General features: G+C 36.1%; 2 protein-coding genes across 3 annotated transcripts; one reads left to right on the top strand and one right to left on the bottom strand.

Annotated features, from left to right (window-relative positions):
* Positions 1 to 49360: 49360 nt before the first annotated feature.
* LOC145664892 (uncharacterized) lies at positions 49361 to 166980 on the top strand. The gene is made up of 4 exons (XM_081731955.1): positions 49361 to 50082; positions 111479 to 111727; positions 155352 to 155552; positions 166526 to 166980. Exons 1-4 carry the CDS (start codon positions 49636 to 49638, stop codon positions 166754 to 166756), a joined length of 1128 nt encoding a protein of 375 aa, XP_081588081.1. The 5' UTR covers positions 49361 to 49635; the 3' UTR covers positions 166757 to 166980.
* Positions 166981 to 172117: 5137 nt separating this feature from the next.
* On the bottom strand, positions 172118 to 224917 carry Cluap1 (clusterin associated protein 1). Of its 2 annotated transcripts, none has more exons than XM_081731954.1 (9): positions 224740 to 224917; positions 215833 to 215906; positions 209970 to 210166; positions 207001 to 207183; positions 202542 to 202637; positions 200074 to 200291; positions 196613 to 196763; positions 185444 to 185618; positions 172118 to 177630 (listed from the first exon to the last, which is right to left on the bottom strand). In XM_081731954.1, exons 2-9 carry the CDS (start codon positions 215852 to 215854, stop codon positions 177419 to 177421), a joined length of 1254 nt encoding a protein of 417 aa, XP_081588080.1. In that variant the 5' UTR covers positions 215855 to 215906; positions 224740 to 224917; the 3' UTR covers positions 172118 to 177418. The 2 variants fall into 2 exon arrangements, with proteins under 2 accessions (XP_081588080.1, XP_081588079.1); XM_081731953.1 differs by lacking the exon at positions 224740 to 224917 and adding an exon at positions 224462 to 224617.
* Positions 224918 to 273943: the final 49026 nt, after the last annotated feature.

The raw sequence follows: 273943 nt of genomic DNA, 5'->3' as shown, positions 1-273943 counted from the left end.
TGAGGTACCGGTACGCTTAATAGGCATCATAACACCAAACTCAACAAACTTTCAGAAAGCGCATAGAGAGGAAGAAAAATAGAAACAACTAGTCCTTGATATAAGAACAATGGAAAACGGAAAATTGAAAATTGTCCCAATAATAATGTCGGATACCGGAGTAAACCAGAAAACGTTGAAAAAGACACTTCAGAAAATTTGAATTGAAGGGAAGAAAATGTAAAGAAGATACAGTGATATGATTTGAAGGGTGTGGTGGAAAAACCTAATAGCCCTCATTGCAATCTTGTATACAGTTGATGCACTTTTCTTACAATGATTTAATCATCATTATTATCAATTTTAGCATAAAGCTCAATTAAACAAGGAAACACGGTGATTGGAGGAATCGATTTTGTACACTCATTTATAACTTCAATCTTATTTGTCCAACAATTCGTCTTTGTGTGCCGTCATCTCTTTTAAATCTTCCTGCAAACCTCAGGAAGTGTAAAAAATCTTCCTGCAAACCTCAAAATAAAGGAAAACACAGAGAAACAGTAATATACTTGCATGTCCCATTATTACTACAATGCTTGCTCAGAGAGAAGTAGAGATAAATAAATAAATAAATAAATAAATAAATAAATATTACTACTACTACTACTACTACTACTACTACTACTACTACTAATAATAATAATAATAATAATAATAATAATAATAATAATAATAATAATAATAATAATAATAATAATAGGCCTAATACAAAAGCCAACTACAACTGTTTACTTCTTATCTAACTTTATTTTATTAATTTGGGCCCATGTCTCCTGTTTTACATATGAAACAGAAAACGCGTTCAATGAAGATTTAAAACACTTGTAGGCCTATGTATCATTTAATGCACTTTGTGTATAAAATGGTGAAACATATACTCGAGTGCTACGTTGATCACAATAAAGTAAATAAAAAATGCATAATGAATATAATATGAACTATTGCATGTGCTCCATCACATTTTATGTACTTGAAAAATAGATCCCAATACATTACTTGTTTCATTTTTACAGTAATCATGAAGTTTAAGTTACTGGTACAGATAAAATATGGCAGCGCCTTAAAATATCCGTGAGAATAAGTGACACTTTAACCTACCATGGGTGTGTTTATGCTAGCAGCAACCTTTAACATTGTGGAGACCTACAATTACACGGGTTCAATGATTTATTTTATAATATAGTAAACATATAAGGGTTTTGCTCTCTTCTAAATCGGATGTCTGCACATTCTTATGATTATGATAGATTTACTACATTACGCAGCATAAGCTCTTCTTCATTTGATTCTGTTTCTATCTATTCAACCTTTGCGGGTTTGGTTGTAATCTTAAAGCCATATTATCTTTATCACTAGAGCCATATTATCTTTATCACTAGAATTGTTTTTGTATTAAAATGCATGCAATAGATACAGTATGAGCTGTAACCAAAATGATCTGGTTATTTGGTGTTGAATTCAGACTTTTGTATAAAGGAGGCAATAAAAATTTAAGGAGGAGCCTGTTCTAGATTGCAATAGAGCAGCAAGAATCTGTCCTAACAAAACTCGCGATTTGTTATTGTCTGGGTCGGTTGCAATAAGCAATATATTGCCATTTTCCCTTAATTAACGTTGTAAAGCGTTTGTGTACGTCTGTATCTACTTTCCAAGTTTTTATTTAACTTTGACTTTATATGAGAATGCGGTTTTTTAATTAGAACAATTAGGTTGGGCAAAGAAACTAATTTTCTTTAAAGAAAATCTTTGTTTTTAAGACTTTTACTTCCGAAGAAATTAAATAGAAGAAAAACAAATATTTCAGTGCATGTGTACAGATATTCTAGGGGGCGCACATATATTCTAGAGGGGGCTCAATTCACCTCCTTGAATATGTCTGAATTCAACACTAGGCCTGGCTATTAAGCTGAATAGTCCATTCTAAATGGCATTATTTAAATTAAAATTGTATGAAATGTTATTTGTTTAATAGCGCCAGATATATTTAAATTGTTCTACATTACTTTACGGTCGTATCAAACAAAATTGTCTAAAAGTAAATTTGTTTAAAAGAAAGTTAAAAATTGAAAAATGGAATCTTTAAACTTAAATACTGCCTTAAAGCCAAGGGCGCCGATCCTGGGGGACAAGGGGAACCCCTCCAAAGCTCATGTAGGCCCCCTATTGTATTTATGAATATACAATATTTAGCATAATTTGAATGCAATTTGTCTCAAAATCCTCACATATATACCTTCTGCATCTGAATAGCCCCCCCCCCCAAATTTATAGAGAAATCGGCGCCCTTGCTGGAAGCTACTGTAATCTCGGCCCTTCTTCATTTGATTGTTTTATTTATCAATGGATTTCACTGTTGCCAACAGGTGCATTCAAAAAAGCAGCTAAATTTCCCAGAATATAGCTTTAAAAAAACGTAGCCAAACTTACTTTAAACTATAGCTATAGAATTTAATAATAATGTAAGCAGAACATTTCCTAAACTCAGTGCATTCACTTAAAAGATACTGTTATATTTTACTTGATGTACTCAAATCTAACAATTTCGCCATTTACACTTAATATATTTGAGTACATTTTTTGCAGGATTTGACGAGAAGTGTTAAAATTCATTGACTATTTTTATCTTCCAATACTTGCGAAGGTACTTCTGAATACATTTTGATTGCATTTTTGATCTAGCACAGCACTAAATGAACATAACTCAAGCTGAAATTACACTCGAAATAAATCATATATACGTAGAAATTAACTCCGCGTTGAATTTACTTAACTTTGGGAGTCTTTTGAACCTGAATTTGCAGTGAGGGTGTGATGCATAGCTGAGAACGGTACATGTAGGATACTGGTGTGGCAGGATAGGCCTAAGTACTGTTACAAATAGAAGGATGGCAAAAGAGCAAGGTACCCTTTGTGTCAATTCATTTTTCTAATAGAAATTTTGATTGTAAAAGCTAAGGTTCGATTATTGCTAAGACAAATGACTAGAAATTAGCGATTATAAGTGTCGAATTGGCCAAAATTGTAGCTAATAGCTAAACCACATAGGTAAGTAATCAGTATACCAAAATGGCTATATTTAACCATAAAATAGATAAATTGACGACTCCACTTGGACAAATATTAGTGTATTATACATTTCAGGCTACTACAGGTCGATAATAACCATGTAATGACAGACAGTGATGCCAACCCGTAGGAAAAATCTCAATTCGTGGAATTTTTTGACACTAATTTTTCGGAAAGACATAATGGGAATTTTCGTCGAAATTGCCAACATATATGGTATTATATATATATATATATATATATATATATATATATATATATATATATATATATATATATATATATATATATATATATATATATGTGTGTGTGTGTGTGTGTGTGTGTGTGTAAATCCACGCCAACAAACTTCTCTAGGGGCGAAAAATAGACAATGAATGATCTATAGGCATGAAATCAAAGTTAATTGTCAAATTTTACCCAGATTTTTCAAGTCAGAACAGTTCATGTTACTGAGGAAGTGTTATGTGGAGTATGTGATAACAAAGTTACTCAAAAATTAACCACCAAGGACCGAAATAAAATGAACGAATGAATGAAAGGCAATAAAATGTCAAATGAGAGAGAATCAATTTTCAAATATTACACGCGAATTGTATAGAGGACAAAGTTTTTCTTTGCATCATTAAGCTCAGTATGAGGTGATGGCACCAAGACGTGATGAAGATGCTGAAATTCTGAAAATATATTTGTTTTCGATTAAGGAAATATTATTCACAAACTTCATACCTAGAAGGCCGAATAGTTTCATCTTCATCATGTAAGATTATTATTATTATTATTATTATTATTATTATTATTATTATTATTATTATTATTATTATTATTATTATTATTATTATTATTATTATTATTATTATTATTATTATTATTATTATTATTATTATTATTATCTTGTAATTAGAATAACATGGGAAATTCAATAACAAAGTGGTACTTTCTGTTTCTTCTGATATGGAATTTTATAACTTTTCGGGTTAGCATCACTGATTACTTTTTTCCGTACCACTTTTTTCATTACATAAATTATTTCATGAATAATTTACATATAATTATTTATCTTCTCTGTTAGGTTATAGGTCTATGGATCACAACTCTCGTCTTTAATTTCAGTTTATTCTCAATACTCTTACTTGGACACGACCTTGGTCAAGGATGATTATATTTTTCCTTTTTCACTTGGAAAGAAGAGGGAAATTAACCCTCCTAGGCATAAATGGAGTCAATGGTTGATCTAGGGGGAATTGGCGCGATCGCTCCCCCCCCCCCCCTCAGAAGAGGAAACTTTCTTACTTTATATATAAATAAAACCCATCACAGAGTTTGGAGCTCTTAAAAGTAGCTCTAAGTAGCAGTATTACAACCCACCGCCTCCCCCTGAAATCCGTTTCTGATCCGCCGCTGAATGGAATCACCAGATGCAGTAGGTATATCAATACAATTTATACACATTATATTATATATACACACAGTATATAACAGTATAAGCAACTTGATTCTTTTGTGTTGAAATAAAAAGAAAAGTACCGCTTGCTGGTCTTCTTGGGTCATGGCTTGGCAGTATAATCATTGTAAACTTTTTTCTTTCTTTTTTCTTTTTTCTTTTTTTTGTTCGTGGACAGTGTTTCTTCATATGAAAAAAAAAAAAAAAAACTTTCTCCGCACACACGTATCGCCGCGTCTTCAATTTAACCGATTGATGATGGCAGGAGTAGAAAATGTTAGTTTCTTCTCCGAATTATAGTTGGAGTGTCTTTTTAAAAGAGAAAGGAGGCCGCAAGATGTCTCTGTAAAATGAAGAGAGAGTATACTGTGCCTGTAGACAGGGGGCAAAAAAGGAAGAAGAAGAAGCATAAAATCTTTTAAAAAGTTTTAAAATGAAATCACTTAAAGAAAGAAAAGAGAATATCGTTTGCCACGGTTGACAAAGTAAATAAAACGAAAATATAAAAATCACATTGTGCACGAGACAGACGTATCTTCGAGAATATTTCCATTATTTCTAAAAGAGATTTTCACCTCTTTGTTTCTTTACGTCTTCCTAGTTATAGGAATCGTTTTTCTCTTATTAAAAAAAAAAATTAAACTATATTTTTTCTTAATATTTTAAACTTTCGTTTCTGATTACACACAAAAATAATATTTTTCCATCATTGGACAGTCACGACAGGATTCGTACAATGACACCAATGTCGTAAGTAATAGGAGAAAGGATTTCCAAGTAATGAGTTTATTTGCTTGGTTAGAAAATTAGAAAACGTAAGAAAATTATTATATTAATTATTTTTTGTCCTGACACAGTGTCTAGAGACCACGTACAGTCTTATTATCGTTATTATATCGTTAGTTTTATTGCTTTCTCTAACAACTAGCGATTCTACCCGCTCTTCTCAGTGGACCGTTGCATTTTTCCTCAATCATAGCCGATGGACTATAATTGCAGCACCAAAAAAAGTTTTAAAGCTACGGTAGGAATAAAAACAAAGCATTTCAGCAGGAGTGTACCCAGAACTTTTTGTTGGGAGGGGTCCAAGCGTTGGGCGTGGGGGGGGGTCATACTACGTCTATGTAGTATTGAACAGGTATTAAACTGTATCCATAAAGATGATAAGTAATTGTAAAATACTTCCACCTATATTTTCAAAAAAAAAAAAAAAAAGTGATAAAATTAGGTTGTTGGACAATGTTTAGCAGAAGGGGTCCAGCTATTTTTTGTTTCTAAAAGATGGCACGATTTCGGTAGTTTCTGTTCACATTAGATTAGGTTATGTTATTTTAGGTTAGGTTAAATTATGTTAGTGTAGGGGTTCAGCATAATTTTTGAAAAAACGATAAAAATTTCGCTTATTTCTATTAATATTAGGTTAGTTTAGGTTAGTTTAAGTTAGTTCAGGTTAGATTTGGTTATGTTAGGTCTAAGTACTTGCATCTTCCATTTCTCCTGTACATTTTGAATCTTTTACGTACTTCTGGACCCCTTTTGCTAAATATTTACCTAAAGAAGTATAGTTTTATTGGGAAAGTGCACAAATGTATGTTGAATTAGGAAGCGTTTAAATGAGGTCCGGACCCAGTGGAGCCTACCCCATGGCTGCGCCCCTGAATTTCAGTCTTTGTTTTGTGTTATAATCAACACCTAGATCATGAAGGATGAAATCTACTATGCTATTAGCGTGGGCTCCCAACTACCACCGGTGCAGATCATCATTTAACATCAACTGTTGTATATAGGCTGTTTCCCACCATTGTCTCCAAGAGAGTTACATTTGTCCACGCCATCGATTCCGGCAAGAGCAAAGAGAAAGTACGATATGTTTACGACAGTTGATTATACTTTAGAAAAGAAGAAATGAAACGTCAAATAATTTCGTTCCTACTTAATGAAATCCTGGATATATTTACTCATTAATATAGGAAATCTATTGGTCTTGTTTCTATAAAACACGATAGGTATAATAACTTCATCTATAAGATTTTGGAAGCATGGATCAACATTTTTTTAAAATATAGCATTTGATATCTACTTACAACTCAAAACAGGGGCGGATCCAGGATCGACTTCTGGGAGGGGGGGGCGGTGGGTTGTCATACTGCTACTTTTAAGGGCTCCAAACTTTAGGATAGGTTTTATTTATATATATAAAATAAGAAATTTTCCTCTTCTGGGGGGTGGGCGATTGCCCCGATCGCCCTCCCCCCTGGATCCGACCGTGACTCAAAATCATCTCAGTCTGTAAGTAACACTAATTCTTCATTGTTAACAATCGCCGCTCCGCTACGTTCGCTGTCTGTACATTTGCCAACCTTTCTTTGAAAATGTATTCTGGATAGTAATGATTTGTGTTTCCTACAAGATTTGAAACGGGAAATAAGATTTCCTCGTTTCATTTCCTAATTTTATTTTGTAGAAATCTCGTCTCAATTCTCGAATATTTCTTTCTTGTTTTGGCTTGATTCTCGGAAATCTTATCTCTATTCGTCTCGGAAATTTTCTCCCTTCGTTTTGTAAATTTATGCATAAAATGTATGCTCTGATTTTTTTTTTTTTTCTTAATTTCATCCAGAAATTGTCCGAGTCCTTCCGTGTTACGAGAGGTGCATGAAGTGTGTGATACAACGACATTTAAACGATGTTTATTATTAGAGTAGATTTTGTAATTATTTTTAAACGTTGATAACTACTCTTCATTATGTTGGTACAATCGCTTTTTCAATTTATAGTTTTTTTTATTTAATTTTAACATGGTTCATATAACACTAATTCAGTGTGTATTCAGTGAACTAATGTCGTTTACGAGACTCAGGAAATGTCTCGTTTCCTCTCGATTCTGGTCTCCTCCTAAATTTGAAAATTTATCTACTTCTCCAGTGTTTCTTCCAGACATTTTTGGGGGGTAACTGCCCCCCAGAGCTCTGAGTGTGCCCCACGGAGCAGACCAAAATAGTACGTCTATAAATATAATAATAGAATAGTACAGCAGTAGTGCTCCCCGGAATACTAAGTGTACCCCACCACAACATTGTTTCTAAAAGAAAAAAAGAAGAAAAAAACTGTACTTCTCGTCTCAAAATTTCTCATCTCGTGGCAACACTAGTAATGGCGCTGAACATGAACACGCATTGCTGTTTATTCATTAAGACAACAGACCTGTTACTTTTAAATAAGGTTGTAATTACTCGTATCGTATAATGCATAAACCATGATCTATATTTGCTTTATTTATAGTACCGTATTTTACATTTTTTTTTTTTTTGTTCTTTTATTACTTTAATTTAGCCCAATAATTCGCGTAAGTTTGTAACAGGTAATGCTAACGTTTTACTATATTTTAAAATATTTTATATTAGTAATACAATTTGTGATTATTATTCAGAACTTATTTGTGATTATTATTCAGAAATAAGAAACTTCTCAAGAAGACCATTCAAAAAAAGATGATCGTTTTAGATTCAGGGTAGCCTTTTAGTCTGGTAAATACGATCTGAGATTGTGACTACTATATCTTTGCTAAATACAATTCAAACTCGATCTTGATAACTTAAAGCTGAAGGGAATAAATAACATTTCGAGTTTTTTCGAGTAAGTAATCAAGGTTTGAGTTATCAAAGTGGCCACAACGAAAATTCGAGATACTGAGGTTTCGCGTTACTCATGAAAAGTGATTAAATAACCTCTAAACTTCGAGGTTTTATTCATTTAAAATTTATAACTCGAAGTTGCGGAAGTTCCTTAAATTATACAAAATTACTAGTACTAGATGTAAGTAAAACATAATTACAGTAGCATACACATTAGCAACAATGACAGAACTAGCAATAATGGAAATTACGTAAAAGCGTAGTGCTTTAGCTTCGAGTTATCGAAGTCACATCAAGAGAAATTCGACTTATAGAGGTAAACTTCGAGTTGTAGAGGTTCGCAGATACGAAAGTTCGAGTTACCGAGGTTTTTAAATATGATTATGAAACCGTTAAAATTCGACTTATCGAGGTTGTAATTTTTAATCATCGATTTACAGGCATTATTTTAACATTGAGTGTTATGGAAAGTACAAGGAAATGTGAAAAAAATCGAGTTATCGAGGTTCAACTGCATTATATTTGCTATTATAATTGCCGAGATTCTCTATAGGTCTTATGCACTAGGTGACCTGACATGCATTACTCAGAACCTATTTACCACTGTATATTTACGTATATACTAGTGAATACTTCTGCATTCTGCCACATATTTTAATGGCAAATATATTGTACTGTTGTATACCAACATGTAGTTTAATAGCGTTGTGTTTTAATGTAACGTTCCATTGTACGACGTAATATTTATAGTATACAGTGTCATGAATTTTGTAAACTACATAATGTAAGGAATCCTTCTATGTCCTTGTTACTTTCTTTATTTATCATTAGCATAGTGATATATGTAGGTTCTGTCCTAAACATTTTAAAATATAATAATAATAATAATAATAATAATAATAATAATAATAATAATAATAATAATAATAATAATAATAATAATATAACCTTACTGGCACCAGTAGGCTGTTATTTGATCCGTATTTAATCAGCACAAGCTTTAAAAAGTACACAGAGAAGACCATGGTATAAACATATTTTCCACCCAAGAGAGTTGTCCTTCCAGCGACCTCAACAAAATATGTGGAATTATTTTGCAAGACAAATATTTTTCAACTTTCGTCAGCATTCTAATCTGAAAATACCAATAAATTAAACTAATGTATTGTGTCGTAATCCATGACGAGCCAGAATTTATCAATTTTCTTCTTGAGATACTATTTCGCTGCAAATGGCCACCACGACAATTGGCAATCTAGTCTCCTACTAAAGTAGTTTCAAATAGTGAAGCAAGTGGTACCCAGATATTTTCTGGCTGCAAAATACTTTCTATCTGAAATCACGTAAAAAAAAAAAAAAAAAAAAAAAAAAAAAAAGAATATGTAAATGAACCGTCTGTCGTGAATCGTAATTGAATTACGTATCATTACGTATCAGGCCCGTAGCCAGCCCAAAAATATAGGGGGCGGTAGAAATAAGGGGGGCCGATTCAACCATATTATAGTTCATTTGCAAGCATACCGTAAAAATTTAAGGGAAGCCATTAAAAAAAATTTAGGGGGCGACCCTCCGTGACACCCGCGGATACGGGCCTGTTACGTACATCCCTCGATGTTTTCGGTTCGTTCATTACTTACTGGTACAAACAACTCCCAACTTATCTTAGAAGTAGATATGATGAGGCTGGAATTCCCGTAGAATTTGGCGACAACTGCATCGAAAGCTAGTGACATTCCGCAGTTCATATAAAAATTTATGCTAACAATTTTTTAAAGTTGGTACTTGTGAAAAGTGAGCTTTTAAAACAGATTTTTTTTAATGCACTAAAAAAAGGGGGGATTGGTAAGGTATTTCAGTGTTTAGAGAACGTGCACTAAAATTTGACAAAAAAAAAAAAAAAAAAAAAAAAAGATGAGTTAAGATAAAGAAATGATACTAAGCCTAAAAACACTTGCCGCTCTTCCTAAGATTGTTGGTTAAAGTTTTTCTTTTTTTTTTTTTATGGATATTAAGGAAATTGATCGCCCGCATCCAAAGTTTTTAGTCTTAGGTATCTTCATTTACCCCACTATAAAAATAATGTCCTTACGTATTTTAGAAAAGCGTGTTTTTTTTTATTTTTTTACGGGATAGGTGGTGCCTGTGTTAAAGCGTTCACTTCTAATGCGTGGAGTCCCTGGTTCGTTCCCAGCTCGGCCAAGTGGGCTTTGTAGTAGACAAACACCGTCTGTATCAGTTTTCTCAGCGCTCCTACGATTTTTTTTTTTTTTTTTTTTTTTTTTTTTTTACCATTTTAGGCTCCATTCCTTTAGCTTACACGACATAACCATTGGACATAAAACTGAAAGATTTAATTTCAGTTTGTTTACGGTTATTTATTTATTTATTTATTTTTAATCTTTAGTCAGTATTTTGCATTGTGGAAAGCAATAGTACCTTGCCTCTTATTACAAACAGAAAAATGCTCAAACTTATTGATATGAAGTAAACAGAACGCCTAGTTGTCTGCAACCAGCCAAACTTCTGTGAGGGGTTGGGTTGTATTACCAACAGAATACTCTTATTATTATTATTAATTTTATTGCTTTCTAGCCTTTGGCTAGCTGGGGACTTGACCCCTAGATCCCGCATTTGCTCGGCATACTACACCCATTTTCTTTGCCTTTTTGTTCGCTTCTAGGGAAAACAAAAAACGGTGAAACACGTATCTAATTATGTTAAGTAAAAAGCCCAAACTCCTTATTTTTCTAATCTTTATAGATTTCGAGATATTATCTTATTATAATTATTGTAATTCTTACTCCTTTTTCCTTTTCACCTCTTTTCTTCCCTCCTAAGTCAAATATCGAAAAAACACGTGTCTAAATTATTTTAAATGAGAAATCCATATACCAAATTTTAAACCTTCGAACCTTTTTTTTTTTTTTTTTTTTTTTTTAAGATTCCAAAGTTTGGACATCTTAAGATAATAATTGCTACCACTGTTTCCCCTCTTCCCATCAAATTTCCAAAAGTAATTTCCTACTAGACCTTACATTACAAATCCTATACCGATCCAAATTTCAAGTTTCTAACGTAAAAGTTTAGCCTGGGCGTTGATCAGTCAATCAAGACTTTATCTTTTATATAGAGAGGTTATGGTAAAAAGATAAGCTACGTGAAATGAAATGAAATATTTCAGTTTAACGTCACGCGATTACGGTCTTTAGGCTAAGGCACACGCATGATTGAAACAAGTGAATGATAATGGAAAAATTGGTGGAATGAGAATGTAGGAGCAAAAGGAAGTAGCCCGAGAAAAGCCACAAACATCACGATGTTGTCCACCACAAATTTACTTCTCCGGGGATCAAACCAGGGACCTCACGTACCAGAGGTAAGCGCTCTATCACTGAATGAAATATGAAGTAAAAATGTATTCTTATAATATGAAAATTACACGATATAATTACATACATTTCACATAATTACACGATACAGTGGAGTCACGCTAATCCGAACTAATTGGGACCGAACTCTGTTCGGATTACATGATTGTTCGGATTAGCTGGAATAACAGTTAAATCGCAGTTTGAAGCGGATGAACGGGTCTATTGTATTGTAATACATGGCGTATATTATTTCTAAACATGTTTTCTGACTTCAGTATATGTACTGTACTAGAAAAATGTTTAAAATGTTGGTAAAACTTGGTGCCTTTTACTTTTCCACGTACAGTACAAATCCTTCCGTTAGAGATATTTATGAGACAACTGCGAAACTACGCGTCGTCCACCACTCTCTCTTCACTGTGACAAAAGACAATAACTGAGTTCATGTGTTATAACAAGTAATAGGCTACTAGTACGATACTATGGTACTATGGTGGATACTAGTACTGTATACTACTACTATTGTACGTTCAGTTTTATGTTATAGTACAGTACTTATTACTACATTACTGTATTTCACTCATACTAATCCTATAAGTTTCAATATTGTACAGTACGTACTATATTCTATTTCAAACTTTGTGTAATTGTCATAATGTGGCTTAAAGCCTAAAAACTGTATTTAACGAAAGTTTACTTTGAAAACATGTATCCATTTTTATGCATCCTTTTAGTTATTAATTTCTTAAAAAGGCGCATTTTCGCCACACACACACAAATCCTTCCGAACCTGTTCGGATTTAACGTGTTCGGATTACCGTAACTCTACTGTAATTATATGAAAAATGTTGTATTCTCATCGGGTTTACGCATTTCTATAAATTTCACAAGTTCTAGTTAGTATGAAAGTGCGGGAATTTAAGTTGCAAGCCGTAACACAAACAGATCGAAAACTAAATAAAAACATTATTAAAATAGACTCTCACAAGTTGTCTCTAAGATCTGCGATATTTCTTATTAAGTCGGTTGACAAGCGGTGAGTCGATAAAAAAGTTTAGTTATTTTTTCTCTTTTTTCTTTCTTCGGAGGAACAAGATATGGGGCGTATAATTACACATTAAATTAAAGTGTTTTAAGGTGATCAGATGAATTACAAAGCTAAAAGAGTTAGTTTCTAAGTACCTGGCTACTTTTTTTTTTAATTTTATTTATTTATTTGTATTGAAGGCGTATGGCCCATAATACAATTCTACACGTTTATGACACACTCCTAGTTTGAATATTCACAACAAATACAGCTGAATAGGTACACTAAAACATTAATTTACAAATGTTTGTTTTCTGATGGAGTAGAGGGTGCATTGTTGTTCTCAACCTCTTTCAAAGTTTCTTCCCGTAAACGATAAAATGACTGCAAAAATTTCGCCAGAGTTGATAGCTTCTGTTTGTCAGTTGCATTTAGAATTTGGTTTAATTCTGAGTTTTTGTCATGGATCCTATCCCCTATCCTTCCCCTATTGCGTTCTTCCTCTAGCACCTTACATTCGAATAAAATATGTATTTCATTTTCAATCTCTCCACATAAACTACATAAATAATTTCCGTTTTCATTTTTCGGACTCTTCCACCTATATATCCCCATTCGAAATATTGCAATGGCGCGTCTTTGATCCCTCCCTAGCTCGAGATATTTTTCTGCCCCCTCATTTGTTTTAATCTTTGCATATGTTGTCAAAGATCGCTTAGTCTCGCAATCAGCTTTCAAATTTTCAGTTGCATCTGAAATTACTTTTTCTCTAATTACTTTACACATTTCTTTTGACTTCTTGTTTCTTTTTTCTAACCAGTCGAAAATATTTAGCTCGTGCAATAGTTTCCCTACTCCCATTATCCAAAAGTTATTACTCCTCTGTCTCATTTGAAAATCAAAGCATTGCTTCTGAATTTCCCTCCCGTTTTCTGATTCGCACAGGTTTAGCCAATATTTTAGAACCCTTATTTTTATGATTGAGCTGACGGGATGCCTCCCTGTATCGAGTAGGATCGCGCTGTTAGGTGCCGATTGTGGTACCCCTAATATTTGTTTAATGAACTTGGTTCCTGCTTTATTAATTATGTTATCAGCACAGTTTGTACCCCAGACTTCACATCCGTACAGAAGTATGGGCTGCAGTAGTGTATTAAATGCACGCATGGCCAATTTGAACGGAACGTTGTTGTGTCTGTTCAAGGTTTTTCGTGTTGCGAATATGCCTTTTTCTGTGATAGCTGCCGCTTTTCTTTGGTGGTCGATCCAATTTCCATTATACGATATGTTCACTCCCAGATATTTAAAGGTTTTAACTGTTTCCAACTCTTCCCCCTGGTATGACCACCTCTCTCCTTTTTAAATACTACTACTTTCGTTTTCTTTACGTTCACTTTGAGATTCCATTCTTTGCAATATGCTTCTAAAGCATTTAATGCTCTCTGCAATCCCACTACTGTTTGTGACATGATTGTCAAGTCATCAGCGTACAACAATACTGGAATTGATGTTTGCAGTACATGTGGAGGGTGGCTATCGGTTTTATCTAGTGCATCAACTACGTCATTGATGAATAAATTAAATAGTATTGGGGAAAGTTGGCACCCCTGTCTTAGGCCTATGTAAGATGGTATGGGTTCGGATATTTTATTTCGTCCGCTTTTTACACAGAAATCGACCCGTTTGTATATTTTTTCGATGCTTTGAAGTGTCTGTGGACATCCCGTACGTTCTTAGTTTGTACAATAAAGCAGTTCTGCTAACGGTGCCGAAAGCTTTTTCAAAATCGACGAAGCAGCTGAACATTTTGCCTCGTTTCTGCGTCAACGCCTTGTCAATTAACCATTATATTATAAGTACGCAACACCATTATATTGTCTATCGTGCTATAGCCTTTTCGGAACCCTGCTTGAAGTGGCGATACTTTGTTATTGCAGTTTGCCCAGCGTTCTATTCTTGTGGCCAGGATTCTTGTGTAAATTTTACTTATGACCGGTAAAAGTGTGATTCCTCTATAATTGTTAGGGTCCTGTGCATTACCTTTCCTTTTGTACAGTGGGACAATTATACCCCTTCCCCATAAGTCCGGTATATCTGCTCCCCGTAAAGGCTTGTTGAACATTCCGGATAACGATTTCATAAATTTTTCGTTCTCTACACTGTGTTTAAAAAATTCTGCTACAATACCGTCGACCCCTGCTGCTTTATTATTTCTCATACTTTTTGTAGCGAGCTTAATTTCGTGAATGGATATTTCTTTGTCGAGAATGGGATCAGTACTTGAAACTTGCAAGGGAATTGACCGCGTTGTTTTCCATGTGTCCTTACTACCAAGAATTTGCCTAAAGTGTTCCGCCCATACTTCTGTAGGGATGTTTTGTTTCGGCGTTCCCTGGGTATTGTTTCCGCGAATCATACGCCATACTTCCTTATAATCGTTTGTATCTAGTGCTGTTTGTAAACTCTGGAACCACAGTTCATTCCATTCTTTCCTTTTGTTTTTACATACCTCTTTGTATCGGTTCCGCTTCTTCAAATATTCCGTTAGTAGATTAGTATCCCCTCCGACTCGTTTAAATGTGCGTAATGCTGAAGTTGCTTCTCGACGCGCAGCGATGCAGTCGGCATCATACCATGGACTTTTATTGTTGATTACTTTAGTGTTGTCAATCTTCATGATCCCCCCCCCACTGAGTATAGTAATTTGTTTAGAATTGAGTTTGCAGATTCAATATCTCTGCTGTTTACATATGTGTTTATGCCTATTAGGTATAGTTCTGTTAGAGGATTGTTCAGATTTTGTTTGAATTTCTCTTCATTGCTTTTCTGCCATTTGTATTTCAATACACTTTGAGTTTGCCCCTTATCTAGTTGTGTGTATGTGTAGTGCTCATTATAGAGCTGAACGCTTGCGTGCTTGTGTTTTGTGCTGTTTAATTCTACTATTATAGGCTGATGTTTGGAGTCAATCAGGTCACCTACTGTAAAGCGAGTTACGCGATCATATGTGTGCAACGCACTCAGACAATAATCTATCGTGCTACACCCCTGCTCACTTAGATATGTGAATTTCCCTTCCTTGTCACCCTCTACTCTACCATTTACAATAGCAAAATTACAGGCATTACAGAAATTAATGAGTTTTTTTCCATTTTGGTTAACTATTTTATCTTGATTACTCCTCACTGGAAGTGACGCACTAATATTCAGTTCTAATCTGTCGTATTTATCGGTTGCAATATTAGCCCCGTCATCTAGTTCCCCAGACCTAGCATTAAAATCACCCATGATTATTATATCCCTGTTCCCATCGTCTTCTAATTGTAAAATATTTGCTTCTAACTCGTCAAAGAAATGTTCATTTGCAAATTTAGAGTTTTGTGGATGGTTGTATACAATTCCTAGCCATAAACCAATCGGATTCGAGAATTTTATCCACATCACATCTGAACACTGTGTCATTTCAATACAACTAGCGTCTTTAATTGTACCTGGCTACTTGAGGCGATCGCAAAGCGTATTTATTGCTCATGCGTACGCTTGGAATACGCTGACCATGTATTTAATTGTAGGTGGCAAATCTCAAACGCGAAAGCAATAAAAACGCGGAGAAAACGTCAGCTCGAGTGTATTTGGTGCGTTTCGGAACAATAGACAGCCTGCTGTATAAAAGATTTTAAAAGGACGGACAAAAAAAGGAAAGACGTGTTGCCAGGCAAGGGGATTGTAGCAAGAAACAGCTGCTTGGAAGATGGTTTGTGCAGAGTATTGGAACTCTGCTAGTATGGACCTGGACCTGGCAAAAAGACCCGGAAACTCTGACTGGCTCACAGTATGATTTACAACTCTGGCAAAAGTAAAATTACTGAATAGCCACCTTGGCCGCGTTCGCTACAGGAGGTGACGCATCAAAAACGCTTTCTCAAACAGCCACTCTGTAAGAGGGACGGCAAAACCTGTCATAACTATAATATTTAAAATAAATATTTCTTATTGGAAACGGATTTCATGATGATGGTAGTTACAGTTACTAAGCTGACCTTCTATTTGAATACTACATTCATAAATCATGTTTAGGTCGCATTAGTTTAAGGTCACATGGACAGTGAGTGCTGAAGCAAATGGTCAAATAAATCGCAGCACGAATTACTTGATTGTTGTCAAATACAAGGATTCCATTTTGGAACAGTAGCGATCACCTGTTCCATTTAGTTAGTTAGCACAGTTTTGATGTGAAAACTAGTTTTGTCTTTGTCACAATCAAGTTCCTTGTCATTGAAGGTGGAAACACTTTTTTTTTTTTTTAATTTTAACAGATGTAGAAGAAAAACCAAGAAATAAAGATAAAAGAGCTAGTTTCACTGGAATTGCAAACTGGTATATTAAGATTGAAGCTCGATATTGAATTCTATAAAAAGGATTTCCATCTTTCCTCTGCAGGTGTTTTTGGTTTATCTTTCACTAACACAAGAGATTATTATTTAAGAAAAAAACAGACACAACGAGATTGTATTTGTAGCCTTTAGACCTTTCTGAGTGTGAGTGCTATTTCTCTCCCCTTAGTTGTTAATGTTGGGGTAGCATACTTAAAATCGTGGCTTTTAAGATTTGTTCTTTCTGGAGAAAGGGTGCGGCAAATTGCCTGGCACTGGCCCTGGTTTCTAATAAAATACAACGAATAAGACGTCTTTAAAATGCATTTGTCATCGTAACTCACTCTTTTGTATAATTCACTCTCTACTCTTTTTCTTTTCTTTTTTTTTTTTTTTAAATAACTTGTTAACATGAATCATAAAACTTTATGAACTCCAGAATATTTACAGCTGCCATCAAAGAATGAAAATGTGCCAAAGCGCACGATATGATGAGTAGTAAATGGAAGTTAAGAACAGAATGATTGTCGTTGTCTGAATACATGTTCGAAGATACCAAAGTGAAATTTTAACATGACATAGGGTCATAAAGAGAATCTTAGATTTAATTTCATGAAAACATCTTAAGGCATTTCCTCCATCACATGTCGCATAATTCACACAAAACAGGCGAAACTCACAAGGTTTACTTAATCATTCATAGAACTTATTGTTAGACTCATGTGTGTTTATTTAGGTACATAATTTCTACCAATTCTTCAAAATTTTGTCCAAAGCAAAATTACCAATTGGAGCTGCATGAACGAGAAGTTACTGTAGATCTTTAATGGACATTGGGTTGATCAAAAATTTAAGAGTACAATTTTGCCATTTATTTAAGATTTATCTGAAGTTAAGACAAATTTTGTATCGCAATCCATTATGATGGTGAAAGTGCATAATCATGAACTCTACGTAAAAAAATAAAATAAAATAAAATAAAATAAAATAAAAGATAACTTTTTTAGCATTCACATAGGGTTGAGCCTATCTTGTCTCGGAAAGGGTATGTTTCTATTGAAAAAGTTAGTCTCGTCAGAAAAACACTCTGCCTTGTCTCGTCTATGGTCAAGCCTACAATATACATCTAATCTACATAATGCGATGTCATGGTATTCCAAAATTATTTATATTATAAATTGCAAACAAATGCTTCCTTTCGGAGTTATAGGCTGTCGAAAACATGAAAAAATGAACTTTAAAGGTCTATAGCTCCAAAACTATGGGATCTACCCTAGTCGGGTCAAGATTTCATTTAGGAACTAATATGTATGCTATCCAAAAATACATATTTCAGAATCATAAGGTATTCATGAAGCAATTTTTAGGGGGACTTTGGCTACGGGTATATAATTTGAAGTAATCTCCAACTACCTCTATAAAAATTGTTGCGAAAGTACTGCCGGATTCTGAAACTTGGATATTTCGATAGGTACATACTAGTTCCTAAATAAAGTCTTGACCCGGCTACTATAGATCCCATAGTTTTGGAGCTATAGACCTTTAAAGTTTATTTTCTCATGTTTTTGGCAGTCTATAACTCCGAAAGAAAGTATTTGTGCACCCAAGATGGTCTATACTTTTTGTCTTATCTTGGTGTCAGGAATCACCTCCCAAACGATGTTGGTGCTGTTTTGAAACACCCTGTATATATATTGTAAATATATAACCATATTTCTCGGACCTAGGGATGGTACCGAGACCGAGACTAGTCTCGGTCTCGTCTCGGTATCGTCTCGAATTATCGAGACGAGACCGAGACCGAGACGGCCTTTTATATACCGAGACGAGATCGAGACCGAGACGGCCTTTTATCTACCGAGACGAGACCGAGACCGAGACGGACCTCTATAAATCGAGACGAGACCGAGACGAGACTTAGGTCAGTCTCGAAAGTCTCGGTCTCGTCTCGAATATTGATATAGACAACTATTAAGATTGACCTTTACTCAAAATTTCTTTCGTTGCTGTATTAGGTAATATGGGAACGGTTGACTAATGTTCAGTGGCGTATTTAGGGGATGGCTATCGGACTGAAGCCCCTCCCGAAATAGATTTGTGATCATTTTTTTCGCATTGCACGTACAACACAAATATTTCTTACTCGTTCTCAAGCCTCTCCCGAAACAAAATCCACTGCTGATGTTTATAGTCATCTCTGTCTCTCTCTCTCCCTCTCTAAACATATATATATATATACACTAGCGGATCCAGGATATGATCGAGGGAGGGGCTAAAGCATAGTTTGACATTTTACCCAATGTAAAGAAAAAGTAGGATTGAAGCCCATTTTATACAGTGTATAGCTGAGCGTCAAGGGGAGGTATAACCCCTTTAACACTCCCCTTGTATCCTTGCCTGTATATCATATCTAATATAAGTAAAAGGAAGAGTTTGTTTGTCTGTGTGTCTGCGTGTCTGTCTTTGTGATTGCCTGTGTGCGGCCTGGGGACCAGACGAGAGTCCAAGAGTTACGAAATTTGAGTGACAAGTATCATGTCCCAGGCCTTAGACCAAGAAGAAGCGTTTTTTTTTTTTTTTTAATTTTGAATGAGGGGCGTTTACCAAGATATGCAAAAGTAGTAGAAAATGACCGATATTAATGTCGAATACATAGTTTTCGCAGTCGCTGAGATGAATGATGATACTTCCATTAGCGATGACTTTCAAAGTCAGCTGCCAGTGCATGCGGGTCATGATTCACTTGCGGGGGAGGGGAGTACCGAGACTAAAAAATAATACAAAATGACCGATATTAGTGTGAAATAGTTTTCGCGTTTTCTGAGATCAATGGTGAAACTCCGATCGCATTAACCTCCAAATTCACCCCATTCAGCTGCGGGCCAGAGTTCACAGGAGGGATACCGAGACATGTAAAAGTAATCCAAAATGGCCGATATTAGTGTCAAATGTATAGTTTTTGCGGTCGCTGAGATCAATGGTGTCACTTCCATTAGCGATGACTTTCAAATTCAGCTACCAGTGCATGCGGGCCGGGGTTCACCTGCTGGGGAGGGGGTACCCAGACATGCAAAAATAATACAAAATGACCGATATTAGTGTCAAATGCATACAGTAGTTTTCGCGGTTGCTGAGATAGTGATACTCCCACAGGCCTTGACTTCCAAATACTGGTCCCATGCGAAAAATGGGTATTTCATCTAGTTATATATAATAGTCATATATATTAAAAATGCTAAATTTTTTTAACATGCTTTGTGAAATATGGAAGGGGAAATTCTTCCAGATACTCTGCAATACCACTAGATAAACAAGCAATGTTGCCAACGCAACATAAAGTTGTAATTTCTCAAATTGCACTGCGTTTGATATTACATATTTCTGTTTAGTTAATTTAGTTTAGTGCGTGCGTTTTCTCGGGGTTCTCTCGTTTCCTCCCACTTTCTTCATTCCACCATTTCATTCATCTCTCATCATCACAATCTCCTTTAGCCTAATCGGCATAACCGTGGGACGTAAAACTCAAAAATTTCATTTCATTTTTTAATTGAGTTTAACGCCTCTTTCAGCAGCGAGGTTATATGAGACTGAACCTACTGATTAACGTTGAATCTAAACCACATGAGCTCCCGCCGGGAATCTAACCCGGGTCTCTCACGCCATAGGCTAACTGCTTAGCCACGAAAAAGCTCTACATATTTCTAATTTAGATATTAAATTAAACCACAAAAGCACATATATTATTCAGTGTAACAAAGGACAATACATATCACTAAAATCAACATTTTGGAGATCTCTAATAACTCAAATGGCAGGAACATTATAACATTAGTGTTCAGTAGTTTTAATTACAACAAGTCGCAGTTACATTATTTTAAGCAGTGTTGCGAACTTAAATAAATTGCTAAATATTATTATAAATATAGTGCAAATAACGTAGCTAAAGTGCAAAATATTTTAAAATTACTCGTAATTCGTTTTATGGTGCAAGAATGTTTTCAAAACACGATATTTTTCATAGTCTTTGGGCTACTTATAATGTTATTGTCAAAGTTTTCGTTCCAGCAGTACATGTAAAAGCAAATTGTAACTGAAATTAAACGTAACTGACAACTTTTCAGTAGCACTAGTTGTTTTCCCTAAGCCTTAGGCCTGGTGTATTTTTTAGATTAAAACACTGCTTTATTAAACTTTCAATTACACCCTAACTGCATTTCATTTGTTATAGTTTGACCACTGACCACCGACCACCTCAAACTCGATAGCTATATGCAATTATTCAAAGACTTACAGTTAGTAATACACATTGTGTTGATTTTTGATTTGTTTTAGTTTAAGGTTTCACGATTATGCTAGGGCGGCTAAAGGAGACGTGGAGTTACTGATCATAGTTTAATCCGAAAAACTTCAGTCGTTGAACATTACCGCCACCGGGAATCGAACTCGGAATCATGTGAACCAAAATCAAGCGTACTAACCATTACAGCAAATGGGGTTCTTACATTGTGTTGATTTAAATAATTGAGTCAGTGTTGCCAGATCCGAAGATCAAAAAGTAGCGTGTCTGTGCTCCAAAAGTAGAGGATATGAACTATTTGTAGCCCAAATATATAGAAATGAATTATTTGGCAACTAATGACTGGTACTAATGAAATAATTTTTAAAATAGATCGGAAAATGTTATGGACATATTGCAAGACGAAATTATGATCGATAGACGAAAACAATTTTAGATTGGATACCACGTGACAAAAACAGCCTAGGAAATGTCAACATACAAGAAATTGTGACAAAATCAGGAACCACGGGGGAGTAACCTGGAAAAGAATTACTCAAGATAGATAGTTGTAGAGAAAACTTGGGAATACTTCATCCAGCAGTGGATTGATAATGCTTGATTATGATAATGGTGATGATTTTATATCGAGACCTCAGAGGTAAACTAAACCAAGTCATAATTTCGTAATTTTACGTAATTCTACCACTAATGTTCATAATGTTCACATATATATATATATACTGTATAAATTTACTAGGTAAGGTAGGATAAAATTGGATCCAAAATTTAACGAAAGTCATACAGGGAAAAAAAAATATATTTTTGACTATTTAATACTTCATGTTGCTGCAAAACTACGAAAATGAATACAAAAGAATACTAGAATGTTAAGAATCACTTGTTTTGGCGAGAGAGAGAAAATAGATACAGCTAGCTCGAATAACCTATATATCATGTTTCGCATAATTTTCAATCAATATAAAATTTCAACGTAATGAACGCACAATTGGTTTTCTCGAATAAAGATCACATGAACCGCTAAGAGCTCAGGAATAAGCTTAATCTATGTTACGGCAGTGAATATACGTATGCGTATGTAATGCATTACAACTTTAGGAACTAGTACAAGAAACAGAATGTACTTAAATTTAGACGCGAACTATGCGAAACATCTGACTTTGAATCTAATTGTTTCGTGATGCAACCCGAGGCCACACATAGCAAAGATGAGTGCCGTAGCCCCCATCACAAAGTTCAGGAATTTTGTGTTATAAGGTGTCAATTTAACACGTAGATGTAAAACGGTAATAAAGCATTTGATCAATTTTAAACAAGATATATTGTAGTAATAATTTACCCTATTTGTTCAGATAATGAACGTTATATTATGCATTTAAAATGACAGTCAAAACAGAATGTATTGGATAATAAATGAGAAATTGTAAAATTTCAAATTCGGTACGATTAAATACATTCATGCTGCTATGTGTTGCGTTATCCGTTAGAATGTATTGAACAATTCTTATTCTAAGGAAGGAAATAAACTACTGTATAGTACTGAAGTTAATTTAATAGAGTTTAATTTATAGGCAGTACTGAGGTCATATGAGAATGTCTTTTGCTGAAAGTGAAATATGGGTTACTATTAGAATTTTATCCCAGATATGATATACCCACTGATGATTGAAACTAGAACACACGCATGGAAGGCATCAGCACTAGCAAATTAGCTCTGAAGAAGTATACCATATTATAATTCTAAGTCAAGAATAAGGCCAAAAATAAAAAGCAGAAACGACACACTTTACAATAATAATACTTTTACAATTTTAATTTCACCTATTTATTTCGAGACTTTCGAGACGAGACCGAGATTTGGCCCTCGAGACCGAGACCGAGATCGAGACAAGCATTTGTTGACCGAGACGAGACCGAGACCGAGACGGCGATTTTTGACTCGAGACGAGACCGAGACTGTACAAAGTCTCGTCTCGTCTCGTCTCGATACCATCCCTACTCGGACCTAACTTTGTAAATATACTGTACAACGATACATCACCGTTCTTTGTGGAAACTTTTAAAGCAAAGTTAAACCTCTAAGTGCTGTAAATAAAAATACATTTTTGCGTTAATTACTAAGTTTCTGTAATTCGGGCTTATTTCGAGCTCATTTGATTATCACACGAGCTCGGTCCTAAATGCTAAAATATATTTCGGACTTGGATCGGGCCTCACAATATAAATTCATGGGCCGGACCGGGCCCGGGCAAAAGTTCCGGCCCATGCAGACCTCTACTCTACATTAATTGCTTCATACTTTGCAAGATTCTCAAATCATTTTAATGCTCATAAACCAACTGTTAGTTCATTTTGAACTCATTTATACTGTTGTATTATATATAATCACAGTTTGAATTACACGTTACTCTGTCCTTTTTTAACTTCCTGAAGAAGTTAATTATAAAGTTCAAGTGAGAAATTGGAAAGTATAGACACCGCCTTCTGTGGTTGGTAACCACAATAAAAAAAAAGTTTTAATATTACTTTTTTAATCATATATATGCTTTCTAAAAATAAAAAATAAAAAAAACACCTTTGAGAATGCACTCTTATTTGCCACCACAAATAATATACCTTCAGGTGCTAATATCAATAGATTTTTAAAAAAAATATATGAATAAGTTTTTTCTCTCCGCATTGTGTAATCATACGGTACACCGCCAGTTATTATTCCAACTATGGAAGAATGTAGCGTCGATGAAAAAAGAAGAAGAAATAAGTTAGCTGCGACCCTTGAAAGGGAACCACCCTGAGTTGGCATTTAGATTATTAGTGTGCTGGTAAATAGAATAGGGCGTCCTTCGTATTTGAATACAATGAAAAAACCTCAAGACTTTCACTTTGGCTACCATGGTGTTCCTGATTGTGATCCACGCGAAAGACTTTTTGGATCAATCTTTTTTTTTTTTTTTTTTTTTTTTTTATTTTTTCGCGGTGCTGTTGCAAGTCACACCCGAACTACATTTCATTCCCAAGAATTTCGCTGTCTTATTAAGGAAGTCCGCCAGATAAGGTCGTCAATATAAAACAACAGACGTGATTCTATTTGATTCAAAAGAATGATGTCGTGAATCAAAATAAGAACTTTTTAACTACGTATTTAAAAAAAAAATGCACGAAGGCACTCGAGAGTTGATTATACGAATCGAATATCAATTACGTAGACCTTCAGCTGTTGATATCAGATAAAATAGTTGGTAGTTGCAGGTAGATCTGTTGTATATATAAGCAACTCGGCAAACATAATGGTATGTCACATTTTCTAACTTTCGAATAAATTGAAAAAGAAAATCAACATTCCCATGCAATTGAATGCAATGATACGTACCAAACAAGGATTTCCAAATACATTTCCGAAATTGAACTACCTACATATTATTCTGTGGTTCACCGGCCCGCCCTAGACAAGTTGCCGTCCCGTACAATGACATCATTTGCCACCACTTCCCCTTTCTGCAGAAAGAACAAATCTTAAAAGTCATGATTTTAAGTACGGTACCCATCATGAACAACGAAGGGGAGGGAAAGTGCACTCACACTCATAAAGGTTAAACACTACAAATATAATCTCGTTGTGTCTGTTTTTTCCTTAAATAATAATCTCTTGTGTTAGTGAAAGATAAACCATAAACACCTGCAGAGGAAAGATGGTAATCCTTTTAGTAGAATTCAATATCAAGCTTCAATCTCATGATAATGTTATCATAATACCATAATATCAATCTCATAATTCCAGTGCAACTAGCTCTTTTATCTTTATTTGTTGATTTTCCTTCTACAACTGTTTTTTTTTTTTACTTGTTTCTATCTTCAATGATAAGGAAATTGATTGTGACAAACACAAGACTAGTTTTCATATCAAAATTGTGATAATTAACTAAATGGAACAGGTGCTCGGTGCTGTTCGAGAATTCATGCTGCACGATTTGTTTGACCATTTGCTTTAGCACTGTCCATGTCCCCTTAAACGCATGTGACCTAAATATGATTTATGAATGCAGTATTCAAATACGCCAGCTTAATAAATTTAACTACGAACTCATGAAGTACTGTTTCCAACCAGGAATATTTATTTTAAATATAAGTTAATTGTCCTTATTCCTTATAATATAGTTAGGACACATTTTGCCACCCCTCGAAACTTGTCGTTTGTGCAAATGCACGTGTTGCACACACGGTAGAGCCGGCCTTTGTGGCGCTTGGCATTGTATTCACCCGAGCCACTCATATAATAGTACAGGAGTGGGTATTCTAATTCTTGTTCAAGTGTTTACATGAATTTGATTCGATTGATTTTCAATATTGATTGGCGGTAGGATTGAGAAAAGATCGTAATAACGATCGAATATTTCGACCAGAAGTACCAATCAAGATGACAAGATGCCAGGTATCTCATCTCTTGCTTATTATATACTGGTGGTCCTTTATTCACAATATGGGTTGAGAACATCATTAACTTCCTCACTGTTGGTTGGCTAAGTTGGAATTTAACATCTTTGTCAGCACCGAGGCAAAATGAGGAGTAGACTTACAGCTTAAGGTGAAATTCAAACCACAGGAGTTCTCTCTAGGATTCGAATCCAGGTCTTCCGGACGAAGATGCGTGCACTAAAGCAATTAGAGAGCTCATTGAAGATTCTGAATCAAGTGTTAATTCTTTCTTCTTCCCTGGATCTCTAAGAGTAGGCCCCGTCGATTTATATTTATCAGGTAGTCTAAAAAGTACTGTCCCAGATCTCAGGGCTTATGAATCACAGTGGATCATGTCTAATGCCATTTGACACCTGACAGTTGAAAGTACTATATGCACAAAAAAAAGTGCTATAATCAGGTATAAGGTATTTTACTGCGAAAATGAGCGAACTTTCTGCAAAACTGCGCTGCATGTTACAATTTTATTTCGGTAAAGGCGCAAATGCTACACAGACCCGCAAGAAATTGCTATTTAAGAGCAAGATGTGTTATCAAAAGTTACAGCCAAACGATTATTCACTCTTATTCGTTCTGTATATTTCTATGTCCAAATACTGCTCGCAGTGGCCGACCAATCACAACAAAAATGCAGGATATTCTGGCAGAAGTGGAGCAAGACCAGCGTAGAAAGAGTCATGACATTGCCAATGACCTAAACATCTTACACCGAGCAGTGTTAACCGTTAAATCACGAAACATTTCGTTTTGGAAATATTGGTGATTTCATTCAAAAGCTCTTAAATCACTTGAAGAAAGCTGTCTACAAAAAGAAGTTCGATGTTTAGGGTACCGCATGACAGTTAGCTCTCGCCCTCGCACCCCTCACCCTCGCGAAGGGAGTTGTCCATCGTTTTCTCGCACCCTTGCCCTCGCAAAGGAAGTTGTTCATCGTCCTCTCGCACCCTCGCCTTCGCAGTGACTGTTGGCCCTTAGCCTTGTCCACCCTCTCCATCGTGAAAGGAGTTGTCCATCGTCCTCGCTCGACCTTGCCCTCGTGAAGAGACTTGTCCATCGTCCTCGTGCTGTAAACTTGTCCTCACCCTCGCGCACCCTCACACTCGCAGTGGCAGTTGGCCCTCGTCCTCGAGAAAGAAGTTGCCCATCACCCTCGCGTCATTGTAGGCGAGATAATTTGAGGATGAGGATGCCCTCGAGAAGAACACCCTCACGAGGATGAACACCTTTGGTTTGTGACATAGGAAAATCCCTATTTGCTACGTCACTGGTCACAGAGTAGACAAATAGTCAGTACTCAGTAATAATACGACATGTGTTGCTCTACTTCAAGAAATCTATTAAGGAGAGAAACAAAATGTGACTGATTGATTGGAATTTAGCGTTTCTTTTCAGCACCAAGGCTAGATGGAGCGGGGACTACAGCCTAAAGTAAGATCCGAATCATAAGTCGTGTTTGTATTCAATGCAAGTACTCCTACTGGGGATCGAAAGCGGACCTACTAACATAGAAAACATGTTCGGTAGCCACTTCATCATAAAGGGGCACAAAATTGTGAATTGTTATCGCCCCAAAATGAGACGAACATACTTGCAAATTGATTACTAGGACTTAAGAATCATTGCGTATCTGTTTAATCAGAAGAGAAAGAACAGATTTTGGTGGAGCATTAGAGTTAAGTCAAGGTGGAAGATTGTCCTTGCATTTTTGTCTTTAACAGGAAGAGAACTTATTATAATAGTCATAGCATGACATTTTGTTTAAGATAATGGACGCCCATTTGAAGGTAAAAGGTAAAGTGTATTATCATTGGTATAAGGATTTTCGATTACTCTCTGTTTATTAATTTCATTTTTCGTACATTTCATATCTGCAAAATAATATAAATAGGTAACACCTTCCATGTCTGAATGATTGCCTATATTGTAGAACACTGTTCGATTCCCGGTGAAAGTATATAAGATTCAAATTAAACGTTAAATTGTGACAAAATAGCAATAACAGTTCTTCTTTTTTAGATTGTTTAGAAAAGCAGAATACATTGTTTCTCCAAAGATTTGCTAGCTTTTATACCCTTATAAAACTAAGCAGATGTTGTAAACTAATAACGTTCTCCGTAATGGAAAAGGACGTGGGGGATTTCTAGTTTGATTCCAGTTCTCGGCACGTGGACTTTGTGATTGATAAGCACGGTGTGCGTGGATTTTCTCAGGATTCTCCCGTTCTCTCCCACTTTCTTCATTCCTCATTATTATTTATATTATCATCACAGTCTTTCTTAGCCTCGCTGCACAATTGTGGGACATTAAACTAAAGCAAACTACGAGGTCCGAATCCCGCAAGTGGTCTTCCTAACTTACACCTATTTCATTCTTTTATCTCAATCTTAGCTGGAAATAGTGGACGATATTTTGAAATATGTTTATTTTATTTATTTATATCTAATGTTAATGTTCTTTCGTACTTTCTAAAGTTATGTCAACGAACAATCATTTAATATACATAAATTCACGATTTAGTAAAGAAGAAAGCTATATATATCCATGTATAATTTTGTAAGACATGTCCAGTGTAAATTGGAGCTTAACGGTGGAGGGAAGGCCTTTTTATCCCCTTTGCATTCACCTCTGTATATATTAGGTAGGTGTAATTTAAATGTCCAGGAACAAGTCTCACTTTAAAAGCTTCCCCACCCCCCACCCCCCCAAAAAAGGACAACTACAATCTCTTTAGTCAAATTAGTTACAGTCAATGAGTTGCCATTGCTCAAACAATGGTTGGATTTCATGATAAAACAATTCCTAAGTTTGCAATGCGAGAAAACTTTCAATAGCACATTGCACCGCTCGGTCATCAGAAAAGTTATTTCCTGCCAAGAAGCTCTCGAGATGTCGGAACAGATATTAGTCGGTGGGAGAAACGGAAGGAGAGTACATTAATTAAGGGAGAGTTTCACACTACAACTCATGCAGATTTTGCACCGTACTTAAGTGACATATGAGTGTGTATTGACCTTCAACATGAGGTTCATCTTGGTGAATTTTGGGAACAAGTTTGCAGGTGTATTTTAAGTAGTTCAGTAATGTAACGATCTGCAATGATGGTTTCGCCTCCACAGAGAAAGAAATGATAGATCAACTCCACTATAAATTTATATATAAGCAGCAATACCATCTGCGGGTATAAACTATCCTGAACGTTGATCGCGACCCACTCATTGTCCTGGCATTTTGTGATTGTCGTTGCAGATATATTGTACATTTTTCACCAGAAGTGACAATCCAATCCAGGAAACCTTCTGGTTATTCTGTATATTCAAAGAACGGCATCTTTAGACGGCGACTCTTGGTTGGTCGGAGTTAACTTATTTGGCATCCATGACTCACACATGATTCACCTTCCCGAATGTGCGATTTCCTCTGAACGTGAGTGGTATGGCGTGTACCTAACTCTTCTGCAATTACACGAACACTTTTCCGAGGGTCTAATTCCATAGTGTTTCTAAGGAATTCATACGAACATGGTGCTAGTCGTAGTCGTGGGGGCTCATTTATCGCTGTTTTGTGACGGGTACGAAATTTCAAAAATCAAGGGCATATGCACATTTATTCACCATTCACTACTGCAATATTCGCGTTTATGTAAACAATTGACGTTCGGAATCTGAAATCTCCGACATAATGGAAATATCGAGTGATATAACTTCAAGTTAAAGAAAAAGATATTAGTCTAGTATTAGAGTATTCTTTCTCCGCAAGGAGTACGTGCTTACAGATATTAAAACTTAGTGTCATGGATGTAGACCTTCGACGAATGTAAGTTCAACTCCATCTCCATGTTTTGTTTCTTGGATTTATTCACATCAATCAAGAGATGTGCTCGAAAAAGTTGATAGCCCACAAGAACCAAATTGTTGGATAAAAGAAAGGCTGTAGTCGAGGGTACACGGCGGTACACGCCGTATACCCCTGCTTAATCTTAGTCATTCGAGTGTACCTTCTGCTTTAAAACGTATAATACTTTCTACTTTTGTTTCACTCATATTTATTGATTTAATCGGGCTATGACTCCAATAATAAGGTGGCTACATCGTCTTTTACTCTTATATTCTTAGATGTTTAAATATAAATCATGAAAAAAAAGGGCGATTTTTTCTGCTGTTTCTTGAATTGAGTTGGTTCCTTCTTCATACCTAAACCCATTTACGTTATTAATAGCGTGATTTAAGTAAGGAATGTCAGCAAGAAAATAGGATGAAATGCCTTTAGACCATAAAACAGTAATGTATTCTTTATATTGTAATGAAATTAATTAATACATACGATTTACATTGTTTATTAAAAATGCCTTCTATGTCTTTTATGACAATCATAGATGATCACAAAACAGCGTATAGCCTCTGAAAAGTTTAGGACTACAGCATTGGATAAAAGTGATTGAAGTTATACGCACGAGTAAATCAGTGTGCAAAATCGCAATTTGCAACCACCTATTCTAATTTTTTTTTATTTTGTTCTTATTCAATAACTTTCTATATTTAAATTGTTAATATTTCCTATAATTAACTTATTTTGAATAAAGTCCATCAAATGTAAACAAAACTGCAATTAGGGTTATCCTTCACATACCCTTCAATTGTGTTACTCAAACCAGAACAGAAATGAAAATATTTTAAACATTAAAAACTTCATAACTGAACTCAAAGAATGCAGTTACGATAATTTTCCTTTAGGCAAAACTTGGTTAAATACTGATTAAACTAAAATTCCTGATTTACAGCCGTTCGTACCCTCTGGTCAGTCAGTCGGCTTTAAATTGAATGATGAGAGGTCATTTCACTACCTAACCACCCATCAGTTTTACTTTTGACTTCTGGTCTGGAGTTCGATACTTCTTAACTTACCCGATTACCTCACGATGTTAGATCAACACAAGAAATCTGTACCTTCACCGGGATCCACTGATCTGAACCCCCCTCCCCCCCAAAAAACTTCCTAACTGAACATACATTTGTACACTTTATCAATAAAAGTATACTTCATTAACAAAGAAATGATTGATGTAGCATGAAAATTTGATCTTACATTTCATTTGTACTCTTTCTCGTAAAAACAATCTAGTTCTATTCTTTTCCCTAAAAATATAGGTGGTAGTATTTTACCATTACTTATCGTCTTTTCCGGTGAAGAATAATACCCGTTCAATACTACAATGACGTAGTGCGCATCTAGTCCAACTTCGAGTATATTTCTGCAAGATTTTGTTGCCAAGTATCCAAGGGCGCCGATTTCTCTGTAAATTTTTTTTGGGGGGGCGCATTCAGATGCAAAAAGCATATATGATGATTTTAAGACAAATTGCATTCAAATTGTGCGTAATATTGCAAATTTACAAATAAAATGAAGGGGCCCACATGAGCTTTGGGAGGGGGCGGGCCACCTTGCCCCCCCAGGATCGTCGCCCTTGCAAGTGTCCTCTGTCTATCTCCATCCCTGGGTGTTAGTGTAAGGCAGAAATAACTTTAAAAAAAAAAAGGACTTTAAGGGTCGCTCATTCCTCTTTTATTGTTGTAAATGATCAGATCCCACCCACGCCGGACAATATTCTCTTTTTATTTTTTATTTTCATTTTTTTTAACGGAAACTATCATTCTCAGTAATAATAAGAGCGTGAATTGTCCCAAGAATTTTTTTTTCAAGAAGGTGATTTCATATGTGCAGCAGAATTACATGTACAGTATATGCAAAATTACGAAATAGCAGCAGGGGAGGATTACAAAATGAAGCTACCTGATTATAATGAAGCATAGGAAGAAAGAAATCTTCTCTGGTGCGTAACGTTATGATGAGAAAAAATACCTCTCATCTTCTAATTTACGTGGATAATGTAGCATATGAAACAACGGATTCAGCTTTTTTTTTTTTTTTTTTTTTTAAAAAAAGGTAATTTTGTATTATTATTTTTGTAACTGTTAAACTATCATAAGATGTTCTGCTTTCAAATATATATATACGTTGCTCTTTACTTTTCGAAATATGTTAAGAATGTGCATTTACCAGGCCGTTTTTCTCTTATTTTTGTTTTGCGTTACTGCACGAGTTTGTTGACCATTCGTTTAACGCTGCTACTCGAATACCATTCTTTCCATTTGAATTCTACATCGACGTTAGCGTTCAGCGGGAAATAAATAAATAAATTGGCCAAAGATGAGACAAAAATGGGGCGTTCAGAGCACAAGGGAACCAAGTTCAATTAACAAAATTGAGAAAAATGTTTCATGAAATTTATACGGAACGCTTAAATGTATAGAAAAGTCAAATATCTATATATATAAAAGAGAACGCACAAATCCTTTGTTACCTCATCACGCTAATACGGCTGAACCAATTTCTTTTATTTTTGGGGGGTTATTAGGATTTGGACCCTAGATGGTTTTTATCATATCACTTTAATTTTTAATTACCAGTGTCTTGAGATAATTGACCATTCAAGTGTCCATAACGTACAAATCCTTTGTTAGCTCATCATAGCTAAATCTAACCGTATTTATATGCAACCCACATGACCGTGTCACTCGGCGGGTTAACATAAATGACAGGCGATATAATGTTAACATTCTTCTATGGTTTTTATCATATCACTTGAAAGCGAAAAAGTAAAAATTATCTAAGTAACAAAGTTTATTGCGTTCCAGGGTGACCGCAGCGAAGCGGGGTGAACGCTGCTAGTATACATATAAAGTTTATATGGAACGCTTAAGTACACTCATGTCCAAAATGATTGTCGCATATCTATAACTGTCTTCTTGTAAGAATATAATTTGCTAATGATTTTGCAGGATACTTTTAATACTGATACTATGTGTATAATCAGGAAATGTATATTTGTGGTAAATTTCATAAGAAAATAATTATAAATACGAAAATTAGAATGAGTAAAACAAAATGTTGCTAAATGGACAAGAAAGTTTTATTTTCGTTTTATTGTTCTTATTTACTGCTCTTTTGACATGAAATTTGCCATATACATGTCTCTGCCAATTACAGACATACTAGCATTATAAGAAATACCGGGCGAATTCGTTATCAAATTATATTCCTACAACAATATATTTATAGACATGCGACAATCATTTTGGACATGAGTGTACATGGTAAAATTAAAAAAAAAATATTTAAAGTTTGTACGGTACGCTTAAGTATACGCCGACAATATAAAAATAAATACTGTCTTTCATATTATAAGAGTGACTTACAAAATCTGAACATGAATCTTTTAAGCTCTCGAAGTTACTTAAAAATGAAATATATATACAAAATAACCAGAAACTTGGTTTGAATCCCTTGTGCACTGAATGCACCGTATATTAATCAACAGATTTAATTGACTTAAGAGCTCCCACGTGGGTAAGCGGTCACCGTACGCGCCTTTGGCGCAGGAGCCCCGGGTTCGATTCCCGCGTGTCCGGAGTTCATGTGATTCGGATTCCACGTTAAGCTGTAGGTGAAGGTCTCAAATAACCTCAAACGCTAAACTGAAAATCTGAACAAGAAGATATTCTTATGTGTCATTTTCGAGAAAAAAGTTTTTTTTAAAAAAAATTAAAAATTGAAACTATACGATAACCACGCCATCTATTAAGATGAACTGATACTAAAGCCTGCCCTCATGAAGCTTTTCATTTATGACAGAAAGAAGATTATAGTACACAGCATCATCACCAACAATATTCTGTCATTATTAGTGGCAGGTCACTTGCCACTCTACGGTCTTCCGATAACCTCTTAGTCTTCACGTACGATTTTTCTGTTTTGATGTTGTCCAATAATTGTAGTCTTCTTCATTCCCTCCCTGTCTTTTCTGCCAGCACACCCTCTACCACGTCCCTCATGATACAGTTCCTTCTTACCCAATGTCCCAACTGCTTTTTCTTCGTTTTCTTAATAATATCTAAATCTGTTCTGTTCTCCCTCACTATTTCTAACACCCTTTCATTCGTTTTCCGCTAGACCTAATTAATTCTCTCGATTCTTCTCCACACCCACATTTCGAAAGCTTCCAGACGTTTTTCATCATTTTTTGCATGTTTCTAATGTCTATGTTACTGACCCATACAGAAGAATACTCCACATGAAGCATTTGATGAGTCTTTTTATCAACTCTTTATCCATGGTCCCACAAAACAGACTTTTCTTCCTCCTAAAGGCTTATTTCGTCATTCCTAACCTTGGTTTTATTACACGTTCGAACTTTATATCATCACTAATAATACTACCAAGATGTCGAAAACTAATCGCCTGTTATATCCTCCCCTTTCAATTTCAGAACAATATGATTAATGAGAAATAGACTAGAATTATTATCAACACTAAATTCTTATGTTTGTCTAACTATAATTATTATACAATCAGGGGTTTAGCCAAGGGGGGACCCCCAAATGGTTTCCTGGCCCCCCAAATGACCAGCTTTTAAAACATCATAGTAAAATTATCTCGCTTCATTCATTTAAAAGTAACAGTTTATTGACAATTAATAATTTATGCTAAATAGTATGGAGAAATATTGTTTTTCCATACCGATCGAAAAATAGTATAATATCTCTTCCTTATACCGATCGAAAAATAGGATACTTTTTTGTGACAGCAGATCACACAATTTACTGCGATTTATATTTGACAGTTTGAAGACAAACGTTTTAACAAGGTACTACAAATACAGCCATAAAACAAAGGTACTAAACTGATTTGTAAGTACAGTATATTTTATATGCTTTAACAAGTGTTTTAAAAGACATAGAGGATCGAAAATTTGGTGAGAAACAATGCCTTTATTCAATTTGGATTTCATTCGCTCTCTTTTATTTCTACTCAGTGTAATAAAATAATTATGTTTTTTTAGTCACGAATAATAAATAAATGCTTTTGTCAGGAAACCATAAAGAAATTAAGTGAAATTTCAAAGAAAATCAATCTTGTGTAGATAGGTTCTGTATACAAAGTCTTAAACTTAAATATAAAGGTAACCAAGAAAAGTTTTTTTGCTTTTTCACCCACCACCTTCGAATATCGATATGTCACCTAACTTGGAAGACCAAAAATAGTACCCATCAGCATCGACGACCTTCTGAAAACGTTCTGGAAGGCCATGGAATCCATAGCGGTAGAATTTGGTGGGCCGTGAAACGAAGAAAGTATCAGGTGCATTTTGGACTTTTACTAGGGATTTGAACTGGCGTCCTCTAACGTGATTGTCCAAAGAATGGAACAGGTGATAATCGGACGGTGCAATACCCAGGGAATATAGTGGTTGCAATATTGTTTCCCATCCAAGGCGGAAAATGGTGTCCTGAGTCATCCTAGCCACGTGGGACTTAGCGTTGTCCCGTAAACGAGGACCCATTTGCAATTCAGAAGTGGTGGCTCCAGAGTTTTGAGTTTTTGTTGAACACAGCTCAACTGCTGACAGTACACAGTTACATTGATACTCTGACCAGCTGGTAGCAGTTCCCGATGCACGATGCACCAAACACAGAAGGACCTTCTTCTGGTACAGTGCTGGTTTCTGCTGTTTTGAAATCGGTTCATGGGATGCTAACCAATGATGACGGCGCCGTGGAGCTTCGTATAGGACACACTTTTTATCACATGTCAACGCCCTGTCCAGAAATGGCTCCGAAACAGTAAATAAACACAGGCGACTGCTGCGTTGCCTTCTGGCCCGGAGTCAAAATATGAGAGACCCATCGACCCAACTTGTAGTGCTTCACAAGTTGATGGATGTGCTGCCGAATGGTTTCACCACATACCGGTACTGAATTATAGTCCCAGTTCCTCTTTGTACATGTGTTGGTCTTCTGGCACGTGGTGTTTCGGGTGTTTCGTCATCGTTCTTGAACTTGTTAAACCATCGCTGCAATGTCCGCGTCGTCACGACACCCTCACCAAAGGCCTGGCATATCTTCTGTCCCGCTACAGCGGCGTTTGACCTCCATTTGAACTCGTTCAGCATACATGCTCTTATGACGCTCTGTGGATGTCCCATGTTCCCTCTGTCTTTACGCAAGTTCACGGTGTGTATGATTTGCCACAACCAGGTAGTATGTTGGATATACCCACACCAATAACTGACGTTCGCCTTATCTCCACTCGCATTCAACTCACAGTGTGAGATCCAATTGAACACAGACCTCCACGAAAAGGGACAGAACTTTCTTGGTTACCTTTATAGTTATGCACAAAAGCATAGCGTTTGGTCCCGGGCACTAGTTCTTGATTAAGGTTAATAAAAACTATCTTGAATATAATTTATGGATGATAATAATAATAATAATAATAATAATAATAATAATAATAATAATAATAATAATAATAATAATAATAATAATAATAATAATAATAATAATAATAATAATAAGTAGAAGAAGAAGAAGAAGAAGAAGAAGAAGAAGCTAAAATAGTGTTTTTAGTCTTCCAGAAGGAAACCAAAATTTTCCTTTCTTTCAGGCCTCAAAAACACTAGCAGCAACACATTTTGTTTTGGTTTTGTACATTGTAACTGGCCCCCCTCAAAAACGACGCCCCCCCCTCTACACAAACCTGCTGGCTACACCCCTGTATACAATCCCAGATTTGGTCCGAGGAAACAAAGGTGACAGTTCGTATTCATCGGATGGTGTTGGCGTTCCGACTCGCACCCAATGTCGTGAGCCAGCATATATGCTGCCTAAGTTTAGCGTCTGCTCTACTTAATTATGAGTCAAACTAGAAATTAAAAGCCGCAGAAGAGGCACAGATTGAGAATGAAGATGAGCGATATAACATATTCAGAAGCCGTATATAATTATGACTTCATTGCACAGGTAGTTGAATGTACATATCAATACATATTCCTCTGATAGAAGGCGCGCTCTCACTATTTATAGTCATGGAGCTAGTATTTTGAAAGAGGGATTTCAGGATTATTGTTTGACATAGTCCTATAAGAATCACTCAGTCGATGGTTGATTAGAATTACAGCTAAATATACCGTAACAAACCATCATGTAGCAAAATGAGGGGCTGCGGTGGCTCAATGGCAGAGCGTTCACCTCTGGTGTATGGGATCCTTGGTGCGATCCCAGCTCGCGCCAAGTGAGCTTTGTGGTGGACCGTGTGCGTTTGTTTTCTCAGGGTTCTTCTGTTTCCTCCCACTTTCTTCATTCCACCAGTTCATTCATTTCTCATCACCACCGTATCCTTTAACCTAGCCGGCATAACCGTGGGACATAAAAATTGCATTTAATTTCATATAGAGAAATGAGAGAAGAGCGATGTCAATAGAGCGTTGTATTAGTTTATAATTTCCTTCGATTTCAACATCTCAGACACAAAGTTATTATGATCGAGCTATATACAGTAATTGGGATAAACGCGTTTTAAAGATACGTTGTACTTTCTAAGCCCCATTTCTGTGGTCCCGTTTTTACCCATAATCTCAAAAGAAAATGGAGGAAATTGTTGAATTGACTGCCTAAAAATGGCGGTCAAATCGAAGAAAGCATCATAATTAATAGCTTTCCCCTCGTTGGAAGACAATGAGAAAAGCATTTAACGAGAAGATGATATCTGTAAGCTATCTGTTACGTAACTGTTAGCTTTTAAGTTACATTGTAATTCTGAAGAAGAGCTATTGTATGGAAAATAAGTGCCGTGGTTGTTGATTTAGAATTTTATTCGTGGATTAGACAATGCCTTCTTCCTTCATTTCCAAGTGGTTACGAAAGAAAACAATTTTCAAATCTTGTTCAAGTCACACTCACCAAGGTTACATCGACGTTGTTATTGCGTAGCTATAATGTGAGTGCTATTCTAATGGACAAAATGTAGAAAATATTTTGTTATTACCACTTCCTATAGCTAATATAATGCATCAATCTCACATCAATATAATACTCTCGGTGGTTGCTGAAATTAATGCGTACTCAAAATTCTACGCATAATTGCGTGAAGTCATAATTCTCAAAATCGTACTAAAACTAAAAATGTGAAACCCACGATTGGGGAACTTGAAAAAAGAAATACGCGCCATATTCAACCAAATAGGGTATATATAGGGCGGACGGAAAGTAACTACTTATTTTTAATATTTTTTTCCATTCTAAAATGCAATTCAATATACTGTATATATATTTGCACACATACAGTTTATTATATACCACCATCTTTTCAAAAGTTACAACTCAATGTGTGCTCCAGTATTTTCTAAACACTGTCTCAAAAGAACAGGCACGTTTGCTGCGATCTTACTCAAGACCTTAGCAGGATCTTATGACCTCACGGATTTTATTCTCAAGTTCGTCAAGGGTTTGTGGATTGTTGGATATACTTCTTCCTTAGTCCACCCCCACAAAAAGAAATTGCATGAGGAAAGGCCTGGACTTCGCGTTGGTCATTCTGTGGGACCCAGTCGACCTATGCAGCGTCCTGCGAAGTGTTCATCAAGCCACTGTTTTACAAGCAAGGCGTAATGAGGGGAACTCCAGCTTGCATAAATAACAGCTCATGTGGCTCGTCCCATTCAGAAATTATAGCCCATACAAAATTTTCTAACATTTCCAGATACCTTTCGACGTTCATACTGTCTCTTAACAGTTAGAGTCCAATAATGAAGGAACAAGTTAATCCACACCACACTGGCACTTTTGGCTTACCCTGCATTTTTTTCAATGGTCTCTATGGGATCACTTTCTCCCTAATAATGGTTGTTACAACGACTAACAAATCCCCCTACATGAAGCACAGCTTCATTACACCACAGAATTTTTCAAACAGGTGTGGATAATCTTCATGCAATGCGAACTCATTTCACGAACACGCTTATCGCAATCATTTGTATACAACTTCTGGACATAATGAGGTTTTCATGATCTGTAATGTAATTCTTTATGGAGAATTACACACAAAAAATAGCATGTAATGCCACTCCCTATTGCAGCCTGCCTTGTTGATTTTGAAGGGCTTCGCTCGAACATTTTCTCACTGTGGCTACCTTTTCCTCTGATACCAAATTTGAAGACCTACCTGATCTCTTAATGTTCACGACACTTCCGGTAGTCATTAATTTTTTGTGGCAAAGTTATAATTGCTTTTGCATCCAGAACAGCTTGCCTCCTATGTTGACCTCTTCACCACCACTGGGCCTGAATTATTGACTACCACACCTTAAATCTTGCTGCAATTTTGGCTGTCTCCTCAGTGCTTAATCGTCCTAGCATCTCTGTGGCTTCAAAGGAACAACAAAAGTTTCACAAAATCTGAAAAAATAGCATACTTTAGTCTATAAAACAAGATAACTTTCATTGCTATCTACACATAACATCAATAGAAATTCACAATTCAAAATAGTGAGTTACCTTCCGCCCACCCTGTATATTTACGAAAGTTGATTGTGGAACGTATATTTTAGTTGTGCTGAGCGGTTAAATTGAAACACCTCTTTCTTGACTGATTCCAAACCAATGTAGTGGGAATTATGGGAATAACTCAAAGGACATAGAAGTCTATATTATCCTAGCTGAAGAGCTCGCTCGAGCATAGTGGTTGACATATGTGTCTATCCGATGTCTCATATAGCCTTGCTGCTGAATTCAAATCAAATAAAAATAAAAATCATGCTAGCTGAAATGCGTTTTTCTCAGGGAAGAATAGATTTATGAAAAGCATATTTCAAATATATATTTAAAGCCCGTTACAAAAGAATTTTAATGAAAGTAACATGATAATCTCAACTCAAGTGTTAACTATGTTCTGAAATTTATTTTAAACGATTCAGTCGTTTATCCGTGATGATGAGGCAAACAAGTTGAAAATAGTACAGAAATTGCGCCCTGTTTCCTCTTAGAAGCGGAACTTCCAAATCCGATGGAACATTTGACCACTTACCAGGAGCGGATCCAGGACCGACTTCTGGGGGGGGGGGGCGGTGGGTTGTCATATTGCTACTTTTAAGGGCTCCAAACTTTGGGTTGGATTTTATTTATATATATAAAATAAGAAATCTTCCTCTTCTGGGGAGGGAGTTTAATAAACAGTTTGGTATACCAAGTTTCCCCCTCTTAACATGAGAAGTTAATAAAATAATTTGGCATACATTTTTAAACTTCCCACTCCCGTTATTACACGCATTATAATGCAAGAGACATTAAAACTATGGCTCAAGTCAAGTGATAACTATGATCAAAAATTAATTTCAAATGGTTCAGCTGTTTTCCCGTGATGATGAGACGGATCATGTAGAAATATATGCCATTTTTATATACTGAGTAAAATAAGGAAATTGTCTCCTTTCCCCAATTAGAATGAGAATTTCCCAAATCGCTGCGGGAGAATAGGTAAAAAAAAAAAATCAAATGTCGCATTTATACAGAGGTATTATAAATAATTGGAAGCGATTTCATAAATTCACTGTGGCTCTAGTACTTGAGATATTGTAACAAAACTCAACAGTAACGTAGAGAAACTCAAAAAGTTTTGCTTGTTGCAGGTGTACTTCAGATTTCTCCCACAAGAGCGCAGCAGTGAGCAGTGAGATAAGATGGTGACAGGCGCCGAGAAAGCATTTCACGTCATTGCCTCCACGCTCTCCTGACCTAACCCCATGCGTAGATCTTTGTTTTTTGTTTTGTGTGTGTGTGTGTGAAAGATTTAGTGTTCACATCTCTTCTACCAGCAAACCTGCCAGAAGTGCGAGCCCGCATTAACAATGCTTTTGAACTCATTGATAGGGACATACTGCGGCGAGTGTGGGAAGAACTTGATTTTCTGATTGATGTCTGTCGAATCACTCAGGGGGCACATATCGAACATTTGTAATTGTTAACAAGAACTTTTTGAGCTCTTGTGTGAAACAAATTATCGCAATATATATACAGTAATACAGTTATTATAGAGCTGTGAAATCGCTCTAATCATTTATAATAACTAGTGTTGCCACGAGACGAGACGAGACGAGACTTTAGGCTGTCTCGTCTCGTCTCGTGCAAAGCATGTCCCGTCTCGTGTCTCGTCTCGAAAAAATGTGCTCGTCCCGTCTCGTGTCTCGTCTCGAGAGGTTCTGTCCCGTCCCGTCTCGTCTCGTCTCGTTTGTCTCGTTTTGTCTCGTCTTGTCTCGTAAAAATATAACAGCATACCATGGGAACGAATGTAAAATGTAGCAGGCTGTACCATGCTAATCAAGATACAACTAACAAGGGAAGAGAGGGAGATTATATATCGAAGTGGAAGATGGTTTATATACCAATCGAAAGCACTAATGACGCCTATTACAAAACTGTAATAAAAATTTTCCAAATGCATATACTGTGCGAGCTATATGAATATATAGGGTGTCCAGAAAATCCATTTCCACCCCTTGAAATTGCAAACGATGAGACAATGCCAAAACTGGAAAACACGTTTTTGATCATTATAAAAGTACAATGTATCAGAGCAAAACATTGTTGTCCCAGGGCCACCCGCAGAGTCCGAGGCGGGATCCAACTCAACAATTACAAAAGGTAAGGGGGTGAATTACTATATCGTTCAAAACTTCTTGGGAAATGAAAGAAGACGAACAAGTCCCAAGTCTCTAAAATTACCCTGTGCAAAATGGCGGCCGGTCAAACTGTCAGCAAAAACGTCATTGTAGAGTCTATGGCCACCCTCCAAAGAAAGAAAAAAACAGAAACGGTAAGACAGATGTCAAAAAAGAAAAAGATGTGTGTCATCTTTTCAAAAGTACAATGATTGAAAGTAAAAATGTTTGTCGCAGGGTCCTCCACAAGGTTCCAGACGGGGTCCTACTCAAAATTTTCAAATGGCAAATATGGTCAAATAAAGCTGTTGAGAAATAAAAGAACACGGAACAAGTCTCGATCCTCTAAAATTACCCTGTGTAAAATGGCGGCCGGTCAAAATGTACATCTTCATTTCGATTTTCTGAGCACGTTCACTTTCCATTTTGCAATCGGCACTTGTTTTCATTCTGAGACATTTGTACGCCTTTATTCTTCCTGGCGCAAGGAATTCTTTCGTTTGAATCATTTTATAATTGATAAACCAGATAACGAGCATAAGTACCACTGTTGTGCAGTCATAAACATAAATAAGTAGAGGTAAGAGTCTTTACTTCTGATGGCTCCAACCTCTACTTATTTATGTTCGTGGAAGTACATTATATGTTAACTAGTCAGTTCTATACTCAAAGATGTCAAATGTTGTCGTTTCTTTTCTTTATGTCTTAATTTGCTTTTATTTTATTATTTTTTTCTTTATTTAGATATTATTGGGCTCAAAGAGCAGAATCTCACAGTAGGGGCATTTCCTTTCTTTCCGTTGAGTACAATAATTAAAGTGAAAATAAACTAAAACCCGGTTACAGAAAGAACAACTAAAATGCAAGATGTTTGCACAGTATTATCGTTGAGCGTCCATACTTTACAATGACGTTTTTGCTGACAGTTTGACCGGCCGCCATTTTGCACAAGGTAATTTTAGAGTATTGAGACTTGTTCCGTCTTCTTTCATTTCCCAAGAAGTTTCGAACGATATGCTACTTGATCCCCTTACCTTTTGTAATATTTGAGTTGGACCCCGCCCAGTACACTGCGGGTGGCCTTGTGACAAGAATTTTTGCTTTGATACGTTGTACTTTTAAAATGATCAAACACATGTTTTCCAATTTTGGCATCTGTCTTATCGTTTGCGATTTCAAGGGGTGGTAACGGATTATCTGGACACTCTGTATATCCTATACAGTTTTGTAATAGGTGTCATTAGTGCTTCCCATTGCTATATAAACCATCTTCCACTTCGATATATAATCTCCCTCTCTTCCCTTGTAAGTTACAAGTATTACCCACAACACACAAGACAAGAAATGTCACGGTAGCTACACCGTGAAGCCTTCATCTCTGGTGTATGTGGTAGTCGGTTCGATCTCGGTTAGTGCCATGGGAGCTTTGTGGTGGACAAACATTGAATGTGTGTGGGGACCGCGCTGGCTCAGTGGAAGAGCGTTCATCTCTGGTGCTTGGGGTCTCGGGTTCGATCCCAGCCCCGCCAAGTGAACTTTGTGGTGGACAAACACCGTGTGCGTGGGTTTTCTCGGGGTTCTCCCGTTTCCTCGCACTTTCTTCATTCCACCATTTCATTCATTACTCATCATCACTGTCTCCTTTAGCCTAACCGGCATAACCGTGGGACGTAAAACTCAAAGATTTCATTTCATTTCATTTCATTTTTCGAATGTGTGTGTTTTCTCGAAGTTGTCTAGTATCCTACCACTTTCTTCATTCCACTAATTTTCCCATCATCATCCATTCGGCCAAAGTTGCCTAAAGGTCTTAAAAATAAATTCAAATAAGCTCACAAGGCAAGGACAAATAGTTTACAAGATAATATATCTCTGCTGTTAGTTGTCTGAGGCTTCTCGACCCTGGCTTCTTTTTTTACGTTCTAAAACATTGAAATTTGTTTCACCAGTTTCAATACACGAATATACAGTAAATTGCTCATAGGTAGGTCGAAGATGAAGACACTAATGTTAAATAATGTTTACACGACAAGCAAAGTTCGATGTAAAGGTGTCATCATCACCGACACTATCGTATACTATCAGCCCACTTGCTTTATAGTGTATATATATATATATATATATATATATATATATATATATATATATATATATATATATATATATATATATACAGAGAGAGAGATGGAAAGATATATAGATAAATACAGAGATAGATATGTGTCTACACTTTGATTTCATATATTCCAGCCTTTAGGTTTCACAGTGTTAACCCATAACTATCCAAAAACTACATTCAATTTTAGCATATTTAGATCTGTTGCAATTATTATTATTATTTTTTTTAAAAAAAAAACTCAGAACCAAATAATTTTATTCAGTAATGGAAAGTATTTGATTGAAATTTTATATGTTAGTGCACACTAAGCTCTACTTAAAGTGCCATAGTAATGGGAGCTGAACGACACATCGGACGAAAGAATGCTTGGGGCCACTCTTCACCTCCATGGTTCAAATCTGTTCCCATAACCGCGGGGTGTGTGCTACTATGTGGCTTGCCCCGTTTGTGTAACAAACTCATGACAGTACACCAAGATTAGCTAATGACTAAAAAAAAAAAAAGTTGATTTTTGGGTGGCCATTTTGGATTAAAGTTCCTTATATTGTCGGGATCTATTCGCAATCATACAACGTACATCTTTATACCAAGCCGAGCGGTCTGCGGCGATAGACCAATCGGCTTGAAGGCCCCGGGTTGAGTCCCGGAAGGATCATGTGTATGGATTTTAACAACATTTGTTTTTTCGTACTGTGTCAGGGGGGGGGGAAATCGTACGGGATAAAAGGATTTCAGTCTGAAAAAAATGGAGAGAATATTCTCCCCAGGATACTTACATGGGAGTAAGGAATTAGTAAAAATATAGGATATACATTTTATAGCAGGTTTAAAAATATGGTTTGGGTATCCTATTTCTTTTCTGTTAATTATGTTCTCCAATATTCGAATTTTGATCATTCTCATGATATTTTCTGCTTTCAACGGAGTTCCATGAATATTATACCAAATGTTCTTTACACTTATCAAGTTCGAGAGGTTTTATGCGCCTGTAAGAAACAATTTCTGAAGATAATTCAGGTAATAATAAATATTATTCACTAGGAAAGGGAATTATTCCCCTCCTTTCAACACGGAAGCAGAGGGCAATTTCGCACTCTGGTCAGATCAAACATTTCCGCCTAACAAAACGAAGGTCCCCCTGTAAAACTTCTTTACCTAAAGTATTACTATTAGTATCATAAATTTGCTGAAAGCAAACAATTTGAAGGGTTCGTCGATAATATATTTGCTTCCTTTGTCGTCCGCCCGCCTTCCAAACGAAGAGGTGAATTTTACAACATGACTGCTGTATAATAAGCGAGCGATTGGTAAAATGGCAAAAGTGTGTTTTTATGTGTGTTTGTATGTGTGTGTGTGTGTGAGAGAGAGAGAGAGAGGAAGAGAGAGAGAGAGAGAGAAGACAAAATTTTAGTTACAAGATGACATACTTCAATTGCCGTTTTCGGTTCATATAGCAAAAAGAATACCGCCACCAGAGAATAAAGACAAGTGTAGACCTTACCCAGTTTTCAAATTGAATAGATGGTGGTGGTAGTTCGGTTTCTTGACCTTGTAAAAATCTTCCCTGTCTTTGATTTTGTTTGTCATCATTCCGGCCAGAAATAAAAAAAAACGAGAATTCCTCAGTTTACAGCAAGGGGAATTGGGGACAAGACATTAAGGATGATATTCCTGGAAGCTCATGTATCACGATTGTTTCATTCAATAGACAGAGGACACTTTTCTATGAAGGCTTTTCAACATGTTTTCTCACAAAGGGGATTTTCCTTTTGCAATCTATATGACCATTGGCAATTTCAATCTTGGCCATTCCCGCCAGCGTTTTCATTTTCGAGACACGAGACGAGACGAGACATTTCACGAGACGTCCCGTCTCGTCTCGTGTCTCGTCTCGTTTTCGAGACGGGACAAGTAGTCTGTCTCGTCTCGTGTCTCGTCTAAGAGGGTTCTGTCCCGTCTCGTGTCTCGTCTCGTTTACGAGACGAGACGAGACGAGACACGAGAAATGTCTCGTCTCGTGGCAACACTAATAATAACCCTCAAGATATCATTGAAATTCGAGGAGGATAAGATTAAGAATGCTATTCCAGGTTTTCTAATTCAAATTTACTGACACATTATCATATAACAGTAAAGGAAGGAGGAATTCTATTAATAATAAACATTTATTACTATGCTAATGTAATACCATACCCAAAATGATCATTCTTGTCTTTCATTTGGCAAACTGAGGTCTACATAAGGTCTTCTAATACAATACCTGAAACATAGTAAAGCTTCGCGAGCGGAATACGAGATGTAAGCGTGATTTTAAAAGATAATCAAAAACATTAGTTTGTATATACACAGTATTTCTTTGTTCATGGGATTATTTTCTTGCATGCCGGCTGATTTAAGGAATGCAACAAACACATATGATAAAATACACAACTTTCAAGGACTAATGAGGAAGTTAGGCAACCCAAACGACAATAGTGATAGATAGTGTTGCATAACAAAGCTGGTATTGGAATAGGGAAATAATGAAGAAATAAGTTAAAATTTCTATTATTTTTCCAAAACAATGATATATATATATATATATATATATATATATATATATATATATATATATACTCCACCAACCTTCTTCTCCTAAGAAGTCGGCTTTTTAAAATCTTCACTGTACCTATTGTGAAGTTCGGTCTTGTGTATCTTTCCAAATTCCCGTCTAGGGCCATATTTAAAATGCTTACCGCTCTGGGACATTAAAAAGTTGTCCCATCGTCAATATCAATAAATAGTGGGAGCGCGGTGGCTCAGTGGTAGAGCGTTCACCTCCGGTGCTTGGGGTCCCTGGTTCGATCCCAGCTCGCACCGTGTGGACTTTCTGGTGGACAAACACCGTGCTCGTGGGTTTTCTCGCGGTTCTCCCGTTTCCTCCCACTTTCTTCATTCACCGTTTCACTCATCTCTCATTATCACCTTCTCCTTTAGCCTAACCGACATAATCGTGGGACGTAAAACTCAAAGATTTCATTTCATATTTTCAATAAATACTTGAAACCTTGAGACAATGAAGTGAATAATCAACATGTAAATGGAAGTGGAAAAAAATTTAAAAGTACGAATACAGTAGGTGCTTTTTAATTCGGCATTCTATGGTTCGCAATAATCCAGACACTGATCGTGCTGTTCGCTTTTTTTTCGCGGGTGGATTCCAACATAATCTACGACTCTGCTGAATTCATAAATTTGTGTAAAATCCGCAACGATTCTTTGAAGAACAGATCCGAATCTCAGAAACAACGTGATTACATGATGATGCTCACGTGTATTTTTATTGTTTGATTTTGATTTTTACCGTATCGTTTAGCAGCGAGACTATATGAGATATTGATCTACAGCTTAACGTAGGAACTAAACCATGTGCTCCGGTCGGAATCGAACCCGAATCTCCGACGCCAAAAGAGGGAACGCTAACCGCTTATCCACAATAGAGTTGTGATTTTTTCTTGTCAGAATACCATTATATTGTATTATTTTTTTTCTTTAATACAAGAATATTCAGTTAAACGAATATTCAATTTTGTAGTCTATTGAATAATAAATATGAGAAATGTTTTAAACCCAGCAGTTGCTAGAATGACGAAATAATTTGTGGGATATTTATATCGTCTGTACAGGTTCAGACTGTACTTACATAAAATAATACATGTCTTAATCGTTTGCATGTTCTAAAAATATATCTTGAGGGTTCATATTTAGTATTTCCGTTAAAACTATATTGATATTCGATAATCAGCCAAAATCACTAATCCGTTATGGTTTTGGTCATGGTGGATTAAAGAGCACCCACTGTATACACATTACACAGTAGATAATATAATATACTAATAATAATATATTTTCTCGGACAATATCTGGTCCAAGAAAATTTGCCACCCCAGGCCATTTTACATGTTGTAAATATGGCTCTGCTCCTGTGTGTTCATCTCCTTCAAATAGTATTTCTAAAACTTTGATTACAAGAACTATCAGCCTCTGTTCTTCTCTACACGTTAGTGACCAACTATCAGATTCATATAGTAGGACGGGTAGAATTGTACATTTATAAATACTTACGTTGTAATTTCTTCGATATTAATCGCGAAAAAATGGAAAGTTTATAACAGGGTATTAACACTCATTTTACGCAATTAATCTATTTTTCACTTCTTGGACTTCCAACTTATCTATACCTAAACATGCGTAGCCCTCCCTGCTCGTCTAGTGGCTAGCTCTTGTGCCTTTGGTATGCGGGTTCCGGGTTCGATCCGCGGTGAGAGGACACAAAAATTAATTTCACAATCAATCAGTTTCATTAATCAGCCTTCTTTAGTCTCAAGGACATAATTGTGGGACGTTAAACTACAGTATTCCATTATCACTTTTCTAAACATGCGTTTCCATTATTTGATACGATATGATATGAAAAATATGTGTGACTTGCATTGCCTTACATTAGAACTCATTAAAAAATTCGTTTTGTGTTTTTTAATTATTTATGGAGAATGTTTCTCTTATATTATACCTATCTTGCTCTCCTTGTTGGTCTTGTGGCTAGCACCGTGCCTTTGACGCACGGGCTCCCGAGCAGTGGTGGAGACCGGTTGCCTAGGCCCACAGTTTTTTGAGTGAAAAAATTAATTTCTTATTTATATACTTTTGAAAGTTTATAGCAAACTTTAGTGTACCCAGGGGTGCACGCACCACAAGAGTGGTCCTCCGGGTCCGAACCCCTCAAAAAAATTTCCTAACTCAACATATACTAACATGTGTACACTTTCTCAATAAAACTATATTTGTATAACAGGGAAATGATTGATATAGCATGAAAATTTGCATTTCACCTGTACTCTTTCTCTTATAAAATTTATCTTTAAAAAATTCTATCATTTTTTCTGAAAATATAGGTTTAAGTATTTTACTATTACTTATCGACTTTTCGGGTGCAAAAATAGTTTTATAGACGTTAAAATAACTATATAGACGAGATGGCTTGTAATATTGGACCCACCCACCCAAAACTTGGACCCCCTAAACAAAAATTTCTGAGTGCGCGCCTGGGTGTACCTATCATAGTCTAGGTTCTGGCTGCCATCCAGTTTTCAGCTTCTAGATGCGCCACTGGTCCCGAGTTTGATTCCCCGTGGGAGGTTATTGAGCGCACCACGTTGGTTCCGATTCCACATTAAACTCTAAGGTCTAAGGTTTATATACCCTTGGTGCTAAAAGAGGGCACAAAACTACAATAAACAATTACATTAGCTCCACCTTACGTCATTTTAAAAAAGCGTGTAAACGATCTTTCTCATCCTACAAATACAGTAATTTCAATCTTCCCTTCGTGTAGACCAACGCACGGGGACTTCTTTTTTTAGATGCGAAAACCAGAAGAATTCTTCAAATTCCACTACATGCTACTAGTGTTGGTGTGATGTATCTTTAGGCTTCGTTCACAAAAGAAAATAAAAAGAATTAGATTGCTAGACTAGTTGGCGGGCATGCTATTGATGTGTTTGAATGGGATCCAATTGTTAAAGAGCGTGTATGTCTCATCCGTTCGAGTGTAAGATATTTCTTTTATTAGTAGTTGATCGTGTGCATTGCACTTCACATATTCTCACCAGCTCCCTTCTCCCCCTCTCTGATATTTGATTTGGTAGCAATTTCTACATGTATGTTAATCGACGGGGGAGGGGGTCCCTTATGTTGATGAAAGGAGATTGACCTGCTAACGACCTACATTTCCGTATGGAGTAAAAGGGGAGGAAAACAGATAGAAAGGGGGAGGGAACTGCTCTCAGGTAAAAGAAAAAAAAAAAAGAGTACTGAAACAGCATTTCGTTGAAAAGTATGCCGGCGCTCCAGATCTGATGTCAGCACGGGAGAGCTCTGGCAGCGGCACACAGTGGTGAGATTCGAAAGCTTTTTCTGTTCTCTTGTGGTAGGTGATCTCAACTTGGTGACGAGAGCGTATCTTCAGTTGGTCTCCATCCTTTGGCGGTAGAGTTGACCTACTGACGTTCCAGACGCCTACCTGCTGACTTACTCTATAGTAAACACACACATGATTTGTGAATGAAATGCGCGCACAACACAATCAGGTGGTGCATGGGTAGTCCCAGCAGTGGTATTGTTTTCTGATGTTAAATAGTGTTTAGCTTCTGAAAATTAGTGATGGCAAAAGTGTGATTTGTGCCGGAAATAGAATTTTTAAAAAATGGCCGAAGGTTCGGGTTCGAATCTTTCTGGATCCACAGGCGATATCCTTATCGTTAAATCTGACGCAAAGGGTTCACTGACTGTAAAAACTACATCGTCCGGGAGTGGTGCAACCGGGGAACCTCCTGATCGTAGCCGCCTAGTGTTGGCTCTCGGGATTTCCCACTTAATTTTAGGGATTTTGTTGCTTGTGTTTGGTGCTCTGGCTCTAACCCACGATGCAGCTCTGTCGTCTATTGGTGGTGGAATGTGGGGAGGCATTATCGTGCTGGGAACCGGTGGAACGGGAGTGTTAGCAGGATTGCGGTATCCGTCCCACGTCCCTCTGGCCGTATTCCTTGCTACGTCTTTGGTGTCTTTGGCAGGAACCAATTTGGTGTTGGTACTCACCGTAACAGGATTAGTTCGAGATGGACAAAGGCCTGACATTGTTCTGCTACATCAGGTAAGAATAACATAAACATACATTGAAGTTATGTACACATTTATAGATTAATTTATATCCTGTTTTTCGTTCATCTAAATATCTGGTTTTCCATGTAAGTCTTTAGAGAAGCCATTATTTTTTTTAAATGAAAAGATCTAAATTATTGAATTCCATTTGCTTTAATAATTATATATATATATATATATATATATATATATATATATATATATATATATATATATATATATAGTTATATATATAGCAGCACTGTGGCCGAATTTAAGTACATTTTGTTAAAAATCAGAAATCACTTCATTTTTTGAATATATATATGAGAGGAAAGGGGTTCAAATATACCTTTCATTTCTTTCATAAATAATCTATAATCTATCCCTGTTTAGAATGGACATTTGAGCTAGTATACTTCCATTTGACTGATTGTATCGTTACATAATTGGAACCGAATCAAGTCGAATCTAGATCATGTTTTCTTCAGTAACTAATTAGTTCAAATTCCATTTGTACGTAGGAGGTTTGAAATAAACAATGTGAGAAGATATTATCTCTTGTTTTGACTTTAAAATATATTATTTTGCCCTATTGTCAGATGTGTCCGAATAGAACAAGGACTGAAAACTAAAGATTGAATGTTACTCTTCGTAATAATTTTAAATCATTTCGAAACATCCAAACTTAAAAAAATCACGCTTTTTATGAATTTACAAGGAAGCACTGACAAATTTCGTGTCGTAAAATCACGATTAAATTGTAATGGAACCTCTGTCAAACTACACAAAAAGTAAGTAAATATTAAAATGAAAATGGAATTAAATCTTTCAGTTTAACGTCCTACAATTATGTCTTTTAGGCTAAAGGAGACGGATAATTAAGGCAAGTGAATGATGATGGAAGAAATTAATTAATGAGTATAACGTAGGCCCTATTGTATAGTTTAAAATCCACGACATTCCCTCGCTTCTATGCAACTTGTACAGCAGCAAAGCATTGTTGATTGCTATAGTAAAGGATACGTAGTTCTTACTACATCAATCTATATCTTCATGAGTATAGCTTCTATGCAACCTGTACATCAGCAAAGCACTGTTGGTTGCCTATGATAAAGGATATGAAGCTTTCCTTATTACATCAATCCGTTAGTATCTTCATGAGTAACATTGATTTTAACGTGCTGTATCGTTTAAAATCCGTGGTATTCCCTACCATGTATGCAACCTGTACGTCAGCAGAGAATTGTTGGTTTCCTAGATTTAAGGGTCTCAGTTACGGTTCGTAATATTTCTTTAGTGCATAACCTAAAGAAAACTAACATCCAAATCTAGAAATTGAGTGAGATAGAATTTGACAATTGTATTGTGCCTTTTACGTAGTGCAGAAATCTGAATGCCCAACAAACATGACGCTATAAACTTGAGCACTCAGATGTCTAGGAGCCCTCCTAACTGGTCTAGTGGCTAGTGCGAGCGTCTTTTTGTGCACAGGGTTCCGAGTTCTATTCTTGATGGAAGAGGCTTGAAGTTCGAACGCATGATGGGGGTTCGAATTTCACCTTAAACTGTAGGTTCACGTCTCGTATAGCCTCGGTGTTAAAAAGGGACGTTAAACTTCAACAAATAATTAAAACAACAGATTTGGAACCTATAAGAAAAGGTTTGGATAGTTATTAGTTTATTAATTGCATTTACAAAATCTCTCTTTCTTACTTTCTGAAAATAAAATGAAATCATTCAGTTTTACGTCCCTGAACGGTCCCGGGTTCGATTCCTGGTGGGGTTACTCGGTCGAAAAAGCGTAAAACGCTTTTTCAGGCCAGCCACCGTGAATGAGGTTTTTCTCATTCACACCAGGCAAATGCCGGGATGGTAACTAACTTATAGGTCCCAGGCCGCTTCCTTCATTCCCCAATCCTTTCTTCCTTCCCTTTCCCCGGATTGTGTGCTCGCCGAGGGACGTCATCCCTTAAATCGTGAAGGGCTAAATGGCCTTAGATGCCGAAAGCCCAGAAATCTAAATCCTAATCCTAATCCTAGTTTACGTCACACGATTATGTCAGCTAGGCTAAAGGAGACAATGCTGATGAGAAATGAAGGAAATGGTGAAATAAAGAAAGTGGAAGGAAACGGGAGAACCCCAAGAAACCCATGCATATGATGTTTGTCCACCACAAAGCTCACTTTGTGCGAGATGGGATTGAAGCAGGGACCCCATGCACCAGAGGTAAACGCTCTACCACTGAGCCATCGCGGCCCCTCTTACTTTCTAAGTTCTTGGTGTTTTCTTTATTGTCTTTAGTATTTCACTAGGGGGCACGGTGGTTCAGTGGTAAAGTGTTTTTCTCCGGTGCGTGTGGTCCTTTGCTCGATCCTCAGGCAAGTGAGTTTGTGGTGGACAAGGGCTCATCGTGTCCATGGATTTTCTCAGGGTACTTTCGTTTCCTCCCACTTTCTCACTCCACTAATTCTTCCATCATCATTCATTTTGCCTTAATCATCCGTCTTGCTTAGCCTGAAGGCTATAATCGTGGGACGTTAAACTGAAAGATTTCATTTCATTTCAAGTTTTTCACTAAATCCCAAGAAAATAGGGGTGCGCGTAGCGAAAACACACTATTAGGGCGTTGTCTTAGATTACTCGCTAAAAGTAGAGAAAATTACGAAAGACAAGATTTTATTTATTTATTGGTTTAATATCTCACTATTATGCACCGTTCGGCTAAGGAAGAAGGTGACAATGAGATTAATGATAAGAGTAAAAGAAAGAAAATAGGTGAAAACGGGAGAACCTCGAGAAAACCCACGCAAACGTTGTTCGTTTACCACAAGGTTCATCTGGTGCAGACTGAGATCGAACCAGGAACTACACACACCAGAGGTGAACGCTCTACTCACCGCGCTGCTACAAATACAACAGTGTTAACATATCCGTACAGTGTGTACTCAGTTTAATGGACCAAACCCCTTTTTTTTTTTACGTTATTGTTTATTATTAAGAAATATGTATTTCTGCCTGTCATACTTGTATACCACTCTTTACCGACAATTATTACATCATCTTTTTAAAGAGGGATGTCCTTTGCCCGCTGTTTTTGGAATTTTTCAGATTATCTATATTGCTGCTGCTAATTATATTATTTCCTTTTAATATTTACAGTCCCAAGTAGTGTTTTGTGCAGTGGCGTATACAGTAGATCATGAAGCAAAGTTGAGAGGGGCAAACTTCCAAGTTGAAATTGTTTCAGGATTTAGGAATTACATCTTTTGGGCTTTTAGGATCTATGGTTTTGTGAACATATCCAAATATAATAATTGTTTATTTTTTTATATTTCTCGAATTTGTGTACACTACTGTACGAAAGTCTGCGGAACATTTACAAAAGTCCCTTAAACGTTAGGCTTCCCCTACTTTACAACAGTTTATTTATTTTCTTTTTATTTATTTATTTATTTATTTATTGGAGTAACATCATAAACAGAAATGCCTTTGAAAGCATATTAAAGCATTATCTTTCCTTTTATGTTTGACACTAAAAGAAAAGGAATATATTGAAAAGAAGAGCTTGCTTGTACTTAACAGGTTAAGTTATCGATTTTAGTGCAGGTGACAGATTTGATTCCCAGTGGAAACTTATATAATTCGGTTCCCACATTGAGCTGTATGTCCACACTTCATACAGCTTTGGTGTTAAAAAGAAACATCAAATTGAAAAGAAACAAAAAATATTTAAATAGAAAATGATTTTTAAAAACATCTCTCTTTATGTGATCATACTCAGAAAGAATGGGAAAATTACTATTTATCTTTGGTTAATTAGCTACTTTGAAATCCTTTTCCTTATCCTCGTATCTTAGATCAGCAGTCTCTAGATTCGTTTGACGTAGGTTTTTAATTCTTCTCTGTCCTAAGCAAAATTTTTCTTTCCTTTGTAGATTTTTTTTTTTTTTTTTTTTTAACCTGTGTTGTACTACTTCAACTGTATATTTCAATTTAAGTCCTCTTCTGGGCATTTTTCCTTCTATCATTCTCTCCGTAGGCTATAACATGACTCCTTCATGTTTCATAATGTACTCTATCATTCTATTTCTACTTTTCGAAATATTCTTTCTTCTCCTATCTTTCCAATACTCGTTCATTTGATACCTCATCCACAAATCTAATGTTCAACATTCTTCTTCAGAACCACATTTCCAAAGCTTCCGTTCTTTGTTTTCTTCTTCCTACACCCATATTACATCCATACAATGCTACAGATGCTTTTCATCATTCTTTTCTGTAAGTTCTACGTCGATATTTTGATTACAATCTTTTGTTTTTCTTCATATAACTTCTTCGCCTGACTCATTCTCAATTACACATTTTGTTTATACAGTACTTAGTACCGTTTGTAATTTTAATCTCTAAGTAGCAGCATTCTTGTAATTCTTCCGCAAAGCAGTGACGGATCTCGAAGGTAAAATCTGGGGAAGGGCAACCAAAACTCAGACTATAATAGGATTTGTGCAAATTATTTTAATTTGAAATCGGTTTACGCACTTCGCTAACAGGAACTAGGAATAATAATGAATAATTTATTTCACCACTTACAGTTAGACATGAAGTACGAATTAGCAATTAATCAATTGTAGGTCTTTACAGGAACGATAGCTAATCAGATTAGTCACAAGATTATATATATATAGCAAACAAATGTAAATAACGTTCAAGTTAGAAATTGTCGGAGAAAAAAAAAGTTGAATATAAATATACAACTTACCACTATCAATGTAATCCTAGAAGTATCTTGTGAACCTCTTTTGGTAGAAGAGAACTTTCGTTGCTCAAAAAACTGGGAGGCTATGTCGACACTGGCACGGGGAAAATTATAGCAAAATACAGGGTGGCCCAAAAGTAGGTATACACCCCTGCATTGATCAAGTATAACATTCTAGTTTATGGGTTTACTTGCTACGGCTGTTCCAAGCTTAAGATATAAGTAAAAACATATTAAGAACAAATAATAAAGAGACTAAGTCTACCTGATGGATAACAATAAGAAATGATATAAAATGCAATGAGCTGATCAGTACGGTACTGTATACCTACTTTTGGGCCACCCTGTAGGAGGTTGATTTTTTTCTGATCGTTTTCAACACAATAAGTATGGAGGTATATAATAATAATAATAATAATAATAATAATAATACAGTAATAATAATATGATTAAAACGGATTGTTTTAAAATGAAAATGTTTATATCTCATTTCTGATTCTGCGCAAAAAAATATAAAAGATTTTAAGTCTATCATCAGAGGGAGTAATAGTGTTTGCTCACGAGACGAGATTTGAGGTTGTCTCGTCTCAAAAAGGTGTCGTGAGAGTGATGTCTTATCTCAAAAACTATAATCTGTTTTTCTGTCTCGTGTCGTCTCTTCGACAACAACACTAGTCAGTAATAATTTGGACAGAGGAGTGCCATACAAAAAAAAAAAAAAAAAAAGTCAATTTTTACAATGAAAATTTACTTTTATATTTACAACATTAAAACAAAGATTATTTTCTACAATTCATAACAATAGAGATGCACATATTCAACACACCGTCTATCAGATTATGATGTACAGAGACTATTAATCTATACACATTCAGTGCTAAGTTTTTGAACGAGAATTCTTATGAAATAACGAACATATTCTTCCTCCAAATCTATTAGTAGATAAAAAGTTCAAGCCAACATCGAAAATGGAATGAAATGAGATTTAACAATTCAACGTCCCACTTTATGTCTATTCGGCTAAGGGAGACGGATGATTAAGGAAAGTAAGTGATGTTGGAAGAATTGATGGAATGAGAATGTAGAAGGAAACGAGAGTACCCCGAGAAAATCCATAGACACGATGTTGTCCACCACAAATTTAGTTGGTCGTGGATCGAGTCAGGGACCCCACGCACCAGAGGTAAGCAAACGAAAATCAAGTTTCAATACAAATGGATGGCATTATAATGAAATTTCCCTTAATGGAGAGCACTCGATAACAGATACCTCCGTAATAACCAGTAGTTTTTTTTTTTTTTTTTTTTTTATCATGTATGTGTATCATAATAGGATAAAACTCCCATATGGATATTCTCAGATACGGTTATTGACAAACTTCTTGTCCCTCCTAACGTCTTAGGAGCCTCTTCACAAGGGACTGAAATTATGCTCAGTCCATACGTATAGCACTGAAATTATTTTCTACAATTTGAAGATAAGCTTGCGATACAATATAGTAGGCAGAAACTCTCCTCCCCCTACAAAATAAATTTGTCAAAGAAGTCAATATTCTTATGAACAGTGTTGCAATCTGAAATTAAAATTCTTATTTTCTTGATTCTAGAAAATGTTTAATGAGCAAAAAATTTTGTGGATAACTACCATTTGTATGGAGAAGAATTTTATGCGGATCTGTTTCCCTTTCCTTACAAATTCACTCTTCTTTTCCTCGAGTAAATTATCCCACATGCAGTATATTCTGCACTACTCGTCCATATAAACTTGCCATTCCCTTGCATATTTTTGTTTGTATACCTGGGTAGTATTATTAGTGATGATATGAAGTGTGAACATGAAATAAAAACAAGGATAGGAATGGCGAAAGAAGCCTCTAGGAGAAAGAAAATGCTATTTTGTGGGACTTTAAACAAAAAAATTGAGAAAAACTCATAAAGAGCTTAGTGTGGAGTATTGTGGTTTATGGATAAAAAAATCATGAACTCTACTCAAAAATGAGAAAAGCTTTTGAGATGTGGGTGTGGAGGAGAATGCAGAGAACTAGCTGGGTCGAGAGGGTGTTAGAAATGGTGGGGGAGCAGAAGAACAATTTTAGATATTATTTAGAAGAGGAAGAGAAACTGGTTGGGATATTGGCTAAGAAGGAACTGTAACATGAGGGACGTGATGCAATGAGGATGTGATGCTAGAGGATATGATGGAAGGAAAGAGAGGGAGGGGGCGAAGGAGACTACAATTAATGGACGATATCAAACCAGAAAAATCGTACGTCAAAACGAAGAATTTAGCAAAGTGAAGCTGGGAAGCTTCTCAGTTACAGCAAGTGAAATGCCAATAATGGCACAATTCCTATGATAATGACACAGAGCAATTTCTACCTCATCCCGCACTAATTCGAAAAGAGTACAATATTTCGCTATTTTTAGGCTACATTTAAATTTATAATTTATTGTGCAATGCATGCAATTACCACATGAGTTGTAAGCAGTGTCATATTTAAGGGTGGGCTTCCGGGCTTAAGCTCCCCCCGAAATTGTATCTACTATATTAAAGTAAATGAAATATCTTGTAGAATTTTCACACTTCCAGGAATAAAGTTGGCAAATCCTCCCCCCCCCCCTTCCGAAACAAAATCGAAAATACACCACTGGTTGTAAGTAAACTAAAGTTGTGTAACCTCACTTTAACAGACATCTTTCATTTGCGAACAAATTATTATGTACTGTCGGTCAGTAGCGTCACTTCAGATTTTGCCAGGGAGAAGGGGGGGGGGGGAATTGTCCACTGACCTAAGAGATGCACATTGTTCATTACTATTTTATGTTACAATATATTAAAATGTATGTGATTCTCAAACACGTGGGGTCAATAGCCCCTCTGCCCTCCCAAAATGACGCCCCTGCTTATCGGAGTCCGTTATTGAGATGTTTGACTGTACTAGTTTTGAAGCACCCTGCATAAATTTCAAACCCTCATTTTGCGTCACGAGCCCCTCTTATCAGCATTTTTGACTTGAATGTACTTTTAGTTGTAAGATCACATGCCCATGTTAGGTCCTCAACCACTTTTTTAGTCGCAGCCTTAAACCTATTACAAGTCCTACATATTACAAGAACGATGTCCATATAAGTTAGATCCACACAGTGAAATATCTAGCCCGGGGCCGGGGCCCTAGATCCCCCAGTTTTTTGAGTGACAAAAAAAATTTAAGCTATCATTTATACATTTTTGAAAGTTTATAGTAAACTCATGATAGGCTGGGTTCTGACCCCTTCCCCCTCTCCCTCACAATTTTTACCTTCTAGTTCCTCCACTGGTCTACAATTCGTTTTGAGCTTAAATCTCAGTAGTTTTATTCTATTCTAATTACTTCGTTTTTCATCTCGCAGATCCTCAGAGGCTGTTGACATTGTCAAGGTCGGTATTGTATTTACCGTTCCACGCCAGCTGGAAGGCGTGCTCCTCTCAGCATTTTTAAATTTTTTTCCCCTTCTCTGGTTCATGAACCCGTGGAGATCATATAATATTCATGACTACAGGCATATTGTATATTATTGTTAACACAATGATAAAACTTTTTTTTGTCTTCCTTACACGCAATTAATTCAGAAGTGCTAAAATCAACGAATAAGAATTAACAATTCAAATAGAAAAAAGAAAGAAAGGAAAGAGTGTAAGAGTGAACAAAATCTTTGCTTGTCATATTTTAAGAAAGAAAGAAACTATAAAATCTTATTATAATGAATAATGAAAAATGTATAATACTAATACCAAATGTGTTGACTAACTAGTAAGTACAACTCAGTGACTTTTGTCATTTGCTTTCTTCACATAAAATATATATCCATAATGAATAATAAATAATGCTAGGGGGTGGGGAGGATTTTTATTTAAAATTTTTAGTTTTATGGGTTCTCGGCATCTAAGCCCATGTTAGCTAGTCACGTATGAGGGATGACGTCACCAGATCCACTATCCGAGAAAAAGGAAGGAGGAAAGGATTGTGGAAGGAAGGAAGTGGCTTGGGACTTATATGTTAGGTACTACCCCGGCATTTACCTGGTGTGGATGAGGAAAATCTCACTCAGAATGACTAACCTGAAAAGTTTTTAGACTTTTTCGACCGAGTGTGTTTACCGGGAATCGAACCCGGGGGAGTTTTATATTCTGGCCCGAAACAACAAATGTTCAATATGTCTATGTTCTGTGTCCTTATTCTGTCGATATTCTTGCTCTAAAAACAGGGTTGTTAATGATAACGGAATCGAAAATGTTCTGGGTTCCAGTTTCGGAATCAAAACATTAACATTTTAATTCGGTATGCTTCGGAAAAAAAAAATCCAAATACATTTCGACATATTGGTTCTGTTTGTTTTAATTTGATTTGGTTTTGAGTTTAGCGTCCCTTTCAGCAACGAAGTTATATGAGACGTGGACCTACAGTTTAACATGGAATCCGCTGGTGATTGAACCCGCGTCTCCCACGCCAAAGGCGCGTATGATAACCGCTCAGCCAAGAGGGAGCTCCGAAGCCGAAAACCGCAATATGACGTATTTCGGGAAAAGACTCTATAGACGTTTCGACCTATCTGTTCTGTTTACGAACAAACTTTCTTTCAGAAAATTTTGTCCGTTGGGGGAGGGGGACATATCAAAATATAAAAGAGCTGCACTTAGTCACTGTTTGCTAAAGGAGTGACAACATATAATCACAATTTCATGTATTTTACTCCAGGGAAAGAAAGGGTTAGCCTTCCCGAAAGTATGTGTGAAAGAAACACGGTATGAAACCGGAATACAGCTTGACATATCGGCTGTGTTTACGAAACCGATAACCAAAGTAATAGTGAATTATGTTTTTTGAAACGGTTTCATCATAGTTTGCAAATAATGATTACCATGAGATAAAAATTTCTCGTCTCGTCTCGTTAGAAACGAGACTCGATACAAAAAGGACCTTTTTAAATTCGAGACGAGATTCAATATGAGATAAGAAATGTCACGAGTTTTGTGGATGTCATTGTTTCACCCAAGTCTTACATCTTAAACACTATTCTGGAGTTACAAAATTCGTAGTATAAAAACTATAAATTCATGAAGTGATTGCACAAAAAAACATTTATCAATGTTTAAAGATATGTAGGTCATTACAGTGGACCTCTTGTGACAGGGAAGAATTCTAATAACTTCTGGATGAAATTAAAAAATGAAGTGTGCACGCACAAATCCTACATCAGATTATTTATTTAACACTCTTTCTCGTCACTGGCTGTGAGATCATGTTTCTTGATGTCCCTGTTTCGTTGGCTGCGGGAAATTACGTTCACTTTAGATATGGCTTTTCTTTATCTAAAGAACAATCTTTTCAGAATTTCTTTCCTTCTATTCTATCATAAAAATACATGATCAAGGTCATGTTATTTCTTTTTTCATACTGGTAGAAACCTTTCCTTTTAGTATGAAACTTATTTCAAATAATATTGTGAAAGTCTGTACATTTTCTCTTTTAAGTATTCGTATGTGGTTGGGAAGTTCCTACCAATAATTTCAATACAACCAAATATATATAGTAATTGGGCCAGATTTTAATTCCGTATTGTTCAACGTGGATTTTGTTGGACATGTTGAATTGATCGTTCTTCCTTCAAATAATCCATACATTTTGTCAAGTATCGGAACTTTTATAGAACGGCATGGAATATATATACCAAATAAGCTTCCCCTGCCCTACAAGCAGAGCCGGATTTAGGAAGGTGCAAAGGTGCACGTGCATTCCCCCCCTTCGTTGTAAATATACACTAGCTAAAGCGAGAAGTTAGCAGTGAATGTTGCAAATTTAATACTTTAAGTCAGCTTGCTGAAGGTTGAAAGAAAAGAATTCATCGAGAGCACAGATTTAGCATTTCCAAAGGAATTCCTCATTCACATCATAGATGCCTAAAGGCATAAAAATTAGTTCAAATGTACTAGTAGTTATTGGTGCACCCCCTCTCAGAGAATCCTGGATCCGGCCCTGCCTATAAGTATATTTCCCAACTTAAACTACCTACATACTGTTCTGTTGTCCGATCCCAAACAATTCAACGAAATAACTCATTTTAATTGCATGTGTCTCTTATCATTATCTTCCCTTTGAGCCACTCATATCTATTGTCTGTCTTACACATGCTCTCTGTCAAGGATATGTCTTTTTAACCGTAAATTATTCGAAAGACACGTTTATGAGAGGAATAAAAAATGACATACCCAGATGACTATCTGGATAATGTAGCCTATCCTTCTCAGTTACTGTGTACGCGGTATTTCTAATCAACATGTCTATTTTATTCCTTTACTTCGGCTCTCTAGTTCTCAGTTTTACATAATATGTTCCAAGACATATTGAAAGTAACTTAAATTTAATATTACTTAAATTTGATTATTCAATTTTAAAATTATGTATATTCCAATAAAACTTTTTCGCGATGTAAGGGACAGTCATTTTAAAAGATTTGAAGATGAAATCAGTCTATTAACATAAAATAATTAATATTCCAATTAATTCCAAGAAAATATAAAAATAATCTACGTATATATCTTTTTTTTTTTTTTTTAAGAAAAAAAAAGCAAGTGTGAGATTGTGTGTTACCTCATCACGCAAGAACTACTGAACGATTTAATGACACTTGGGATGATTATCAACCTTGGACCTCTAAAGGATCTTATGATTTTATATGGATCATTTTCGTCATGGGGTGAGGGGTGGAAGGGTGTGACATGTAAAAATAATGGAAAATGACGGATATTAATGTACAATTTATAGTTTTCGGGTTCGCAGAGATGCATAGTGATACTCCAGTTGCCGTTAAGTCCAAATTCATCCCACATCGTCATAGGGGATGAGAAGTGAAGTGAAAGGGGTGTGACGTTTAAAATAATCGAAAATAATCGTATTTGCTGAAATGAATAGTAACACACCCGTTATTATTTAAGCTCAAATTCATCCCACATCGTTATGTGGGCTGAGAAATGGGGTGAGAAGGGAGTGACGTGTAAACTGAATCAAGAACGACCGATATTAGTGTGCAGTCCGTAATTTTCGGGGTCGCTGAGACGAATAGTGACACTTTCGATGCCTTTTAAGTGCAAATTCATCTCGCATACTCATATCGACTGAAAGGTGGGGTGGAAAAGGAATGAAGTGTAAAAATAATCGAAAACCAATTATATTATTGTGCAGTCCATAGTTTTCGGAGTTGCTGAGATGCATAGTGGCATCCTCGATGCCATTTAAGTGCAAATTCAGTCCCAATCGGCATCGGGGTGAGAAAATGTGAGGGATGAAGATGAGCAGGGGTGCCATAGCGAACTTTCTAATAATTATAGTTTCGTTGAAATGCTATCCTGAGGAGGAAGTGGTTCAAAAATCTTCCACAAAGCTATTCTTCCCGTGCGAAGAAAGACCATTTCAGCTAGTTCTTCATATAAAACAATAAGCTAAAAAAAAAAAAAAAAAAAAAAAGACAGAAGTATTCTACACCATTAACCCTTGGACTACCAACGGGGGGTTACTTTGTGCCCAAAATAATGTTTTTTTTGCTAATTACTCTTCTAATTGTTTCTTTAACATCGTAAAAAAAATACATAATTGCTCAATCTGTTTAGCTAAAGTGTATACCTTACGGTGGTGCAAATTGAACGTTAATGTCTCATAAATTTGCTATGTTAAATTGGTGGACACAAAGTTGGTAAGATATGTGACTCAAATTTAGAAGTGTCACTTCTAGACGGCTGTATAATAAATAGTTTTATCCCTCCTTTTCTGAATTTGACGGTTAGTGTAATCCGTGCACTGTTCATTTTGATTGTTTCACGTTAGTGTGTCGCATAAATTTGCTATTTTAATTTGGTACTCCCTCCCCCTGTTGGTAAGAGATATGACTGACATTTATAAGTGTCAGTCCTTAATGACAGTATAATAAATATCTGATATGCTTATCTCGTGTACTGTTCACTTAAGTACCCGGCTATTTGAGGCGATCGCAAAGCGTATTTACTGCTCATGCGTACGTTTGGAATACGCTGACCATGTATTTAAATGTAGATGGCTAATCACAAACGCAAAAGCAATAAAAACGCGGAGAAAACGTCAGCTCGAGCGTATTTTGTTGCATTTCGGAACAATAGACCGCCTGCTGTTTAAAAGATTTCAAAAGGAAGGGGAAAAAAAAGGAAAGACGTGTTGCCAGGCAAAGAGATTGTAGCAAGAAACAGCTGCTTGGAAGATGGTTTGTGCAGAGCATTAGAACTCTGCTATTACACACCTGGACCTGACAAAAAGACCCGGAAACCCTGACTGGCTCACAGTATGATTTACAACTCTGGTGAAAGTAAAATCACTGAATAGCCACCTTGGCCGCGTTCGCTACTTTCTCAAATAGCCTAAGACTAAGTTCCAGTGGCGGATCTAGGCCAGGGCCGGGTCGACTTAGACCCCCCAGTTTTTTCAGTGACAAAATAATTTAAGCTATTATTTATATATTTTTGAAAGTTTATATATATGTCTAACATAGTGTGGGTACTGGCTGCACCCCCCCCTATTAGTTTTTACCTTCTAGATAAGCCACTGTTAAGTTCCTGTAGATTTTTGTGAGAGTTTCTAATTTTTTTCATTTACGAGATATATTTAATCTTAACAGGTGGGTACAAAATGATCCCTCTCTTCATTGGTAGTCCGCGTAACAAAAAATTCCTAGGTAGTGCGAGGGTTAAAAGAGGGATCAGAATTTTTACTCGAGTTATCCAAAATCTCTCTAAGCTCTCCTTCCTTCTTCATTTATTTTACTTAAGAGTCTTCATCCCGGCGAAATTAAAATACCGCTAATTTTACAGTAATTATGTGATATCTTCAAATAGATAAAAGATAATCGAAATGTGGAACAAGAGCGCCCTAGACAATATCATTTTACATGAGAAACCGTTATCACGACTCACTTATCTGCTTTCGATTTCGAGCCATTTTGAAAATCGGCATTTATTTTCGCGTTTCTAAACAGCTGAAAACGGAAAGCCACTAGGTGACTTTTGATAACGGTACCTCACGCAAAATAATATTGTCTAGGGCGCTCTTGTTCCATATTTCAATTATCTTTTGTCTATTTGAAGATATCACATAATGACTGTAAAATTAGCGGTATTTTAATTTCGCCGGAATGAAGACTCTTAACAAAAGCCTACACTGAGCTTCCTGCTTTTATCCTGATAATTAGTTTACTTTCTTCTCCGCTATCGTACGAGGAAAAGGAAATGTATTTTGTCTGCAATTCTTAGCTTTATTCTAATTTTGTTTCTTTGTTTTAAAAATTATCATCCAATATTCGTTAGCGCCATTCAACATTGCTTTCCATTTTTACGATCTGAGAGAGAAAACAATATTAGTTTTATTTTTCTGCATTAAAGAAAGAAGAAAAAAGGAAAAATGCAGTTCATATATTACTTTAAAATGCAAAAATTCTCATAAACTTTTCAAGAATGTGTGACGAGTAAGCTACTTCAATATACTGTCGTGTGAATTACCTGGAATATAAATGTGTGTCTGGCTTTTTTTCCCCCGTTTAAACCCCGGAAGTTCCTTGTGTTTTAAAAATTAGTTGTAGACGATATGGTTTAATGTTTCTTGCTACTGATTTGCTGGAAAACAGTTCGACTGGGCAATATTGATGAATTTCATTGCTGTATGTTGCAAGATTTGTTATCAACACTTATCTATGTATTTTTCATTAGTGCTACAGTAGATAACAGATATAGAAGAAAGTAAGCTTGCAATATTCATTAATGTGAAGCCATTTTTCTTTTCTTTTTTAATGATATAATCTAAATTAAGCTGCAGAGAGACTATAAAACATACATGGCTTTCCCTTCAATGTTGCACACTCATATTATATATATATATAATGGAACAGGAGGTATACAGGAATTTATTTGGGGGGTTCAAATTTCAATGTGAAGGTTAATAATTTTAAAATTTGTGAAGTTACGCCTAAAAATAAGGCCAAATTAACAGAAAAGTCGAGATTCTGGGGGTTAGATCTGGACTTTCAGGATCCACCTCCTGCGTACGTCCCTGAGTAGGAAAGCACCTTTTTTCCTATTGTTTTAATATTTACTAGGTGTTTTCTGGAGCCTTCGGCTCGCTTCTAGTCCTTTAACAGTCTTAAAAGCTCTAGTCCTTGGGATTTGTCTGATCCTTTGCTTTAGCACTTATATGTGATCTAAGCATGACTTATGAATGTAGTAATTAAATAGGTCGGCTTAAGGTGGATCACTTTAGGTGCTCTCGGTGAATTGCTAAACACTGCTTGAATAGTGCTGCGTTGCCAGGTAGTGTCGAGTGTTTACTGATGCCAGATAATAAAGGAAATAATCATGGAATTCCGCTTGGATACTTACTGGAGAAATTAGTTTTCGACCCTTACTGCAATTCACAGGTAAGTTCTGCTTCTCGAACTGCAACGCTAGAATCCAGGAATTAAACGTACAAATTTGGCAACAACGCACTATGGCGTTCTGCGCAAGTTTCTTTCTCAAAATCTATTTCCTTAAATATAAATTAATATTTAAATAAAATGTGAGACATAACACGAAAAACGGTCAAACAATATATCTATTTCGTAATAAGATCGTTACTTTTAAAGTACTTTACACATTCAAATAAACATTTTATAGAATTGAGCACTTCTAGTAAGATTTAACAGCAAGTGCCATCTTGTGTGCTCATTGTAAAACGAATCAAACATTTTATTTTATTTGTTACCTTTTTCGATATCAGAAGACACAATCAAATGAATCAGTGTCTTGTGTTATAGCTGAAACATAATTCTATCTTATAGTACAATATTTATAATATGTAACGTTTCATAGCGCAGTAGTTAAGGGAATGAGCTAAAATATGTACTGACTTCCGGGTGGTGATCCACCATAATAAATTTAACTACCACCATCATGAAGTACGTTTCCAACAAGAAATTTTTATTTTAAATAATATAATATAGTTATGACAGATTTTTCCGCCCCTCAAAACTTGCCGCCTCGTGCCAGGGGTGGATCCAGGACCGGCTTCCAGGGGGGGCGGTGGGTTGTCATACTGCTACTTTTAAGGGCTCCAAACTTTGGGATGGGTTTTATTTATATATATATAAAATAAGAAAGTTTCCTCTTCTGGGGGGCAATTGCCCCGATTTCCCCCCCTGGATCCGCCCCTGCCCCGTGCAAATGCACGCGTGTTAAACGATATGGTAGAGCCGGTCCTGCTAATGCAAGCTTTTGAATACATGCTATTGCACACGGCTAACACCAATTAAACAGGAAGAGAGAGAGAGATTATTTTCAAGTGCATATTTTAACAGTAAACACTACCTCTGTAGGACTTGCATTTGGAAATAAAAGTAAACGAAGAAGATATTACGAAAGTTGAGAATCCGGAACTGTGTTTTGGCAGGACGTAATAAACTATAAATTTAGCTGAAGTTCATGCATAAGTATGTCGCCGGCACACTAATATCTCCAATAGCATCATCACCATAAGGACTGTGTGGTGCAGGTGTTCCGGAAATTCTTTATTCAGAAAGGAAGGAATAGAAAAGAAAAACAGAAAAGAACTCGTTTTGCAAGAAAGTCACCCGACTCACTTTCTTACTCAAGCCTTCTCTAATGGTATACATAACACACAATTCCAAATCTCAAATTAAATTTTGGGAGAAACGAACAATTACTTAAGTAGAACTATCACCTCTGTAATTATATCATTAACTTTATTTGCTCTTATTTTCAGGTGAAATTAAGTGAGGACCTACTTGGTAATCTTAAGAAGAGCTTCCTCTGTTTCGATAATTGCTTCTTCCTGGTTACCCTCAGGGTTATGTATTCGGATCCGTTCTTAATGCTATTCAGCACGCTACCCACCCGTCTTTTTTTTTTTTTTTTTAATGTTTGCAAAAGCTCAGTAACTTTATTATACAAGTAGGATGTTTTATATAGGGTCCGGCAGAAAAATCTGATGGTTTTCAAATTGAAATTTTGAACAAACTGATTATTTTACGATCAGTTTTATTTATCAATTGAACTTGTAACTCAAACCGTTTTCCTTACAACATTAGTTATGAAACATACAGCACTTACCTTTTTGAAAATTTCATTTTTACATTTTTGAAGATGCTTTCTCCATATCTGAGTGGACCATTTACGGTACTCGTAACTGGAAACCTTCCTATTATTATTATTATTATTATTATTATTATTATTATTATTATTATTATTATTATTATTATTATTATTATTATTATTATTATTATTATCTTGTTTTAAATATTTAGTGAGATGTTACTGATTTGAGAAAGTCAAAGTTGGCACAGGACAATTTATTCATGCTATTGGGCGTTGGCTCAGTAGTAGAGCGTTCACCTCTAGTGCATGAGGTCCTCGGTTCGATTTAGGCTCGCGCCGCCAAGTGAACTTTGTGGTGGACAAACACCGTGTACGTGGGTTTTCTCAGGGTTCTTCCGGTTCCTCTCACTTTCTTCATTCCACCATTACATTATATTTTTCATCATAACCGCCTCCTTTACCCTAGCTGTCATAATCGTGGGACGTAAAATTTAAAGATTTCATTTCATTTTTTTAAAAAATATTCATGCTGGATTTGGAATTTTCATCTATATTACTGATACCGGCAATTTTACTTTCTCCCCAAAGCCCCGCAAATTGACAAGATGGCCAAGATGATAAATGCTACTTAATACTTTCTACTGAATAAATATATATTTAGAATAATGGTCTCAAGGACCATAGTTCAGTATTAACATCAGATCTTGTATGTTTCTCTCTCTATTTGGCAAGTTACAATAGACCTTCCTAAAAATTATCCATCGTCTTCTCCTCTGGGCTATTCATCTCTCTATTAATGAACTTATTACGTCAGCCACTAGACTACACGTTTCTGTTTCTTAAAAAAAAAAAAAAAAAAAAATGGAAATCTTCCCATCCATGAAGAGATGTAAAGGATGCCAGAGGCTATAATTGATTCCTGAAGACAGCGAATGGTTTAGACGTTCGCTCATGTACCAGCAATTACGTAATTTTCTTCCGACGGAAGACGGTCCTTATTCTAGAGATACTGTTTTATAACACCCGTAACATTTTAGCCAACACACACACACACCATATCTACTTCGATATACAACAGCCTCCCTCTTTCTCCGTTTGCATATTTCTTTTGTCTACCTTCCTCACGACACATGAAAGTGAAAGGTCTTGTTGTCTGCAACATATAATTTTGTCAGAAGGTTATTCCGCTCTCGCAAAAATTCTTTTCAATTCTTCTCATACCAATAATAAACCAAACTAGCTTGTCTTATACTGTATTATGCGTATGTTTCTTTTTTGGACGCTAACATTATGAGTTCTTAAAATACTTGTACATCAAGATCCTTGAAGTTGGTTTTGTAAACTGACGACCGACCGGTTAGATATGTTGTGGAATGGAAAGTATTGCAACACACCTGACTTTAAAGTTAAAAATATGTCAAGTCATGACCTTTATAAAGGCGTTTGCAAGTGTATGTATGTAAGTGGAGTGTTTAATTCAACATACAAATGATAAGATCTTTACTGCTTTCGACTATTCACCAATTTATAACTACATTTGCCAGTATAATCTTTAGTTACGTTAGACAAGTGTAGAGTAGGTAATTTAAATAAGACCCTAATATAATTTCATACTTCAGGGATTTAGGATTTGGATTTCCGGGCTTTCGGCCATTCAGCCCGTCACATATGAGGGACGACGTCCCTCAGCGAGCACGCTTTCTGGGGAAAGGGAAGGAAGAAAGGATTTGGGAAGGACGGAAGAGGCCTGGAACCTATAAGTTAGGTACCACCCCGGCATTTGCCTGATATGAATGAGGAAAACCCAGGAAAACCTCATTCAGGGTGGCTGGCCTGCAGGTTCTACACATTTCTGAAAATAATTTTCTGTCCCGAAAGTCACCTACATTCTTTACAGCACTTTTACGATGACAAATGTTCTTCCTGTATGAGTAATTTTTCGATTGGTTTCGCAGTATTTTAATTCTTTCCTGTCCTGAGGTGGATTTTTAATTTTTGTGATTTTTTTCTTTCCTACTGCAACAAAGAGATCAAGTGAAGAATTGTAGCAAAAGACGCATTCAACAAGAAAAGATCCTCCTATAGTGCGTCCAGTAAGAGAACGTCTCTGACAGCTCGCAGTGACATTGCCACTACTCGCGTGTCAAGGTTTTTTTCGGTGCAACTATAGTGGCAATTTAATTAATGGTATAAGACAGAGTAATTGTGTTTAGTAACACTGGTATCAAAGTAGGGGCTGCAATGTCCCACCGCATGTGGTTAGAAACGTCAGAGACCATCTCTTGTTGGCCGTGCTATAACTAAACGGCGTAACAAACATCTTGGCATTTGAAGGTGGCGCTTCAAGTTCCCTTTAAATGCTGCTAGCAAATGAGAGACCAGCGGTATTGCCACGTTTATTTTGTATACATCCACATCTATCCTCTGCCACTTGATTGCGCTGTAGTTCGTCTGTTTAGCCATAGCCACACCCCTTTATCACTTGGCAACATCGCATCAGAGCTTGCGTTTTATTCGTTTAGCTGAAATGCCAAGATGTTTGTTACAGGCTTTTGCAGGCTTAACATTGGACTAAGGAAGAAGCTGATCAAGTGCTATATATGGAATATGGGATTGTATGGTTCAGAGACTTGAAAAGTATGGAAGTTACAGAAGATGAAATAGACAGAGAGAGTAACAATGAGGATGTTTTGAAACGGATAGAAGAGAAGAGAACGCTTCTAGCCTGCATCCTTCATACCGCCATAGAAGGAAAGATGGAAGGAAAGCGAAGAATAGGAAGAAGAAGAACACAACTGATCAATGATTTGAAAAATAGAAAAAAAAATATATATTGGAAGTTAAAAGAGGAGGCTGAAGATCGAGAAACGTGGAAGAAACATTTCCAAACCGAAACCTAAAATTTAAAAAAAAAAAAAAAGTTCCAGGACCTACAAAAGGTAGAATACTTATAATAATAAAATAATCTTATGAGATCAAAAGAGAACCATTCAGTCATGAAATCATTTCATTATGGTCGTATGTGCATTGCATTTTGCTATTCATTTTTTTTTATTTGCATTCCATTCCCATAATTAACTGTAATTAACTGCGATGCTATTCTCTTGTTGAGGTCCAAACATATAGAGGTCGGTAAAAATAGTGGCAACAGTTTTCACGTTAGAGATCTATATCTCAGCACTACAAGAGTTCCATAGCTGTTAAGAAAATATAGGGTGATGCAGTGTGACGAATGACAACAACTGCGTGTTATTCAGTCCAAAACAGCAGTGCCATAAAATAGAGGGGGAAGCTGGTAGCGCCATAATAGTATGTTTCGGAAAGACAAACAATGTGCATGGATGAAGATTTAAGTGTAACATGGGCGCAGTACAAAACAATGTTTACAGAGATTCGTGACGATCTTTCCGAAACCACTTCGCGGGAAGTACTACGACACAAGTGAAGCCTATATCCGTATGGCGGTCGTTGCGGGGCATCCAAAAAGATGGATGCGCTGACAGTATATGGCAAAAGGTGATATAAAATCGGAGGCGAATACATTGAAGAAATGTAACAGACGTTCGCCTGTGGGTGAATATAGGTACGAACTATAACAGTTGCCATTACTTTTTATCCAACCCTCGTACAGTCAGCGACAAAAGTTCTTTCCGTATGGTGAAATTAGTTTCGTAAATAACTTCAAAATAGAAGCACAGTTTTAGTACAATCTTCAGTAAATTAAAAAAAAAAAAAAATGTAATGTCCAGCCTTGAAACTCGGTGAAACGGTGTACGTTCCACCGTTATTCCCAAAATAAATTTTACCAAACGGAAAGAACTTTTGTTGCTGACTGTACATAGAATGAAATTACACTTATGACACTCGACCATACCTTACAATGATAAATAATAATGGGTGGGTGACATTCTGGATTCGCGCCTTTATCACTGGTTGAATTAAGTTTGTATAAGCTGGCATGGCATACCGTAGTAAATTAAGATGCTATAAACAATTAAAATTAGCTCTACTATATGAAAGTAATGCCCAAATGTTCTCTTGTATCTTATATAGTTGATAATGTAGAAGCGAATAGAGTAAAACTGGTTTTATTGAAAACTATTTACACTAACACCTAATTTCATTTATGTTGCTGTGACTCAATGATAGAGCACTTCCTCTAGTGCGTGGGGCCCCTGCCTTCGATCCCAACTTGCACCAAGTGGCTTTGTGATGGACAAACATCGCGTGTGTGAGTTTCCTACTTTTTTCTCTTACCTTATTCGTTAAACCATTACATTTATTATCATTATAACCGTTTCTTTTAGCCTCGGTGTATAATCGTGGAACGTGAAAATAAAAATTTCATTTCAGTTCTAACTTAAAAAAAAAAAAAAAATTAGCATACCGGTAGTAGTTTGCTTTTAATTCTACCTCCGACCTTTACTCAAAGTTTTTAAAACTGTATTTCATCGTGATTTTCTATACAAAATCATTATCATGATAGAACAGTTCTCTCATGCCTCATGCCATTATCATGATAGAACAGACTATCTACCTGCCTATTGATCTACTCTCTCCCTCTCTCTCGATATATATTTTGAAATGAAAATGAAATCTTTAAGTTTTACGTCCCACGGTTATGCCGGTTAGGCTAAAGGAGACGGTGATGATGAGTGAAATGGTGGAATGAAGAAAGTGAGGGGAAACGGAAGAACCCCGAGAAAACCCATGAGCACGGTGTTTGTCCACCACAAAGTCCACACGGCGCGAGCTGGGATCGAACCAGGGACCCCAAGCACCGGAGGTGAACGCTCCACCACTGAGCCTCCAAGCCTCCTCGATATATATTTTGTGTGTGTGTGTCTAAAACCGGCTGTTTAAAAATAGAATAACACCACTGGTAATTTGGTAATAGATATCTCTATTGCAGGTGCATACTCAAATCAATCTATTCATATATACGTCCCGGACCTATGTGTGTTGCTTTTGTTAAGATTCATCACAAATTATTTTTTAGCATTACTTACACGCATATCAATAAAAAAATATTCTTACACATAGAGAAACATCCTATACGATAAAAAAAAAAAAAAGATACAAACACCTATCTTATGAGGTTAAGAAGTCATCAACAAGCAATTATCATACTTCCTGTGATCATTTTAATAACCACACTTGACATCATTTAACCATCATGAGAATTATATTTATCGACAATTAAAACGTCAGATACTTACGAGATTTTTTTTTGTGCTTAGAATTTTATATTACACTGTATATGATGTAGCAGTTTTCACATTGAATGATCAAGTTCATCCATACTTTTATATAGAGTATAAAAACAGTGAACAAAAAAAAATCTGATGCTGGAACTTCTGAGAGAAACTTTCAAGATTTACTTTGATGATAAATTCGACCTTGTTGCTTTGTTATCTTCATTTTCTCACAAAAAGAGTAAAGTGCTTTCAGATTAATCTCTGTAGCCTACCCATGTACCAACAGCTCACATTCATGTTAAAATCTGCTTCAAAGAAAAAAAAGATCCTTTCCTAAAAGATTAATTTTTTTCACCTTCACTACACCATATTGTATTCATATACGATAATGTTCAACTTCCGGGTTAATTGTCAGAATGTTTTATTTTTTTTTAAAAATGAGATATTTCTCACAGTTTTCCTTTCAACTTGGTTATCTATTCCGGAATCTCTACAATCGATGCTGTTATGGAGACAGTAACCTGAATATGTCACTTATGTCTATTTTGTTAAACAGACTGCCGCAATGTATTAAATTCTCAGAATAAATAGCGGTATCATTAGATTTGTAAAGAACTCGGCGCCGGTGGAAGACAGAGTGTGGTGGGAATTCAATCCCCAGTCATAATTTGGAACCTAATGTTAATAAGGACTTTGCACGAGATGACACGAGACAAGATTTTAGTGATTAGCTTCGAGACTCGGACATTGTTATTAAAATTGGTACAGCGTTATTTGTGCTTTACACCGAATATTCCTTTTTTCTGGATGACCCTCGTATCTATCAGTTTAATAGATCTAAAAGATGAAATTAAATCATTCAATTTAACGTTATGTCCTTTAAGCTAAAGGAGACAATGATTAAGGCAAATGAATGATGATGAAATCATTGGTGGAATGAGAAAGTGGGAGGAAACGAAAATGCCCCGAGAAAACTCACGGATACTCTGTTGTCCACCACCAATAAATCTAAGAGAATAAATATTCAGATGTTTAGTAAGTTATGGCCATTCAGACGTGAGTTCGTAGATAATTGAAAATGTTGATAATGAATACCTATCAAACGTTATGTATTCGTATGTTCGAGTATTTAATGTTTTTAGGTCTGTGAATACGAAGGATTATATAGTGATATTTGTAGTTGAATTTGCAAAAGTTTAAATATGGGACTATAACACTACCGGACATTCAACATCTTTTATGCTAGAAGTTAGATAGTAGCCTCAACATTGGCAAACGATTGTCTATCCTACTGCCAAAGTTGACCCTACGTTGCACTTGGCCACAATGCCGAGCACTTGACAAAACTTTGACCCTACGTTATAATTGGCCACTATGCCGAGCATTTGCCAACGTTCGCCTTACGTTCTAATTGACCACAGTTCCTACCATTTGCCAACGTTAGTCCTATGTTATAATTGGCGACTATCCTGAGCATTTGCCAACGTTAGCTCTACGTTGTAATTAGGGATGCGCACAAGACAAGATTTGAGACTGTCTCGACTCGAAAATGTGCTGTAAAAGTGATGTCTCGACTCGAAAAATATATATTTTTCTATTGGAAGAGCTGTGTCTCGACTCGAATTTTGTCAGGAAAATTCTGTCTCAACTCGACTCGAACGCATCCCTAGTTGTAATGGACCCCAATACTAAGCATTTGCTAACGTTAGCCGTACGTTGTAATTGGCCACAATACCGAGTATTTGCCAACGTTGGCCCTACGTTGTAATTAGTCACGGTGCCAAACATTTGCTAACGAACTCAATTATCAACGTAACCACTACTATAGAAGTAATGCGAATGGAAGTGCGAGACCAACTCTGGTAGATAAATGAATGGAAATTGTTGGTTGGCTAACATGCGCTGTAACCAAAGTTGGGCCAACACATTGTCCAATTACTAATAACGAGCCTTTCCGACCATTAGACGACACGAGATCTACCAAATATGCTGCTAATGCAAATAAACGCAAGAGGGGGAGAAAGAAAAGTAGCAAACTATTTGTTTTGTGGTGAATGTGATTCGAAAGGAGAGTAGAGTAATGCTTTTACTTGTTATCTGATCAAATTTTGTGAGATGAATAAATAAATGTTTATTATAAGTAAAAAAAAAAAAAAAAAAAAAAAAAAAGGCTGCATGACCTTGATATAAAAAGTAAATGTTTTTGTGTCAAGATTCGCGTTGGAAGTTTACTTTCTCCAGGCGCTCTCTGTTATTTTCCTTTCTTTAAATCGTGAACCTCTCAACCAGACAGTGAGCATAAATAACAATAATCTTTATTGCAATAAACAACATAATTTCTTGATTATTGAGTCATTCAGGACATTTCTGCTGTTTTTGCACTATTTGTAACATCAATTTACTTTGTACTTATCTTTCTCGAATTATCATTTTATTCCTTCAGCTCTAGTTAACTTTCTGAATTATTAGGGAAATAAAGGCAAGTAACGGTGATGTGTACAGTGAAAGAGAGCGAGGTTGTACGTATATGTTCTCATGTTCAGCAAACCTTAATATGCACAAACTTTCAAAATTGAAATGGGATCCTCCCCTTCATTCTTGATTGAACTAAGCTCCAAGCAATAGACCACGTTTTATGTATCATCAAAATCGGATGACTTTTACAGAAATTACTGTGCTCAGGGACGGATCCGGGATTTTCTGAGGGGGAACTTCCAAAATAACCGGCCTCGTTGAAACTCTTCAAAGTGATATGTGACAATATTCTTTACACCTGAGAAGGCTGATACATAGAACGGAGGGGTTATTTTAAAGAGAGGGTCGCAAGTGATGTGCAAGAAAAATTGTTCTCTTTTCCTGGCTTCTGTTTTCTTCCTTACTTGACAAATGTTATATTGCTTTGCTAGGTGAATCCTTTTCCTTCAACCTTCAGAAAATCGATTTAAATTATTGCTTTTGCAAAACTCCTCTTTCTTTTAAGCCCCAAACGGAAACATGACGACAGAAAGTTTCGGAAAGTGTTGCTATTTTCACTGCTAGCTTCTCATTTTAGATAGTGTATATTTACAACGGAAGGGGGGAGTACACGTGCAGCGGTGCACCATTCCTAAATCCGGCACTGACTGTGCTATATGTTGAATATTAGAAACAAGCCTCAGTAACGTTTAATACAATTTCAACATATATATATACAAGGGCGGATCCAGGGGGGCATTAGGGGCTATAGCCCCCCCCCCCCGACCCTCGGGTATACACTGGATAAAATGGACTTCAATCCTGTTTTACATTGGATAAAGCGTCAAACTATGGTTTAGCCCCTCCCTTGATCATATCCTGGATCCGCCACTGTATATATATATATATATATACAATCAGGGAGTAATCTACACCCCCAACACCCCCCTAACACCCCTCCAAATTTCTTTACACACACCCCTGGATGGAAAAGGAATACTCCCCCAAACCCAATTATATCAATCAGTATCATATAGGTTATTGATTATATCAAGTTAAAAAAGGTTTAGCGTTTAGGAAAGAAGGCAATATTCTTATTTATTTATTTCACTTCAAAACACGAAGCGACTTCGTTCTCATATACGGCTTCGAGAACCACATGACCTCATTGTTTCGGGCAGTGTTTTGATCGAAACAATTGACAAAACAGACAGCTAATACCTACCCTTCTGGGCTCCGCGGTAGTTTCCGAGAAAAGAGATTGATGGACAGATGCAGATGACTGAAATTGGCAACGTCTTGAGCGGTCATTCACCTACCTCCTCCTCAATAAGGAAAAGTGTGACAATATAGTAATAAGCCTATACCAGATTCAGTTGGTAAGTGCTACTCTGCAACAGGCTCGCAACCAGAGGGGGGCCAGGGAGAGCCTGGCCCTCCTAAATTTTTCATGTCCCCTCCAGACCTCGATACAAAATGCACAATTTAGATATTTGTAAGAGAATTTTTAATGACTTGGCCCCTCCTAACATATTCATGACCCCCCAAGGCTCTGTGGCTGGTTTCTAGCCTGCTCTGCAAGTGGTGTATCAATGGACGGACGTTAGAAGGGTGTACTCAAAACGTTTTTAGAAATGAAGAGATCGATCGAAGTAAGAATTATATATATTTTAGACTGAGTCTAGTTTTATGCAGGAACGCATTTGGAGCTAATTTAAGTTTTTGTTAAGTATATTTTTATTCACGTAAATTCATTGAGCAGAACAGGGCTCATAGCGAGTCACTTTTTTAAAAAAAACAAAATTTACTTTTTTTTTTTCAAATTTGTCACTAAAAGTTACCTTTTATTCAGAGGTAAAGTGACTTCTTCGTGTGATTTGTGTTTTGCATTGGCAGTTTTCTAAGAAAAATATAAAAACAAATGGAAAAAGGCAGAAACTTGTTACTCATTACTCTTCTGAAAGCTTCAGTACTTGCTGCCACATGCGAAAGAGTCAACTTCAGTCTCACTTCAACTTTTATTCTTTCTAAAGCACAGAGGACGGTTGGTGGATGCTTAAGCTCTCAAAGTGGGGTTGAGAACCATTCTGTGTCTATTCTTTCTTCTATCAATAATCTTTTAGTTTTCTCTCGTAATAGTTCAACGTTGTGTGTTTGTGTTTATGTGGTTCATCATGTTCGTATTGTGTTATGTTCTTCTTAAGAGTAGGTGATGGATTTGAATATTTCACGTTTTTGAGAACTCTATATGCGAAATTAAATATAATGTCTGGGATGAAGAAATTCAGAAATATGCCAGAACTGGTTCCACTTACTCAGAAGCTTTTTACATCTGCTAAGTCTGCTTACCGTAACTACAAAGCATACTTTGAAAACCTAAGAAAGGAGGAAGCTCAAAAAGAAGTAGTAAAGAAGAAACAAAACAACAAATGAAGAGAGAGGTAATGAAGAAATTGACAAAGGAAAAAAGGGGCATGATGAGATTTTGGTCACTTTTTCGTGTGCTTTTGGCCATTTTTTGGTTACTTTTCAACTATTTACAAGAGGCCAGACCACTATGAGCCCTGAGATTATTAAAATTAGGGTATATTAAAGAAGACAAACAGAAAGATACAAAATATTTGTAAATTGAAAAAACTGGATTTCTGGAAAACAACTAAATCAATGAATAATTTTCTTATGAAAGATATTCAGAACCAATAACGTAGCCAAGAAGGGACAGGAACGAAGATTAAGAGATCAAATGATATTACAACAATTAACGTTAACAACAGGGTTAGAATATTAAAATAATGAAATTGGAACTATGTACGGTATTAATTACTAAACGAATGTCATTTCAGCATGGAACGAGGGAATTTTTTCCCAATTAATATTTTGGAAAAAATCACCCACTGAAACTTGCTGGGGGTGAAAAAATTGAAATAACAGCAGAATTTTGCGAAATAATTACAATAATTCGTATGTATCAATTCACATGTAATTACTGGATAAAATAGTGGAGGTTAATTTCTAATACAGTAAAACCTCTCTTAACGGGCATCTCTCAATAGTAGACATCTTCATAAGAGGACAAACTTTCTTATTTTTGCATGCCATAAATATGTGTGGTATTATGGGAGAGAACCCTTCCTTTTAGGGACACCTCTCATTTACGGACAAATAATCGGTTCCACCGATGTCCGTTTTGAGAGGTTTCACATTATTACTTAGTTTAATAATACAATAATAAATGCTCAAATGTGTGAACTTACCACTCGAAGAGCTGATAGTATTATTATTATTATTATTATTATTATTATTATTAATAATAATAATAATAATAATAATAATAATAATAATAATAATAATAATAATAATAATAATAGTAGTAGTAGTAATAGCAGTAGTATTGCAATACTTGCGTAACAAAATATACTGTTTTCTTGTTTGAGTTTGTTTAAAAATTTTATCACTATTCTGAGAGCACACCCCCCCCTTTTATTTTGAACACCCCCCAAGTAAAAATTTCTGGCGTACTTACTGTATACAATAATCTTACTTACCCTGTCCGTCTGTCCGTGAAACAAAAACAATCTCAAGAATTACTTAATAGAACAACGCAAAATTTGGTCAGATTATAAAAAGTCAAAACACTTAGGAATTAAGTTCGTTGTTGGAGACGATATTCAATTTGAAAGTGGTCGAAATAGACAATTTCTGGCTTTTACGTTGATCACTGTAGACCAGAACGGTAATAGATAGCGAGAAGCGGTTTCCTACGGTCAATTAAACGTCGGCAACAATACATTTCATCTCCATCTTTTAATCTCTACTGAAACCGGAAGTGGTACAAATCCACTATTATTTCTGGTTTTACTATCAATTTAGAAAAGTATCGTGCCATACATACCAAACTTCTTTATGTGGTGTACACGTAACACTGCTACTTGATTAAATTCAGATGAATCCATTTCCATATCCATCCTTCACCAATTTTAATCTCCAAGCAATTGGTCCATTGGGAATTGTCTGAAAATATGTAGTTTTTATGACAGTTATTGTGTAATATGTTCTTTGAAGTATGAAATGACTGCTGTCGACCAAAGCAGTGTGTACGATAATTTTTAAATTTGTTTTGATTTAAATTTAGTGTCCCTTTCAGCAGCGAGGCTATATGAGACGTGGATTTACATCTTAATGTGGTATACGAACCACATGATTCTCGCCGGAAATCGAACCCGGATCATCCACGCCAAAGGCAGCCTAATAAATAACTAAACTGAATAAGTGTTCGAAAGTAACTTTTTAAAATTTTATACTTTTATTGCAAACAATAATTGCTTTATTATCATTGCTGCACTGTAAAAAATGGGGTGTTGAAACAACACAAAATGACTACCACTTTAGCGTGTTACTTGTGTGTTAATTCAGCACCAAGCATTTTTTTATAAGCAAGCCGATGGCTAGCACCCTGTTGGAGGGTTGCGCCCCCTATTAGGGATGGGAATTTTATGTTGAAAGGATACTGGATGTATGAAGGATGGTCTATGGGAAGGTAGATATAAATTTTATCTTTATTTAGTAAAGTCTATAAACAAACACAGGACTTAAGGCTTTTGCAGTCTTAACATTTGGGTTGATAGACATACAAAGTAATACAAACATAACATATAATATACATAACACATAATATACACAGTACGAGGAGAAAAATGTAGGACACATAGAAAGAAGGATGATAAATCAAGAAGCGATTATTAAAAAGATAATGAGAGTTACTAGTCAGATGCAAAGGAAATAATTTAAACACTAGGCCAAAGTAGTATCGATTTGTATGACAATGGGGGTGAGGGATGAGATGAGGTTCAAAACACGCCACAACACATAGGAAACGTTAATTGGGCACATGAGAGTATCTTCTTGCCTAGGGGCGGCTCTAGGCTGTGATGTGGATAGGGGGAGCCCATGTTATTGATAAAGAATCACTGTGCAATAGATGGAGTTATGAATGGGTGATGAAAATGAGTATGGAAATCATCTAGGATATTTAAGTCTGCTAGGGAGTTCGGTAGCAGTGTGTAACAATACAGTGTAAATAATAATGACAAGGGCGGATGAATATATCGAGAGGGTGTGGGGTGAACTGCTAAATGGTGCATGGTATTCATAAGAAGAGGTTGATGATCGTGGTACCGTTTCGTAAGAAAAGTAAGTCTGAGTTTTTCGATATGGTACTGTAATGTAGGGAATGTGATAAGACTGTAAAGATGTTGGGTAGGGCTGGGTAATTTGATTCTATGTGCAATTCGAAAGGCATGACGTTCAAGTATTAGGAGTTTGTGATAAAAACTGATTGGGGCAGATACCCAGGCTGTGTGGCCGTGTGTGAGACTTGGGCGGAGAAATGCTTTATAAGTAGTGAGAACAGTGGCTAGTTTTAAACCCCAAGTAGTGCCAGTTAAACGTTAATGTCAAGATGCCATTTCGTGCACCAGAGAGAGAAATTATCTATAGCTGTCTGCAAAAGCGTATTAATTTGTTGCATGGTATTACCCAGTGCAAGGAAGGCAGTATCGTCAGCGTATTGAAATATGTGCTCTTTGTCCGGTAGTGGAGGCATATCGGTGACAAACAGAAAGTATAGAAGTGGATATAATGCCTAACCTTGTGGAACACCAGAGAGGAGAAAAATGGGATGAGACAACTTATTGTTGATAGAAACATATGCAAGTCGGCCAGTCAGAAAATTATAAATGATTCGAGTCGTATTAAGGCGAATAAGTTTGTAACTGAGACCCAGATGCCAGACCTTGTCAAATGCTTTTTCTAAATCGAACAAAACGAGACAAGACGGTTTGACAGAATTATAATGATTACTGATCAGACTAGGAAGACGAAGCAGTTGATCATTGATGGAGAAAGCAGGTCGGAATCCGGCTTAATAAATAGGAAGTATGTGGTGTTCGGCGAGATATCGATGAAGGCGTTTGACCAAGATTCGTTCCAGGATTTTACTGAATGTGGATGTGAGTTGTATGGGAGGATATGAGGAAACATCGTCCAATGGCTTGTTTGGCTTTGGAAACATCAGGGTTTTCGACATTTTCCAGGTGGTTGGGTAATATCCAGTGCGAAGAATAAAAGTGTAAATCGTTGCTAGAAGGGTTGATAAGGAGAGAGGACTTTCCTTGATATGGCGATACGTAATGTAGCACCAAGTACATCGTTTTCCGAGCATATCAGAAATAACTCGTTACTACCTGGGAGAATTTGCATTGGTATTTATCGTTTAATATGAGCAAAGCTTTGCGAAATATGTTTGGCACTTATGTCAAGTAACGAATAATGTTCTATGTTTTCTTTAATCGGTCACAATAATATTGTTGTAAATTTGGAAATGGTCTAACAACAGTTACATAGGCAACATTTCTGCCATCTTGTGTTCATACGTCCTAAGACACAAGAATAACAGTTAAAGAAAATAGCTGGAAGCACTGCTACCTCTGTAACTATTGTCAGATTATTCACAGGCTTACAGCAACATTATTGTGACCGATTACACAAATCATAGAATGTTATTGGTTACTTGCCATAAATGCGAAATATATATATACCATACTATAAAAACGAATGTAAATACTCACAGCCAGTACCAAGTTATTTCTGATATGCTCTGAAGACGATGCGCTTGGTGTTAAATTGACACACAAGTAACACGCTAAAGTGGTAGTCATTTTGTGTTGTTTCATTTTTTGCTGTATGCGAACAGCTCTTAGACAAAAATATCAATATATACATTGAGAAAATTCCGTCATCCGAACAGCGGTATACTATACAAATATACTGTATCCATAAGTTTACTATGGAAATCTGTACGGAGTATACGTTATCCATATGCTAAATACAGTACGTACTGCTTTTTCTAGCTTAGATGTTACATCGTTGCGCTTGAGCTATACGTTAAAGACGGCCATCTCTATATAAGATTCTGATCGCCTATGTACGGTTCTTTGTTTCATACGGAAAGTACGTATAGATAGACACCTATACGAAAAGTATTATAAAACATGCGTTTTAGTTATACTTTGATGCAGGAAGTTTCCTATAACTTAATGCTAAGTCCAAAAACTACAGGATTTACGTTTTTACGTACGCTTTATACATTTTTTTCTCTGTGTAGCCTTGTATAATATGCTAAAAAAAGTTAATGATATAACATATAATACAATTGCATTGAAATATAATACAATGACAACGATACAGATTAAGGTCCTTTCGAAAAAGGTTAAAATATTCAAATTTACTGTATTTAAATTGATTTTTAAAAGTAAAATTCAAATCAAAACAGTCAACTTATTAAAATACTATTTTAGATAAAGTTTTGCTTACAAGAATTAATCAATATTCTTAAAATTTTAACATTTAGCAGGCAAAAACACAACATTTCGTTGTCTGTATAACAGCCAGACATAGATTAAGATTGGTTAAATATTACTAAAGGTGAATATTTCCAACCAAATCGAATATTGGAAGATAATTTTGTATCATGAAATTGCAACACTTCATTAATCTAGTATGTGACAAATTTTAAAGTCTACGTTTAGTTTAAACTATGATTTTTGAGCTTTCCATTGCATGCTTAGATTTTCATATTTCTAATTTAATATGACTCATGTTGATCGATTCTTATAATTTACTACTTAATATATTTTGAAAACAATATTTATTGCCCAACACCATTTGAATAAATTATTTATCAATGGTTTCCTTCTTTGGAATAAAGTTTCGAGTCCCCATTAATTTACCCAACACGAAATAATAATAATATGTATTTTAAAAGATATGTCACTCGTGGTTGTTCGAAGGACGACAACATAAAATGTTGTTTAACTTCTGAGGTGGAAGCAATTGTCAATATTTGTCTGCACGAAGTAGGACAGTCGCCTGTTTCTTTCAATGTCTGACTCTTAACTTCCAGGCAAAAGAAAGAAGAAAAACACAAAATAACTTATTCGAACGAAGAGCTTAAACTGCCAACAGGGAAAAATACTGTAACTCCAGCTGTTATTTTCGTTTTGCAATTGTTAATGAAATATTGATCGTGACACGTCTATAGATGGAGCTTGTGTAAAACGTAGCAGCACAGCTGGAAAAATATTACAGCACTAACAAAAACTATTTTGTCTCCCATGTGAACATGAGTATGCTTATATGTACAACATTTCTTTAAAACTAAGAATTTGAATATTTCTCACGCATTTCAATATGCTACTAAGAATATTCTTTGGTCGTGTGATAATGTTCCAAACATATTTAGAAATTACAGTAATAGCCTACATTTTTATAATGTGCACATATAAAATACGTTTTACATATTATATTTTCTGTAAGTATGGTGTAACACACATAACTAATTTAAATATTGCGGTTCCAGTTCGTATAAAATTACTTTAATATCCACCAAAACTTACCACGATAATTATTTCAATAAGTTAAACTATTTTTATTCCTTTTAAATTTTGTATTTCCTTAATACTTATCATTCATTTCAAACAGAAATTAAAAATACACTTTAATCAACTATGACTTCCTCATTTATTATATCTTTAACAGCATAAATAAAACAAGTTTAAACAAGTCTGAACAAAAGATTTGTTATCATTAGGTACCGGACCATTGTCCTTATTGCTCTTAACTAAATATACATAAACATTATTGTTGCAATGATTAGCATAATAAAGTATGGATGTGTTGGCGAGGGAAGTAAATGGAAGAGCACATGGAGTATATTATTCGCGGATGATGTTATATGCGAAACACACAAAGATAAGGGAGAAAAGAAACTGGAGAAGTGGAGAAGAGTGTTGGAAAAGAGAGGCGTGAGGATTAGTGGAACAAAGACAGAATATATGGGACTCTACAAAAAAGACGGGGGCTTCTTACGGCAACAAGGAGAGAGGCTACTACCTATCTCGAAATGTAAGTATATTGGATCGTACCTCGACCAGGATGATGGATTACACACAAAAACCAAACACAGAATAGAGTCTGGCTGGCTAAATTGCAGAAGGATGAGCAGGATACTGTGTGACAGAAAAGTAAGTTGCAGATTGTAATAAGATCTGCAGTGATATACAGTAGTGCAACCTGGGCAATCACAAGGGCCCTCGAAAAAGAAGACGAAATTGGCGGGAGGATGTGTGACGAGGAAGGAATAGAATAAGGTACGATTATATAAATGGTACTATTAAGGTGGGGTCCTTGAAGAATGGAATCTGAGATAACTTGGGCATATAGAACGAAGAGATGACGACTACGTGAGAAAGAGAATTCCAATGGAAGAAAAAAGAGAAGATCCAAGATAAGATGAAAGGACAAGATACAAGATGATTTGAGAGAGAGGGAAGATGGAAAATAGGTGACCAGGAGAGGAGAGAGTGGAGAAAAAGAGTTTAAGACGGGAACGCTGACTCGATATAAGTATAGAAAAAGGTGGAGATAAAGACGAAGAAGAAGATAGCTATGGTAATAAATTATCCATTTTTTCCTGACATGCAACTGGTCTAGGAAATTTCGGTGCAAGGAGATTTAAATTTACAATAAAATGCTGAACGGAAGATAGGAAGGAAAATTAAAGGGAAAAATGCTCAAAGCAAGACAAGAAAGGAATAATTGATAAATATGGAAATCCTTGCTTCAAAATTTCCGGTTCGCCTCTGGAATGTACTCTTATGCATAAACTTCTAATAGTCTAATAACACTGGGTAGAAAATGTGTTATTAAAAGTATGGAACTGAGTTTTACATATTTATTTAATTCGTTTCAAGGAAGATATCAATAGTTTACTCAGTTTCCATATTAGATAATGTTTCCTGCTCTTTACATATGTTCTAAAAGTATTAAAGGAATGTTTGGTAATATAAAGCGTGTGTGCATCTGCATAAACTCCTTACGCGCAAAAATTCAGTTTATTTTTATATATAGTATCGAACATTTCTTGCTTATCCATTGCATCGCACATAAAAGAGTAAAACGAAGTGTTCCTTCCTAGACAAGTGGCTCAGATGTATTATTTTTGTGTGTGTTGGTTCGATTCTCTGTTGTGCATGATGCCTGCCACATAGAAAAATATGAATGGTTTAGATCTTTCTTTAAGCACTAAGTTCCACCTTTAAAAAAATAAAAGCGATGATAAATTATAATTAACATAGCAGTCCATACAATAATAAATTAAGTGTGTGACGGAAATGTGATGCAAAGTTAAACGTTGTAAAAATTGAGCAGTATATGTCATATAAAATAATGTTTAATTTCTCAATTTAACGAAATTTCACATCCTGTCAGGCAAATTTGTAACAAAATTACAAACAATAACAACAATACGGAAAATGAAGTTGGCTGGGTCTCTGATGGTATTCGCCTACTAGAATTGAGGGAAAATATGAAAAATCGAAGATTGGGTCGCTTGGTTTGAATCCACAACCATTTGATCAGGAAGCAAAAACGCTACGATCTAGCTTCCGCACGCTTGATTTAGAATTTGGTAAAGAATAATAACAAATCTATTCCTTTATAATTTGCAAGAAAGCTGAACCGTTAATCATTAATCATGTGTGTCTAGGAATATGTGAATATGTGTTGATGGAAAATAGAATTTCTTTGAAAAACTCAATTGTATACATATCAGGAAACTGGAGAATGTGGAAGTGAACTGTTGTCTACAGATCTCGAATATTTCGTAGAACACTAAACAATCAACATCATTAAATATTTAATCGGCGTAGTGTAATGTTATTCCACAGATTTCTCAATGTTCTTGCCTTATACTCATCCAAGCAAAGTATCCTCAAAACAATTTTAAAATAATTCTATATTTTTACCCCTTCTATATACATTGCTGCGTCAAATTTATCTTTGCTTAAAGTTGTATAAGTTCTTATTGTTATTTTTCTGGAAGTTCTGTACTGAAACATGGTTTAACCTTTACAATAGATTAACATATCACTGAAAACGTTAGAACTTGCGTTTCATACTCAAATCCATAACCAACATTTTAAAACCATAATAAAAATTTACTTCTGTGGTCTTTATTTCTAAGAAACTACAGTTTTATTTAAGTTAATGAAAATTCCTCAAAATTAGTGCATGGATACAAATAAAATTTGTTTCAGAAAACTGTAACTATTACTTCACAACGACATGAAGTAACTAAACACTTTTATACAGTTTTCAAGTAACTAACTAGCTCTATGGCTTATGGAACCCGGAGGTTCAATGCCGCGTTCACAAAAGCTCTCCACTGACTTCTATCCTTAGCTACCTGCATCCAGTTTCTACTTTGTATTCCTATCTTTGCGAGATCCATCTTAATATTGTCCTCCCATCTGCGCCTAGGTCTTCCTAATGGTCGTTTTCCGATTGGTCTTCCAGTCAAGACTTTGAAAGCGTTTCTACTTTCTTCCATTCTAGCTACATGACCTGCCCACCTAAGCCTCCTAGACTTGACGACCCTAACAATGTTGGGTAAACCGTATAAATTATGTAGTTCCTCGTTATGAAGTTTCCGCCATTCCCCATTCCCGTTCCTTTTGGGTCCGAATATTCGTCTCAGGATCTTGTTCTTAAACACTTTCAGTCTATTTTCTTCCCTCAGAGTAAGCGACCATGTTTCGCAACCGTACAGAACAACAGGCATGATTATCGTTTTGTAAATCTTAAGCTTCAGATTCGTCGACAGAATTCGCGACGACAAGAGAATTTGAACCGAATAGTAACACGAATTCTCTGCTTTTAGTCGACATTTAATTTCTTTTACAGTTTCCAAGTAAATAATAAAAAACAAAAATCTTCAAAAATATGTTGAAGCTATTTAGGAAGTAGTGAAATGGTAAACTAAGAAAAGTAATTATTTAAGTAGGAAGTTTTTTTTTGTTTGTTTGTTTGTAACGGCGTTAAGACTTTCTTTCAAAGGAAACTTTTTTTTTTTAAGAAAAAAGAGAATTAATGTAGATAGGAAAAGAAACAACAACAAAAAGACCTCAAAAAGTTGCTTTAAAGTGTTAGAGATTTTTTTCTCTGCTCTTGAAAATAAATTCTGCAAACACGAATATTGTTTTTTTCATTTCATTCACTTTTTTTCTGGTGTTGTTTTTCTTCACGGTCAGTCAGCGAATGAAGTTTTCATGAATGTAAAAATTATCCTGAATGCTAAGTTTCCATTTTTTGTCTTCTTTTATATACAATATGTCCTACTTATATCTAAAAGAGAACAACTCCCTGTCCTAGATCCTGAATCGTTTTGTAGTAGTTATTACATATGGAGCGGATACTTTCATAACTTTTGTGTGTTTGTGTCTGTGTGTGTAAACTTAAAAATTAGCGAGTTTAGAATTTAGGACTTTTTGAAACAAATGAACCAACACTGGAAGTATCTCCATAATGCTGAGGAATTCAGTGGGAAAGGCAGCGTGTCTCTGTGTACAAAACTGAATAGCATTTTAAAAAAAAGAAAGAAAAGAAAAGAAAGAAAGAAAGAAATGTGGTGTGTTGTGTACTACTTTCGCCACGCAAGGTAAACTTTTAAATTATTCTGTACACACACATATACACAATATGTAACTACAGGATCCGTATGAACACATGGCACACGCCAAAACTTGCTTCCCGTGCTCGCAAGAACTTGTCCTGCATTTTAAAAAAAGAAGAAGAAAAGTGACCAGTCAGTGGCACCATATTTTATGTCTTTTTGGCCAATTCTCAGACTGAGCCTTGGTCAACGATCGCTCTCAGCATTACGCTCATTTGGTTCATGTGCTTTTGTTTGTTTAAATAAAACAGAACAGGTTTTTAACCAATTGCGGTATTTATATGTTAGAACTACAATTTTCAATTTAATATATATATATATATTTTTTTTTTTGTCTTTATTTTAATGGAAAGGGGGAATTTGTAAACAGAAATGCATTTGTAATTTACCTTACAAAGAGTAATAAGAATGACATGGAGAAAAGTTGGGTTCAACTAGCTCCACTTACTAACAACGACTTGAAACTTTTTTTTTTTTTTTTTAATTTGGTGTATCGTACAAGTATGGAACATTGTTAACTACTATGAAACGTAATCAACTTAAAATTTTCGCTTGGTCTGTTAGTTGTACTTAATAAAAACAGCGACGTGACTGGAAAACTTTTGGTAGAGAAAGGAATGCAACTACATGTTCTGTTCTGGAATGATTGCGTTTAAATGCTTTGTCATCACCTCCGAACTTCAGGTCTCAGCTTCTTTTTTATATTTGGTTGCTGCACAAATTCTATTTTTTTTAAATAGAAAGCTTGACACTTCCGTCTTCACATTTCTTGCTGTTCAACATTTTTTTTTTTCAATTTTAACTGTGAAATGTTAACCTTTTAGCAACTGAAAAAATAAGTTTCTTTTTGTCTAATGTACCTTTAATTTAGAAAAAAATATACTGTATGAGTTTAAAGTAGATTTTTAAAATACTAGCCCATTGTTACAGCTTTTGCAGTCAAACGGATTTAGAGTAGATGAACACTTGAGAACCTTTATGAATTTGGTGATTTCGGTGTAACTCCAAGATTGAAATGCAAAATCCTTTCGATATCTACTCAGTGAGATCACTGTAATGGTAGCTTAAAAATCTTTCAGTTTAACGTCCCACGATTATGCCCTTTAGGCTAAGGGCGACGGATGATTAAGGCAAGTGAATGTTGATGGAAGATTCGGTAGAATGAGAATGTGGGAGGAAAGGGACTGCCCCGATAAAACCAACGGTCATGATGTTGTCCACCACAAACTTACTTGACCGGGGATCGACCCAGGGACCCTATGCATCAGAGGTAACCGCTCTAGTACTGAGCCACAGTGCTTCCACTGATGGTATCTTAAACAAAGATCCTAATCAGTTGATTTTCCATTGTTTGACTGCTACTATAGGATGTTAGATTAAGTAAATTGGTATTGAAGCTTCTTAGGATGTTAAAATGAGTTGGATAAAGAATTTGTATCAAAATCTTACATACAGAATATTTCCGCCTCTTTGTTTGCCATCATGAGTTCTGATACCTTCATCAGCAAGTTGTTAGATTTGTTTACCATATACCACAGACAATTTATGAACGTCTGCTTCTGTCACGTAACTACATATACGAATAATCCACTACCATACAGTATGTCTCCACTTAGTACATTTTTTTAAATTCTACATCAGGCCTTCTGCATAATACCAAATTTATTCATTCTCTATTCCTACCAATCATATTTCATTTACGAATTCATATTACATCATTACAGATGTTCCGACTTCTCTGTTCAGTTGTACATGCTCACTCTAATGCATGGAGTCCCTGATTCTTGAAATGAAATCTCTCAAATTTACGTCCCATTGTTATGCCGGCTAGGCTAAAGGAGACGGTGATAATGAGAAATGAATGAAATGGTGGAATGAAGAAAGTAGGAGGAAACGGGAGAACCCAGAGAAAACTCACGTACAAGGTGTTTGTCCACCACAAAGCTCACTTGGCGCGAGCTGGGATCGAACCAAGGATCCTGTGCACCAGAGGTGAGTGCTTTTACACTTAGCCAACACGATCCTGAGTCCCTGATTCGATTCTAGCTCTCACCAAATGGGTTTTGTGGTGGTCAAACACCATATGCTTGATTTTACTCGGGGTTCATCCATTTATTCCTACTTTCTTTATTTCACAAAAAATCATTCATCTCATTATCATTGTCTTCCTTAGACTCTGGAGAATAATCGTGGGACGGTAACCAAACAAATCCGATTTCTCGCTAAATTCGCCAAAACTACAATTTAAATATATTTCGAATAATCGTTTTTACGTGCTACATCATTGTTGTATGGTTACAACACGCGTTTTCGGTGTGGAGGCCCAAGTTCGATTCCTGCTAGGAATTCATGTATATCGAATTTCACATTAAACTGTATATCCACGTCTCGAATAGTCTCGGTCTGAAATGGACGCTAAACCCCAAACCAAGCCTAATGTCTGTACAGACAAAAGAATAATAACAGCTATATTGCCTCAAATTTCGTTTTCTTCAAACTCTTTTTCTTCTTCTTCTTCACTAACTATAAACATCTATTGCACATCCCACATGCAATACATTTTATCATCTTAACAAAAGTTACATAAAACAGTTAAATGTTTTCGCTTAAAAAAAAACTGGAAATGATCTTAGAGTTTATCAAAGACCATCTATTAAATTTTTTGGTTTACAAAATAAATAAAATAATGAATACATTATTAAATAACAGTAATATTTTTCTCACGTTTCTGGTTAAAGTGAACAACGCCTACTAGGTCTGTGTGACATTATCCGAAGTTCCTACATATAGACTTTGCTCTATACTATGCAATGCATGCGTTGCGTGGTTGTTCTTAACATGCAACTCAAGTTAAATTAGACAGTTTTTTAAGCTTATGTTGTAATATTATATGATAAAAAATAAAGAAAGAAAAACAATTTATTATGTGGAAAAGACCTATTAACTCACACACTGTATGATTTTTTTTTTAACGAGCAAAGTCAGTTTTTGCTATTCGACATAAAAAACGAAATGTATTTATATATGTGTGTGTTTAATGTTTATATCTGTTCCACGACATTTTAATAAAAGATTTTTCGGTTTGATTACACATGGGGTGTGATTTCTTTATGTTCATTACAGTGTTACTTCTGATACGATGGGTTCCTGGTTCGATCACAGGCATGCGAGTTTGTGGTCTACAATATCGTGTCTGTAGATTTTCTCGGGGTTCTCCCCAGAATTGTCAGATACAAAAGTAGCGGATTTGAAATATTTGTAGCCAAAACATAAAAATTAATTATTTTACAGCTATACACTTTTATGAATATATATCCTGATCGATTTAATGGAAATACCTGAGTTAGAAATACGTCAGATGTTTGGGTTGGCAACGGTCAGGTGGCGAGTGCAATTTCGGATTGTTGACGGTGCTGTATTGGGACAAACTCCATACTACGTCACGAGCAGTAGAACTGCAGTCTGCAGTAAACTAGGTTGACGGTGCTGGCATAAAATGGGCTATCTTTCTGATTTGCAAGAGCCAAATTTCTGATAGAGACATATTTGCTTAAGTTTAGCTCTGTAGGCTCTGAAATACACTTTACAACGTACAGTAGTTCTTTCACTTCGATCCCAGCCCCCGCCAAGTGAACTTTGTGGTGAACAAACACCGTGTGCGTGGGTTTTCTCGGGGTTCTCCCGTTTCCTCCCACTTTCTTCATTCCACCATTTCATTCATCACTCATCATTACCGTCTCCTTTAGCCTAACCGGCATAATCGTGGGATGTAAAACTCAAAGCTCTTTCACTGTTATTCCTCACTTCTTTAATTCGTTCGCTAAATTCTTTCTTTTTCTAAAATGGAAGTTTTTATTGTAACTTCATTTACTCATTATGTTAATATGGATAATACAATAACACAATTAACTTTGCCATCTTCACGTTGACACAGCTCCGTAGGCATTAATTGGGACAGCAACACGGTCTATGGTACTGCAAGAGAGCAAACTCAACAAATGTCTAGTGTTGTCAGATCTGGAGATTAAAAAGTACTAAAACAAGAATTGAACTAGTATCGAACATATTAGTTTTAGTAAAACTATTGTTCATCGTAAATAGAATACTTAACAAACAAAACTTTTACTGCATAATATAAAACTAATAATTTGTGATTCCATATAAGCTTATATGAGAGTAGCGCATTCTTAAGAGTTATATCTTGCAGGTAAGTAAAAGTGGCTGAAAAAATAGCATTTTGCCCAATTTAAAATTTTGGTAGAGGGAGTACTTAAAATTTAGCCCAATTCGCTACTTGTAGCCAAGTCTGGCAACACTGGTACTCCCGTTATTAACTTCCAGATTCTTGTTGCCGGTAATGCCCCAGGCCTCACATTATTAGTAGATTTTCTTATTCGTAATCTTGATATTGCAGATGGATATAAAACACAAAGACTCAAACTGAACTGAACTGATGCTTCTGTGTTTACGTCCTTCTGCAACACCATGATTATGAAGGACAGGACCTTCGAACCATGACCCCCGGGGCTTAAATCCAGTACAGTTGCTGGTTGCACGCAGACTATTTAGAAAGATCAGCCTTCACTGTAGAGGCCGTTCACCACCACATATCTCGCCTCTAGGAACCACATCACTGGTCTCGGCAACATTTTTGGAGTCATAGTTCAGCTACACTATTTCTTTACTGTTTTTGACACTATTGAATAAATATTTTCCATTTTCGTAGGAAATTTACTATATGATAACGATTTAATGGCAACACCTGGAAAAAAGTGCAACTTACTAGATTAATATGGCGTTTGGACCACCTTTCGCCTTTAGAACAGCTCTGGTGCGGCGTGGAATGGAGTCGCAGAGATCGTGAATGGTAGCAAGTGGGACATTACACTATTTTACATGCAGTACATTGCTCAGTTTCATGATAGAGTATGGAGGCGGAAATCTGCACCGGATTCGTGTCTTCAAACAGACAACAGATGATCAACTATGTTCAGGTCTGGGGATTGTGGGTCAAGCAAGATGTTCTTCAAACCACACAGTAACAGCTGCAGCTGTGTGAATGGGACAATTATCATCCTGGAATATAGAGTCATTGTCCGGAAACAATATCTGAACCATAGAATGCACGAACACGGTCCTCCAAAATCATGGACAGTGACGAGACTAGTAAGCGTCAGTACGGGACTTTCTGAAATAGAGAATAATGAGCCCCCAGCATCACAAGGCTACCTCCATGTTTACGGTTTGGTGGAGATGCTGCGGATTATATGCTTCTTTAGCCGTCCGATACACATTAACGCGGCTCATAGTTTAAAATAAGGTGAGCAATGACCCATTCGACCATATTACACATTTTCAATTATCATCGGTCCATGTTGCATGTCTGTGGTACCATTACCGTCGTGCTAAAATGTTATGATCTCTTATCAGAGGTTTCCCCCGTACAACTCGACTCTGTGTTTAAGTCATGCAACTCGCGACGGACTGTGATTGTCGACACAGGCTGCAGGAAGTGTTGCTTGAGTCACTTTAACTTCACGACTATTCTGTGTGACACTTCGCTTTGATGCTCCTGCCTCTGAGGGTCATTTTCCGACCACTGTTTGTGTTCGCAGATTTGATTTTGCTGTAAGTTTTGTAGAATGTCATCACCTTGGACAGTGCCCCTGGCAACATTCACAACATACTTGCAGTTTTTGTCACGCTGGCTCGCTCGGAACTCACGCTGTGAGCGTGTGGTTAGTGACTGTATGATGTCGAAATGATGTGTCAGGTTGAATAGGCGTGATGTTGGGTTGGCGATGTAAACGCATGTCGTCGAAATGATGTTGTGAGTGTGAGGTTAAGTGAATGTGATGTTGGTTTGACAATGTGAACGTAAGGTCGAAATCATGTTGTGAGCATGAGTTTCAGTGAGATAGTTCAAATTGGACACCTTTGGTCACGCCTGCACCACATAACCGAATGTCAACAATTTACCCTCTTCAGAAATCAGAAAGGTCACCCGTTTTACACTTATCGTCTGCTCAGTTAGCTGCATACTACTGTTCTACTGCTCCTCACGTAGTACAGAATTTGCGCTAACACATTACCACCAATAGCCTGGTACTGCGGTCACTGCCTGACTGTTGTCAACCCAGACATCTGAGGTGTTTTCATTAAATTGACACAAATGTAGTGGTCTATAGAGAAGGGGTACGGTAGCTCGCTCCATCTGTTATTGACTAGTACAGCGTTTCCCAACCTTTTTCAACTTGCGGCACACTACGGGTATAGCTTGAATTCCCGCGGCACACTCATAGATATTATTATTATTATTATTATTATTTGCAAATATAAAATACCATGGTAATTTTTTTTCTGTGATTACTGATATCCTCACAAAGATGAAAGCTCGATCACTGGTTTTCCCCTATGCTAATCCATTATGCTTATTTTTTATTCTAATTTTAAAATAGAAAACAATTGCAATGAAATATTAGACGCAGATTTTTAAAAATATGCTTTCTTTTTCGAAAACTGTATCCAACCTTTCACTATGAACGAAGACCACTAAATAACGAACGAACAAACAAATGTCTTGTACTTTTAACTTTGCTGTTTTAACCAAAACGGTGCATATTATTGCAATCACACAGCTTGCGATGCGTCGAAGTCAAAACACAGCTGTTGAACAAAGTGTTGTTCTGTCATTCACGTGCGAATGAGTGTTCTACGAACGTTCACTTGACGCGTACCGTACAAGTGCTTCCCATTTCTCGGTGTTAGCATGACTCTCAATTGAAGCGTAACATAGCAGCTAACCGTGGAAATGTGTACGAGCCGAAATACTGTTTGCTACACAGTAATAGTTGTAGAATAATATATTACAATCACAGTAGTTTTTTTCCATGGTAGAGTTTCATAGTAATGTGAAATACAAAAATATACATTTTCCCCCTATGTCTTGCAATTTGGTTGCTATAGAATTAATAATTTTGTTTCGATTTCCTCGCGGCACACCAGCGGTCCATTCGCGGCACACCGGTTGGGAAACGCTGGACTAGTATGTTGTCGGACGAAATCTTCCTTTCGTTCTTCACGCTTTCGCTAAACACTTGAGTTTCATGCTTTTTTTTTTTTTTTTAAAAAAAAAAGTATTCTATGATTGTATTTGAAGATGGATTGAAGTCATATGTGTATTGACACGTAAAGAATAGCACATGAGTTTAGTAGACGCATTTCATTTAAAGACGATCGGGGTCACTTACTTTCTTTCATTGCAAAACAAATACATTGGTATTTGTTTCACTCTTTGATCCTATGATTAACAAACACTAGATGCGTTAATTCTATCTGCATCTGAATAGGCTGTTCCGTTTACACAGGTCACAGCGTGAAAAGACCGAAGGAGAAAGTGTTATTGTAAACACTTTATGTGAAGTAGTTCTTCCTTTTTAGTAACGTTCCTTCATAACAACATTTAAAGAAGAACAACAAATTGTTACAGGTATTTATTATCTAGTGGATTCTGGTATATAAGGCAAATCGTATAAAATTGCGGATGCTAAAAAAAAGGACTATGTTTAGTGTGTGGAAACTTTTAGATTTTTATTTATTTATTTTATCAACTTTATTTTTACAATGTTAAATGTAAACACAATGAATAAGTTCAAGTATAAATTATTAGATAATAATGTACTATTTAAAGGACTCAGTGGTAGAGCCTTAGCTCTAGTGCGTGGGCCCCTGGTTCGATTCCCGGCCACGTAAGCTTGTGGTGGACAACATTATGTCCGTGGGTTCTCCTCTTTCCTTCTACTTTCTCATTCTACCGATTTTTCCATCATCATTCACTTGTCTTACTTACCCGCCGCCCTTAGCTTAAATGGCATAATCGTGCGACATTAAACTGAAATATTTTATTTTTCTGTACTATTTAAACCAGTGGTTCTCAACCTTTTCTGACGGACCACACACTTTTCTGAACGTCTAGGACATAATGACACACTTGTTTGATATTATTATTATTATTATTATTATTATTATTATTATTATTATTATTAATAATAATAATAATAATAATAATAATAATAATAATAATAATAAAATCTCTTACAATAGTGAAACCAATTAGGTTTTATAATGACTCCATATAGTACTGAGCTTTATTGCTACCGCTGGAGGTGTTGACTGGAACAGTTTGTCCCAATTTTAACTAATTATTTTTAAATTCCTCGTGATTTTCAAATTCTAAAATTTCGCGAGGCTCCTTAGGGGACTGCGTGATATATCAGTGTGTCGTGACACATCGGTTGTCAAACACTGATTTAAACAACAAACGGAAGAAGCGTAAAAAAGTTTCATATAGCACTTTGTTCTGACGTCAAAATTTACAACCAAGTACGAGGCTGGAGTGTTGCTATTAACTTGCCAAAAGAAATTTAATTGTACAGAGAAAAGGTTACTTACAAACATTAACAACAAAAGAGGTCCAAGGTTTGATCTTTGTGGGACTTTTCAATATTCATTACTTTAGACTTCTTTGCCCTTACATACTTCATAACCTAGTAGTGTATATATTAATTTTATATTTTAGCACATGCACAACACAGACCTTCATGATGAGCTGTTTGAGATTTACTTGATTGATTCCAAGGTTCACTACAGCATGACTGATCTGTGGAAGAAGCAAAAGAAAAAAGTTCTTTTAATTATGTTTCATCTGTGACGTGTACATGAGTATTTGTCTAAAAATCCAATATTTACAAAAAACCTTAATTTTAAAGGCAATTCATCAAAATCAATCCATGACGATGTCAACTAACTTTACTTGAAATCTAACGGTTTCAATCGATTTTAAACCATATAAACATACAATTTGTGTAGAAGACATAATAACTAATAACTAAGTCTTTAACAGAAAATACACACTTCAGTTATAATTCAACACACTACAGTGGAAGCTTGGCTCATCATTCCATTTCGTAATTATGTTAAGTTGACCACAAAGTCACGCGTCATTAGAGATTGACCCTATATTCGTCATCGTGTAAGGACCATTAGCGTAATGTGCTGGCACTAATGTTTAATTATGCACAGTTTGTAAACATGTACAGTAAGTAGAATTACGAAACTGCACATAATGCGTGTTGACATTTATATTAAACAATCCGAGTATCACCACGTGTTTAATTAACGGTTGTGGAATACTAAGTCAAGTACAAGACGCATAAATTCTAGCACAAAGCAGCCCAACGCAGTTTTAAAAGTCTTCATTCAGTTATAATCTATTGAAAGATATTTTTATCAGTGAATTAATTGTGGGTTATTTCGCTATTATTACAATTATTGGTGTAACATTTTAACATCAATTAAACGTACAGCCCAGAATATAAAACAATAAAGTGGCATAACTAGAATATAGGATTTAAGGCGCACACCTAGAAATTTTTGTTGTGATGGGTTCAATACAAGTATTAAACTTGTATTATTCTGCACTTGAAAAGACGATAAGTAATTGTAAAATATTTCTACCTATAGTTTCAGAAAAGAATGATAGAACTAGATTGTTTTTATAAGAGAAATAGTACAGATGGAGTGTAAGATCAGATTTTCATGCTATATTAATCATTTTCCTTTTAAATGTATATAACTTTATTGAGAAAGTGTACAAATGTATGTTGAGTTAGGAAGTTTTAAGGGGGGTCCAGACCCAGTTAACCCCGCCTATTCATTAGTCCTGTCTCATTCTTGGATATATTTTTCCGTTAAACACCAATAATATTGTAAAAGTTATGTTTGACCAAATAACCATCAAATTTGAAATCTTCACATATGTCAGTACTCAGACAAAATAGTGCTACAAGTATTTGTCATGGACATTTTTTTTTCAACGAACTTTAAAAAAAAACATCGTTATTGAATTCTCTGTGTCTGTGTGTCTGTATCTGTTATTTGTGATTTTTTCAATGTTGAGCCCTCCATTCGATAGAGCATCAAAAACTATCTGAAAGAAGTGATGGCATTTTTCGCGTCACTCTCACCGTTCCCGACATATTGGCCAAAAAAGTTCCGATTTCGGGAGATTTAAGGAGTCATATCTCGGGAACTGTAAGCGATAGAGAGATTACATTGGTGTTGATCAATACCTAAGAAAATGGTGAATATTTTGGTACCAAATAGTAACCGGTAGCCACTGGTCAACTGGCCACTGTTCCCCAGATATTGGCCAAAAAAGGTTCGGATTTCGGGAGATTTTAAGGAGTCATATATCGGAAACCGTAAGTCATAGAGAGATGATATTTTGCTAATTTTTCAATTTTGAGCCCTCCATTTTGAGCATATCTTTGTAAAACGACATATCATAGAACGTTTTAACGCAACACTTAAAACATGTGAAAAATATTTACTACTCAAGGAAAATATAAATGGATAGATATATTACAAGAATTGTTTAATGAATATAATATAAATAATAAAGTACATAGAGCAATTGGTATAAAGCCTATAGATGTTAATAATAAAATATAATTCTTTTTAAGTTCATTCTGGCTATACTCTTTGAGCATTCTCAGCTGATTTATTGTTTATTCCTAATTTAATAATTTACGACAAATAGGTTTACAACAAAACACTTTTATTATGCAAATCGAAACCATCACTCAGGACACATTGTTAGTTTTGTCATACCTACTTCCTGAATGACACATTGCAGCCAATGAACCTGATTTTCGAATGAGATAGCTAAATATGGAGCACATTATGCATTCAGCCATACCAGTGCGTGCGTATAATGAATCTGTTTCCAATTGGGATGTGTAACGTGTCCAGTCATTTGTGATAATCATTTAAAACAATACAGAGAAAGACGAGAGATTGAAAAAAGAACAGGTAACACAGTCCAATTTTTTTGGTGAAAGTTAATAATTTTTACTGTTATCAATCAACAGGAAGAATGGTTAACCATTGTTTTAAATTCTATTGACATTCTACATCGTTATTGAGTTTATCATCTGAAAATTGGGTGATAAATAAACCAGGAAATCCAAAACTGCATCTAAACAAAAGGCAGTAACGACGTAATGATAGCTCTTAATAAAATAACCACAATGAAACTTGCTTATACTTTTTTTTTTTTTTTAATCACAGTAGTAATTCCACGACTGAACATAAAAATAAATTAGTTGAAACACAAATTTAAGGTTCATATACGTTTCGTATTTGACGGGATTGTCTCTTATTATCAGGTTGTGATCCGGCTTCCCGACAGAATTCTCCAGGGCACAATATTGTTATATAATTTGTGGATTTCTGATTAACGTTCACATTCTTATATTTAAAAATTGTAATTGCCAAGAAATTGATAGCCATGGTCATGTCATAAAAATGTCATTCCAATTGGAAAAACTGTTGCATTGCGAAAACAGTGCCTCTAGCAGACACGGTAATAATTTACTTGATACGATAATAATCTGTAATGAATCGAAACTAGTTTTATTTCTTCATGTGCCTTCAGAATCCCGAAAAGAACGTGTGCGTTCACGGAAAATCTAAGGACTAAATACTCCTTTATTATACCATGTAGTTGTGATGGAAAAGTGTCACGTATTATTAAAATCGAGTGCGTCTTTTTGTATTTTTTTTAAATATACGAACCCTACACAAATGTATTCTAATGAAACGTGTTGTGACTCGAAATATCAAATAATCCACTTAAATAGATACTAAGATTATTGTTTTTTAAAATTATTTATTTAGGTATATTTTATTTTAAACCACGCGGTTCCTTTACTATGCATTATATGTTCCTTCAGATTATTTTAATGCATTTCTGTTTCACCTCGATTCGTATTTCCTTTATTTAACATGTCTAATACTGTTGATTATTTACTTTAAAAAATTGTCATTGGCGTATTCGAATAGTTGTTCAGCGGATCATTGGTTGTAAGAAACATCCGCGGTATACAAACACCACATTGTTTGAGGTCTATTTACAAAAAAAATTAAATTGAGTTTGTTTATCACAAAAATTTAGGATAATAAACGAGCTTTTTTTTTTTTTTAAAAAAAAGTATAAACTAAAAACACAGAAAAATCCTTTTAATCATGTATGTAGGATAGGCCGAAAAATGTACTTTTTTTAAAGTCGTAATAAAGCGGAAAAGTTGGGAACTGGAGAGATTAAAAAGGAGTAAAAAAAAATACAGACTTTTTGACTACAATTCTTGATAGAGGTGGGCAAGTAGATGTTATATACATTGATATAGCAAAGACCTTTGACAGAGTCGACCATGACATACCGTTTCTTTAATTTTGCAAAACCTGCTCTAAAGCTTCTAGCTTCATATTTAAAAGATCGTAAGCAGTTTATCCTTTATCGTGAGTACATTTTTAAGTTGATAAATATTAGATTTAGAGTGCCTGAAGGATCGAATCTAGGACCTCTACTTTTTATACTCTTTATTAATGACTTCATCAATTTTGTCAAAACATCAAAACAGTTATTACTTGCCGATGACCTTAAAATATACGCAGAAATTAAATCGACTAATGATTGTGAGAAATTACAAGATGATTTGGAAAACGCATTTAACTGGTCTATAGAAAATAATCTAAATATAAATATTAACAAATGCAAATCCATTTCCTTCACGCGTAGTAGAAACAGATTCGATTACTCATACACGTTCGATAGCACTTCTTCAATTAAAGAAGAGATGGTTAAATATCTTGGTGTTATATTTGATAGTCATTTAATATTTGCAACACATATTTCTTTCATAGTAAATGAAACTTCGGTTAGATTGTAAGAGTTGGTAAGGATTTCAGAAAATAGGAATCTCTCAAAGTACTTTATTTCGCATACATCAGGTCGAAACTGGAATACGCTTCTCAAATATGGAATCCGGACTACATCAAACATATTGCCAACATGCAATGCAAATTTTTAAGATTTCTCACATTCAATTTGAGTCAGAAGTATCCGAAGTAACATTCAGCTTCTCAACTAAACGCTAATTTTCATTTCCCATCTTTGGAAAGAGAAGATTTGCTCATCTTGTATTTTACATAAAATACTACATAATAGAGTTGGCTGTATTGACTTGTCAGAAAATATCAATTTTCGGGTGTCTCATTCAAACGCACGACATGGAAAAAACATCTGTTCTTTTGCAATAAAGTTAAAACAAATATCTGAATGAAGTATCCTTATGGTGGATGTGCGCTTCCTACAACAGGGTTCATTACTTTGGATCAACAATAGACTGAAATAGTGATGTCGTCATTTCCTCTTCGTTACCATGGTGATCGCCATGTTTTTTTTTTTAAACAAGTGCATGAAGCGATAGAAATACTATGAAGTATCCTGTTAATAGGAACACACATTTAATAATAATTTTAGAATATTTTGAGGAAAAAGTAAAGTTGGCACGAAAAGATACAGATTAAGAATATGGGTCCACCATTTAGAAAGTTTACGAATGAAATCTAGTAATTAATGAAGTAACACATAAGGAACTTTTTTCTACAGGGGCCACATCTCTAGGTAATCTGATAAGATAGAAATTGCATAAGTAATGCCAGTGCAATTACCCACGTAATGCACAATGACCAAAACAACTATATGCAACGTAAAAACTCTAAGGTACAGACTGATGATCTGTCAGCAGAATGAAAATGGAACAAATATACGATTTGTCTACAAGGAAAAATAATTGCCTACTTTGAAAATAATGTTAATTATATTGGTGCATTTAGAAATTTACGCCCATCCTTTAAAATATGAGTGTAATGTTAGAGTGGCTACAAAATAAAGAAATAAATAATCAATTAAAAAAAGGACAAAGCTTGAAACCATACGCGTATCAAGAATTTTCAATATGGACCAATTTCTAATCGGTTAACATGCGTCGAATCTTTCCTTATATTACTTATTAAACTTAAAAATATATACTGACAGTACAACAAGAAAATATCCAGTTATGAGTGATTCAGCATAAGTTTTAAACACTAATTCTGTAGGCCTACACATTTGCAATGCAGTGTGTAATATTGATGGTGCTAAATAAGATTCCAGAATTATTTAAATTAAATATCCGATAATAAATAAGCTAAATATACAGTATTTGGACACTTGACGTAACCTCCAAATGTATAAATCACAAAATTGCGATATCAGGGGAAACATTTCACTTTCAACGCTTGGCATATTTTAACATATTTTTTAATTAATTGCTTGTTTCTTCTATATTTTCATAGTTTCATTTATTGGATTTTTTTGTGTGTGTTTCTTCTACTCGAATGTTTGCAATCCGGAAGTTAACACATCACTGTTTCGCTTTGTACTTATGTTCTTAGGCAAAGTGCGAATTACCGGGGGGGATGAGGGGGATTTTCCCCCTCAATCACATTTTGTTTCGAAATGATCGATGTAAACTGTTCAGTTTTGGTCACTTCTATTTACCACCTAATTACCCACTATTTTCAACGTTGTTTAGTAGAACTATATTATTATGACTACGGTTACTTGCAACTGTACCTTCGTACCCTTCAGTTCGTCATCGTTTGTGAATTTGAATGTACTAATTGCGTATAACAAAGCCACATATAGATTTATAAATGTTCTTAGCAGTTGGCCAAGAAGAAGTAAACAAATAGCTTCTTCTACCATACTTGGCGAAGTTCGGATATGTCATATTCATCCTCTATATTTGTATCGATTATCATCTTATTTTAATTTTTGTTATAACATGTTATTTCATTTTCCAGCGAACTCTTTGTTAGCACATGGTCTTCATTCCCTAGTAGGTTGTGTGTATGCAACTCAAAAGTTGCATTTAATTTGTGATAATTAGCATAGTAATCACTGCTTTTACAGTTTACGGAAATGAACTTTTGAAACTGTACTCAAAATCTGAGATATAGGTATTCCCTAGTAAGTATATGTTAACGTACACGCTGGGGGATACGCTCCTAGTGAGCAGACATGTTAATGAAAGTGATTTTTAGGTGAATAAGCGAACAATTCAAGATTTGTTTCAGCATTTGTTAATACGACTGGTTCTCCGTATCATTGTCCGTGTCTGTATAAGCATTTCAACTGGAGCGTTGTTTTTTTTTTTTCTTTTTTTTTTTTAAGTTAACCCTTCATTTTTCCATTTTTTCGCTGTACAGTTTACTGTCCACGCAATTAATGTTGTCTGAAAAATTTCAGTGTAATGTTTTACTTTATTTGAATAACGTAGCCCATAGTGAATCAACTCATCTTCAACCTAACAGTAAAGTAATTTTTAAGTGTTGACTTTCCGTGCCCATCACAGAATCGATATTTGGAGAAAAAAGTCGTGATGAGCACAGCTTTAGCGGGAAGTAGAAGCACAAGCTCGAAATTTGAATTGAGAGATTTTAAATAGCCTATTTGGCCTTCGATTTGACCTTGATGTGAGAAATCGGGACCAGCAACAATCCATTTCTTATTTGATAGGCTAATATCTAGATTTTCTTAAAAAAAAAAAAAAAAAATGTCCGGTTTAACTGATAATTTTAGTGGTTTTCACAAGAGTAAAGTAGGTTTCTTTTCGCAACCTATATGTATTAATGCAAAGTGGAAGCTTTCAATATGAGTGGAAAAATTAACATATGCTTGTGATCATGGCTATCGCTCGAGCCGAATTATTAACTACATAAACCTTAGAGAGCTACAGGGACAAGAGTGAGTATAACATTAAAACACGTTCAGAAAGGTTTAGTGGGGTGTGTGTGTCAGACAATATATATGTGCATAGTTATTGTCGGTAGATTTATTAAATTAATAAATATCTTATTTATTACAGATGTCACACACACACACACACACACACACATATATATATATATATATATATATATATATATATATATATATATATATATATATATATATATATATATATATATATATATATATATATATATATATGGGGGTAAGGCATTTATTGTCTCATTTTGAAATTTGAACCTTCAGACTATGTCCTTTGGCCAAATTTTATCCCCCTCAATATAGATTATCTAATTCGCACACTGTTTTTAGGTCATGTTGTTTAGAAAATAAAACTACCATCATCATAGCAACGAAACGGATATGACGTTACACTATTTCAGTCTATAGATATTCTTAATGACAATGAGAATAAATTAACAATAAAACTTTGATAAATAGATATGCTATAATCAGTATGTTCTGCATACCTTATATTCTAATAACGTACACATGAACAGTCTTAATAATATTGTGTTGCTTTGTTATGTTACGTAATATCATGAATATAATTAGGGCAGCAGCTTGTTATATTCTTCCTTAAACAAATAGATAAATTAAAGAAAGGAATTAACCATTCTAATAAGTGCGCCGCCTAGTCACGTTACATAGACCTGACTTTGGGCAGAACACTCAGGCAAAATTTCGCAATTTCTTGAAGAAACAATGTCAGAATTAAGAATCATAATCTATTTCTAGAACACAAACAGCTCTATTCTTCTTTTAAGTGCTGTTGTTGGGTACTTGATAAACAATCAAATTCTATTCCTAATTATAACAATTCACCTACTTTATCGGATCACGAAGTTCTTGTACTCGTGGAGCATTTCCAAAACAATGGCTAACGATTTGTGTTAGTGTTGAACGGGAGCATGAACGTGAAAGAGAAACATCCGCTCTTGAAAGAGTAACAGGCCATTATGAATTCTGGTAACATTCAAGGATTTGAGCTTGTTTTCAGTATTCACCGGATGCATCCATCGTCCGCCATTTGCACACTTGAAAAGCTCTTCATGACCTCTTCATGTGTCTTCGCCTCCCGCTGAGAACCACAAGTAGAGCGTACGAGCATTTGTGGATCTTTCATTCGAACTGGAAAGTAATTTTTATCCAGACAATAGGGGCCACCACTAATGGAAAAAGAAACGGTGCTCTTGGGTAATTTTGTTCATTGCGTTTGGTGACTCGTGATTGCTACGTGTCTCAGAACTGGATGGGAAATTGCAATATACGGGATTTCAAAGGATCATTTTCATTCTAATCTCTAATAATTTGCAACATACACACGCGCAACATAAATGAAAATTTTGGTTTTATGTCCCACAATTATGCTCTTTAGGCTAAAGGAAACGGATCATTAATAACGGTAAATGATGAAAGAATTGGCGTAATATGAGTGGAAGGAAACGGGAGAACTTTGAAAAAACCCACGAGCACGATGTTGTCCACCACAAATTCAGTTGGCCTAGGATCGAACCAGAAATTACTAGCACCAGAAGTGATCGCTTTACTATTGAGCCACTGTCCCCCCTCGTAACATAAAAGGTGTGATTTCGCTAGATTTTTCTCCACTCTTCCAATCCAATGAGTATGCCTCATCGTTATCCAGATCCTCAGCACTCGCACTCAGAAAGCCCTAAACACTACAAATACAATCTCATTATGTCTGTTTTTTCTCAATATATCAGTTTGCAATTAAAGTACAACTTCCTCTTCTATCTTTATTTCTTGATTTTTCTTATACATCTGTTAAAATTAAAAAAGAAAAAAGAAAAGAAACTTGTTTCCACCTTCAATGACAAAGAACTTGTTTGTGACAAAGACAAGACTAGTTTTCATATCAAAACTGTGGTAACTAACTAAATGAATAGTCAATCCAAATGAAATGACCAATTTCCAGGTCAAAGGTTGCTGACAAAATTGATTTATTTTTGAATTTTTTAAACCTAAGATTGTACCACATTTAGGGAGTTGAAAACGGGTATTCCTTTATTTTTTTTTAGCCACGCAGGTTTGTATGTGGCGGCCATTTTGTATAGGCGCCTGAGCGTATTTTGCACTTTTCAGAGCATTCCGAAACGCTGTAACTTTTTAGGTTTTAAAGATAATGAGTTCAAACCAAAACCATATGAAAGATAATGAAATGGACAACATTCTGTGTTCTGTGCACATTGAGACGTATTTTAGAACATCGAAAAAGGAAGCTCTGAACATTGAGGTTGGAAACCTAGAAATGGCCATTTTTGAATGTAAATTTTGAAACGAAATAAATAAGACTCACCTTCAATTCTTTGTCTACATAGAGACTAGATAGTAAACAACGTTGCAAACAAGTTTCATATCTGAGAACCTTATACTTGGTTTTTTGAAAATTTTTAAACTTTGCGAATTTTGGAAAATCGTGTATTTTTACCATCAAATATCTCAGGGATGACAGAAGTGAAAAATCGCAAATTTGCACAAAATAGACGATAGTTGTGCAGTAACAAGTGAATAAAATTGCATCACTGAGACTTGAGTAGTTTCTGAGTTATAAGTTGTTGCAGTTATGTGAAATTCACGATTTTAAAAACTGAACAGATGTGCAGGTTTTGTGTTGATATAGTATCTCAGGCACACAATTATCTATGTTTCATCAGAAAAAGTACAGTCAAACAGCAAGAAATTCGAGATTTGCTACTTGTAAAAGAATTATTAATACCAGATCATATCATAGATTTGTATTGTACCTCTGACGAAAACACAAATCAGATATTATGAATACTCACAATCAGATGAATTTACTGATTGCAGTACTTCAGTACTTCCAGAGCATAGCATGTTGTCATTTGCACCTAAAGATTCCGTAGCCTGTATTTATGACAGAAATGGATTGGGGAATTGGACATTAATCAGGAAAATAACGATCTCTTTGATCACTTTTTCCATCCCCATGGCCCCAAAACCTCTTTTAAACTATGTACGAATGGCAAAGTGTAGGCGCCAATCACTATTTTGTACAAATTTGAGATTTTTCAGTTCTGACCTTCCTGAAATATTTGGTGGTGAAAATACATGATTTTCGAAAATTCGCAGAGTTTTAAAAATTCCAAAAAATCAATTATATAATTCTCAGATCTGAAACTTGTTTAGGACGTTACCTATTATCTAGTCTCTATGTAGACAAAGAATTGAAGGTGAGTCTCATTTATTTCGTTTCAAAGTGTACATTCCAAAATCGCAATTTCTACGTTTCCAACCTCAATGTTCAGAGCTTCTTTTCTCGACGTTCTGAAGCACGTCTCAATGTGCACAGAACATAGAATATTGTCATTCCATTATCTTTCATATGGTTTTGGTTTGAACTCGTTATCTTTAAAACCTAAAATGTTACAGCGTTTAATGGAATGCACTAAAAAGTTCAAAAATGTACTCAGGCGCCTATACAAAATGTCTGCTACGACAAAACCTGAGGGGCTAAAAGTAAATGAATGCCCATTTTCAACTCCCTAAATGTGGTACAAACTTAGGTAAAAAATTAATTTAAAAAAACTAAATTTTGTCAGCAACCATCATTGGTTGATTTCATTTGGATCGCCCCTGGAGCAGGTGTTCGCTACTTTTCGAGAATTGAGTTCTTGTATTGAACAACAATCAAGCAATTCATTCTGGGATTTGTTAGGCCATTTGTTTTACCACTGTCCATCTGACCTTAAAGTAATGCGACCTATACATGATTTATGAATGTAGTATTCAAATAGGAAGTCAGCTTAGTAAATTTAACTACCATCATCACGAATTATGTTTCTAACAAGAAAAATTTATTTTAAATAATATAGTTATGACAGATTTTGCCGTCCTTCGAAACTTACTACCTTGTAGAATATCTCGTGTTGCACATATATTAGAGCCGGCCCTGAAATCGAATTCCGTTCCCATCTGAAAGATGTGCTTAACAGGAGAGCATAACTTCAGGAATTTTCGTATATAAATTCCATGTCATTATTTGGGCGAATGGTTATTCAATGGTAGAGCCCTTTCCTCTGGTTTGAGAGTTCCCTGGATCAATTCTAAGCTATATGAGTTAGTGGTGGACAACATCGTGTCAGCGGATTTTCTCAAGATTCTTTCCTCCCACATTGTCTGTCCACCAATTATTTCATAATGATTCATTCCATCAATCATCCGTCACCTTTGGTCTACAGAGGATAACCATGGCACATAAACCTAGAGTATTTATGTTATTGATTTTATATTAAGAGGAAGTAGAAATATAAACCATTTTAGACTCTGAATAACGGAAATTAATTTGTTTGTCAATAATATGAGGCGTCATACATTAATAAATTTTGTGTTAATAGTTTTATAAGGATTGATACGTTACATAAGTAAGATAATCTATCGTAATAGGTACAGATATACAATGGTAAAAGACTATTTTAATTAGACGTAGAAGACGGGGGAAAATGGGGAATGGAATATCAATATTATAATACGATCCGTATCTCGGAATCCCTTAACGCTAGAGACATGAATTTTGATACTTAAGACCTTTTCACTTAAAAAATAGTTAAGCACATGTTTAAGGGTTTCAGGTTTCTCTTTTGTTTTCTTCCTTTAAAAAAATATTTGACCATGAAAGGAAGAAAGAGGTTCAGTAAGATGTAAATATCTCGACATTCCTTATGTTTAGATAAATTGAATTTGATACTTAGACTTTTCATTTAAGATGATAAAGCATGTATTTAGATTTTTTTTTTAAACATTATTTGACTTAGAAGTGAAGAAGTTTCATTAAGATGCTCATACGAGATGTTCGAATTTCGTGTGAGACTTGAAATCCGGACAATTAGGATTACGAATTAGATTTTTGGGCTTTCGGCATCTATGACCATGTTAGCCCGCCCAGGGAATCGGAGAGAAGTAAAGGAATTGGCTATTACGTTAGGTACAATACCGGCATTTGGCTGGTCTGAATGAGGAAAAATCTCACTCAGACTAGCTACCCTGAAAAAAAGCTGTTACATCTTTTCGAGCGAGTGTCCCCAGCGGGAATCGAACCCGGGACTCCTCGCATCACAAGCGAGAGTGTTGGCGACTACGCTACGCGGGGCCACTGAAATTGAGACAAATTCTACTTTATAAGGAAGACACAGAAAGACAAACGCAAAATATTGCCTGCAGCAACTACTGGGAGTATTTTGTGGTAGTATAACTTATATTAAATACATGCTGCAGTTAGAAACCGCACGGTCAAATGAGCTGAAATGAAATCTTTAAGTTTTAGGTCCCACGCTTATGCCGGTTAGGCTAAAGGAGACGGTGATGATGAGAAATGAATGAAATGGTGGAATGAAGAAAGTAGGAGGAAACCGGAGAACCACGAGAAACCCACACACACGGTGTTTGTCCACCACAAAGGCAACTTGGTGCGAGCTGGGATCGAACCAAGGATTCCATGCACCAGAGGTGAACGCTCGTGGCCCCGTAAAACTCACGGCCAACCTCTAATTATTGAACTTGATTTGTCTTTTGTCAGTTTCAATATTCATCACCACAATTCGACTGAATTGTTCTGCTCTGTAAAAAAAAAAGGATGGGTATGGTTTACCTAATTGCACAGCTATCCTGTATCTCTATGTAGTTGAGAACGTATCCATTGTGTCACGAGCAAGGCTTAAATACAATCTGAGCAAACTGTAAACGTAATTTGGGAATGTAATCTCGTTGAGTATGTAAGTTGCGTTGTGTCTGTATCCCAAATGAGAACATGGCAATGTATAACTAACTGTTCGTTACTTAAATTGCTTAAATTTTCCCAACAACACCGGAAAGCATGTCTCATTGTCCGAACACTTTGTTCCCACGTAATTCTTCTCTCTTCCTTCTCAGTTACATTGCAAATGGTTTTGCTGACTGTTCATGTGTAGACAGATTATGTATATACACTCTTGTTTGGCCTGGGCGGCAGAGCCTTTGTTATACCAGCACTCTCTGAGGTTATGTGTACCTTTTCTTAACGACTCTTTTGTTTATACGTTCAACGAAATTACAAGTAGCAAACATTTTCTTCGTGACCTATCATGTACACATATGTGGTGACTGGAGTAAGTTCATCTGACATGAGAAGAACAGATACATTGTCATACATGTAATTACTGTAGCTCCTAAAAGTTGCGATTTTTTTTTTTTTAACAAGAAAGAAAACTTGTACTATAAATCCTATTCTATGCTCTGGTTACTTTGGTTAGTACTTTTTTTTTTTAATTTTGAAAACGGTTCCAACGACTTTTTTCCATTAAATTGAATCATTGTATCTTTTTCGGATGCAAGAAACAAATTTAAGAAAATCGCATTTCAATGAAATAGGGGATAACGAATTTCGTGAAAGAGACAAGTCAATCATTTTCGGTTGTGAGATGGCAGTTTTACCTAGCTACCAACTTCAGGAAGAAAATCATATAGGGATGGCGGCTTTGGGAAAACAGAATTATGTTTCGCCTAACAACACGTTTTGTTTCGCCCAACGTAAGGATGTGTCTTGTAGATATTTACCGGGAATTTGCTTATTTATTGAAATGGGCAAGATGGGCGAAAAGTGTATGATTTCACTTTTCATTCAGCTAGCATTTATTACGCATAAAAATGTATCAAAATAGTAGAAATAGCTTAAATAAGTTAATAAATTCGTCCGGCCATAACCATCATCTATGGCCTTCACCTCATCACATATATGATGGAAGATGTCCCTCAGAGAGTACACTATCCAGAGTAGTGGGAGGGAGGAAAAAATAATTAAATTAAATATTAAACTTAAACATCTCACAATAATGCCATTTACACTAGAAACGACGGATAATCAAGGCAAGTGAATGATGATGCACGACTCGGTGGAATGAGAATGTGGAAGAAAACGGGAATATCTCGAGAAAAGCCATGAACACAATGTTGTTCACCACAAACTTTCTTGACGGGGAATCGAATCATGGACCCCAGCACCAGGGATGGTAAGCCCTTTACCACTAAGTCATCGTGCCTCCTACGGGGAAGGAAAGAAAAGAGTGGGGAAGTTCCATCCAGATAGTTGCCTGGGTATGAATAAAGGAAACTCAAGGAAAAACTCATTCAGAATAGCTGGCCTGGAAAAGCTGTTACACTTTTTCGATTGAGTACCCCATCGGGAATAGAATCCGGGACCGCTCACACCAAAGGTGACAACGTTAGCGACTACGCTACGCGGGACCAACTTAAGTAGTTCATGATTATGTAGTATAATTATAATGTTCATAGCTATATAGTATAGCACTAGCCATAAGTACATAATAGTTTATTCTTGTATTTAAATATGCCAACTGCACGCCTTAGCTGTATAGGGGAAAATCAGATGATTTAAAAAAAAAAAAAATATCATCCTATGATTATGTTCTGTAGGCTAAAGAAAGATGATTAATAAAAGTGAATGTTTATAGAATATTTGGTGGAATGAGAATATGGGAGGAAAGGAAAACCCAGAAAAAATACATGGATACGATGTTATCCACTACAAACTCAAATAACCTTGAAGTGAACCAGGAACTCCTCGCACCAGAGGTATTAACGGAGTTGATCAGTTCCCTGAGATAACCTAAGTTAAACAGTGCGTTGTCCAGTTAGCACTTAAATGAGCGAAAATAAGGTGATGTTGGCGGTTCACACAGCGTCGTGAGGACAATTGGGAGAAATTAAAATGAAAGAAGTTGGGTTAAAAAAAAAACGACGGCGACTGCAATCCCGATGTGCTGACCACACAACCCCAATTTCGAATCGCTAGTTGACCAGTTTAATCCCTTTGAAGCTTTATTTGAATTGATTGGGTTTGTTGAATTTAGCATTCCTTTTCAGCGCTAATTCTACATGAGTTGATTTATAGTTTAAGGGGGAATTCGAACGACTGTACCCACCAGGAAGCGAACCCAAGATCCCATGCCCAAAAGGAGCGAGTGTTAGACCTTTGGGGCTTCGTGTTAGGAAATTAAATCTTAGTTATTTTAGTTATATGTTTTAACGTGTTAAAAATGCACCTAACATTAGCTTTCCTAAAATGTTTTTCTATTAATCATCGGGGTGTTATAAAGCATTCACTATAAAAAGGAAAGCTTGAATTCTTGTGACGAATACTTTCGTACTAACTAAATCAGTTTGCATTTCCACTGACAAAAAGTTGACTAATTAACCATACGATAACTGCAAATATTGTGAATTGTCTCTCCCAAGCATCATTGTGTATCGGAAGCTTTCCGGTTATTTCTAGTGTAACTAATGCTCATTGGTAGATCAGTGGCAGAGGATATACTTTGACAAGTGGATTACAACGAACGATTCTCCGTCATTTCAGTAATAATTGTATTTTTCCCAGATCAGGTTTGTATTATCACAATTCAAATCTTCCTGCTTTTTAAGGTTCAGATAATGCATTAGATTTTTTTTTTTTTTTTTTTGCATGCAAGTAAATGATTAATTAATTACAAAATATCTTTCTTTCTGTCTTGCAGGATGTGGTGGGAACAGACTTGTCGTTGGTGAGTTCGACGTGGGGTCCTCTTCTTGCCAATTCTGGGCTATTGCTTGTAGCTGCTTTGGAGTGTTTCGTGTGTCTAGCAGCCGCCGTCATCTGCTACAAAGAAGTTTGTCCGTGTGGTGGACACCGACGACTCCCAGAACCTCCTGAAGACCCGCAAACTAAGAAAGATCGACTGATGAAATGGTTGGGACAACAAAGTCAGATACTCGTGGTTAGACAGGTAGGCTTTTCAGATTAAATTATGGCATTACAAGGAATAAATCGAGTATAGTTTAACTTGTGAAGATGGTCTTACGAAGGGGTAGTGCTCTCAACGGGTCGGGTCGGGTCGGGTTGAAGACTGACCCGACCCGACCCGTGACCCGAATTGACTGACCCGACCCGATGACCCGACCCGACCCGACTGACCCGAACCGTGATCCGGCCTGATTGACCCGACCCGACAACCCGACCCGAGCTGACCCGACTGACCCGACCCGATAACCCGACCCGATTGACCCGACCCGACAACCCGACCCGAGCTGACCCGATTGACCCGACCCGATAACCCGACCCGAATAACCCGACCCGACAACCCGACCCGAGCTGACCCGATTGACCCGACCCGATAACCCGACCCGAATAACCCGACCCGACAACCCGACCCGACCTGACCCGACTGACCCGACCCGACAACCCGACCCGAGTGACCCGACCCGATAACCCGACCCGAGCTGACCCGACTGACCCGACCCGACAACCCGACCCGAGTTGACCTGACCCGACCCGACCCGTAACCCGACCCGAGCTGACCCGATCCGAGTCGGGTCGGGTCGGGTCACGGGTCGGGTCGGGTCAACCCGATCCGTTTGAGAGCACTATGGTCACAACACTGGGTGAACACCAAAATGCACTCCCATTGGGAATTGAACCCAGACCACGTGTACCGAAGTCTTACACGTTAACCACTAGCTAGATCAAGCGGGGATTTGTATATGCATCTTAATGAATATTTGGCACTTTTGAGGTTTGGTTATTTCTTTTTATAACTGATACCAATGTCCGACGTGGGAGAAATTTATTTTTATTTTTATTTTATTTATTTATTTATTTATTTATTTTTATTTTATTTTTTTTCTTTAGTTCTATGTGACGAAATTTTTCTTCAAGGTCAGTGTTCTCACCTGCTGGGACGGCAGGGCGTCTTCTCGGAAGGCAGTAGCAAGAGTCTCTTGGCGGAGACAAAAGGAAATCGTTTAACTACAATGATAAGGGTTGAGGAAACAGGAGAACACCTGTGATTTTTTCCAACCCTTCAACTTTCATTCCAAAATAGGTTCTTATGATTCCTGGACCCGTAACACTTTGATTTTTCTTTCTCGGTAATTAAAACGTATTTTACAGTATATATAGTTGCACGTAAGAAGATACATAATATGAATTTGAAAATACAGGTTGATATTTAATTGTAAAGTACTAATTTTATTTCATCACTTTCAGCCCAACAAATGAAATTCAAACAATTCGCTCCCTAGGTCTTGGTCATCAATACTGCGTCTTATTCTTTGTCTTGCAGTCAAGTCTTGGTCCTGCATTTCGTAGTCTTGGTGATCTTTCATGCTATACAAGAGCCAAGAATGCTCACCTCATCGGTACAAATGAAGACCAAGTGTGATTTTGATTATGGTATTTCATACTATACGGAAAGCTAGAAAATACGCTCATCGCTACTTGGTGATCATCAAAACAAGGCCAAGAGCAAGATTACTATGCAATTCGTCTTGCATATCCAATCTTTATCTTGTTCTTGTATCGATGTCCTTGGGCTTGGTGAAATAAAATGAAATATTCACTTTAAGCAGGGGTGTAGCCAGCAGGTTCGTGTAGGAAGGGCCCGTCGTTTTTGAGGGGGGGGGGGGCGGCTACAATGTACAAAGCAAAAAATGTGTTGCTGCTAGTGTTTTTCAGCCCTAAAAGAAAGGAAAATTTTGGTTTCCTTCTGGAAAACTAAAAACACTATTTTATCTTATTTATTATTGTTATTATTATTATTATTATTATTATTATTATTATTATTATTATTATTATTATTATTATTATTATTATTATTATTATCCATAAATTATATTCAAGATAGTTTTTATTATGCTTATCAAGAACTACTGCCCGGGACCAAACGCTATACTTTTGTGCATAACTATAAAGATAACCAGAAAGTTCTGTCCCTTTTCGTGGAGGTCTGTGTTCAATTGGACCTCACACCGTGAGTTGAATGCGAGTGGAGATAAGGCGAACGTCAGTTGTTGGTGTGGGTATATCCAACATACTACCTGGTTGTGGCAATTCAGATACACAGTGAACTTGCGTAAAGACAGAGGGAACATGGGACATCCACAGAGCGTCATAAGAGCATGTATGCTGAACGAGTTCAAATGGAGGTCAAACGCCGCTGTAGCGGGACAGAAAATATGCCAAGCCTTTGTTAAGGGTGTCGTGACGACGCGGACAGTACAGCGATGGTTTAACCAGTTTAAGGACGATGACCAAACACCCGAAAACACCACATGCCAGAAGACCAACACATGTACGTACAAAGAGGAACTGGGACTACAATTCAGTGTGTGGAGAAACCATTCGGCAGCACATCCATCAAGTTGGGAAGCACTACAAGTTGGGTCTCACATGTTTTGACTCCGGGCCAGAAGGCAACGCGGCAGTCGCATGGGTTTATTTACTGTTTCGGAGCCATTTCTGGACAGGGCGTTGACATGTGATAAAAAGTGGGTCCTATACGAAGCTCCACGGCGCCGTCATCATTGGTTAGCATTGGTTAGCAATCCCATGAAACGATTTCAAAACAGCCGAAACCAGCACTGTACCAGAAGAAGGTCCTGCTGTGTGTTTGGTGCATCGTGCATCGGGAACTGCTACCAGCTGGTCAGAGTATCAATGCAACTGTGTAGTGTCAGCAGTTGAGCTGTGCTCAACAAAAACTCAAAACTCTGGAGCCATCACTTCTGAATTGCAAATGGGTCCTCGTTTACGGGACAACGCTAAGTCCCACGTGGCTAGGATGACTCAGGACACCATTCTCCGCCTTGGATGGGAAACAATATTGCTACCACTATATTCCCCGGGTATTGCACCGTCCGATTATTACCTGTTCCATTCTTTGGACAATCACCTTAGAAGCCGCCAATTCAAATCCCTAGTAAAAGTCCAAAATGCACCTGATACCTTCTTCGTTTCACGGCCCACCAACTTCTACCGCGATGAATTCCATGGCCTTCCAGAACGTTTTCAGAAGGTCGTCGATGTTGATGGGGACTATTTTTGATCTTCCAGGTTAGGTGACGTATCGATGTTCGAATGTGGTGGGTGAAAAAGCAACAAAACTTTTCTTGGTTACCTTTTTATTTAAATTTAAGACCTTGTATACAGAACCTATGTACACGAGATTGATTTTCTTTAAATTTCACTTAATTTCTTTATAGTTTCCTGACAAAAATTTTTATTTATTATTCGTGACGAAAGAAAAACAATTATTTTATTACACTGAGTAGAAATAAAAGAGAGCGAATGAAATCCAAACTGAATAAAAACATTGTTTCTCACCAAATTTTCCATTCTCTGTCTTTTAAAATATTTGTTAAAGCATATAAAAATATAATGTACTTACAAATCAGTTTAGTACCTTTGTTTTATGGCTGTATTTATAATACTTTGTTAAAATGTTTGTCTTTAAACTGTCAAATATAAATCGCAGTAAATTGTGTAATCTGCTGTCACAAAAATGTATCCTATTTTTCGATCGGTATGGAAAAACAATATTTCTCCATACTATTTTACCGTAAATTATTAATTGTCAATAACTTTGTTACTTTTAAATGAAGGAAGCGAGATAATTTTACTATGATGTTTTTAAAGCTGGTCATTTGGGGGGGGCAGGAAACCATTTGGGGGGCCTGGACACGATGGTTCCCCCTTGGCTACACCCCTGAGTTTAAGATCCCTCGATTCTGCTTCGAGGCTAAGGGATATGGTGACCATGAGAAATGAATGAAATGGTGGAATGAAGAAAGTGGGAGGAAACAGGAGAACCCAGAGAAAACCCACTACACGGCGTTTCTCCACCACAAAGCCTACTTAACACAAGCTGGGATCGAACCATGGACACCATGCACCAGAGATGAATTCTCTACCACTGAGCTACCGCGGCCCTGCTTGGGCTTGGTTGTCCATATCCAATCTTTCTTTTGGCCTTGCTTAAACAACTTCTAGTTTTGTTCTAAATCCAGACTCCATATTGGCGTAGATATTAATATTACAGTCGATTGGTAAAATCAATCTTCCACATTTAAAAATTAAAGTACACAGAAGTACAAAAATAAGCATTTACCATAAAAACACTAGCTGCAAGTGTTCAAAATACATTTATGGCTTCTGTAAAATCAATTGAAAATTGCTATTTTTAATTAGGCAGCTAGTGTAAAACAGCAGTTTTCGACTCCAGCCGAGTTTAAGCTCAACCTAAACTTAGTTGACCAAAGTGAACTGACCCGACTGACCCGACCCGACAACCCGACCCGACTGACCCGACAACCCGACCCGACTGACCCGACCCGATAACCCGACCCGACTGACCCGACCCGATAACCCGACCCGAGCTGACCCGATTGACCCGACCCGACAACCCGACCCGAATAACCCGACCCGACAACCCGACCCGAGCTGACCCGATTGACCCGACCCGACAACCCGATCCGAATAACCCGACCCGACAACCCGACCCGAGCTGACCCGACTGACCCGACCCGACAACCCGACCCGAGTGACCCGACCCGATAACCCGACCCGAGCTGACCCGACTGACCCGACCCGACAACCCGACCCGAGTGACCCGACCCGATAACCCGACCCGAGCTGACCCGACTGACCCGACCCGACAACCCGACCCGAGCTGATCTGACCCGACCCGACCCGTAACCCGACCCGAGCTGACCCGACCCGACTCGGGTCGGGTCGGGTCACGGGTCGGGTCGGGTCAACCCGACCCGTTTGAGAGCACTACGAAGGGGCATAGGCGAAAGTGGGACTAGCTCAATTGTGAAAAGACTCATAAGGTCGGTTCAGGTTAATAGTAACGAATTCGATCGCTAAGTAGCAGTGCACTTGAATACATCCAAGAAGTTATTGCAGGTACGCTTTACACACATTCCTGTGAAATCCCCTGATACATTTCCTTTTTTTTTGGGGGGGGGATTTCCGTTGTTGAAACAAGCATTGGGCTGTCGACAACCTTACACATTCGACAGTCTTTATACAATTTCTCAAAGAAAGAGAACAAACTTGATTAAACTATGCTACAGCCCAGCTTTCTTCGGTGTAAATTGAGACACAGGGTGATAGTTAATCCACCAAACAGGGCTCCCACATCAAGCATAATCACTGGTGGTGTCATAGTATTCCTTAAGCTTGTAAAGGGTGCCAAATTCGTAACTATATACTTGAAACGACCTTCTGTACTGTGTTAACAATGGAATTTTTATCGTTTTGTATGTTCATATCCGCTATAACTGAACGTTTCGATAAAAAAAAGTATTCAAATCACTTCATCTAAATTTTGGAACAAGAATTTTAGGAATGATCAAAAAATGCGTCAAAAGATTGCAATCTTGGCCAATCAGGGGTATAAAAGTTTTGAACGGCCTCTAAATCGAGTTTTCGTATTTTCGACGGGATAAGCACATCATACTGAGTTAAATGATAGTTTGGGTTTGGCTACACTGTTTGTAGTTCTCCAGGTATAAGGCCTACAAGAACATTTTTGATTGAAATATAACGGATCTTTTGATCCAAAAAAATAAGCTAAAGTATACATTTATATAGAAGATCTACTACAGAGAGAGACTGAAAGAGAACTACAGAAATAGGTTGAAAGAGAACTATTAATATCAACATAAATCAGGGTAATTATATGTATTAGTTTTAGCATTCAAACGTACCCATGTTTTGATACTTTTTTAAAATTAAAGATGGATTGAGTATAGCCCGCTCCCCCCAGTGATTTTTAACGAATCATAGTGATTCTAACGATGCATACTAGTTCATAATGAATCGGAATCGCATGTTATAAAGATTTAAGATGTAAATCTTGTGGTAAGGAAGCTCTTTTAGTATAAGTAGTAGTAGTAGTTGTTGTTGTAGTAGTAGTGGTAGTTAGTAGCAATAGTAGTAGTAGTAGTGGTAGTTAGTAGCAATAGTAGTAGTAGCAGGAACGGGTTAGAAGCCCCGCAGGGGTTGGTTGGGTTCTGTTCTCGATATAAGTAGTAGTAGTACTAGCAGTAGTAGTAGTAGTAGATTAGTAGTAGTAGTAGTAGTAGTAGATTAGTAGTAGTAGTAGTAGTAGTAGTAGCAGTAGTAGTAGTAGTAGTAGTGACTCTTCCAGTTCCGGTGACAAAGAACTGGGGGGAGCGGGCTATACACAAGCCTTAAAGATATAAAACTTAAGAAAGTTTCAACGATGAAAATAACAAAAACAGAAAAATATTAACATAAAAGTGAGACATATTTTTGGAACTGGGGGGCCAGAATATTTTGCTTAAATTTCGTGTTTTCTTCCTATATTTTCTGTATTTTTTGATAGTTTAGGTAGGTTAGGTTAGGTTTGGGTTAGGTTAAGTTAGAATATTTGGATTTTGGGGTCAGAATTCTTCGCTTAAAATTCGTACTTTCTTCCTATATTTTCTGTGTTTTTGATGGTTTAGGCAAGGTTAGTATAGGTTAGGTTAGGTTATGCTAGTACTTACTAACTACACTTACGTAACATCAACTTATTTCTCCTGTTAACATGGTGATTTTACCTGATTTTGGCCCCTCAGTTCCAAAATTATCCCAAAACAAAATTAACAATATATTTACAAATAACTGCCAAGTGGAATTATCACGAGGTTTAGCCTCTGAAGTTTAATGATGGCCTTTGCCATACACATTTCCGACTTCAATTACGTAACAAACTTGAATAAATCGGAAATGATTTCTTGAGCCAGTAATCAGATTACAATGTGGAATGTATAACAGTAACAGATATACATGTGTTATTATATTTCACGTTTTCACTACATATTTAAATATTTACAAAATGCATTTCGTACAAGGAAAATAAATAGGCCTACATGTTTCTACACACTTTACTTCATTGCAAGTGTCGAGCCGAGACAAGTCTGGATTACCGTTCAAACTCTTTATGTCCGATCAAAACCGACAATTTTTGTCACGTGAGGTATGTGATATCAATGTGACCGGAAGTACAAGATTTTACAATAAAATCCACAAAAAAAAAAAAAAAAAAAAAAAGTAAGGTGGATAAGTGTATATAATTCGCGTGTTTGTGCCTGAGTGATGAAGGATGGCGCCATCGTCTGTATTAATATAGTAATTTCTGGTAATACTAATAGTAATTCCTGACAACTCACATTCTATAATATAACCAAATATGACAAAATTACACAGAGTGGAGGTCATATCAACACAAACCTATCGTTTTCCACTATTGAATCTAATGCCTGGTGCTCCTAGGCCAACTTTCCAACAATTGATTGGCTAGAAAACCTTGATGGAGTTTCCAAAAAAAAAAAAAAAAAAAGTATTCTAGCAAGATACTGCAATTCTTGAAGGAAGTTACATCGGTAAAATTTTAAATTTTATCGCTAATGGTGTTGCTCACTGGTGTAAATTTTGTGGAAGTCTCGATTCTCGAAGACTTTTGTATCGTCTCGTCTCGATTCCTGAAAAGCTTCTATTCTTCTTTCGTAAATTTATGTACAAAATGTATGGCCTGATTATTTCCTTTAATTTCATCAGATTTTTTCCGTGTCACGAGAGGTTGAGGAAGTATGTGATTTAATTGTGTAATCTAAACCATATTTGAACGTCTCGGGTAAACAATAGTAAGCGCTATTTCCGGTGAGATCGAGTTATTAGGTGGTATAATTATGATCGAACCACAGAACAGTATGTAGGTAGTTTTATTTCGAAAGTGTACTTACAGACGGCAGGGGAAACTTGTTTGACGCGTCTGTACATTGAATTGGATGAGAATGGTCAACCTTATTTCCCAGTTGGAGGCACGGTGGCTCAGTGGTAGAGTACTAGCACTTACCTCTGGTGAGTGGGATCAGTGGTTCGACCCCCGGCCAAGTAAATTTGTGGTGGACACCATTGTGTCCGTGGGTTTTCTCAGGATACTCCCATTTCCTCCCACTTTCTCATTCCACCTATTCTCCCATCATCATTGACTTGCCTTAATCATCGCCTCCCTTAGTCTAAAGGGCATAATCGTGGGACGTTAAACTCGAAGATTTCATTTATAGTTTTTCCTTTTCCAGTTAACTCGAAAGGTAGAAAATGTGACATACCATTATGTTCGTCCAAGCCGATCATTTATTATTGTAGTACATTGTATAATGACTAGCGTATCTCTAAACAATGAATTACTCGTAATTGCGCTCATACAATGACCTTATCACTTTGTAGTTTTTATACTATGAATTATGTAACATGAAAACAGTGTTTAAATGTAAACATGGGTGAACTAGTGTTGTCGACGAAACTCATGAAATTTCTAGTCTCAACGAGACGAGAATAGTCATGCTCTCCGTCTCGTCTCGTCTCGTTTCGAAATATTCTCTTCTCATCTCGACTCTCGTCTCAAAAACGAGAAGAGGATAGTCATGTTTTTCTTCATTTCTTGAATTTAAAAAAGACATTTCCCGTCTCGTTTTTGAGACGAGACGTAGTGATTTCTCGTCTCGTAAGCAACAATAATCGCTACAAGCTAAATTTACATTTTTTAACAATTCTGACTTCCCTCAAGAGCCGCCACTGGTCATTTGGGAACAAAATGTGCTAGCGCCGAAGATCAAACCCATGACTATTCAACACAAAACACTTCACTTCGGTACATGTGATTCACCGGACTTATGGACATATTCCGTAATTATTTGCGTCAAAACCGCGAAATTTGCGATTTAGTTTGCGATAATCACCACAGCAACTATATATATATATATATTTGCATATTTCTGCATTGCGTTACTGTATGCAGAATTTTTGCGGAATAATACAGAATGAGTCCCTTAATCGCTTCGCATGTGCAATTTTTAAATGTAATAATAGTACTGCACCAAACAGGAAAATAATCTTTAATAGTATATTAGCAGTGAATTGCCGCAGGGGAAAGAGAAGAAGGGAGGGGAGCTTAATGCAGAACCACCCTGTCTTACTTTTATATCACCAGCGTATTCGATTACCTGTTTGTGGCTGTAGGCAAGGCTTTTTTTTCTTAGTAGGACAAATCGAATGGAATCTGACGAGTGGTGTTTCACGTTCTGCTTCATTAGAAGATTGGAAGAGTCGCTTGTTATAAGGACTTTGGCTGGGATAAGATCGTGATCTGTGAAAGTAGCCTGCGGAATTACTCAGACCGCATTCCTTCTTCAACTTCCAACTTTCTATCATTATACGTGCTGCTTATTTTTTTATTTATTTATTTTTTTTATCTTTACCAGCTTTATTATTTCTTCAGTAATGAGGTTTTCCTTATTTCTCATAATCTGTAGTATTGGTGTGTATACATGTTTTTATTGTTTCTGTTATGTCTTTATAATACATGACAATGTGCAGTTCGTTCGTCTTTTGTCTGCAGATTTAGAATACAAACATTGCTATATTAAATCACGGTTGATTGGCATATGGAGTTAATAGTTTTTTGTCGGACATTTTCTTTAAATCAAAGGTGAATATGCACAGGAGAAAGCAAGAGAAAGCTTCTTTTAAAAAAAATAATAATAGATGGCCATGTGGTTAACTCCCTGTGAGAAACACTAGTGGATCCAGAAGAGTCGTTTGGAGGGGGCGGATCACCTTTTGCATGATTAATGTAGACTTAAAAAACAAAGCTTAAGATAAAATCAGAACAAAATAGTGCGATATTATTTAATATATATCTATAGAAAAGTAGAATTGTGGTATGTCGATCGCCTCCACCTCCCTCCCTCTGGATTCACTAGTGGTAGTGCCTCACTTTTTTTTCTTCTTAAGGGGGCAGACTACTAAATATTTTTGAAAAGCTAACGAAGTTTCTTTCACCCGTTTTTCGTAAGTGAAAAGAGATAATGAAATGTAACTTACCACAATAATAGATAATGGTATTCTACATCTGAAAATACGAATCGGAAGAATTATCAGTGTTGCTATCCATAGAAATTACAGTGTGCCCAAAATTTGAATTACCCAAAAATCTAGGTTAAGGCAGAGACTAGAAAAATGAACTCAACAGTAGTTGATTAATTATCATGTTGTCTTGGCTCCTTGTTTACTACTTTTTAAATAATGTTTGTATTTATTTTGTAATAACTTGCAGAAGTTATTACAAAATAAATAAGTTATTACGAAATAAATACAAACATTATTTAAAAAGTAGTAAACAAGGAGCCAAGACAACATGATAATTAATCAACTACTGTTGAGTACATTTTTCTAGTCTCTGCCTTAACCTAGATTTTTGGGTAATTCAAATTTTGGGCACACTGTAATTTCTATGGATAGCAACACTGATAATTCTTCCAATTCGTATTTTCAGATGTAGAATACCATTACCTATTATTGTGGTAAGTTACATTTCATTATCTCTTTTCACTTACGAAAAACGGGCAAAAGAAACTTCGTTAGCTTTTCAAAAATATTTAGTAGTCTGCCCCCTTAAAGTAAATAAAAACCGTGTACAAATCCATATTTCCTATCGTTATATGCACCGTCCGTCCTGTTCAATTTATTATAGCTACAGCTACTACGAGTTCAACAATGTGCTCAGTGACGGTGCAATACTTCCAAATGTGTTCATAGCTCCGTTTTGGATATTATGTTCAACTTTCAACGAAGAAACAGGGCTGAGAATATTTAAAAGAAGGGGAAAAAAAGATGTATATAAAACGAAAAATAGACTCAAATAGGCATTGATTAACTTGAAAGCAGAATTGAAGTACCGTAACATTGTACTTACCTTTATATCGTTCCAGAGGAACGTAATTCAAAAATGCTGTTTTTGTTTTCTTCATGTTTGGACATAATTTTGAAAGCCTCACTTGGCGTAAATGGAACGTAACGCCATCTGTTCTTGTCGATCATCTGTTGTAATGTATCTCAATTATCATCTTATTAAAAAACACACCTTTCTAAGGAAACAATATTTTTGTCCTCTCGTCTGTAAACCTACGAAAATGGAGTTACGTTCCTCGGGTTCTAATGCGACGATATTGAAGGGGGCATTATATTGAGGTACATTGAAAGTAGTCGGATTTTGAATGGTCTTATGAGATGTCGCACAGAGCTCCCTCGTGGCTAAATGGTTAGCGCATACGTTTTTGATGTGAGAGACACGGGTTCAATTCCGGTGGAAGCTCGTGCAATTCGGACTCCACGTTAAACTGTAGGTCTACGTCTCACATAGCCTCGCTGCTGAATGAGACTGTAATAATAATGATAATGCAGATTCGCACACTATTAATGAAAGATTAAATGCCGTTTTCATGATCACGTTCTTGCAAAATGGCAGTTTTACACAGTTAAAATAGCCTTACCCCATTCTTTGTATAGAACAGGAATAAAATTGCCAACCTAACGTTGCATATTTCACTGCTAAATCTAATCTTTTATGTTCTGGTTGATTTCTTTTTAATTATAAGAGGAAGGGAATTGTCCTTTACTTTTTTTTTTTTTTTTTTTTTTTTTAACAGTGTTTCGTATAAAGTAGTCCAAGTAATCTTTCTGAACATATTCTGTTGTTCTTTTCCTGTTATTGCTTGATGTTGATTGGTGATTAAAATGAATACAATCAACATGTTTCGAGCAGAAGCGAAATTAGATTTAAGGAATTTAAGGATTTAAGGGATTTAGGGATTTAAGGCTTTAATATTGCGTGAAGGGTTGTGTGTAGTTCTTTTTTTTTTTCATCAATTTTTCAGTGTTTTTAAATCATTATTTCATTTATTTATTTATTTTTAATAATTCATCGTATCGAAATGATAGCTACATTGTCTGAATGTATTGTCCTATAGTTCTGTTCGGCATACGGAAGTCAATATTACATTTTTAATGTACATGTTGTAAAGGTAGGGAAAATTTCGGCATTTCGGTAGAAGGGATAATATTTTTTTTTTTTTCACAGTTCGGCTCGCTTCGATCATGACGACATTTGCAGAAAACATTCCCAATATTGACAGATTACTTTTCAAATATAAATTATAATTTTACTATTGCAGGGTTGCCAGTAAAAAAATTAAAAAATCGGATTTCCCTCTTCAAAAAAAGGGGATATTTTCGAATATATGGGTATATAATTTCCCAACGGTACCGGTTACCGGAATTATTGTTAAATTTTCAGAAAGTACGGTCATCGACGAATAGAAAGAGGTATAACACATTCCGCAATGGTAAATAGGGACGTAATTATACGTTCCTGAGTAAAACCTAACAAAATAAACGTGAAAAACATGATTTTTTAAAGGTAAATTCCACATTTACTGGTAACCCTGAGCTACCAGCTAATTTTAAGTGTGATATTCGTGTTCAACGCCTCAAAATCTATAAAGATTGGCTACTTTCGTTTCTGTAAAAAAAATCCACTGTAGACCACATATACAATATCGGCAACTTAACTCCACAAAACAGGAAAGAAGGAGGAGAAGAAGAATCTTCTAGAAGACTAGAAAATATGATTTTAAACAAAATTAAGGATGAGGAAGACCTTACTAACTGGATCCCTTGGGTGGCAAGTAGCTTAACCTTAAAAAATGAAATATTGGAATAATGCTTTCATTAACTTCAATAGATGGGTACCTTTTTTAAAAAGATATTTGTAAAGAGTACATTATACAATCATAGTCTACATTGTCATGGTTATCGTTGCCAACCTAACATAAATATGAATTGTTCATGAGATATTACATTTCAAATTTCACTTCTGGAAAATTTTAATTTTGGAGTTAGACCATTTGATATTCAAGCGGTCCAATTATTATAACATATCTACAGTACTTCTTACATATATATACATAAACAATTATTAACAAATACAAAAATAATTTAGTTCAAAACGAACATTGTCTAAGTGAAGGAAAAACAAATGGCGAATGAGAATCTATTATAACCTTATGCAATTTTAAAACATTGTCCAAATAATAAGTGAACAAATTTCACTAATGAAGCCATTAGATAATCGGTAAATAGTGTTTCAACTCAAAAATATATCTCTTGCCATATGAAAGATAACACGTGATAATCTTATACATTTAAAACACTTAAGCAGACGAAATGGATTTATATCGCAGATTTTAAAACAACACTTCTAGTTGTCTAATGAAATGAAATGAAAGGAGATTTCCTGAACGGTTGAATTCAAGTGTTTTTAAGGCAAAAATGTTTGCTGACGTAATTTCATCCGGTATTCTGGTTCAAATTTTCTTTGATCGTTTATGAAAGGCATAAGGACAATCAACACAACTACACAGCTTACTATAGGTTGAAATTAAAACCGCAAGAGACCCAGATTATTGCTTTCTCCGTTACAATTCTGATTAATACCCAAGGTTCCATACAACACAAGGGCATAAATGCCAAGTAACCTGTATCGAAAGCAAAATAATTCGTGTGACTTACATCATGAACTTTTTAAAATTTATGTTGGCGAAATTTCTGCATGGATAAAAACTTTAAAAAATAGTTTTAACCGACATCAAGAATAGCACTAAAAAACAGAAAATAATAATAATAATAAATGGCTTAAAGCAAGAAAATAATTCGTTACCATTATCTATAAAAATACTGTGCCAAAGCAGGCGGAAAAAAGGATACCAAGCCAAACGAATTAATCTGTATACACGTATAAAAATGAAAGTCATTACTTTTGTGACTTAATAACTATTGAACCACGAGACCGATCTCGATCAAATTTTTGGGGTAGCGGAGATGAACAGTGACACTTTCCATGCCGTTTAAATACAAATTCAGTCGAGCAATTTGGGGAGGGGCAGATATATATATAAAAAAATATTCAAAATAACTTATATTAGTGTCGAATCCATCTGATGCCCTTTAAATACAAATTCAGACCTGCAATTTGGGGAGGGGAACGGAGAGGGAGATAAATAAAAATTGTCGAAAATAACCGGTATTAATGTCGAATACATTTTTTTCGGGGTTTCTGAAATGAACAGTGACACTTCCGATGCCGTTTAAATCCAAATTCACCCCTTTATGTCCAAAATGAAACGCATTCTTCTCGTACGAAGAACGGATATTCTCCTAGTAGCCCATAAAACTGCCATCCAAACTAATTTTATATTTGGCACTTATTTGCTTGCCTTGGCTTAGCAGAGACTTCAAAAATTTTATAATTATTTATAATGAATAATTTTTTAGTTCTAGACTCTTTTTTCTTCCTATTATTATTATTATTATTATTATTATTATTATTATTATTATTATTATTATTATTATTATTATTATTATTTCAAATATTTAGGATCAATGTTAACAGACGAAAATCATATTCACGAAGAAATTAAATGTCGACTAATAGCAGGAAATTCGTGTTACTATTCGGTTCAAAATCTCTTGTCGCGAATTCTGTCGAGAAATTTGAAGCTTAAAATATATAAAACGATAATCATGCCTGTTGTTCTGTATGGTTGCGAAACGTGGTCGCTTACTCTGAGAGAAGAACATAGACTGAAAGTATTTGAGAAGAAGATCCTGAGACGAATATTCAGACCCAAGAGGAACGGGAATGGGAAATGGCGGAAACTTCATAACAAGGAACTATATAATCTATACGGTTTACCCAACATTGTTAGGGTCGTCAAGTCTAGGAGGCTCAGGTGGGCAGGTCATGTAGCTAGAATGGAAGAAAGTAAAAACGCTTTCAAAGTCTTGACTGGAAGATCAATCGGAAAACGGTCATTAGGAAGACCTAGGCGCAGATGGGAGGACAATTATTAAGATGGACCTCGCAGATATAGGAATACAAAGTAGAAACTGGATCCAATTGGCTAAGGATAGAAGTCAGTAGAGAGCTTTTGTGAACGCGGCTTTGAACCTCCGGGTTCCATAGTCCACAGAGTTTTATTATTATTATTATTATTATTATTATTATTATTATTATTATTATTATTATTATTATTATTATTATTATTATTATTATTATTATTATTATTATCTGCTTTCTAGCGCTTTTGTCGAAGTCGGTTAATATTGATTTTTTTAAAAAACAAAGTTTTTACGTCTTGGTTTTTACTACATTTTTTAAATAGGTTATTTCTCTTTTAAGTTTATTTTATTTCTCATTTTCCCGTTAAGTGGTAGTGTGTTTAATTACGGTGTGTGGGGTCCCTGGTTCGATTCCCGATCTAGTAAATGTGTGGTGGATAACATTGTGTCCGTGGATTTTTCGAGGTAGGCCCTACTTTCGTTTCCTCCAACATTTTCATTCTACTATTAACATTCACTTGCCTTAATCAGCGACTCCTTTAGTCTAAAGAATATAATCGTCGGACGTTAAACTCAAAGATTTCGTTTCATTTTTTTTTTGTTCCCCGTAATTTTTTAAAAATGAAATCTTTGAGTTTTACGTCACACAGTTATGCAGGCTAGACTAAAGGAGATGGTGATGATGAGAAATGAGTGAAATGGTCGAATAAAGAAAGTGAGAGAAAGCGGAAGAACCACGAGGAAATCCACTCACACGGTGTTTTTCCACCACAAAGTTTACTGTGCGCGAGCTGGGATAGAACCAGGGACCCCAAGCACCAGAGGTGAACGCTCTACCACTTTTTTCTATTTTAAAAACTTTACTGACTCACCGAATTTGTGTCAGTAACTTAGTTGAACTGCTTATTACTAATTTTACTTGCTTTACTCGTTTAACTGGCTTTTCCAACCTCCTACAATGACAGGGACACGAACACAGAAATATCGAGGACAGTTAAAATCACAAAGTCTCTTCCACCGAGAATCGAACCCTGGACCCCGTACACCAAAGGCGCACATGTTAGCCACTAGACCCAAGGGGGAAGGCAACCACTGAGCTATCGCGGCCGCCCTTATATTAAATTACTGAATTATTCGTGAACATGCATAGTATAATATTAACACTATCAACTGTTGAGGAGTTTCATGGTATAAACTCCAAAAACTCTTAGCAGATCGCGATAAAATTCGTAGGTATACAACATGGGAGATAATATACCCTTTGGAACTAAAAGAGAGTCAAAGTTATGCGTGAACTTAAACAAAACATACACACACACACACACAAATATATATATATATATACAAGGCAGATGTCAAAAAAGGTCCAATATTTTTTAAAAGACAAGAAAATGATACGAGAAGAAATTTATTGTGATTGATATGTAAGTATATACCTTGGCTATTTTCAGACGTAGTCACCATGAACTTCAACACTTTGGCACCATGAACTTCAACTAGTTTAGATCGTTGTTGGTCCGTAGTATGCATTTCGAACCGGAGCATTCCGAGGGGCGTTCGAAAATCTCGCCATGTTACCTAACCCATACCAAAATTTAACTCTCAGATCTATATATATAAAAAAAATGTAATTTTTGTATCTGACTTAGGGCTGGATCAGTATTTTAAAATTTGGAGAATTTTAATAAAGTTTGGGGACATTTTGAGCTACGAACAAGGAAGAAATTTGATTTCCAGGTTGATACCACTGCTTTAATGTTCCTTATATATACACACAAATAACAATTTCTTTCTTGTTTCTATTCTTCTTGCAACAAAATGCAGTTTTACTGAATGCAGTTACGCTACCGATTGTCCGTTGGGAATATATGCAGCTATAAAAAAACTATACTAAACCAAAACAATGAAGACTTTTTAAATAAAGAGGCAAATAGGACAAGGTTATATACGTTAGATATAAAGAAATCCACCATTTTTTTTCAAATGTTTCAAACCTAAATGCATTGTCAGTTATAAGAATCATACTTTCTTATTATTAACAATGTAATTGTTCTTCACAATGCATCGACTTGTAGACAGCTCTTTTGTGGTCTCTCTTATTGTTTATGTTCTTTCTGTTTACATTTAAACACGAAGAAAGGAAGGCGACTCCCAAGTGAAATTCACTTCCATGCATGCACCGTGGTCACGTACCGGAAACATTTCCCTTAGGTAGAGTAATGTTCAAAAATATAAATACAAAAATGTTTGTAGTTCCTTCAGTCCCCCCCCCCTCCATTTCCTTAAATCAATCCTATCAATCATATATTTCCTTTCATTTTGAATCTACCACAGATGTAGTATATTAACATTAGATGTTACATAATCACCACGAGCCGACTGCAAATTGAAGATTTTGCCGTATTGTGAAGGTTGCACTAAAAAGTGGAATGCTCTACGTCAGGGGTTTCCAAACTTTTTAACCTAAAGGCCACACTGACTTCTCCACTAAATCTCAAAGGCCAAGACCCAGGGGCGGCTTTAGGATTTTAATTTTGGGTAGGCCCACTTCATCGCGTATGGATACATTTACACATTTGATTGATTAATGACAATAGGAAATTATTTTTACAGTAATGGTTGAAGTTGTTTATTAAATAATTATTTACCACTAATATACAAAGTGGAAAATATATTTACTTTTTATTGTATGATTTAGTGTCTATATATTTTTCAAAATTTTTGGGTATGCTCGTGCCAATCCGGCCTACCCATAAAACCGCCACTGCTAAAACCTACCTAGTTCATAATACCAACATACTGTAGCACCAGCGCATCTAGTGGGGAGCGGCGGAATTACGCAAAATCAATTATCCTTGGTTAGTCATACAGCGCTATGGGATCTTTTCGGTAAATCCTCCTAGCTGAAGTAACCAGAACGTCACATTGAATATCAGTGAGTAAATCGTCCTTAGTGACGTCGACTTCTCGGATGACACCTTTAGAGTATATTAGGTGGTTCGAGATATATGTAAGCGTTCCACTTGTTTGAGTTAATAAGGGAGGTTCTAGAACATTGTTGGCTCCATCCAGGCCCGTAGGTATCCAAAAATATTAGGGGAGCGGTAGAAGTTAGGGAGGGGCCGATCCAACCATATTATAGTTCATCACCATATTATAGTTCATCACCTTATTATAGTTCATTTGCAAGCCTATCGTGAAAATTTTAGGCGGCCAGCAGAAATTTAGGGGGGCCTGGCTCCATCACCAGAACGAAATTTAATTTTCATTAAGTTTAGGCCTATAGCCATGATAGAGTCAACTTCACAAATATCAGCAACATGTAATTTTTCGACTGATTGCCATAACGGTTTTTTTTTTTTTTTTTTCAAGATCGTCAACGGTGGATTTAAGAAAAACGTAATATGGGGCTAGATGTTTTCTTGTTCTCCAATTGTGTAAAGTTATCAATAGTATCTTTGTTGTGAAAGGTAACAGTGGGCGCCGTATTACGGTGGATATCAGTTACAGAAATATTATCGTTAATCACAGTAATGGGAATAGAACTACTTGACTCGGAGACAGATGAAATAACAGCAATGTCTAGGTTGAATTGTAAGATACGCGGAAGAGATAAATTATATCTTCAGTCATGTAGGGGTTTAAAAAAGAAACCCCAAAACAAAATTAATAAGCCCTGCGAAATAGCACAATAAACACAGGAAAAGACAAAGAAAATAGTAGGAAAAATACGATACTAAATACAACGTTCGTAACCAACCACGATATCGCACTTCACTCAATCACATTTACTTCCCGACTACAGCTACTGGCAGAAATAAACATCTAAGACAACATAAAAGCAAAATTCGTATCGACAATAATGCAAGACACAAAGAAAAAAAATATTAAATTCATGTATAGACCTCTCTATGTACGGCCTCAGGAGGATACAATAATAGATGTGTAGGAATGCGCACGAGACAAGATTTGTGGCTGTCTCGTCTCGAAAATGTGCTGTAAAAGTGATGTCTCGACTCGAAAAATGTATATTTCTCTATTGAAAGAGCAGTGTCTCGACTCGAATGTTGTCAGGAAAATCCTGTCTCGACTCGTCTCGTGCTCATCCCTATAGATGTGAATCTACTTCCAATACCCATTACTTTTTCAATAGTTCATCTTGTATAAGGGCTATCAATGCTTCATCCAACTTCCCCATGCGTGAAAAATTAGATACAACATGGAGAAGTATGCTAACAGAATTAAGCGTTGAGTAGTATTTATTAAGAAACTTAATATTCCATTAGCATGACCGTGGATTCGGTATGTGGTAGAAAGTTTTCATTCATCGGTTGGAATGAAGTCAGAATATTAAGAAATGGTGGTGTTGAAATAATAATAATAATAATAATAATAATAATAATAATAATAATAATAATAATAATAATAATAATAATAATAATAATAATAATAATAATAATAATAATAATAATAATAACTTTGTAATAGTGGTAGTAGTAGGGGCCGCTGTGGCTCAGTGGCAGAGTATTCACCTCTAGTGCATCGAGTTCTTGGTTCGACCCCACCTCGCGCCAAGTGAGATTTGTGGTGGCCAAACACCGTATGCATGGGTTTTCTCGGGTTCTCGTTTTATTTATTACGCCATTACTTTCTTTATTACACCATTTTCTTTATTTCTCATCATCACCGTCTTCTTTAGCCTAGTCGACATAACTGTGGGACGAAAAACTTAAAATATTTCATTTAACTTTTAGTAGAAGTAGGAATAAATAAAAATTTGGGTGTCAATATTTACAGGAATTTATGGATAAAACACATTATTTCAAGATGGTAGAGTAATATCTAAAGAAACCTTTTTATGCAGGCGATATATGTACCTCTAACTGAAGTATGAATTGTAAGGTAGAAAAATATAACTAACTCTATGGCCTATGGAACCCGGAGGTTCAATGCCGCGTTTACAAAAGCTCTCAACTGAATTCTATCCTTAGCTAACTGCATCGTTTCTACTTTGTATTCCAATCTCTGCGAGATTCATGTTAATATTGTCCTCCCATCTGCGCCTAGGTCTTCCTAATGATCGTTTTCCGATTGGTCTTCCAGCCAAGACTTTAAAAGCGTTTCTACTTTCTTCCATTCTAGGTACATGACCCTCCCACCTAAGCCTCCTAGACTTGACGACCCTAACAATGTTGGGTAAACTATATAACTTATGTAGTTCCTCGTTATGAAGTTTCCGCCATTCCCCATTCCCGTTCCTCTTAAGTTCGAATATTCGTCTCAGGATCTGGTTCTCAAATACTTTCAGTCTATGTTCTTCCCTCAGAGTAAGTGACCATATTTCGCAACCATACAGAACCATACAGAAAAAAATAAATAAATGTAAATATCGTTATCATGTAATCCTTTATCTTTTTCTTAGTGATCATTTATCTTTTACTAGGTTTCTCTCCGGTGATAATGTACGATCTATTTAGCCCCACTGTTTTTGCCGAAGTATCAATGAATAGTTAAGTACTAGCATATTTCTCTTAGTAACATACATAGAATATATTATAACAAAAAATCCTCAATATAGTGAATAATTGGGGATATATTATAGATTAAATATGTGAGTACAGAATTCTACTACGGGTTATACCATCCTACTTTTCATTAACACCTATCACCAGTCAATTGACAAATCTTGACAGCTTTTTATTGCTCTTTTGGAACTTTTGTATTTTTATTGCCTTTACTTGAAACATGAAGCTACTTTCGACAGTAGTTCCACTACCATATTAGCCTGTGTTCCACCAACATTCAGAATGATACCTTCCTTGCTTTGGTAGCTGCGAAAGTCTCAACTATATTATCAAAATCCAAAGTGGATGCTATTTCATTTTTGATAGAAAGAATCTCTAGATTAGTGAATCTTTCTTGACTCATTGTGGAGTGCAAGTATGATTTTATCAATTTCATTTTGCTGAAAAGACCTTTCACATGATGCAACAGACACGGGCAGTGCTACCAAAATCTGAAGAGCGATTGCCAAACTTTAGTAAATGTGAAGCCCCATTGAAGATACATATTTCAGGATGCCTTGTAGGGAAAAGTCAAGTTGCTCTTTAGCTTTCTGAGCACATCTTAGTGAACGGATTATATCCTTACAATCCTGAAATAATTCTAAGCCATCCAGGTCATTTTCGTAGAACAAAGCCAGATCAGAGCAACATGCTTTTAGCCTTTCCTGGCTCTCATCATCTAGCTGCTGCACAAAGTTGGCCATAAAACACAGGAATCCAAATCTGCCGTTCAGATCATGCACCTGAGTAAAATGATCATACATTTGTTGTCTTATCCCACTAGAATTTCATTGATAGAGCGCTTCACTGTGCACTCAGGGGTTCATTCTTTGCTTCTTCAAGCATACATGTCCTTCTCCTACTGTGTGTACCCACAGTTATGTTTCATACCCTGTAACTTCCTTCAGCTGCGGATATGATTTCCTCGCCCAGTTCAAGTCTCCAGGTATCAATGGTGTCAGCCAGGCTCTGTAACTGAATAAGAGCTTGATTGAAACTCATGTCCTGAAATTGAAGGCATTTTTGGATCCGGTCAATATAAGAGAGATCTGCAGACCAGAAATATAGTAAAGCGATGAAGTTAAATGACTGGATGCTTGCAAGAATAAGATCAGCATCTCCTCTAGTATCAAGCGTTTCAGTCGAAGTGTCACGCAAATCTTCCAACAGATGAATTACTTCATCCAATTGACTAGAAAGTGCCTTCAAAGCTTCTGCTTTTGAACTCCATCTAGTGTCACGTTCACGTTTCAGACCAATATTTACGTGATTTTGCAGCACATTCCATCGGTGAGTAGATCTAGAGAAGAATACCAACAAACGTTCCATTGTTCCAAACAAGGTGACCGCCAGGACGTTAATGTGCGCAGCATGTAAGCCATAAAATTCAATGAATTATTGTTACAAGGAACGAAAATGGCCAAAGGACTTATATTCCCTATCAAAGTTTGAATTCCAGAATATTGTCCGGCCATTGGAGTCTGATTATCACAAGACTGGCCTCTGCAATCTTAATATCAAGCCTATCACGTATCAAAATTTCTTCAGTATTTCAGCAGTCTTTCCTTCGACAAAGATGAAATCAATAAATGCTTCCCGAACTTGAACAAAGTCACGTTGTAAGTCACTCAAGACAGCTGTTCCACATGAGAACAATCAGGAGTTGAATTAAATATAATACTGAAGTATTTTGAATATTTGAACACTTGTTTTCTTATTGAGCATTTTCTTTACTCTAAATTTGTGGGCTGAAATGTAAATTCATATGAAAAAAAAAAAAAAAAGCAGAAATGGGAAACCAGCTTAGCAAAAGGGTTTCGCTCGCTGAAAATTCGACTTGTAAAGGAAAAAAAAAAAAAAAAAGACAGAAGGAAAACAAGTGAATCAGCGACTATAGCGTCTGCACCAAAGAGCTTTTAGTTAGCAACAGAACAGGCCCGTATCCAGGGGGGTCTAGGGGGGGCGAGCCTCCTAAATTTTTACTGGCCCCCTCTAAACTTTTCATAATAACTTTGCAAATGAACTATAATGTGGGATGAACTATAATATTTTTGGATCGGGCCCCCTTAACTTTCACCGCCCTCTACATTTTCGAGCTGGCTACGGGCCTGCAACAGAATGCTAGTACCCTAATAAAGCATTATTTACGTTCCCTTATTTCTACCCTTCTCTTGAACTGACATATTTCAATAAATAAATAAACAATGATATTTTGGGAAACAGGCTAGCAGACGGGGCCCCATTACTTGCATTATAAGACCTTAGAATGTAAACAACACAATATACTTGGACTTCCTTTTATTATAGTTTAATCTACACTCAACTTTTGCCTTTAAATTTGAGGTTATTGAACAGAGTAAAACTTCTTTTTTATTCATATTTAATCCACATACATTTTTTCCTTTAAATTTCTTTGGGGCCCTAAGAGAGGAAAACTTTTATTTTATTTATTTTTGACCTACATTCAACTTTTTTCTTCAATTTTCTTGCGGGCCCCAAGAAAGTGAAACGTATGTTTTATTTTTTCACCTACATTCAGTCTTTTCCTCTAAATTTCTTTGGGGGCCCCCAAGAGCATGAAGCGTTTATTTTATTTTTCATCTATATTTAAAGATTTTTCCTTTATATTTCTTTGGGAGCCTCCAAGATAATGAAATTTTTATTTTATTTATTTTTAATCTACATTCAGTTTTTTTCTTTAAATTTCTTTGCGGCTCCCCAAGAGAGTGAGGCCCGAAGCTATAGCTTGTTTAGCTTATACGGGAATCCGGCACTGTTTAGCTTTATTAGACAGATATTTCTGTTGTTTCATCCGTTATTTGGTGTAATATTGATTGACAATTAATTGCGTTTACATTTAGGGAGGGTGTGGATTATAAACCTTGACGGCCCTTGTTCGGATCATGCTAACAAGGTTCCTTAGCAAATTATTTTTTTTTTTTTTTTACCTACTGTCGGGAGCCCCGCTAAGTGGGGCCCGGGGCAGGGGCACCGGTCGTCCCGCCCTTACGCCGCTACTGAAAGCCACGATTTTAAATATGCTACTCTATCATAAACAACGAAGGGAAGACCTCAGAAAGGCCTAAACACTACAAATACAATTTTATTGTGTCTTCTTTTTCTTTAAATAATAACCTATTGTGTTAGTGAAAGATAAAGCAAACACACCTGCAGAGGGAATATTGTAAGCTTTTTAAATAGAATTCAATACCAAGCTTCAATCTTAATATATCAGTTTGCAATTCCAGTGCAATTAGCCTTTTTTCTGGATTTTCCTTCTACATCTGTTACATCAAAAAAAAAAAAAAAAAATCCACCTTCAATGATAAGGAACTTATTTCTAACAAAGACAAGACTACTTTTCACATCAAAACTGTGATAACTGACTAAACGGAACAAGCATTCGCTACTGTTCGAGAATTGAGTTCTTGTATTTGACAACAATGCTGTGATTTGTTTGACCATTTGCTTTAGCACTGTCTATGTGACCTTAAACTAATGCGACCTAAACATGATTTATGAATGCAGTATTCAAATAGACGGTTAGCTTAGTAAACTTAACTACCCTGTTTCCAACAAGAAATATTTATTTTAAATAATACAGTTATGACAGATTTTGCTGCCCCCTGCAACTGCACATGTTGCACATATGGTAGAGCCGGCCCTGCATGGGACCCGAATCACATAAACTCTCGCCGGGAATCGAACCCGAATCTCCCGTAGCGAAGGGACATACCCTAAAAATATATCTACAAGGAACTCTTTGGGTTATAAAACAGTTCCCTTTATGCAAGTGGAAAACCACCAATAGAATATAAGAGTTCTAAGGCAATAATAATCTATTTTATGCAAAAGATAGTAGTTAATACTTAAACGCGTTACTATTCTTTGTCTCCACCTGGAAGGAGCAAAGTTATTTAATTATAAATCTGCTAATAGAATGCAACTTTTGAGGGCATCAGATGGAATATTTTTCACAGAAAACATATTTGCGCACATTTATGGTAATTCCAGATTCTTAATAATAATAATAATAATAATAATAATAATAATAATAATAATAATAATAATAATAATAATAATAATAATAATAATAATAATAATAATAATTAAAACTGCGCTTCAGTTAGATATTTAGTATACCACATATCATAATATAATTAAAACATGATAATTTTGATCATCCAGTGCCATAATTAATCGAAGGTTAGTTGGCACTTCTGTTTATGGCATGTTAATGGAGGCCTTCAATTTGGGAACACTTTTTTGCTTTCGCCTCTACGAAATACTTGGGACTTGGAATCTACTGAGACCTCTTCATGATAGTATTATTATACGTGCAAGTCAAATTTTTTAGCACATTATTCGAAATAATTGTTGAAAAATTCTAATTCTTTCAATAATTTCCTTCTTATTGTTCTCCAAAAGATCTGCCTGCGTTGGACGACATGACATTCAAGAGAGAGTAGTGAAAACAAGTGAGTTTTGGCAATAATACGAATTTTAATAGCACGTGTCACAGTTTCACACTAGTAACGCTCCTCTTGTAGACATAAAATACAGTTTCTACACATTGTGCAGAAATACACTCACCGGTGGAAAATAGAATCTAATACAGTGATCTTTCATATGCACTCACTTATTTTATTCGTCATAAAGCACTTGTAGTGATTTTACACTAGTGTCCCTTCACTTGTAAACCTAAAATACAGCTGTATTACTTTATATATAATTCTGTCCCCTGTAGAAATGTGTTCCTTATAAATATGTTTTTCTATGCAGAGTATTGAATTTTACCTGTAAATTCTGCAACATATGATGTACCTAAACTTAACCAGCGCCCTATTAGGCCTATATGCCTCAGGCAGTAGTGTCGTAAGTGGTTAGAAAATAATGATTAGTGCATTTTCTTTCGTTACCTTCCAGGTAAAGTGCTGATAACTTAGAACGACATTCATCTGCCATTTTTCATCATCATGCATCTTTTTCATCGTCTGCACCTGAAGATATAAAACCTCAATTGAGGTTATGAAAGAAAGAAGAAAGTGATAATTTATCTCAACATTAAATTTTTCTTCTTTTTATGCATTGTAAGATCATTTGCATCTTGCATTTGCATTATAAAATAGTAGCGGCCTTCCAAGGTCACTGCACATGTAGGAGACTAGAAACAAGTCATTGGACAAAAAAGAATAAATAAAAACAGAAAACGGAAGGAAATGCGAATCCTCAGACAAGTATTAACAAATCGAAAAGCCATTGACCTTAAAATCACAATTATCGAGAACGTGAGAAGCATTTATAAAAAAAAACAGGAGCAACCTATACTAACTACCTGTAAACAGAAAGTTGCAGTTCTTTTTTTCCAACAAAAACAAAGCACAAAAATCTTCGTGTCAAGTACTGATAGTATAAGGAACCATGTTAGTTGACATAACGAAAGCTTTATAATCAATGACAGTGAAATAGAAAACATCAGTTGTGAACACCCGAATTTCAGAACCTGAATTTAATATATAGAAATATACAGTCATAGAAAAATTAATAGCAACTCTTTGGAATTTTATGCATTTATAAGTATTTCAAAGAAGTTTCTACCTAAATATGCACAAACATACAAATATTATACATCAAATTAAAGGAAATTTTGTGTAGAATCCAAATCTGCTCACAGAAGTTATGTAACTTTACAACAATTGATGACATTCAACAAAGTGTGTGGGAAAGGAATAGTGTTGTAAAAAAAATTACGTTCGTATTTTTTCAGAAATGTACGTTTTTTTAGAAAAAACATTACCTCTCGTTTTTTCTAAATTTCGTTTTTTTTTTCAAACAGTCATTTGTAATGTATCCATGTATTTAAGTATGAAATATTTTTATGTACGTGTGAGTACCGTAAAATGCAACATAAATTAAACGCTATGTACTGATACGCTACAAATATTTTACAATTTATATGAATAGCATACCTACTAACAATTCGGGTTTCAGCAGTTTTCATCAATATCAACTAAGAAATAAAAGTAGAAATGAAATTTTGTTTTTTCGTGAAAACAAGCCTTTAATAAGTACGAAAATAATGTCACGAACAGTATAAAATTCAAATAACTTGTCTGGAGGTAAAAACTAATACTAATTTGCCTACTAATATTTTTCTAGGCTTAAGTTTAGAGTTGCCCCTCCAGTCCAGAGTTGCCCTTGGACTTTACAACATACAAAAAACAGTGCTTAAAGTATTAAAAATTGTTACATTTCACTTAGCTTCAGTACTCCGTGGGCTTCACAAAAATTTAAAAAGGTTTTCTTCATTATTTTTGCGCATCCGTTACACCTGTTCGCCATATTTTACAACTACCATGCTGCTGAAACCTTCCGCGAATGCTTCCGCATCCGGCAAATAGTACTAACTTCCATATATCTTTTCTCGTATTAAACATAACTCTCCTGCCGAATTTACATTCCTAAACATCAAATAAAAACTTCAAATTATCATTTCTTACCTCATTTCTCCTGTAAATTTTCCTGATTTTTATAAAAAGCGGAGGGGTAACTCTAAACTTAACCCTTTTTCTAAATGTCATATATTATAAATAATTTGCCGACTAGATATATATGATATGCAGAGCCGGCTCTACCATATGTGCAACACGTGCATTTGCATGGAGCGGAAAATTTGGAGGGTCCGGCAAAATCTGTCATAAGTATATTATTTAAATTAAATATTTCTTGTATTTCTGCATAATATATAGAAGCTGTGTTTTATGCTTACAAGTGGAGCGTTACTAATATGAAACCATGCCAGGTTCAATTGAAACGCATATCATTGCAAAAACCCACTTGTTTTCACTACCCTCGCTTGTGTGTATACCCACCTTGGACGCACCCTCGCGCTACGGCGCGGGTATATTACCTTCGCTCGCTCTGACTCGGTAAGATAGCATTCGTGCTTTTTAGTGCCCACCAAGCACAGGTTGGTTTGTTTTTATGCACTAGTTTTTATGCCATACGTTCGGAAGCAAATCGTAAAAGAATTGTAATTTTTCAACAATTACTTCTGGTGACCCCCTTGAATTTTATCTATGCTAAGTGAGATATTTTCATGTCGCCCACCGCAAATCTTTTAGGGAACAATAAGAAGGAAATTAGTGAAAGAATTATGTTTTTTCTACAATTATTTCGAGTGGTGCACCAAAAGTAAAACTGCAAGGATCAAGATATTAAGAAAGGAAAATAGAATTAAATAATCTCAGTGTAGACGACAGCTGTACAGCACACAATGCAACTTAAGTGATTATTAAACAAAAAAGATACTCTCATGTTGTTCTTGAAACTGTGAAAAAATAAATACAATTCGAAAATTTAATGTCAGTTTCCTATACTTAAGAATACAAATTACACGTTATTCTTCCACAAAAAGTACGCCACAATAAATGTTTTCTATTTTTTTAATTCATGGGCTCGTAATTTATGAGAATTATATTTTAGACACAAGTTAACGTAAAGTTATCTAAATAACAATTATATTAATTTATTTTTCTAAATTTTAAAATGTGTTTTAACTGTACCAACAATCATTCCACCACTTCAAATTTTGGACTGTCAAAATATTTTGTTATTAGACACAAGTTAACGTAAATTTATCTAAATAACAATTATATTAATTTATTTTTTTTTTTTTTGTTTTAAAATGTGTTTTAACTGTACCAACAATCATTCCACCACTTCAAATTTTGGAATGTCAAATATTTTGTTATTACATAAAATATGTTTAAATTATGTTTCGAAAATATTATTTAATCTTTGCTGACTGAGAATAAAATAATTTATGTATTTTGTTTACCAAAGACAGTCATGAGTTAAAAAAAAGCTGAAGATAGTTGTATGGATTATTTAGAATATAGTGTAACAGCATCGTGTTTTAGAGTTGGCTTGATAGCCGAGCGTGCTAAGTCATGTTTCTTTAACATTTATTTTGTAAATTTAAGATGTCACTTTTACCTGGTTCATATCCCACTGTGTTCTACGTTTTTATTTTTTTCAATTTTATATATATCCAATTATTCTATTGTTCTGTTGCCCGCTTATTATCCTCTTTTGTTGTACCGGTTGTTCCAGACCACTCCTACATCCCTCTGACAATCTGAATAAGTAGATCTAAACAATTTTTTTTTTTTAGAAAACGGTATTCTTAAACAAAGCAGTATTAAAACTTTCATATTAATATGCAGATGTTGCATTGCAAGGTCGGTTCTTTTCCACATATTATACTTTAAGGAAAATCTTCACATTGGCCTACAATTACCGATTTACTTTTTTTTTTCAATACTGGTTAAACTGGGATGTTGATTATTATTAAGGTTGTATTCAAGTAAAGTGATAACATCATTTTAATGTGGTGCTGCGAAGAGGAAGAGGATAAGAGGGAATTTTTATATTTTACACTAGTTGAGATGGGATTTTAGAGCGTTTCAGGTAGATATCAGTAGTAAGCAGTGTTCGTAGGTTTTCTTAAGAAAATTTCCCTCAAATGTGTCAAAATTTTCCATTTTCTTATCAAATTTCTCCCTAGTTTGTTGAGTGTCCAATTTCTATAACACAAGTTATGTGATAAGATTAATTTAGCCATATTAAAAGACGTGCCAACCGTATTTGTTTAATTTGTTTGCCTTTTGATTCTATTCTTTTACTGTTTCCTTCACTTGTTTGACAAAAAAGATAAATATACCCATCCAACAATGGGTGCAAATTACGCTACTTTCAACACACACACACACACACACACACACACATGCACACAAAAATATTGCTATTGTATTGGTTTATTTCTGAGGAACAAAGAAAAATTTAAGCATTTATATTGATTAATCAGTTAATGCGAGAATTTCGCTGGATTTTTCACGTTTTATCAAAAAATTCCCTTTTCCCCTTTTTGCTAAATTTACCTACGAAATTTCCCTAGATTAGGGAAATTTTCCTTTAACTACGAACACTGCTGGTAAGTAGTTGAATTTCGCAAATGTACCTACAGATGGCAGGGGAAGTTACTTTGATATATGTCATTGCATTGAATTGCATGGGAATGGTCAACCTTTTCTTTTCCAATATATACGAAAGTAAGAAAATGTGACATTACAGGCCAGTAGCCAGGCTAAAAACGTAGGAAGGACACGGTAAAAATTAGGGGTCCGGTAGATCCAACCATACTATAGTTCATTTGCAAGCCTACCGTGAAAATTTTTAGAGGACCAGTAAAAATTTAGTGGGATCCGGCTCCCCTATATTCCCCCCTGGATACGGGCTTGACATCCCATTATGTTCACCCAAGCCGCTCATATACCAGGGGTGCCCACAAGGGGGGGCTATGACGCAAACTGCGTCATTGAAATATTTGGGGGGGTTAAAAATCTATATAAATATGTTTGACGGGGGGGGGGTTAAATTAATCGAAAAGTTTTTTTTTCATGGAAGAATACCTATGGATAGACAATTGCGGGGGGTGCGTCATGGACATAAGGGGGGGTGGGCACCACTGCATATACTGTGTATATATTACTAGTAGACTTAAAACAAGTTGGCCGAGATAAGACAGCGAAGTGCTAGAGATGGCAAATTACAATGTCGTCACTTGAGAGCAAAATATTAAAGATATTTGATTAAATATTCCAGGAAATGGTTTTTCATGTAATGCAGATAATGTGTCATAGGATGTCCCAAATACTATGTTCTCTCTTACAATCTTGTTGTAACACATAAAAAAAATAAAATAAAATAAAAGAAAGAAATCATTGCTATGATAAATCGACTTCTGCACTTGCAATAATATATTTATTTCTAATGCAGTGACTATGAACGTAATATATATAACGTGTGGAAAACTTGCGTATGCGTTTCTCATAATTAGATAATTTATAGCGTTACTCAGAAATTCTGCTTTCGAATTATTTTTCTTCACGAATGCTTTTTTTTTCTCTTTTTTCAGAAATAATCACACATAACACAGGAAACAAAAGCGGTAACACGTCCATTAAATTAAGCTAAACAACTACGGGGCGTTTTTCTTATTTTATCTCTTGAGGGCAACTCATTAAAAAAAGGAAAAAGGAAAATGAGTTTGTAGTCGGCTTTCATCCCAGCTTTCACATGTCTGTACTTTAAAAATGCTTTATTATTGTTTCGTTTTAAGAGAAATTTTTGATTTTTCCTTTGTAAACGCAAACAAGAACAAATTAAATTATTTAAAAAGGGTTCAAACGATCCTTCGTTCAAAGAATGAAAATTGTAACAGCATATAGATGTCTGAGGAGGACGTAAGGCTATCTGAGCCATATTTGAACATCTTTAAGACGTTTAAGTAGCGTCGCCACGAATTTAATTTGACTTGACATCATTAGCTAGGGATGCTATATTCCCTCATATTAGTTATAAATTAATTATAAAATAATAATAATAATAATAATAATATGTAAATTATTTGTTTATTAATTGAAGATGTTAAGTATCCCTTTTTAGCACCGAGGCTATATGAGGTGGGAACCTACAGTTTAAAGAGGAATCCATACCACCGTATTGAATTCAAATTTCAATGCTCTCACGCCGGGAACTGAACACAGTACGAGATGCACCAAAAGCGCGTGCTAAGCGCTAGACCTGCAGGGAGGGCTAATCGATAAGATCTTTGAGAAGGAATGATAAAGTTTCGTGAGGCTGTTCTGCATGGAGTCGATGACATTGTAATAGTGAATAGTCTGTGATGAATGTTATAGTATAGTTAATAGTCTGTAAAGAGTGATATGGTGAATAGTCTGTGAAGGATGTTATAATATAGTGAATAGTCTGTGAAGAGTATAAGAGGACAATAGTCTGTGACGTTTGGCGTGAGTCGACAGTTTATGAGCAGGAATTGGGGATACAAGTGTTTATGTTACAAGAATTGCAAGAAAAAGCAGGGACAATTTCTTAGCATGAAAATAACAATTAGTATCCGTGATGTAATTTGAAGTTGTATGCACCGCGTCCTTGATTCAGTTACTTAGAGGGAGCGGACGGATGTAGAAGGCAGTGGTTGTATGCATGTATCTGTACCAGTAAATAAAGAGTAGCCTAGGTTGTAAAAGTAGTTATTTAATTCGTAAAAGTAATAGCAGACACTTGGCTGGTGAAATGATGCACCATTTTGTTTAGCAACTCAAATAATTTATTTAGTGTAGAAGCAAATGCAGTGCTACTAGTGGCGGCCGGTGGCTGCTGATCTCGGGTGTTGCAGTACGTACGATCGGAGACAGAAAATAGAAACTGGATTCATTAACTAGTCAACATAAATTTAGACGCACATACTATGTGATATGTGAAAATAAATATAATTATGGCAAAAAAAAAGAAAAAACTAAAAAATAGAACATTTTATCCACTTACTTATATTAATAGAAAATATATTCTCCTCCTTTTGATTGTAGCAAATTTTCTTGTCTTCGTCGATGAATGGCAATACTGGTTCTTGAAACGTCGTATTCTTTTAAAATATTTTAATTCTATTCAATGTGCAAAAACACCTTTCTCCTGCCCAATGCATTGCAGAGTTTTATAAGGAAAATTAAATCTTTCAATTCAGCGTCACACGATTACGTCCGTTACGGTAAGAGATGCGGATGTTTTAGACAAGTGAATGATGATAGAATGAGAATGTGGCAGGAAAAAGTAGTATCCTGAGAAAACTCACGGACACGATATTGTCCACTACAAACTTACTTGGCCGGGCATCGAACTTGGTATCTCACGCGTCAAAAGTAAAAACTACCACTGAGCCACCATGTTCCCATATGCAAAGCTATCAAAAGTATATGATACATTTATTTTATAGAAGATATACATATATACTAAAATACAGTGGCGGCGATTGGACGTTAAAAGTGGGGGGGGCAAGACATGATCTGAATATGTGTATATCAATGTTAATATACAAATTTCCCTGGTTGAAACTATATATATTAATAGGCCATTTCAGAAAAGTGGGGGGCAACTGCCCCCCTTTGCCCCCCCTAATCGCCGCCCATGCTAAAATATTATCTACAGAGGGTGAGATGCATTACAGTGTTTAGCATAAACGTCTGTTTGGATAAAGTTTCGGAAAGCAGAAATGTGGTTTTTCATTACATCCAGGGGTAAAAGTGAAGGGAAACGTGGGGGTACGTCGTCCCCAGACCTCGAAAAGCATATGTACGGCGTCCCCCCAGTTCCTTAAAAATTACAATGGGAAAAGATATGTAGGGTTCTTTACGTCATGCCGGTATCTACCATCCCCCTACCTTTTCAGATACACTTTTACCCTTGATTACATCAACGCATTTTCTAAGGATTACTAGAAATTCTGCAATTCTTGTCAGAAGCAAAAGCATCCAGGTTGTTGTTCAACGAATTTCGCCGTCTTCAGAAATGAAGGAATCATATTAATAATTCCTGAAATACGATACTGTATATTGACTTATTATTATTATTTGGTTCACAAATTACTGTACAAGAAGTCTTCATTATCTATATAAACTAATAATTAAATTGTAAATGCGTGTTTACTTTCATTTGTTTACTGCACTTCTACATATTTTCTTTCTTATTTTGCAATTCTGCGATCAACTTTTTCTTAAAAATATTAATTTGTATTATTATATTGGTTTGCTTCAGCACAATTCCATAATTTAAATATAATTATGAATCAATAAAAATGAATGCCACTTGTTAATTTGTAGTGAAATAATATTCGGAAATTTTATTTAACGCGAAAAGTCTTCTCGTTCACTGAAAACCGTCCCGCGTTGCACAAGCACTGCAACGACCAGGGTCTTTAACTCCTGAGATAGGGGGAAAGCGACTTAGTATTCGCTCCAATGTCCGTGTTGTAGAAATCTGGTCGTTGTATGTTCGCTGCAACGCAACATAAATTAGAGATTCTCTGATGGATTGTTTTCTGCTATTTAAAACGGATTAATGGATTTTACAGTTATAGAATAAAAAATATATCATGTAAGGTATGTAATGGAGTAACAGAAAGTAAAATTCTTCACTTCTTTATTACTACTGTTAATATTTTTTTCTTGAAAATCTTCTGTCGTTGCGCAACGCTGCAATACTAACATTAGCCGCCACTGAGTGTTACCAACATCCACTATACTGTGACAGTTCGTTTGCACGCATTGGTACTGTACCTGAACAGTTGGAACTGTTTGTTTTCCCATAGATCGAAGCCATAGAAACACATACCTTTAAAATTATCTTCCAGCACGCTGGGCACCCTATCACTGTATTTGTATTGTTTCTCATGCTTTGGATATTCACTGGATAGGGTGTCACGAATTCACTCTTAGAAATCCCTGCATTTGGTCGAGCTGTGGATCTGCGTCTCCTTTTTCGGTCGTGGAGATGATGTTTGTTCCAGTGTGAAGACTGTTGCTTTGTCTCAGGTGTTGTATCAGTATACCAGGGACGGCACTAAGGGTGGGCGGGGGTGGGCGACCGCCCACCCGATGAATGGTCTTGCCCACCTAACCGCCCACCCCAACAGAAGTAGAATAATGAAGGTGATATCCTGTACTTCAAAAGCAATAAGTATTACTATTGATTGTAATGTAATAGGTTCTAGGATTGTGTTTAACTCTGCAATGAAAAATGATTTTCTTTACAAACCTAATTCCAGATAGGGGAGAATGGGGAAATAGCAGTCACCTAAGCAAAAATCGTTATAATCTAGCTCCTAAAGCACGAAAAGTTTCCGCGATAAGTCGATCCTATAGGTAATACTGTTTCTTTTATTGTGACCAATTTCAAAATACATCTCTTATTTCATTGCCAGGCTAAAAACGAAAATATGAGCATACTCAATTGACCGTTGAGCTCCTCCGTGGCTAAGCGGTTAGCGTACGCGCCTTTGGCGTGGGAGGCCCGGGTTCGATTCCCGGCGGGAGCTCATGTGGTTCGGATTCCACGTTAATCAGTAGGTCCACGTCTCGTATAGCCTCGCTGCTGAACGGGACGTTAAACTCAAAATCAACTCAACTCAATTTACCGTTATTTCCCACACGGTTGGATAATGGCAATCAGGGATTTCCCCATGCTTTACATATGGAAAAAGAACTTCAACACCATTAATATTTCAAATTTATTCATTAACTTTAGAATAGTTGGGTATCTACTTGGACAGATGATAAACAGCAGTTTCGTGTCAAGAAGATTTACAAAAATACTTATTCATTGAAGTTACATATATTTTTCGTCAACACCTTAATATATTTGAAATATAAATCTATTGGTATTGGCAAAAAATCATCAAATGATTATATACGTCTGGATCCAGTGGAAGTTCCTTGTTCAACTTCATAATCTCTGGCCTCTGAGTTAGATTACACTTGATGAGCTTTGTTTAGGGATTGGCTGTCAAGACTTGTTTATTACCGTTTATTTTAATGTGGGGGAGCCCCGGTTACTGATTGCCATTACCCCATCCGTTTGACCGGGGCTACCCAAAATGCATGTTTTGAGTTAAACACGGTCAACACCAACATACAAACAAATAAATGCATTAATTTATTGATTGCTTTAGAACTATATAAGCATAGTGTTTACCTAAAAAGTCAGTTAATAAAAATATCAAATGGAATAGTACTTACAGTGTAGAATATTTTTGCTAATATTACATCAACGCAGCGAGAAATACAACACGCCTTCATTTAATGCTTATCACTCCTACAATGGCGTCGCTCTCAAAATTACTTTATCTGACAGCTTCCAGTAAGGCGCCATCATCTGCTTTTATTTACTACAAGTTTTTCACGCTATATCGAACTAACCGGGGTTATCTCCTGACCGGAGCTACCCCTCTATCCCCTACAGTTGAACGCCAATTTACACTGGAATAAGCCGTCTTCACCCTAAAAGTGAACATTTCCTCTCATTTGAGAAAATTGAACCACTTGCACGTCATTATAAATGTGATGTCGATAGTGTAGAGGTGGAAATGAAACTTCTCCCGAAAGTTTTGAAACGTATTGAGGAGGAAAAGCAATGCAAAATTACCTCCATTTCTCAGTTTACTGAAGTGATGGATCGTTTCAAAATTGCTTTTCATGAAATTCACAAATTAGCCGTAATTGCTGTCACCATTCCTGTATCTAGTTCACCATGTGAACGTTCTTTCTCGTGTCTTAAACGGGTTAAAACATATCTAAGAAACCGAATGGCAAACTGTCGCCTAAGCGATCTTTGTTTCCTTTCAGTAGAAAGAAAACTTGTAATGAATATTGCTGTCGACAATGTGGTAAAATTATTCGATGTTGGACATAGCAATCAACGCAATGTACTCCATTAAGGTGCAGGTATAAAAGTTTATTGTAAGCTTGTTCGTACCATGTGACCCTTCATAGTTTAAAATACATTGTTGTTTCTGTGGATCATGATGAAGTTTTGTTAAATGCTATTTACTTCTTTATCCAATTTATAATTGTTTTATTTTTTTTTAACTTGAGTTTCAATGTCAAAGATTTCTGTGTAAGATATGATCAAACAATTATGCTGTCGAATTTCCCTATTCTTTTAGTAACATAGATCTTTGCTGTTACATATAGAGATCACGTCAAAAAATCTAATGTGCACAAATTAAGGATATACGAGAGAAAATATAAATGATTTATTTTTTTTTTTTGTCTCTTGCTTTTTTTTTGTAATAAATGCTTCAAAGATAAAAATATTTACAATAGCCTATTTTATTCTTGTTTTACTTTACTTATTGTGTATTTTATGATATTAACGAAAGGTAGAGTATTATCTGTTAGTCTGTGTTGTTTGAACCTTTTTTTATTTCTATACATTCGTGTGCATTCTTGGAGGGAGAGGAGGTAAAGCTGTCTTGAACTTCATCGACTACAGAGTACACACCGTTATTATTGTTAAAAAAAATGGAAGTAGAGGTAGTGTGTCTGCCATGCGGAATTCGGTAGGTCGAGCATATAGCCACGAACTCCCGCAGCCCATCCTAAGTCCTGCATTTCTTCAGTCCCACCAGGCGAATGCCGGGATTGTACCTTCTATAAGGCCAAGACAGCTTGTTTCCCACATCCTTGTCCCTCCGCTATTTCGGTCTGAGCCTTAGCTAACTAAAGAGTTTAAAGATTGAAATTTAATTATTGTCCAAAAAAAAAAATGTCTACATTACCCAGTTCTTATTTTCATTATCCGCCCACCCAGCAACTAGGTCCGCCTCTTTCCGCCCACCCCATCAAACGTTTCTGGCGCCGTCCCTACAGTATACCCAAGTTTCGTCACCAGTAATGATAATGAAGAATGGGTCATCCGAGGCACGCGGACAGATTTCTTGACAGAGTTCGAGGCGGTGATAGCAACTTCGTTCTGCTCCTAAGTTAGTAGCCTTGGGACGAACTTGGCAGCAACACGGCACATGTTCAAATCACACGTAAGGATTGCCTGCACTGTTCCTTATGACACCGACAATAGCAACAATGTTGTAGATTGTTTTCCAACGAACCTCATGCACAAGTTGCGAAGGATTTCAACATTTTCAGATGTTGTGTTCGTTGAAAGTAATCCTGATCTTTCGTCGTCTTCCAGTGATGTTCTTCCGCTCTTGAAGCGCGCGTTCCACTCAAAACACATCGAACGACCCAGCATCGCCGTATAGTTGTCGAATCATGTCAAGCGTCTCTGTGAGGATTTGCAGTTTCACTCAGAATTTCGCGCTCGCTCGTTGTTCTAACTTGCTATCCATGATGAAATCACAGACATGGAACGCAAATGGTCAAAATAGCACCAACTATTCAGCTGCCGATGTACACAGGACGATCTCTTGGCACACTCACCCCTGTGTCTGTAAATGCAGCCTTGGGAGCCATCTGTTGGCTTGTTATAGAACTAGTCTCGAAAGTTTTTGATATCGTCTCGTATATGCTAAAAATAAAGTGAAGGTACTCAACAACGTTGTGTTCTATTTATAGTCAATTTAGCAACTTGAGATCCCAAAACATTCAAGCGTTCCGTTCAACACCGAGGTTATATGAGATGTGGATTTACAGCTTGCGTGAGACGCGAATCACATAAGTTCCCAAAGAGAATCAAATCCGACTCTTCCATACCGAAGGCGAGTACGCTAACCCAGGGGTGCCCACAAGGGGGGCTATGACGCAAACTGCGTCATTGAAATATTTGGGGGGGGGTTAAAATCCTATATAAATATGTTTGAGAGGGTGTAAAACTTAATCGAAAAGTTCTTTTTTTCATGGAAGAACTCCTACGGATAGACAATTGAGGGGGGGTGGGCACCACTGGCTAACCATATAGCCAAAAAGGAGTTCATCTAATTGCCCGAGAGGAAGAGTGGGCCTGAACACAGTAACGGAAAGCGAAATTTCAGGAGACGAACCTGAACCTAATGAACTTAGGCTTTAACTACGACAACACAAAAAAGTATTAGAAAAAAACTTCATACATCGCACTCTTAGAAGTTACAATTTTTTGTAATAACGTGGCTTTTCCCTCTGTTCTCGGAGTTTCTTCATCTCATCAATTGTTTGTAATTTCCAGCTCAACAACCTATAGCATTTTAATTAAATTCTATGATTCTCAGTAAACCAGACGAAGGTAGAAGAAGCAGGCTGAGCAACTTTATGATTGACAAAATTAATGGTGACAGGCAAACAACATCGATGATTTTGCAGTGGAGACGATGATTTTGCAAGTACACCAAAGACTATTCGTACACTGGCAATACTTCTCAACTTTTCTCCCGCCTCTTCGTCTTCCTTATCGGGCTCTTAGGTTTCTTTGTCTCGCTGCTCCGAGCGAAAGACGAGCACTGGCGTCATATATATAGCCTATAAGATATAAAAGAAATATGTTAAATTTATTGGGCCTTATGCAGAATTGTTTTGACGTATGATTAGCACTATACTAAGGGCTTGACTAACACATGGTTATCGGAAGTATATTCGGAATCTCATTAGCACGTAGCATGTAGTAGTAATCTGTTAATCACACGTGACTAATTAATTTAGAGCGGAGCGTACCCGGCTACGGTTTAGCAACAATCAGGGCCGGCCTTAGGTGATGCGAGGCCCGATTGGGAATATTTTGCGGGTCCCCAGGTTTACAACTAACTTGAACTAAGGTGTGTAGAACCAATACATATTGATACATATATATATTGCGCACTCCCTGCTGGTCTAGGGGTTAGAGCGTGCGCCTGTGGTGTATATAGTCACGAGCTCGATTCCCAGTGGGAGAGCATGCAAAATTTAACTTCATAAACACCCCCTTTCATTAACCATCCAGCTCCTAAGAACAAATCATAGAACGAAAAAAAAAAAAAAAACCTTTTCGTTTCAAAAGTTTAACAGAGATTTTGCAGTAAGACTGGATGGAAAGTGCGTGAAAGTTAAACTTAACATATATAAGGTACATTTCAATATAAAATTATATATATGCAAATCTACAACTAGCAATATTAGTATATCATATCTGAAAAGGACATGGATCTTCACAGAGGTGCTTATTAAGACAAATTCTAAGTTTTCATGAAAGAAATACACGTATGCAGGGTGCGAATTACCGGGGGGGATGAGGGGGATTTCCCCCCTCAATCACATTTTGTTCCCCCCAAAGAAGTCAGCTGAAGTATCCGGGAATGCTCGCTTTCCCCCTCAAACTATGCTTAGTATAACTCCAAATTTCACTGATTTTTGTTATTTCTTGTAAATTTAATCTTCTAGCTGTATTTCGAAATGATCGATGTAAACTGTTCAGTTTTGGTCATTTCTACTTACCACCTAATTACCCACTATTTTCAACGTTGTTTAGTAGAACTATATTATTATGACTACGGTTGTTACTTGCAACTGTACCTTCGTACCCTTCAGTTCGTCATCGTTTGTGAATTTGAATGTACTAATTGCGTATAACAAAGCCACATATAGATTTATAAATGTTCTTAGCGGTTGGCCAAGAAGAAGTAAACAAATAGCTTCTTCTACCATACTTGGCGAAGTTCGGATATGTCATATTCATCCTCTATATTTGTATCGATTATCATCTTATTTTAATTTTTGTTATAACATGTTATTTCATTTTCCAGTGTACTCTTTGTTAGCACATGGTCTTCATTCCCTAGTAGGTTGTGTGTATGCAACTCAAAAGTTGCATTTAATTTGTGATAATTAGCATAGTAATCACTGCTTTTACAGTTTACGGAAATGAACTTTTGAAACTGTACTCAAAATCTGAGATATAGGTATTCTCTCGTAAGTATATGTTAACGTACATGCTGGGGGATACTCTCCTAGTGAGCAGACATGTTAATGAAGGTGATTTTTAGGTGAATAAGCGAATTATTCAAGATTTGTTTCAGCATTTGTTAATACAACTGGTTCTCCGTGTCATTGTCCGTGTCTGTATAAGCATTTCAACTGGAGCGTTTTTGTTTTTTTTTTTTAAAGTTAACCCTTCATTTTTCCATCTTTTCGCTGTACAGTTTGCTGTCCACGCAATTAATGTTGTCTGAAAAACTTCAGTGTAATGTTTTACTTTATTTGAATAACGTAGCCCATAGTGAATCAACTCATCTTCAACCTAACAGTAAAGTAATTTTTAAGTGTTGACTTTCCGTGCCCATCACGGAATCGATATTTGGAGAAAAAAAGTCGTGATGAGCACAGCTTTAGCGGGAAGTAGAAGCACAAGCTCGAAATTTGAATTGAGAGATTTTAAATATTTGGCCTTCGATTTGACCTTGATGTGAGAAATCGGGACCAGCAACAATCCATTTCTTATTTGATAGGCTAATATCTAGATTTTCTTAAAAAAAAAAAAAAAAAAAAAAAAAAAATGTCCGGTTTAACTGATAATTTTAGTGGTTTTCACAAGACTGAAGTAGGTTTCTTTTCGCAACCTGTATGTATTAATGCAAAGTGGAAGCTTTCAATATGAGTGGAAAAATTAACATATGCTTGTGATCATGGCTATCGCTCGAGCCGAATTATTAACTAAATAAACCTTAGAGAGCTACGGGGACAAGAGTGAGTACAACATTAAAACACGTTCAGAAAGGTTTAGTGGGGTGTGTGTATGTGAGACAATATATATGTGCATAGTTATTGTCCGTAGATTTATTAAATTAATAAATCTCTTATTTATTACAGATGTCACATATATATATATATATATATATATATATATATATATATATATATATATATATATATATATATATATATATATATATATATATATGGGGGTAAGGCATTTATTGTCTCATTTTGAAATTTGAACCTTCAGACTATGTCCTTTGGCCTAATTTTATCCCCCCCAATATAGATTATCTAATTCGCACACTGCACGTATATGATACTAACCATTGAAAACACGTCATTTACAAACGTGTGTGTATATTGTTATTACGTATTCTTATACAGGGCACTACGGAAACGGCCGACAAACTTCGCATATGTGTTCAGAAGCTCGATACAAGAAAAAATCTGCAACTTTGATCAAAAATGTTTAAGTACGGAGATAGGGATAATAAAAGGGTGAGAGGAATGACTAGTCCCAGTAATTACTTTTAATTTGGTCCCTCTCTCTCCGTAATACAGCGTTTCCGACCAAAACATTTGTCTTGTTTTGAAATCCTGAACACATGATAAGTTTGTCAGTTTATCCCCGAAACACCAGGTAGGCCTATGTTTACTTATAAGCATGATTAAGAAAAATGATTAATGGCAAAGACAGTTTTGAGACATTTTCCCATTTCTATGTTGTGGAATCCTCATTCAGTAACCTCTCATCACGGACGGGTCCCATTTCCCTTTATGACGTTTTTCATCTGCAAAATAGTCTGGTGAAAATGCTCAGCCTGTTCATTGCTTATAGCAGCTAATTTTTTAGAGAATTAACTCAAATGGAAATGCAGACAATAAAGGAATCTTTTCTCCGTTGGCCTTGTAATTTTTCAAGAAGGTTCTGTACCAGTATTTTATAGTTTTCTTATTTTACAAGTAAACTTATCGATATCGAAAACTATTGGCAGAGAAGAGTGGAATATCAAGAAACGAGCATAAGCAAAATTTAAAGTGCTTCCGTACATAAAGACGGCCGCAGTTGCCAAAAACTTGATTGATGAGAATAAGCCATGACAATGTTTCAAGTTTGAAAATTTTATTTTATTTGTAAAACGGGTAAAGGGATGATAAACAAAAACACATAAACCGACATCGAGAGGAAGAGGACATCTATTTGAGGGTATGCTTATCATGACCGCCATTTTGAAGTCGGCCATCCTGGGCCATCCTGTAACTCGCTTGACTATTTTCAAATAGGAAGGGGGGTCATGTAATATATCAAATTGGGCTAGAGTTTTACGTGAAATACAATGTTAAAGTCTATGCTTCCATAAGTTTATATTTGTAAGACATAATGAAATGCACATTGATATGAATTCGTTGGTTCAAAGATTTCTTAACAGCTGTATCTTTTTGAAAAGAATTCAAGTCAGGAAAACCTAACGTGCCCTAGTTAGAAGATCGTACGTAGCTACTTATGAAAGGTATAATCAGTTTGAAATTGTTATCGACTGCGGACAAAATGAAATGCTGATGAGACAATCACAAATCTTAAGGAACTGATGGAAGATGGATGACACATTTTCCATTGCATTATTCGAATTAGAAGACAAAGTAGCAACATACTCAGTACGCACTAGCATACATTCGGTTTTCCTGACTTGATTTTTTTTAAAAATACATTCATGGGATTTTTTCACAGGATAGGGCAAAGTTTGTCCTCTGGTTTTGTGTTTTTAATATAGCTGTAATAAGAGAAAGGATATTTAAAGAAGTCATACTGAGGCTGATTTATTTGATACCATCTCAATATTCACGGTAGCATCACATGGCATAATCAGTAAGAACGCCAGGGAGCTTTTACTTAGTGGAGTTTTCAAAATAAGAGAGATAATGATAAACTCTACACTCAGAATAATGATAGACTATACATTTTTACACAAACTCAAAGAAAACAATATTTTAACGTCCAGGTGTGAGTGTAAGGAAATTTGGGGGAGTGTTAGTGGTGTTGGGAGTGTACTCCCTGAACATAAAATCTATTTTTACAACAGAAATTGTAAACAAGAAAAAAAAAACTACTGCAGCATTAAATCCAGAAAATACCGTACTTGCTTATGCCCGGAAGCTTAATACAAACTATTCATTTACTTGTTAGGGAGAGGCCATACCCTTCCTTGTGGAGTCCATGGATGTACCTGTATTGCAATATGTTTCGAGAGTTTCAGAGCTATAGTCACTTGGCAGGGGGCCCCGCGAGCAGAATGAAATATATCAATTACATGTATTAGCACAACACACTTGTTCGCTCTGGGGTCAAATATGCTGTTAAAACGGCATTGGAGGAGAGTAGATTAGACTGGAGAGTTAGAGTAGGTGGCACTAGCGTGGGGCCCGATTGGCAGCAATCGGTCCAATCGGCTTAAGGCCGGCCCTGGCAAAAACACATTTCCTTTATGAGAATACAAAGACAATAACATGTCTGTCTGTCTTTCTTTCCTTTCACCTCATCGGGTGAATTAACTATGAAGCAGCTATTAAACCGAGTCCTCTACAATAGCAGAACTGTTTCTTGAAGTGAACAATAAGAGATGAGTAGAAAATTTCCAGTTTTCTGAGGAATACATACAACTGATCGATAAATTATCTTTCCTTATAATTACAACATACATTATCTTTCCTTATATTGGTGGGTATCATTACTTGATTTCTACTTATTACTGCCATAAATACATTCCTCAGAAATGAATAACTTAATTATAATCCGATTTCGTAACTATTTATAAGTTGTTGTGATGTCAAACCACAAAGAAAACATTTTAAATTTCGTATTTCTTACATTTCCATTTCTATAGACTACGTCTGTATTTTCGTAGTTGCCACATTTATTTCTCTCATCCGTGATATTAGGGTTAGACCCCCTATATTAGTTAATCATACCCAAGCCAACTTATTTACTGAACTCCCAAGCAGACTCTGAATACTAGAAAGTACACCCTCCTTAGTACAGAGCTAAACAACACAAACTAATCGCGTGACCAACAATTGATTAAACAGTGATTGACGATTTCTCTTCGAATACCACTCGTTTCTTTTCACTTTGTAATAATAATAATAATAATAATAATAATTGTATTTTTCTTTTGCTATGTAGGTCCATGGAAATGGTCAACCTGTTCTGGCTCCACCAGTGCCTCATCTAATCCCAGCGCCGTTAACTCCACGTCCGCCACCACCTTCTGCTTTACAATACGCTGCTCCGCTTCTTCCACCTCATGGCTACTTCAGGAATCCAATGGTCCCGGAAAACTACCAGCACCTCAGGAACATGCCACCCAACGTCCGAAGAAGTATGGTGGGTATCATTACAAATATAGTATTTGAATAACTTGTACTTTTATTAAACAATTCGTTACGTCAGTTATCCGTAAAGCTTGTGTATAGTCTGTTCAGTTTAAGCATTAACCATCATTGCTCTCAACATATCCTGGCAATAAATTAACCTTCAGCTCGCTAGTCTTTAGGAAAATCTCATTAAAGATGGCAGCATGTGCAATATTGATGTTAAATGAGACCCCATGAAACTTTGTTGATTAATTCGAAAACTGTGCAATCCCACATCAAATGATTACCCATCCCAGTCTACAAAAATAATGTGAGACATTGTTGTATGTATTAACACTTCATGTGTAAAAATAGCGCTAAAAACAAATTTAAATGAAGGTGCTACTTCTCTCGCGGCGATAACAACTTTTCGAAAGGGAAGTTCGAAAAGGAGAAATGAATGATAATAAAAAAGAATGGTGATAGGACAATATGTAATACCGTGAGCGGAGTTCGAACCCACGACAGACACCAATTGCAGCCGCCAGCCTCTTGCCTTTGACCACTCGATTATGCAAGCAGGCTTAATAATCTTATCTTCTCATCGTACAAACGTAAAACATAGCCAGCTAACAGAGCATTGACACCAATGTATGTCTACCAGAAGTATCTCGTACAGAATTGACATTAATGTGTCTACCAGAAATAACTTACGGAGCATTGACATCAATTTGTCTGCCAGATAACTCAGAATCTTGGCATCAATTTATGTTTACCAAAGATAGCACTAACATCAGTTTATATCTGCCACAGATAACTCAAAAGGCATTTACATTAATTTATGTCTATCAGAGATAACTCACGCAACACTCACAATTGAGTTTATGTTTGCCAGAGATAGAAACCCTCAGCGCAGCGTGAACGCAGAATTTGATTTGTCAAATACTTGTTCCATGCAACAGTTGTTCTTGCGTTATCGATAGAGCGGCTTTCCTGATATGTTAATGGTTAATGAAACAGGTGGACAGACTATATAATAGTAGCAACGTTAGAAGTCACTCGAAGTTAACACGCATTTCATTCTTCGTTTTTTTTTTTTTTTTTTTTTCAAAATAACTTTGGAACACAAAGCAATATTAAAATTTGGATAACATAGCATTGTATAATACAGAAAATACCAGAACTATTACAGGGTAACCAAAAAGGTTCTTGCCGTTCTAGAGCAGTGATAAACAAAAAACAATACAGTGTATGGTACGTACCTTTAAGGTTTCGAGGTAATCTCCATCAATATCCAACATCTTTTGCCAAAGTTCCTGCAGCTACACAATACGCTGATGATAAAACTCAGCGGTCGAGGATGCAAAGAAGTCCGTGAAGGCGTTCTGCAGGTCTCCCTCATTTGTGAAGGATCTCCCACGGAGATGGTTATCGAGGGAAGGAAATAGGTGGTAATCTGTTGGCGCACGGTTCGGTGAATATGATGCATTGCAGTGTCTCCCAGTCAAGTTGCTGAAGGGTCTCCTAGGTCCTCTGCCACATGTGGCCTGGCATTGTTGTGCAGGAACAGCACACTCTTGCGATTCACCAATGTCGGCTCCTGCCGCAATGCTCCTTCGCAATTGCTGACAGTGAACCTCAGCAGTGATAGTATGAGCAAGTGGAAGGAGTTCATAATGCACCACTTGCTGACAATTCCACCATACAGAAAGCATAACCTTTCTTGGGTGCAGAGAAACAGGTGTGAGGAACAGGGTTATTTGGCGACAACCAATGTCTGGTACGCTTGAGGGCATAGAGTAAGGATTTTGGCAATGCTATACAGGATCCACTTTTCGTCGCCAGTGAGCAAGCGATCAAAGTTGGATGTGTTCAGGTGCCGAGTGTGCAAGGATAAACAGACTCGTTGTTTCTTGTTGGTCGCCGACAATATATGGGCATCCATTTACTTAACTTATATGACTCCCTTATCCATGCAGGTGCAGTCTGACTGTTTCAGCGGAAACACGAAACATTTCTGCAAGTTCACCACACATTAGACCATTGTCCTCAATGGCTGCTTTCAGGGCCTCGTCATCCAACACATTTGGCACTCAATTGCGAGGTTCGTCCGAAAGGCTCTCATCTCCCGAACGGAATGTCTGGAACCAATGCCTGGAGGTGTATTTGTTGCGTTCACAGCATTCTTCCCAAATACTTGGCATATGCGGCGACTTGATGCGGCAGCGGACATGCCCACTTTAAAGTCATACAACAAATACACGCGAACAAGCTGCTTCGGTGCCTTTATTTTTCTTTGACACTGGACGAGCTATGACTGCTGTGTGTGCATAACGTACCTACAGTATATGGCCGATGGAAAGAAAAATTCCTGATCGCTTGGCAGCCACGTGCGTCATTTCATTTCCCCTCTGTGAGCGTATGATTAATAGGACGTCAAAAGCGACAACAACTTTTTGGTTACTTTGTAAATGGAGTAGTAACAGACGTTGTAATATGACTATGACATCTGCTGACAGCAAATGACATGTTCAAAAGTAATTTTAAACAATAAAAATTACGATTTCACAATTACTCTGAAGAGTGTGAAGTAACTTTCGAATTGCTTCTGTTAAACTAGTAATAGAATAACGTTATAATAGGCTTCAGCCCATTAAACTCTAGAGATGAAAGTTTTAGTAGTAGTTTGACACAAGCAAGCAGAAGTTTATTTCACTTTGCAGTTTACTTTTGAAGTCGTAATATTTATTTATATATTTTAAAAGTGTATTTTTGAATAAAATGTCACTTAAAAGTGCTTTTAATTAACTTTGTTTTAAAATTTTTAGTCGCTCTTACTATTTAGGGTTTAAAGCCAAAAAATGACTTGTTTGTCAGACGAGCGACGGCTACTGAAACTAAAGTAGTAACAGGGGCGCCCGAAGAAAATTTTCTAGGAGGCATCTCCATGGTCACTATACGTCTGGTATTTAATGTACACTCATGTCCAAAATTATTGTCGCATGTCTATAAATATGTTGTTGTAGGAATATAATTTGATAACAAATTCGCCCTTTATTTTTTATAATGTTAGTATGTGTATAATCTGTATAATCGGCAAAGACAAGTATGTGGCAAATTTCATGTGAAAAGAACAGTAAATAAAAACAATAAAACGAAAATAAAATTTTCTTGTCCATTTAGCAACATTTTGCTTTACTCATTCTAATTTTCGTATTTATAATTCTTTTCCTATTAAATTTACCACAGATATACACTTCCCGATTATACACATAGTATCAATATTAAAAGTACCCTGCAAAATCATTATCAAATTATATTCTTACAAAAAGACATTTGTAGATATGCGACAATCATTTTGGACATAAGTGTACATGGTAGCTATATTATGTATACAAAAATTAATCAAATAAAATGAAATCTTTTAAGATTAACGACCCACAGTTATGTCTTTTAGGCTAAGGGAGACGGATGATTAAGTTGACTGAATGATGATGGAATGATTGGTGGAATGAGAATGTCGGAGTACCCAGATAAATTCCACGATGTTGTCCACTACAAATCTATTTGGATAGGGATCGAACCAAGGACCCCACACATAAAGAGGTAAACTTTCTATCACTGACTAGGAAAGTACTAGAAGTGATAAGTGGGATCTGTATGTGTTATATATCGTTGGAAAGGTCACACTGAATATACCTTACATGTGAAATATCTCGCTTGAATGGGCCCTGTAGGGGGCGTGGCGAACATTTGAAGATCAGAACAAGGCACGCTCCGAAATACCAGAAAACGTGGACAAAATAGGAAGCTATGATTTAATTGTTTTGAGACGTTGCATATGGGCCATTCCATCGTCACGGGCAGGACATTTACACTACATTTTTGATGCTTTAAAGTTGTATATTTCTAAAAGTACAACATAAAATCTGCTAATTGTATGATATATGAGCAGTACAGACTTAGGAGTATATGTAACTGATGTTTTCAGTATTTTTTTCCGTTTAGAGTAGAAAATATTAATCCCTAAATGCCTGTCACGGGCGGGGACAAAAAAGAGAAGTGACTTTCGACACACCAAGTGAATGTTACAAAACTCTGTGAATTCTTAGCTCAAAATGTTTTTATTTAAACGGAAATGTATAAATTATGAAATTTTTAAGCAAACTTCACATAAGAGAATATTGCCAAATATTTATATTGATGAATAAACTAAACTTTACTGTGTCACGCGCAGGACACATGGTTGTCACGGGCAGGACACCGTGTGAATCAGTACACAAAATCTCAATAAGAATGATTTCAAAAATGAAATAAAATCGAAAATAAGTCAATTTCTGCTGTTCTGTTATAGCATTGTACACCAATAATTCTATTTACTTTACTTGAGGCTCGCTTTTATCACATAAAAATAATAATATGTCGTACACTTATTTCTCACCACCTACACTTTAGGAAATGGTTTTATTTGCCCATTAACACCCACCTTGTAGGGAAATTCATACAAAACACTGTGTAACAGTATATAAAATAGGTGCTGGTATCCAGTGCCCGTGCCGTAGGAAATCAGCACCCGGGGCGAGAGTATACGACGCGTCGCGACGGCGCCCCGTAAATATGAGTGAGGTCGACAGACCAGCCGCAAAGCGCCATCATGGTTGGCGGGACGCGTAAGAAATTTTTCAAAAATAAACCCTGCTTTTCCTTGATTTTGAGCACTTTTTAATACTTTTTTTCTTCCATTTTATATATATATCTTTTATTTTTTTCCTCCTGAATTTTGCGCCCCCTTACTTTGACGCCCGGGGCCGGCACCCCGCTCGCCCCTTTCCCCCACGGCACGGCACTGCTGGTATTACATGTATTATTTGATCGAAATGCACGTAAGACACGTCTTCAACAGTCTTGAAAATATTTACCGCAATCGCTTACGGTCTTCATACGAATTTCCTTGACTTCTTCGTCCTCTTCCACTGCGCTTTGGGCGATAGTTCCATGTCTATGTTTTCTTTTTCTGTCCACTAGAGAAAAATTCCATCAACAAAAATGTTCCTTGTGTTATATTTTCAACAGCTGGACTAACACAAGCCTTGTTAACATGCACACCTAAGTCGTCCCTCAGGATAGCTTCATGGCTTTTGGAATCATCATTTTCAGAATCTGAATAAAAGTACGATTATGTTAGAAATTTAAAGATTTTACACGGATGAAGCTCTGATTTAAAAGTTCGGCGAACTACCAAATTTTCGCTTTCAAATGCAGGGAAAAAACTGTTTTGACTGGAGACATTCAATTGACAAGAGCATTTTCCCGTCTTTTATTCAAAGCGTCTTTTTTTTTTTTTTTTTTCAATTTCTGTTGATGATTAAATACGGGACAAGAATAAACGACCAAAAATACAATAAAAACTAATGGCATTTTTGGTCGTTTATTCTTGTCCCGTACTTTAGTAGTAAAACAGATATATTTTGAAACGAAGAGCTTAAAGCTACTACGAAATCAGCAGCACATTCTACAATTACAGTACTTTGTTTTGTTTCACAAAGTTCCATACTGGCCTTTTTGTACATACTCCAATCCCATCCACTTCTCCCTTGAAACGAACAAAAAGGTGACGCTAATGATAATATTTATATGACACTTATTTTAAGTTAAAACATCATACTGACAGTAATAGATAATCCTCTATTTAAGTAAATAATGTTCATGCTTAGAAAACTTTATTTTAGTGCACATGGAATCATTTTCTATCATGAATAACCAATGTACACAAACTATCACACCAGTGGCATGCCCACTGTCACGGGCAGGACAAGTTTTCAAATTGAAATAAATCGAAATACATTATTAGCATTAGTCTAAAATTTGGTAAGTGTGAAGTACACGTGCAAATTGTTACTTCTACTAAGTACGAACCACATTCTCAAATTTAGTAATTCAGTACAATAACTTTTGGTAGTTTTCTGTCACGGGCAGGACACTCAAGTTGACGTTTATATCTTTAATGATATTATAAACAATTTTTATCCTGTAAACACTTTTTCAACTGCAGCTTGTAGCAAAAAGAAGCATCTTGAATAGCTCGCAGTTACTTCAGCCAAACATGCACAATATACCGTAAAATGTTGCCGATTACAAGAATAAAAAATTTCCTCGCAGCTGACATGTTACAAATTCACAACTTAGACTTAAAATTTTACGTGAATTCTAAGTATAAATAAGTTTTTCTTTGTGAGAAAGTAAATTTCGTTCTATTTACTTCATATATATGTAAAAATGCATTGGTTTTGATAGTTTTCGAAAATTTGGGTTCAGGCTCACTTTCGCGTGGAATGGCCCATACATAGGTTTGAAAGGTAGTTGAATACGAATCTGACATCAAATGTTTACAAATCAAAATGGCGGACACAAATTCCAAGAAAACAAGCTATGGATCTGAAATTGGTTATATAGAGATATTTGATCTCGCTATGTATGAATCGGATACCAAAAGTGTAAAATTCAAAATGACGGATCCGATATGGCGGACAAAATGCACAACACCGCTACGGAACTGAAAGCAGTTAGGTAGAGGTTTTCGTGGTCGCTGAGTACAAATTCGGTGTTAAAAGTGCAAAATGCAATATGACGGATCCACTATGGCGGATGAAAGGTGCAAAAAATATGTACAGAACGGAAATATGTTATTCTTACACATATAGTAGAAAAATACCGATAGAACATAACGGGACATGTACGGACAGGTGATGTTTTACAATAAACAAGGAGCATGTTTTGCTATACAATCATGCTCAAATTGAGGCACGGAATACAGGACAGATTTTGTAGCGCACATGAAAGTTTTATGATATGAACAAATTGCAATCATAAACAATAATTATTTTACTATACCAACTTCCTGCCCCGCCTCCGAACAGATATGCGGGGATCGACATGTATTATATATTGTTGAAAAGCTCACACCGACTACACTTTACATCTGTAACATCTCAGTTGAATGGCGTCTCGAGAGTACTTTGCGATTATTTGCAGATATCATCTGAATATCCGAACAATGTCAGTGAAAAATGCGCGTTGGAGTTTGAAACATCGTTAAGCTTTCATAGCTATCTTTCCGGTTTCACATTATGCTGTGTACACTTGTAAGTCATATGTTTGACAAATATTCACTCTCATGAGTAGGATGGTACCGACATCGAGACTAGTCTTGATCTCGTCTCGGTCTCATCTCCAATTCAAGACCGACGTGTGCTTTTCCAAATCGAAATAAGATCGAGACAGAGTCCAGGCTCGTCTCGATACGCACACGTCCATTCTGTACTGTTGCACTTTTTGTCCGCCATATTGGATCCGTCATATTGCATTTTGCACTTTTAACATTGGATTCGTACTCCGCGACCACGAAAACCTCTACCTACCTGCTTTCAGTTACATAGCAGTGTTTTGCACATTGCCCGCCATATTAGATCCGCTATTTTCAATTTTACATTTTTGGTATCCCATTCATACATTACGGCTTAAAACGACGGCTTAAAAAATATCTTTCTACTGTAGGTCTTCAGTAAGAAAAAAAAAATTGTTACACACGAAACTATCCCTGGCGTTACCATGCAGTCGTTTTTTTCTTTTCTCCCTTTCTATTTCTTCTCATTTTCTTTTCTATTCCCTTCTGATACAATGTGTATGAATGTATACATTATAGACAATCACTTAAGTAGGTGCATCATTTTATCTATAGATAGTGAATCATAGGAATGTATTTTATGTTATATATAATCAAGATTGACGTATTTGTTTCTCCTTGTATAGTTTAACATGTCTTTAGCATGTCTCTTGTTTGTTTTAGTGTTTATTTTATATGTAATAAGTTTCATTTTCATTTTTCATGTTTTATTTTCTGTATTGTTATGTATGTCGGTAACTCTTCAACGTGCCTAACTGTATGTCATTTTTATTCTCGTCGTAAAAAAAAAAAAAGAAAGAAAAAAAGAAAGAAAAAGAAAAAAGAGATCCGACTAAAGAAAAATGTAAATGGTTGAGTGGAAGAAAAGGTTATGCCTTAACTCCGCCATTTTAAATAAGAAATAAAATAAGAAAATAAGAAATACATAGCGACGTAGAATATCTCTATATACCAAATTTCAGATTCATAGTTTTTTTTGTTTTTTTTTTTTAAATTTGTGCCTGCCATGTTGGATTCGCCATTTTGATTTGTAAACATTTGATGTCAGATTCATATTCAGCTACCTTTTAAACCTACATATACAACGCCTCAAAACAATTACATCATAGCTTCCTATTTTGTCCACGTTTTCTGGTATTTCGGAGCGTGCCTTGTTCTGATTTTCAAATGTTTGCCACGCCCCCTACAGACCCCATTCAAGTGAGATATTTCACATGTAAGGTATACTCAGTATGACCGTTCCAACGATATATAATACATGCAGATCCCGCGAACTACTTCTAGTACTTCCCTAGTGAGACACTGTGGCCCCACCAACAGCGATATGCATACATGCAAAAATTAAACAAACTCGACTTAACAAAAAGGCTTATCCGGTTCCAACGATGTGAACAGACTTTGGGAGAAATGGTTGAAATTCAGCTTAAATGTAAAAGAGACTATATAGATTCTATATTCGAAAAGCAAATTGTCCTAAAATGGATGGAACATAGTCAAAAAAGAAAAAAAAAAGCACGAAATATTAACATTAATGTCAACTGAAAATCAATGAAAAACAAATAATTGTTCCACTTATCTCAAAAAAAAAAAAAAAAAAAGGCTGAAAATCAACTTATATATAGAACAAACAAAATAGATTCTACATTCAAACAGAAATTGTCCTAAAATTGGTGGAACATAGTCAAAAAATCATGAAACATGAACATTAAAGTCGATAAAAAATCCGTGAAAAAAAATTAGGTCGTCTACATGTCTCAAAAACTATGAGATGGCTAATTGAAAGCTTATTGCAAAGACATAATGAAGAGCTTATAAACGATATATAATACAGGGTGGCCCAAAAGTAGGTATACAGTCCCGTACCATATTTTATATCATTTCTTATTGTTATTAAACAAGTAGATCTAGTTTCTTTATTATTTGTTCTTTATAACTTAAGCCCAAAACAGTCGAAGCAAATAAATCCATAAACTAGAATGTTATACTTGACCAATGCAGGGGTGTATACCAACTTTTGGTCCACCATAAGGTAAGTAGAATATGGGTAGAACATTGTCAAAAGTCAAGTTGTTTCACTAAAATCAACAATAATAAAGAAGTATATGCATCTTCTTCGAATTGCCCAGGGTGCCACGCGCGAAGATTAGGTGCTGGAAATATCTCACATCTTGATTTGGAATCTCCAGACTCGATTTAGCACGCAACGTGAGTTTTGACCTGATCACGTGACAGTTTGGTGCTTATGACAAACTGATAGGCCCTTTGACACAGACACATACATACAGAAAGTAAAAAGGCAAGTTGAAAAATTTAAATACCGTATTTCCTTGCATATACCCAGAATACATCCCTTTTTTGTATTAAATTTTGAGAGAAAAAATAATTTCACTGTATATTATTAAGAATTTTGGGAAAATTGTTCACTGCTCGGGTCAAGGATTGTTTCAGACTGTCGACAGATGGATGCCGTTTATGGCAGACCTTTGCCTGAAGGACTGCCCAAAGTTTGTAGTCCAATGGGTTAAGGTCCGGGCTGCTAGAAGGCCAATCAGCGGTAGAAATTAAGTCGGGGAAGTTCCGTGGAGGCTAGTCCTGGGTTGTTTTCGCTTTGTGGCCTGGAGCGGAATCCTGCTGGAAGGTCCACCTTTCTTCAGGGAACATGGTAGCAGACAGTGGTTTCACTATAGGTGTTAGCACTGTGTCCTGGTACACCTTGGCAGATGTTTTAACACCTTGTAGGTCACTCCCCACCAAACCATCACTGAGGCAGGATGATGTGCCCTCTGAACCCTTGGAGCTGCCTCAGCAGCTGCAGTGGATGATGTGGCATACACACGGTCGTTTTGGGCGATGTAGACCTGCTCAATTGAAACACCTTTTCGTCAGTGAAGAGAATCTTTCTGTGCAGATTGTTGGCGTAACGTCGCAACAGTCTCTGATTTAAGGACATTCTGCGACATTAATGTTTGGGCCAGAAAATGACCAGTCCGCCTCTTATACGTCCGTAGATGTAGGTCACTCCTGAGCACACGAGACATGGAATTTCTGCTGATGTTCATCTCAGCAGCCATCACACTTTGTGCTCGAACAGGATTTCTTCGAATTCTTGCTACGACTGCTTTCTGGACCTGCGGAGTTCGTACCATTCGTGGTCTGCCACTCCTTGCGCGGTCAGCTGCCTTCCAGTCTCGATGTATCGCTGTATGGTCTCTCTTGCTGATTTGTAGGGGTTTCAGGAGGTTGAAAATCTCACCTATTTTCCCGACCTCGGGTAGTGCAATTACTGCTACACGATTTTCGTAATCGCCCCACTTCATCAGAACTCAGTACAATATCAACGTATGTCATGAACAGTCAAACACACACTACATGCATCTTCCGCTTTATACACAGATGGCAGCACTGTGCCACTCCAAATTTTGTGACAGTATTTATGATATAACTAGGTAATATTTACAAAATATCTTTTTAAACGAATATATACTCATTCACAATGGTGTATGAATGTATATGGCAACTTTATGTTCTAAACTAACTGTAAAAAAGCACATAGTAACATAGAGCTGCTTCGCGGCTAAGCGGTTAGCGTACGCGCCTTTGGCATGGGAGACCCGGGTTCGATTCCCGGCAGGAGCTTATGTGGTTCGGATTTCATGTTATTCAGTAGGTCCACGTCTCATATAGCCTTGCTGCTGAAAAGGGACGTTAAATTCAAAATCATTAAATCATCAATCCATAGTACCAATACATATTATCGTTATAACATAGCCATGGAAATATTTTCGTAACCTAATCGAAATTCTTTTTCTTGATTAATATAGCACTACGGAGAAAGAAAACGTACCCCGGAGGAGCGAAGACGACGACGTGAACGAAGAGCTGCCAAGCGAGAGAAACAAGAGAAGAAGGAGATAACAGAGGAGGACGTAGCAAAGACGTACACAGGACTCGATAGGGAGATCGCCGAGGAGTTCATTGCCCATGCAATGGAACCAGGAAGACAACAGTGCCGTACGCCATCGGAAGCCAGTCACCGGAAGATATCATGGTGATTGATATTAAACACAATTCACCACCATCGTGCCATTCATTCTGTTTCCAAAACTCAGAAATGTTAAAAAGACTTGTATTTTAAAAGAAGCTAACATTGAGTAACAATACCCAATAGCCTAGTTACTTTCAGCTACTTTTTTTTCTCCAATAAAAAATAAGTACATTTGTATATATGTTTGTAAAGTATGTATCATCCAAAAAATAAACATAATTTGTTTTATAATTTAATGATCATTTTATTTTTTGAAACCTGTTCAAGGATTTCAAGAAGAGAACGGTAGATGACTATATCAATGGTAGAACGATCATCTTTAGTGCGAAGATTTCTCACGCATTGTGAATTTGCAGTAGACAGCATAGTGTACCTGACTTTTCTCGTAGTTTTCCAGTTTCTTTATCCTTTGAATTCTTCCTAAATTCATTTACTTGCATTTCTTATCCATAGGAGCACGAGTTTTTCGCACTAAGAATTTGAAAATTTCGTGTTTCGTTTTTCATATTTCGCGTTTTGTCGCATTCTCCAAATAAAGTTACGCATTTTGTAGCTCTTGTGGAAATATATTCCTTGACATTTTTACAATTGTCCTTTTATTATTCATAGATCACTACAGAAATAAACCACTAATTACCTAAAAACAAAATACACTGAATATTTCACATAGAAAATTATATAAAAATTTAATCAAACTGAAGAAAAAAATCAGTAACTAAACGTACTATGAGTACGGAAGTTTGCGATGGTGATACCTAACGCGCAACATGTTCTCTATAGCCGTGTCCGAACCACTCAAAATGCAGCGTTCATGCCACGTTATACCGTTCTGTGAGCGGAAAACTGGCGTTTTTAAATTAATGGAAACGTATTTTTAAAATTTCGCGTTATTTCGCGTATTGTTAAAAATTTCGCGCAAAACTGCCAATTTCGTGTTTTATCGTGCAACAGAAACCAATGAAACTACATATAGAATATTATAATACGTCAAGAAACTGAAAACTACTTAATTCAGATGCATTTCGTTTTATCGCGCACTGCGAAAAACTCGTGCTTCTACTTATCCATCTTGTTTGGCAAAAAAAAAAAAAAAAAAAAAAATCTCAACCTTCTTTCAAGTGGAGACCACTTCTATTGGTGTATATATATATATATATATATATATATATATATATATATATATATATATATATATAAAGTCTCCACCATCGTATAACCGTCCAATAGTCACATTTTTATTTTTGAAATACAGTATAAGCTTACTCTTTCTTACTGTAAATACTTATGAGGCGAAGTTTCTGTATTTGGAATGCAAATAAGACAGTAGCATCAATCGCTAATTACATGCTAACAACACCTTTAATCTTTCAGCATTCTGAATACCTTATAAGCATAAACAAGTACACTAAACATATCATAATTTGATCTATCTCTAATTATACACAATCAACAAACATAACTTATTTTTGTCCTTGAGTAGCGTTTGGATTTTTAAAATTCTTCTTCAATCAAAGTTTTAAGTCTTTTAACATCTTTAGCTACTTCCCAAGCTTTTTATTTCTAAATATAATTTTCATTTTTTTTTTCAGTTTTTTTTCTTATCTTTGAAATAGTCGTTGCTTATACCTTCTACTTAGGGACAGGTAAGAAAAAAATTCTGACTTCTATGAAATACGAGGGTGGTCAGAAAGTAAGGTTACAAATCCTGGAGTGGCACGTGATACAGTATATTGTTTCATACAACCAATACAGCCAATAGATAGTACATACATTAAGTTATTTTAGACATAGTCTCCATATCAGTTGAGGCACTTGTCGCATCGTGGGATGAGTTTGAAGATTTCCTCCTGGTAAAAATCCTGTCCTTGCGTGTTTAGCTACGTTATTACTACGTGTTTCATCTTCTCGTCTATAGCAACGCGACTGCCTCCTAGGTGCTCCTGCAAGTACGGGAATAGGTAAAAGTCGCTAGGACTGATGTTCGGGCTACAGGGAGGCTCCTCCATGCGAGCTCTGTAAAAATCTGTTGATGCCGTGCTGGGTCGGCCACTGCACTCCTCGTCGGTGACGTTTTCCCTACCAGCCGCAAACTTTCGATACCATTCTGCGACATGCTGACGAGACATTACAGTCTCTCCGTAAACTTTTACCAGCTGCCGGTGAACTTCAGCCGCGGTTACATGTTTTGCCTATAGAAATCGATTAACCGTGGACTTCTTCATAATACCAGCTTTGCAAACGAGTCGCCATTTGTGTTTACATGTAACTAGCGCCGTAAGTGACGGATGGCTGAAACTCTGCACAGTTGCCAACTCCATGTACTAAAAATTACCACACACTCCACATTCCTCCATACGAGACGGAACTCCAGAAATAACGGCCTTGTAACCTTAGTTTCTGAGCCTCCCTCTTTATTCGATTTCCATGACTTTCGGCACATTTTGAAGCATCTCCCTGATGTTTCTTGACTCACTTTAATTTCTTCGAACATCCCTGACTTTAATCATCAGTGTGAACCCTGGTAAATGAGATGGTTATCTTCCTGTGCATGTTACCATATTTATTTTATACTTATTCCATTACCTGAAAGATATTATTAATAATGTATCGTGGTTTCTTTCTCATCACTGTTATGAATCAACAATAGTTTAATATGATCTTTTTTTCTATCGTTATTACTTCCATGACATTGCTTGTTATTTTATTTATTTATTTATTTATTTTTAACAAAAGTTGCTTCAAATTACTAAGTTGCTGCAAAAGATGAAAACAATTTGTTAACAATCTTGAAATACTCTTTATTTTTCTCAAGTTAAACATAATATACATCGATGTTTAAAATACAATTTCCAAGTCCACAAAGCACTTGGCCTTCCAAATAACTTATGTAACATTAAAAAAAAATATATCTTTTTATTTTGCGGGGGGGGGGATAAATATGGACGGAACATACTTAAAAAAAAAAAAGAACTGTACAAGTATGGTAGCCACATTACAGGGTGACACAATATTTTGAGTTTTTCCCTAATATTTTCTCAAAATGGGTTTAAAAGCACAAACATTTTAAATTTATGGATGTAACTGAAGAAGCAATTGCTGAAATTGTCATTGGGCATATGATAAACATACAGTTAAAAGTTGAAAATTCTTAATTATTAATTAATTTATTGTCATTGATAATAATCACTAATTAGTTATGTGCAAAAAAATGGACGTCATTACCTATCGGTTTATCTTGTCTTTAAGTTATATCAAAGGCTTATAATGGACGGATGCTGTGAATGCTAAAATACATATCTCACAAGAGATTCTAAGTATTGTTATACGTATTATGTGTTGTACAGAGTAAATATCCTCACATTATCCGTCTGGGTCAGACATACCGTTATCGTTTTCAAACAACCGCCAAATTGACCTAAACTGAATCAAAATGAATGTGTACGAAAGACACATACTTTTGAAGTCACTAACGCTTTGAGCTCATTTGCGATACTCTGGCTTAGATACGGAGATTAACATTAAAAACTATTACCGCGCCAGGAAACCTAATAATATTAAAGGTATCACTGGTACCAAAGGTCTGTTTTAATAGCCGTTGCTTATGAAAAACTTATACGTAGGTACAATTTTTAGTAACATTTTCGTTTCACAGTCTTTTCTTAGAGAGTTTCTCAAGTTCGTACTTCGACTGCACTGTTTCATAGACAAAAGTTTAATCTTCTGTACGAATTTTGAGAGCTGGTTCGACTACAAATTCAATGTTCTGTTTAAGATAGTCATATACTTGACTTGAGATAAGGAGATGGAATGAATGTTAGTATATGAAAAGACTGGATCGACTTATTTGAGACCTACCGGATAGCGAAACGCACCTACGTAATTATTTTGATTCCTTGCTGTGATGGAGACTTATTTGAGACCTACCGGATGGCGAAACGCACCTACGTAATTATTTTAATTTCTTGCTGTGATGGAATGAAACAAAAATACAAACATTAAAAAAGCTACAGGTTGCAAAAGGATGCTGTAGTGCATATAATTTTATCATATACTGAGAACGCCCTACAGAAGCTGTCAGGAAGAGGTTTGTCGCTACAACCTTTGCAACTATATGCACTTCGTTCTTGCAGGTAATATTTTCTGCACATCGATCATCATTTCAAATTTGGTCAAGATCTCAACAGTTCCATCGATCATGTAGGAAATGTCCTTGTGATTTTTAAAAAAGAAAATTCAAATGAAGAGCGGAAAGAGAAAGAGGAACAAAAAAAAAAAAAAAAAAAAAAAATTACGAATGCATACTTGTGCATTACTTTAATAAAATAAAGGTAAAAACACCTTTCACACACCTCTTTTCCCTTTGGAGTTCTAATTCTGTATAATCCCTCCTTATATACTATTAATACTTTCAGGCTGAATCCGCATGGTTACTGGATTGTTTGGTTCTAAATCACAATAAGTAGACGGCCCGGCATGGCTCGAAGATTCTGCGTTGGATAGCTAACAAACCTAACATAGTTTTAGCACGAAATAAGTCCAAAATAAAGATCGCTCTGCCCAGTATTGATTGAATACAGGACGCATTTAGAGTACGACTTAAAGCGTCGTAGACGGCAGTATGTAGGTGAAAGTAAGGTAGCGTTCATCTATAAGTTAATGAAGTACCTTCAATACGCGGACAACTAGATAAAGCTGAATTAGTAAGTAAAATCAGTTATTGGGTAACATACTTTAAACTTTCTAGTTTAGGGTGGTTACATGCTTAAGCTCAATGTCACAAGTATTGGTAATTGGTTTTTGATAGAACGACTTTCTGAGATTTCAAGAGCTAGATGCGTAAGTTTAAACATTTTATTTATTTGCAATGTTACATGTTTGTTCGTCGGGAGGGATCTACTGATGTTTGTTTACAGACATTATTCTAACAAATAAACTGGATAGCGTCTATGTATCATAGTTTGGATATTAGGGGTCGTGAATTCGAGGCCTTGTACTAACCAAGCTCGTCTGTAAGGGTTAGAAGTAAGTAAAAAAAAAAAAAAAAAAAAAAAAAATTGCGAATTTACTGCTCTCAGCGTGGTGTGCATTGCAAATGAGCTTCAGACTGTCAGAACAACCACTCATGTGAATAATGCTTTTTAGCAGGAATGACTAAAAATCATCACTTTAGTGGGCTGCTTCGTTAAGAACAGTGTTTGAAGCTCATGCCTGAGAAAGATAAACAATTGTCTATGAAATTGTAATGCACTTAAGATGAGTGATTCTTTCTGTCAAGCATCAGTGTAGAACTTAGTGAAACAACAACTGCAAAAACAGGTACAGCGTAAACACAAAAATAATTTTCTATTTATCAGAAATGTATAATTTCTTTCTTTTTTCTTTTCTTTTTTTATTTACTTCTGTTGATGTCATACAGTTTACACATTATTCAAACTATTTTAAAATATTCAAAATATTTTAAAATCCTTTTAAGCAATTTATATTTGTTACGGACGGAAATCGAAATGTTAACTACTCTTCATGAATTGCGGAAGACACCTTTCATGAAAGTTATGAAAACCAAACCTAATCTTCTATCATGTGTATGAAGGCAGATGAAGGTTTGCACACTGGTATAGTGTTGTAAATAGAAAAAAAACCGTTCGTATTTTTTCAGAAATGTACGTTTTTTTTAGAAAAAAAACATTGCCTCTCGTTTTTTTTCTAAATTTCGTTTTTTTTCAAATAGTCATTTGTAATGCATCTTATGTCATTTAAGTCTGAAGTATTTTTTATGTAGGTGTAATTACCATAAAATGCAACATAAATTAAACACTAGATACTGATACGGTACAAATATTTTACAATTTATATGAGTAGCGTACCTACTAATAATCCGGGTTTCTGTACTGTTTCACCAATATCAACGAAGAAATAAAAGTATAAATGAACGTTTGTTTTTGTCGTGAAAGTAGGCCTTTAATAAGTACGAAAATAATATCACGAACAGTATAAAATGCAAATAACTTGTCTAAAAGTAAAAACTAATACTAATTTGCCTACTAATATTTTTCTGAATATCATATATAAATAATTTGTCGACTAGATATATGATATGCATTGCTGGCTCTACCATATGTGCAACACGTGCATTTGCACGGGGCTGCAATATCTTTCATAAGTATTTTATTTAAAATAAATATTTCTTATTGGAGACAGACTTCATGTTCATGGTAGCTAAATTTACTAAGCTGACCTTCTACTTGAATACTACATTCATAAATTATGTTTAGGTCGCATTAGTTTAAGTCACATGATCAGTGCTAAAGCAAATGGTAAAATAAATCCCAGAATAAATTGCTTGATTGTTGTCAAATACAGGAACTCAATTCTCGAATGCCTGTCCCCTTTGGTTAGTTATCAGAGTTCTGATATGAAAGCTTCTCTTGTCTTTGTTGCAAATAAGATCGTTATCATTGAAGTGGAAACACTTTTTTTTAAAAAAAAAAAAAATAAATAACAGATGTAGAAGGAAAATCAAGAAATAAAGGCAAAAGTGCTAGTTGTACTATAATTGCAAACTGATACGTTGAGATTGAAACTCGATATTGAATTCTATAAAAATGATTACCATCTTTCAGATGTATTTGCTTTATCTTTCACTAACATAAGAGATTATTTAAAGAAAAAAACAGACACAACAATATTGTATTTGTAGTAAGTATTTAAGCCTTTCTGAGTGCAAGTGTAGTTTCTCTCCCTTTCGTTGTTCATGCTGGAATAGCATACTTAAAATCATGACTTTAAAGATTTGTTCTTTCTGGAGAAAGAGGGAGGCGGCAAATTACGTCATTGCGCGGGCGACAAATTGCCTAGGGCCGGCCCGATGATATGTACACTCATGTCCAAAATGATTGTTGCATATCTAGGGCTATAACTGTCTTCTTGTAAGTATATAATTTGATAATGATTTTGTAGGGTACTTTTAATACTGATGCTTTGTGTATAATCGGAAAATGTATATTTGTGGTAAATTTCAAAGGAAAAGAATTATAAATACGAAAATTAGAAAGAGTAAAAGAAAATGTTGCTAAATGGACAAGAAAGTTTTATTTTCGTTTTATTGTTCTTATTTACTGCTGTTTTGACATGAAATTTGTCACATACATGTCTTTGCCGATTATACACGTACTAACATTATAAGAAATACCAGGTGAATTCGTTATCACATTATATTCCTACAACATATTTATAGACATGCGACAATAATTTTGGACATGAATATAGGATGACATAATTTGAAGTAATGCAGAGTGTTTCAAAATGAATATTAGGATTTTGAAACTTTGTAGTATCTATTACAATTAACTTACAATTATAAGTATTATCAAATGAAAGAGCAACTCAAACAGTTTTGTACACACGCATGCCATGCATTGTTTCCTCTGTCTGCCGTTAGAAAGAGCAAGTAGCAAAGATGGAGACTAGAGACCAGAAAGCTTTGTGTGTTTTAATTTTACAAAGACTGAATCTGTAGTTACAGTGCAACCGTCTGTGTGAATTGAATGTTTTGTGCCATATGGCGGAAAGTTTATGGGCCTTTCTCACCTATTGACTCAATGTGTGCCATGTGACGAATGAAGCTCACATCGAACACTTGAAGCAAAAACTGTTTGAGGTGTTCTTTTGTTTGATGTATTATTTATAATTGTGCGTAAACTGTAATAAGTACTACGAAGACTAATTCCCCGATATTTCATTTTGAAACACCCTGCATTTCTCAGCATCAGTATTGGAACTAAGATGTAAAAAAAGGAGAGATTGTGATTGTTTACAACAACGATATTATTATTAGTCAAGACTATAATTACTACAACAACACAAATTAGTAGTCAAAAAAATGTAATTAAATGTACACTCGTAACCCTTTCGGACCCAGGTGACCAAAGTGGCACGTACGGGTGTGTCACATTTTTAATCCTCTCCTGTATGGTCACTAATTAAGATATCGGTATATATATTTTTTTTGCTAAATATGGTTGGTCCATAGTTTATCATTTTAGTTTCTTTTTCTTCTGTGTGTCGAATTTCCTTCTCAAATTTCACCCCAGTCAAAAATTCGAGAATTTTCCAATTTTCTTTATTACTTTTCCCCTATAGCTTCATTCGTTGTAGAGAGACCTCCTTAACACTTGTCAGGTAGATACGTCGGATGGATACCTAATTGTTGACATCAATTGGACGGGCTTGCGCGCAGTGTTGCCAACTACGGAAATTAAAATATCCTTAAATTTGGGCAAAAAATTCGAAATTTTTGTTATAAACCGTACCTATACGTCCGAATGCAAGTCAACTTACGCCAGTCGAACATTTGTCCGTACTGAACAAACTCGGGTACATATCGTTACAGTGGGGTAATTAGGGGACGCACGAAAAATTCGGATATAGGTTCTAACTCTTGATTTTCCCCTATTTTCTGTTTATCGAAATATATTTTTGGTAATTAAAAGCATTGTTTCTTAAATATCGCCGTAATACTTGTAGGATATATTAGTAATGTACCAGTGTTTATTTTAAGATAGTTTTCGTCTGTCTGGTAGCAGTGTTGCCAGCTACGGAAAATTTTAATTCAAGATGTTAGGGGAAAATTACATGTTTTGTCTATTATATCCCTCTTTTTGGCTACATAGGAACAAAAGTACCAGTATCTGAAAGTCTTGTCTTTGCCCTTCACAACGCACTATAGAAAGTTTCAATAGGATAGTTAGGAGAAGTACAGTTGAGGTTTACAGTAGACCTTGTTCTCTAAGTGGAAAGATAACTGTGATTTTTTTAGGTAGACTGAAATATTTTTTAATGAACTTCTTACTTTATTTGATATAGTCAAATACTTGTAGGGTATATTATAGGGATACCAAAGCTTCTTTTAAGATAGTTTGTGTGTGTCTGCTAGCACTGTTGTCAGCTACAGAAAATTTTAATTTCCGATTTTAGGAGGAAATTTAGGAAAAATTCCCTTTTTGTCTCTATTATTTCCCTCTTGTTGGCTACATTCGAACAAGCGTGCCACTGTCTGAAAGCCTCGTCCTTAGCCTACACAGCACACCATAAAATGTTTCGGTAGAATAATTAGGGGAAGTACAGTTGAGGCTTATAATAAACCATGTTCTGTAAATGGTAAGAAAATTGTGCATTTCTGAGTTAGAATAAGATTTTTTAAAAAACATTTCATGCTTACTTTGTTAGATATCGCCATGATACTTGTAGGATATAGTCTTAGGGTACCAAGGTTTATTTTCAGATAGTTAACGTCTATTTTATGGCAGTGTTTCCAGCCAAAACAATTAATTCCCGATTTTAAGTGAAAAATTCGGCAATTTTCCCTTTCCCCTCTATTATTTCCCTCTTGCTCGCTACGTTGGAACAAATGTACCACTACCTGAAAGCCTTCTCTTTAGCCTACAGAACGCACCATAAAAAGATTTAATAGGATAATTAGAGAAGCTGTAGCCCCGGCATATCTGTTGATTTTTGCTTCTGAGGCGTAAAAAGTGTCAAAATTCCATGTGTATGGAAACAGAGATTTTTGTTTCTTTCTTTGAATGGAAGCCAGCGACTTCAGGTTTTCACTGTACCTTGTCAACGCACCAAAGAATTTTTTTTAGGTGACTTAGACCCATATGGCAACAGTGGTGCTAGATACAAAAAATCTTGAAATTCGGTTAGGGATTTTTTGTAAATTTTCACCCCTTCATTTCCCTCAGTAATTTACCACCCGCTCGCAACAATGCAATGTAACGTACACCAAAAAATAGCCACATTCCTTTTCTAAAAAACAAGGTCTTAACCATATCAATAGGATAAATGGTTTTTGAGCAATAAGTCACTAACTGACAAAGTAGGAAAACGCCAAAAATGATCTGGGTCCGAAAGGAATAATCACACGATTTTGCTCGTATAGGTACAAGGAAACAAACGATTTGTAAGTCACGAGGGCTTCGACTCAATCTCTATTGATTATTTCAATAATCTTCAACATAAATCAATAAATAATAGCTGTCAGAAAAAAAACAGACATTTGAAAAAAAACATGAAAAAGAACGATGTTTTTTATTGAAAAAAAACTTCACAGAAAAAAAACCGTTTTTTTACAACACTACACTGGTATCGCTTCGATTTAAAGTAACGCTTTTGATAATACAATATTATATAGTGAAACGCCGATTATTACTATTATTACTTACACGCTAACCTGTGTCAAGAATATGGTTTGTTGATACTATAAAAAGTTATATTGCTTGATATTAGAGAAATGTTAGTTAATATGTGCAATTAAATCTGAAATGATTACTTTTGTACATGTGGTGTTGCTTCTAAATCCTAATTCACAATTCATTTCCTCCTGTACGTAATTTTCAGGTTCCTATCCAATAAGAAAGTCAGAAGAAAAACCAGCTACCCTTACACCTATTCATCTGGCTTAGTGACCCTACTAGCTACTACATAAATGGACATTCAGACAACGTAATACTTGTGCTAGAACACACACATATAACGTTAAGATCAAATCTTCGTATAATTTATTTAACTCACTATTTAAAATAAATAGTGCATTAACGAATCGAAATTTGTGTCGATCCCAAAATACTTTATCTTTACTGATACTTTACATACTGTTCAATTTATCACGCTAAAAATCATCGTCGCTTTGCTCCTGTTTGGATGACGTCACGCCTAACTTATCAACGTCTAACTCCTCTTCACTACCCAGATCCGACCCTTCGCCGTCACCATCCAACAGCAAATCAGAATCTGAGTCCAAACTTCCCGTATCTTCTTCTCCCGCAGTCATGCTCCCGTACACACGACGTTGAGGTCCTGGGTTAGGATTACTACCAACAACTGCAAAACAAAATTATATTCTATTTCTACAACAGAAATAAACTGTCGCACATTATAACTAGTATCTCAGGAACACGTCTACAAAGTTATTAATGCAGATATTTTCAATGGAAATTTCCACCTTCGTCAGCGGATTATTTATTTACATAAAACACATACTCCCGTTTGTCACACCTAGTGGCTTCCATTATATAATGAGATTTTCGATGTGGTTAAGCTTATCTTTAACACATTGTAAACAAGCCACAATAAGTGATTGGAACAGGAACGTAAGTGTGTTTGAAGCTATTACATTTCTTCAAATTATCCAACATGGTATGATTTATGTAATTGGTCACTGAGCGCATGAAACACATAATAATAATAATAATAATAATTAAAAACTCACCTGAATAATGTTCCTTTCATATGTTTTATATATATATATATAAGAAAAAGCTTGTATTTTAAGCCCTTTCAGCGGGTACTTTTCTTGATGGCTTAGGCTTAAGACTTTCCTGTACGTAGGTCTTCACATAGTATTTGTAACTACAATGGTGTGTGTATATACACATTTTGTTTTTCAATATAGTATAATTTGGTTAGTGCATTAACAACTAAATCAAATCTGTTTCTTGTATTTTTTTTTAACAATCTTATTCTGTAATATTCTACGTTGCATGCAATTACGTCTTCATACCGATGTACTTTTAAATCCCTCTATGTACAAATTTGTGTGTATGTTTAAATGAAAATGAAATGAAATCTTTAAGTTTTACGTCCCACGAATATGCCGGTTAGGCTAAAGGAGACGGTGAAAATGAGAAATGAATGAAATGGTGGAATGAAAGAAGTGGGAGGAAACGGGAGAACCCCGAGAAAACTCACGAGCACGATGTTTGTCCACCACAAATTCCACACAGCGCAAGCTGGGATCAAACCAGGGACCCCAAGCACCGGAGGTGAACGCTCTACCACTGAGCCACCGCGCCCCCTTGTGTGTATGTTTAATTTGGCAATATTGTACATACAGAGATTTCAACATACACCAGTTGGAAGACATAATTTTATGCAAAGCAGAAAATTACAGGATAATATTCCTGAAAAAAAAAAAGTTTGATCTAGTTGTTAGTGCACTAATCAAATTGTACTACATTGAAACATTTTTTATATGTATACACACATCACTGTAGTTAAAAAAAAAAAAAAAAAAAAAAAAAAAAGACTTGCCCAGAAGAGAAAAAATGAAATCTTTCTGTTTAACGTCCCACGATTATGCCCTTTAGGCTAAGGGAGACGATGATTAAGGCAAATTGTGGGAGGAAACGGGAGTACCCCGACAAAACCCACGGACACGATGTTGTCCACCACAAATTTACTTGGTCGGGGATCGAACCAAGGACCCCACGCACCAGAGGTAAATGCTCTAGCACTGAGCTACCGTGTACCCCTTGCATAGAAGAGAATTTTAGGTTTAAGCCCTGTGGATAAATGCCCGCAGGAAGCACTTGCGATAAGTGCTAAGAAAATATATGACAGGAACATTATTCAGGTATTTATTATTATTATTATAGTTTATTAATTTCAGAATGTTACAGGTAAGCCTTACCGTACTAGAAATATTTTTTTATCATTATACAATGGAAGCCATGAGAAATGATTAAAATAGCAGTATGTGTATATGTACTTAAAAAAAGTAGAAGTAAAAAATAAATAATAATATAAAAGTAAATAAAATAAATACTTAATACTAATCTACTGACGAAGGTTTCCATTGAAAATTTGGGTATTAATACATATTTACATGAATTCCTGAGTTTAAGTTAATAAATATGTATATTTAACTGAAAAACTATAAATAGATATAAATAGATATTATATCTATTTATATAAGAAATATAAGTAGATATTTATATTTATATTATGCAGCACTGTGCACTTAAGATTGTACACTAAGACACGCTTATTGATAAAAATCTTACCTAATAAATTTACCAAAACACAAAAATATTAATATTAAAATCCTAATATTTCGTCCCAACATGTGGAACTTTATCGAAGGACAGGAACAGGAGAAAAAGATAAAATCTCCTCGAACCGCATGATAGATGGTCACCAACTGTGTCAATGCCAACAGCAGTATTAAACGAGAGGAAACTATTAAGTACAGCTTCGCCAGATCACTCACTTTAAAATGAAATGAAATCCTTGAGTTTTACGTCCCACGCTTATGCTGGTTAGGCTAAAGGAGACGGTGATTATGAGAAATGAATGAAATGGTGGAATGAAGAAAGTGGGAGGAAATGGGAGAACCCCGAGAAAACCCACGAGCACGGTGTTTGTGCACCACAAAGTCCACACGGCACGAGCTGGGATCGAACCAGGGACCCCAAGCACCGGAGGTGAACGCTCTAGCACTGAGCCACCGCCCCCCCTCACTCACTTTAAAGGTCAAACTTTATCGGATTTTGTATACTTCATGTCCTCTCAACAGACTTGTTCAACATGATATCTCAATATTGAACAATAAGACTTGTTCAAATTTCAATTGATTTTATCAAGAAAAAGAATGCTAACCTAAAACGAACAGACAGCCAAAACAACTTCAGTAAACCCTGCTTCCTTCCTTAGTTAGCGAATCTTCGTGCAATATACTTCTCACATCTCTAATACACATGGTCATCAGGTTAGTAATCGTAACTTGTAACTCAAATAAAGATACTGCCATATGTATCGGAGATGTGAGAAATATATTGCATGAAGATCCAACAACTTAGGAAGATGCCAGAATTTCAAATAAAGTTTCAATTTAAGAGCCTGCCTTACTAAAAATAATACAAAATTTACCATTTTTCTTTTCCTTGTTTATTCATCAGTGAAAGGAGATAATGAAATGCAAGCCACCACAATCATAGATAATGTTATTTTACAACAGAAAATATGAACCTGAAGAATGTTCAGTGTTGCCATCCATAGAAATTACAGTGTTGCCAGAAAAACAATTTCCCTAAAATCTAAGTTAGGCAGCGAGTAGAGGAACAAACTCAACTGCATTTGGTTACGTATCATATTGTTTTGGTTTCCTGTGAGCTACTTTTTAAATAATAATTGTATTTAGTTTGTAATAAACAAAATAGTTTTAACATACAGTTATTAAAACTAAATAATAATGTTAATTAAAAAGTAGTTCACAAGAAACCAAAACAACATGATACGTAATCAAATGCAGTTGAGTTCATTCCTCTACTCGCTGTCTTAACTTAGATTTTAGGGAAATTGTTTTTCTGGCAACACTGTAATTTCTATGGATGGCAACACTGAACATTCTTCAGGTTCATATTTTCTGTTGTAGAATAGCATTATCTATGATTGTGGTGACTTGCATTTCATTATTTCCTTTCACTGATGAATAATCAAGCAAAAGAAAAATGGTAAATTTTGTATTATTTTTAGTAAGGCAGACTCTTAACGACACAGAGTGAAACAACATGTAGAAATATGAAGATGTCAACATTAAAACAGGATCGCACATCATGAAACTTCTTAACTTCCACACACTACTGGAAACAAATTAATATTATTTTATGACAACAATCTGAATCGCAAATTCTAACCACCCTTTCTCTTTTCTTTCATTTCACTACGAATTGCTAAATAAAGAAATATAGTTGTGTTAGGTATTTCTAGACAGTGGTGCTAGCAGGGGTGTCCTCATGGCACGCCCCCAAGTTCTAAAACACTTTTTGTCCTCCCTTCCTCAAAAACTGCATTCTGGTTTCAAAATATTTTTACACGTTTTGTCTCCAAGAATCTTGTTTTATAATACTTTGAACACTTCGCATTAGCAATGAAAAAGTATACAAAAATTTGACTCAAAGAACGATTAAAGAGAGAGAAAATGAATTTTTTCTTGAATTCAGGTACCATAAATATTGTTTGCAAATGCTGCATCATTTTTAATGTCAGAATATTTTTAAATGACAAGAAATAATATTTAACTTATGAGACTCATCATTAATATAACATTACAAATGTATAAATATTGACGGAAAATGATTAAACATGTAGCTATAAATGTATACCGGTAACAATTAATAAATATTGCATTATAAGTACAAAGTAGAAAGTACACTTTGGTATCTACAGACGTCTTACATATTTAAATATTAAGAGTCCGATTAAATTAGTCCGGCTACCCGATGAGTATTGACCCGGGTAGCATACGTTAATGTGCAACTTTATCATCAGGTTTCATAAACTCATAAGCACTTCTGAAATAAATCTCTGCCTATCAAAATGCATTACAATGAAAACACAGAACTTAAAATACAAGAAACCGTACTCTAAAATCCTTTCGTTTCCGTGATTCACTTAATACAAGACAGAAAACTCCAATAAAATCGAAACTAGTAGGACCAAAAGTGGAAAAAAAGGTGGAATTATCCGTGTGCCGAAAATGACTTTCTCATTCGATCGTTGATCCAACTGCATTGTATGAATGATTCACCAATATAATATTCCACTGCAAAAGCGAAAGTAAAGAATAATGCGCACAACTACAGAACATAAGTTTATTACACAACATTAATGGAAAACATACCTAAATTTCCAAGTTTGAAGTTGACAATTAAAAAATAAGTACCCAAACAATCTGAAATAATCTTGAAATTTTCAATTTAAACGTTTATAAAATCCCATCTTTCGAAATTCCCTGTCTTAACAGGATTCCCAGATTTTTCCCAGTTTTATTTCGCATTCCGTAACTTCCCCCGGTTTTCCAGGTCTGTCGCCACGTTGCGTATCCTATACTCAATGGGATTAGGTTATTTTCTAGCGACTTTGGACCTAATACGAGATGTAACTAATTAGGCCGCAGCATTTCTAGTTTTCCGTCATTAGAACTAATGAAACCCATGGTATATCAGACGAATTTATATATCGTGCAGAGTATGGAGTCCACAAAATTTTAACATAAATTTTTAAAAGAAATAAACCAAATTCTAGCCATAAATTAGATAAAACGAGAACAATTGCCTAGTGTTTGCTTTAATAACCCGGTTCGTAATGAACTGAGTTAATAAAACTTTTTTTTTTTTTTTTTTTTAAAGTGCATACATTAAAGTACTTTTTGCCCAAGTATGGATATTATTGTTGTATATGGTTCCCGAACAATGGGAATTACATAAATTGTATTAAGGGTACAATTTGTGTAAAAATCCTGGACTGTAAAATTAAAACATATATAGGAACTTTGCTCATCGCAACAAAGAGATTACACATAAGCCAAGATAGCGATAGGTTATAAGTTAATCTCTTATAGGGACACGGGAAATAAAACTACACACAATGTTCGAAACCTAATCTATGATATACGTACTTGTAAATCAGAGGAAGTTTAAGAGATTGGTTAAAACTACTAACAGGAGATGATAACGAATTAGGAAAACTCAAACAAGCTAATAGGAAATGTAATAAGAAAAATGACATTGAATATGGTATTTAGGAAACATAACACCATTCTTCTCGTATGCTTCATTCTGAAGGTCAGTATGAATTGACAAAATTTACACACAAAAATGCTAGAACCACGAACCTAACCGATACTTAAACTCACTTTAAGTGCTTTTAGGTTAAGTGCTTTCAAATAATTATAATGAATGTAACTTTCCACAAAATAAATATCGCAACGTCGTATTATCTGAACCTACTTCGAATAACAATGTTAAGTAGATAACTCATCTAAATTATCAAGAATTACACAAAATAATACGTACGTATTCAAGATTCTACGACTACAGCACATCAATGTGATTGGTAACTGTAGAGCATTTGTTAACTTTTTCTTTTTATTTCTTATGGCAAAGCCGTTTATGGTTTGTAGATTCCTCTTCTCTTCAATCACACTCTTAAAGTTACTCGTATATTGACTTCGACTATTTGTTACATCATTTATGCACGCAAATGTAGCTTCTCTCACTAGCCAATGCTGCATTGAAGGAATAATCCTATATCCTTTCGTTCTTTGGCTGTTTAAGCTCTAGTTTGGCATTTTCACTACCAGTCACTGAATGATGACATTATAGCAGTTTCAAACTGCAGGCTTCTGTTTTATTATACATTGGTACAAACTTAAGACACGAAGTTTGAACGGACTGATTTCTTGTTTGTTTGTTATGTTTCTTTAGGAACTTAGGTCTTCTGTCATTCGTCCTTGGACGTAATTGTCGATCACATATAATTGTTTCTACCTTCTTGCGGACTTTCCATAGAACTTGAATCTTGGAAAACTTTTTCAGATTTTCTTTTCACCCTTAAAACTGTTGGATCAGATACCTGAAGATCTTGACTTTTGATTGTACGGTTTTCATCACTATTAAAGTAGGTACTGACTATAAGCTTTTTTAGAACATGCGACAAACAACTGTTACGCTTGAACAAGTCCTTCGTGTTAGTATAGATAGTTCCTTCTTCTACATGTAATAAATTACAGCAACGGTTACTTAGGTCAAACACTTTCACAATACTTATTACACTGTGACAATTCATCATAAAATTGAGAACACCTTCTTGTTCACAAGAAGTACTACGCGTTTCAAATTTACTTAAATCTGAATTGCAACTATAACTAGTATTTACTTCTTCCTTTTTTCGGAAAGTGCAAACATAATTTCACTTTCTGCCCAAGTAGAAATTATGTTATCATTGTAACAGAGATAAAGAGATTGCCTAGTTATAAAGATTACTGGGTATCAAGAGACACATATTCCTCTGCCATGTCAAAGAACAGATTTAGTTTGTTACTGAGCAACATTCTTATGAATAACAATGACAAACAGACGAAAATTTTGTCACACTGTACAAAACAGTCTCAGCTGAACTTTCAGCAACAAACCCTCTTCGAAACAATCTGCCAATGAATCCGTGATAAAACTGGAAGATAGATCATCTTTAAAAAAGTCTATGCCCTAACCCATTAAATGGGGTCTGGTAACTCCTGGAGTAAATGCTGTATTAAATAAGTTGATACACACACCCAAAATATTAATTTATATGCATTTCAATTCAATACTGTATTCAACACATAACCACCCTCTAAATATCATTAGTCTCTACGAATACCAAAGGTTTTAAGATGGTTCACTCGTACAAAAAAAATAGCGAAAAATTATAAACAATATATTCTACATTATACTAATCTCAAAGAATCATATTAATTAGATACATGTCAGAAATTATTCTTCCAGAAGAATACAGGGTGGTCCATAATTATATATGATGTTTCAATGACTGCGGCAAAGAAACTAGCAACATAACTTGAACATAAACACATTACTCTCACATCTTTCCGTACAATCTTTGTTCTCCATAGGAAGGTCCACTAATGCATCTTCCAAATCGATAACATGCCTCGAAACGAAGAGTAGCGTTGTCACAGGCAGTTTGATAGACCCTTACTGGTATCCTGTAGAACTCTTCTGTAATAGCTTCCTGCAGTTTGTCCAAATTGCGTATGTGATGTTGAGACACTTTGTCCCTTGAAACACCCCATAAGGAAAAGTCAGGTGGTGGCAAATCGGGAGATCGAGCTGATCACTCTACAGATCCACAACGCACACTGTGTTCTAGAGACAACGTTCCGCCATCTCGTGTGTATACACTAACGGTACTAAGTGCAGTGACCGTTATCCGCACTCTCAGGCTACACAGTGTTGCCATATCGAAATTTTCTGTCCTGAATTATAAACACAGTCAGTCAAACATCATAAACATAATTATGGGCTACCCTGAATTTTTCTGCATGGTCCTCAAAAGGTTCACTACTACAGCTACTTACCTTCTGTATTGGGCTTAATCTTGACTTTACTAGTTTTCTCTCTACCCAGAGTTATTCCCTCCTCCTCTGACTCGTTCTCATCAACAGCTGCAAACAAATCGCCAGAACTTTCCAGAGACTTAAAGCTGCCATCTTCCTGCTTCATTTGTTCTTGGAGCAATCGCTTCGTTGCCATCTGAAACATAAGGTATTACTTATTAAACTATCAATAATAATATGTAGAAGAGGTTCATACATTTAAATACTGATGCTAACTTGCTCAAAAAGAGAGAGAGAGAAAATATAATTGAAGGGTACACGAGAATAACGATCAAGTTCACTTTTTGCGAATATGAGTTGTTATTACCATTTTATACAAGGAATAGTGTTCTTACATATAGTAAACTGTGCATTTCGAAAACGTGACCAATGTCCCTGGAATTTAGCTTTGGAAAAACGATCAAAGTCCACAGCTCCATCGGAAAAACGATCGAAGTCCTCAGTTCCATAGTCCCACTGATTCAATGCAAAGACGAGTTGCGTTCGTGTGTCTGTACGTTTCGTTTGTGTTTTCGTGTTTGTGCGCATAACACAATATCAGCGCATAACATTGGTACACCTTTGTTTTGTCAGTTGACTCCTAACACAACGTAGCCGCTAGCGTATAACGTCGAGTGCTGTGCTTTGCAATGGACAACTCTAGTTCGGATGAACAGTCTGCACCGAAAGCTGGGCCTACTGGGAAGAAAAGAAAAGCATATGGGCGAGTTTCGGATGCATCAAAACGGATTCGAGCCATGAGTCATATCACTAGGGTGATTACATGAAGTTTACTGATGAAGTTCGGATGAAGTATGTTTCATGTTATGGCGTTACAGCACGCAAGTTGTATCAAACACTGTTAGTGGGTTGCACATATTCTGCGATTCTTGCCCAGGGCAGACTAAGAACTACACAATATTCCATTTTTTTCTTCTTCTGGTGCAACAACGGAATAGTTTCAGAACATTCAGATTATATTTCCAGTAAGGGGCCATTCATACTCAGAATGTGACAAAAACATGGGCATAATTAATACCGATCCAAACATGAAACACCTAATGACTGACATGAAGTCATTGAACAAGAACGAAGAAAGAAAAGAAAAAAAAAAAAAAACAGAACCTTTCATTATGATAGACTGTAAGCCGGAATTTTTCCGGCAATGGACAACATTTCTTGGCAAGGGATACAAGAAAAAATGCCCTTTCGTACAAAAGACAATCTGACAATTCCTTGTGAAGAAAATGGATACACTGGTTCACCTTCGAAAGTCATACTTTAGTCCATATGGAACATAAAATCATAGAAACCTCTTAACTTCGAAAACTGAAAGCAGATCTATTGCCTCCGATAAAGCAGGGACAGCCGATTGGAATTTCCCGTACAAAATTTGAAGACTTGCAATTCTTGAAGCACTTCTGAGGGCCAGAAGCACAACAGTACTTCAGTTCATTTTGAATACGCGAAAATGAGGTGGACGAAGACAGTAAGTAAGTTTCAGTAAAGACACCCCCCACAAACAAGAGACACGGCGAAGTATTATCTCTATGCATGTATTGTTTATTCAAGAGAAATTCTGTATTCTTCTTCTGGACCTATATATTTTTTTATTATTATTATTTGTAAATTGTGATCTAAATGACTGTAGAATTAAATAAAAATGTGTATTACTTAAGAATAGAAAAAACATAACATAATAAATTGTCGAGAACAATGAAAATGGTCCTTACACCTTTAAATCGCTTTTTTTCCCTCACAAAGTTTAAAAATAGACTTAGATCGTTATTCCCGTGTCCCAATTGAATTAATTAAAAAAAAGAAAGGAAGAAAAAGAAATTAAGAAAAAGAGAGACATCTTTTGGGGGATGAGAATGATATTCGATTCAATACAATTGGTCTTTTTTTTTCATTCCTTTCCAGAACCTCTCCCTCACTTTCTTCTTTCTTCATTCCTTTTACCTCTTCCTCACTTTCTTCCTTCCTCATTCCTTTTTTCCTTCAAGACAAAAAAAGGAGAGATGTTATTTTTACTCTCTCTCAAAAAAAGTGCATGCCTCCTCATCTCTCTCTCTTTTATAAAGAAAAGAAACTTGAAAGAGAGAGAGAGAGAGAGAGAGAGAGAGAGAGAGAATAAAAAAAGAAAAAAGATTTTTAAACAAAGGACTGGGAAAGGAAGAAAGTGGCCTCTCTCTCTCTCTCCCTCTCTCTCTCTCTCTCTCTCCCTAGGTTGAATTATTACAAGAAGGAAGCCAAAAACTATTTTTTTCAGAAGGAAAACGAGAAGGAGGAGGAGGAGGAGGAGAGAGAGAGAAAGAGTAAGAAGATGATTTAATAATAAAACAAAGAGAAAAAGAAGTAGCGGAAAAGGAGGAAAGTAGTCGACTCTTTCTCTCTCTCTCTCTTTGGCAAATAAGAAGCATTGTAGCAAGCTAACAAATAGAAACGAAGTCAACGATCACGGAAAATATACACCACTCCGTACAAAACTTTTTATCGCTGCAGCAAAATGTCTCGCACATTTTATTTTACAAAATATTTACATTTCAGAACTACAGTGCGATCAAGGTTTCTTTTCCTGGGGTTACTACTATCGTTTGTTTATATGGTAGCAGACGGTGATTTTACAGAGTTGCCATCGGCTTAAAGCATTAGGGAACTAAACCAGGGAGTCTACTTAAATTCCAAAATGAAATTGCATGACTTTTTCTTTACCAAACCTTAAAATTTCGTAACATTCTCAAGAACGAATTTGGGTGCGAATTAGGCTGAATTTTCATGCACGCGTTAGAAGCGTGCTTTGCTTGCGATTTGGTAGCGTCTAAAGCTGACCATGGACATTTTTGGTGGTAAATTTTGACGTTTTATAGAACAAAATTTTCCAGTCTGCACTTATATTTGTACAGATATATATATATATATTTATAAAAATCGTGACCCAAAACCTAAATATCGTGACTTTTTCGGGACTTCCGTGACAGACACCCTGTAAACGTGCTAGACAAAACCATAAAGTAATCGAGAGGGAGAGGCAGTATCGATAGCAGATAGCACATGTTGTACGTGGTCGGTATCTTATCTTTCTTAACAGGCGATCGGTTCCCCCGTTAGGAAAAAATCTAACAATAATACATTTTTAGCTATAACTTTTTTCTTCTCTTTTTTTCACTGGAGTTATTTTTAAAATACCTCCCTTACTCTTACATTGTTGTTTGAGTGCAATCGGCAGGGATGGGGTAGCTATACGTGAATGGATTTCTTGTGTTTGCATTAAAGATAAAATGGTGTTTTAGGAAAAATCTACACACGCGACCGATGGCGTTACTCCGTAAGGTGTGACGATCGGCATACGAACAACAGAAATAATAAAAACTTGCGCTCTCTTCTAATATTAAACAACACGGCACGACCATTTGAAAATAATCAGATTTATTATTCTTATTATTATTTAATAGTTATGATGCATTTGTTGTGTCAGTGGCGTCGCAAGCAGTCGATGATGACCCAGGGGGCCTCACACTTTTAGAGGCCTCATAAAGCCAAAGAACCTTAACATAATTTGACACTGATTTTGTGAAGACCCATCGATTCAATGTAAATACAAACAATTATGAATTCAGATGTGTTTGCACAAAACATTGCATAATGGTGGCTCGAAACAAACTTGTTATATTAGTTCTTGTTATATTAGGCCACTAACATAGTGAGCTTAGTTTAACATTGCAATAGTGAAAGCAAAAAAATCTTTCATTTGCTTAGCACTAATAACATCGTTGAGATTAATTGATTTCGAAAATTATTATTATTATTATTATTATTATTATTATTATTATTATTATTATTATTATTATTATTATTATTATTATTATTATTATTACTTGCCCAGCGATCCGCGAACATTTTTTCGCGAAGGTCATCATAAGAATTTACTACGCTGTTAGCTGTATGTTCCCATATAAATTCGAATTAATTTCTTTATATTAAACAGCGCTCGAAAAATGATCCTGTCCAACGCAAGTGTAATGTTATACTGCAGTGTATCATTTCTGTAAACTTCTCAGATTTTACTATGATTTGACTACCGACTGATTTTGTTTTTCTTTCTGGTTCTTTAACGGAAACAAAGGAAATATTTTGGGTAGATAAGACATGAAGCAGAGGTTAAAAGAATTGTTCAGATGGTGAGGTTAATGCATGCACCCCGCGGATTTCGGTGAACAAGAAACATGTGACAACTCCTTGTCATACTTTTCGTGAAAACACTCGAAATTCCAGTATGATCAATCGGTTCGCACAATTGTCATACTAGTGACAGTGTGTGAAACTACACGAGTGATTAAACAGAACGGATCGTGTAATCTTAATGAACTCTGCGTAGATATCTCATTCTCATTAGTCTGTAATTGGTATCGAGTTGTGTTTTGTGAACTCGGTATGTATACTTGGTACAAAAAATAAAAGTGAGTATTTAGCATTCTGGTTTCAAACTCGCTGAAATCTCGGGTTCAAATCCTAGATTCTTCTATTAGTATTAAGAACTATTGTTCCGCGAACTACTAATGTCACTGTCGAAAAGTCCAATTGTTCATCACTTACAAGTTATCCGACTAAATTTATCAAATTCCCTCTAAACACAGTATTAAATAATATTGCAAACATTATTTAATTAATAATGTACTGAATAATATTTCAAAATTCTCGTACATTTCGCACGACATTCGATCAAACAAAAATGCGTGGATGGTATTTTACTTGGTACGCAGATTATTGAAACATATTCTGTAGTTGGTAACCCTGCTAGCAAGGGATGTTTTAATGTTAGTTTCACTTGTGGCCACGACCCGCTCACCGCTCTGTCGGCCAGTATATATTTTTAAACTGTATTTTATATATAATCTCTTTACATATTACTGAATATTTATTCATACAACCAATATATAACTGAATTTACATATATCTAGGAATTCATTCCCACATCTGCGCAAAAATTTGGCAATTGCGCAAAAATTTGGCAATGTTTACAAAGTCAGAGTAAGATTTAATTGGTGAATCAAATGTTTTCTGAGAAGCCTGTTTATTTGGAGTGCGAAAAGTAATCATCTATTTTCTTCAATTTCGCTACTACAACCTAGTTCAGAAAAGTTCCAGGACAAAAGTTGTAAAAAATAGAAAATTGCACTTACAAAGTAATGATCCTAGCTCCTATCAAAGTTGTCCCCTTGGCTATCTATACACAGTTTCCAACGTTTCTGGAAGTCTTGAAAGCAAGCAGGGGAATTTTCAACTACGATGCTTTTAAGGTCATTTGTCACAGCCTGTTGGATGTCTGCGATATCTTGATGAAGCTTCCCTTTCAGTCGCCTTTTCACTAGCGGACACAACAAAAAATCACAAGGTGAGAGGTTGGGCGAATATGGCGGATGTGGGATGGCAATAACAAAATGGCTGGCCAGGTATTCGTTAACAGATAAAGTAGTATGGGGTATTGCATTGTCATGCAGTAAGAACCAGTCCCGAGAATGCCAGAAATCAGGGCGGCGACGTCGAATTGCTTGTCGCAAACGTTTCAAGACTTCAATGTAAAGAGTTTGGTTTACTGTTTGACCTGGAGGAACATTCTTATGGTGAACCAATCCTTTACTATTAAAGAACTGGATCAACATTGTCTTTGTTCTCGAAGGTTGTCGTTTGACTTCTCTCGAGGCTAGTGATTGATGACTCCGCCATTCAGCACTTTGACGCTTCGTGTGAGGGTCATACTAGTAACACCAACTTTCATCCTCTGCAATAATCTTTGACACAAATGTGGGATCACGTCTGGCTCTATCCAATAGTTCAGCACAAATTCTTCGTCTGTCTTCTTTCTGTTCGTCTGTTAGTGAGGGACGATTTTTGCATTAAGTTTCCGTTTCCCTAAATCTTCGCGTAAAATCTTATGACATACATCACAATTAAAATTCAGTTCTTCTGTTATCGTACGCAGGTCTTCTTGCAATAACTGCCTTACACGCTCCACGTTTGCACCGGTATGTGCTGTGGGCGACCAGCTCTGGGATCGTCTTGCACTGAATCTCTGCCTTCACGAAACCTTTTGCGCCACTCGAAAACACGACTTCTTGAAAGTGCCTTCCTTGCCTGCATATACTAGCTAAATCATGTCCCACGTTTCACTAAGGGTTTTCCTGAGCTTAGCCCAGAACTTAATATTCATTCTTTGCTCACAATCAGCATCAATTAATGCGACAAAAACCCAAACAGTGTGTTACAAACCAAAGCCCTGCCACCTAGTGAGTTCGCGCGGAAACATGGCCAAGGTCAAGTGAAGTAAGAACACATACCAGTAACATAAAAACAACATTTGTTCCTTTTTAGTCTTGCAAACTCAGAAAAAAAAAAGTACTGGAACTTTTCTGAGAAAGGTTGTATTTTACTCACAGGAAAGATTAAGTATAAAGACCAATGTTAATCACTAATAACAGTACTACATACAAGTTTCTATCAAAGAAAAACAGTTTATACACGTTACGAGGATTAAGGTTTTGGTACTTTATCTAGAATAGTTCCACAGGAAAGGAGGAAATCAACTATTCGTTCGTAACTATTCAACTTACCAATTTTAAGATGTTACTGAAGAAAATTACAGAGCACGCTGAATTAAGTGGATCAAGAAAATTCGTGAAACACGGTAAGAACCTTCTTATTGAGTTATGCATGCTATAGTATGTAAAAAGCTAACTCTATGGCCTATGGAACCCGGAGGATCAATGCCACGTTCAGAAAAGCTTTCCATTGACTTCCATCCTTAGCTAACTGGATCTAGTTTCTACTTTGTATTCCTATTTCTGCTAGATCTAACTTAATATTGTCCTCCCATTTGCGTCTAGGTCTTCCTAATGGTCATTTTCTTGATTGGACTCCAGTTAAAACATTGAAAGCGTTCCTACTTTCTTCCATTCTGGATGCATAACCTGCCCACATAAGCCTCTTAGACTTGATGATTCTAACAATGTTTGGCAAACGTTATAAATTAAGCAGTTTCTCGTTATGAGGTTTCTACCATTCCTCATTCCCGTTCCTCTTGGGTCCGAATATTCATTCAGGATCTTGTTCTCAAATAATCCTATAGCATTTACCAGCAATTATTCTGGTTACGAAGCTTGTGAGAAAAGAGTTTCGGATGAAGTAGAAGGTGAGAAGATAATATGAAGCGGGTCGTTGTAGTAAGAACAACAATTCTTTCTGAGTTGGCATGGAAGAAGACAGGACTATTGTCTCTGTGACAACTTGGGTTGCCAGGTTAAATTGGAGACAAGACCGGAGAACAGTGAAATTTGTGCGATTAAATAAACTAAAGATTTCTGTGTGTTATTACTACTGTTCCTTCTGATACTTATAACTACTCTTACTAACTACAAACATTATTATTATTACTAAACGAACATGTACTGCACCATGGGCGGATCCAAGAGGGGGATTGGGGCAATCACCCTCCCCCCAGAAGAGGAAACTTTCTTATTTTATATATATAACCCATCCCAAAGTTTGGAGCCCTTAAAAGTAGCAGTATGACAACCCCTCCTCCCAGAAGTCGGTCCTGGATCCGTCCCTGTACTGCACCCAACGTGATTATAGACGACTACTTTATTATTTATATTTTTGCAATTCCTCGCTGCGTCAAAAAGAATCATATTTTTGAGAAACATTTGTGGAAATCTTAACAGGACATTTTCAAGTTCATCTGACCATAAATTTCGCCCATCACAAGTTCTGTTTCTATCACCTGACCATAAAGATGTCATTAAAAACATTCGTTCGACATTGGCATTACTGACTGGTATAGCGAGAATATACTGCATTATTTTAAACAGGTTTGATACATTTGCTTTCTCGAAAACACAGTTCATAATTTACGATAGATAGTAGTGTTATTGTTCTTTTCAAGTGTTGATATTAGCTACAGATTTGAAAACAGGAAACCAACTGTACAGTTCATTTTAAGTGAAACTACTTTTAAGCTGTTAGTTTTGCGGCTGTTAAATCGTTAAATGAAAACACTGCCGTTGCCGTGCGAATAATATAGGCGCAACAATGAAACAAGAATTTCAACTACCCTTTTGTTACAATAAGTAACTAACAACAATTAAGTATAACATATATTAGGACTTATATTTCTGGGCTTATCGGGATTTATGGCTAATTTCAGCCCGCTACGTATGTGGAATGACGTCCCTCGGAGATCACACTACCTGGGGAAGTAGGAAATGCGAAATGTAGGAAGCGGACTGGAACCTTTTATGTTAGATATCATCCCGACATTTGGGCTGGTCTGAATATGGAAAACCCAGGAAAAACCTCATTAAAAATGGCTGGCCTGAAAAGACTTTTACATCTTTCCAATCGATTGTACTCAGGGGCGTACGCAGGGGGTGGGTCCTGGGGGTCCGGACCTCCCCCGAAATCCCGACTATTTTGCAAATGTAGTTTACTTTTAGGGGCAATTTTAGAAATTTTCATATAATTTAACCTCAAATTGTATTTGGACCCCCTGAAACGCTTTAGATCCCTCCCGAAATAAATTCCTGCGTATACCGAAAATCGAACCCGGGACCGCTCGCACCAAAGGCGAGGGTGTTAGCGACTACGCTACACAAGGTCACTACAACATATAAGGCGCTAGCATCAATTACCCGCCTCGCTGGGTTAAAATAAGGAAAAATAGTTTTCTGTTCCGTTAGTCAGTCACTTTTTACTATTACTGAAGCATCCTCTGATATCGATCATCTTGAATCATTTTTATATATCTACTCCTCCCCCAAGTTGCGGGGCTGAATTTGAATTTAAATAGCATAGGAAGTGTTACTGTTTATCTCAGCGACCCCGAAAACTATGAACTCGACACTAATATCGGTTATTTTCGATCATATTTAAGCTCTTCGTTCCCCAGGTCCACGTATGAGGACCTGGGTTCTGAAGCGTTATGCTCCTACATATTGGTAATTCTTAGGTATCTGTGCGCGAAAACCGTATTCCTGGATTCTCTAGTTGAAAAAATTGTCACATGATGGCATATTTGTTGATTGTTTTTCCACGTATTTTCATTTGTTTCTATGAATGCTGAGTCAAGATGGCTTCGAGGGCAAAAAGTCAAGACGGCATTTTTTTCTACTATATTTTCAATACTTTGAAGGCAATCCTATTTTAGAGATGTGCTTAATACTTCTAGAAGTAGTAGCAACTTTATGTTTTTTGATCTGCGTAGTACTATTTTGGCTACACATCTGAAATTCTTAGGAAAAATATTGCCCATTTCGTGATATAAAATAAAAATGCTAATAAAAAGTATTAAGTTATTGAAAAACAAATTAAAAGCACATATGGCGTAAATATTTTATCATGTCATATATGTACAGATTTTTTTCCATTTTGGGTGGTGATATGGCTGGGCATAGGGGGTACTGGCCCCCGAACTTCAAATGTTAATAGGTAATTTTTTATTGTACGCGTAACATTTAATTATTTACATTTTCCAAACTTCTGTTTCTGCTGCCCGCATTATTGAATTTTTACATTACTGCCGAAGTCAAGTTAAGTATTCAAAGTTCGAGGATTAGGGGGACAGGGGGACCAGAGGTATTTTCCTAATTTTGAAAAATAACCACGCCAAGTACTAAATTATTATTATTTTGATGCTATGTACGCCTATATGTGTTTCAATCCATTTTGCCTGATTCATATCTAATACTTGTGTGAACATAAAGTTGGAACAGGAGGGAAAGGTACCCACAAATTGATCATAGGGTTAACATTGTGCTATATTTCAATTTAGATTTTTTTATAATGGCGTCGCTAAAATGTGTTGCATTAGACTAATCGAGGAACTTTTATGTTAATTGTTCTCTTCGTTGGTTGTGTGTAATTTCTAACAGTGGTAGATTTAGAAAGTATTTTGAGAAGGTTCTTAGCTTGGAAATACTTCTTTTCTTTCAGAAATTCCGTAATTCTTGAAACGTAGCGCTTGAGGTTTATCATCAAAAGCAAGACTACATTTAGTTTTTATTTATTTATTTAAAAAATACCGAAAATTTGGGGACTTTAGCCTGAACACCCTCTGCCCCGTAAATCCGCTACTGGTGGTCATTATTGCAATACCAATCAATTGTATTTATTCCTAGTTATATGAATAAATTCTCTTGTTTCTTATTTCAGTTGTGAAGCCGCTCGATGATCGTGAAATACAGAACCTTCTGAAAATACAAACAGTGGCTAAATCGGTTTTATGTCAAAATGCAAAAGAGATTTCCTGTACTAAAGATAATTCTTCTTCCACTTTAAATCAACACTATATGTTCTGAGTCCCAAGTAACAGATAACCATAGTTTCAGAACCGCCCGATCTTACTGCAATAACGGTTTTTTTTTTTTTTTTTTTTTTAAATAAACAAAACCAACTTGTATTCGCATGGGCTAAGTCTTCATTACATTTAACAGCATGTATTTATCGTGTTACATGGACACGTAATAAATCAAACATATAGTATCACATAAACAGGTCTTAATACTACTTAAGAACGAAGGTCCTTGTATGAGGACCATTAGCTACCCTCTATGACGTCACCAAACCCAAAAATTCATATTCTTGCTATGTTCAACACCTCATAGAGGAAAAAAAAAAAAAAAAGCAATGAAAAATTCTTGTTGCGCTTTCCAGAAGCCAGGACCGAAGAGGTTAAATATCTCCTGCCTTCCCATACGTTGCACCGTCAAAGTGAAATGATGAAAATCATTCCAGGCCCGAACCTCATCTATGTTGAAAATTTAATCGAGATCGGTCAGGTGGTTCAAGAGTTGTTAAGTCACAAACACAGCCACTTTCATTTTTGTTTATATAGATAGATAAATGACAAAGATAACAGTTATAGGAAATTCAATATTTAAGGCCGTAAGTTTAGTTCATGGTTTGTAGAATGTATTTCGAACCCGGGCATTACCCGGAGATCTAGCAACTATGGCGACGATAAAGTTTTAGGTTTTTTACGTAATAAAGTTGATTAAAGTAGTTAGTACAGATTAACCAAATAAATAAACACGCGCAATGGGTATTGGAAATCACTTATATCTGAAAGCTGCAAAAGAGGAACAAATATAATTTTACCTGTCTGTCTTCCATCCTCTTTCTTTCAGCGTTTTCTGCATCATCTTGTAGCTGTTCCAAATACGCCAGGCACCGGAAACGAACCACGTAGTCTTTGTACAATTGTCTAAGCTCTTCTTCCAGTCGTTCAAACTCTTCTGAGAACGCTGGCCTGAAGAATTAGAAACAACTCGTTAAAGCTATGCCCATTATTAGAAGTATCAACACACTGACAACGTTTCTCATGTTTGAGAAGTTGTTATATTTCTTAAGAATCTTGGAAACAATTTATGTAGTAAAAAATAATTTTCATTCCTACTATTGACCTTTCAGAAAACTAAACAGACTCGAATTTTTAGAAAAAATAGATGATGACAGGAATTTCATATTGTGTATGTGTGTGATCTACACAAAATTTTAAATTAAAATGCTGCTATCCACAACAATTGTGCACCGAAGACATATAAAAACACTCTTCCTCTTATATATATTTATCTCCTCCACTCAAAACAAAATTAACCCTCCTATGGTCCTTCAGATCTACACACACGCCCGTCCTCGGGATCTATTTGACCCCAATTATTTAATTTCTCTTAAGGGCATGAAAGATACATTAAATAATAGTTAATCTAGTGTCTTGAAAAGGCTTAATATAATAATAATAATAATAATAATAATAATAATAATAATAATAATAATAATCATGCGAAAAATATAATATTAGACATTGGGGTCAATATGACCCCAAGATCTGATGTGTTATCTTTTTATTTAACAACGTTATTTAAAATAATTAACTTTTAATATTTCGATTATATAAAAAGAACTAGACTAGGCCGAGGAATACTAAAACAATCAGTAACCGAAAACATCTTACAAAGAAATTATTTAAGAAATAGGAGTCCCTTGGCATCATATTAACCCCAAGGCCATAGGAGGGTTAAATACATACTTTATATAATTCATTTGTAATTACGAAATAATATGGATACCATTTATACATAACTGGTTCATACTAGCTTTGCAATCTTAAATAACTTAAACTACAGTAGAAATACAAATCATTGATTCGGTGATTTGTATTTCTAGCTTAAGTCATTTATATGTATGAAAACTGCCGAAAATGTGATATCTATTTGTAATAATTTTTTTAAAAAAGCTATAAAATCATTACTTAATTTCGCTAATCAATACTGAATATATATTTTTTTCAATAGAATAAGTTTATGTTGAAGCATTTGTTCCAATGAGCAGTTAGATCATGTATTTTGCAGCATGTGCATTCTGTCAAATCAAATGCGACATTTGTACCCTGACAATAAAGCTGAAGGTTCAGATTCCACATGTGATGTTACAAGAATCGTGCGTTGAATATATGCATAACTGAATGAATAATACATGATAAGACATTTAAGTACATATAGAATAATAATACAGAACCTGAGAAACCGTGGAGGCAATGTACGGTAATTCGCACGAAATCGCCAAAAAATCTGCTAAAGGCAATATATATATATTAAAGAAAAAAAAGTCAAACTATAATATAATATCGGAAAATTCAACATACAAGTGGATCGTTTATCTTGAAACAAATATATATAAAACCATAAATTTTTTCATCATGCAAATATCGGCAGGATGACATTCTTTGACATACTCTACAATAACACAGATTGACACTTTTGTCAACCTATCTTAAAGTTGTATTTTCTTAAAGGACACTACGTCAGATTATTACAAATTTCAAATCTATATATTTAACCAAAACATATTTATTGTTCATTGCGCAAACTAAGGACACTATAGAATCACAAACATCCAAATTGTGGGGGCCTCTGCAACAATAAAAACGCAAGAGAGACAATGAGAAAGGAGAAATAAACATCCGAAATACTTTAGCCTCGAATACTACCATAAAGGTAGACATTTTGCATAAATAAGAATGAAGTTATAAAAAATTGAAAGTTTAATTTTTCTCGAGAGGCTTTATTAAAAAAAAAAAAAAAAAAAAAAAAAAAGCTTAGATAAGTATCACATCTAATCATTTCAATACACGTAAATGCCATTAACGACAATTTGATACTTCAAAATGCTTCACAGATATGGAAAAGATGGATAGACTGCTATAGTGCTTAACATGACGTATTTGTGGGAAATTTTTAAAAATGACTGCTGTTTCCCTTTGTTTCTTTGCCATTACAGCAACAGTTTTTGGTAGTTATAATTAGAACAAATTCTCGCAAATATATTATTTTACGCAGTGTTCCAAACTTTAACAATGTATGGCATATCTCCGAAAAGGTTTGCAAGAGATCGAATTGCTGTAAACGCATATGATCTTTCCGCTTATTGAAGAGCATTCTCGTGATTGAATGTAGTAATTATCTTAAGCACTTTTTCAGAAGAAAACCTTTTAGAAAAGTCAAGTTTTCAGTCCCTTGTAACTTTGTTTCTTTTCATTCAAAATACCTCATATTATAACCGTGGAATTCGATACTAATGTTCTTTAGATGTGGACTCTACGGCTCACTCATTTGCGTTTTTGGCTTCTCAAATTTGGACACTGAATAAGTATGTCGTTAAATACGTAAATTTGAAATTTATAATAATTTGACGTAGCGTCTTAGAAAAAAAAAAATGATGAGTTGGAGAAACCGTCAATCAGCTATGACAGAACATGTCTCAAAGAATGCCCCCCCCCCCCCCCGGCCTACAAAATTTCAGGTTTTTTAAAATCTATTAGTTTAAAACTTACAAGGGCGTTTACGATAAATGGTCCACTCTAGATATCGTGTGGGACACGTATGCAGTACAAACCCTCTTCCTTTAAGTATGGGAACTCAGTAAGCTACGGGAGGTGATAAAATGGATCACCAAACATTGAAGACAAATCGAGAGAGATAAAAGTGGAGGTGGATATCAACCAGAGACTCTGCGAATTAGAAAACACGCGAATTAGACGGCGACAGGACGAGAAATGGGTTGTACAGAACTCCAGAACAGAGGCAACACGGGAAATCTGTTCCTTCGAGAAGTTCTTCTATATTCAGGGCTTGAAAAATCCACTGGCTTGCTCGGCAGTGGAGAGTACTTTTTTCCATTTGGCGAGTAAAGTCCGCTCAATAGAAAACAGGGATTCAAGAATAAATAGCAGATGTCACTCCTTTATTTTTTTATTATTATTTGTAAAAGACATGCAAATAAAAAAAAAAGTATTCATATATTTACTATATCGCAAAGTGAGTCTTGTTTATTTAAACATGTGACTACAAAATGGTCTGGCTAGTAGATTTTTTGGCTGGCAAGTACTTGCAAGTAAGATCTTTCAAGCCCTGTCTATATTCATACTTTCATAAGTTAACAATTCAATATTAGAATAGCTTTGGTAAGTCTTAGAATCAGAAGTACGTACATTAATAAAATGATAATACTTACACATCGAACATAACCAAGATACAAAAGGCACTTTTAAACTCACTAACCTTACTTTTCTCAATGTTTGCAGACGTTTCTGATTTCTTTCCAGTTCAATTTTCTTCTTTTCAATTTTCGAGTCCAAACTGGCCTCACTAGCAGCGACATTTTCTATCAGTTGACTCGTTTTCTTAATCTCAGATCTCACATCTTCCATTGCAAAACGCAAAGCACTTTCAGCTTCCGTCATTTCCAGCTGGCGATTCACTCTCATGTTTCGAAGATCCTTTGACACAACAAGTAACAAGTATATGTCAGTGACTGTTCACACTCAATTATCCACATAAAAATCATTGATAAATTAATAACTTTAACATTTACTTGTGGGAGTTGATTAGCAATTACTGAAAAGAATACCTACTTCCATGTGTGAAATACATTTCTGGCTTGTAACTACTTTCCATGTGATTCAGTGTTTAACCAAGTATTTTTTACAAAGTGTGGAGTTAACTAATATTTTACTCTTTACAAAGGTCTTATACTAAAGCATGGATTTTTGCGGATGAACAGAGCTTATAACCATGTTTTTCTGCGAGATACAGCAACACAAGATGCATTAAGAAAGATGCCCTGAAACAGTATACTGTTATGTTATTTGGGACATATTGGAAAAGGGGCCAGTGAAGCCTCGAAACTTTTGTTGTAATATTATGTTGTTATTTTCTGGATGCAAAGAAATGCTTTCTTAAGATATTCAACATGCATCCTCTAGGTTCTATAAGCTTTTTTGTTTCGTCAATGAAAATTTTCGAGGAAAACTATTTTAAAGCAAAGTATGTGTAAACAATACCAGAAACAAGCATCAGGTATGCGAGTTAACACACTATGTATTGTAAGCCATGTTACAATGTTGGAATCTTTCCACCTGGTTACCAATAGGATACTTGTCCTGTCAAGTTATAACAGAAATTTATAATTTATGAGAATAGTATATTTGGTCTAGGAATTAATTCGTGCGGTTGGTACGCACACATTGAAGCTGTAGTACAAACACAAAATACATAAATACCTTAAGAAAAATATTGTCCATCGCTAGCCACCACTTTCGCCCATCTGTCAGGCAATGTACGGATTCCGTGGCGAAAGAAGTCCTCATCCTTGGAAGCGATCCAGTCATAGAAGCGATCCAGTCATAGACCCATGTTTCGATATCTTCTGAAGAAGTAAACCGCTGTCCAATCAAATCGTTGTTCATGCAATCGAACAAGTAGTAGTCCGAAGAAGCAACGTCTGGTGAATACGGCGGGTGGGGTAAAACTTCCCATCCGACATTTTCTAAATAGGTTTTGACCGGTTTTGCGACATGTGGGCGAGCGTTATCATGTTGAACAATAAGTTTATCATGTCTGTTCTCCCATTCTGGTCGTGTTCTGGCCAGAGCTTGCTTCAAACGCATTAATTGTCGTCGATAACGTTCTCCATTCATAGTTTCACCCGGTTGCAGCAGCTCATAGTACACCACACCTTTCATATCCCACCATATGCACAGCATAACCTTTGCACAGTGAATATCTCGTTTTGGTTGTGATGGACCTGGTTCACCTGGTTTCACCCAGGCCTTTTTTCGTTTAGGGTTCTCGTAATGGATCCACTTCTCATCACCCGTAATAATTCGATGCAGAAACCCCTTTCTGCTCTGTCGTTGAAGCAGCAATTCGCAAATGTTTTTTCGTCTTTCAACGTCTCTGTCTTTCAATTCATGTGGAACCCAATGTGACATCTTTTGAATCATTCCCATGGCTTTCAAGCGTTTGGAGACTGTTGTTTGATCAACGCCTAATGCTGCTGCAAGTTGTTCCTGCGTTTGACACGAATCCTGCTCGAGCAATGCTGTCAATTCTTCGTCTTGAAATTTTTTTGGCTGTCCAGCTCGCTCTTGGTCTGCCAAGCCGAAATCACCACTTCTAAACCGTGCAAACCACTTCTGACACGTTCGCTCAGCTAGAGCATGGTCACCATACACTTCCACCAAAATACGATGACTTTCAGTCGCACTTTTCTGCATGTTAAAGTAATGCAGCAGGACACCCCGCAAAAACACTTTATCAGGCACAAATTGCGCCATGTTCACTTATCTACAAATTGGTGTTGTTGACGCTTTAATCCACTGCCCTATACTACGAACGATACGCGATGACAGGGGTTTGCAACACATGTGTGGATACACGGAACTGTGGGACGCTCCGTTCGTTGCGCCATCTCTTGTCCACCCGCACGAATTAATTCCTAGACCAAATATATAATAGAAATTTTCTTATAAACACATGATAAAAAGACTTTCCATAAAAGGAACTTTCAAATTACACAAGTAACACGAAAACCTAGATTATGTACTCTTCTGGGAGAAACAATAATAACCTTAGCTCCTTCGTTGGATGATACTTGGTAAATCTTATATTAAGTGAAGCCAATACAGTATTATTTTGACATCTTTTATGTGCGAATATATACTTGATTCTTAAAAAAAAATACTCACTCTTAGCTCGACTTCCTTCCCTAATAAATCATACAATGCTGCTCCTTTTCTTGTGATTTCTGAAGCAAGTTGTCTTGTCTGCTTCAATTCATTTATCTACAATTAAAATAAAACAAATAAATATATGAGGCATGTTTTTTTAAGTAGGTACTGTTTTGAAATTTTTAAAAAAAGTATGGTTTCCGTAACAATTTTATTATTACATGAAAACCTGGCATTAATCTACTTTTCTACATAGTTTCCACCAATATTAAAACACTTATCGTATCATACAACAAGCGTTTCAATACCATCCTTAAAGAAGTCTGCCGCCTGATTTGACAACCACTGCAAAATGGCCGTTTTGACCTCATCATCGTCGTCGTGGTGCTGACCACCCAGATGCTTCTTCAAATGCAGGAACATGTGGTGGTCGCATATCAGATAACGACGAAATTGTAAAACGTCTGTTCTCTTTAACGTATTCGTCAACTTTCTGCATTGAATTGACAGAAGGTCACCCACTTCATTCCTCACAATGAACATTCGTGCGGCTATCTTTAAGGGCTTTAACCAATTTCTGCACCATTCCATCCCTAGTTTGATCCCCTTCCAAGTAAGTCTATGGTAGACAAGTTCATTTTCTCGGGATATTCCCGTTTCCTCTCACATTCTCATTCCACTAATTCTTGCAATATCATTCACTTACTTTAATCATCCATCTCCCTTAAGCTTACAAGGCATAATGATGGGATGTTAATCTGAAAGATTTTATTTTCATTTCAACAAACTGATCTATAGGGCTCAAAGGTAAATTATGGATAGGTGACAATAAATAGAAAGGAGAATTTTTCACAATCAAGTGCTTAGAGAATGTCTATCATTATATAAAGAAGATATATTCTTAAATTACTTATACAGGATATAACAAACAGTCGAATATTCTTGAAATTACTAACACCTACCTATAACGCGCCTTGGGAATCGTAAAGGGATGACTATATTCCTAGTATGAATTCAACAACCAACTCTGAGGCCTTCGATGTCTAGACGACAATGGAGAGTTTCGGCTTTACAAATACAAGGGAATGCTGAAATTTTTTAGATAGTAAAATTCAAATAGAGCTGATGTACTGAAGGTATCACGTTTAAAAGCATATGCCCTCTAGTGATTAAAGTCATAACTGTAAGGCTGCAAGGTTTGTTTGTTTGAAAATTAGAGGGCTCAGTCGGCAACAATCGAGCTCGAGCAATGTAATTTTCTACAGTGATCTTTTTACGATTTTAAGAATGGTTTAAAGCAAGAGCGGTGCCATGATCGTTTAGAAAAAGTATTTCGAAACTCTGCTCCTTCAAGTGCAACCTTTTTAATTGGTTTGCGAATTTAAACGTGGCCGACAAAGCCTGACAGATGAGCCTCGCTCTGTACATCGTACTTATTGATGAAAACGTAGGGGGGGGAGGGGAGAGGAAAAAAAAGATGCCATATCACATACGAGGAATTTCAGTCAACCTTGAAGATTGGATCAAATGCAGTCCCGTCCATAATAAAAGATTATCTTGCCTTTCCAAGTGTTGCAGTCGCTGGGTCCCACATGTGCTTACGCCTGAGGAAAAAGAAGGCCATGTGGAGTGGTGCCGCTATATGCTTAAAAAAGTAAGACCCTTATAATATCGTTACAGGTGACGAAACATGGATTTACAACTATGAACCCGAAACAAAACAGCAGCGACAGTATGGTGTTTTTAAAATGAAACTCCACTTTCGAAAGTTAAACGAGCTCGGAGTGTGGGTACAGTTATGGTGGCATCTTTTTTCTCTAAGATTGGCCATGTAGCAACTATACAGTTAGATGATTAACGTACATTGACAATAGAATGGTAAGTTACTTACTGCCTTCCAAGTGTCTTTGAAGCTTAGAAATCTGCCCACTGAGAGTCTCTAGTGTCTCACTCTCTTCATCACGACAATGCATGGCCACACTCAGCAACGAAAATTTTGGAGCTTCTGCAGGAAAGTGGAGTCCGTATTCTACCGCACCCAGCTTATTCTCCAGATTTAGCTCCGTTTGACCATACTTTCTTTTCAAAACTCAAGAAAGAAATTTTTGAGGACGCAATTTTTAAACAAGTGAAGACGCTATCGCAGCGTCTAAGAATAAAATTTATGATATTTCTAAAGAACGAACTTTTAAAAATGTTTGATTGTGGTTTTTAAGAAGCAAAACTGTGTTGATGCTTGTAGGGACCATTTTGAGAAATTGTAAAAGGTTTTACGCAAATAAATTGATTTTTCAAAAAGTATCTAAAAACTTTTGGCATGCCCATCGTATTTTTAATATTTTATTCAGCTTAGCCTTTTCCACATAAAGCACTAAAATTAGTAATAAGCAGGGCCCAGATCTTGTTGAAAAGTCAACTTTTTACTGTTACGCATGGGACAAGACAAGTTGAAATATAAACGTTGTTCATCAACTCTAGGTTCTAAAAATATATCTTTTTAGGGTCAACATTTGGTCACCTTTTGACGTTTTGAAGTTTCAGGTCATTTTTTAATATTTTAAGGTAACTTTTAGGTCACTTATGGTCTTTTTATTCTTTTTCTTCTACATAAAGAAATCTTAAAATGAACACTTTTACGGATTTGAAAAACACGAAGTTAAATGATGTTTTTTCCTGCTTCCTGACTTTTGGGGTGGAAAAACTGCATTCCTAACAAGCTAATGAACACTAAACTGTAGCTGGTTGCCGAGGGGTGGGGGTAGTTGACCACAAAGGATATGATCAGGTGAATAACTAAAAATAAATTAGGAAGGCCTTCAAAGATTTTAAACTTTTTTTATCTATTATTCTCGTGTATACAGTCTACACTTGCGAACTTTTATTCTTTAAGTGTGCTTCCTAGTTTCAACTCGGTAGTGAATTGACACTTTCAGTACGTACAATACCGTACAATGGACTGATAATTGAACACAACATTTGATCAATGGGCTGCAACTAACTGAAACAAAACTTTTGAAAATGACTGAGAAATGATAGTTAAAATTTAATAGATATTTAAAAAAAAAGTCCGTTTAACGAAGTAAACGTTTTAAAATACGCAAGTTTTAAGGTCATTTTTTGTGAATTTTAGGGTCATTTTACAGAAATTTTAGTGTCATTTTATAGGTCACTTTTTAGAAAAGTTTAGGCCAACTAGATCCGGGCCCTGGTAATAAGTTATTAAGATTTTGGTGATTATCTACTACTGACCTTCGTCCACTCTTCTTCAGGGGGTAGGGTACACAATGGCATAAGACGTTTTCACACCATCTTCAATTTGTGTGTATGTGTATGTGTGACTGTTTCAACAGTGGTAATTATGAATATCGCGTCGATTGTATCTATACTTAAGGACTTCTATCTTTTTCAATAGTTATAGACTGCTCTTATTATTTTTCTATTTAACACAATTATATGTAGCCCTAATGTTATTGCACTAACAAAATTTACTAATAACCTATTTAATTTTTCTTTTCCTTCCGATGGTTTCTTCTCTTAACACGTCATCTTGATCACTTAACAGGCAATTAATTTAAATCACTATGTAAATAATATAGCCAGCACAATCTTTTTTTTTTTTTTTTTTTTTTTAAATTTTTGTAACACCTCATATTTTAATTCATGTAATTCAGAGCGTATGTGTGTGATCGGAAATATCAGAGAAAAGATCAATAAAGAACATTACAGGTGAATGATTTGAGAAATTATTATTTATAAGTATAAGTTATTAGCATACTTGGTTCTCAATGATCTGCACAAATCTTTTAATATTTTGATGGTAATACCTGATATCCCAACGAGGCGGCTGATTTTATGGACACATGTTATGATGGTCTTTCTTTCTTCCACGCAGAAAATGAAATAAAATCATTACGTTTGACGTCCCACGGTTATGCCGGCTAGGCTAAAGGAGACAGTGATGATGAGAAATGAAGGAAATGAGAAAAAACGGAAGAACCCCGAAAAAAAAAACACACGCACACGGTGTTTGTCCACCACAAAGTTCACTTGGCGCGAGCTGGGATCGAACTAAGGACCCCATGCACTACAGGTGAACGTTCTACCACTGAGCCACTGCGGCCCTTTTCGCTCAGAAAAGTTTCATCCCGACTGGTCAAGACCTGGGAGCCATTTCGAATACGGCTTCACAGAAAAAAATCACAAATATTTACAATAATCAACTAAGCTGTTGCACATAGCTGATGCACATCTTTCTTCACCTTTTCTTGTAAATAGATATTGAGCAATATGGGTGTAAGAATGTGTCGAACCTTTCAATTATATTCCCCTTTATCATTCTACTCCCATTCAAACTCGTACTTGTGATTCATACAAATATTATTTAGGAGACTTCAGGCTCTCCACTCTTTTACTAATTTACCAGAAAAAAAATTAATTAATTAATTAAGCAATACCGAATAGCAATATACGAACTTACTTTAGATGAGACATCCAACAAAGCCAACGTCGAATGTTCGTCTTCCTCTGTTGTTGAATCTTGCATGGTGTTAATGCGCAATGCATCATACAGCACGGTCGTTACTTTCAACAACTCTCGAACAGCATATCCATCTGCCTGATACAATCGCTTTGTGTTTAACCTGATATGAGCCTTAGTAGCCTAAAAACAATAATTGAGTCACATATTTTATTCTTTACTACAATTTTATCTAAAACATCTAAATAATATACCCGTCACAGAAAATTTTGAAACTAACGAATAGAAACATAGAATTCCATACTATAAATTAAATAAAGTGCAGTGGGTATAAAAGTATTTTTCTTCTTTTTCTATGATAAGATTTTGTTTGAATTATCTTTATGATAGGTACTGTAACGAGTGGAATTTAGGAGGAGGTTGTATCCATGACATTATTAGGGGAAACGATAACTTTTAAGGTAGAGAATGATAAATCTGGGAGCTTCTTCACCAAGCCTTTGGGAAGGGGGAATGGGTACCCATGAGTATTCTGCCAGAATTGAAAGGTCATTTGACATAAGCTGAGATTCTTCTATGCTCTGTGTACGCGTCTTTGGTGTGGGAGACCCGGGTTCGATTCTCGGCGGAAGCTCTTCTGGTTCCATGTTAATCTGTAGGTCCACATCTCATATAGCCTCGTTGCTGAACGGAGCGTAAAATCAACTCTTCTATGCTCTGGAATCCACAGCCAATCCTTTCGTCTTGACACATGAGTTATCTGTTTAAATAGCGTTCATCAATTGAAGGCTCTTTCACTCCTAGTAGGAGCTCATGTACGAATCTCACGTTACGTTGTAGGTACTCGGCTAACACAGTTTCGGTCATAACAAAGGACGTTAAGCTCCTAAGCATCTGTCACAGTCCCTTCCATTAATCTCTTAGGATAAAGCTCCTTCTAAATGTTCCAAATCTCGCTCTCTATTGTACTACATTCAATATTTCCATTTCCTTTCCTTATTATTTTTAGAACTTCAATAGTTCTTTGTTCGATCCAGTCACTTTTATTAAATTCTTTTCCACACCCACATTTCAAAGGTTTTTAGTCCTGCTTTGAATTGAATGCTCCTTGACGTCACAGTCTGCTGCTCGGATTTTCGGTAAACCCGTCACAAAGAGCAAGAAGAAAGCAGCCAAACCTAACGTGGATACAAGATAATGCTGTCAAGTAAACAAAGTGAATTCGATGGTTTTGTTGATACACGTCATGTCTTTGGATTCATGACTAACAGAACACTGCCGAAATTGTTTTATTTCATTTCATTTTCTTCCCTTTTGCTCAACCTGTTTTCTTTCTCCTGCCACTGATAGCAAAAGCCCGCCCCTATTTCATATACTGGCGAGTGGGAAATGACTGTTCTAGTCATTTCTCATTGGTTTCATGAAGTGATCATATTTCTATTTTTCGAAGTGTCAATTCTTCATGTGCACAAAGGGATCGGTGTCAAATATAGAAGTAGAAGGGGAGAAAATAGAACAGGTAATTAGTTTTCGATACCTGGGTAGTATTATTACTGATGATATGAAATGTGAAAGTGAAATAAATGCAAGGATAGGAATGGCGAAAGAAGACTTTATGAGGAAGAAAATACTATTTTGTGGGACTTTTGAATAAAGAGTTGAGAAAAAGACTTATAAAATGCTTCGTGTAAAGTAATGTACTGTATGCGTCAGAAACATGAACATTACGCAAAAAAATGATGAAAAACAACTGGAAGTTTTCGAAATGTAGGTGTGGAGAAAAATGGAGAGAATTAGCTGGGTGGAGCGGAAAACGAATGAGAGGGTGGAGGAAAAAAGAACAGTTTTAAATATCATTAAGGAGAGGAAGAGAAACTGGTTAGGATATTAGCTAAGAAGGAACTATATCATGAGGGACGTGTTAGAGCGTATGCTGGCAGGAAAGAGAGGGAGGGGCGAAGGAGTCTGCAATTAATGCACGATCAAAACAGAAAAAATCGTACGTGAGGACGAAGAGGTTAGCGAAAGACTGTGGAGCATGGAAGCTTCTCGGCTGCAGCAAGTGACCCACCAATAATGACAGAATACCTATGATGATGATTATACGAAATATGTCAACTATATTTCTCTTAAGTCGTTATTCCTAATCACAGAATACAGTATTTTTCTCCCTCTCTCTTCCGAAATACTTCTTTCCCCATTCCTATCGCAATTCGTACTATTTTTGTTCCACCCTCTTACTCTTTCTCACTCACTACCTTAGTTCAATTGGTGGTGTCACAATCTTCTATTGGAGATTAAGACTATTAGATATCAATCATAAAATAATAACACCTTTGTTTTCAATGCCAAGCACTTTCTAATATATCAATAAACAATCTTGTATAGAAGCTTAACAAAACAAAATAATAATACATAGCATATAATAAAATACAAAATAAATGTCTACTAAGAAGGTGATCTGTAAAAGGACTAAAATATTCAAATTTCTTAAATTCATTTTTTATAATGCCATCTTCAGCACAATATAGTTTTCTATTATTTCGTGAAGGTAGGAAATACCATGTGATGTCCCTCAGCCAATCAGAGAAAAGCTAGACCAACTGCCGCCCATAGTACTTACTCGTATCTAGTGTAGAAGTGGGAATGAAAAAAAAAAAAAATACAAAATTTAACCTAAGCAAGCAAAGAAAGCTTACAGTGTGTTACTTGCTTGTTAAAAAATAGTTTTATATTAAAGCATCGAAATCAAATTAATCCGCGACCAGCAGAAAATAGATCCCGGTAATTATTGCCAATTATTTTTTTATTATTATTTACTACTATTATTTTTGACAATTATTTTGCTAAAGCGCCTGCGCAAAATTTTAACTGAAGAATTTTCTTACTAACGAAGGTTGTAGAAAAGTGTACAGTGCATTTACATACAAAATTAGTTTACATAAAATCTAGAGAAATTGTAAACATACCATAAACTGTGCAGCAGAACGAATCAGGATCACCCGATCTTGTTCAGTGTCGAAGTCTGTTGGCACATCAGCACTTGGTTCAAAACGTTGGATTAACCAAATTAATATCTCGGCAACCAATGGGAAATTTGGATTTCGGAAGTTCTCCATCGAAATTAGACGAGGGTAGCCTAAAGCCCTCATCATTTCTGTAAAATCTAAAAGAAAAATATTATTTTATATATACAATATATACATAGTTGTACACTAAAGCACGATTCTAAAATAACCAACAATCGAATGATAGTAACTATGTTATTATTATCCTAATAGTAGTCGATTTTTTGCAGAACTATGTTTAGTAATTCAAAAAGGATGGAAGAGCATTCCAAATACACAAGATCCTCATGACCAGCTGCTGCTTGTTTTTCGCCTGAAAACAGGTCAGATTTGTCGAAACTATTTTAAACACAAGTTATCTTCTGTAAATGGCTAAGGAAATTCGTCGACGCGACTTAGAATCCACTGAAATTCCGTCTTCCCTCTCCTCCTCCCCAACGTCGATTCTAAAAGAAAATATCTTTAAACTCGTAGCTAAATCACGTAGCTAACTCATTTTCTCGCATCCGCAGCAAGTGGATTCACTTCAGTCCATAGGAATCGTTAGGTAACACAAGGAATTAAACATTTATTACATGTCTTGTGGCGCCATTAACGGTACGTGACGTTTGGGCGCCGCCATTTGGGCGCGGACGTTTGGGCCCCGCCGTTTGGGCACTGGACGTTTGGGCGCGAAGCCATTTGGACGCCAGACGTTTGGGCGCGAGTTAAATTAAAAAGTCGTTATGTTAGGCGCTGAGTACTAAGTTCGAATCAAGATATCACAAGGTGTCTACTGTAGTGGAAGTCCTTGAATTATACTGGAGTTTGTTTTATATACTAGAAATACTGGAATTTAAAAATTCTAAAAGCTGAATTAACAATTAAATTTTGTAAATTTAAGTTCCAGCCAAAGTTAAGTGTGCTTTTTATTTGATAACTGTTCAAGCGAAGATAAGTAGACCAGACTAGATATGATTGCCTGCATTACATACATAGTGAGCCTATTCCATTAAAAAAAACTTAAAGCAGGCCTTCTACTGTAGTTATGCGATAAGTGTAAATTTCAAACACATTTCTAGTGGCTAAATGACCAATATATGTACACTTAACAATTATTTTTCACTTTGAAATCTTCTTTTTTTTCCTTTCGCTACTTTTTTCAATGCAGATTAAATGCTTACAATGGGACGAAAAAAAAGTGTGTTAAGTTTTGATTTTTATATTGGAATGTTAAAAAAAAAGTGATACCCGAAATACGGCATACTGCAGTTCCTAAACTCAATGTCATAGACACCCTGTATTAACATCTTTCCCTCAACTCGATTAGGATTTAGGATTTTTAGATTTCTGGGCTTTCGGCACCTAAGGCTATTTAGCCCGTCACGTTTGAGGGAGTACACTATCCGGAGAAAGGGGAGGAAGGAAGCGGCCTGGACCTATAAATTACGTACCACCCCGGCATTTGCCTGGTGTGAATGAGGAAAACCCAGGAAAACCTCATTCAGGGTGGCTGGCGTGTGACAAAGAGCGTGTTACAATTTTTCGACAGAATGCCCCCACCGGGAATCGAACCCGGGACCACTCGCACCGAAGGGAAGAGCATTAGAGATTACCCTACGCGGGGCCACTTCCCTCAACTCGAGTGCGCGGAAATCTTTTATTGGTAGTTTTTTATTGGTCTTAAGGAAGAGAAGAGTTTGGCAAACGTAATACGAAAGAAAACAAATTTTAATATTCATAAGTATGTAATTATTAACTTTAAAAAAATACAAAAAATAAATCAATATGTTTTAATTCACATTAAGAAAATTATTAACAGTTCGTCTGATTCCTTCATTTGCTAGCTTTCTTATATAATACAAGAATGAGATCATTAGATCAGAAGTACAAGAATCGTAAACAAGCGAAAAATCAATCCATGACGAGGTTAGGCAACAAATGCCACAAACGCATTAAACTATTTAATTTAAATGAATAAATAAGATAGAAAATATATAGATAAATGAGGTCAGATAAAGATAGAAGTGTAGGAAATGTATATATATCTTGATTCGCGCTTAGTTTTCAGTGCCTAGCTTACTTTATATGTAAATTGTGATCTTTACTATGTACTTCGCGCCCAAACGTCTGGCGCCTAAACGGCTTTGCGCCCAAACGTCCGGCGCCCAAACGGCAGCGCCGAAACGTCCGCGCCCAAATGGTGGCGCCCAAACGTCCTGTCCCGCGACGGACTTTGTATATACGTTTCTAAGTAAACACGTTTTCGAGATTAGTTTACCAGTGCAGTTTTTCTAGTGAGTATTTATAAGTTCTTGGGAATTTTCTGACGTATCTTTAAAAAGGCGCTAAGTCTAATATATATAATGAATATATTAAAGGAGTAACTTGTAATTATCCACTTGATTTACTAGTCAAAATGTGACTTTCACTCTGTTGAAATTATTAGGATTCTGAAAATAAAAATACACAAAGGTATTTGGAATTTATTTTTGTTATAGATAATATATATAGAACTTGCAAAATTCTAGTCACTTGGAATCGAACTCTAATATAGCGTGAAACTTGTGTGTGTTCTTTTACTCAGGCATACACTTTTCCTTGATTACTTGTGTCAGATTACCTATCGTGAGATTCTGTACAACTCCATATTTTTAAATAAATAAGATACTGACTCACTTGAAAAAGTGTGGCTTCCTTTGTCTATCAGATGTTGAAAACAAGAAACCTCTATTATTAAATTTACATAACAACACAATGCATATATTCCTTTAACGATACATACAGGGCGGCCACAAAGTCTCGTTACCACTTGATACCTGGACATGTTGCAAAATTGGTTTGTTTCTCTCTTGGAGGAGCACGGAATCAAAGAGAGACATTGGTTTCAGCATGATGGGACATCTGCCCATTATGCCTTCGCCGTACGCGAATATCTTACGAAAGTCTTTCCTTGCGTTGGATTGGTCGTGGTAGTCCGGATCTGCCGCCGCGAAGTCCAGACCTCACTACCTGCAATAATGCGTTATGGGGGTTCATAAAGGGTATCGTTGCATAAAACCTTTACGATACCACTGCTGAACTGACAGAAGCTGTGAAACAAGCTTGCACTGAAATTATACCTGCAATGCTCCGCAAGATGTCGCACAGAACCTGACGGTGTATTATCCTTTGTCATGAGAATGACGGTCAACAGACTGATCCTTTGGACATTTAATGTTTCGTGTCTCAATAAAACTTCTCGAAAGCATTGTTGTTCATGTCATTTAGTTCTTTCCGTGTAGTTATTTACGTACGTTTCGAGGTTTATGTCACTTATTTTCAGGGGTAACGGGACTTCCTTGCCAGTCTGTACTAAATTTAAAGTTGTTCACAACTACAGGGTGTCTACTCAAATTCCAAAATGAAATTTCGTGACTTTTTCTTTACCAAATCATAAAATTTCCTAACATTCTCAAGAGCGAATTTGGGTGCAAATTATAGGCCAAACTTTCATGCATGCGATAGAAGAATGCTTTGCTTGCTATTTAGTAGCGTCTAAAACCGACCATAGACATTTTTGGTGATGAATTTTGACGTTTTATAGAACAAAATGTTCCAGTCTGTGCTTAATATTTGTACACATAAAAAAAATTCGTGACCCAAAAGCTAAATTTCTTGACTTTCATGACCGTTTTCTGATTTCGTGACTTTTTCATGACTTTCGTGACCGATAGACACCCTGCAACTAGTTGTTCAGAAACTATAATCTTAAATTACACTTCGGAGCGCAGTACTATTCTCAAAAACTCGCAATGTTGCATACATTATTTTGTATTAATACTTACTTGTTTTGATCTTTTTTTAAGTAGTGACGAAAAAAGTTGTATGAGGCTAGCTTGTATGAAGGACTACTTTCAACTCAGTACATATCGTTCTACACTGTGTTTCAAAAAGAATGGTAATAATTACCAAACATGGGACGTGCTAGCAAGAAGATGAGTATTGTTTGAATGCGCGTGGCCTAGAGTTTCAGAAAATCGCCGTTAGATGTTAGTCAATGCGCCTTTTCAGTTTGCAGTCAGAAGTAAGATGCTGTCCGCTCAACAGAAGACGTTTTGTGTCCTGTAGTTTGCAAAAACTGAGTCAGTGATTTAGTGTTGCCAGAATAACATTTCCCCCAAAATCTAAGTCAAGCGAGCGATTAGAGGAACGAACTCAACTGCATTTGATTACATATCATGTTTTGGAATCCTGTGAACTACATTTCAAATAACATTATTATTTAATTTTAATAACTGTATGTTAAAACTATTTTGTTTATTACAAAATAAATACAACTATTAATTAAAAAGAAGTTCGCAGGATTCCAAGACAACATGATACGTAATCAAATGCAGCTGAATTCGTTCGTCTAGTCGCTCGCTTAACCTAGATTTTGCGAGAAAGGTTATTCTGGCAACAATGAAAATTCTTCGGGTTCCTATTTTCTGTTGTAGAATAATATTATCTATGATTGTGGTACGTTACATTTCATTATCTCCTTTCACTTATGAAAAACAAGCAAAAGAAAAATTGTATTTGTTTTTCATTAATTTTATTATTTTCATTTTTTAACTTGAAACAAAACGTTACTAAAGTGATTCTATTAGCAATGATTATAGCAATTTCTTATAGTAGTGGAAAGTGCATAAGTGGACAGAATTATTATAGAAAGGTTATTATACAGAAGGTAATTATGAATACTAACAGCGATGTAACTCGACTAGTTGTCGCCGGGGCAAGAACTCGCCTTAGCGACCAATCAAATCAAAACGCTACCCGACTGCATTTGATATTGGCATCCATTTGTTCTTCAAGTAATAGAGCTTGATATTCAAAACTACAGTACATCATTTAATTTTTAGTACAAGATAAAACACCAAACTAATTAGTTTTTGATTGCCAAATAATCTGAAAGTAGCATGCTTGACATACTCTTATATAGTCTTATCCCAATAACTGCAAATCACAATGTTTTTGGAATTATATCGCGATGTGTATATGTGTAAAATGAATCAACAGTCTGTTGCTTTAGAGTAGGATATTTAATTATGACAAACAGTCAAACTGTTGTCTTGAGTATTATACTCGGACACTTTGCAAATCTTTTAAATCGACTAAGTTAAACAAAAACACAAAAAGCTGGAAGTAAAATTTAAGTTTGTGGGCTATTTTGGCAGCAAAGTTTTTTACAGTTTCTTTAAAAGATAGCTTTGAAGCTAACTTATGCTCTATGGGTATGATTCTAAGGTTGGTGAGTCGACTTTGTCCTCTTAAGTTTCTGAGGTAATGTTTATGATGCTCAGTTTGTTACAACTTCTTTCCTTGCTATATTGTAAAAATAAATATTTGCCCAGTTTTCCGCCCTCCTAATCCGGCATCCGGGGCACAAACCCCGTTTGCTCCCCCCCCCTTAGTTACGTCACTACGTGGTTCCTGGAAGCGAAATAATGTGGCGGTGAACGGCCCCTGTAGTGAGGGTTGATCTTTCATAATTATATGCAACCAACAATGTATCGAATTTAAGCCCCGGTGATTGTTCCAAAGCCCTGTCATCCATAATCAGGGTGTTGTAGAAGGATGTAGAACACCAGAAGGATCAGTTCAGTTCAGTTTGAGTCTTCGTGTTTTATGTCCATCTACAACATCGAGGCTATAAATGAGAAAACTTATTATAATGTGAGCTCTGAGGCATTATCCCAAATAGTATCGGTGTACGAGGTGCAAGGTAAGATTTTGTTTTTTTATTGTAGGTGACACTTACTTCTTAAATCCCTGTAGGACATTTTGTATCACTGACCGTTCTTCCCTGTTTGTCTATAAGAAAAAGACAGGGATCTGGAAAAGAAAAGAGAAACAAATACAGTACACACAAATCTACTTGTACATACTAAACTAGGTGTAATAAAACTTTAACAGTTTCCTTAACAATACCACAGTAAAGAATAATAAATTAAAATGAATTATGTTAATGGAACAAGAAATCTTCCCCTAGGGTTAGCAACGATGCTAGACTAGTAAATATTTATAGCCTTAATTAAATGGGCGTATTTTATTGTAATTTGAAGTCAATATATCGACACCACCAATGTCTGATGCCTTCCACTGCACCAACTAAATTAGAAAATGTTTAAACACAAACCAACTATTTGCTGAGAAAAGCAATATATTCACATAAAAAAAATCTACATACGTGTTACTGATAGTGTCTGATGAAGCCAAAGTGTTAGTTGGCGAAACTGTAACACGTATGTACATTTTTTATGTGAATATATTGTTTTGCTCAGCAAATAGTTTGTGTTTAAGTTTTTACAAAGCAAAGCTTCTACTTATGGAAAATAGAAAATGTTAAGTTGCTGCGTGGAATTACATTCCTAGTTTCTTCTTACTTTCAATAATTTTTGATTTGAATCTCAACTGTTGCTAAGGCATTACCAACTTCTATGCAATTGTAATGCGACACTAACTTGTAGTGTCACCTTTGTTCGTGTTTTCGCAGTTTTCTTCCTTTACCGTGCCTGCACTTGGAGACGCACTCCTTTGTGGACCTTCGAGCTCCACCCTACCCTCAAACGACAAGGATACAAGCTATAGATTGTAGTGACCCCAATAGCAGAACATATCGCGATCTGCGATGTGATCACAGAAAATCTGCTGCGCCTGTGCAGAAAAATTGCCAGAGGGAAAAAAAAAAAAGCCAACAGAAAAGTATAAAAACATGCCTGCTATGTGTAGATGTCTTAAATGTACGGACATCTTGCATAACTATAGTTTGAACTGTTCTTTACGTCGCGTAAAGCGTATTTTTAACAATCATATGTGTTTTTTCAGCAGAAATTCTTTTACTTCGAAAAGCTCATCGCAGGAACACAAAGAAAGTTCTGCCATCGGGGTAGTGACCACCTAGCACAGGTTGGTAGGGTATGTATTGGGTTGGCAACTAAGTTCCCGCCGTTTTTAGTATCAGGCACCCATGCTCCACACTTCTGGACCTTGCCCATCGAGTGAAGATGTTTCTGTACAGTAGTGTGGGAGCAATCCATTGTCTCTGCCAGTTTCCTTGTTGCTTGACGCGGATTTTCGTACAAAAGATGGTTCAATAGCTCTTCATCGAACTCAACTGGACGGCCAGAATGAGGGGCGTCTTTGAGGTCAAAATTTCCTTTTTTGACCTTTGCATACCAATCACGAGAGTTTCTTTCACCTATAGCACACACTCCATACACAGCACAAATGTTGCGAGTAGATTCTGTGGCCTTAGAGCCTTGATTAAAGGCAAAAAGAAGGAGGTGTCGAAAATGCTCATTCTTCTCAACTTGACATTCTATTTTAATGATCTGTAAATAAATAAATTTAAAAAAATGTATCTTAGTAACAACGAAACATATATTTAGGTAGAACAATATATTCTCTTTCGAATGATGTACAACTTCGTGCCAAAAGTATTTAATGTCATACATATAATTCCAATTTAAAAAACGGCGGGAACTTAGTTGCCAACCCAATATTTTTACCACTTAATGTTTTTATGGTATAGTGTGGAAGATAATGGCAGATAATCAATGAAAGAATTATAATTTTTAACAATTTTCTTCAGTTGCGCCTCCCAACTTGAGTGTGTGTAGACATGTAACACGAATCGAGTTCAGTTAAGTTAGATTTTAGCGCCCTGTTTAACAGGAAGATTATATCAGACGTGGACCTACAGCATAATATGGAATCCGAACATGAACTCCAGCCCGGAAACGAACCCGGATCTTCCGCGTTAAAGATGAGTAAAGTAACCATATACTCGCGAGGAACGGAAGGTAGAAGGCATAGATAATATTTACATGAAATGAATTTATTGCGTTAAGGCCCGCCAGCTCTTCAACACGGTAATAACGACTTTATGAACGGGTTTCGTGCAGTACCTCAGTACAATGATTTCGCTTGACGGAGCTTATCGGAACTTAACCCGATGGCGGTAACAGGAGAGTAGTGACGAAGAAGCCAGTAAGTCGTTTTGTAATTTAAACAGCTTACTGGCTTTGAGTCAATTATTAGTCTTCAATTGTAATATTTTAGTTAATACTTTTACGTGTGCTTATTCTCCTGTAACCATGATATATATATGAAATAATACCGGAAAGTTTAAATATTTTCTTTTTCTTTTATATTTTCTGATTTTGTGGCATTGAAATCCAAGTCTTTTATAGTCATTTCTAAATTCCAAGGGTTATTTATGTACGTTATGTAATGAAAACAAAACGAAAGTTGGCTTAACATTTATAGACATATTAGTAAAGAAAGTTAACCCGGGCTCGGTGTCAGATATAGAGGCAGGAGAGGAGAAAATAGAACAGTTGACTAGTTTTCAATACCTGGGTAGTATTATTAGTAATGATATGAAATGTGAACGTGAAATAAAAGCAAGAATAGGAATGGCAAAAGAAGCTTTCAGGAGGAAGAGAATACTATTTTGTACGACCTTGAATAAAGAGCTGAGAAAAAGACTCGTGCTTCGTGTGGAGTATTGTACTATATGGGTCAGAAACACGGACATTGCGCAAAAAATGATGAAAAACAACTGGAAACTTTCGAAATGTAGGTGTGGAGAAAAATGGAAAGAATTAGCTGAATCGAGCGGAAAACGAATGAGAAGGTGTTGGAAATGGTGCGGGAGAAAAGAACAATTTTAGATATTATTAAAAAGAGAAAGAGGAACTGGTTGAAACATTGGTAAAGAAGGAACTGTATCATGAGAGACGTGCTAGAGGGTATGGCGGCAGGAAAGAGAGGGAGGAGACGAAGAGGTTAGTGGAAGACCGTGGAGCATGGAAACTTCTTAGTTGCAGCATGTGGCCTCCCAATAATAGCAGAATACCTATGGTGATATAAATATAGCAAAAAATTAAACAAAGTTTGTATTGCTGCGAAAGGTGATACATTACACATTAGACCTATGTAGTAGAGACGCAAGGGCTCGGAAAAAAACCGGCTTTTTTGGAAAAAAACTCGGTTTTTTCTGCTTTGCTTTTTTGCTTGGGAAATTTTGGGCTTTTTTCAAAATACTGCTTCAAATTGATAAAACAGACTTTGTATCGCTTCTCTATAACACAAAAAATCATTTAATTAGTGGTTGATGCTGATAATAATATAAAACATCGAAAATAAACTATGAATTTCGAAAAAATATTTCAAACAATTTTTCTTCAACATATTTACATCATGAATTCCACAGGATTAACCAATGTATATAATAAGAATTTTTTAACCTCCTATATACAAAAGTAAGCAGAGTTGGCAAGAACCATGGTTGTTTTTGAAAATGTCAAAAAACCCGTTTTTTGGGGGATGTTTAAACCAGGCTTTTTTGGTTTAAACCAGGCTGTTTTGACTTAGATTTTTTGCTTTATGTATTTATATTACATATTCACAGAAATAAGTTTGTTTCGCCTTGATGTTATTATGCAACAGCGGGGTTATGCCGGAAGAACTCCCATAAGCTTAAAGAAGTGCGGTCAGTAAATTTCTTAAGTTGAGAATCTCCCGCCCTAACCATTGGGAAAATCCCGTCATTACTTGAAATGTAAGACAATAATGGGAAAATCCTGATATTGCTTTGCATGTAAAATTTAAAGGTCAACGTACCATAATCAGTACGCTAAAACTGAGGTATTAAATTACAAATTTGGTACCAGTACGTAGATATCATTGAAAGTCCAATCCAAGCTAATGTTGGAAGCTACGTAGGCAATCGATAAATTTTGCCAATTTCTATCAATATATTTAAGCAATATTGGCTTCTTTATAAAACAACACGCATTTAGGCATGCAGAAATATACAATTTGGTTTGTTTCGTATATTTAGGCTTAACATCCTTACGAAATACCGAGGTTATCAAGGAGAAGACTTTCGCTTAAACTGACATCCGAACCGCTACTTGGGTTACGCATGAAAGAAGGTTTGTGGTTCGACCGAGAATTGAACATGGGACACCTTGATTAAAAGATGAAAGGGAAATAAAACTATTGCAGGTGGTTTGATATCTGGAAACGTTACCATGAAGTTCACACGATTCGCATTTTTCATTCTTTTTATTTTTGTGGTTTAAACCAGTTATTAAAAAAAAAAAAAAAAGTTGGTGTAAACCAGCCAACCCTAAAAGTAAACACTTCTTTTTAAAGAATACACAAAAAACTAGCAAAATAGTATGTAGTATTTTTACTTCAAAATATTCCATACCCTCTTTTTGAAACAAAATAAAATTAAAATAAAACATAAGAGAAATACTTAGATTTATATCATACACTTAAGGGCTGCACATCTAGAGCTTTTGGTTCTGCATATTCTTGAAATTCTACAGTTAGGTTTTATAGAACCACCATCACAGTTTACCCAATCCTCAAGTTTTCTGAATTTTTAACAAGAGGGATTCAACATATTACGGAACTCCCCCTCCCTCCCAAAAAAAGGACTACGGAATATATTTAAGTTAAGATAAATACAACTGCACAACAAACATGACTGAGTGATTAGCTTTTGCGCTTCTATCGGAAAGTCCGGGATTCAACCAGCATTCGACCATTCTGACAAAGCTTTTCTTCATTCCATCTGTGAATGTAGAAATAGTGCGTGTACTGTGAGTTGGGCGACTTCCTTTTTTATTGTTTTTAAATCGTTATTATTACTAATTACCAGCAGTGACGGTTTTGCGAAGGTTAGGGGGGCGGTCTTTCGGACTGAAGCCCGTTCCCCAAAGTTACGGAATGTCTGCAACAAACTAAATATCTATTATTTATGCCTTTACTCATAAACTTTAAGCTCCCGTCAAATAAAAATTACGAATGTTTTAAAAGACTAAACATTAGTAAGAAACCCTTCCCAAAATACTTTTCTAAATCCGCCACTGATTCTCAGTATAAAATGATTTTTAAAGTTGTATCGGAAGATTATTGCTAAACATATAAACGAAACGAAATATTAGTTATGCCTGTACTCATAAACTTCAAGCACTTCCCAAATAAAATTAGGACTTTTTAGGAAACGAAACAATCAGAAAAAACCCTCCTAAAGTATTTTTCTAAATCCGCTACTGATTATTTGTATAAATTGGTATTCAAGGTTGTGTCCGGAAAATTATTGCTAAATCAGTTCACAGCTACAGTATAACAGAAATGTGGAAGTACGGTTTGACGGATATATTGAAAAACGTACGCTTTGACGGATATATAGAAAAACGGGCAAGTTTAACTTTTGCGCTAGAAGCTAGAGTACTAAAAGCTCTTAGAAATGAAACACGGATGACAAACTAGAGAAGAAAAAAGATGTCGATAACTCAAAAGTTAAAATAAAGTTAAATAGCCTCTAAAATTACCCTCAAATACTACATTCTTCATGTTAGCTTTAATTCGTAAAACATGTGCTCCATCCATCTTGATGGTGAATTTCAGAGCGAAATATCACATTCAGGTCATGGAATTCTCATCTAACTATAGAATATACTATAAGAAAGCTATTTAGATAGAAAAATCATGAAGTTGAAAAAAGCCAAAATTTCCAAAATTCTCGTTTTTTTCCCAAAAAAGCCGGCTTTTTATGTGAAAAAAACCATCGATTCAAAAAAGCCGGCTTTTTTGCATCTCTACTATGTAGTGTTGCCACGAAACGAGACAAAATTTCTGTGTCGAGATACAAGACGAGACAGCTTTAAATCTTGTCTTATAGGCAGCACATTAAATATGAGACAGAAATCATTGATCGCCACATGAAGGTTTCTATTATTTAACAAGATAATTAGCTTACAATTGTTTTCATATTGCTTTAACTCGAGGACGTCGAATTGATCAAATACCTTCTGTTTATGAAAGTAACATGATTTGAATTGATTTGGTTTCACATGGAGAACTATGTAAACTAGAAGAGATTTTCTATTAAATAATTAGGAAGACGAAAACTACATATTGCTCATATTATCCTCCAAACAGATGGAGCTAAAGGGTATTATCTAGTTTGTCCTCCAAATCACTTGGTACTGACCCTGGCTCACTTAGTAGTGATTACAGTTAGTTATTTTTAACTGTGATGATTATAAATACAGTGTGAACGTACGTCATAAAAACTACAGTGCATACAACATAAAGTAACTTGTGCTAGTGGCCTCTAAGAACGAATGCTATCTAACTGAGCCAGAGCAGCAGCGTAGCACAGGGCCCGAGGGGAGCGAGGGGGTGCATCCGTAGGGAGCAAGCGCGTCAACGATGGTGGGTATACGCACCAACGAGCTCGTTTACAACGGCTCACTATAAGTTACAGTTCCAGCTCCGAAGCCGTCAATGGGGTTAAGTTTAGAGTTACCCCTCCGTTTTTTTTTTTAAAAATCAGGAAAATTTACAGAAGAAATGAGGTAAGAAATGATAATTTGAAGTTTTTATTTGATGTTTAGGAATGTAAGTTCGGCAGGAGAGTTATGTTAAATGCGAGAAAAGATATGTGGAAGTTAGTACTATTTGCCGGATGCGGAAGCATTCGCGTAAGGTTTCAGCAGCATGGTAGTTGTAAAATATGGCGAACAGGTGTAACGGATGCGCAAAAATAATGAAGAAAACCTTTTAAATTTTTGTGAAGCCCACGGAGTACTGAAGATACGTGAAATGTAACAATTTTTAACACTTCAAGCATTGTGTTTGTATATTGTAAAGTCCAAGGGCACCTACAGACTGGAGGGGCAACTCGAAATATAAGCCCGTCAATGGATTTGGGGGAGATACTAAATGCCATCCGAACTAAAAGCAAAGTGCCAAGCTAAATATTAAGAGAATTCTATGTTCCTAGATGTAAATATTACCATTTTTACACTAGGCCTACATGCCAGAATTAAAACATTCATTCGAATATGTTATCTAAGTATGGAAAACGCAGAAAAAGGCTAAGGAAAGAGCAATATTTTCAAAGAATCTGAGAATACTACTTGTTGTACGGTATCTATACCGTGCATATACGTTATAGCCGTCCAAAAATTGTTTATCTTCTAATGTGTGGAATTCCGTATTGGAGTATGGTCGAGTTAGGTAACTTCGGACTTACTTTAAGATTGATCGAGTATAATTTCTTGTACCTGCGCAAGGACACCAGAATCCCAGCATTCCTTTTTTCCGTGCAGGTCGTTTTAGCACCCACCACTGCAAATAATTGTTGGAAATTATAATTCTTTCACCAATTTTCCTCATGTCGTTATCAAAAGATTTCCACTGAGTGACATAACATTACCCCACTTAGAACAGATAAATTTCAAGCGAGACATCAAAAGAAAGTGTTAAATAACTACAATTCTTTTAAGATTTGCCTATAAATACACCGTCTGGATGTATCACATAAAAACTACTGCAAAAACAAGCCAACGTGTGCTAGGTGGCCACTAAAAAGTACGAAAGCTATCTAACCCAGTCAGGGTAGAGCGAAGATTGTAGGCTCGCACGATAGTGCGGGAGAGTCCGAAGGGAGCAAGTGTGTCAGAGACGGTTCGTATATGCGTAAGCTAAGACAGCACTTATAATACTACACTTTAAACATAAAATAGGCTTCTGCACACTGTGCAGAAATACAATGCAAGTAGAAAATAGTTTCTAATGTCATCTTTCACATGCACTCACCTACTTTATGCAACATAAAGGACTTGTAATGATTTTACACTAGTAACCCTACATTTGAAACCTAAAATACAGCTTTATTGCTTGGCATTTAATTCTCCCACCGGGTTAAGTTTAGAGTTACCCCTCCGCTTTTTATGAAAATCAGGAAAAATTACAGGAGAAATGAGGTAAGAAATGATAATTTGAAGTTTTCATTTGATGTTTAGGAATGTAAATTCGGCAGGAGAGTAATGTTTAATACGAGAAAAGATATATGGAAGTTAGTACTATTTGCCGGATGCGGAAGCATTCGCGGAAGGTTTCAGCAGCATGGTAGTTGTAAAATATAGCGAATATGGCGAACAGGTGTAACAGATGCGCAAAAATAATGAAGAAAACCTTTTTAAATTTTTGTGAAGCCCACGGAGTACTGAAGCTAAGTGAAATGTAACAATTTTTAATACTTTAAGCACTGTTTTTTGTATGTTGTAAAGTCCAAGGGCAACTCTGGACTGGAGGGGCAACTCTAAACTTAAGCCCTCCCACCTGCAGAGATTTATTCATTTGAAAAATGTCTTTCCACGCGCAATATTGAATTGCACCTATAAATTTTGCAAAATGTGGTGTGGCTAAACTAGACTAGAATCCTTTCTTCTTAACCATTTGACATTTACCTGTACCATTTCCACCCACCGGATATTCTCAATCAGTACTACAAATTTATCTAACTAATATTTAGATTCTGGAAACACTACGAGTAGAAATTTAAATTTAATTACCATGTATCAAACCATTCCGAATTTCTTATAGAGGCTGTGTAGAAACAAACTTCGGGCAATACTCTTGCTATTATTTACAAATAGCTTCTCTTCCCAGTGCTGCCAACTAGAGAGGACAAAATTATAGATTTTCGTTTCAGATGATCGTAGGGCCTACATTACAAAAATTATCGCATATTCGTTTTGCACGTGATAATTGTAGAAACTAGTATAATACTACTAATAATATACCTAGTAATCTTCAGTTTCGAACTCCGAATTGGTATCACTGTACTCACCATTTTTAATCCTTATTTTCACTACTCTGAATAAGAACAATATTTCCATTTGCTCGTAAACATAATTGAATTTAAAGAATGGGCGCAGAGTCGCTATTCCCAATTCTCAAGTCGTTATTGATTTATTTTAGCTGGAATGCCTGTCAGGGACGTAGCCAAAGTTCTGAGTTTTCTTTTAACCTATATATTCCATCGCGAGAGCAGCGATCTTCATTAAATTTGCATCAATTAATTTTTTTGCCCCTTATACCCGTGTGTAACGAATATGGCTATAATTCAGCGCGTTTTCACAATATACAGTGTTTTGATATTGATGATCATATTCTTAATTTATATTACGTAAAACTAGGACTAAACATAATTATTAAAAACTAAAGATAAACGCAATTATACAAATTACATTAGACCTTCTAAATTTGAACTAGCAATAACGGATGATAGATGGCAGCACTCATGAAGTTGCTTACTTTCGTGAAGAAAACTTGAGTATATGCAAATTCAAGAGTAAAAGTTTAACGTTTCAGTTTACAAAGAACGTATTAATTGAATGTTGTAATTCAAGTTTATATCTTGTATTTACTACTACACATAGAACAAGAAAAATTTCAGCAATTGCAATTGAAAGGTAAAGGTTGCAGATATACACCAGAAACCGTCCGACGTAAGTTGCCTTGATGCGACGTGGTCGTTTGGACCACCTTTTGCCATACTTTTTGTAGAAGCAAGGAGCCTTGCTTCAAAATAAATAAAATAACATGATAAGTTTGGAAATTTTACGCGTGATTGGTTTAGTCATAAAAGTTGTGGATGTGGAAAATAGAGTTATGTGGTGGGGATACGGGATATTCAACTGTTTATTTTTCAATATATATATATATATATATATATATATATATATATATATATATAGTGTACTTCCGATAATTTGCGCTCTTTGCCGCTCAGCCGCAGTGTTACCAGCACATATAATGGTCTAAATGGTTGACATATTCTATTGTCTGTTTTGCCAGAATCGTTGCTGAACAAAATGAAAATAAGAAAGTAAATCTACATTGAATACCTTATCGTAAAACAATTAAAATGTAAAATACTATGTTGCAAAACCAAGCAATGGGGAGGGGGGAGATAATTCTCCTAGCCTCTGAATTGAATTGATCTTCCAGATTTGTCTTAGTCGGTTACAAAAAGCGCATTCGCATAGATTTTTAGCCGTTAGTACCTCAAGGCGAGTATAGTCTAAGGTTGGAAACACTCTAAGGGCTGTTATTTTTTATTTTTATTGTTTTTTTTTTTTAGAATCGCAGTGTTAAGGAAGATGACACCCTTGTCCCAAACTTACTAATCGTATACTCTTATTACCGTTCATTTAACGTTTAAGAAATAGCCTATAAATGGATTTAAAAAATAACCTTTTCTTAGAAGTATGAACAATTCCAGTTTACTATGGATAAATTTCCATTTACTATCGTATAAAAACAACTTGTAACATATAATTTTAAATAAATATTTGAGGGGCCAAACCAAGATTTGGGGAGGCCGGTGCCCCCCCCCCCCTTTAGCTACATTCCTGATGCCTGTTAAAACTCTCAGTGTGTGTGTGTTTTATAATTCTTTAGTGTACACTCATGTCCAAAATGATTGTCGCATATCTATAACTGTCTTCTTGTAAGAATATAATTTGATAATAATTCTGCAGGGTACTTTTAATACTGATACTATGTGTATAATCGGGAAATGTATATTTCTGGTAAATTTCATAGGAAAAGAGTTATAAATACGAAAATTAGAATGAGTTAAACAAAATGTTGCTAAATGGACAAGAAAGTTTTATTTTCGTTTTATTGTTCTTATTTACTGCTCTTTTGACATGAAATTTGCCGATTATACACATACTACATTATAAGAAATACCGGGCGAATTCCTTATCAAATTATATTCCTACAATAACATATTTATAGATATGTGACAATAATTTTGTACATGAGTGTACATCTACAATTTATTTGCACATTAAAAAGCTGCAAAAAAAAGTGTGCGTTCTAAAATTACCGTATATTCACCCTAGTATCGCAAGGGCATTATCGTACATAGCATTAAGATTTAAATAATCGTACATCACGATAAATTAATTGTAAGTTTTCAAGCATGCCTCTGTCCCAAACACAGGTAAACATTTAGGAGATAATCAGAGACTGTAGAGGATAAGAACCAAGACAAAACAGAAATGAAGAATCGAGCAAAGGAGGTGCCAAAGTCAAAAAGCAAGGAACAAAATTTTGAAGAAGCTACAAAAGAAAGAAGCTCGAAAGTAAGTGAAAGTGTAAATGAAGAGAGTACATACCTGGAAAAGAAATAGGTAAAAAAAAAAAAAAAATCCAACACCAAACAGAGTAATCCTGAGAAAAGAACACACATAGAGACAATTGGAGATAATGAAAGTGAAAAAGGAAAAAAATGAAGTAAAAGAACAGGAAAGAGAAGAAAAAACCAGGGAAGAAAAACAGCAAGTTACACAAAATAAAAAAGAAATGAAAATCTTTGAGTTTTACGTCCCACGGTTATGCCGGTTAGGCTAAAGGAGACGGTGATGATGAGTAATGAATGAAAATGCTGGAATGAAGAAAGTGGGAGGAAACGGGAGAACCCCGAGAAAACCCACGCACGCGGTGTTTGTCCACCACAAAGTTCACTTGGCGGGGGCTGGGATCGAACCCAGGACCCCAAGCACCAGAGGTGAATGCTCTACCACTTTTTAAAAAAAAAAAACTTCCTGACTTATTTTCTACTGCAACCACTTTTCAGGGCTACTAAACACGACAGGGACAAGAACACAGAAACATGGAGGACAGTTGAAATTCCACCCTTGCTACTACAGAGGGACTCGAACCCCCAATGGGCTTCACCTCGCGAACATCAGCCTAACGCCTCAGACCGCTCGGCTACACCCACCGGCTTCACTGAGCCACCGCGGCCCACAAAATAAAAAAAAAAACAGACAGTAAGTGAACAAGGAAGAGAAATACTGGAAAATAGTAAAAAGAGGAAAAAGGTCAAATGCAAATATAGGAAATAAGCAACAAAATCCAAATGTTAAAAATATTTACAGGAAGGAGATATATTAGTAATAGGAGATTCAATGGTAAAAGGTGCAGCGAAATTCTGCGAAAAATATGGAGTAAAGAACCAGGTTTTCCCGGGAATTAGAATAAATGAATTAGGGAAAATGTTAGAGAAAAATAAAGAATATAAAATTCCAAAAGTAATTGTAGTGCATGTAGGAACAAATAATATAGGAAAAAGAAACGGAAAGCACCTAATGCAAGAAATGTGGGAGCTCCTAGAAAAAGGTAAGGAACTATATCCTGAAAGTAAATGGGTCGTAAATGGACTAATATATAGAAATGATGTTTATGAGGATACTATAGAAAAGCTGAATGATGGCATAAATTGGGTCTGTAAACAGTTAAAAACGGTATATGTAGATGCAAATAGAAGACTAACCAAATATGAAGCAGCAGATGATGGAATACACCTTAACTGGAAAGGAGGGTGTTTCTTAGGACAACAAATCTTGGAAGAATGCGAAAAAATCCATGAAATAAGAATTATGGATCGGAATTACTGACTGCAAGGAAAAGCAAGATGGAGTAAGGTTGACAGAAATGAAAAAAGTAAATAGAAACAATTCTGTAAATATCATAAAAATAGGTTGTTTAAATATTCAGGAAGAGCGAAATCAAATAGAAAAATGGAAGGAAATTATTGATAATATGGAGGAACTAAATATAAACATAATGCTAATTACAGCAACAAACATGAGGGATGAAATTACCCCACCTTTGGAAGATACTAACAAGGCAGGGTACCTCGGTGTAACACGCTGATTTTGATAAGATTGCACAGACATACAGATCATCAAAAAAGAAGCGACACGTATTTTTTTATATCGGCCAACAAGCGTATTGAAAGGGTCAAATGGGGGCATAAAAATGGGGTCAAAATGAGATTTTATGCAATATAGCGAGAACGAGAAGAGATATCGGGAAAGGTTAAATGTACGAAATACTACCCATAGTTGACGCAAGCCATTGAGGTAGAACTTAGCCATGTGAAGAAAGCAGAACATCCGGAAATGGACCAATAACATGTACAACATATTCATAATGTTCTACAGAAATGAGTGAAGAGGGTGGCAAGGAGCAGGAAGAAAGAAAACACGAAAATGTAAAATACGTGTTTTTGCTTTGGGTGCATACGTTATCCATATGCGAAAGAGACGCAAATTTATCTCACTGCACGAAGATTCATCTCTACAAGCATGAAGGATGCAAACGCCGTTCGTATAGGCAGCCAGTGAGACAATACTGCACAGTGGGTTGCATATATTATGCAATGGGAGCAACGGTGAGATACATATTGGAAACGGGAATGTTTGTAGCTAGTAAAACACACACACACACACAATGCATTGCACAGTAGAATGTAATAGCAGGTGGTCCACATGTAAGATAAAGAGCAACAGCAATATCAGTTCTACGCATGAGTATCTACATTATATCATGAAAATACGCGTACATATGTACGTACAACATAAAAGTCAGCAGAGGTGTATGCTGAAAACAAGACGCTCACTCCTGATAAGTAGCACAAAAATGATATTTCAGGAAGAAATCGTCCAAACAAAAACAGTATTTGCACCACGAACATTTGATGATGGATGGGTTCTGGCACTCTGCTTCTTCGCAGACCAATGACGTCAACTGATGAAAAGAAAACTACACTGGATTTGGAAAATAATCTGGTCGTGATGAAAGATATCCAGAACAAAACCATGCGTATTGGAATAGATGTATGTACCGTGGAGATGAAAGTTAATTATGCACAAGGGATTGAAGTTTCAGTATATTGTCTCTGCTGTATAGATTGATGTTGAGTTGCTGAAGGCGTACCGCATCAGATACTTTGCGTACGAAGTTCTTCCAAATTCTGAAACCATACACATCCAGAGGTTGTATTAACAAAAGTTGTGTGTGTAGGTATCGTCATAATGTTGCACTGCTTGTCCTGTGGCATTATTGTTGCCAAGTCGGATCGATCATAACCCGTCCACGAGTCGACTAACAGTACCGTTTGCTCATTGACTTGTGGAAGGAACACTGATTGGAACCATGTCTTAACGATCTGTTTTGTCACTTTTCCAGATGATGATGCACAAATATATAAGTTTTGTGGGCGGAACATTGTTTGCTGAATCCGTGGCCCAAACGTACCATGAAGTTCTTTCAAGACTATGAGCATGGGCGACAGCAATCTTCCACTAGCAGATATAACAGGCTGTATTGTGTAGCTATGTGTGATGGCAGGTAGAGATTGCATTGTTGCTGTAATATGCTTCTCGCCTCGCAAAGCCAGAGAGCGTCCAGAGTGAAATTCTAAAGCAAAGCCACTCTGATCTGTGTTATATACGTTATCCTCGCCATGAGCAGTAATGAGTGATTGTACATTTTGGACGAAGGTTTTAGCGCTTTCGTGCACTTGTGTGGCCTTCGCTGTAATGCTATGTGTTACAAATTTTGTAACTTTGCGTGAGACGATACCGTGACGTGTTTTAAAGCGCCATAACCATTTCTTCGAAGCTTTGAAATTAGCAACGGCTGTTGTTTGGTTTGCTTCTAACGCCCAACGTTGCAAGTCTGTGTCATGGACAATTAAATGCCGCTGTTTTGCTGTCGCAAATTTTTCATACACAGTTCGGTCTATCACGCTTAGCTTTTCACGTTTGGTTCCACCTTCTGTGATCTGTTTCTCCCATCTATATAGATCTGTTCTGTATTTGACACGCTTGAAGTGTTTCTGTACAGATTTCCAGGACATCTTTCTCTTCTTCCCTCGTTTCCAAAACGATACTGCCTTCCGCTTGTATCCCATGTCCACAATATCTCTGCTCTTGACTCCAGTTGTATGTACGTTGGAGGTCGTTGGGCCATCCCACTCATCCATCTCATCTTCACTTGCCATACTTGGGATGTCTGATCTATTGCTGCATAATAGGTCTTCTTCAATCTCAACATACATGTGCCCATTCGTCTTGAAACTTTCTAGGATGTTAAAAATATAGTCCTTGAGCTCCATTTCCGTTACCGTTCGTGGTGTCCGGACATATTGTGTTGCCTGATATGCCTCCACTAGCATATCCACCACATTCAGGGGATTCACATAGACCATCTTGCGACCACAAACGTCACAAGCCCACTCACACCTCACCTGAATTTTGTTACACACGCACAAATACGCACAAGCACACACCACCAGTTACACAACAATCAAATACCACTCCAGCTACCACACTGTTCAATGTTCACCACTAGGTCTCACAAGCAGTTAAACGTCGCCTTGCTTGTCTTGTTGAGAATAGTACCTGTGAAAGACACAAATGCACATCTTGCTCTTTCTTTCCTTACAGTACCTGCACCTGTCATAATGTGCTACGTCATCTGACCTCGTATTCCTTCATCTATTAGTCGTTTCTACCACTCAACTTGAGGTTTTGATCTTATATGCAACCCGCTGTGCATTACTGTCTTACTGGCTGCCTATACGAACGGCGTTTGCATCCTTCTTGCGTGTAGAGATGAATCTTCGTGCACTGAGATGAATCTGCGTCCCTTTCGCAAACGGGTGAAGTATGAACTCAAAGCAAAAACACGTATTTTCCATTTTCGTGTTTTCTTTCTTCCTGCTCCTTGCCACCCTCTTCACTCATTTCTGTAGCACATTATGACAATGTTGTAAACGTGATTGGTCCATTTCCGGATGTTCTGCTTTCTTCACATGGGTAAGTTCTACCTCAATGGCTTGCGTCAACTATGGGTAGTATTTCGTACATTTAACCTTTTCCGATATCTCTTCTCGTTCTCGCTATATTGCATAAAATCTCATTTTGACCCCATTTTTATGTCCCTATTTGACCCTTTCAATACGCTTGTTGGCCGATATAAAAAATACGTGTCGCTTCTTTTTTGATGATCTGTATGTCTGTGCAATCTTATCAAAATCGGCGTGTTACACCGAGGTACCCTGCCTTGTAAGTACAAGTGGGAAGAAAGAAATAGAAAGTCTGGAAATATTAAAGGAGGAAGAGTTGGAGTTATAATAAATAAAAATATAAGTATCATAGAAAACAAATTAATGAGTTGATTTTGAGTTTAACGTCCCGTTCAGCAGCGAGGCTATATGAGACGTGGACCTACTGATTAACGTGGACTCCGAACCAATTGAGCTCCCGCCGGGAATCGAACCCGAGTCCGAAAACAAATTAAGATGCAAAACCAAGGTCGTAAATGATCATTTATGGATAAAGGTTAAACTGAAAAAAAAAGGAATGTTATGTAGGTGTAATATATTGGAGATCCGAAAAAAAATCTAGAGTAGAACATGGAAATATATAACTGTGTAAATGAAGATTTAAATGAAATAAGAAAAGAAAATGTTGATTATATAATAGGAGAAGATTTAAATGCGCATTTGATAGAAACGGAAGGAGAAGTAAACAAAAATGGGCAGCTTTTATACTCACTAGTAGAGGATTTTAATGTAGTAATAATGAACATAAGACAAACACCAGTTAAGAAGACATACTTCAAAAGAGAGATAGCTTCTACTATTGATTACTTTGTTGTTAGTGAAACAAGCAGGAAAATGGTTAAAGAATTTGATGTTAATGAAGAGGGAATTTACAGTGTAGGAAGTGATCATAGATTACTAAAATAGAGCTACAGTATTTGATCAGAAGGGCAAGAGAAATTACTCAAGAAAAAAAAATAAACAAAAGAGATCAAAACAAACCTACTATTAGAAGACTGAAAAAAGAAGATATAAACAAATATAAAGAGAAGTTAGAAAAAGAATACATTAATGAACAAAGCTATGAATCTCTAGAAACAAAAATTAAAAGTGCTGCAACTGAAGTCACAAATGTGAAGGAAGGCAAGAAAGGTTATAGAGAAAGTAGTAAATTCATTTTGACTAAAGATACAGAAACAAAAATTAATATAAGAAAGGAAAAAAAGCCAAACCCATAGATTAATACTAAAGAAATTTAGGAAAGGAGAAATTGGGAAAGAAGAAGTACTTCAAGCATGGAATGAGTATATAAATAGCAAGAAAGATGCACACATAGCTAAAATGAAAGAAATAAGAAATTTCAATGAAGAAATAGCAGAATAAATTAAGTCAGGAGGGAGAGAAGCAGGGAAAAGATTTTGGAGGTATGTCAGACAAAAACGAAACGAAACAGAAAATAAACCATCCTTAGAAATGAAAAGGGGACAAATGCTGAAAGACAGGATGGAAATTGAGACGTACTTAACAAATTGGGCGATAAGCAAAATTATGAAGAACGGATAAATGAAACAAATAAATTAGCAAAAACAAGTAATAAGAGTGCAGAAGAAGAAAGTCAGGAATTAACATATGATATTAAAAGTATGGAAATAGAGAAGGCTAGGAAAAAACTAAGAGGAAAAGCAACAGGTACAGATGAGGTGTCAAAAGAGATGTTAATAAACTTACAAGTAAGGGACTATATGGTTGTCGCGCAAATCAGATTCAGACATACGCCATCTGATTGAGCATGAAAAGATATGGAGAACACAGAAATTTAAGGTGCTAAGGGCCATAGGGAGCGGAGCGAGGAAAGAGGAAACATTGAATGTCGGCAAAATTGGAGAAAGAAGTGACGGGAAAAGTTAATTTCGTGCAAACAAGGAAAGAAAGTCAACCAAAAGAAAGAAACTAAACATAACAAGGGCATCAAGGACTAGGAAAGATCATAATTAGGTTTGCCATATGTACCGCAGTGTTGCCAGCGCTGCATAACATTGATATGGAAGATATAGCACAGTATAGCAATTCATGCACAAGGAAACATATTAGTAACACAAAAGACAATTGAAAAGACTGTGTACACGTGCGTAAAAAGATTTAACGTAGTCGTGAGTGAATATTATACCCGCTTGAATACAAATGGAGGAAAATAGAGAACAGTGCGCACCATTTGTAGTTTAATTGCAGTTGACGTGAAGATCACGAATGAATGAGTGGTCAACACATAAACATTTCCCGCAGTGAGTACAGCGGATCAAAGCAAGCTGGTCACACGCGTCTCTGCAGCATTCCTCTGTGAGTCCTTTTTCAAAGCAACATGCGGAAGGCGTTTCAAACTGTCCAGGATGTTCATTGAGTAGCCACATTTGAAAAACGCAAAGCATATCATCTTTTGGAATCGCCTAGAGGCAAACTGGTAATGTATAAATGACTGAAGGCGGAGAAAGTTCTCACGTTGCCACACATTAATACTGGAGAACACTAACGTATCTGTGATAAACTTCACCATGTTTTTGAATGGACAAAAGAAGAACACATCAGCAGACTGTATAAGGCCTGTACATTTCGGAGGAATCAGCTTTTTGTAGAACTGAACACCATCAGAAACTGTCATGTTGTAAAGAGTGTCATCCTTGTTTGGAGTCCAGGAGTCAACCAAAAGCAAAACACGATCCTTACCCTGAAGATCGGGCCACAAAACTTCTTCCAGGGACCTTCAGGTCAAAACCTGCCTTCGGGCAGAACACCGATCATCATCATCATCATGGAACGATGCTCCAAAACACTTTTGTTTCTGTGTTATCATGTGTACCCCCTTCACTTTCATGTCCATATTTGTCCTCCTTCATGTACATTATTCACTCACGACTATCGTTAAACCTTTTTACGCACGTGTACAGAGTCTTTTCAATTGCGTTTTGTGTTACTAATATTTTTCCTTGTGCATGAATCGCTATACCTTAAATAACAATGTTATGCAGCGCTGGCAACACTGCGGTCCATATGGCAACCCTGATTATGATCTTTCTTCGTCCTTGTTGCCCTTGTTATGTTTAGTTTCTTTCTTTTGGTTGACTTTCTTTCCCTGTTTGCAAGAAATTAACTTTTCCCATCATACCTGACTTTCTTCAATTTTGCCGACATTCAATGTTTCCTCTTTCCTCGCTCCGCTCCCTATGGCCCTTAGCGCCTTAAATTTCTGTGTTCTCCATATCTTTTCATGCTCAATCAGATGGCGTATGTCTGCATCTGATTTGCGCGACAACCATATGGTCCCTTACTTGTTAGATATTAAATCTTTGCAAAGTTTAAAGAATGAGTAATATACTTGAATCACGGACCATTCCTCCAAGTTGGAAGCAAACAAAGATTAAGTTAATATATAAAGGAAAAGAAAGAAATAAACATGACATAAAAAATCATAGACCAATAGCTATTACCAGCTGCGTATATAAGTTCTTCGCAATTATTCTAAGAGACAGATTAATGAACTGGCTAGAGAAAAACAAAATATTAAGTGAGTTACCAAATGGATTCAGAACAGATAGAAGAACAACAGATAACATATACATTATAACACAACTGATAGAAATATGCAGAAAAAAAAGATTTCATAGTAGCATTTATTGATATTGGAAAGGCGTATGATACAGTCAAGAGAAAGATATTAGGGGAAGTAATGGAAAACTTAGGAATATCAAAGAAATTTATTATGCTCCTTAAGGAACTATATAAGGATAACAAATACAGATAAGAAATGAGAAACATAAATTCAAAACGGATAGACAGTAAAAAAGGTTTGAAACAAGGATGTCCTCTATTAGTGCAGTCAAATTAGCAAAAAGTAAGGAACAAATTAGTAACAAGCTGAAAATTGGTACAGATTTTGGGAATGATGTTCTAAACAACATACTAAAAGTCCCCTGAAATCCCAGGTGACCGCCGCCATATTGGAAAATGGCGGCCGGAAGTGTCAAATGAACAATACCCAGATAAAAATAGCAATATCTTCGGTATGGTTGAACATAAAGAGATAAACTTAGTGTCGTTTTATAGAACATATATAACACAATATTTTTTAAAGAGAAAACATTTTTCATAGAACACATACTTTTAGAAATATTTAGCTCTAAATTCTAAAATTCCGAAAACTACCGTCAAACTGATTTAAAATTTTATTGAACTTAGGATGTAATTATTAACAAGTTAAAATTTGACATAGATGTTGATAAAGATTATTTAAATGACATACTAAAATCCACAACTTTTTCGTTCGCCATATTGGAAAATGTACAAATGTCCGAAGAAATTGGAAGATAATATTTTGTTAAGTGAAATACAACATCTGGACCGGGCTAAATATTTGAGAAACTGTAAATGCAGTCGACCCGAAGCCAATTGAGATCAATGGTGGTGGAAGGGGGAAACATTATGATGTGTTTAAGGTTGTTCTCCGCCATCTTGGAATCAACTTGTTTATTTTAAATGGCAACGTGGTCGTGTGACATATTAAAACAACATCCTCGTTCGAAGATAAACCCTATGGTAAGGTTATTTCTCCGAAACCTACAACTGTTTTGAAGTTGTGAATAGATTTAGGATATGTTATATGTGAAATGCTGTGAAATGTGCTGTGCAAAATTTCGAATTGAAGGATAAAGATAAAGCAAAAAGCAAGCTTTGTAACGTCTCACATTACGTATTCTTTAATAACCAGGAGAAGAGAAGCTAATACACATAAGACAATTACAATCACATGACATGTTCAGCATGCCCATCTTGTTGCCAATATTGATGAAATCACCCTTTCTCGTCCAACAAAAGTGGCATGACGTGTTTTCAAGCATATCTCCATATTGTGCAGCATCCAAGGTCCCATCAATGAAAATAGGTCCAATAGGTCCCATCAATGAAAACAGGTCCAATAAGTTTTTCGCCCCATATACTACACTACACCATTACCTTACCTGCACCTTCCATCTTTGAAGCATCTATCTAATTAAGATTTGTATTAACCCTGTACCGAACATTTTGCCCAGTACCGACAAATCCTACGGGAAAGCTTTTTTTTCAAAATCTGCAACTGTTTTGAAGTTGTGAATGGATTTAGGCTAGAATATGTTATCATTTAGACTTAAATTTTGTGTGGAACATTGTATAGACGGGATCAGACTGACTCTATCTTTTTTTTCTTATAGGTAGGACAGGATGCTAACTCGAGAGGAAAGAATCGAAATCTTTCTTTTGGCTGGAGAACGCAGTTCAGCAATAACATTCGTCTTTAAAGAGCGACATCCTAATCGCAAGCCGGTGACAGACAGTGCTGTACGAAAACTAATCCGCAAATTCATGGCAAAGGGAAATGTTGATGATTTACCTCAATCAGGACGGTCACAAAATGCAACTGATCCAGACGCATCAGTAGCTGTATTGGGTGTATTGGTGAAAAGTCCTATGGAGAGTGTGCGACGTCTATCAAGTGAACATAATGTTATTGTCATAAGTGTTCAAAGAATGTTAAAAAGGAAAAAGTGGCATCCCTAAAAATTAAAGTTGAAACAAAAACTGCCAGAGGATGATTTAGATAGATCAATGGAGTTTTGTGAGTATGCGTTAGCCCAGATAGCTCCTAACCGAGTGTTTCCTCATAACATTGTTTCTAGTGATGAGACAAATTTCTATGTAACAGGTGATATTAACAAACAAAATGTCCGGTACTGGGATAATACAAATCTTAATTGGATAGATGCATCAAAGATGCAAGATGCAGGTAAGGTAATGGTGTAGTGTGGAATATGGGACGAAAACTTATTGGACGTGTTTTCATTGATGGGACCTTGGATGCTGCACAATATGGAGATATGCTTGAAAACACTGTTATACCACTTTTGTTGGACGAGAAAGGGTGATTTCATCAATATTGGCAACAAGATGGGGCGCATTATGGTCTTAATGTAATCGATGGTTCAATGAACACTTTGCCAATTGTTGGGTAGGTCGGCATGGACCAGTTGAGTGGCCACTAAGGTCCCCGACCTATCTCCGTTGGATTTCCATCTTTGGGGGCACTATAAAGCTATTGTCTACCAGTGTAAAATTATTGACATTGGCTACCTGAAAAGGAGAATCATTACTATATGTGAACAAATATCACAGACTATTCTTCGCAGAGTACACAAGCACTGTGTTTCAAGGTTAAGGATATGCATAGAACAGAACGGTGTGCATGCTGAACATGTCACGTGATTGTAATTGTCTCATGTTTGTTAGCTCTCACTTTTCATGGTTTTTAAAGAATACGTAGTGTGAGACTTACAAAGCTTGCTTTTTGCTTTATCTTTATCCTTTAATTCGAAATTTCGCTCAACACATTTCACAGCATTTCACATACGACATATCCTAAATCTATTCACAACTTCAAAACAGTTGTAGGTTTTGGAGAAATAACCTTACCATAGGGTTTATCTTCGAACGAGGATGTTGTTTTAATATGTCACACGACCACGTTGCCATTTAAAATAAACAAGTTGATTCCAAGATGGCGGAGGACAACCTTAAACACATCATAATGTTTCCCCCTTCCACCACCATTGATCTCAATTGGCTTCGGGTCGACTGCATTTACAGTTTCTCAAATATTTAGCCCGGTCCAGATGTTGTATTTCACTTAACAAAATATTATCTTTCAATTTCTTCGGACATTTGTACATTTTCCAATATGGCGAACGAAAAAGTTGTGGATTTTAGTATGTCATTTAAATAATCTTTATCAACATCTATGTCAAATTTTAACTTGTTAATAATTACATCCTAAGTTCAATAAAATTTTAAATCAGTTTGACGGTAGTTTTCGGAATTTTAGAATTTAGAGCTAAATATTTCTAAAAGTATGTGTTCTATGAAAAATGTTTTCTCTTTTAAAAAAACATTGTGTTATCTATGTTCTATAAAACGACACTAAGTTTATTTCTTTATGTTCAACCATAACGAAGATATTGCTATTTTTATCTGGGTATTGTTCATTTGACACTTCCGGCCGCCATTTTCCAATATGGCGGCGGTCACCTGGGATTTCAGGGGACTTTTAGTATGTTGTTTAGAGCATCATTCCCAACATCTGTACCAATTTTCAGCTGGTTACTAATTTGTTCCTTTCTTCATTAAAATTTGAGCTTCATTTACTGCACTATATCACCAGTTCTATTCCTGATATACATACACGAAGTGGAAGAAGCATTGATCAAAACAAACAGAGGGATAGAATTAAGATTGCAAGGAAAAGAAAAAGTAAGAAAAATCCCTGGCACTCTATTTGCAGACGATGTAGCATTGATGAGTAATAATATTGAAGACATTAAGGAAATGATGGAAACAGTAGTTAGAAAAGAAGAAATTGGTTTTAAAATAAATGAAGAAAAAAGCAAATTCATGGTTTTTAGTGGGAACATAGAGGATCAAAATATACAAGCAGTAAGCATAGTAATAAACAGGACTGAAAAAATAGAATTTTTAGGAATTACACTTGAAGAAGGAGAACAATACGTACTTGAACACGAGAAAAAACTGAAAAATAAACTACAAAAATATACAGCAATTATAAAAAATAAAGCAATGTGGTCATACAACAGATATGAGGTGTTAATAATACTATGGAAACAAGTAGCAGTACTGGCGCTAACATATGCAAATGAAGTAATAACTTTAACGGATAAAACCAGGAATATTTTACAACAAGCACAAAATCAAACAGGAAGGTTTGCCCTAGGAGCAAATAAATTAAGTGCAAATGTAACAATAACAGAAGAGATGGGATGCAGTGATTTTGAAAATAAGAGAAGTTATGAGTAAAATAAAATATCTTGGAAGATTAAAATTTATGGAAGAAACAAGATTAGTAAAAGTTGTGCATGAGGCCACTAAACATATGAGAAAAGGAGAAAACACAAAATGTTTAGGAGAGTTAGGAAATTAGAAAGAAAATATGATCAAACTACCCGCTGGCACAGAGAATAGAATTATAAAAATTGGGAAAAAATCACCGGAAAAACAATTAAAGAGAAAGCGCAGGAAAAGTTGTATGAAGAAGTAGTCAAGAAGAGCAATTTGAAAGGAATATATACATATAAAAAGCATTATAAGAAAGTAAATTATATGGACAGTGATTTACGAAGCATTTTACTTTTCAAAGCCAGGTCAGGAAGCCTTGAAACAGGGGTAAGATTGAAAAAAAAATTTAAAGAAGTGGACTTAGAATGTCAACTATGAAATGAAATGAAATCTTTAAGTTTTGCGTCCCACGCTTATGCCGGTTAGGCTAAAGGAGACGGTGATGATGAGAGATGAGTGAAATGGTGGAATGAAGAAAGTGGGAGGAAACGGGAGAACCCCAAGAAAACCCACGAGCACGGTGTTTGTCCACCACAAAGTCCACACGGCGCGAGCTGGGATCGAACCAGGGACCCCAAGCACCGGAGGTGAACGCTCTACCACTGAGCCACCGTGCCCCCTAGAATGTCAACTATGTTTTAAAGAAGATGAAACACTAAAACACTTATTGTTAAAATGAAGAATCTCTAAAAATAAGGGGAACATGGAAATGGGCCGATAACATGGAAAAGGGAGGGAATTTAGTTAACTTAGCTTGGAGGCCAGGCTTTAACGTAAATGGAAAGGAACTAAGTGAGAAAGAAATGGGAAAAACCAAATAACTTCTTGAATTTTAGTGAAAAAAGAAACTAGAAAATGTTAAATGAAAGAAGAGCAGTACATGTTTTTTTGGCTGATACCGAATTGATTCCGAAACGGACGAGTTGATTCCCATTAGCTGACAGTGGATTTATCCCTAGCGTACGAGTTGATTCCCATCTGGTGAGTGCGTATTTACCCTTAGCGTACGAGTTGATTCCCATACCGTGCGATTCCGATTTCGCATACCGTACCGATTCATGTGTGCCAACCACATCTTGGCTGCTTGTGAAGTTTTAGTTAAGCAAACTATCCTAAATAATTCCAACTTTCAACTTTTGAATAACTCACTTGACAGATGCGAGTTGCAATATAAATTTGATAAATTTTATAGTGAACAAACTACAGAAAAAGAAGAAAATTACTTTTGACTCATCATTTCCGCTACTTGGAAGATGTTGAAGTAAATATGTCAACTTCATTTGGATCACTAAAATATTTTCACACCACAAAATTTTCAAACACTAAACTCAGTCTTTCACTAAACACAGTCAGGAAACACAATTACTAGCAAAGATTTCGCGGACCACCTATTAAGAAACACTAGTTCACATGCATTACACATTTTTATTATTACTCTCATAATTTACGTGCTAAGTTGCAACTGTCAAGTATAAGTAATGGAATTATGTACATGGAAGAAACTTGTAGCAGATTTTCCGAAGATAGGAAACACAATTACTAGCAAAGATTTCGCGGACCACCTATTAAGAAAAACTAGTTCACATGCATTACACATTTTTATTATTACTCTCATAATTTACGTGCTAAGTTGCAACTGTCAAGTATAAGTAATGGAATTATGTACATGGGAGAAACTTGTAGCAGATTTTCCGAAGATAGTCATAACGGGTAATGGTAGACTCTATTAGTATAATCGTTTGTTCTTCTATATAGTTCTGTTTGTTCCGCATTTTTTGGGAGGTCTTCTTCTCGCTTCTCATTTTAACATAAGTTTCAGTCTGAACACCCTTCAATGTTTCTATCAGGTGGAAAATGTTTGGATGGGGAGAGTTAAAATTGAGTGTTCAGTTTAGAGTGGAATGCTTCGCAACAGTTAGTAGTACGTTCAGAACTACTATTAAAGTCGGCACACATCTTTGGTGGGAAGTCGCTGTTTGCGAGAATATAGGTCTCAAGTAAATCATCCAGTTTTTCATGTGTAGGTTTGCGGGACATTAGATCTTCTACGAAGCAGTCTTCAATTTGATCTGGTGGGAGAAGAGGCAGTCCAAACAAGGTTTTGAGAAGTGGTCCTAGTTCAGAGTCTTTTGATTTAAAATCATTTGACAGTCCCAAGGGTTGATTTTTTCTCCATCATGACTGACCGAGATGGAATCTGCAGCCCTTTATAGTCGTTTGGGGCCGAACGTAAGCAATTGCTTGGTGGATTGCGGTCTCAAAGTCAACTTATATAATGTCTCGATTAGTGATATTTTTAATTAAGCACAGAGCTTCCCAGTATGTCTCAGAGGTTCTATTTTGGGAGCAAAAAAACATCAACGGGAAATAGTTTTACTGATTTGCACCGTGAATTATAAATATCTGGTGGAACAGCTCAGGGCAGCTGTTGAAAGTCCCATTTACATATAAAGTTTTCGAATTCTTAAGAAAATCCTAATTACTTTCACACGAGAAACCAATAATATTCTTTTCTGAGTCGTTCACAAACAAAAAGTTTTCGCCCTTGTTTGTGTTGAAAACACTTTTCTCTAGGGCTTCGTGCAGTTCTTTTAAGTTATTAGGTAGCTTCGGAGACTTGCGTGAGCGAGCAGCATTAATATTTTTCCTAATTCGAACTAAATCACGTGTTCTGAGTGTGTCGATATCCTATTAGCTAACTTGATACGTATGAGTTTCGACGAGCGCTCACACAAATTTTCTACAAAACACATTTTCTTTTCGTACATTTATATCTATCAACCCCACCGACGAGACACTTATGGAAACAAAATTTGTAACCATCTATTTGCTTGCCCTTTTTACTTGGCATCACTTCAAACTCCATTGCTGACACTCAATGAACTGGTTTCTCGCAAGTGAGTAGCGACACCTGCAGGAACTGTGTGAAAGCAGTCCGGGAATCAACACGGATAGTGAGGGTTCGTAGTGTTGGGAATCAACTCGGCTCGTATCGTTAGATAAACTTGTCGAATACAGGAATCAATTCGTACACTACCAAAACCCCAAGGGACGCAAAACGGCAGCAGCGGTTTTTTTCTCATTATTTTTACATTTTTTTTTCAGGAACCAAACTTCCGAAGAGAAGGAAGCAAAATACCTTGAACCTCGAACTTTGAACCTTGAATCGAAACTTCTGCTTCTTGTTCTGTCAAGAGACACAAAGGACAAATATGCTTTGCTATTGTCCTGAACAAGACCAACTGGCAATTTAAAAAGATAACAAAGGTTGAATAAGCCTAGATATCAAATCAAGAAGGATTAAAACCTGGGGAAAAGGACAGAAAATGTTGGTTGAGATAAGAAAATTATGGACTAGAGGAGAACATGCGATTTGTAGGAAGAGAAAAAGTAGAGAAAAGAAAGCGGTGCAGGCAGGGGGAAGAATGAAACTCAGGTTGAAAAGGCCAAGCCCATAAGTAGCATACAAAAGTGCATAAGGAGCAAGACCGTAAGTACTAGGCTAGTCGACAAAGCGTTACCCCCCACAGTGAACGCGGCCTAAGTGGCTATACGGTAATTTTAGTTTCACCAAAGTTGTAAATCATACCATGAGCCAGTCAGGGTTTCCAGGTCTTTTCTTTTCATTTCCCGCGCCAGAAGTGGTAGACCTGGATTCGATTCTAGGCAGGAGCTTATGTGGTTAGGGTCCCACGTTGAGCTGTAGTTCACGTCTGATGTAGTCTCGCTGATATAGTCGAAAGAGACGGAGCAAGAGGCATTTGTTTTTAAAGATATCCTCTGTATCGAAAACAAATATTAGACCCCAATCAATAAATTCCAACATTTACACTACTTTATACTTTACTAGCTATGCACGTGCCTTTGGAGAATGGGGTTCCGGATTCGAATCCTGTGGGAGATCATTGAAAAGTTTCAGCTCATAAAGGTAGTTTAGATTCCACCTTAAACTGTAGGTTCACATCTTGTATAGCTTCGGTGCTGAAAGGACCGCTAAATTCCAAGCCACCAACTATAAAATTTACATCATGATATTTTTAACCAATTCTCTGGTTTAATCTTTTAATTTTTTTCCTCTCATGATTTTGGCTTCTTCTGATATTCCTACTCTCTACCAATTTTAGCACCTTATTTTCAGTTTCAGAACAAAGTTGATAAAACACGAGCAGTTACAGTTAAAATAAATAAATAAAATAAAATAAACATATCTTTCCCAGGAATATTTCTAAGCTGCATGGAAAGAAATGTCTGGAAACTGAAACATTATGTGTTTGTTTTACAAAACTAAGTTTCGAAATAATTAGGCAACGTAGTTTTTCGGTCCTTTCAAAGACTGGAAAGAGAATAAGATGTATTGAATCCCAATTTAAAATTATGGTCTTTGCTGTTTAAAACATTTTCGATATACCTAAGTACCAAACTATTAGAGGTGGCATTTTCCGCCTTTCTACTGTGCACACATTTATGGCTTAGACCATCTAAGGGCAATTGTTCCATCATCTAACATATCCACCCCATAAAATGACGCATAGCCGACCCTGGCCCTTTCGAGCTGTTGCACCTTAAGGTTTGGTATATATTAGGTATATTGGAAGTTGGCACAACTTTAACAAAGTATTTATTATTATTATTATTATTATTATTATTATTATTATTATTATTATTATTATTATTATTATTATTATTATTATTATTATTATTATTATTATTATTATTCATAGTGAACATACAATTTGGCTCGATGTAGCTCTACTTAACAGTATTAAATGAAATCATAAAATAAGAATATTCTTACTTTCTTCATTCTGAGAATTCCGTTCCATTCCCTCCCAGTCTGGAACAAATATCGCAGCCACTTCTCTCCACATTTTTATTTTTAAGTCACGATTCATGTAGTTCGGATCTCTTAAATCATATAGGCATGGCCTATTTTGTATTTCGATTATAAACGCCTCTGTGTTAAACACACTAACCATGACTGGATATGTACACAGGACACGTTTTCAAACACAACTGAAAATTTCTCTTTGTGATTACACTTGTGGTTGTCTGTTTGGGGGTGGAGTTCGAGCTTCGGAGATAGGGGCTCAAATTCAAGTTATTTCGTTGTTTCATCTTTTGCCTAAAGCCAAATATTTTGCTTATAGATTACCATGGCACCAGCTAAGTGTCAATCAAGTGTATCACGAGAAATCACCCTATTGTGTTACATAGATTTTTCTGTGATTAGCTAATTTTTCGGAATTTCCTTCTATTTTTGTGAATTTTCTTTTGTTATACACACACATACTTTATAATAGCAGAGTTCCAATCTCTGCACAAAGCGTCTTCCAAGCAGCTGTTTCTTGCTACAATCCCCTTGCCTGGCAACACGTCTTTCCTTTCTGTCATTCCTTTTGAAATCTTTTAAACAGCAGGCGGTCTATTGTTCCGACCCGCACCAAATACGCTGGAGCCGGCGTTTTCTCAGCAATTTTATTGCTTTAGCGTTCATGTTTAGCCGGTCAGATTTAAATACATGGTCAGCGTATTTCAAGCTTACGCATGAGCAATAAATGCGCTTTGCGATCGCTACAAATAGCCGGGGTCTAAGGAGAATTAACGAAAGGGACAAAACCAAGACGAATAGCCTGACATTCGGAGGGGGAAAATGGGGAGGGAAGAACAAAGTAACGGATGAACGGGTGCCGATGAGACCACTACCCATCAATGCGAAGTTCGTGAAGCCTTTGGTAGATGAAAATTAAAGCTGGTTGAAGATGTAAACCAAGGGTCCTGCAAGATATTTAAAGCCAGGTTAAAATATACACAAAGATTAGGAAGGGCATAGACGTTGGGGATACAACATCGCAAATTCTATTAGAGTACTGTGGAAATCGAAGAAGCTAAGAAGTACATAATAAGAGGGAAGATAAAGATTTCAGTACAAATAAACTGTAATTTGAGTCTTGAGAAGTGAACTGGGTCTAGCGGGTTTCCAGAACTTGAAGGATAGTCTTAAGGGCAGTGAAAGAATTAGGGGGAAATCCAGACAAGTTGAGAAAGAAGAACCTCTAAAAGGTGAATGTAAAGAAGAAGGCGATGGAAGAGAAGAGAGCGTGGGAAACAAAGGCTGAAGAAACGAAAGAACTTGGTCCATAAGGAGGACAGATAGAGACGAGAGAAAAATCGTTTTTACGGGTGAATCAGAAGGAGAGCCAACGGAAATAATTGGGAGAAGAAGTTTAGAAGTATTAGCAAAGGACAAAGAGGGACGTGTAAAAGGGAGAGCATAGAAAGAAGAATGAGAAGGGGGACTGCGGCAAGGATACGGGAGATGTTGTATTTGTACGCATATGGCGCTTGGTTGCTTGAAAGGAAAGATTTTCAAGGGCCATAAGCTGATTAATTTGAGTTTGAAAGGATTGTTCAGGACAAGTACGGAAGGTTGCTACATAATCGCCAGAACAGTGAAAACAATGGGGGTTAGAGGTACAGGAAGAGGAAAGGTGTGCTTCCAACCCGCAATTGGCACATCGGGAACGCCATTTACAATTTTGGTAATTATTTATTTAACAATCACCAGATACAGCTCAGAGGCCATTTTATAATGGCCGTAATGGAAACATTGAAAATATTATTTAAATTGAGGTACATAAGTGGTCATAGGAAGGTGTATATATAAAAGAGTAGAATATTCCGGCAAGATATTAGTATTAAATGTTAACACGACATTGCCAGTAGATGTTTTTGTAAGACTTAAAAAAGGAGATAGACTGATAGGGAAGAAGGGGATGAAGAAGCAACCCCTTGCCTGCTGCAATGGGAGATTGAAAAACAGAAGTGAAAGATACAGCGAAAAATACAACTAACATGCGTTATTTTGGCAGTATCTTGATATGCAACAAAAGTTCTTCGTCACTGAAGGACGGATCCACATTATGTATGACATCGTTATGAGAAATTTGATAATTGATCCAATGATTATCCGTGAGTAATTAATTAGTTATAAGGAACTTGTTTTCAGCGCAACCTGTACGGAAGTCCGCTCTTATCAAATCGCGACCAACCTGTTTAATGTCCGTAATATCTTCAACATGGTAGATATGAAGTAATCGGCCCAATTTCATAGGGTGTTATCAGCCTATAGTTCCTACATCGGTAACGTGAACAATATAAGTATCCAAATGAAGGGGGCATAAACAGGGTCCAAGTGGAAGGGGAGAATCAATAACCAAAGTAGCAGAAGAAGTATTCATTGCCGTACTCAAATTGTTCCGTGAGGACCCAGGGCCATCGCAAGTCGCCCCTATAAAGGCGGAGAACAGAAGTAGAGAGAAAAAAGGTAAGCACTACACAAAATTCCAAATTAAGAAGTACTAGGCACACAAAAGAATAAAAAGCACACAAAGTGTAAATACAGCACTCGCGATATACACGATCCTTGCTAGGTAATCATACACTTTAAACATGCACAACCACGCTATTCGACACCAAAGTGCTAAGTCCTTACTGAATATTCAATGAACCAATTTGAAAACTATTGAAACTAAGTACTACCTCTTCCTCTCAATGCTTTGTTGCTCCAGGAAAATGTCCAACAAGTAATCCAATCGGTAAAATAATAGGAGTCTATACATTTAAAGGGGTATCGTTCAGGGTGAATCCGGGAACACACTGAGAACGAGCAATACAATCAATCACTCTGGGCGGAACATTAACTATGACGGAGACAGGTGCTATGAATAAAGCATATGCTGCTATTCCCCGAGAGAAGGACCAGGCATTAAATATGTTTTGGGTGAAGAGTGTGCAAGAAGATTTCACCCAATTGACTGACATGCCTTTTCCAAAGGTTCAGGAATGAAGTTTTAGGATAGCGTCGCGCAGGATGCGTTGCACTTCTACTAGGTTATTAGTTCTAACTTATAGTAACGTGTCATTAGAGTATTGTTGAATACGAACCATTCCCTTAAGTCGTTGGTGGAGACTAGAACCTTTAGGAATTCCCAGGAATGTTAAACAGTAATAACGAGAATAGCTATTATTGTATTTGATGCAGATGCGACGCTGTACCAACCAATTGTGAAAATAGCGGAGAAAAGGTGTAGGAATTTGGATGTGTGCCATGTGACTGATGAGTCGATCGAGAATAATTTAACCATATACAAATTCTAGATCCAGTTTAACAGAAAGTAAGTATTGTCGATTTTGAAAGATGTTCCAGATATCTAAAAGGATAGCAACCGAGTCAAGGGATGAGATACTTAAGGATGCAGCATGAATGATACAGGGTTTTTAAACGGACTTTTAGTTCTTTATCTCTCTTTCAAACCTTACGAAGACAAAATTTTTTGTCGAGCTTTCTATCTTCTTGTTTACAATTTCCTCTTTCTATCTACATAACTAATTAACTAAATCTATGATTTATGAAACCCAGAGTTCAATGCCGCGTTCACAAAAGCTCTCCATTGACTTCTGGCGTGGGAGACTCGGGTTCGATTCCCGGTGGAAGCTCATGTGGTTCGGATTCCACGTTAATCAATAGGTCCACGTCTCATATAGCCTCACTGCTGAACGGGACGTAAAACTCAAAGTCAACTCAACTCCATTGACTTCTGTCCTTAGAGAAATGGATCCAGTTTCTACTTCCTATTTCTGAGATCCATCTTAATATTCTCCTTCCATCTCCGCCTAGGTCTCCCTAATGGTCGTTTACAACGGTACGTTGTATATTTTTTATATTTTTATTACTTGTAAACTTGTAAATTTGGGCGCAAAGTATTTTATATATGTACTAAACTAGGTTATTTTGAAGAAGAAGAAGAGGTTAGTTAGAAATCATATCGATTTTAAGAAGATATTCATATGTTATATAATTTTTAAATAATAGGTTTTTGGTGTCTGGTTGTCAGGACTTCAAAGTGTAAATAAATGGAAGAATTGCAACGAAGCTTTGCATTTTTAATGGCTCATCAATAAATATTTAAGAACCGTTGTGTATGGTGCCGAAACCCGAGACTGAGTGATTGTGTCGTTTCGAAATTGAGTAGAAGCGAACATCATTGAGCCAAATATCAATTATACTACTCTGTTGAGGAGTGGCCGGATCATTTATAGAAACAATATGAGCACTACGGATAATGGAACGATCGACAATCCAATAACGAATTCTTCAAACCACATGATGGACATATTAAGGGAGATATCTCAACAGATCAAGGATCAAACCCATCAAGTTCAGGAGATATCTAAACAGATCAAGGAGCAAACTCATCAAGCTCAGGAGCAAGTTCGACATAAGGATGGACAATTTGAAGGAGTGAATCAGCAATTGGAAAAGTTGGACCAAAAGCTAGATCAATTGCAGCAACATTTTGATAAAAAATTAGAGCAATTGCAGCAATGCGATAATGAAAAGCTAGAGCTACTTCAGCAACGCAATGATAGTAAGTGGGATCAAATACAAGAACATTGGATAGGATTAGCTGAATGTTCGTATAAGCATACTGCCGTACTGATTAAATCAGATTTTCCTAACTTTTCTCTTCGTTCAAGTGTTTTTAATTGTCATACTAATGTTGTGTGTAATGAAGATTTTGGTAGGTATCAATGTGCGAGAAGTTATGATCATTTTCGTCTCATGAACGTTATTGATCGTTTGTATTCACGATATATTCAACATGATATTAATGCTGGAAATGAGGTAATGGTAATAGAACTGTTTGGTGATATGTAACGACATTGGTTCATGTAACAGGAAGAAAGTTGATTCCAATATTTGTGAGATTCAGAAAGAAAGCGTGCTTTCTCACTAATGTTTGTAGTGATTGTTCAACTGAATTGGAGGTGTTGAATTATGTATTCAACGAAAAGATCAGAGTGATGTTGGTGAACGGTCCGATGGTGTCTTCGCAGAACGTAATGCAGTACGTTAATTTCATTCATCCAAGTGGGATGTTGCAGTTTCGAAAATCCAGCAATGGTGCAATACCGTGCTAGCTTAAATCAAACTAACCTTCGGAAACAAATTCGAAGCGTACATGTGAGATTAAAGTGTGATTCCAATGTACAAGATAATGTCAAATTCACGTGTACCGCAGATGTAACCGAATCTAATCATAGAAGAAACAAAACCCGAGGTAGGACAAAGTACCGTGAACATTGTGGAAAGAATAGGCACAGATATGTTAGGAGACATCTTGCCACCATTAAAACGAATGAGAACTAAACCTAATTTTACCGGTAAGGTAATCAAACCTAATTTTAATAGCAACCGTAATAGTAATCATGTAACCAAACCTAAACCTAGTAGTGACAGTAACAGTGCTAGTGATTGTGCAACCGAACCTAACTTTATCGGTAGCATGACACAATCTAATTGCAACAGAAGTAATACGATTTGTCAGAAACGCTATTCAGATGCAGGAATTACGGTGAAAATTCTCAACGTAAGAAACTAAGAACGGTAGAAGTAAAGAAAGAGGAAAACCGTATTCCGATTTATGATTCTCAATGCGATTTGTAGGAATTTATTGGTCATGTGACTTAACCTAAGTAGGGGCGTCTGAGAAGACATATCTAATTGATTCTTTATATGGCCACATATTTCTTAATGTGTATTATTTAATATTTGTGTTTCATACTATTTTTGTTTTCCTATGATTGCCAAAATGAAATATCAATCACATTAGTCGTGTTCCATGTTATTGAAGTATATTTAAAAGCATCTTGGTAATGCGAGGATATGTATTGAAATTAATAATTTATGTTTTCTATAAGAAATTTGTATTTAAATAATTCTTACTTTTGTGTTCTTGTTACATTCGAATTATATGCTAATAATATAAATATATCCGATCATTTTACATTCAAAGAACAACTATATGAATATCACATTCATCTTTTTCAAAACCTTCTTCATGATGCCTAAGTAAATAATTATAACTTGTAACAAGCATTTAATGGACTCGAAAAAGGACTTAAAATAAAATAACTTGTAAATCAAATTTCGAATGTGCCTTTTGAAGAGTATAAATAAGTGAAGATGATGATAAAGTTTAAAATAAATATGATAATGATATTGTTATAAAAGTAAATATAAAATATATGTATATTTATATGAATTGTAATTTTAAAGTATACGAGGTGCATTCAAAAACTCAAATGATTAATATGTAAAAGTAAACGATCCAGACTTCTTTTTCTTTTTATTGAATAAATAAATAAAAAGAAAAGTCCGTCGGGCGCCACAATATACAACGGTACGTTGTTTATTTTTTTTCTATTTTTATCACTTGTAAACTTGTAAATTTGGGCGCAAAGTATTTCATATATGTACTAAACTAGGTTATTTTGAAGAAGAAGAAGAAGAAGAAGAAGAAGAAGAAGAAGAAGAAGAAGAAGAAGAGGTTATTAGAAATCATATCGATTTTAAGAAGATATTCATATGTTATATAATTTTTAAATAATAGGTTTTTGGTGTCTGGTTGTCAGGACTACAAAGTGTAAATAAATGGAAGAATTGCAACGAAGTTTTGCATTTTTAATGGCTCATCAATAAATATTTAAGAACCGTTGTACGTTTTCTATTGGTCTTCCAGTTAAGATTTTGAAAGCGTTCCATCCTAGCTACATGACCTGCCCACCTGAGTCCCCTTGGACTTGATGACCCTAATAATGTTTGGTAAACCGTATAAATTATGTAGTTCCTCGTTAAGAAGTTTACGCCATTCCCCACTCTCGTTCCTCTGGGGTCCGAATATTCGTCTTAGGATTTTATTCTCAAGTACTTTCAGTCTGCGTTCTTCCCTCAGAATAAGCCACCATGTTTCACAACCATATAGCACGACTTGCATGATTATCGTTTTATATATTTTAAGTTCCTTAACAGAATTTGCGAAGACAAAAGATGTTGAACTGAGTAATAACACAAATTTCCTACCTTCAGTCGGTATTTAATTTTTTCGTGAATATGATTTTGATCTGTTAATATTGGTTCTCTATAGTTGAAATTATCCACTTTGTCGAAGATATTATTTGATATTTAGACGCATCCATAATTTGCAGTATTACGATTCCGGTGAACTTACATGTATTTCGTTTTCTCTGCATTTACTTCTAAACTAATGTTCTTGCAAGTGTTTAATAAGATCTCTCCATTTCTTTCTATTGTTTTCCTATCATCCTCTATGAGATTTATCTGCATATGCCATAACCTGATGAATACCATGCAGCTCTAGGCGACAATGCATCTTCTTCTTTCAGGCCATTATCGACGTGCAAGCTCGTAGATAAGAATTTTTCTACTCAGACTTTACTTTCAGATTCATTTAAACATATTTTAACTAATTTAACTAGCTTTTTCGGTATTTCAAATTCTGTAAAAATGTTATACAGTATTTCCCTTCTAACCGAGTCCTAAACCTTTCTAAAATCAATATATAGTTGTTGTACTGGGGTATTGTATATCAATTTCTTTTCGAGTACTTGTCGAATGGGAAATATCTGGTCGATAGTTGATCGATTTCGCCTAAATAGACACTGATAATCTCCAATAATTTCATCTGCGTATGGGATCAATCTTACTAATAGAATGTTTGAGAGGATTTTATAGGAAGTTGACAGAAGGGAGATGCCTCGATAATTATTACAATTAGTTTTGTCGTCTTTCCTGTGGATTGGAACAATGATTGATTCATTCCACTCTTGTGGCAATTCTTCCTTGTTCCAGATAAGGAGAATGAGTTTGTGCATCTTGTTCCACAATGTTTCCCCCCTCGCTAAAATTAGCTCAGCTGGAATTTTGTCTTCTCCCGGAGATTTGTGTTTCTGTAATTTCTTTATAACGATTTGTACTTCTATTTGGCTGGGCTCCGGAATATGCGGTTGTGCTGTATGCATTTCTCTGTTTCCACGCACATTATTTTCTTGGCTACGTGTTAAGCAAATCGTCGAAGAAATATTTCCATCTATTTAAGATGCTATCTGTATCAGTAAAATTTGTTCCGTCGCATCTTACTTTAATATATAAGCGCGGGGTTGATACCCTTTCTTAAACTCGTTGATGACGTTATACATGTCCCGAATGTTTTTGTTTTTATTATTATCTTCAAGTTCATTAATTTTAGTTACAGTCCTTACAGTTTCGCCTGTTTTCTCTTCGTTAGTTTAGTGCACTCCTGGTCGAACCATGGTTTGTTCCTATGTATTTCTGGGTGACCCAATTTTTCTTTTGCTAAGATTTTAATGCTATCCCTAATTTCTGTCCAAGTGCGCTCCGAACCTTCTAAAACCGAGAATCTATTCGATATTTCAATCTTTTACTCTTCTCTCGCCTGATTCTCATCTAATTTCTTTTAAATTAAATCTCTTCGTTTTCAGATGTTGAATATTTCCTTTATTCAAGGATAAACTCTTTCTTATTATGGCCGCTCACAGGTAGTGATCAGTATCATAGTCAGCTCCTCTGAACAATCGAACATCAATTATTCTAAACTGTCTTCTTCTATCTACTAAAACGTGTTCAATTTGATTTTGTGTTTTTCCGTCTGGTGAGGTCAACGAGAGAAGTGAAATCTTAGGAAGATAGAAAGAATATGCTGAGGACTTATATGAGAGTAGGAATAGACCATGTGGCCTAAATGTTGCAGTAGAAAATTAAGAAGACGAGGGCAATGGCACCCCATACCATAATGCCAAGTGAAGGGCCTGTGTGACGATACATGATGCAGCTGTCCTGAAGCCTAGTGCCACAATGCCGCCAGACACGTATACATCCGTCCCTCATAATCCTGTAAGCAGAAGCAAAGCATGATTAATCGGAGAAGATTATAACATTCCATTTCACACGCCATGCACGATGGTGCTCGCACTATATCTGGCGCGCAATGTATGTTGTACCAGCAGAAGAATCCGCAGCAATAGGCAACGGGAAAAAATTCCCCGCTCTGCCAAACGACGCAGCACGGTTCTTGGGGACACTGGAAGTCGTCAAATCGCCCCTAGTTCTTGCGTCAGCCGTCTTGATGTGGTCGTACGGTCTGTTAGGGTCATGCATACCAGGCATCTGTCCTCGCGGTCCGTTGTCTGACGCAGACATTGGAAACCTGTACGTCGCTCTATTGTGCCTTTCTGTACCCACTGGTTACACATACATGCCACGGTAGATGGATTCCGTTCTACTCTGGCATCGATTTTTCGGTACGATAAACCACAATCACGGTATGCAACAATTCGACCCGATAGAACTGCGAAACCTGCTGGCTTATTCGACAATTAGGCATTGCTGATACCTTTTGACACACTACGCTACGACCACGCACATTCACCTCACTTCTGCGACTCTTTGGCCTGCTCGAGGTATCTCTTTCCAGATGTTGTGACAGGCATACGTGACGCACGAGTTTGGTCACCTTATCATTTCCTTCTACAATCATTGCCTAAACACTGTGCACATTTCACACTTTGCGATAACTCCTGAGAATTGCATATTTAAAGGCGAGCAGTATATATATATATATATATATATATATATATATATATATATATATATATATATATATATATATATATATATATATATATTGTAAGGATCCCCACATCATGACAAAAGCACATGTTAACACGTGCTACTGATTGTAAAGAGCCTAGCAGACAAGAAGCCGACACGAAAGACACCGAGGAACGCCGAAAGAAGACGGACCTCACGAAAGGATCCGAAGAGGACAGATAAAAGCTCGACCACTGAGGGATCCAGCCTCAGTCGACCAACTGATCAAATAACCTACACCAGCCCTGAGGTCGCACTGGACTAGGGGTACACCTATCCCTACCCGAGGTCGCATTGGACTAGGGATCCTTACTAGAACCAAGCCTCGCAAAGCTGCCTTGAGCTGAGGGGACTATCCTTCAAGACTCACCAGAACCAGTAGGTGCCTTGGAGACTGCCATGAGAGAACGGGCACCGTGCAAAACACCAATTTCCTCTCATCTGGTCAATAACAAGATAGACAGTATTTTAGTCTCTGTAATCAAATACATCTGTATTTAACAAATTTTATAATAAATTGGTAAAAGGGATAAATCTTGATCCATTATTGACTCTACCAAATCATTACAATATATATATATATATATATATATATATATATATATATATATATATATATATATATATATATATATATATATATATTAGGGCGGGGCAAACTTCAAGAAATGTAAACAGAAGCTTTTGTCTCTAGTTCTAAAAGTTGATACAGGTAAAGATAATTTCGTATGTAAAATTTCAGATTTTTATCTTTTGATTTAAGGGTCCCAACTTTGAGTTAACAATGAAGCTATTATTGGCATATGGTAAAAAGTAGTTTTTTTTTCTGTTCAGCAGGCTTATTGTTCTAAAACATGCATTATTTTTTTTAAAGAAGTATTACTTAATTATCTGCTTTCAGAAACGCATGCTTAGTATCCAAATTTCCAAATTTCCTTCTTGATTCCTCGGATGAAGCAATCATTCCATGTCTGGCTTTATGACCAAAAACTTTTGTGGAAACCCTGGAAACTTCTTTTACGACTCGTTCAACTGCTTGTGAATGACATTGAATTCCTGTAAATTCCAGTGGTCCTATTTCAATCTTTGCCAGCAATTCTTCATCTGACATTGAGTTTACAAGTGGAGGTGGCGTTGTGACGGAAGCATCTCAATCAATCATCTTGTAGTAGTTTTCTGTTTCGAGATGAATCATAATATTTGATTTACAAAATTTTCTCACTCCAGCTTGATTGGTCGTTCTTGCAACAACAATCTTGTTTACCGCATCTTTTCTTACTTCAATGTCTGGATCTGCAAGAGCTGCAAAAAGAATATTTTCACTGTGGGCAAAATAACAATTTAACTTTAGAGATCTTATTGCAGCTTCCTTCATCTCACTACCGGGTAAATTTCTAACTTTCTCCAAAATAAAATAGAAGTTACGTGATCCATCAGTGCAGTTGGAATGGGTTTTTATCTCGAACCAACTTGGAGCATACACTCTAACGATGTAGGTTACAAGCTGCAATAGGTTTTTGGATGGATTTCTTGTGCTCATGAACAAACGAAGGGCTCGATTGGCGAGCATCAACCACCTGGCGTGATTAAGGGCACCTGGAGAAGCAGTTTGTAAAAATTTTATAACAGCAGCATCAGAGTTGTCCTTTCCCTTTTGTACTGCGATGCAAGCCTTCAGCAAATACTTTTGATCAGCGCTAAAATCTTTTGTGATATTCACACAAAATTCCTTGACATTTCCAGTGACGGGCTGGAAATCAACTATTGGAACATCCCGTGAATCAAAACTTAGCATCTTTCCGATATGCCCCGAAAATCCCTTTGGACCAGTTGTTTTGCCATCAATATTTTTTAAAAATTTCTCTTAGTGGAAGCTCATTTAAACGCAATATACAAATGAGCCACTGTAAAGGTCGATTTATAGCTGTTTCCAGTCGATGTATAATTCCAGAATGTTCGCCGGTGTTTCTATTTGTTCCATCACATATCACAGCACGCAAAGTAGCTGTCGAATCCGCGTCACGTATAACACAGAGTATTTCATTTGAAATATCTTCTGCTTCGCCACTTTGTGGAGCAATATGATCTACGTATTGCTCACTAGAATATGCAATAATAACGTAGTGATCTTCTTTCTTTGTTAGTTGTCCTCCATCTGGTCTAAATAGTCTGGTTTCTTCTATGCGCCCATCAAAACCAACACAAATTAGCCTGGGCAAGTCAAACGAACGAGATTCTGCTCCCTTGTCTCTCCAATAAATTCGCTGTCTCCGCAACTTTGTTGGTTCTAGTATATTTTCCGGTTTATCCAGTTTCAGGTCTTTCAGGCATGCATTAATTAATTTGCAAGCATCTCGGTTACTAACGCCAGTTCTTTCCATCATTTGGCTTAAGTTTGGGTACTGATGCCTATTTTGTGCTGGCCGTTTTTCGGAATCTTGTCTTCAGAGTCGGATGTGTTTGCTTCATAAGGTGATTCATCTTCCAAGGCCACACCACTTGCTTCATTTTCTTCCATAAAATTCAACTGACAGGCAGTAGTTTTAGTCGTAGTTAGGCTTTGCAAGTGCTTTTTCCTAAACCGCTCTTCCTGGTCCTTCCTCTCTGTTTTTTTCCGAAGTGAACTTGAAACAATCTTGTCAATCAAACCGATTACCATTTTCCGACCCGAAGTCTGATCTACCCAGAAATTCCACTCAATTTGTGGTACTTTTATGGCGCATTTACACAACTGTCTGTCCATTATTTTGTTTCTAACACGCTTGCAAATACAGATATCAAATACTTGTTTGAAATTACTGAAGTCCGCTGTGAATGTAAGTGATGTGCGCTTTGCTGGTGGATATTTTTGGAGCTGTTGGGCAAGTCGTATGAGCTTTGAAAGTTTGCCCAAAACGCTGGAATATCCAATGACTGGAATGCTAGCTTTGTTCCAGATACTGACAAGATCATTCGCCACATATTTTAACATATCTCTCGTAGAAGGTGTTCCTTTTCCCTCTTCAGGTAGCATTTTTTTGTAGAACAGGTAGCATTTAACTACTTCTTTCTTCGTCGGGAGTTGTCTTCCAGAAAATACTTCAAGCTGACCAAATAAAGAATGGTAGACTCTGATCGAGTCAGTGGTCCTCTCAATGATGAAGCCATTCTCACTGTTAGATTGCTATACATACAATACATCGTATGTACTCGTTGTACTCGGTACACACACACAATCGTTGTACTTGGTATTTTTTTAGGGGTACGGGAATAGGGTAACATATTGACATCTTTATTCATCAATTTTAGTTTTATAAAATAAGCTCCTACTCCCTGCCATTAGAGGGTTACGCCCTCTCTTTGGCATGGAATTCAAAGTATCACTATTGATTTCAAGGTAATGATATACGGGCAAAGTGCAGTAATCATGAACACAAAGATTAGTAAATGCAAAATAAATTCATAGATTATTTCTGAGAAGAAAAAAATATATAATAGAAAAGTGCAGATATATGTTTGAGGTGCTAGGATACTAATAAGAATTACAGCACATAAGAAATATAATGGAATAAAGAATAATGATTATGAAAATAAGGTGAAGTGCTTACACGTCACAAACAGAGTTTGATTAGTGAGACAGATGCAGGGTTAAATCTTCTGTCCCGGGGTGGCTCGGGACTAATGAACACATTGGGAAGCCCTTGCTAGTGATGAGGATATCTGTGCTAAGATGGAAAGATATGAGGAAGATGATGATTAATGACGTATACTTCATATATTTCCCTTTCAGCCACAGGAAGTTGTTCATGTTTCACATACATAGATTGTACTCGGTATGGAAAATTTAAAACTAAATATGAACAGCGTACAGATATAAATGCAAGATTTGGTAAAAACTTGTTGCAAGTTTTAGGATAAAACTGCGTTAATTGCATCAAACAAATATTTATTTTAAGCAAAACAAGAGAAAAATGAAAACATGTATAAACTATAATTAAAATATGTGGTAAGGAAATTCTGCAACTACACGCAAAACCTTTGTGGTGCCATCTAGCGAGAAATTAGAAAATTACAAAATAATGAAATTAATTAATCAAATTCCAGTTGCGACCAGTACAAGTGTAATTTTTTAGAAATCATACTGAAAGTGTGCTTAGCACATGCAAGAGCAGCGATCTTCATTAAAGTTGCATCAATTAATTTTTTTTTGCCCAGCCCTAATATATATATATACTGTATATATTGAAGGGGGCGCGGTGGCTCAGTGGTAGAGTGTTCACCTCTGGTGCTTGGGGTCTCGGGGTCGATCCCAGCCTCCGCCAAGTGAACTTTGTGGTGGACAAACACCGTGCTCGTGGGTTTTCTCGGGGTTCTCCCGTTTCCTCCCACTTTCTTCATTCCACCATTTCACTCATCTCTCATCATCACCGTCTCCTTTAGTCTAACCGGCATAATCGTGGGACGTAAAACTTAAAGATTTCATTTTTATATATATATATATATTGAAAAATAAACAGTTGAATATCCTGTATCCCCACCACATAACTCTATTTTCCACATCACGAACTTTCATGATTAAAGCAATCACGCGTAAAATTCCCAAACTTATCGTATTATTTTATTTATTATGAAGCAAGGTTCCTCGCTTCTACAAAAAGTATGGCAAAAGGTGATCCAGACGATCACGTCGCATCAAGGCAAGTTGTGACGGACGGTTTCTGATGTATATCTACAACCTTTACCTTTCAATTGCAATTCCTGAAAGTTTTCTTGTTCTATGTATAGTAGTAAATACAAAGATATAAACTTTAATTACAACATTCAATTAATACGTTCTTTGTAAACTGAAACGTTAAACTTTTGCTCTTGAATTTGCACATACTCAAGATTTCTTCAGGAAAGTAAGCAACTTAATGAGTGCTGCCATCTATCATCCATTATTGCTAGTTCAAATTTAGAAGGCCTAATGTAATTTGTATAATTGCGTTTATCTTTAGTTTTTAATAGTTATGTTCACTGGTGCAAATCCCAGGGGAGACGGGGGGACATGTCCCCCCAATAATCTGACTTAAAAAGTGCTTTTTGGGATAAGTGTGATGATGCCACAAAGGAATGTGAGATGAAACTGATTTCTGTTGGCTTTTCCATTTCTTTTAAAAAGAATCGTATTTTGTAATATTTCAAACTGAACTTCGCGCTGTAGTGCGTTTAGTAGTCTCATCAATATGTATTAATTCCACTTCCGCTACTTGGGCACAGATTGCAATAAATGCCAAAGGAGGATATGTCCCTCTCCTCATGCTGAAAAGTTGTCTCAGCTGTTGGTACGGGCCCAAATTCCGGGTAAATGGGGAGACATGTCCCCCCCCCCCAACATTGGAACTGGAGGCTCTCCCAATAATCCGATTTGAAAAATGCTTTTTTCAGATAAGTGTGATGATTTGTGTCCGACTGCCATAAAGGAAAGTGAGATGAAATTTGTTTCTCTTGGTTTTTCCATTTTTAATGAAAATGAATGTGTGCGACTGTGTGTGACGTAACCTGATGTGAAATCTTATCTCCTCCTCTCCCCTAGGCCCTAGAATACGAAGAGTATATAGACTACAAAATGTCAGTAGAACCCATCTTTTCAGTAAATGCGCATTTCATCTATTTGTAGTATCAGCCTAGGCATCTACTCATGCTTCGTAAGCCAACCTTATGGCCCATGAAACCCGGAGGTTCAATGCCGTTCACAAAAGCTCTCCATTGACTTCTATCCTTAGCCAACTGGATCCAGTTTCCTACTTTGCATTCCTATTTTTGCGAGATCCATCTTAATATTGTTTTCCCATCTGCGCCTACGTCTTCCTAATGGTCGTTTTCTGATTGGACTTACCGCTAACAGTTTGAAAGCGTTCATGCTTTCTTCCATCCTGGCTATATGTCCTACCCACCTAAGCGTCCTAGACCTGATGACCCTAACAATGTTTGGTAAGCCGTATAATTTATGTAGTTCCTCGTTATGAAGTTTTCGCCATTCCCCATTCTTGTTTCTCTTGAATCCGAATATTCGTCTCAGGATTTTGTTCTCAAATACTTTCAGTCTGGGACGGCGTTAAGGGTGGACAGGGGTGGGCGACCGCCCACCTGATGAATGGCCTCGGCCACCCATCCGCCCACCCCAACAGAAGTAGAGTAATGAAAGTGACATCCTGTACTTCAAAAGCAATAGGTATTACTTTCGAGTGTAATGTAATAGGTTCTAAGACTCTGTTAACCTCTGCAATGAACAATCATTTTAAGACAGATACTTGTAGTAATATAATGATGCCAAAAGTCGTGATTAATGAATTAAAGTTTAACACACACACACACAAAATCGTGCTATTGAAACGCCGGTGTTTGTATGTGCTGCACTGAAAAAAAGAAAGAAAGAAAGTGCTTTTAAAAAGCCGACTAAATAATGGATAAGGCTGGGTAGTATTGTCTATTGTCTCATTTCAGAAAGAGAGGGAGGGGAGTAGTGCTTTGTGTCGGCGTGATAGCTTCTTAAAAAAGGGTTGAAACTTGCAATTGTTTACAGCAATGTACCCCATGTCTTATCCGTGTAGCATTAAATAGATTTGTAAAACCCTTATTAGAGCATTGTTGAGTTGATCTCTGTTGTGTTCAAAAGTCTCGGTGATCGGTGCTTGCTCAGCTAATATGTTAAAACAACAACAACAACAACCTTATCAGCGATTTCTTCTCAGGCTCAGTGTCTTCCTCGTGTTGAAAGAAGAATGATTTTCAATCCGTTGACGTGAGTGATAATCCTTCGTCTTCAATGGAGAAAAAGACAAAAAAAAAAAAATACGAATACATGTGACAACTAGTGCTGTCGAATTTTTGTGACATTTGCGGTTTTCGGTTATCACCGACCTAAAGCTCATTTTTAAATTTAAAAAGGACATTGGAAAAAATAAACTTAATTTTAAACTTTATTAACCAAGCCTCGTATATTTCCACACATTCTAAAAACTCTTCTCTCATCGCTTTGGTAGATCTTTCGTCTGTGTTGATAATCTCAGTCCGATTTCATGGCTATATATGGACATACAATGTAAAAACAACGACTTCCTTTGTGAACGCTTTTTTTTTTTTTTTTTTTAAGTCCAGAAAACGAAACATTTGCAATCACACCTACATGTTGTCATCGTTCATCTCTGGTTGATTAATTCAAAGCATCCGCATCTTTTAAGCCAAAAAGCTTAAACTCAACACTATACGTCATAAACAGAAAACTCCAGCTCCAAGCACTCATACGCAATAGCCAACTAAAAAAAGCTTCAGTGTTTCGACACCCTTTGTGAAGATTACCTCCTCGTTACTGTTTGTTAGGCGGTGCAGTCCGCACATACGTTTACTCTCTAATAAACGTATGATTTATCCCTCCACGGAACGGACTTAAGAGCTTAATTAGTTTAATATGTAACGAACAGTTTGTTCATAAAATATTTTTAAATGTAAGTAAAAACAGTTTCATTTGTAAAGTACTTTAAATGTAAATACTATGTCAAGTCAATTTATTATTCATTGTAATAAACATTACGATAAGTGAAACCCTGGAGCACGACTTCGTCTGTTACCATATGCACTAAAAAGTATACCTACAAACATCAGTTTAAAATATCGATTACAAAATCAACGTTAAAAACTCAACCTCAGGACTGCATCAGGTCAGCGGTGTTGGCTAGCCGAAAATTCACGTAAGTTCTTTAGTTCGTATAACAAGCCACCTACTTCGTTAACATATTAAACAAAGGGTTGTTAACTCATTCATTTTTTTAGTCTATATGCATGTAATATGTGTGTTTATTAAATAATATTATATATTCATTATCTAAATTTTGATTTCATCATTTGTTGCAAATTTAATGCATAATTTAATTACACACAGTTCAGTATAATCTCTTTTACGTTGTCTGCATCCAAACCTACTGTAATCCCAGCCCCAGCACAATAAAGATGTAGGCATGGGTATAGAATAGCTGGGGGAAAAAATTAAGAAAAAGAGGCAAAATAACAGACTAAAAGTTGTTCCGAACCACAACGTACATAATGGTACCACGGTTTTTCACAAAACCGCTTTTCTGAAAACCGGAAACCGCAAAATCGGTTTTCGAAACCGAAACCGCCAATACGGTTTTGAAAACCGAGATCGCAAAAGCAGTTTTCAAAACCGACTTTCGATTTTTATGAAATTTCACTATTTTCAAAAACCGGTTTTCGTTTTTTTCAAAAAACGATTTCGACAGCATCAGTGACAACCAGGATTCGCAATTTGAAGTGTTCGATTTCGAAGAAAGTGAAAATGGACTAGATGATGGAGAGAGCGAAGACGACAGCATTGCTTCTGAAGATACTACTAAGGACTTGTCAGTGGAAACAGAGGGATCTTTCTGCAAAATCAAAAGCCCTAGTTGTATTAATCATGTCAACGATTTAGTAGAATTTCCATCCGACGAACCCCACCAACTACATTTGCATCATTATCCCACAATAAAATACGGCAGGGACAATCGATCATTCAAAAGTGATTGGTATAACACATTTCTGTGGATTGGGTACAGTGTACAGGAAAATGCAGCTTTTTGTTTTCCTTGTAGAATGTTTTCATTGCCGAACAAAAAGAAAGGGAAGATGACATACTTACAGCAGTTGGTTACAAAAATTGGAAAAGAGCTATGTAGAAAGACTCAGTTTTTCGAAAGCACGAAAACAGCGAGCATCACAAATCTCAGGTTGCTTGGGCTTCGTTCAAACAAATGAAACCCAAAGGTAGAAATGTATCTGTCACCACATGTGTAAGTGAAGTGTATGACCGCCAAGTAAGGGAAAACCGTCAGTATATTGCGCGTCTTGCTGATTTATTACGCTACACCGCGGTGCAGGGAATTGCACAAAGGGGCAACAGAGAGGAGGAAAATAGTGAAAATAGGGGAAATTTCCTCGAACTGGTTTCGTTAGTTGCTAAGACTGATGAGATCCTACATAAGAAATTGCTTAATGCTCCAAAAAAAAAAAACGCAAAATATTTAGGGGTATGCATCAATCCAGGACGAATTGCTGGCGGCTTTTTATAAGTTAGCTAAAGAAACAATTAACGATGAAGTTGAACAGGCAAAATATTATAGTCTATTGATAGATGAATCAAAGGACATAAGTAAAGTGGAAGAGCTCTCGTTTGTTGTACGATATTACTTTGAAGGAATAGTGGATGAGAGAATCTTTGGTTTCCATCCTGCTGAAAATTTAGATTCCGAGTCACTGTATCGGTATGTGAAAGAAATTCTGTGCAGTTGGGTATTCTTCTAGAAAACTGTGTTTGTCAGACGATAGAGCCAACGTTTTGTGCGATAGAGCCAACGTTTTGAGCGATAGCGCCAACGTTTTGAGCGATAGAGCCAACGTTTTGAGTGGGTAATCTCGTGGAGTCCAAGCACTAATTAAGCAAGAAGTACCTCAAGCCATTTAAGAGTATATCCATTGTATGAACCATAGATTACATCTTGTTATTGTGGATGTCTTTTGTCCAGAACACGCTCATTGCCCCATTTACGTTAGTATATTATGACTGAGCAAATATCGGTTGCGGAAGAAGATATCCAATCGCAAGAAGGCTACAGACTAGGATATTTCTTCCTGTACTTGACAGAATACTTTCAGAAATGAATAGGCGTTTTACAGAAAATGCAGGTAGGCCCTATTCTATGTGGGATAAGCAGTCTTCACCCTAAAAGTGAACACTTCCTCTCATTTGACAAAATTGAACCACTTGCGCGTCATTATGGATGTGATGTCGATAGTGCAGAGGTAGAACTGAAACTTCTCCCGAAAGTTTTCAAACGTTATGAGGAGGAAAAGCAATACAAATTACCTCAGTTTCTCAGTTTACTGAAATGATAAATTGTTTCAAAATTGCTTTTCATAAAATTCACAAATTAGCTATTGTCACCATTACTGTATCTAGTTCACCACGTAAGCATTCTTTCTCGAGTGTTACACGGGTTAAAACACATCTAAGAAATCGAATGGTAAACGGTCGCCTAAGCGATCTTTATTTCCTTTCGGTAGAAAGAAAACTAGTAATGAATATTGCTGTAGAGAATGTGGTAAACGCATCTGATGCTGGACATAGAAATCGACGCATTGAACTTCATTAAAGTGCATATACAAAAGTTTATTTAAACTTGTTCGTGCCATGTGATCAGCCCTTCATAGTTTAAAATACATTGTTGTTTCTGTGAATCATGATGAAGTTTTGTTAATTGCTATTTACTTCTTTATTTATTTATTTATTTATTTTTATTTATTTATTTATTTATTTATTTATTTATTTATTTATTTATTTTGCTAACTTGCTTCAGTTTCAAAGATTTCTGTATAAAGTATGATCAAACAATCATGCTGTCGAATTTCTCTATTCTTTTAGTAACATAGGTCTTTGCTGTTGCATATAGAGATCATGTCAAAAAATCTAATGTGCACAAATTAAGAATATATTAGAGAAGATATAAATGATTTTTTTGTCTCTTGATTTCTTGTAATAAATCCTTCAAAGATAAAAATGTTTGCAGTACCCTATTTTATCCTTGTTTCACTTTACCTACTTATTGTGTATTTTATGTTATTAACGAAAGGTAGACTATTATCTGTTAGTCTGTGTTGTTTGAACCTTCTTTTATTTCTATGCATTCATGTGCATTCTTGAAGAGAAAGGAGGTAAAGCTGTCTTGAACTTCATCGACTACACAGTACACACCGTTATTATTGTTTAAAAAAATTGGAAGTAGAGGTAGTGTGTCTTCCAGGCGAAATTCGATAGGTCGAGCATATAGCTACGAGCTCCCGCAGCCCATCCTGTCCTGCATTTCTCCAGTCCCACCAGGCGAATGCCAGAATTGTACCTTCTACAAGACCAAGACAGCTTTTTCCAGATCCTTGTTCCTCCCTATTTCAGTCTCAGCCTTAGTTAACTAAAGATATAAAAAATTGAAACTTAATTGTCAAAAAATATCTACATTGCCCAGTTCTCATTTTCATTGTCCGCCCACCCAGCAACTAGGTCCGCCTCTTTCCGCCCACCCCATCAAATGTTTCTGGCACCGTTCCTGATCTAACCACTTGCCTATAAGACGCAGGAAGGCTTGTTTGATGTGTAACCCTCCCAGCATCAGAATTTGATTATCTTCGCCATATAACTCTGGCCAATTCCATTGAATTCGTTTCCCCAAGGCAAATAGTGGTTGATCCATTACAAGAATCGGAACTTTGTCCTTCGTTGAGTTTGTCTGTAAGTTCTCGTACAAGATTCATTCCATGCCATATCATAGCAACAGATTTAGAGTCTTCCTTAAACAATGAAAGCAGGCAACATATACTTGGCATTCCTGCAGAGTTTTCCGTTTTCGAGGCATGGTGTACAGCCCAAGTGCAAGTAGTGTTTCTTTAAGCATGCTTCAAGCCAACACTCCTCGTTTTTTTATTTCCTCTGCGAAAAATCCGCCTTGTGGAAGAATTTTCTCTTCAAACTGCGGGTTCTGTTGAGATAAAACTGGTTCCTTATTAGTGATATAAGCAGGAGGTACTAGAGCATAATTATCGGGGAGAGCAGGAGCAGTTCTCATTTTTATATTCACATTATCCAGTGAGACATGGCCAAGTCGAATGTCAGGGTTATCCTTAGAAGGATGCTGGAACTAGAAATACTCGTACCGTGAAAAGAATCGTTTGATGTTCTGCTAGAAGGAATGTAGTCAATATTATCTAATGCTTCAACGGTTAAAATACTTCGGCGAATAGTGAAAGGACACAAAATTTCGTCCCTTTGATTTATCAAGCACTGAGAAAGACTTGAAGATATTTCCTGTACACGTGTAGACGATATACAGATGCCTGGTGAATGCAATTCATTTATGAGATTTTTTTACAATTTTTATCATAAACGCTTAGCTCAACATAGAGAGAAAGAGGTGGCTCACGATTGCGTTTATGCCTTGCTGCGTCTGTTTCAATATCGCCTGCTTTCTGATGGAAGTTATAAAATATAAGTTGACTAATATTTGAAGTTACTTGACTTGCGTTGCTATCAAGGGTGACAGATGAACTATAAAGTAACATATTAACAGCAGCTATTAGTGGAGGAGGAACAGAATATTCCTGGCAGTGATTCTCAAATTTTCCTGCAAAATGACTCTTGTGGTTCGCCATATCCTTTCGAAGCATCTTAACAACATGATTTAGTGCCATAGCATCTTCATCAATGTCTTTCTCTAGCTCACTTATTATGTCAGATCCTTCTGAAAGCAAAACATCTCTGCCGGACAGATGAGCTGTTAGCTCTGGCCTGTGACGAAGAATCCTTTTACGAAATCTTGTACTATGAACTTCTATTTCTTCTGATTCAGGCTTCTTCATAATCGTCATTAACCGTGTTTTCTACAGTTTAGGAAGATCGCTCATTTTGATAACAAGTCCTTTGTAATCGCTTTCTCGAATAGATTCAGTAATATATGTAAGTACATCGGCAACAGCAAAACTTTCTCATAATGTCCGATCGTTTTCTAGTTCATCTTCTGTGTTTTTTTTCTGCCTTATTATAAAAGCTAGATAAACAGTTTACGTGATACTTTGCCTCTTGAGCAATCAAATCCCCGGCACTACAAATTCCTATAATTCTTTCATCGCCTGACTTTTCAGCGCACTCTGTGACACGAACAGAAGTTCTCTTTGTGGCAACTAAGCTCAATTTTCTCGCAGGTTTAGCACCACGTTCACAGAAAAAACAGATTTCATCTTTCAGTGGTTTATTCTTGGACTTACGAGTTCTTTTCTTTAAGGGGGCTGACTCTTCTCTGTTCTTCGTGGATGATAAAATCTTGTGCTGAAGTCTGTCTAATTTGTTCTTACTGTAATGTTTATAACAATTTTTGAGATATTTTGCCTGGAATTTCTCGAAAATGTTTGCCACATCATCACAACGTATGGATTCCGTTATCAGATGGCGTAAATAAGTTGGTAAAGTAGTTAATTTTGAAAAGGCTTCCAGATTCCTACCTAAGGTAGCATATGCTGAGTTTCATCTGCTTGGATCCTTATTGTCTTTGGGAACTAGAAGAGACTTGGTATCACCTTTTGATAGAGTACGCACTTATTCCAATCTATTACAGAGCTTACCTCCATTGAACTACCTCCAACAAGTTTGATTTTTTTCGAGGAAGTTGCCGTTTTCCTACGATCATTAAACATGATCAATTTAGACCTACTTCATTTGAGACTATTTATTTTACATAGTCTATAAATTAATTTACAATGCTTTAATTGCAATAATTGTGATATTTTATATCTACATAGAAAAGTGCATTTAGGACGAATGCTTAGTCTAGTGGCTTGCTCTCTTGCCTTCTGTGCGCGTAATTCCGGGTTCGATTTCCAGCGGAGGGTAGAGTTGAACGAAAGTGGTTCAACTATAATCGGATTCCACTATAATCAGTACGTCCACGTCTTCTTTAGCCACCAAGGCGTACATATGGGACTTAAACCCACACAAACAAAAAATGCATTTAGTATTATTAAAATTAATATTAAATTACTAGTTTATCAAAAAATTTGGCACAATACCTACATTAGAAAACTAACTTGAAGGCAATATTTAAAAGTGAATGAAGACTGTCGAAGATAAACAAGTATATAAGGATTACGATGTTTTCATGAATATATAAATGACTTTTCTCATGTAACCTAAAGTGACGGATTATTCCGATCGGGAACCGAGCTTGAACCATCTGGTTGCCGGCCAGGTATTATACCACTTAAACTACCGAGACCGTACACAATTTTTCTGCTGATGTTGATTCCTCAGGCTTCCTCTTATAAGAAAATGGTTTCAAATTTCACGATTTGCAGAATAGAGTCTACGATTTAAATTTCTTTCTTGTAGTGAAGTGCTTTCGCTTTCAATACTAAAAAAATGAGTTTGTTTGGGAAACGCCGGGTTCGATCTCCAGTTAGTCTATATATTTTCCAATGACATTTTCAATCACCAGACATCAAGAAATCATACAAAGTAAAAGAAATCTTAATTACCGGTACATTAGATAATTACAATCTGTATTATATACAGTGATAAAACTTACCTGAATAACCATTCTGTTAGAACTGGAATAGGCAGGAACAGCTTTACTTGTCACATCTTTGTACTGATCAAATGCAGTTTCAACACACTCATTATCGTCAACTAAGTTAATCTGACTGCAGCCGTAGATGTGAGTCCATCCATCGAGACAAACAATAGGCTAATCGGCGAATTCTTGGTAACACAAAAATTGCGTAGGCACCTCAAACTTCGCCTTTTTGTGTGATTCCGAACTATTTCCGCCGAAACATTACACGGGATTTAGTTCACTGTTACTTTCAACAGAAATACTTCGAGAATAGTGCTGTTGTTATTACTCCAAGTTTTTTTAAACACCCAGTTCTATCCGATTCTTTTGATGTATTTCGAAACATGATTTGGAGTTCATTCCTTCCCATATTTATTTTGCGGGGAAAAAGGATGGGGAAGAAAAAAACGTTTGTTATTACTTTGTCGTACTTGTTTATAAATCTAGATGCTTCAATCAATATTTCGAAAAAGACTTATCTTTATGGATCATAAACAATGGCCGCCATATTGGATTCATATAACAGGGCTGGAGTAGAATAGAGGCACTCCAGCTGAAATCTGATCCCTCCCGTTCTTAGAATTCGATATCATTTCCTGGAATTCGGAGGCAAGTTTTGACAAGCCTTTAGTTGTTATGTTCATAGTCTTTTACGGCTACCACAGGAACCCGTGGGAAAATGTTGGTTTGTAGAGGCACTCCAGCTGAAATTTGATCCCTCCCGTTCCTAGAATTTGGAGGCAAGTTTCAACAAGCCTTTAGTTGTTATGCTCATAGCCTTTTAGGGCTGCCATCAGGAACCCCGTGGGAACCCGCTGTTGCTATGCTCATAGTCTTGGACGCCTACTAGATGTACTCATCTTATATTGCCTAGTTATTTGAACCCCCGCAACCCCCTGCTCCTCATGGAACACCAAAGAGCATAAGCGATTTAGCCCCTTGGTCCTATTCCCACGAAATGTCTGTAGGTTATGAACTGAAGGCATGATATTCAAATGATCGAAGCTTCTCAGCAGATTGTATGAAATTGGTCTTAGTTGCGAAGGTAAATATTATATTTCATGATTTTTTTTAAAAAACGTGGGATTAGAAACAATATATGAGTCTCATAACGAAACACATACCCATGCAAAATCGTGTTGCTTAGCCCCTTGGTCCTATTCCCACGAAGTGTCTGTAGATTATGAACCGAAGACGTTATATTCAAATGATCAAAGCTTCTCAGCAGATTGCACGAAATTGGACTTAGTTGCTAAGGTAAATATTGTATTTTACGATTTTTTTAAAAAAACGTGGGATAAGAAACAATATATGAGTCTCATAACGAAACACATGCCCATACACTCCTCCCGCAGACCTCCTGCGAATGGATTCAATTGATTGAGCATGTTCTAATAGCGGAAGCTTCTCATAGCATATCATATTGCTTAAAAAACGTAGGATGTGAAATGTGTTATATGGATATTCACATGATGATGTCTGTTATGACAAGTAATTAAAATCACTTATGTGGAGAAATTAAACATCAGATTATGCCAAATGAATTTGCTGCTTATGTTAAAGCCGTGACGAGAAATTGCAATATAACATATTCCCATAGCACAAAAAACTACGTCAACGAAATTTAGAATTGAAATACAGTCCCATATAAATACCTGTATAAACAAAATGAAACATGACTTTCCCAAGTCTTGATGTGAAAGATATCTTACGTATTGAAATCGTAACGAGATATGTTTTCGATTATGGTAGGCATGATCGAACTTGTTATGACATGTTTCTGTAAGGCAAACACGTGTGTGTTGTGTGTGTGTGTGTGTGTGTGTGTGTGTGTGAGTTTGTATACAGAGAACATTTGTGATTCAGAGATAGAAGAGTAAAGGTGTGTGTGGATCCTCTTTCGCTTCATATTTGTAATAGTGAGTGTGTGTCTTTGTGCGTGGTTGATCCGTTGGATGACTAGAGCTGTGAATAAGTGTTATCATCAGAAATATTTTATTAAAATAGGTAAGTAAAAAAATATATTATTAAAAATATTACGGTCTATGATTATTCCTGAAAGAATAAAACAATATGTTAGGTCTTCATTTAACTATAAATGTACTTCAGACACTGTATTTACTTTGCGTTTCCGTGTTTGATAGAGATGAAATCCTAACGTTAAAAAGCACATACATATAAGCGAGTTTGTATGATGTATGATGCTTCTCTTCGCTGCACGTTGATTTCTGAGAAAATGATAAGATGGAATTCTTGAATGTTATCTGACTCGCATTGCAATTAGATAACAGCTGCTTTAAGAAATGTCTGGTGTTTTAATTTTGATAATATCATGCATAACTCTCTGTCTTTCTGTCTGTAAATGAAATCTTTGAACAATGAAATGAAATCTTTCAGTTTTACGTTCCACAATAAAGCCAACAAGGTTAATGGGAAATCTTTGAGTTTTACGTTCCACGGTTGGAAATCTTTGAGTTTTACGTCCCAAGTTATGTCGGTTATGCTAATGGAGACGGTGATGATGAGAAATGAATGAAATGTTGGAACGGAGAAAGTGGGAGGAAATTCACGTACGCGGTGTTTGTCCACCACAAAGTTCATTTGATTGGAACAGGATTTTGAACCTACGACCTTCCATGTATACGGTGTTTGTCCACCACAAAGTTCACTTGATGGGAACAGGATTTTGAACCTGTGACCCCATACACCAGAGGTGAACGCTCTATCAGTGAACCACCGTCACCCCCAACCCCCCCCCCCCCCGAGCTAAGATCGAACGAGAGAAACAATGAAATGAAATCTGTTTTACGTCCCACTCTTATGACGATTAGGCTAATGGGAAATCTTTAAGTTTTACGTCCCACAGTTATGTCGGCTATGCTAATAGAGACGGTGATGATGAGAAATGAATGAAATGTTGGAAAGGAGATAGTTGGAGGAAATTCACGTACACGGTGTTTGTCCACCACAAAGGTCATTTGATTGGAACAGGATTTTGAACCTACGACCTTCCATGTATACGGTGTTTGTCCACCACAAAGTTCACTTGATGGGAACAGGATTTTGAACCTGTGACCCCATACACCAGAGGTGAACGCTCTATCAGTGAACCACCGTCACCCCCAACCCCCCCAGCTAAGATCGAACGAGAGAAACAATGAAATGAAATCTGAGTTTTACGTCCCACGCTTGTGACGAATAGGCTAATGGGAAATCTTTAAGTTTTACGTCCCACAGTTATGTCGGCTATGCTAATGGAGACGGTGATAATGAGAAATGAATGAAATGTTGAAAAGGAGATAGTGGGAGGAAATTCACGTCCACGGTGTTTGTCCCCCACAGAGTTCACTTGATTGGAACATGATTTTGAACCTATGACCTTCCACGTACACGGCGTTTGTCCACAACAAATGTCTGTGATCTAGGGGAGTCAGACAAGGGAGCCAAAAACTTATCAAAATTTGGTGAACTCAATAACACATCATATAAGGGGTTAAAGTTGGGGGTCTCCAGGGTTGATATCGAAACACGTAAAAATAATTTAAAATGAACGATATTAGTGTCAAATACATAGTTTTCGGGGTCGTTGTGTTCAATGATGATACTCTGAACTCAATAACACATCATCAAAGGGGGTTGAAGTTGGGGGTCTCCAGGGTTGATATCGAGACACGTAAAAATAATTTAAAATGAACGATATTAGTGTCAAATACATAGTTTTCGGGGTCGCTGTGTTCAATGATGATACTCTGAACTCAATAACACATCATATAAGGGGTTGAAGTTGGGGGGTCTCCAGGGTTGATATCGAGACACGTAAAAATAATTTAAAATGAACGATATTAGTGTCAAATACATAGTTTTCGGGGTCGCTGTGTTCAATGATGATACTCTGAACTCAATAACACATCATCTAAGGGGGTTGAAGTTGGGGGGGTCTCCAGGGTTGATATCGAGACAAGTAAAAATAATTTAAAATGAATGATATTAGTGTCAAATACATAGTTTTCGGGGTCGCTGTGTTCAATGATGATACTCTGAACTCTATAACACATCATCTAAGGGGCTGAAGTTGGGGGTCTCCAGGGTTGATATCGAGACACGTAAAAATAATTTAAAATGAATGATATTAGTGTCAAATACATAGTTTTCGGGGTCGCTGTGTTCAATGATGATACTCTGAACTCAATAACACATCATCTAAGGGTGGGTTGGACGGCTCTTTGAATTGAGTTTCCGTATATGCTGCGGAATAAAAATATCATACTGAGTTAAGTGATAGCTTTCGTAATCATTCAGACATCATACCATGTTAAAAGAGAGAGAGAGAGAGGGGAAGAGAAAGAGAGAGAGAGAGAATTATTTCAGTTTAACGTCCCACAAATATGCTCCTTATGTTGTAAAACGGACGATATTAGTGTTAAATACATATTTTTCGTGGTCGCTGAAACTCTGAAAGAATAAGTATAAAATTCACGTACAGAACGTTTATACATTAGACAACACACTTGAAGCAAACTGCGAACATACATTTGTTTCACTCCCGTGGAATACGAAAAAAAGTTACAATTAATTTTAATTACTTAAAAGGTATTCTATTTTTCCCTTGAAATTTCCACTTTTTCCATATAACGAATTGAAATTTATGTGTATATATAAATATATTGTTTATATTTATAAGTAACAAGATGCATTTCTTTTTTATTTTAGGTTGAATACAAATAAAAGATACGTGTAATCCTTTCCTAATCATTAGTTATATATATATATATATATATATATATATATATATATATATATATATATATATATATATATATATATAACCCTTTTTATTTATTCTTATATTCTTTTAAAGCGCTTGTATTTATATTCTATTTGAAATAAGACATATATCCACTATTTACATATACATATTGGAAAATTTTTGTTTTGCATTACGTATATACATCCGGGGAGAAAAATGGAAAACAAGTGTACGCAAGAGCTATTAAAAGAGATTACTGCATTTATTAACGACATAGAAGAAGAAGAAGAAGGAGAGGAGATTGTAGTAACTAAAGAGACGCAAGTTCTTCTAAAAGAAATAGATGCCGTAATCGGAATAGAAGAAGATGGTGGTCATCATGAAAGGAAGGAAGAAGAAGATGAATTGAAGAAAGGAACACAAAAAGAAGAACTCAAGGAAAAAGAAGAAGAGATGATCATCAATACCGAAGAAGAAGAAAGAGATGCAGCTAGTGAAATTCAAATGGCAGAACAAAAAGAAGAATATGAAGAACTATTAGAAATATTGGAAAGTGCAGGTAATAGAATGATAACAGAAGAAGAAGAAGAGGAAGTATCCGACCGTATTGCCTAAATTAAAAAATGGTTATAAGAAGGAGGAAAAGAAGAAGAAGACATCGAAGAAAGGACAAAAGAAGAAGAAGAAGAAGAATTGCTAAATCTAACGTTCTCCCAAATAATAGGAGAGACTTACAATGAGGAAGAGAAGAAGAAGACAGAAGAAGATGAGTTCTATGAAACTGAGCTAGAAAAATGGATTACCAATTTATTTCCTAATCCTGAAAAAGAAGAAGAAGAACAACAAGAAGTAATATATCCATCAATTATGGAAATATTAGCTGAGGCTAATACAGAACATACAGAAATAGAGATCGATTTAGATGAAATAGAAAAAAGAATGGACGAGTTGCTATCCGTATTTGAAGCAGAACGAAACTCAAATGTACAA

Source organism: Thermobia domestica, chromosome 11 (assembly GCF_964235325.1).
Source record: "Thermobia domestica chromosome 11, izTheDome1.hap1.1, whole genome shotgun sequence".
Taxonomy (NCBI): Eukaryota; Metazoa; Arthropoda; class Insecta; order Zygentoma; family Lepismatidae; genus Thermobia; species Thermobia domestica.
Note: the sequence above shows the minus strand (reverse complement) of the source record. Positions and strands in the feature narration are given on the sequence as shown.

Bases quoted from the DNA above. Each gene is read 5' to 3' on its own strand.
- LOC145664892 (XM_081731955.1), top strand. From the start codon at position 49,636: ATGGCCGAAGGTTCGGGTTCGAATCTTTCTGGATCCACAGGCGATATC. The intron at 50,083-111,478 runs GTAAGAATAACA...TCTGTCTTGCAG, and splicing joins ACATTGTTCTGCTACATCAG to GATGTGGTGGGAACAGACTT. The intron at 155,553-166,525 runs GTGGGTATCATT...TGATTAATATAG, and splicing joins CCAACGTCCGAAGAAGTATG to CACTACGGAGAAAGAAAACG.
- Cluap1 (XM_081731954.1), bottom strand. From the start codon at position 215,854: ATGTCCTACAGGGATTTAAGAA. The intron at 207,184-209,969 runs GTATGTTTACAA...TATTGTTTTTAG, and splicing joins GTTCTGCTGCACAGTTTATG to GCTACTAAGGCTCATATCAG. The intron at 196,764-200,073 runs GTTAGTGAGTTT...CTAATTCTTCAG, and splicing joins CAAACATTGAGAAAAGTAAG to GCCAGCGTTCTCAGAAGAGT.